Source organism: Delphinus delphis, chromosome 2, assembly GCF_949987515.2.
Source record: "Delphinus delphis chromosome 2, mDelDel1.2, whole genome shotgun sequence".
Classification (NCBI taxonomy): domain Eukaryota; kingdom Metazoa; phylum Chordata; class Mammalia; order Artiodactyla; family Delphinidae; genus Delphinus; species Delphinus delphis.
In genome coordinates, this window is record NC_082684.1 from 47,696,618 (window position 1) to 47,979,352 (window position 282,735).

Here is a 282,735-nt window from a genome sequence, read left to right on the forward strand (position 1 = left end):
GTGATCTCTGACCCAAAGGCAGTTAATCCATGGGGGAGTTAATAAGCATAGCCTGACTTAGCCTGGCACATGAAGATGAGCCAGTTTCCCTCTTGAGATTTTGAACGTATTCAAATACTGAAAGATTGAGGCTGTTAGCAAGAGAAGACGAAGCTAAATGTTCATGAGTAACAGAGAGACTAGAGGATGCAGCAGGGTCGTGAAAAAGCCTAAGAAAGTAACAGGATGAAGTTAAGGAAAAAGGAGAGGGCTTCAGCGTAAAGGACAAACCCAAAGTCTAAAAGGTAGCATAACACCTGAGCTCCCATCCATCTCCTGCCCCCTGGGCTGTGGAGGGGATCAGAATATGCTACCCCAAAAGCTGCTGCATTGACATGGGGATTATTTGAAGTTGAGAAACAGCGCACACACACACACACACACACACACACACACAGACAAAAACCACCCAAAAGCTTTCTACCCTCCCCCTGTTTGCCTAAAACTGAGTAGAGAGGAGCAGGAAGATGGCGGAAGAGTAAGATGCGGAGATCACCTTCCTCCCCACAGATACACCAGAAATACATCTACACGTGGAACAACTCCTACAGAACACCTACTGAACGCTGGCAGAAGACCTCAGACCTCCCAAAAGGCAAGAAACTCCCCACGTACCTGGGTAGGGCAAAAGAAAAAAAGAATGAACAGAGACAAAAGGATAGGGACGGCACCTGCACCAGTGGGAGGGAGCTGTGAAGGAGGAAAAGTTTCCACACACTAGGAAGCCCCTTCGCGGGCGGAGACTGCGGGAGGCGGAAGGGGGAGCTTCGAAGCCGCGGAGGAGTGCACAGCAACGGGTGCGGAGGGCAAAGCGGGGAGATTCCCGCACAGAGGATCGGTGCCGACCGGCACTCACCAGCCCGAGAGGCTTGTCTGCTCCCCCGCCGGGGCGGGCGGGGCTGCGAGCTGAGGCTCTGAGGCTCGGGTTTCGGTTTCGGAAGGAGCGCAGGAAGAGGACTGGGGTTGGCGGCTTGAACATAGCCTGAAGGGGTTAGTGCACCACAGCTAGCCGGGAGGGAGTCCGGGGAAAAGTCTGCACCTGCCGAAGAGGCAAGAGACTTTTTCTTCCCTCTTTGTTTCCTGGTGCGTGAGGAGAGGGGTTTAAGAACGCTGCTTAAAGGAACTCCAGAGACGGGCGCGAGCCGCGGCTGAAAGCGCGGACCCCAGAGACGGGCGCGAGCCGCGGCTGAGGGCGCGGACCCCAGAGACGGGCGCGAGCCGCGGCTGAGGGCGCGGACCCCAGAGACGGGCGCGAGCCGCGGCTGAGGGCGCGGACCCCAGAGACGGGCGCGAGCCGCGGCTGAGGGTGCGGACTCCAGAGACGGGCGCAAGCCGCGGCTGGAGGCGCGGACCCCAGAGGCGGGCGGGAGACGTTGGGGCTGCTGCTGCCGCCACCAAGGGGCCTGTGTGCGAGCGCAGGTCGCTCTCCACGCCCCTCTTCCGCGGAGCCTGTGCAGCCCGCCACTGCCGGGTTCCCGGGATCCGGGGACGACTTCCCCGGGAGAGCGCACGGCGGGCCTCGGGCTGGTGCATGGTCACGCCGGACTTTGCCGCCGCAGGCCCGCGCCGCATTCCGTGCCCCTCCCTCCCCCCGGCCTCAGTACGCCAGAACCCCCGAATCAGCGGCTCCTTTAACCCCGTCCTGTCTGAGCAAAAAACAGACGCCCTCCAGCAACCTACACGCAGAGGCAGGGCCAAATCCAAAGCTGAGCCCCTGGGAGCTGTGAGAACAAAGAAGGGAAAGGGAAATCTCTCCCAGCAGCCTCAGAAGCAGCGGATTAAAGCTCCACAATCAACTTGATGTACCCTGCATCTGTGGAATACATGAATAGACAGCCAATCATCCCAAATTAAGGAGGTGGACTTTGGGAGCAAGATCTATGATTTTTTTCCCTATTCCTCTTTTTGTGAATGTGTATGTGTATGCTTCTGTGTGAGATCTTGTCTGTATAGTCTTGCTTCCACCATTTGTCCTAGGGTTCTATCCCTTCATGGTTTTTTCTTAAAATTTTTTTCTTAATAATCAATTTTAATTTTAAGAACGTTATTTTACTTTACCTTCGTCCTTTCTTTTTCTTTCTTTCTTTCCTTCCTTCCTTCCCTCCTTTAGACAACGAATCATCCCAAATTGAGGAGGTGCTCTCTGACAGCAAGATTTATGATTTTTTCCCCCTTTACCTCTTTTAGTGAGGGTGTATGTGTACGCTTCTGTGTAAGATTTTGTCATACTGTATAGCTTTGCTTCCAACATTTGTCCTAAGGTTCTATCCGTCCCTTTTTTTTTTTCCTAAATAAGAATTTTTTAATTCAATAACTTTATTATACTTTATTTTATTTTTACTGTATCTTCTTTCTTTCTGTTTTTCCTTCTTTCCCTCCTTCCTTCCTTCCTCCCTCCCTCCCTCCCTCCTTTCGTTCCTTCTTGCCTTCTTTCCTTCTTTGCTTCTTTCTTTCTTTCTTCCTTCCTTCCTTCCTTCCTTCCCTCCTTCCTTCCCTCCTTTCCTTCTTTCTTTCCTCATACTTCTACTAATTCCCTCTACTTTTTCTCCCTTTTATTCTGAGCCGTGTGGATGAAAGGCTCTTGGTGCTCCAGCCAGGAGTCAGGGCTCTGCCTCTGAGGTAGGAGAGCCAACTTCAGGACACTGGTCCACAAGAGACCTCCCAGCTCCACATAATATCAAACGGCGAAAATCTCCCAGAGACCTCCATCTTAACACCAGCACCCAGCTTCACTCAACGACCAGCAAGCCACAGTGCTGGACAACCTGTGCCAAACAACTAGCAAGACAGGAACATAACTCCACCCATTAGCAGAGAGGCTGCCTAAAATCATAATAAGGCCACAGACACCCCAAAACACAGCAACCAGATGTGAACCTGCCCACTAGAGAGACAAGATCCAGCCTCATCCACCACAACACAGGCACTAGTCCCCTCCACCAGGAAGCCTACACAACCCACTGAACCAACCTTAGCCACTGGAGACAGACATCAAAAACAGGAGGAACTACGAACCTGCAGCCTGCAAAAAGGAGACCCCAAACACAGTAAGATAAGCAAAATAAGAAAACAGAAAAACACACAGCAGATAAAGGAGCAAGATAAAAATGCACCAGACCTAACAAATGAAGAGGAAATAGGCAGTCTACCTGAAAAAGAATTCAGAATAATGATAGTAAGGTTGATCTGAAATCTTGGAGATAGAATGGACAATAGAATGGACAAAATGCAAGAAACATTTAACAAGGACCTAGAAGAACTAAAGATGAAACAAGCAACGATGAACAACACAATAAATGAAATTAAAAATACTCTAGATGGGATCAATAGCAGAATAACTGAGGCAGAAGAACGGATAAGTGACCTGGAAGATAAAATAGTGGAAATAACTACTGCAGAGCAGAATAAAGAAAAAAGAATGAAAAGAACTGAGGACAGTCTCAGAGACCTCTGGGACAACATTAAACGCACCAACATTCGAATTATAGGGGTTCCAGAAGAAGAAGAGAAAAAGAAAGGGACTGAGAAAATATTTGAAGAGATTATAGTTGAAAACGTCCCTAATATGGGAAAGGAAATAGTTAATCAAGTCCAGGAAGCACAGAGAGTCCCATACAGGATAAATACAAGGAGAAATACGCCACGACACATATTAATCAAACTGTCAAAAATTAAATACAAAGAAAGCATATTAAAGCAGCAAGGGAAAAACAGCAAATAACACATAAGGGAATCCCCATAAGGTTAACAGCTGATCTCTCAGCAGAAACCCTACAAGCCAGAAGGGAGTGGCAGGACATATTTAAAGTGATGAAGGAGAAAAACCTGCAGCCAAGACTACTCTACCCAGCAAGGATCTCATTCAGATGTGATGGAGAAATTAAAACCTTTACAGACAAGCAAAAGCTGAGAGAGTTCAGCACCACCAAACCAGCTTTACAACAAATGCTAAAGGATCTTCTCTAGGCAAGAAACACAAGAGAAGGAAAAGACCTATAATAACGGACCCAAAACAATTTAGAAAATGGGAATAGGAACATACATATCGATAATTACCTTAAATGTAAATGGACTAAATGCTCCCACCAAAAGACACAGATTAGCTGAATGGATACAAAAACAAGACCCTTATATATGCTGTCTACAAGAGACCCACTTCAGACCTAGAGACACATACAGACTGAAAGTAAGGGGATGGAAAAAGATATTCCATGCAAATGGAAACCAAAAGAAAGCTGGAGTAGCAATTCTCATATCAGACAAAATAGACTTTAAAATAAGGACTATTAAAAGAGACAAAGAAGGACACTACATAATGATCAAGGGATCGATCCAAGAAGAAGATATAACAATTGTAAATATTTATGCACCCAACATAGGAGCACCTCAATACATAAGGCAAATACTAACAGCCATAAAAGGGGAAATCGACAGTAACACATTCATAGTAGGGGACTTAAACACCCCACTTTCACCCATGGACAGATCATCCAAAATGAAAATAAATAAGGAAACACAAGCTTTAAATGATACATTAAACAAGATGGACTTAATTGATATTTATAGGACATTCCATCCAAAAACAACAGAATACACATTTTTCTCAAGTGCTCATGGAACATTCTCCAGGATAGATCATATCTTGGGTCACAAATCAAGCCTTGGTAAATTTAAGAAAATTGAAATTGTATCAAGTATCTTTTCTGACCACAATGCCATGAGACTAGATATCAATTACAGGAAAAGATCTGTAAAAAATACAAACACATGGAGGCTAAACAATACACTACTTAATAATGAAGTGATCACTGAAGAAATCAAAGAGGAAATCAAAAAATACCTAGAAACAAATGACAATGGAGACACAACGACCCAAAACCTGTGGGATGCAGCAAAAGCAGTTCTAAGGGGGAAGTTTATAGCAATACAAGCCCACCTTAAGAAGCAGGAAACATCTAGAATAAACAACCTAACCTTGCACCTAAAGCAATTAGAGAAAGAAGAACAAAAAAAACCCAAAGCTAGCAGAAGGAAAGAAATCATAAAAATCAGATCAGAAATAAATGAAAAAGAAATGAAGGAAACAATAGCAAAGATCAATAAAACTAAAAGCTGGTTCTTTGAGAAGATAAACAAAATTGATAAACCACTAGCCAGACTCATCAAGAAAAAAAGGGAGAAGACTCAAATCAATAGAATTAGAAATGAAAAAGGAGAATTAACAACTGACACTGCAGAAATAAAAGAGATCATGAGAGATTACTACAAGCAACTCTATGCCAAAAAAATGGACAATCTGGAAGAAATGGACAAATTCTTAGAAATGCACAACCTGCCAAGACTGAATCAGGAAGAAATAGAAAATATGAACAGACCAATCACAAGCACTGAAATTGAAACTGTGATTAAAAATCTTCCAACAAAGAAAAGCCCAGGACCAGATGGCTTCACAGGCGAATTCTATCAAACATTTAGAGAAGAGCTAACACCTATCCTTCTCAAACTCTTCCAAAATATAGCAGAGGGAGGAACACTCCCAAACTCCTTCTACGAGGCCACCATCACCTTGATACCAAAAGCAGGCAAGGATGTCACAAAGAAAGAAAACTACAGACCAATATCATTGATGAACATAGATGCAAAAATCCTCAACAAAATACTAGCAAACAGAATCCAACAGCACATTAAAAGGATCATACACCATGATCAAGTGGGGTTTATTCCAGGAATGCAAGGATTCTTCAATATACGCAAATCTATCAATGTGATAAACCATATTAACAAATTGAAGGAGAAAAACCATATGATCATCTCAATAGATGCAGAGAAAGCTTTTGACAAAATTCAACACCCATTTATGATAAAAACCCTGCAGAAAGTAGGCATAGAGGGAACTTTCCTCAACATAATAAAGGCCATATACGACAAGCCCACAGCAAACATCATCCTCAATGGGGAAAAACTGAAAGCATTTCCACTAAGATCAGGAACAAGACAAGGGTGCCCACTCTCACCACTCTTATTCAACATAGTTTTGGAAGTTTTAGCCACAGCAATCAGAGAAGAGAAGGAAATAAAAGGAATCCAAATCGGAAAAGAAGAAGTAAAGCTGTCACCGTTTGCAGATGACATGATCCTATACATAGAGAATCCTAAAGATGCTACCAGAAAACTACTAGAGCTAATCAATGAATTTGGTAAAGTGGCAGGATACAAAATTAATGCACAGAAATCTCTGGCATTCCTATACACTAATGATGAAAAATCTGAAAGTGAAATCAAGAAAACACTCCCATTTACCATTGCAACAAAAAGAATAAAATATCTAGGAATAAACCTACCTAAGGAGACAAAAGACCTGTATGCAGAAAATTATAAGACACTGATGAAAGAAATTAAAGATGATACAAATAGATGGAGACATATACCATGTTCTTGGATTGGAAGAATCAACATTGTGAAAATGACTCTACTACCCAAAGCAATCTATAGATTCAATGCAATCCCTATCAAACTACCACTGGCATTTTTCACAGAACTAGAACAAAAAATTTCACAATTTGTATGGAAACACAAAAGACCCCGAATAGCCAAAGCAATCTTGAGAAGAAAAAAAGGAACTGAAGGAATCAGGCTCCCTGACTTCAGACTATACTGCAAAGCTACAGTTATCAAGACGGTATGGTACTGGCACAAAAACAGAAAGATAGATCAATGGAACAGGATAGAAAGCCCAGAGATAAACCCACGCACATATGGACACCTTATCTTTGATAAAGGTGGCAGGAATGTACAGTGGAGAAAGGACAGCCTCTTCAATAAGTGGTGCTGGGAAAACTGGACAGGTACATGTAAAAGTATGAGATTAGATCACTCCCTAACACCATACACAAAAATAAGCTCAAAATGGATTAAAGACCTAAATATAAGGCCAGAAACTATCAAACTCTTAGAGGAAAACATAGGCAGAACACTCTATGACATAAATCACAGCAAGATTCTTTCTGACCCACCTCCTAGAGAAATGGAAATAAAAACAGAAATAAACAAATAGGACCTAATGAAACTTCAAAGCTTTTGCACAGCAAAGGAAACCATAAACAAGACCAAAAGACAACCCTCAGAATGGGAGAAAATAGTTGCAAATGAAGCAACTGACAAAGGATTAATCTCCAAAATTTACAAGCAGCTCATGAAGCTCAATAACAAAAAAACAAACAACCCAATCCAAAAATGGGCAGAAGACCTAAATAGACATTTCTCCAAAGAAGATATACAGTCTGGCAACAAACACATGAAAGAATGCTCAACATCATTAATCATTAGAGAAATGCAAATCAAAACTACAATGAGATATCATCTCACACCAGTCAGAATGGCCATCATCAAAAAATCTAGAAACAATAAATGCTGGAGAGGGTGTGAAGAAAAGGGAACCCTCTTGCACTGCTGGTGGGAATGTGAATTCGTTCAGCCACTATGGAGAACAGTATGGAGGTTCCTTAAAAAACTACAAATAGAACTACCATATGACCCAGCAATCCCACTACTGGGCATATACCCTGAGAAAACCAAAATTCAAAAAGAGTCATGTACCAAAATGTTCATTGCAGCTCTATTTACAATAGCCCGGAGATGGAAACAACCTAAGTGCCCATCATCGGATGAATGGATAAAGAAGATGTGGCACATATATACAATGGAATATTACTCAGCCATAAAAAGAAACGAAATTGAGCTATTTGTAATGAGGTGGATAGACCTAGAGTCTGTCATACACAGTGAAGTAAGTCAGAAAGAAAAAGACAAATACCATATGCTAACACATATATATGGAATTTAAGAAAAAAAAAATGTCATGAAGTACCTAGGGGTAAGGCAGGAATAAAGACGCAGACCTCCTAGAGAACGGACTTGAGGTTATGGGGAGGGGGAAGGGTGAGCTGTGACGGGGCGAGAGAGAGTCATGGACATATACACACTAACAAACGTAGTAAGGTAGATAGCTAGTGGGAAGCAGCCGCATGGCAGAGGGATATTGGCTCGGTGCTTTGTGACAGCCTGGAGGGGTGGGATAGGGAGGGTGGGAGGGAGGGAGACGCAAGAGGGAAGAGATATGGGAACATATGTATATGTATAACTGATTCACTTTGTTATAAAGCAGAAACTAACACACCATTGTAAAGCAATTATACCCCAATAAAGATGTTAAAAAAAAAAAAAAAACTGAGTAGAAATTTCACTTTGTGAATGCGCTCCCCCCTCCCCTCTCTTGTACCTGGAAGGGCAAAACTCTTAATCACCAGAGACTCTAGACTCTTAACAGCCCAGAGACAGCACTGAGAGGAATCCACATAAGAAACCTTACTAAACAACTCTTATATTCCATTAGTTTCCCCCATATGTTTACTTTCCCTTTGCCACCCCTGAGAGCCTAAACCCCTTTTCCTTCATCTTATCACTTTTCCACAATTTTACTGCTCTTTGTTAAAATGGTATAATAAGCTCCTGTGTCTAACCATCGCTATGAATTACTCATCACTGAGTTTCTCCTGCATGTATGCACACTGCATGTATAAATAAATTCAGTTTTCTTTTCTCCCATGAATCCGTCTTTTGTCAGTTTGGCTTGCAGGGGCCCAGTTTCTGAACCTCTGGGGGAGAGGAAGTATTTTTACTCTCCTACAGCTGCAGTCTGAGGCATTTGGGGCCTTAGTGCAGGGAAACAGTAGTGGAGCCCTAACACTGAATTCTAGGAGAGGCACCCATAACAGAGACACCAGGGCAAATGAGCACTAAGGCAGAACTCTTGTTTTAATCAGCATCATCCCACGCCCTACCCAATTCTTGAGCTCAACAAGAGACATAAATAAAATTCTATGTTGTAGTAGGATCTTTATTACTTCCTAATCTGGATTTACATAGCTATTTGAAATAACTAGACACAACTATCGAACCAATGTGTACTGACACTTCTGAGTTAGAGGCAGTAAACAAAGTTATAGGCTATAAAAGTTTTAGCCAAATGTCACCTACCTGTAAATATTTTACTTAAGTACCCAGTGAATCTTTGGCCAAAATGAGAGGATTACCTACTGTACCTACCATGTCTGCTTACAATATCACCTTCCTATCATCTGAATCTCTCTGCGAAATTTTAGACTTCAAACACAAGTTTAAAACATATCTATTAATATATCTGTTAAAAGCAAGTGGTAGAGTTCTACCTAACTTTGCTCTTACCTTTTCTTTACCTCTTAGATATTCACAAATCTGCCGAGCTTTATATGTTTATGTCCTGGGAACACAGACCTGCCTTCTGAGTTCTCATGAGGGGCAGTTAGCACTGCAATTAAAAAAGAAGAAAAATTCCATAGTATATATCTCCGACCCCAGGAATTTTGTTTAGTTATTCAAAAGACATTTATTGAGTTCCTGCTCTGTGCTTTCTATATGAGGCAAGATGACACATCAGAGTTTCATACACTACCCTAAGTTTTCAAAACATCTACCTGAAATATACTCCATCCCAAGGGTATATTATAATCTCTGTAGAGGAAAGAGCTGAATATGTACATTTCTGAAACAAGTCTTTAGGGGATTCTGATATACTTACCCTCACTCCCAATTTTACTCTCTGCTGTTGGATAAAACTACTGTGTAGACATAGGATTCAATCATAAAATTATGTAGTTATTTTGAGAATGTAAATTTAAAATCTGATTAATGAAACATCACTAAAAATAATACGTCTTTTTAAGGCCTTTATTATCATCATTTTATTATGCTAAGGATGCATATAGCTTACATACAGGCAGACCTCATTTTCTTGTGCTTCACAGATACTGCCTTTCTTATAAATTGAAGGTTTGTGGCAACCCTGCATCAAGCAAGTCTGCTGGCAACATTTTTTTTTTTTTTTTTTTTGCGGTACGCGGGTCTCTCACTGTTGTGGCCTCTCCCGTTGCGGAGCACAGGCTCCAGACGCGCAGGCTCAGTGGCCATGGTTCACGGGCCCAGCCGCTCCGCGGCATGTGGGATCTTCCTGGACCGGGGCACGAATCCGCGTCCCCTGCATCGGCAGGCGGACTTTCAACCACTGCGCCACCAGGGAAGCCCTGTTGGCAATATTTTTTGAGCAACTATTGCTCACTTGGTGTCTCTGTGTCACCTTCTTGTAATTCATATAACATTTCAAATTTTTTCGTTATTAGATTTGTTATGGTGATCTGTGACTTATGATCTTTGATGTTACTGTTATAATTGTCTGGGGGCATTAGGAACATTGTCGTCTTATCTTAAGAAATTGACACAGCTACTGCGACCTTCAGCAGCCACCGCCCTGATCTGTCAGCAGCCGTCAACAGGGCAGGCGAAAGCAAATCTCCGCCAGCAAAAAGATTATGACTTGCTGAAAACTCAGATGAGGTTTAGCACTTTTTAACAGTATTTTTAATGTAGGTACACTGTTTTTATAGACAAAATGCCATTGCACACATAATATACAACAGTATAGTGTGATCATAAGTTTTATATGGATTGAGAAACCAAAAATTCAGGTGACTCGCTTTATTGTAATATTCACTGTATTGCTGTGGTCTGGAACTGCACCCGCTTTATCTCCAAAGTATGCCTGTATTGGGTCGGCTGCTGTAACGGAGAGTTCTCACTCACATAACAGTCCTAAAAAGTAGCCCAGAGGTTGTATGGTAGCACGATGATCATCAGGGACCCAAGTCCCTCTATTTTGCTACTTTGACATCCTCAGCATGAGGCTTTTATGATAACTGCTCCATCCTCCACCATTATATCTGCAGTCCGCCCAAAGGGGAAAATAGAAAGGGGAGGACGCCATCCTTTTCCATAAGAGCCCAGCCCAGAAGGTGCACACGTCGGAATCGCTTACCTCCCCTTGCTCAGAATATGGTCATATTATCAAGCCTAACCTAGCATATAGGCAGCATATGTCCCATGAAAATTTTTGTTATGACCTAAAAATGGGAGAAGAGACATTAGATACAACTAGCAATTTCTGTCACACATTACTAATAGAAATTGATGAGTGCAATGAAATCTGCCTCATTTTTAGCAAGTAGCAAAAGGGGGAAGCATTCAGTCTGCTTCTGAGGATTACTTTTGATACCAAGTGTCTTAGTCTGAGCACGCTGGGGAACGGACTCTGAGATGGAGATCTGTGTACAGGAGGTTTATTGGGGAAGTGTTTCTCATAATCTGTGAGATGTCTTAATCCATTCAGGCTGCTATGACAAAATACCATAGACTATATCTTGTAAACAACAAAAATTTAATTTTTATAGTTCTGGAAGCTGGGAAGTCCAAGATCAAGGTGCTGGTAGATTCAGTGTCTGGTGAGGGCCATAGATGGCCATCTTTTCACTGTGTCTTCACATGGTAGAAGGGACTAGGGAACTCTGTAGGATCTCTTTTATATGAGCACTAATCCCATTTGTAAGGGTTCCACCCTCATGACCTAAGGCTCCATCTCCTAATACCATCACATTGGGCATTAGGTTTCACCATATGAAATCAGGGGTGGGGAGAGACAAACATTCGGTCTGTAGCATGAGGGAAGCAGCAGGACTGGGCAGAGGGAGGTGTTGAACTGTGATAGCGCCATAGCAGAGGCCCCAGCCGAGCCCATAGAAAGGCTCTGAGCTGGAACGGCCTTTTTGAATTGTCCCTAAATTGAAGCAAGGGTCAGGCTTTTGTACCTGGCCATAAACCTGTTAAAGTCTGCAGGCTGCCTCTGGGGAGGGCGTTTAATCTTGGGTATAGTGGCTCCCTTAGGGCAGCGTTTCTCAACCTGAAGCACTATCGACATTCTGGGCTACTTGATTCTTTATTGTAGGAAGCTGTCCAGAGCCCTGTACGTTGTTGAGCAGCAGCCCCAGCCTCTCCCCACTAGACGCCAGTGGCATCCCTCTCCTCCGTTATGACAACCAAAAATGTCTCCAGATACTACCAAATACCCTGGGAGACCAAACTGTCCCCATTAAGAACCAGGGCTGGGGCTTCCCTGGTGGCACAGTGGTTGAGAGTCCACCTGCCGATGCAGGGGACGCGGGTTCGTGCCCCGGTCCGGGAGGATCCCACATGCCGCGGAGCGGCTGGGCCCGTGAGCCATGGCCGCTGAGCCTGCGCGTCCGGAGCCTGTGCTCCGCAACGGGAGAGGCCACAACAGTGAGAGGCCCGCGTACCGCAAAAAAAAAAAAAAAGAACCAGTGCTTTAGGCCAAAGGCAATGCTTACAGATGGATTCAGCTGTGAGCCATCAGTAGCCAATACCCCAGCAGTCAGGGAGCCGGAGCCTCAGTCCTGAGGGGGGGCATCTGGGTGATGTATCACAGTTTTCACTACAGTGATGACAAGATCACACAAGTGGAGACGATGCTGGAGCTCCAGCCTCCCAGTCCAGTGCTCTTCCCTCAGGAAGGTTATTTATAATTTATAACACTTGAAAAGCAGGAAAAACTGATCTGGTCCAATCTTGATGATGAGCCTAGGAAGGAGTCAAAGGAAAGGGCTCAGAGACTCGGAACTGCTATTGAAACTCATTAGCTGAGCAAAACTACAAGGAAGGCCCAAGGACTTGCATTTGCAGAAATAGATGCAGGAAGAGGAACAGGAGAAGAAGAGAAGACCCGTTGGAATTGGGCCGCATTCCAGCATAACGAAGCTCCAGAGCTGACTTCACCACTTCCTCTTGCCCGTCCTTTCCTGGAAACAGTGCTCTCCTAGCCTGTGAGCAACCTAACATTTCACCCACCTCTCAGACAAAGCCCTGCGACCCCATCACTCACTTCCCTGCTCCTTGCTTCTCCCACCAGCCTCTCAGCTTGTCTGACCTGCTCGTTCCTGCCTTCAGCTTCTCAGGCCCACTGAGGACCCTGTTTCCCGGAGGCTCTCACAGCCTGAAGCCACGTTCCTCTGGGGCGGCCATGGGATAAGAGACCAGTTGGGAGGAGAGGGAGGTGGACACAGAGCTTGTTCTTTCTTTGCCTCGAGAAGCAGCTGGTTTCCCCCACTAACTAGATATTGAATGGACTAGCCTGACACCCCCCAAAAATACCCGTGGTGAAATCAAAATGACCACAGCAGGATTTTTTTTTTATTCTGAGCAGAAAAACATGAGAATGAGAAGAAAAAAAGGAAAGACAAGTTAGTGTGAAACATTCCCCAAGAGCCACCTGTTGGCTTTTTTCCAGAATGAGGGAAGGGTAGTCGTAACTACATTTTAATGAGCTGTCCCATCCAAGGATCCTGCTGCTTCCCAGGAGCTCCGAAGCCAAATTCGGCATCTTAGACTTGGGCCTGTTTTTTCAAAAGCTATTGCTGACTTGTTCCTTCAAACCAGTGTTGCTAGGCCAAATGCAGTGTCAGAAGGCGCTGGTGAAGATATGACTAGACGATTCACAACAAACAAGAAGACTATGTTGTTTTTTTTACAACTATAACTAAATTTTACTGAGCACTTAGTGTGAATCATTTCAAAGCCTATGCCCTTGACATGCATTATGTTGTCTATCCACATACAGCAAAACCCTTATTCCCCATTGCGATGGACTGAATGTTTGCATTTCCCCAAAATTCATTTGTTAAAATCTTAACCCCCAATGTGACGGTACTAGAAGGCGGGGCCTTGGAGAGGTAATTAGGTCATGAGGTGGAGGCCTCATGAATGTGATTAGTGCCCTTACAAAAGAGACACCAGAGAGCTCTCCCTCTTTCTGCCCTGTGAGGATACAATGAGAAGATGGCAGTATGCAACCCAGAAGAGGGTCCTCACCAGGACCTGACACCAAGTCCTACCTGACACACCTGGTACCCTAATCTTGGACTTCCAGCCTCTAGAACTGTGAGAAATAAATTTCTGTTGTGTATAAGCCACCCAGTTTATGGTACTTTGTCATAGCGACCCAAAATGACTAAGATACCCCTTTTACAGTTGAGGAAACTAAGGCATAGAGTCCAAGGTCACTTACCAGAGCATGATGCAGACGGGCCTTGAACCCGGGAAGTGTGACTTTGGAGTTCTGCTAACCATTGTGTGGTCCAGCCCACCTTGGCTCCTCTCCTCCTGACAGCACTTCTATTGTGGCAGAATGGAGATAGATGGGATGTGAGCGTACCGACATCAAAACTGGCCTTAGGGGCTTCCCTGGTGGCGCAGTGGTTGAGAGTCCGCCTGCCGATGCAGGGGACGCGGGTTCGTGCCCCGGTCCGGGAAGATCCCGCATGCCGCGGAGCGGCTGGGCCCGTGAGCCATGGCCGCTGAGCCTGCGCGTCTGGAGCCTGTGCTCCACAACAGGAGAGGCCACAGCAGTGAGAGGCCCGCATACTGCAAAAAAAAAAAAAAACAAAAAAACTGGCCTTAACCTCCCAGCAAGAGTCAGACACAAAACTAACCACACAGATGCTTTCCTGCCAGCCAAAATTTGCCAAATACCAAGCAATTTTGTACATCAGACTCAGAAGGCAGCAAGCCCAGGGAGATAATCTACAAAATTTGCTTTTAAAAGGGCTGGAACGGGAGCAGAAGGGGTTTGCTCTCCCTCAATCTCCCACAGAAAGATCCAGCACCATGGGAATTTTCCCAATTTGAGTGATTCTTTTTGAAATAGGAATGTAAAACTACCTTCAGTTTGCTCTTTTGCCAGGCCAAAATTACTTCCTTTCTATAAACACTCTAAAAATATTGACTGTCTGCCCCATAACCAAGTTAGTGTTTGCTTTAATTTATGGTATTCCAAGTTGAAAGAGTACTCAAGTCAGAGTCAGAAAATCTGACTTTGACAAACCCTGGCAGTTCAGACCAAGCTACACATTTCAACTCTCTGGGCCATAACAGCCTCATCCACAAATGGCGACCACGCCGGGCACAAGGGGGAAGTCGGCATGACATGGAGGTAGAGGGAACAGCCTTCACAGTCAGCCTCAGGTTAGGCTCCTGCCTTTACCATTTACTAGGATGTGACATTTAACTTGACCTTTAACATCCTTAGGTCTCAATTTTCTCATTTTTAAAATAGGGATAATTATAGTGCCAATCTCTGGTGGTGGTGTCATAAGTAAGATATACATGTAAAGCTCTTAACACAGAGCCTGGAATAGAGCACTTAAAACCTTCGCTGTTATTTTTTTATAATCATCATCATTATTGCCACATGACTTTCCAGAATTACTGTAGGTGTTAAATAAATTGAGGAAAAGAAAAATCCTTTATAATTATGAAGCACTATGGAAATGAAAGTTATTTTTCTGTCTATTGGTTTGCACTCTCAAATTCTACCTGCTTTCCTTTGAAATTATGAAATATTTAAATGCTAGTTTTCCAAGAAAAAAAAATGGTTACTTTCATTTTTCTTTGCTGTGATTTCTAGAAATTTGCCTTGTATCCATCTAAAATGGAACTCTTTCCAACTCGCCTCTTTTGCTACCAAATTTTCTGTTGTTAAGAAAACTAACAAAACATTTTAGAATTTAATAGTGCAAAATAGTCTTCCTTATTAGTTAGAGTAATCCTAGCTGCCGTAAGAGGTAAAGCCAGAAATCTCAGTGGTTAACACATTTGTTTATTTATGTGAGTTTATGTCACGTATAAAATAAAGCAGGCATTCCTGTTCAGTGTGCAGGGGTACATGTGGAGTGGAAGGGCGTGGGAGGCAGGGGTCTCTGCTCTACACAAGAGTTTTTCAGAAACTTGGGCTTCAGAAGCTCTGCCATCTTCAGTACAGGGCGCCCAAGTCACCTTGGGCATCAAGATCCAGTGGGTAAACAGGGAGAGAGAGGATAGAGAAGATACACATGCTTTTTAACCACGCCAATTTGAAAGTGACCTATGTCACTTCCACTCATGTTGCATTGGACACATCACCTCGATACAAAGTGGTCTAGGAAATATAGCTGGACCATGGCTGAGCAGCTGCTTCTAGCGACTGTGGACAGCTCACCATCTCTGCCCCACCCTCCCGCTGGTGGTCATGGTCATAGAATCAGATGTTTCATTTCTTTGCCCTTGGTCCAATGCTTTTACCACACCACTAAATAGTAAGCCCTAGAGTTCAAGTCTCTTAGGCAATAAGGTTGATAAACCACCTCAGACCTGAACAATTCACGACCTGAAGTTTGATCTCGTTGTTCACCTCATTTTCTCCATGTGCTAATCAATGGAGAAAAGACCCTATATGAATTTAGAGTTTGTCATCAATTACTATTTAACGAGTCCACGTCTTAATAGCCTAATGTCTGATTTGAGAAAAATAAGTAAAACATTTAGAACGGTGTCAGATGTACGATAAATGCTCACCAACAAGTAGTTATTATAATTTTTCTCCTCGTCACTGGTGAAAATATGAGGTGAAAGATTAAGAGAGTGAAGAATAGGAGCCAGTGGTACCATAGTGCTCTGAGACCACATGGTTTCACATCTAACTGAATGACTCTAACTCCTAACCACTGTGGGCTAGAATACACCCTGTCCCTTCCTCAGACCTGGTCACTGAGACCTTATCCCTTTCTCTCCTCTGTATAACCCTGCTGTGGATTTCACGGTATGAAGTAAAATTCAGAATTTTTTCATACCTTCTGTATTTTTCCATTGAGCTATATAATAGATTCTGACCTTACTCCCTCTGCCTCTTAAGCTTTTCCAAAGGAAAATTGGGTTGATTTTTTTTCTTTTATGGTTTAATACATGACTACATGGAACAGCCTTTGGGGTGCAAATCATTATTTGTCTTATGGCCATGGTGTTTATCATTTCTTCATAAACACTCTGAATAACACTGTCTGCTCCAAGGAAAGAAAGTTTTTTCCCTTCCTTCTTAAAGCCTTCATCTTTTTATCCAATATTTCCTTTATCTTCTTCAACATGATTTCAACTCTGAAAACTAAAGTCTTTAAGGGAAATATCAAAAAGGAAAAATGAGTTCATATTCAGAACTGGATTGAGCTTGGACTTGGCAAGAAATAAACATGACAGGAAGTTAATAAAACTGATTACTGCTTTTTTTTTTATTCTCACAGGTAGAAATTATTCAGGTGATTCATCTACTAAGAAGTCTTCCGGTAGCAGTACTTACTTTATTAAGAGATTAAGCCTACAGTATTTTAGTAATGAATTAAAAGACTAATTCCTAAGAGACATTTCCACTGTAGGTCTGAGAGGGAAGAAATCCATAACAAGTTTCCACTTCAGTTTTTTTACATCTTCCACTTAGACTTAGGCAGCCAACTTGATGGGGCAGCAGAATTGAGTTTTCTTAAGTACAGAGCAGTATTTACTTCTCTCATTGCTTTTGCTTATTGTTAGGCATTCCTAATGTGCTAGGGACCCTCTGGATCAATTATTACAAACTCCCTGTTCTCTGCAGTTTTTGAAATAATAAGGAAATGTCCATAGAATTGATCTAGATGTTCATGGTGAGGATACCGTTCTTCACAAACCACCACAAGATGTGCAAGGAAGATCGAAGCTCCACCCCTGGAGGGGTGGTTTCAGATTTGCACATGGAAATTACCATCGTAGGAACAACCAGAAAGTAACCAAAACGTTCACCTGTATTAGGAAAAGTTCCCTGATATGTAAAGCAGATTCACTAGCAATCCTAAGATGTCAAGCTCACCTTGAAAACTGTAAAGGAAATCAGCACAAAACACCCACCAGTGCCACAGGAATATGCAGCATACTGTTAGAATTATATCAGTTCATTCGGACGTCAAGAACCACACATCATCATCCCAGAGAACTGCAAGAAATTTTCTTAAATTGGAAAAAGATACAGAGTCCTCGTTACCACAGATACCGCAACAATCTGCAAATTGCGGGCTATGTTTGCCAGACATGCATTCCCTGCTGGTATCATCTGTTTGACAATGGATCATCCTCTCCTAAGTAATTTGCTGAATCAGCAAAAGCCAGGCCAAAGGAATTCCAACTGGTGCACTTAAGTGTGCGGTTCCAGGACAGAACAACATGGCGCCTGCAGGGGTCTTACTCCCCAAGGCAGGGCCTGAGGTATGGGGTTGTTTAGTAATGTGTTGGGGTCCACATGTATACGCTACAACTAAAATGTACTGTCCTTTATTTTCCATTATCAATCTCAAACTACTCCTGCAGTTTCATTCCCTGATTCCTTGGGGCTGGTGGTGGAGTGGTGGTGGTGTTGGAAAAAGGAGATGGCAAAGAGAGGATTTTTAATTTAAACGATTCTGTGATCAAGTCAGTTTCTTTTGATTCAATAGCTTTTCTAAGTCTGAACACCCTAACAGAATGGATTCTTCATGCCTTAAGAGGATTTCCCTCACCCTGTCCCATCCCCATCAAGGTGATATCTTGGGGCAGGGCTAAACTTAAATATCCTCATGGGGCTGGATAAAGGATCCCCTAATATACACACTGCCCTCCGCTCGGTGTCTTAGCCCCAGCGTCTCTGGGCCTGGGTTCTGTCCGCACTCTTGCTGTTGTGCGGGGAGCCTCAGATGCTGTGACTCTGGACCTGGACTCTCAGCGTGGTGGAAAGTGGTACCTGCTCCTAGGGTGCTGGCTCACAGGCCCCCTCTCAGCTCTCCCTGGTGCCTTGGCTTCCCTGAGGTATGGCTGCCACTCTTGCTCTGTCCCCACCCTGGGAAGGCTGCCTGCTGTCCTCACCTGCAAAGTCCCTTTTCCTTTGCTCCAGTCGTCCAGTTGGCAAAGGTTACCAGCAAGCACTTTCAGTTCCTTGCCACATGCCTCAGGAGCTGGCGAGGTCACAACGGAAGGACATCAGAACATCTGTGTCCCTATGCGCCACCTACAAGCCATAGAGACCAGGGGGCTTGGTCTCGGGCCTCCTTCTGCCTAAGCGTGCCATAGTGCCATTGCTGCTCTACTACACTTGCCATGAGGACACAGAGGGGAGCCCTAAAATGTAAGCTCCTCTTAAAGTTATAAATGGGAAGCCGGACACAGGTAACCTCTGCTTCTAGCTATTCCCTCAACTATATGATGTTTCTCCTTCTTCCCAACAGGCCTCCCCAGGCTGAGGCCTAGGGCAGCATCTTCACTCCATTCTCCATCCTTTTACAACTCCTTCCTCCCTATAGAAGAAGGCTTTCCACTTACTCTTCCTATTTGGCAGGAACATCCTTTACATGCTATCAACTGTCTTCTCTACACTTTGACACAGTGTTCCAAGCTAGGCTACTCATATTTTAAGGGAGTATTTGGAATTTAGAAAACACTGCTCTCCTGATAAAGCCAAGGTTTAAAGATTCGTTGTGTTACCGTGGACTCAAAATTTCTCATATTGGAAGTCAAAGGCTGAATATGGACTTGTTTTTAACTCTTTGTATTCCCCACTTAACAGTCTGAATTTTCCCTAAGGTAATGGATACCTCTGGCTGAATAAGGGTGAGATCGAAAACAAGGAAGTGTGAAAAGGAAAAGAACTTTCAATTATTTCAAACTAACATCCTTCCTTCCCATCCACTTTTCTCATCCTCCCTTCCAATTCCATATTTCATTTATCTCCCTTCCCTTCTATGTGCAAAGACCTCAGCATCCAAGGAAGAGTCAGTGAGGAGTGCAGCCGCTTGCCCAGCAACCTGGGAATCTAGACAGTGAGGAGGGGAGGGCAAGGATGGCGTGTGTGGAGATTGGTTATTGCGATCAGATAAGTCAATTGATTGAACAGATAAATATATTGAGGGTAATATGAGCCATGTTTCTTTTTTTTTTTCTTTTAAGTGAAAACAGATCCTAATTTAATGAAAAAGATTTTTTTAGTTACCTTTTTTTTAACATCGTTATTGGAGTATAATTGCTTTACAATGGTGTGTTTGCTTCTGCTTTATAACAAAGTGAATCAGCTATACATATACATATATCCGCATATCTCCTCCCTCTTGCTTCTCCCTCCTACCCTCCCTATCCCACCCCTTTAGATGGTCACAAAGCACCAGAGCTGATCTCCCTGTGCTATGCAGCTGCTTCCCACTAGCTATCTATTTTACGTTTGGTAGTGTATATATGTCCATGCCCCTCTCTCACTTCGTCCCAGCTTACCCTTCCACCTCCCCGTGTCCTCAAGTTGAGCCATGTTTCTTAATGTCTGGGAAGAAATTTTTAAATATGGAAAGGAGGAAGGCTAAAATGAATCCTGAGGCATAAGATTGGAATTGGAAGTATAGGTATGAATTAATGAATTTTGATTGATTGATAGAACGAGAATTGATAGATGGAGAAATTGTCAAAGATGTATATGTCTGATGAGTTCTTTTTCATTGTAAAGTCTCAGTTTAATTTTATGAAAACAGAATATCCAAAATATCATGATACAAGAGCTAAACTGCCCTGTCCTGAGCACCTTATCTACTTCAAGTCTGATGACTTTTGATGGGTCAACTAACTACACCTGACTACAGTCACAGAAGTCCCTTTCTAGCATGTTTCTGGCTAGGATGGGTTGCAAGGAATAAGCTGGAAGACAGAAGGGAAGAAGGGCCATTCTGTAGCTTGCACATATCTTTTTCCAGTTAGTCAATCAAACACTAATATAAGTGCTTCTGTGAAGGAATTTTGCAAAATGTGATTAAAGTCCCTCCTCAGTTGCCTTTAAGTCCATCAAAAGGAGAATATCCAGGGAAGGCCTGAGTTAATCAGTTGGAAAACTCTTAAAAGAGGGCTTAGGATATTACTAAGTGAAAGAAGCCAATCTGAAAAGGCTAATACTGTATGATTCCAACTATATGGCATTCTGGAAAAGGCAAAACTATGGAGCTGGTAAATGGATCCATGGTTGCCAGAGGTGGGGTCTGGAAAGAGATGAATAGACCAAGCACAGAGGATTTGGGGGGCAGCGAAACCCTGCTGTATCGTACTGCAATGGTGGATCCATGTCATTACACATTTGCCCAAACCCATACAATATACACCAGTAAAGGTGAACCCTAATGTAAATTATGGACTCTGGGTGATAGTGATGTGTGAACGTAGGTTCATCAGTTGTAACAAATGGACCACTCTAGTGCCGAATGTGGGGAACATTATACATGTGTGGGAATAGGGGTATATGGGAACTCTCTGTACTTTCCACTCAATTTTGCTTTGAGCCTAAAAATGCTCTAAAAAAAGTTTGTTAATTTTAAAAGTTTATTAATTAAGGTCTGTCTTGATACAAAAAAGCACATAGCCTGCAATTGTCCTCCCTTCCCCCTGGATCTTCCTTCTAGACGGCTTGCTGCCTGTGGACAAAAAGCTTCAAGTCCATGCCATCTGGTGTCCAGCCTGCTTGCGATATTCTCTTTCTGACTGATTGCCCTTCAGATTTGCTTAGCCAGCTCCCAACAATTGCATAAGGCAATTCCTTGTATGTGTGTGTATATATGTATAATCTATTTACCTACCTATCCATCTAATCTATATATTCCTCATATATAGATTTTATATATATACACACAGAATAGATACATATATATGTATATATTCCCAAATTATCTTTGTAGTTAGTAATTAAATGAGAAATGCAGAACTTTGGTGAGTTCTTCAAAGATAAACAAGATATTATTCTTTTTCTTAAGTATTGTTTTTTGCATTACGTCAGAAGTGTAGTATTTTTTTAATTAATTAATTTTTTATTTTTGGCTGAGTTGGGTCTTCGTTGCTGCACACGGGCTGTCTCTAGTCACGGCGCGAGGGGGCTACTCTTTGTTGCGGCGCACGGGCTTCTCTTTGCGGTGGCTTCTCTTGTTGCGGAGCACAGGCTCTAGGCTCACAGGCTTCAGTAGTTGTGGCTTGCGGGCTCTAGAGCGCAGGCTCAGTAGTTGTGGCGCACGGGCTTAGTTGCTCCACGGCATGTGGATCTTCCTGGACCAGGGATCAAATCCATGTCCCCTCCATTGGCAGGTGGATTCTTAACCAATGCGCCACCAAGGAAGTCCCATAAGTATAGTATTGAGAGCGAAATGACCTATAGCCCTATATAAATCAAATGCTGATTTCCCAGACTTAAAAAAAAAGAAGCATGCTGATAACAGAGTGTATCAGTTTTCTATTGCTGGATAACACTTTGCCACAACCTTATTAGCTAAAAACAACACTCATTTATTATCTCAGTTTCTGAGCCCGAGATCTGGGTACATTTCATGAAGGTGAATTCAAGGTGTGACTGGCTCTGCATCCTCATCTGGGGCGAAAGGTCCTCTTCCAGGCTCACCCAAGTAGTTGGCAGGAAGTTCCCTACTTTCTTGCCGGCTGCTGGCCAGGGCCACTCTCATTTCCTGGAGGCTACTCCCTGGGAGGGTCCTGACCATGTGGACTCCCTGGGTAGTTCACAACCTGCTTCCTCCAGCCATCAGGGGAAGGTCTCAATGCTCTATCTTCTTTTAAGGGTACATCTGATTAGTTCAGACCTACACAGGATAATCTCCCTTTTGATATACTCAGCCTCAGCTGATTAGAAACCTAATCACAAGGGTGATATCCTATCATATTCACAGGTCTCTCCCACACTCAAGGGGAGGGTATTGTACAAAAGTGTGGTCATTAGGGGTCATCGGAGAATTCTGCCTTCCACACAGAATCAGCTACCTGCCAGGCCATGAGTCTCACAGTGGGTCAAGATGACTTACTAGAGAGAAAAATCCAAAGCAGTACAATTTTGTCATTGTTATTCAACCATGACACACCACAGTATTCAAGTGCCTTGCACTTCTGGTTAATTCCTGAATATCCCCTGATACTTTTTTACTTCTTCCTGGTCATGTAAATCAAAAGAGCTGACCATAATTGTTTTCTAAAAGGAGTGAAAGGGGTTTTCTTCCTCACCATCTCACTTGGAGTCCATAAGTGAAGCCTGCATTAACAATGACCTTGAGGAGAGATGATAAATGAGAGGAAGGGGTTTAAAAAGAGTTTACTTCCGGGCTTCCTTGGTGGTCCAGTGGCTAAGACCCTGCGCTCCCAATGCAAGGAGCCCGGGTTCGATCCCTGGTCAGGGAATTAGATCCCACGTGCCACAACTAAGGGTTTGCATGCCGCAACTAAAAGATCTCACTTGTGGCAAAAAAGATCCCACATGCTGCAACTAAGATCCAGTGCAGCCAAATAAATAAATCAATATTTTTTTAAAAAAAGAGTTTACTTCTACCAGACATCTAAAATCACTGACTGCCCACTACCAGCCCAGTTTAAGATTCAGATTCTGGTTAAGACTGTGGTGCAGGACTTGAAACTATAAAAATAACACTTGCCTTCAGGTTGGATCAAGTGATAGAGTTGGCTTTTCTGACATTCATGCCTCAGGAGTCTTGAGTCAGGGCATCATAGGTCCACTGCCTGATTCTTCAATCTTCCAAGACCCACCATTTTTAAAACACTCTACCCTCTTCTAATTGACTACACTTCGACCCAGCCAGAAGAGTGGGAGCCCATGTGCATGATTCCCGTGCCATTGCTTCCCTCCCATCCAGCTACATGGCTTTGCCATTAAGACTAGCAACACAGGACCCCAAGGAGAAAACCAAAAGTTTGAGAAGATATGAGGAAAAGTGATGGGGAGGTGCAGAACAAGTAACAATCGAGCCTGAAAACAGTCCAATCCCCACAGCCATGCCACAGTTCTTTGGCACAGTTTCAGGCATTCCCTTTCTTAACACCCACTCCCCACATCCTCACCACCATTTTCCAAATAAAGGCTAGGGAATGACACCCACTCCTACCTAGAGAACAATTTCAGTTTGTTCTGCTATGTAAAGCAGACTACCAAAGAAGATAGTTTGGTACTTGACTCTATGAAGTGGCCTGTGCTTTGGGTTGTTTAGGATTTTTTTTTTTTCCTCAAAAAAAATAATGAGGAGAGAACAGCTGTTACAAATAACAAGAGAGGGAAAGCAATACATCACTTTGAATGGCTTGGACTTCCCAACCCAGTTTTCCTTGAGATAATCTAACCTGGCTAGATCCTAGATATGGAATCTGAACACCCAACATTTTTAAAAGTTGCTCAGTTTTTGAAATAACTTGAACCCTCAGTAGAGTAGCAGAAAGACCTGTGGTGCCCTGGGATTAAACTAGCCAAAGAAGAGTCCAGGAGTCAAAGTCTCCCTGACGTTAGCCACTAACAATGAATGCTCCAACACCCAAGGAAATTGGGTTTTCTCCTGCAAAGGCCATGACCTCTCCCTCATGACCCTCTGCTGAGGTTTGTCTGTAGTGAGAGATTCTCGAAACATCCAGTCAGCAGTTCAGGACACAGTGTAAAGAAACCTCATGACAAAACACGGAATGTGATGAGTAGTTTTAAAGTATGAAGATCAGCCATAATTTGTCTTCTGAGCTGAGCCACAGCCCCTTTCTTTGCCATTTTGGTCACTGGCAATGTAAGATTCTTCCCGGATGGTTTCTCCAAGCCTTATTCTTGAGCTCAGACTTGATCAGACTACTGCAATCCTGAGCCATAATGATGCCATTTGTGTTGTTAAGGTAACACTAACTGCCTAACAGATAAACCCTGAAATCTTTGTTCCATACGGAGGCTCAGAAAAAGCGGAGGCTCAGAAAAAAATAAGTTACTTGCCCCAAATCACATGACCAGCCAGGGAGAAGCAAGGACCCAAATCCCAGAACATCTGACCAGAAAGTCTGTGTTCTCAAGTACGAACCCTATATTGCTTCCCTTAAATTTAGCTATAGTTATTTGATTAGTTTTTCCCTCTTTGAGTTGTCTTATTGCCAGAGAAGGTCTCACTCATCACAAAACTTGGAACTCCCCATGAGCTGGCAAATTATCTAGGATCTATAAAATTCCTTTGTACATTTAAGCTAATTCTTCCTTTTCATTTAATGATCACTGGATCTCTCAGTCACCAAACTCCTCTTGAACTGGGCTTTCTCATTTCTTGGTTGCACAGCTCCAGGGAGCTAGCCTCACACCCTAGTCTTTCCTAATGAACTTGCCTCAAGTCATTAAATGTACTTTTTTTTTTTTTTTTGCGGTACGCGGGCCTCTCACTGTTGTGGCCTCTCCCGTTGCGGAGCACAGGCTCCGGACGCGCAGGCTCAGCGGCCATGGCTCATGGGCCCAGCCGCTCCGCGGCATATGGGACCTTCCCGGACCGGGGCACGAACCCGTGTCCCCTGCATTGGCAGGCGGATTCTCAACCACTGCGCCACCAGGGAAGCCCTAAATGTACTTTTGTTGCCCTTGGAGTTCACCCAACAAGAAGGTTTCTCCAAAAGTGCCCTGTTACTTTTCATACTCTCCTTCCCATCTCTCAGATGTCACAAATCTCTCCTACTCACTGTTTCCCTGAAACTCTGTTTTTAGGCTTGGTTTTGCAATCCATTCCTTTTGTTCCTCCCTCAAGAAATGACACCTTCAGTATTTAGTTTTAAAATTGCTCTGGTCCAATTTAGGGCCAGATAGCTTTCATGCTGAAGAAGAGGCTAGAGTCAAATCAGGGAAAAAATTAATAACAGAGACGGCTGCAGATGTCTTCAGTTTGGTGGATTTGATTTTTATTGTGAGGTAGTTCAACCAGACAATCTCAAGTATTTTCTGACATAAATTTAATGGAAGTTTCAGTCTTGCCTTTTGGAGTGTTTAAAAAAAAAAGAATTGATATTTTTGGTTGTTTATTATAATAAAAGCCATTTCTCAGTTTGCTATAGCCTTGTGGATCTCGGGATGCCAGCCCCATTGGTTTTGAAAGCTAGATGTTTTGGGGGCTCATCTCTCAGGTGCACATCTTAAAAACTGGGGTGCCTGATGTGAGGCTCAAGCCTTCACTCCTCAAGGAGAAGATGCAGGTTTTGAGTTCCCTCCTGATTGAAGGTCACAGCACTGAGGATGGGATTTATTGTGTCTCAGCCTCTCCTACCTGCGCGGATGTCATTTTTTCTCATATGCCCAATGTGTAGAAGTCATTTTTAGGTTTTCATCAGAAATTGTTCCATATGGAGCTATATAGATTTGGAGTGTCCGTGAGAGGAGGTGAGTTTAGGATCTTCCTCCATCAATCACCATCTTGAATTGGAGCCTCCTAAAAGCCCGGTTCATCTGTTTCCTCTCAGAACTTTAACTCACATTGCCAGAGAAGTTCTCAGATCCTCACCTGAGAACTTGGAACTCTCCAAGCAGCAAAGCTTTTCTTTTTTTTCTATGACCTACAAAATCCAATTTTACTTTTTCTCTTTTTTTTCTCCTGTTTTAGTGAAGAATGACTTTTCTTTAGAAACATTTAATATGACATGTCACCTTCCCTTTCAGTGAGCTAACACTCGAATGGTAAGTGATATTGATACTAGAAAGGCTCACCATACTGCTTGCTTCTTCAAGAATCTTCATGAACTAACCAATTGCAAACACATACTGGGATGTATGTGTATGTCCTTTCTTCCCTTGACAACCAAGAGCCTATTTCCCAGAGCCAGCTGTAGCACCTAGTGTGTCCCCATAGTAATCACACCCGCAGCAGTGTTCCTGACCAGAATCAGAATCAAGCTTGGTCCCTGACTCAGCACTACCCCCTTCCCATCTTTTATGGAGGAATCAGAGAAAAATTTCCCTGGGCCAAAAAGACTCCCCAAAACTATTATTTCTCTTTGCCAAAAGCCCCAAGCCACCACTGTCATTTTAAGTACTTAAGAAAACTTGTAGGGGACGTTGAGTTAAATGTGGCAGATTGTATATATTGACCTCCACTCTCTGCCAAATACCACAAAAACTATAGTGAGGAGAGAACAAAACAGGTAAACCTACAAGGAAGAAGACAATATGAGAAATTAGAGTAATTAAATGTGGGGAGCTGAAAAGCAAATGGACTGGTAACAACTGACTTAGCAGACCTGAGAAAAAGAAAACCTAGAAAAAGCCAGAAGCAGGCTGATCTGGACGACAGAAGGCTCGAGAACAGGAGACACCTCGCACCTCTCAAAGGAGGAATCAGCACAAGCCTGAAAGCAAAGTCTCCATAACACAGCATCTCTGTTATTTACTGCGGCACTAACACCTACCCCACACTTAGTGGTTTAAAACAGTCATTTTGTTTCGCTCACAGTTTTATGGGTCAGGAATTAAGGAAGGGCTCAGCTGGCCGTGTCATCTCTGAACCTTACGGTATCAGCTGAGGTAGCTGAAGCGGGAGGGTCCACTGCCAAGATGGCTCCATCATTTACATTCTGGCGCCTAAGTGATCCTTGGCCTCTCTCTTACTCTTGCTCTCACTCGTGTGTGTCTGTCTGTCTGTCCGTCCGTCCGTCCGTCTGTCTCTCTCTCTCTCTCTCTCTCTTCCCAAGGAGTCTCATTCTCCAGAGTCTGCCCATGGCTTGGGCTTCTCAGGGCAGAGCTGTACTTCGTACACAGAGAGTAGCTTCCAGACATAGCAAGCAGAGCTGCCAGGCTAGTTAAAGACCAAGCCCAGAACTGGCCCAGCATCACTTCCACTTATCCTATTGATCAAAGCAGTCCCGAGGCCTAACAGATTCAGGGGAGTGAAAACAGGGTCTCAGCCCCTGATGAGAGGGGGTAAGGTCACACTGGCAAAAGACCAGTCCAAGGGGAAAAAAAAAACCCTACAGATGCTGTCATTTGGGAACCCTAATGAAGAAGCCCATTCCAGTCACTCGACAGTTCAGGCTACCTCTCAGTAAGCCCCTCTCCCCCACGCAGAGCTTACAATCAGCTTTTTTTTTTTGACAGTCAGTGTCACACGCTTCAATATGAGCTAGTAACTATGGATATCACATATTTGAGGAAAGCTACTAACATGAAAGAGTGAAATCAAAAAGAAATTAGGACTTGGAGACTATGTGTATATGTGTATATATATATATATATATATATATATATGTAAAATCCATGGAGAAAAACTTTGTGTCTATCAAAGTTAAAAAAAAAAAGATGCTGTTTTTTTAAAAGTTAATCTTCCTCAAAGTCAAGAAGCTATAAGTTTCAAAACTAAAATAATTCTACCAAGACATATAACAATACTGTTCAGAAGCAAACATTTTCAGCTCTTTTAGCTATTTTTATGACAGTTACCTCCATATTTCTAACTAATATGATTATACCAATATTTCCTGATATTTCCATTTTAGGTATCATTTATTGACCTCCTTATATGAAAAAGAGGATCTAGCTCTTTTATGTGAAACTAGACACGTGTGTTATAGGAAACTGTATCATCGAATGTTGTAGTAGAGAATGGTTTGTTCATTTAATGCTGTAATGCTGTTCATTTAATGGTATAACAGGACTTTCTGATCCATCTTAGAGCACGGATGCTGCTGGGGGAAGTTTAACAGGGCTGTGCCACCTAGGTTGCAGTTTGCACCCAAGAATTTACGTAGGAACAGAGGGGTCTTTTGAAAGAGAAAAGAAATGGAGATTCCAATCCCTTCACTCTGAGGCTTAAAGTGATTAAAATCTCTCTAGGGTACCCGAATGGCTACTTATTGAAGCTAGAGGGCAGTAAAGGACACCAAGCTCCCTGAAAAAAAAAAAAAAAAATCTATGAGAGCAGGAAGTTCAACCCGCTCGCCAGACATCTACCCTGGTGGCAGCTCACTTCTACCCCAATCTTGACCCTCCTCCCCTGGGGCAGCCAATGCTTGTACTATACTTCCTGAACTTTTCAGGACTGAGCACCAGTAGATCACACTCTAGGCAGCTGAGAAAGACCAGGGCAAGTTGACACCAGTCCTAGATTTGTGGTAAGAGGGAAATATATATTTTTAAAAGATGGAGGGAGGTGGGGGGACAGGGAGGAAAGTATCTCAGAGAAAGAATCCTGCTACTTTCCAAGGGCCCAGTACACATAGCTATGCTTTCCCAGAAATTGTTCTTTTGGTCTCAAAACTCCAGGGGCAGGATAAATGGTCCCTCCAAGTATTCTGAAGGCAGAAAGCATAGAAATCATTGAGATCTTTGATCATGAAACTCAAAGAGAGAATAATGGAAGGAAAAGCCCAAGATCAGGTTGAAGATTAGAGTCAGTCCTTTGAGGTTAGAGTCTCTAACCAGCGGTAGGAAGATTTTACCAGTCCTTAACTGAGTGGGGCTGGCGACAGGTAATTAAGTATGAATACTCCCAACACTAATTAGTTCTAGTACCCCACATTAATTATTAAGTGTAAAGTACATAATTCACTCATTGCAATTTGATATCTTTTCAACAAATTGGAAGTTTTCACCATCCCTTCTAAAAGAATTCTTTTGAATACTGCTAACGTGGAAACTCCTGAGATAGACAGGCTGAATCGACCATCTGTGACATCTTCTTGGTGGTGGGTGGAAATAAGCACATGCCCCGTCAGCCCACCAATTACCCAAATACCAAATATACAGGTGGCCTTGGGAATGGAGCCTTGAATATTGCCAGAAGTATAACCTAGGATGTTCTGTTACAAGCAGCAGGAACCAGGTCTGGCTAACTTGAGGCCAAAAGAGATTTGTGGGGACGATGTGGTAAGAGCTCAGAGAACTGTGAGAACCGACAATCAGGCCTCAGGAACAGACACCTGGGAGCTCCTGCAGGTGCTCCTGGGCTTCTCTCTGTGGTACTTCCCACGGATGACCACGCCACCCACTCTGCCTGCAGGAGCTGCAGATTCCAGATGGGGTTGGGGGCAGGAATCTGACTGGCAGCTGAGCCACATGGTGAGGGTAGGCGGTACACGGATTGGGGGAGGGCTGTTAGCAGAAAAGAGGAGAGGTGTTGGGCACACAGAAAGAGTAGCCCCTGTACCACACAACCGAAGTCTCATTCTTTCTGAAATACTTCACTTTTAATATTCTAGATTTAGTCCCCAAGTAGAGAGCAAACCAACGTTAAATGGCTGACGTCTGAATTACACAGTAGTTTTCTCAAAGAGAAAAACTAATGTAGCTGTTCAGTGCATAGACTTTGGAGTCAGACAACCTGGGTCTGAATCCCAGCTTGGTCCTCACTAGCTGTGTGACCTTGTATGTTTTCTAAATGATCGGTGTCTCTAGCCACCCTTGACCTTTCTGAGCTTCGGTTTCTTCATCAGTAAAACGGGGAGAATGTTTACCTGTGTAAGTTAGGATGCCCTTGGTGATGAGTCATAAAACCCAAATAAATAAGAGAATTTAATGTCTTATATTACTGAAGAGTCCAGTGGTAGAGAGGGCTTCAGTGACTCAACGATTTCATAAAATACCCAGCTTCTCTCCATTGTCTTCTCTGTTCTTTGGAGCATACGCATCATTCCAAGGCTGGATGCAATCTGATGGCATGATGGCTGCCAGATACTTCTGGAATTTAATGTTTTCTCATTTATATTCAATAACTAGGGGAGTCTCTTCCCAAGCCATCTAACAAAAATCCCGAGCTTTCCTTTAATTGGACCATCTTTGTCCATATGCCACCAGTCACTTTGGCAAAACGGATGGATCTGAGAAGCAAAACATAATGGGAGAGGGACAGGGAGAATGCTGAGGGGACAACCACAATCCCCAAATCCACCATATTATATCCTAAAGTTAATCTGAGGGTTCAATGTACGTAAAGTGCTCAGTAGGTGCCTTGCAAGATAAGTGTCAAATAAGTGTGTGTGTGTGTGTGTGTGTGTGTGTGTGTGTGTGTGTAGTGGAAAAATCAAGAGATAGAGACAGAACTCAAGATAGAGACATAATCTTCAAACTAAGACCTAAAGAAGCCTTAAAAACTTAAAAGTTTTTTTTTAAATAAATTTATTTATTTTTATTTACTTATTTTTGGCCACGATGGGTCTTTGTTGCTGTGCGCGGGCTTTCTCTAGTTGCAGCGAGCGGGGGCTACTCTTCGTTGCAGTGCATGCGTTTCTCATTGTGGTGGCTTCTCCTGTTGTGGAGCATGGGCTCTGGGCATGCAGGCTTCAGTAGTTGTGGCACACGGGCTCAGTAGTTCTGGCTTGCGGGCTCTAGAGCGCAGGCTCTTTAGTTGTGGTGTACGGGCTTAGTTGCTCCGCGGCATGTGGGATCTTCCCAGACCAGGGCTCAAACCTGTGTCCCCTGCATTGGCAGGTGGATTCTTAACCACTGCACCACGAGGGAGGTCCCAAACCTTAAAAGTTATAGGACCAACATATACAGTATTAACCCTTAAGATAAATGTAAGAAAATCTAATAAAGCTAATTTTTCTCAAGATGATCATTTGAATCAGGTTTTTCATATATCAAATGTTGAATTCTTTCTGAAACACTTTCGGTGCTGTGCTCGAGAACAGCTTAATCTGCCTACTTGATAACCTAACATAATGTATATGTGTGGGTAGACAGAAGAAGGGAAAGATAGATAGATGAAAGATAGATATATAAATTGATAGAGGATACATTTTAACTGCTCACATACATATTTCAAAGCCTATTTAAATGCAGATACAAGATTAATTTGTTAGAATGTTATCTATGTGTTGAAAGTGCCTCAGAAATGACTCATCTTCTTCTGAAGGCAGATTACAGAATTCTAAAAGTGGAAGAGACAACAGAAATCATTATGCCAATCACTTTCCAGATGAGGTAATTTAGACTAAAGAGATACTTTAGCCAGAACCACATAGTTGGTGAGCAGCAGAATGAAACCAGACCTCAAATATCCTGACATCCAGCAAAGCTCTATCCACAATACGATCCCATGTCCCTTGAGAATATTAGATTTCTTAGCAAACAAGAGCTTCATAAACGGTACAAAGGTCGACTTCCTCTCAATCTGCCACAAGCAAATAATGACTATTTTGGAATTAGTAAAACTCAGATAATGTAGACGTTGTCACCCAAGGTAGGACAGGCAACTTGGAAGAAGTTTTACTTGATACAAGTTTCCCAGGTCTGAGAAACATGGTGGGATGTATTTATTATTGGTGTTGCTGCTTGTCAGTAATACTGAGAAATGGCACGTTAATCAGCAAGGGACAAATTATGCTATCATTTTTTTCCCTAAAAGGTAAATAGTTAACATGTAAATCGTGTCCACGAGAACTTTCCATTTTTCACCGTCCTACCCATAAGTTGGCTCTCTAAATGAGGACCCAGCTTTAAAATAGCTCTGAAATGAAAGGCTACTCTAGATATGAAATATTCCATGGAGCAAACGCAATAGCCTACTTTTCTTGAGTGCTCTATTATTCTCATTTCCAGATGGCCACAAAAAGCTTTGGGAAACTGGACCAGCTACAGAAACTAGTCAAAGAAAACAAGAGTAGAGGATAAAATTTGGATAAGCCTGTCACCAATTTTAGCTTCTAAGCACAGCACCAAAACTTTAATGTTCAACAACTTAAGCAGACCTTCTCAACAACTTAAGTTGACTTCAACAAATCCTGCTTCAGTTGACTTGCCACAGAACGAGGGAGGGATCTCACAGAGAAGAACCTCTTCTATAGCCATACTCTACCAGCTTGGGTCTGAGATCCTAATACCAAAAACCTAAAAATCAACAGAAGAGAATTTGTGTGCTTCTGGAGCCTTTTTTTTTTTTTTTTTTTCAGGGCAAGATGCTTTACTCCTACCCAAGCAAGGTGGCAGAATCCACTGAATGTTGCCTTGCACGTTCCTTGTCGTCAGCCTGCCCTTTAGCAGAACACTGAATGCCCTTTTTCTGCTGTAAGACAGATACTGAATCACCACATTATACTCTCTGACCCTGCGGGGCCACGGTACAATATCATAATGTCAGACTGGGTCTGAAAAGAGCTTTGTGTGGGATGAGACAAGTCTCTAAAGATAGCAGAGCTGCTGAATCACTTAGGGTGATGACCACAAATAGTACTGCACTCAACTCGCTGGGGAAAGCTGGTGTCAGAAGCTCCTGGTAAATCTCTGGGCTAATTATGGTGGGTGGGAGGTGGACCTTGGAAGCAAGTCATACTTAACCCAGAGATCAGGAAGCCTAAGGGAAGAAACCCAAGTTGTAAACCCCAATAAATAAAGTTTTAAATTCACTGACAATAAAAGCATTCTATCCTATGACAGGTAGTTCTCCTTAGAAGCAGGTGCATTGCAATTTTTTTTTTTTAATATTAAATCTTCATAGAGTTACACGATAGATGGCAGCCTGGAAATACGCTGATGTGTCCTGGCAGAATTTCAGACATAATGATTTTTTTCTCTTTGTAAACCTTCCACCAGTGGGAAGGCAAGCCCTGCCAAAACTGAGGAACCCAAGCTGGAGGCAGCGAGACTCCATCACGCAGACCGTGGCGACCGGCCAGGACTCCAAGGCCAGATCGGAAACAACCACGCTGAGTTCATTAAAACAACGGAATGATCAAAGGCGTGCAAGCCTTCACAAAGGCAAAAATTAATCTGTTTAATACTTGGCTAAGTTCTCATCTGTTGAAGTAAATTTGAAACGAAATTCATCAAACTCCCCCTCTTCCTGTGGAAAAATCCTTTGAGTTCCTTAGAATGTCCAGAAGGTGGCAGAAATGTTCTTTGTTTCAGTTCATGGGACCCAGCAACAGTTCCATCCCCAAAATTAATGTGAAAACGTGTATCTGGGTATACTACATTGAATGTAAATATACATTTGCAGGATATCAGGAATTGTATTCAAACATGAATAAGCCAAACCTCAGGTGGCGATATCGTTTTGAGGGAGGAAATGTCCTGGGGAAATGGTAAGTTTAAAAAAAAAAAAAATGGCCATCAATGAAGTGGCCAATGGAAGGACTTACAGCCCAACAGTAGGACCATATTCCTGTACCTCTCCTGGCTTCCGTGAGCCTCACTATTCCCCACTATTCCCCACTATTCCTCACTATTCCCTCGTTTCCCTTCCCTTCATTAATCCTTAAAGACTTTACACACTTCCAAGCCATCAGAAACCCGTAGCCTCACCATTAAGTTGATGAAGCTGTAAGATGTACAGGGAAATATTCCTTCTGTGAAGACTCCTACCCTCCCCTCAGCCTGCCTCCATATGGAAGTCAACCTCCATAACCAGAGGTTTATCCACTGCCCTAAACGTTATGAATATTGATTCCTGTTGGACAAACTGAAGCTGGTGTAGGATCTCAATACCTCAATTTCCTGGGCAGACAACATGTAAAAATATTAATATAGTCCATCAGGAGTAACAAAACTCATTAAAAATTCATAGAAATTCATGAAAAGTCTTTTGCTGTTTATTTCATGAGTTGAAAACATTTATTCCAACCAGATCAAGGGAGGGGAAAAAATGTTTTCTATGGCTCCAATTTCACAGACTCTAGTGTGAAATGAATCAATAGTAGCCAGGAGGAGTGAAATCAAAGATTTCCTTTTCAACAGTAATAAATCCAGTCAAACTGTATTTGATATGGTACTTGACATGGCTTGTAAATTCTGAAGTTACTCGATTATGTATTTAAATAGTAATCCCCTGCAAAATTAATAGGAAGTGCTAAATTAGGACAAATGGCCTCCAATGGGATCCAGATGCTTAAGCCTAGACTAGGTAGAAAGTGTGAAGAATTAAGAACTATACTGATTCTCTCTCTGAGTTTCTTGGAGGAGCCAGAGTTCTTCAAGCATGGAATGTAAATACTTGGGAAGCATGTGTTACAGAGCAGCCGGAGTCCCAGCTGTGTTTATACTCAGATTCCAAAATATCTGGGCCTGGAAGGAGAACTGGTAGCGTGAAGAGGGACACGGGAGCCTGCTGGGACAGACTGATCTCAAGGGGAAGGAGAGAAGCTGTTTCAAGACAGATGAACGGTGTGACTGTTGACAGAGCATGGTGCCTACCTGTCACTCAGCCTGTCTTGAAGCCTCCCTCCTGGACTTGCATCTGATTCCCAAGGGGGTGGAGAAAATGCTGAAACATGGCGACATTGTTGGCCTCTTTTGCGGTGGTGGCTGTGTGGCAACAAGAAGGGCAGCAGTGCATCATTAAAAAATCTACAAAGAACAAATGCTGGAGAGGGTGTGGAGGAAAGGGAACCCTCCTGCACTGTTGGTGGGAATGTAAATTGATACAGTCACTATGGAGAACAGTATGGAGGTTCCTCAAAAAACTAAAAATAGAGTTGCCACATGATCCAGCAACCCCACTCCTGGGCATATACCCAGACAAAACTATAATTCGAAAAGATACATGCACCCCTATGTTCATAGCAGCACTATTCACAGTAGCCAAGACATGGAAACAACCTACATGTCCATCCACAGAGGAAGGGATAAAGAAGATGTGGAATACTACGTGGCTGAATGGAATACTATTCAGCCAAAAAAGAGAACAAAATAATGCCATTTACAGCAACATGCATGGACCAAGAGATTATCATACTAAGTGAAGTAAGTCAGACAGAGAAAGACAAATATCATATGATATCACTTATACGCAGAATCTAAAATATGATACAAATGAACTTATTTACAAAACAGAAATAGACCCACAGACATAGCAGACTTGTGGTTGCCAAGGGGGGGGGGGTTGGAGGAGGGAGGAATTGGAAGTTAGGGTTTAGCAGATGCAAATTAGTATCTATAAGATGGATAAACAGCAAAGTCCTACTGTATAGCACAGAAAACTATACTCAATATCCTGTGATAAACCATAATGGAAAAGAATATGAAAAAGACGGGGCTTCCCTGGTGGCGCAGTGGTTGAGAGTCCACCTGCCGATGCAGGGGACACAGGTTCGTGCCCCGGTCCGGGAAGATCCCATGTGCCGCGGAGCAGCTGGGCCTGTGAGCCATGGCCGTTGAGCCTGCGCGTCCGGAGCCTGTGCTCCGCAACGGGAGAGGCCATAACAGTGAGAGGCCCACATACCGCAAAAAAAAAAAGAATATGAAAAAGACGGTATACATATGTATAACCGAATCACTTTTCTGTACAGCAGAAATTAATACATTATAAATCAACTATACATCAATAAAACAAATTTAAAAAAAGGGGGGGGCAACAGTGGCCTTGGGCAGTGTCAGGGCTGACACCACCACCCTCAGTCTGAGGGTCGGCAGTGCCCACAGGGACACCGTGCCTTCGGGGTAGGAGGGGACCCTGTGGCACCACTGCTGCCTTTGCCATTGCTGGGAAAGAGCCAGCAGCACCATTCCAGTGACCCAGTGTAGCAAGAAGAGAATAGCAGACCTCATGTTGTGACCAGAGAATTAGTCCTCAGAGAACTTGATTACCATAGGCCGAATAATGACCCCTCCAAAGTTGCCCATGTCCTAATCCCCAGAGCCTGTGAATACATTACCTTCCATAGTAAAAGAGACTTTGCAGATGTGATTAAGGATCTTGAGATGGAAAGATTATCCTGGATTATTTGGGTGGGCCCAATGTAATCACAAGGGTACTTGCAAGAGGAAGGCAGGAGAGTCAGAATCAGAGAAGATGTGACAAAAGAAGCAGAGGTCATACAGAGAGATCTGAAGGTGCTACACTGCTGGCTTTAAAGATGGGGAATGGGAACCCCCAAGCCAAGGAATGCAGGTAGCCTTTAGAAGCTAGAAGAAGGCAAGGAAACTGGTTCTCCCTTAGAGCCTCTGGAGGGAGCATGGCCCTGCTGACCCGTTTTAGACTTCTGACCTCCAGAACTATAAGAAAATAAATGTATGTGGGTTAACCGTGTGGTAATTTGTTACAGCAGCAATAGGAAATAATACACTGGTGACACACTCCTTTAAGAGCTTTCAGAAGCATTTGTGAGAATAAGGAGGTTCAGATTCCCACAGAACAAGGAGAAGCAGAGCCAGAATGTTTGGGGGTCTTTCTCATTCCATCTGTGTGAATAGTGAATGCAGGTTAGGGTAGGGTAGACTAGGTCCACAGGTCTGCTTTACACTCCAAATTTTCTCAGCAGAACACTTCATCTTAGATCTCACCTGGAATCTTCATTCAAATCATCAGCATCTGTCTTCTGCAACACTTAAGATTCCAGACAAAAACATGCATTACTTTGCTCTCTTCCCTTCCCTTTAAGAACTTCTGAGAGGCAAGTCATGCCGTGTGTCCCTCAAAAGATACCACTTATATCCATAAATGAGTTCCAAAGTCATTTGAAACCCTGGGACCAAAGCCCATCCCCAGATTTTGGATACTAATAATGTAGCATTTCTCAACCAGTTGCTCTAGATTTTAGCTCAACCCTTGAAAGCATTCTGCTGACGAGACATTCTAGAAATGTCTTCAGAGATTTGTTCTAAGACTACAGAAGAAATCCAGCCCACCCACCTGAGGCTCACGACTCTTCAGCCAGGTCATCATTAAAGATGGAGAACTATTTTTCAGGGCCCAGAAAAGTATTTGAGTTGGCTGTACTCATTCAGTACTTTCTGCCAAATGAACCAGTTGTTTCTTCCCAAAATACAAATGTGTCCTAGATCTGAAAAATATGTACAGTCCTCTATTAGTAGCCATTACAGTATGTTTTACTAATACCCAACTCTATTATCTCTCATAACAATAGAGACCAGGGAACACACAAGAGATTGCAATTAACAAATGATTTCCGAACTTCATTTTATCATTCATAAAATTGATCTTAATTCTTATACAAGAGCTATCAACAAGAAGGAAAAAAACTTATTAGCTTGTTCAAATTCCTTTTATTATTTTCCCTAACCATCTTTTGGCAAAACTGTTAGATAATACAAAAATAAATAATGGTAGGGCAAAAGCAAAGTAAACATTTGACCATGACTTTCAAGGACTGGAAACAACCTGCTCTGTGGTTCATCCCAGCTGTATTTATCCTCTGAACAAGTTAGACAACCTTGGACGAGTCATAATCTCTTTGAATTTCTTTCTCCTCCATACTTCCAGGTTTGTTTTAATATTGAACATTTAATTTACCTGCCAGGTAAATTGTTTACCATTTCTTCTTCACATTTTCAAGTTGAAATTGGCACTGGAGGAAAATGCTCCCCATTTATAGTGTGGGCTCAAGGAACTCCACCAGGGAGACAAGTGCCCTAGTTTGAGAAGCATGGGCCATTATACCTGTTACCATGCCTGCTACCTCTAAAACCACAGGTACCCATATGCCGTATATTCCCATCTGCACTGCTTTGGTTCACTTCATTTGTTCATCTTCTACTTTCTTCACCATTTGGAAGTGCCCTCTTCTTCCACCAATTTCCCCACCTTTGAAGGCCAGCTTATGTCCCACCTCCTCCAGAAAGCCTTCCCAGATCACAGCTGTTCAAAGAAATCCCTCTCTCCTTCAAATTCATGGCACTCATTCTATGTAGCATTCAGTTGGAATATAAATTTATCTTCCTTGTGATGCCTTTTACTGTTACTTAACTCTTAAGTTATTTCCCTTGTTTTTTTATGCCTCTGGTCTTCCAGAGATCAGAGACCATGGAAGCTATTGTTTTGTAGTCCCTACAACGCCTAGATCTGTGCCTTGCACATAAAAAGTACTCATTCATTTATTATTTATCCATTCAACATTTATGTATTAAACTATGTGCCGGGACTTCCCTGGTGGTCCAGTGGTTAAGAATCCGCCTTCCAGTGCAGGGGATGCGGGTTAGATCCGCAGTAGGGGAAATAAGATCCCACATGCCGTGGGGCAACTAAGCCCATGTGCTACAACTACTGAGCTCGCGCTGCACAACTAGAGAGCCTGTGGGCCGCAAATATTGAGCCTGCGTGCTCTAGAGCCCATGCACCACAACTAGAGAGCCCATGTGCTGCAACTACTGAGCCTGCACGCTCTGAAGCCTGCACACCACACTAGAGAGAAACCTGAACGCCACAACAAATGATCCTGCATGGAGGGGGATACTCTGAGGGGTCTAGGCCAGAGATGGGTTTAAATGCAGGTTCTGGTTCATCAGGTCCGGGCCAGGCCTGGGAATCTGCATTTTCACCATTTCCCAGATAAGGCTGGAGCTCTGGCCAGATGTCTGGGCGGGAGAGCCGCTAATATTCTCCCTGATCCACACATCTTAACCCCAGTCCTCCCACCAGAGAAAAATCGGTTCTAATATTCATCATGCTAATTAATTAGTGTGTCTAGGATTGACTGGTGATTTAAATAAATAAATAAAGATCCCACATGCCGCAACGATGATCCCATGTGCCACAACTAAGACCAGATGCAGCCAAAATACATAAAATAAATTTTTTAAAAAAGAAAGCAACCATTAAGGTTTCTTTAAAAAAATTTTTTTTAATAAACTATGTGCCAATGAATGAGAAGCAAAAGAACTCATGTGATCTAAAAACTGAAGAATTCAATTCTTAACTCAGAATTTATCCTTCTCATTTCAGATATACTCTTTGTTAACATTATAGGGTAATTTCTCTGTTGGCAAATTTAAACTGCAAATAGTCTAAACAGATTTCCAATATGGGACGGTTGTACATGTTCTTGTAACGACAATTGACACAAAGCGCTTCAGGTTAACTAAGTGCCTAGTTGAACGGATTCTGTAGATTTATAAACTGCAGAAATTGCCAAGACTAACAGGGAGAAAATAACACTCCCTACAAGTAATTGGTAAACTGTATGTTAAATGACAACATACTTGCTTTTATTTAATCACATTTTGTCTTTATGGAACATAAGTGTATGCTTGTTCAATTCCTTCAGGGGCAATAAAATAGATGCCCTTGCTCCACTTTGTAACCAGAATTAATGGCTACCTGCCATTTCTACCATACATCTCGAGTTTCAAGTATTGTAAGTACATGAAAATCATATTAAACTAAAATTTACCATCAAAATTATTAAACCAGATTCTAGAGATTCTAGTTTAATAGATATCAAGGTGGATTACATTGATTAAATAAATTGTATACCTAAGGACAGAAGTCCCAAAATAGTCCAAAGGGTTTTCCCCATATTTTGTCTCATAAACTACATAGAATAGCCTCCACTTCAAAAATAAACGCATTTATGTCATTTTATGAACTGCTGCCTTTTGCAATTTCACCCATGTAGAAGCTGGCAAATTATTTCGCTTTAGAATGAAACTGTGTCAGGGTTCTGAGCGGTCAGTCTAATTGGAGAAACTTGATCAAGTGCCACCTGGTGGTCAGATGAATATTTTTCCTACCCTAGTAAAGAGTTTTGGTGAGAAGCTAGTCAAATATATTTTTAGTAATTACCAAAAATAAATCATTATAATCACTAATACTTTTTAAAACTATTTATTTGGCTGCATCGGGTCTTAGTTGTGGCACGTGGGACCTATTATTGCAGCACAAGGGTTTCTCTCCAGTTGTGGTACACAGGCTCCAGGGAGCCTGGGCACATGTAGTGCCACAGTAGTTGTGGCACACTGGCTCTCTATTTGTGGTGCATGGGCTCTAGAGCATGCAGGCTCAGTAGTTGCAGCATGCTGGCTTAGTTGCCCTGTGGCATGTGGGACCCTAGTTCCCCCACCAGGGATAGAACCCACATCCCCTGTACTGGAAGGCAGACTCAACCACTGGGCCACCAGGGAAGTCCCATAATCACTAATACTTTATCAACCTTTAATTTTGTGGAGTATTGAGCTACTGGAGGAAATATTCAAATCAGATTGATACTGGTTCAAATCTCAGCTCTAGCAATTTTTGTTACCAGTTTCTTTACCTTGGGCCAGTAACTCAAACTCTCTAGGGCTTAGTTTTCTCATACATGTCATAAAGTTGTTGTAAGGAATAAGTAAGAAACGACATAAAGGGAATAACTAATGCCTTGGATATAATAGGTATCAATAAGTGGTACCAACAATTGCTATCATCATTTTATCAGCAAAATGTAACTACTGAATCCTTATATCATATATATATATATATATATATATATATATACATTCTTTACATACATTATCTCAGTTAATCCCCACAAGAACTCTTTCAAATTGGCATTATTATCTATCAGTTTAAAAATTAGGAAGCTAACAATAAGTTAAATGATTGACTCAGCATCATAAGGGATAACAGCCAGGATACAAACTTGACTGTCCTGTACCAACGCCGTGATCCTCATCACGATGCTTATACTGCTATTACTGTCATGAATAATGACATGGTGGTAATGATGATCATGATGAAAAATATTTCATGGGATTCCCCTCAGAAAAATACGTTTTCCTTCACAAAGGTCATTTGAAATGTCAGGAGAACATTTCTGTCTTTTTTCTCCCAGTATACAAAAAACATGATGAAAAGCTACCCGTTCTATCGAGGATGATAACTATTTCTTTGACAAATATTATCACCTTCTGGTATTTCCCCTCAGGAAGATATCTGAGATGCCTCATACACTTTTCTATTAGAATTTTTTTGCAATAGAATTCATTTAGATAAGCATTTGTTTTCAAGTCACTTTGTTTCCAAGAACTACCCAGAGGAACTCAATGTTCTGTGCTCTATTTGCCTCCTTGTAATTAAAATAAAATATTTCGAGATACTGTATTTAACATTTTGTTACAAAAATAATATCTGCCCATTGTTATAATTTTAGGAAACTATAAATAACCCAAAAAAAGATAAACATTAACCGTAAACATACCATGCAGGGAACATTATTAATATTCGTGCTACATGTCCTTTAGACCTTCTTTCTCTTTGCAAATACATTTTTTAAATGGGATCATGCTATACACCCTGTTTTAAACCTCAATTTTCATTTAATATCAATTGTTAAGAACTTGCTCTGCCATATGTGAGTGCCAGCCAACCTCGATCTTTCTAATCCAGAAAACACTGCTATTCAGGTGACTTAAAAGCCCCTCAAGCATTTTAAGTTAGAGACTGAATAATTCTGTCTGAAGGCACAGATTGAAAACTTGTGAAATCCAACCTCAACTTTGCTATATACAACTTTCTTCCTTGTCTTTAAAACATTCCTTTATTCCATCAAGTATTATTCATTCAATTAAAAGATAAATTAAACACCAGTTAGGACAAGATCCTGTGCCAGGCACGTAGAGGGCACCAATATGAATCAGACACATCATTGTGGCCTGTTTGGGGAGCCAGGTGCTATGCTAAGTACTTCATGAATATCAAAGGCGTGCTGTCTGGAGTGAGGCTGAGATATAAATGGGTTTCAGGTCTATAGAAGTAAGGCTACGCAGTTCTCCTTCCCCATATCTGTTGCATTCTCCAGTTTTTAATGGAAGCTGAGAAGTTTCCTGGGGGGAAAGTTAAAAACCACAAGCTGGGCTTCTGAAATACAAGAACATGTGGGAACCAAGAAGTAAAGCAAGAAGATCCAAGAGAATCAAATTGAAAAGTTTTCCCTTTTAGGGCTTCTGAAAGAAAATCATCATAAAGGAAGCCAGACGCCACCACAGGGCCAACACACGGAAGGGAGCACTGGTTTCAAGATGCGGAAGTGGCCTGTTACTGTCTCGTGAACCTGCCCTCACAGTCCTGTGGCTGGGTCAGCGTGCATCTCGGCTGAGAGCCTACAGAGCTCGCACCAGATTATGCAGTGATCAGGGCCCACCAAGCTTTAGTGCAAGACCCATCGAACAGAGCGTGACACTCTCTGGGGAGAGACTGTGTCCCTGCACTGACAGCAGAGATAGAACTATCATCACAACACTGAGCAGACTGACAGCCCTAGTGGCTGGGGTCATTGATAGAGAGCTACATCCCAGAGAGCGGTAGTAACAGCCGCTGTGGTGGCAGCACCTGGCTCAGAGTGACAAACGTGAGGACGGCCACAGTTTAGTAAATGTGAGATACTGTCCTGGAGACTCAGGAAAATGCAGGTGGACAGAGCCTGCAGGCATGCAGCTGGAGGCTAAAGAGGTTGTTCAAGCACTGTGAACTTAAATGCCTGTGGGCCAAACCTAAAGGAGCCACGTGGACCGAGCAGTGCCTGCGGTGAACGGGCCAGCACATGTCCTGTCCAGCAAGGACCAATGCTCCTCAGCCCCAGCTGATGGAAGCTGGGCCCACCCAAGGGAAATGCTGGCCAATATCGGCAACAGCATCGGGGTGGGAAGAACTTGGACACGGCTGAAATGAGGGAGGTGTTTATCCAGAAGCAACATAGACAGCCTAGAGGAACACAATCACCTCCCTGGTGAGCCAAAGCCATAGCCGAGGGAAAAGGGGTGAAGCATCAGTTTTCAAAGAAGAGGCAAGAAACAGCATATCGGCATACCGGATGTGATGAGATATTCACCAGTGTCTCTTCTGCATCTAATTATTGTCTTGTGACCATTGCCCGGAGGGATCAGAGAACAGGAGACCTCCAAGGGCTCAGTGAGAAGTGGAGCTAGAGGGCAAAGGTATCAAACTCTTGGGTTTTGAGTACAAAACACAGAGCAAGCAGCCAATGGAGAGGGTAGGAGCAGGTGATCTGCAATTGCGCAGTTGTGAGTAGCCGTTGAAGCCACACCCATCAGTGGAGAGGGGTGTTCAGCTTAAGATGAAGCACGGACAACATGTAGTACTTACCTTCACGTGGTGTAAAATAAGGGAGCAACCAAATACCTACACTCAAAATATAGCCCTGAGGAATTTGATACTGGACCAGAAATTCCAAGGCTTCAAGTGGCTGATTAACATCTTTTTTTTTTTTAATTTTTATTGGAGTATAGTTGATTTACAATGTTGTGCTAGTTTCTGCTGTACAGCAAAGTGATTCAGTTATACATATACATATATCCACTCTTTTTTAGACTCTTTTCCCATATAGGCCATTACAGAATATTGAGTAGAGTTCCCTGTGCTATACAGTAAGTCCTTATTAGTTATCTATTTTATATAGAGTAGTGTGTATATGTCAGTCCCAATCTTCCAATTTATCCCTCCCCCTCTTATCCCTTGGTAACCCTAAGTTTGTTTTCTACATCTGTGACTCTATTTCCACTTTGTAGATAAGTTCATTTGTACCCTTTTTTTAGATCCCACATATAAGCGATGTTATGATATTTGTCTTTCTTTGTCTGACTTACTTCACTCAGTATGACAATCTCTAGGTCCATCCCTGCGGATTAACGTCTACAGTTTGGTACCTCTAAAACTATAGATATGTCATGAAATACTGGCTTCATTCCCCACCAAGAGCTTAGTGACACATGCTTTCCCTAAGGAACCAGGAGTTGCCTATCGAGGTTCTGGAACAAGGGGATAAGTGATGAGAGATGGCAGGGTCTCAGTGTGGACCATGACCACAGCACCATGGGAGGGCAGCTCACTTTGGGGTGCTGCATCTGGGTTCAAGACCTGCTGGCTAAGCTGAAGAAGGACAGGAGGAAAAATAACAAGGTAGATAGGACTTTCCAATTAAATCCAGGGGAGGTTTGGATAACTCAGCACATTTATAGCTAATGGCACTGTAAGCTATCCAAATTCCCTGTAAATGACTCTAGTACATCACAGATAGCTCAGTTAGTGCCCACCCGGGCAGCCCTCATGGATTAGTGCAATGGTCAGCAGCAGGTAGGGTGGGCACAGTGGAACAAAAATCACAAGTAGGCCATGCACCTTCCCTTTTGTCTGTGCCTCTTCTATTTTTCTGCCATTTAATCCAATTTTGTCCTCTCAAATTTTTTGAACGCTACCAAATGATTATTTTCCATTAGAATAAATAGACCTATGATTATTTCATTGATTCAAATGCACAGTGAACATTAGAGCAACTCAAGGAGCATAAATCTCAGATAGACGTGGGGTCATGCACCGGAGTTAACCACGTTGACCAGTAGAACAACCATGGCAAAGGCCAAGAAGTTAAGACATTAGGCAAATAAACCTCTAATTAACATCAATTGTAAGCAATACATTGATATTTCAGGAAGATATCTCCATAGAGATCATGCTGTGATGACCTCATGTTGTTCCAGATTTAGTCAGCACTTCCATTTCTAAGCAGGCATCTGATATGAAACAATGTCAGAAACCGTAGAAATGATCAACCCATTGGCCTAGTAATTTCCCCCCAAGGAATTTAACTTGAGCAGACAGCAGAAATCACCCAGAGAGCTTGTTAAAACCAGATTCCAAGGCCCCATCACCACCAATTCCAATTCAGTGGGCCTGAGAATTTGCATTTCAAATAAGCTCTCTGGTGATGTTAATGTGCCTTTTTGCAGATCACATTTTGAGAACGTTTTTAAAGGATTTGCCAGTCCCTTTTACTTTTGCCCTACATGTTGCCTTCAGAATCTAATGCTAGTATAGTACTAGGTTCTAAAGATGCAGTATAAAGTAAGTGCCCAGAAGATGCCAGGCCAGAACAGGGCCATTATCATATATTGGACAATAAAATTAAACCATGTAGTATATAACAACATAGAACAGTATATTACCCTAAATAGTTATATAGAAGTCCCTGTTTTTCAGAGAGCTCTGGGTACTCCCTATGTTTTCTTTATACTGAATATATAATTATAAAAATGTATTTGGTAAAGAAGGAATTTACAAAAACAATTGATTTCCAATTCAACAGCCTGTGACTGCTCAGACCATGAGACTACCCACTGTGCTTTTTATTATCTAGTGCAATTAAGTGACTTAAGAGAAAAATTTAATGGTGTCATTACATCTGATAGGATGCAAACAATTAAGGTTTACGTTTGATAGGAAAAGGTACTTTATTATCAATGTATCAAAATAATTGGATCATGTCATTAAAATCAAAGAGGAAATTTAATTTAGGAAAGCAGGGACATTTTGATCTTGAAACACAAAGACAGTGTTCGTCCATTATCTAATGAAAGAGAGCTATTGCTGTAGAATTTTATTGCCAAATCGGTGGCTTTACTCCAAAAACAAGCACCATAATTACAGCATTGGAAATACACATTGTATATTCCATTAATTCTGGTGCTCAAGCTTGTGTGTGAAGAAGAAAATGTTATTTGGCAGCAAGAAACTACTCTCTGAAATTTTAGCTTAAAATGTAAGAATTCAGGAAACTGATTTAGATGAAATTTATAGAAAACAGCTGAAGGAAACAACAAATTGCCTTAAAAGGATGCTTTCATAACTGTGGTTAACTTTTGACCTATTCTCAATGCAGGATACCCTCCCTAGATGCAAGGAGAGCATTTCCCAAAATATTTTCTGAAAATTCCATTTAAAGATCTTGAATCTTTAAATCCTAAGGGTTTTCTATATTTTTTCTTACAAATGAAATATGTAAACCAATTACTAGATATTAAGGAATATAAATTGTTACGTTGAGGAGAAATTATAATCCATATTTTGTGTTTCATGTTTGCATTTTTATACACCTAAGCAACTTTACAACATAAACCTAACTTTTAAACATTAAACTCTACTTACTGGCAGTTCAAATATTCTTCTGACCTTATGCTAGTAGACACACTCATTTAATAAATATTTACTGGGTATGTACCGTACGTAAGTAAGGCTTATAAAAAAAAATACAGATATAAAATCCGCCCTAAAGGAAAAATCAAATTGCTTTAAAGGGAGGTTTTCACAACTATGGAATTTAACATATGAACTATTTTTAATGCAGAATACCCTCCCTTTATGTAAAAGAGAGGATCTAGCACAGAGTTTTCCAAAGTATTCTGAAAATTTCACTATAAGTTTCAGAAACACTGACTCTCATTTGTAGAGTTATAAATTATTCTGGTATATGATAGAAAGTGCCAAGGATCATAAACACTAAAAAACATGACTTTGGGGCTTCCCTGGTGGCGCAGTGGTTGAGAGTCCACCTGCCGTTGCAGGGGACATGTGTTCGTGCCCCGGTCCGGGAAGATCCCACATGCCGCGGAGCGGCTGGGCCCGTGAGCCATGGCCGCTGAGCCTGCGCGTCTGGAGCCTGTGCTCCGCAATAGGAGAAGCCGCAACACTGAGGCCCGCGTACCGCAAAACAAACAAACAAACAAAAATAAAAAACATGACTTTGACCGCGCATGGGCTGGGCCTGCAGGGTGGCGGGGAGCGGGAGGCTGCTGCAGGGGAGGTGCCGCGGGCCGCTGGGACGCCTGGCTTGGCCATGACCCGGTCCGGAGCCGGGTGGGACCGCAAGGGCCCATGGCCGGGCCGGCTCTGTTACCTCTGACTTTTGAGGATGTGACCATTTATTTCTCCGAGCAAGAATGGTGGAATCTAGAGGCGTGGCAAAAGGAGCTTTACAAGCAAGTAATGAGAACCAATTATGAGATTCTTGTTTCTCTAGCGAAGACCCAATTAAAGTAATTGAATGTATAGAGAAAGAAAAATAATCTTGTGTCATGAACACTGTGCCACCCAAAAAGAATGTTCCAAGCATCAAGATCAAATGGACATGGACTTCCATGGTGGCCCAGTGGTTAAGATTCTGCCTGCCAATGCAGAGGACACGGGTTCAAGCTCTGGTCAGGGAAGATCCCACATGCCCGGGAGCAACTAACCCTGTGTGCCACAACTGCTGAGCCTGCGCTCTGGAGCCCACGAGCCAAAACTACTGAGCCCACATGCCACAACTACTGAAGCCCACGAACCTAGAGCGTGTGCTCCATAACAAGAGAAGCCACCCCAATGAGAAGCCCGTGCACCACAGTGAAGAGTAGCCCCTGGTCAAGGCAACTAGAGAAAGCCCACATGCAGGAATGAAGACGCAATGAAAGATCAAATGGATGTGAAGTGGTGTATCAATGTGGGTTTGGTATGCTTTTCCTTAATGACTAATCGTGTTGAGCATCTTTTCATTTGTGTATCTTCTTTGGAGAAATGTCTATTCAAATACTTTGCCCATTTTTAAAGTGGACTATTTGTCTTTTTATTGTTGGGTTATAAGTGTTCTCTATTTGTTCTGAATGCTGAACCCTTATCAGATATATGATTTGAAGATATTTTTTCCATTTCTTGGGTTGTCTGTCCCCTTTTTGATGGCGTCCTTTGAAGCACAAAAGTTTTAAGTTTTGATGAATTCCAGTTTATTTTTTCTTTTGTTGCTTGAGCTTTTGGTGTCGTATCTAAGAAGCCATTGTCTAATCCAGAGTCACAAAGATCTACTCCTATGTTTTCTTCTAAGAGTTTTATAGTTTTAGTGCATATATTTAGGTCTTTGATCCTTTTTATCCTTCTTTGATCCATTTTGAGTTGATTTTTTTACACTGTGTGATATAGGGATCCAGCCTTTTTTGCACATGGATATCCAGTTGTCCCTACACCATTTGTTGAAAAGACTATTCTTTCCCCCATTGAATTATCTTGGCACGCTTTTGGAAAACCAATTAACCATAAATGTCAGAGTTTATTTCTGGATTCTCGATTCTGTTTCATGGATCTCTATGTCTAGCCTTATGCCAGTACCACACTATTTTAATTATCATTGCTTTAGGATCAGTTTGTCAATATCTGCCCAAAAAAAAAAAAAAAAAAAAAAAAAAGGCAGATGGGGTTTCGGGAATATTGTCATCTTAACAGTACTAAGTCTTCCAATTCATGAAAATGGGATATCATTTCATTTATTTAGTACTTTTCTTTTAGGACTTTTTAAATTACTTTCAACAACATTTTATGATTTTTATTGTGCAAGTCTTATGTTTATTTTATTAAATCTATTCCTAAGTATTTTACTTTTTGATGTTCTTGTAAATGAACTTGTTTTCTTAATTTATTTTTTGAAAAATAGTTTTGTATTAAAAGATGCTGAGAGTTCAACCCAGATGAAGACTGAGAATAGATGTATGGATTTTTTTTAATTAATTTTTATTGGAGTATAGTTGCTTTACAATGTTGTGTTAGTTTCTGCCGTACAGCAAAGTGAATCAGTTATACATATACGTATATCCCCTCTTTTTTAGATTTCCTTCCCATTTAGGTCACCACAGAGCACTGAGTAGAGTTCCCTGTGTTAAACAGTAGGTTCTCATTAGTTATCTATTTTACATATAGTAGTGTATATATGTCAATCTCATTCTTCCAATTCATCTCAACCCCTCTTTCCCCCCTTGGTATCCATACTTTTGTTCTCTACATCTGTGTCTCTATTTCTGCTTTGCAAATAAGTTCATCTGTACCATTTTTCTAAATTCCACATATAAGCGATATTATACGATATTTATTTTAGGTGTATGGATTTAAATAAAACATAATGATTCCTTTTTTAAAAAAAATAAAAATAAAGTAAAAAACATGACTTTTATTGAGTTGACTCCTTCATTTTGCCTCACTTTCCACCAACCAATCTATCACTAAATCATGTGGTTTCTACTTAAATGTATATCTCCAGTCAGTTTGTGAAAAGACACTATGCAATAATAACCAAAGGATTTACATCATATAGTATATGTCCTCTGACTTCATTAAATTAAATTACAACTCAACAAGATAACTAGAAAGATAACTAGAAAATCTCCAAATGTGCAGAAATTAAGTAACATACTTCTAAATAACCAATAGGTTAAACAGGAAATCATAGGTAAAATAAGAAAATGTTTTGATCAGAATAAAATGAAAACATGACACATCAAAACTTGTGGAATGCAGCTAATGCAGTGCTCAGGGGAAATTTTATAGCTCTAAACACATTTATGAGAAAAGAAAGAAGGTTGAAAATCTATAATATAGCTCCCAAATCAAGAAAAAGAATAGAAAATTAAATTCAAAGTATAAAGAAGTAAATAATAAAATAAGAGCAAAACTCAGGGAAAGAGGAAATATATGTGCAATAGAGACAATCAACAAAGACAAAAGTTGGTTCTTTGAAAAGAGTAATTAAATCAATAAACTGTTGCAAGACTGATCAAGTAAAGAAAAAACACAAATTACAGATAAAAGAAATGGAAAGTAAACATCACTAATAAGTCTATAGACTAAAAAGATAATGAGGCTATTATGAACATTTTGGTGTCAATAATAAAATAATAATTAATAATTTCATCTGAAAAATCAAATGAAATAGACAAAAATTCCTTGGAAAACAAAACTTACCAAAATTGACACAAGAAGAAATAGAAAATCTGAATAGTCTTGTATCTATTTTAAAAATTAAATCCGTAATTAAAACTCTTCCAACAACAAAACTCCAAGATTTAATAGCTTTGCTGGTGAATTTTCCAAATATGCCAAATATGCCACACAACCCTGTCTCATCCTCTATCCTCCTTCTGCCTCAGTGCTCAGATCCTCACCATCATGCTCTGCTTTGAGACCAGGGGGACCAATGCCACCATTTCCAATACCCCTGTGTATGTTAGTTGCCATCTGAAGCCCAAGGTCATCTCCCAACACTCTCATCTCTACACAGCTCTGTACATTTCTTAAATGAATCCATTTCTAATGCTTCTCCAAATTTCAAAAACCTTCAGCTGTGCCCTCTGGAACTTAGCTCATCATCAACTACACCACCCATAAATACAACCTCTTATCTGAATAATCCCTTCACTTTGTTGCTCTAATTGAAACTGGTTCTTACCTGAGGACACATTTTTCCCTCTCAGATGGTGGCTGTTTTCTTTCCCACAGTCCTTGTATCTGGGTATAGAGTATGAATAAAGCGCTAAGTATACTGGAGTCTAATAGTCTAGATCTATACTGGGATATAGGTAGAAGAGCCCTGCTTGGTCACACCTTCTCCTCTTACCTTAAATTCCTTCCCTCTCTATATAACCAATTTATGACCTTGCTACCTATTTCAGTGAGAAACTTCACTATGAGAACTTCTATATAATTTCACCACTACATCTTCCCACAGCTATACTCTGGCTTTCCTCCTGTTACTATGGGTAGATTATTACGTGCTCCTAGCTAGCCAACCCTTAGCTCCCACCTAAGGTCACCAGGTCAGATCCCCTTTCACCTACTCAAGGACATCACACTAGGAAATGTTCCCTCTCACTCCTAAATCATTGAATGTTTCCTCATTACTGGATCATTCCCATAAATATGCTACAATATCTCCCATCATATAAAGAAAAAAATTGACCCCACTTCCCCCTCTAGTTACCATCCCATTTCTGTGCCCTCCTTTCCATGAAAATTTCTTGAAGAAGTTATCTATACTCACTGTCTCCACCTTCTCTCCTTTCATTCTCTCTTCAAACCACTCCAGCCAGGAGTTTGTCCCCACCATTCCAATGCAACTGCTTTTGTCAAGGTGATCAGTGATCACAAGTCTAATGGCCAATTCTCAGACCTCATTTTATTCAACCTCACAACAGCATTTGATCCATTGATCTCTAGCTGCTTTCTCCTCTTGGTTTCTAGAGCACCACTCTCTCTCTTGGTTCTCCTCCTACCTCACTGATGGCTGTGTATCAGTTTCCATTGCTGAAACTTCCTCTCTTTGACCTCTAGCCGTTAGAGTTCCCCAGACTCAGCCTTGGACCTCTTTTCTTCTCTATTTATACTCATCCCTTAATGATCTCACATAATTCCATAACTTCATGTTATGTAACTATTGACAATTCTTACATTTTCTCTCAATCTCTGGCTTTTACCTTGAATTCCTAGCTTGCACAGGATCATATTAGGTCCTAGAGGACATTCTCAACCCACAGGGAGTGAGTTGAAACCAGAGGCACAACAAAGGGTAAGAGGTGGAACAGGGCCACCAGATTTCCAGTAATTGGAAGACTTCACATTTTCCTTTAAGGGAATATGTTATAACGTAAATGGTTTAACATTTAGCAATTGTTAGATCTATAACTCTGAAATATGAAATTATTTGTATGATTTGTAGAAAAAAGGCACACCAGATACAGATTATAAAATCTGAAGGAAAACATTCTGAAAAGGTCAGACCTAATTAGGTAGTTTTATTGTTCTACCTTATTTCAAATAATTTAGCTGGCAATATCAAAAGATAAGGAGTCTTCTAAGCAATTAAAATGGAATAAGTTTGCCTGGACAAATGTCATTTAAAAAAGCAAAGCAGTAGGGGAAAAGGTAGATTTTTCAAAGCAGTTAGCTCTCAAGCGATATGAAAAAGTAACAAATAGAACCAAGTAATAATATATATCTTCTGATGATAAACAATAATAACTTCCAAAATGATATATACAAAATAGGTCTGTGATCAGTGGTCCACACTTAAGAGAAAAGAAGATTTTAAGGGAACAGTTAAATTTAAAGAGTATGTAAAGCTCACATATATAAAGTATCCAGAGCCTAATAGACACCAGAGATCAATGGAGGAATGAGAGGAAAACAGAGGCCTAAGTGGAGTAAAGATTGTCTTGCAAGAGGATGGAGAGAAGTGTGTGATAACCTCCCATATCCTATTGTCTGACTGGCTTGTTCACCTGCAGGAAGTATGACTAGTGGTTTCACAAGTCCCATCCCTTGTCCTGTTAACCAGAGGAGAATATTCTGATGAGCTCCCACAGGAAACAGAGGATATATTTATACTACCTCCAGTTGATCAAGCCTGGAACTAACTCCAGTTGGAACTCAACATAATAGTAGAGGTTGCAGACTTTGAGGGATTGCTAACAACTTCAAGTATATAGAGGCGCAGCAGGACTGAGAACTGTTGTGTACTTAACCTTTTTTTTTCTTTTGAGTCCTTCAAATGATACCTAAAATGTTTGGCTTCTTACAATGGCAGAGTAGGCCATTTTTAAAACAACCCCCTTGCAAAGAACAAGTAGAAAAGTTAGATGAAATTTTTTTTTTAGAGTCTATTGAAAGGTACTGGAGATCTCTCTAAATGGAGAAGATTATAAAATCAAAAGAGAAAGGAAACCAATACAGAGTAGTATAGCATTCAAAGATGCTTTTCCAAATTTTCTAATTCCAAAAACAGCATCTGAGCATCTGAGTAGCTGAATAAAAACTTTGTAGGGACTCACTGAGAACCCCAGAATTGATGTAAAGATTATTTTAAGCAGAAAACATCTGAGACTCACAGATGCAGAAAGAAGCTTCCTTCGAGCTTCACTTATCTGACTAAAGCAGAAACTTCTCAGAAATGAGGCTGTTATAAATTCCCTTTTCAGGGTAGGTCTATTTCCAGGAGAGAGACTAAGAGTAAACCTACCATTAATCTCCTCTCCAGGGAGTTTCATGGCTATGACAGAAGGACCACTTGCACCTGCATAAACAAACATTGCAAACCTTCTTAGCTTTCATTTGTTCTCCTAAAAACCCATTTGTCTTTCCTAAAGAAACCTATTTGTTCTTTATAGAGGCGTCTTTTCTCCCCACTCCCTTTCTCCTACTATGTTACGTGTATAAGCTCCAAGCTCTAACCACCCATTTGAGTTAGTCACCACTGGGCACTCCTGCATGTATGCACATTACACACGTAAGTAAACTTTTTCTCCTGCTAATCTATCTTTTGTCAGTTTAATTTGCACGCACCCAGGACGTTAACGTAAGAGAGTAGAGGAAAAGTTCCTCTCAACACAAACTTCAATAAACTAATGGGGCCAGGAGGACAAAAGAGGAGGCTCAGTTTCACCAAGGAAGAGAAGTTCTAGTAAGTATAACAGGTTTTCAAGAGTGACACCTAAGAACTATACTCCAAGTTAAGAATGAACACATAAACAGACCGGTCCTCACAGGAATTGAAAACCTTATTTGAATCGTTCAAGCCTGGTTAGTGTCATGAACTGGGGTTGATTGCTGGTGCCATGGCTGGCTGAATGCCAGAAGCAAAAGTTAATCCTCTCTAGAGTAAGATATCATCACATAGCATCTGAAATTATCTTTACAGAGTTTTCATATTCAATGTTTGACACTCATGTTTGTATGAGTTTGTATATACAAGGCATACAAAAATACAACATGATTGAAACCCAAGAGGGGAAAAAGGCAGATAAAAGAAACAGACTTCAGAGAGCAGGGAGAGCAGAAAACAGGGAGTGACTGCTAACTGATACAAGATTCCTTTGGGAGGAAGATGAAAATGTCCTAAAGTTAGACTGTGGTGACAGCTATTCAACACTGTAAATATACTGATAACTATTAACTATACATTTTAAACAGGCTGATTTTATAGCATATAAATTATATCTCAATAAAGCTCTTTCTATATTCATTAATTAATTAATGGGGGAAGGATATGACTGTGAGAATTTTGGCTTAAGACCCTGGAATCGGGGAGACATCATAAACTGAGATGGAGGAATGTGTGAGTGGAGCCAGTCTAGGGGAATGAAGAGCAGGAGCTCAGTTTTGGACATACTGAGGTTGAGATGCCTGTTTTGCATCCAGTGTAGATACCAAATAGAGAGTTGAGCAGATGAGTCTAGAGTTTGGAAGAGAGATCTGGGCTAGAGATAAAAATTTTGGAGTTCTAATATATAGACAAAGTTTAAAACCATGAGACAGGTGGAGATCACCAATGGAGTGAGTACAGCCAAAGAAGAGAAGAGGTCAAGAATTTAGTGCTGGGAGAAAAAGAAAGATGAAAAGAAAGGAAAGGAAAGGTGGGGGTGGGGGGGGAGAGAAGGAGAGGGAAGGGAAGGGATGAGAAGAGGAGGGAAGGGAAGAACGGTGGAAAAGCAATAAAGAAGAAAGAGAAGGAGCAACCAGTGAGTGTTCAGTGTCTTGGTAGCCAAGTAAAGAAAGTTTATCAAGGAGTAGGGAATCATCAACTGACAGGCCAATAAGATGAGGAGTCGCAACACTGGATTTAGCAATGCGGTGGCCACTCATGACATAAAAAACGCTTTCTGTGGAGAGCTAAGAGAGAAGGACTGATCGGACTGAGATTAAGGAAAAAAATAATGAAGACAATTAGGAAATTTTTAGAATAAATAATTTTTTGAAGATATTGTGGAAAAGAGAAGCAAAGCAATGGTTATATAGCTAACAGAAGAGTAGGGTCAAGAAATGAACTAACTTATCCTTTCTTCAATGTCTGGTCTTAAAATTTCAGTTGATGGTAAAATTGTAATTTCACTACCACAAAAACCAGACCCACAGATAAGGAAAGTATCAGGTACAAACTTTAAAATAATGACGACTAATATATTAAGGGAATTAAAACATCAGATTGATCATGTTAACAGTTAAATCCAACTATTTTTAAAGAACTGGGAAATTCTACAACTGAAAAAAGACAATAAATTAAATTAAGAACTCAGCAGATGGATTTTTAAGGTTAGTTCAAATACAGGGGTTCCATTTCTGTTAATAGCCAAGTAAATTTCTCTTGTACCAACCATTTCAGAAATCCCAACTCTAGACAAATAATAAAACAACTATCTGCAGGCACTGGAGAGGGACCAAAAGCAGGCAGGTTCTGAAGGGGAGTCAGCACTTGGAGGAAGGCTCTGGCACTGAGTGTTCCCCCATTTTACCATTTCTAGCTGGAGGAAAGGTACCAGTCAGATCCCTGCAGGATTTTTAAAAAAAACCTCACGATCTTTCTGGCATGAGGAGCCGGAGCACAGAATTTAGAGCAGCCACAGCAGCTGTGAAGTGAGGAGGGAATCCCAGACAGGGAGCGGAGAGGGGAGTCCCAAGCTCTGCTTTAACTTCCTGCTTTCCCTGTGTCATCAGCGTGTATTCCTAAACCTAGAAATTCCAAAAGTGACTGTGCTTGTCTCAGGGGGCTAGAGACACCTGTAGATTGCACTGGGCTCGGACAAGGAACCCTGAACAGAAGTAGTAGGTGGTGCCGAGGGCAGAGAAGCAGGCAGCCCTATCTTTGCTGCCACTGGGAGGAAAGGAAGAGGACCACCAGGGAATCCTCGGCACCTGCGCAGGAGTAAGCATCCCACAGGAGGTCCCCAGCACCCGTCCCCCAGCTCCTACGGTATTCAGTCTCCAACTCCTTCTGCATCCTCTCTTTTACTCCAGATTTGGAGACTTGCCTTCACAGCATTCACAGCCTCTATGACTTGGAGTATAAAGATTCCCATTCCAATTGCAGGGAAGAATGAAGGGTGCTGGCATCCACTAATATGAAGCTTAAAGGGTTTGATGTTATCAGTTGAGGGTTGAAAAATGTAGTGCATACCACTGTCTTTTCTCCTCCACTAAATATATTGATGTTCCCACCTTTGTTAACTTATACGGTGGAAATAAAACTTTTCCACGCCAAATCATGTTCTGACTCACATGAGTTCATAATAATAAATAATGACTATGTGCTTCACACCTATTAATTCAGTTCATGTTCATAACAACGCTGTGATGTAGGTATTATTCTTATCTTCATGTTACATATGACAGAACTGAGGCATAGAGAGATTAATTTATACAAGTTCAAGTTACAAATTCCTAGCAAGTAGGTAGTCTGGATTCACACCTGGGCTCCAGAATCCACGCTCTTAATCACTATACATGCAGCTTCTCATGGGCTCACAAGAACCTTCACCAAAAATATAAAATGCAAGAGTACATTTTTATTCCAATGGGCATCGAAAGATTATAGATTTTTTTTTCATTTTTCACAATTTTGCCCATTGAGCAATACCTGCATTTTGTATAATCCTATGCTAGAAAAGTAGAAAGCTAGAAAAGAGGTGAGAAACACAAAAGAAAGGGCTGGAATTGAAAAGGCAACCCATGAGTTGTATGAGTCTAGTTTTTATCCAGATAAATAAAGAACTATGGAATATTAATACATAGGGACTTCACAGCATCAAGAGACATTTTGAACTGGCTGAACCTAAACATATCAAAGAACAGTGTTTCCATGAAAAAATATATTAGGATTGGCCAATATAGCCTAAATTTTTATAATTAAACTTTTTGGTATCTCAGACATACCTGTAAGACAAAAGTAGGTATTAAAGCGTAATTTTGCCTCATTTATTTGTATAAATGTATATCTTTATTTGTATAAATATTTGTATCTTGTCAATTCATTTTGTACATTTGGTACACTCTTTGGCCAAAAATCCTGAGGAAAGAAGTATTTACAGATTGTCACTGAACATACAGGGACTTGAAAACAGTCTGTTAACCCAAAGACTTTTGATTGGTCATGTGGTAATAGCTGGGTTTGATGGACAGAAGACTTTTCATGAGTGAATCGATTCTTAGCTAAAAAGCCATGCTTGCTGTGGCTGAGGACCTTAACCAAGCACCACCTGGCAACCAAATGCATCACCATCCCCAGGACCACTCAGAAAAGCTTCTCCCCTGGGGTTACCCATGATTCTTCCTAGACCAGGGGATACCTGGCCTTTCAGAAAGTAGCCTCCTAGTATATGGTTCTCCTTCCTTCTGTCATGGCTTCCCAATGTCAGCTCAGTTCTGTCTAATTGCACGTAACACACACTTACTGATATTTACAATGCACCAGATGCAGCTAAACACCAGGGATGCAAAGATGGAGAAAGTATGGATCTTGCTCTCAGGGATTTTACAATCAATAGGAAAGACAAGTATCTAGAGATGACTTTAATTCAGAGTGGTAAGTGACCAGATACAAAGATATTCACAGTGGGGGAGCCCAGGGGAGGGGCCTTTAGCTAGCTGGGGTTTAGGAATGGCTTCTGGGAGAAGCTGAATATTAAAGAATAAAGGATAATAAAGGGAAGAACAGAAGCAAGGGCGCTGGCAGGAGGAGCAGCATGGTGTCCTGAGAAACCAGGACGCCAAGGGATGAAAGAGGAAGCCGCGGCGGGAGAAAAGGGCAGGTCATGGAGGAGGGTTTGCTTTGTTGCAGAGATGTAGGGAGCATGGGAAGGTTTGGTTTTGTTTTTGGGGTGTTTTTTTTGGTTTCCTTTTTGTTTGTTTTTTTAACATCTTTATTGGAGTGTAATTGCTTTACAGTGGTGTGTTAGTTTCTGCTTTATAACAAAGTGAATCAGTTATACATATACATGTGTTCCCATATCTCTTCCCTCTTGCGTCTCCCTGCCTCCCACCCTCCCTATCCCACCCCTCTAGGTGGTCACAAACCACTGAGCTGATCTCCCTGTGCTATGCGGCTGCTTCCCACTAGCTATCTATTTTATGTTTCGTAGTGTATATATGTCCATGCCACTCTCTCACTTTGTCACAGCTTACCCTTCCCCCTCCCCATATCCTCAAGTCCATTCTCTAGTAGGTCTGTGTCTTTATTCCCATCTTACCCCTAGGTTCTTCATGACATTTTTTTTTTCCTTAGATTCCATATATATGTGTTAGCATACAGTATTTGTCTTTCTCTTTTAAGCAGGGGTGAGTCCCGATCAGATATGTATATGGAGGCTGGATCTAGAAGTGGCAAGGCCTCAGTTGGCCTGAGGCTACTCAGTAGCTGGAGCTTCGCAAGTGAGGGAGAGCCTGCTCTAGATAGGGTTGGGGGGCTCGAGGGCCCCTGGGTTTTATTTCAAGAGCAACAGAAATCCATGTAAGGGTTATAGCAGAGGAATGACATGACTTCCTTCCTTCTTCCTTCCTTTCAACACATATATACTAAATACCTACTACACAGACCCTAAACAGATCTTCCAGTAAAGAAGATATACAGTTAAAGCAGCAATTCTTTTTTGTTTGTTTGTTTGTTTGTTTTTAACCTGTGCTAAGGGTTATGATAGGAGAAGAACCTAAAAGACCTAACCTGACCTCTAATGGGTCAGGGCAAGCTTTGTTGCAGACAGGGCATTCAGACTGAGCCTTAAAAAAAGACGGAAATTGAGAGTGGTCTGAGCCACCACTATGAATGTCCTGGCTGTTCCTCCTCTTTTCTTCTTCAGTCTTCCTTCAGAGATGTTAACTTCCAGGTAGGATACCTAAGTCTGGCCACCATCAAGAGCACCTCAAGCCTCTTTGCTGCCTAAATCTAATCATCTTCTTCTAGAATGAGTTTAATTATAACATAAACTGTCTTCAAAAAGATTACACTATGGTTTGTCATTGGTTAAAAAAAAAACACATATACAGAAAGGCAGATAAATAAGGCAATTGAATGTAAGTTTGATATTGGGATGCAAATACTTGGATAAATGATTGCAATTCTTATTATTTTGTTGCAAAACAATAACCAAGTGCTCTCCTGGACCTAGAAAGAAAGAAACACACATGCCACTGTGAAACTGTTACATTATTTTACTGCCTCCCCTGGGAAAGGATTGCCCATCACTTGCCAAGCATTATGATTAAAGGCAAAAGGAAATTTCAAGTCTCTCAGTATAGATAAAAAAGATTTCCCTGCAATAAGAGGCTGTTATAATCGATTCATGTCTTCCACAGAACTATCATTAAGGCATTGTATCAGTCTTAATGATACATAAAATAAAAGTGCATCTTACAACAATGGCATCTTCAAGTTGATAAAATACAGTAATCCTAAAGCCAGGCTTTATTGTTGACAGAGAAAAGAGCTTTTAATTTTTTTTGCCACCTTTAGTATTTCAAGATTCAACCTTAGTGCCCTAGATCATGAGCTTATTATGGGCTTTACTAAAACAAACTCTCAATATAGAGGAAATAGAAGGCCTGTCCCTTCTTCCCAAAGGACTGTGAAAAGGAGAAAGGTAATGGCTGCAGGAAGAACACATTGCAAAAATATGTATGATGACCACTCCACATCTAGTGAAAATCCTAGAGAGATTGTGTTAATATAAACCGTTGGGTAATCTGGAGGGCCCCAGGGAGACCGGTTTGATTCTCAGTCTATTAAGTAGTTCTGAGCTAGGTGGAGAAATAGTGGCAGAGGCTGATACATTGATTTTTGTTTCCTGTGAGAGGCATAACCTGAGAAGGATAGCTGGGGAAAATCAGGTGATTGGGAAGCTCATTTGGGGAGGAGGGTTTCCTGAATCTCTTGGCATGTAATTAATTAACTGTGCCCAATAGCTCTGAGTCAGCCAGGCATTTCCCAACCATTCAGTGAGGAAACATAGACCAGGGTATAACTCTATGCCTGGTGTGGAGTAAGCACCATATGATGATGATGTTAATAACCAGGCCACTGGACTTTCCATATGACATTTATTTAACTAACACTCTAGGGAGAGAGAGTTAAGTTGTATCAGATGATTTTTCCCAAAACAAAGAGAGGTGCAACTCACACCCTTGGGAAGTGCTATGCCTGCATCAAACTCAAGTGCCTGGTTCTCTTCCCCCAGACTTCCCCAGCTGTCTGTCTTCTCAGCTCCTCACTGAGACTAGGGTTGAGCCCACCAGACCAGCCCCAGCAGGGAACACAACTTAAACTTGGGTATGATTCCCTGCTCCCAGAAGTTGGAAATCAAAGTCACCAGAAAAGTCCAGTGCAAAACAACAACCAAGTGCTCTCCTGGACCTAGAAAGAAACACACATGCCACTGTGAAACTGGTTATTAACATCACCATCATATGGTGCTTACTCCACACCAGGCATAGAGTTATACCCTGATCTATGTTTCCTCATAGATAGTTGGGAAATGCCTGGCTGACTCAGAGCTATTGGGCACAGTTAATTAATTACATGCCAAGAGACTAAGGAAACCCTCCTCCCAAAATGAGCTTCCCAATCACCTGATTTTCCCCAGTCATCCTTCTCAGGCTATGCCTCCCACAGGGAACAAAAATCAATGTATCAGCCTCTGCCACTATTTCTCCACCTAGCTCAGAGCTGCCTAATAGACGGAGAATCAAACCGGTCCCCCTGGGGCCTTCCAGATTACCCAGCGGTTTATATTAACACAATCTCCTGTGCTGGAATGAATCAGAACTACAGCTTCAGGGTGCTAACTCTGGGGATGCAGACCAGGGTTACTAAAAGGCCTCACATATCCTGAGTTGTCTGCCCATATGGTTAGAACGTGCCCCAGACATGGGACACCACAATGCTTTAGATAAGAAACGCACAGCAGGGAGGCTTCCAGGAAGATGGCGGAAAAGTAAGACGCAGAGATCACCTTCCTCCCCACAGATACACCAGAAATACATCTACACGTGGAACAACTCCTACAGAACACCTACTGAACGCTGGCAGAAGACCTCAGACCTCCCAAAAGGCAAGAAATCCCCCACGTACCTGGGTAGGGCAAAAGAAAAAAGAATAAACAGAGACAAAAGAATAGGGACGGACCCGCACCAGTGGGAGGGAGCTGTGAAGGAGGAAAGGAAGCACCTTCGCGGGCGGAGACTGCGGGTGGCGCAGGGGGAAAGCTTCGGGGCCGCGGAGGAGAGCACAGCAACAGGGGTGCGGAGGGCAAAGCGGAGAGATTCCCGCACAGAGGATCAGGGCCGACCGGCACTCACCAGTCCGAGAGGCTTGTCTGCTCACCCGCCGGGGCGGGCGGGGCCTGGAGTTGAGGCTTGGGCTTCGGTCGGAGCGCAGGGAGAGGACTGGGGTTGGCGGCGTGAACGCAGCCTAAAGAGGGTTAGTGCGCCACGGCCAGCCGGGAGGTAGTCCGGGGAAAAGTCTGGACCTGCCGAAGAGGCAAGAGGCTTTTTCTTCCCTCTTTGTTTCCTGGTGCGCGAGGAGAGGGGATTAAGAGCGCTGCTTAAAGGCGCTCCAGAGACGGGCACGAGCCGCGGCTAAAAGCGCGGACCCCAGAGACGGGCATGAGACGCTAAGGCTGCTGCTGCCGCCACCAAGAAGCCTGTGTGCGAGCACAGGTCACTCTCCACACCTCCCTTCCGGGGGAGCCTGTGCAGCCCGCCACTGCCAGGGTCCCGGGATCCAGGGACAACTCCCCTGGGAGAACGCACGGTACGCCTCAGGCTGGTGCAACATCACGCCGGTCTCTGCCGCCGCAGGCTCGCCCCGCACTCTGTGCACCCCCCCGCCCCGGCCTGAGTGAGCCAGAGCCCACGAATCAGCGGCTCCTTTAGCCCCGTCCTGTCTGAGCGAAGAACAGACGCCCTCCGGTGACGTACACGCAGAGGCGGGGCCAAATCCAAAGCTGAGCCCCTGGGAGCTGTGAGAACAAAGAAGAGAAAGGGAAATCTCTCCCAGCAGCCTCAGAAGCAGCGGATTAAAGCTCCACAATCAACTTGATGTACCCTGCATCTGTGGAATACCTGAATAGACAATGACTCATCCCAAATTAAGGAGGTGGACTTTGAGAGCAAGATTTATGATTTTTTTCCCCTTTTCCTCTTTTTGTGAGTGTGTATGTGTATGCTTCTGTGTGAGATTTTGTCTGTATAGCTTTGCTTCCACCATTTGTCCTAGGGTTCTATCCCTCCGTTTTGCTTTCTTCCTTTCTTCCTTTCTTTCTTTCTTTCTCTTTCTTTCTTTCTGCTTCTACTAATTCTTTCTTTCTACTTTTTCTCCCTTTTATTCTGAGCCATGTGGATGAAAGGCTCTTGGTGCTGCAGCCAGGAGTCAGTGCTGTGCCTCTGAGGTGGAAGAGCCAACTTCAGGACACTGGTCCACAAGAGACCTCCCAGCTCCACATAATATCAAACGGCAAAAATCTCCCAGAGATCCCCATCTCAACACCAGCACCCAGCTTCACTCAACAACCAGCAAGCTACAGTGCTGGACACCCTATGCCAAACAACTAGCAAGACAGGAACACAACCCCACCCATTAGCAGAGAGGCTGCCTAAAATCATAACAAGTCCACAGACACCCCAAAACACACCACCAGACATGGACCTGCCCACCAGAAAGGCAAGATCCAGCCTCATCCACCAGAACACAGGCACTAGTCCCCTCCACCAGGAAGCCTACACAACCCACTGAACCAACCTTAGCCACTGGGGACAGACACCAAAATCAACGGGAACTATGAACCTGCAGCCTACAAAAAGGAGACCCCAAACACAGTAAGATAAGCAAAATGAGAAGACAGAAAAACACACAGCACATGAAGGAGCAAGATAAAAAGCCACCAGATGTAACAAATGAAGAGGAAATAGGCAGTCTACCTGAAAAAGAATTCAGAATAATGATAGTAAAGATGATCCAAAATCTTGGAAATAGAATAGACAAAATGCAAGAAACATTTAACAAGGACCTAGAAGAACTAAAGATGAAACAAACAACAATGAACAACACAATAAATGAAATTAAAAATACTCTAGATAGGATCAATAGCAGAATAACTGAGGCAGAAGAACGGATAAGTGACCTGGAAGATAAAATAGTGGAAATAACTACTGCAGAGCAGAATAAAGAGGAAAGAATGAAAAGAACTGAGGACAGTCTCAGAGACCTCTGGGACAACATTAAACGCACAAACATTAGAATTATAGGGGTTCCAGAAGAAGAAGAGAAAAAGAAAGGGACTGAGAAAATATTTGAGGAGATTATAGTTGAAAACTTCCCTAATATGGGAAAGGAAATAGTTAATCAAGTCCAGGAAGCACAGAGAGTCCCATACAGGATAAATCCAAGGAGAAATACTCCAAGACACATATTAATCAAACTGTCAAAAATTAAATACAAAGAAATATATTAAAAACAGCAAGGGAAAAACAACAAAAAACACACAACGGAATCCCCATAAGGTTAACAGCTGATCTTTCAGCAGAAACTCTGCAAGCCAGAAGGGACTGGCAGGACATATTTAAAGTGATGAAGGAGAAAAACCTGCAACCAAGATTACTCTACCTAGCAAGGATCTCATTCAGATTTGATGGAGAAATTAAAACCTTTACAGACAAGCAAAAGCTGAGAGAGTTCAGCACCACCAAACCAGCTTTACAACAACTGCTAAAGGAACTTCTTTAGGCAAGAAACACAAGAGAAGGAATAGACCTACAATAACGAACCCAAAACAATTAAGAAAATGGTAATAGGAACATAATTACCTTAAATGTAAATGGACTAAATGCTCCCACCAAAAGACACAGATTGGCTGAATGGATACAAAAACAAGACCCATATATTTGCTGTCTACAAGAGACCCAGTTCAGACCTAGAGACACATACAGACTGAAAGTAAGAGGATGGAAAAAGATATTTCATGCAAATGGAAACCAAAAGAAAGCTGGAGTAGCAATTCTCATATCAGACAAAATAGACTTTAAAATAAAGACTAATAGAAGAGACAAAGAAGGACACTACATAATGATCAAGGGATCGATCCAAGAAGAAGATCTAACAATTGTAAATCTTTATGCACCCAACATAGGAGCACCTCAATACATAAGGCACATACTAACAGCCATAAAACGGGAAATCGACAGTAACACATTCATAGTAGGGGACTTAAACACCCCACTTTCACCAATGGACAGATCATCCAAAATGAAAATAAATAAGGAAACACAAGCTTTAAATGTTACATTAAACAAGATGCACTTAATTGATATTTATAGGACATTCCATCCAGAAACAATGGAATACACATTTTTCTCAAGTGCTCATGGAACATTCTCCAGGATAGATCATATCTTGGGTCACAAATCAAGCCTTGGTAAATTTAAGAAAATTGAAATTGTATCAAGTATCTTTTCCGAACACAATGCTATGAGACTAGATATCAATTACAGGAAAAGATCTGTAAAAAGTACAAACACATGGAGGCTAAACATTACACTACTTAATAATGAAGTGATCACTGAAGAAATCAAAGAGAAAATCAAAAAATACCTAGAAACAAATGACAGTGGAGACACGATAACCCAAAATCTATGGGATGCAGCAAATGCAGTTCTAAGAGGGAAGTTTATAGCCATACAATCCTACCTTAAGAAACAGGAAACATCTCGAATAAACAACCTAACCTTGCACCTAAAGCAATTAGAGAAAGAAGAACAAAAAAACCCCAAAAGTTAGCAGAAGGAAAGAAATCATAAAAATCAGATCAGAAATAAATGAAAAAGAAATGAAGGAAATGATAGCAAAGATCAATAAAACTAAAAGCTGGTTCTTTGAGAAGATAAACAAAATTGATAAACCATTAGCCAGACTCATGAAGAAAAAAAGGGAGAAGACTCAAATCAATAGAATTAGAAATGAAAAAGGAGAATTAACAAGTTACACTGCAGAAATACAAAAGATTATGAGAGGTTACTACAAGAAACTGTATGCCAATAAAATGTACAACCTGGAAGAAATGGACAAATTCTTAGAAATGCACAACCTGCCAAGACTGAATCAGGAAGAAATAGAAAATATGAATAGACCAATCACAAGCACTGAAATTGAAACTGTGATTTAAAACCTTGCAACAAACAAAAGCCCAGGACCAGATGGCTTCACAGGCGAATTCTATCAAACATTTAGAGAAGAGCTAACACCTATCCTTCTCAAACTCTTCCAAAATGTAGCAGAGGGAGGAACACTCCCAAACTCATTCTATGAGGCCACCATCACCCCGATACCAAAACCAGACAAGGATCTCACAAAGAAAGAAAACTACAGGCCAATATCACTGATGAACATAGATGCGCAAATCCTCAACAAAATACTTGCAAACAGAATCCAACAGCACATTAAACGGATCATACACCATGATCAAGTGGGGTTTATTCCAGGTATACAAGGATTCTTCAATACATGCAAATCAATTAACGTGGTACACCATATTAACAAGTTGAAGGAGAAAAACCATATGATCATCTCAATAGATGCAGAGAAAGCTTTTGACAAAATTCAACACCCATTTATGATAAAAACCCTGCAGAAAGTAAGCATAGAGGTAACTTTCCTCAACATAATAAAGGCCATATATGACAAACCCACAGCCAACATTGTCCTCAATGATGAAAACCTGAAAGCATTTCCACTAAGATCAGTAATAAGACAAGGTTGCCCACTCTCACCACTCTTATTCAACATAGTTTTGGAAGTTTTAGCCACAGCAATCAGAGAAGGAAAGGAAATAAAAGGAATCTAAATCGGAAAAGAAGAAGTAAAGCTATCACTGTTTGCAGATAACATGATACTCTACATAGAGAATCCTAAAGATACTACCAGAAAACTGCTAGAGTAATCAATGAATTTGGTAAAGTAGCAGGATACAAAATTAATGCACAGAAATCTCTGGCATTCCTATACACTAATGATGAAAAATCTGAAAGTGAAATCAAGAAAACACTCCCATTTACCATTGCAACAAAAAGAATAAAATATCTAGGAATAAACCTACCTAAGGAGACAAAAGACCTGTATGCAGAAAATTATAAGACACTGATGAAAGAAATTAAAGATGATACAAATAGAGGGAGAGATATACCATGTTCTTGGATTGAAAGAATCACCACTGTGAAAATGACTACTACCCAAAGCAATCTACAGATTCAATGCAATCCCTATCAAACTACCACTGACATTTTTCACAGAATTAGAACAAAAAATTTTGCAATTTGTATGGAAACACAAAAGACCCCGAATAGCCAAAGCAATTTTGAGAACGAAAAACGGAGCTGGAGGAATCAGGCTCCCTGACTTCAGACTGTACTAGAAAGCTACAGTAATCAAGACAGTATGGTACTGGCACAAAATATAGATCAATGGAACAGGATAGAAAGCCTGGAGATAAACACACGCACATATGGTCACCTTATCTTTGATAAAAGAGGCAAGAATGTACAGCGGAGAAAGGACAGCCTCTTCAATAAGTGGTGCTGGGAAAACTGGACAGGTACATGTAAAAGTATGAGATTAGATCACTCCCTAACAGCATACACAAAAATAAACTCAAAATGGATTAAAGACCTAAATGTAAGGCCAGAAACTATCAAACTCTTAGAGGAAAACATAGGCAGAACACTCTATGACATAAATCACAGCAAGATCCTTTTTGACCCACCTCCTAGAGAAATGGAAATAAAAACAAAAATAAACAAATGGGACCTAATGAAACGTAAAAGCTTTTGCACAGCAAAGGAAACCATAAACAAGACCAAAAGACAACCCTCAGAATGGGAGAGAATATTTGCTAATGAAGCAACTGACAAAGGATTAATCTCCAAAATTTATAAGCAGCTCATGCAGCTCAATAACAAAAAAACAAACAACCCAATCCAAAAATGGGCAGAAGACCTAAATAGACATTTCTCCAAAGAAGATATACAGATTGCCAACAAACATATGAAAGAATGCTCAACATCACTAATCATTAGAGAAATGCACATCAAAACTTCAATGAGATATCATCTCACACCAGTCAGAATGGCCATCATCAAAAAATCTAGAAACAATAAATGCTGGAGAGGGTGTGGAGAAAAGGGAACACTCTTGCACTGTTGGTGGGAATGTAAATTGATACAGCCATTGTGGAGAACAGTATGGAGGTTCCTTAAAAAACTACAAATAGAACTACCATATGACCCAGCAATCCCACTACTGGGCATATACCCTGAGAAAACCATAATTCAAAAATAGTCATGTACCAAAATGTTCATTGCAGCTCTATTTACAATAGCCCGGAGATGGAAACAACCTAAGTGTCCATCATTGGATGAATGGATAAAGAAAATGTGGCACGTATATACAGTGGAATATTACTCAGCCATAAAAAGAACCGAAATTGAGCTATTTGTAATGAGGTGGATGGACCTAGACTCTGTCATACATAGTGAAGTAAGTGAGAAAGAGAAAAACAAATGCCATATGCTAACACATATATATGGAATTTAAGGGAAAAAAATGTCATGAAGAACCTAGGGGTAAGACAGGAATAAAGACACAGACCTACTAGAGAATGGACTTGAGGATATGGGGAGGGGGAAGGGTAAGCTGTGACAAAGCGAGAGAGAGGCATGGACATGTATACACTACCAAACGTAAGGTAGATAGCTAGTGGGAAGCAGCTGCATAGCACAGGGAGATCAGCTCGGTGCTTTGTGACCGCCTGGAGGGGTGGGATAGGGAGGGTGGGAGGCAGGGAGACCCAAGAGGGAAGAGATATGGGAACATATGTATATGTATAACTGATTCACTTTGTTATAAAGCAGAAACTAACACACCATTGTAAAGCAATTATACTCCATTAAAGATGTAAAAAAGAAAAAAAAGAAACGCTCAGCAGGATCTAAAAATAATTAATTTATTATGTAAATGATAGCCTCAAGCTAAAATAATTAAATATATGCACTGCTTAGAAATTATCGTGGTAAGTAAATTTTATTGATTTATATAACATTAATTATGGATCATTCCAAGCAATTTGCATAGGTGGGTTTATTTTCTTCCTGTATGCACATTAATTTTTCAGCTCAACCATGTTAATGCATTTCATTTAAATAAATTTTTGTTGTTCTTCTTTTATTCTGAAAGATTGTGCTCTGGAGAGAAAATTTGAATAAAAGTAGATTTATGCCTTATTCATTGTATTGGTTACCATTTCAAGGTACCACTTTCTGTATTAGTTGTGGTAACGACAGCTATACCAAATAACCCGAAAATGTATACTAACTTAACACGTGAGAATTTGTTTCCCACTCCTCTCCATTCTAAGCAGTAGTGTGGGATTGGAGCGGGGGCTCTGCTCCACGTGGTCATTCAGGATCCCAGGCTGTTGTAGGTCTGCCATCTTCACCAAGCTAATTCAGGGCACAGGTATCCAGGAGAAGACAGAGAAGGAGATTTCAGAGGTGTTTTGGACCAGGCCCCAAAATAGGCAACATCATAGATGCCCTCATTCCACTGGCAAAAATCGACTCACTGACCACACCTAGCTGCAAGGGAGATTAAGAAATGTAGTTTATCTGGTGTTTCAGGAGGAAAACCACATGGTTTGGTAAATAGCTAGCCAATCTCTGCCTCACCCTTTGATCTAATAATGTCATTCCTGGAATCTATCCTAAATAATCAATCCAAAATATACAAAATTTTACACAAAGAAGTCTTATAATAGTGAAGAAAAACTGGAAGCATACAATATATACAAAAATAATTTAATTAAATTCTACTTCAGCCATTTGATACACTGAATTTCATGCATTTTTAAAGTGGTATTATTGAGACTATATAGAAACACTTGGAAATGCTTAAACTACAAATAGGATGAAGTCAAAAATGAGCCCAAAATTTTATATACTTGTTACAACTATAACTGTTTACAGGACAATAAAAGATTGTAGAAAAAGCACTAATAATTTTTAAAGTTATAATAATGATCATTTAAAGCATGTCTGAGATGGGCTAGGAAAGCACTACCAGCATTTGTATGTACTATCTCTAATGCTAACCACCCTGTCAGATATTACCTGCAGCAGACTGAGTTAGTAGCTAACAGGTCTCAGCCCCATTCCCACCCTCAGTCACTGGTTGATGGGTCCAGAGATGACCCATTTCTGGCCATGAGACATGTCAGCCAGAGACCTTTTGGAAAAGAGTTTCTTCCCACATAAAAGTAGAATCTTCTGAGGAGAGAGTCCTATTGCCCCCATGTCTTGCCTTTCTGCTCTGAATATAATTATGTGAGGCATTATATATTTATTTATTTTTGGCCACACCCCATGGCTTTCTGGATCTTAGTTCCCCAACCAGGGAATCCTGAGGCGTTATTTCTGAGCTAAGGTGGCCATCTTGGGACCATGACTTGAGCAGCCTAATAATGAAAATACTTTGGATGTCAAAGAAAAAAAAAAGAAAATAGAGCTTGGACCCTTGATGACATTGTTGAGATGCTGCCTCAGTCCTGCAGAGCTGACCTTCAGACTTCTTGTTAAGGGATATAATTTAATGTCTTTACTACGTAAGCCACATATGGTTGGGTGTTCTGTATGTTTAGCTGAAGATATTCCCAAGTGATACTTCATCCTTCCTTTACAGGCCTCACAGCCAGCTAGTAAGAAGCAGAACTGGGACATAAAGCAGGTTGCTCTGGCTCCCAGGGCCAAGAACTCTCCACTCCACCACCATATGGTGAAATCAAAGCATTCTCCCCTCGCTCCTTTTCCTTCAAGTTATTTCCTATACATGTACACACACAGCAGCTATAGCCAACAAAATCCATTTCCCTCTCTCTCCTCGTTACCCTCAGATGCCTATCAGCTTCCCTCATTAACTTGACAGATGGTGTTTTCAGCTGCAGGTGTTTCCGAAATGTCTGTAAATATTATTCCTTTTTGGCATGTCTCTTGATACAGTGATCTCGGAGGTAGATGTTTGAGAAAGGAATGATATCCCCCCAAACATCTTTTTCTGGCCTTGTTTCTGACTGGTTTTGTCAGGTTCAACAGACTGTACTTGAACCTTCACTTTATTCAATGTATTCAATCACTATATACCTTTGGTTTTGAAACTACACTTTCTCCAATGCAGTCCTTTATTTCCCATGTGCTATCTATCCTCCAGCTGTTTGCCCCAAAAAGAAAACAATCTGAAAGAAATCTCAAATGGTAACAAGTACGTAGTTGAAATACTATCTGTACTGCCAAAATCACCTTCAGACAGATTCCTACCCACTCTGCGTCTTTTTTCTGCTTCTTTTATGCACTTTTCTACTTTTTTTATGACTTCATAAAATGAACTTCCTCCCTCTGGCTACAGGTCTCTCTGGCACAGGTCTCCTTTGTTCCCATTTAATTTCTACTCCCTTTTTTTTTTTTTTTAAATTTATTTATTTAATTTATTTATTTTTGGCTGTATTTGGTCTTCATTTCTGCACGCGGGCTTTCTCTAGTTGTGGCGATCGGGGGCTACTCTTCATTGCGGTGCACGGGCTTCTCATTGCGGTGCCTTCTCTTGTTGCGGAGCATGGGCTCTAGGCACATGGGCTTCCATAGTTGTGGCACACGGGCTCAGTAGTTGTGGCTCGCGGGCTCAGTAGTTGTGGCACACAGGCTTAGGTGCACTGTGGCATGTGGGATCTTCCCAGACCAGGGCTCGAACCCGTGTCCCCTGCATTGGCAGGCGGATTCTTAACCACAGCACCACCAGGGAAGCCCCTCTACTCCCTTTTAACTAGAACACAAGAAGCCAGAACATCATGTAGAGAGGACATTACTCGCTCATCTGGAAAAAGGGACATTTTGTTGTTTACATCCAATGTCTTAACCTCAAAGAAATGCTTTGGAGGGCCCCATCTGTGATGATCTGTCAGATTAAGAATTGTGTTGGATATTTTGGATGCATGCAATCAAATACTTGTAACAAGCTTCTATAGATCCTTTGCCACCACCTATTGTAGCGGAGAATGCGTGACAAAGTTGAATTCCCCAGATATAAAAACGTGTCCCACTCCCGAGAAGGGCAAACAAATGATCTGCAAAAGGGAAATTGCATCTATGAACACTCTTTCCTCTAAATTCAGAGAATTAACATGCACCTCAAGTCCAAGTCTAAAATTGTAAAGTAGAAAGACACAATTTAAATTTTTACCTTATTTACTACTCAATGAAACAAAATCATAGAGAATGAAAGAGAAAAACTCAACTGCTGCAAGTTGAAATAAAGCACTTCAGAGAGAGTCAATGGAAAAGAATTCATTCTGAGTATTTGGACACTCAGCTTTTAGTTTCTCCTCTGTTACTAACAAGCTGTGTGTCCTTAGGCGAAATACTTACTCTTTCTGAACAGTCTTGGTTTTCTCATATGTCAAATGACAGTAGCGATGATAACATATTTATTCTGAGCTTCATGGTTACAAGGTCCTTCTACATATTTTGATACAACAACCCTGGGAAGTGGGTTAGACAAATCCCCATTTTAGAGATAAGGAACCAAGACTCAGGGAGTTTAAATGATTTGGCTGAAGTTCATACAGTTGCTAAATATAAGATGATATACAAATATAGGTCTTCTAAGTCTAAAATCAATGGTGTTTCTGCTAAGCCCTATTGAGCAGAAAGATACCTATGATGCTGTGATCAAAATTCCAAGAAAGTAAGGTTAAACTATTTGTGTGTATATAGAGAGATTAAGTCCTTGGTTTTCATTTTCTTTTTGTTACCTATATCTTTCTTAGGACAAAGGCCATAGAATTGAAGTGAGAATAAGCCAACCTTCAGAAATAGGAGAAGGGGCTATGTAATTACATAGGAAGAGAGAAATAGAGAGAGTAATGACAAGTTTGGGACACGATGGAAGGAGTTGTTGAATACTTCCAAATAAGAATATTTATAAGCCAAGGAATCATTTTTTTAAATTTTTATTTATTTATTTTTGGCTGCATTGGGTCTTTATTGCTGCCCGTGGGCTTCCTCTAGTTGCGGCGAGTGGGGGCTACTCTTCATTGCGGTGTGTGGGCTTCTCATTGCGGTGGCTTCTCTTGTTGCAGAGAATGGACTCTAGGCATGTGGGCTTCAGTAGTTGTGGCACACGGGCTCAGTAGTTATGGCTCACAGTATCTAGAGTGCAGGCTCAGTAGCTGTGGCGCACGGGCTTAGTTGCTCCGCAGCATGTGGGATCTTCCCGGCCCAGGACTTGAACCCATGTCCCCTGCATTGGCAGGCAGATTCTTAACCACTGTGCCACCAGGGAAGCCCCCAAGGAATCATTTTGATTCCAATAAATCAGTCTACTTTTTCTCCCTTGGGTACTTTGATTAAAGGATTTTTTTGTTTAATTTTTTTTTATCCACTATTCATCACAGGCATCGTTATCATCTCAAAAGAAAATCCTGCTGTGAATTAAACTGTGCAGCATTATCTGCTACTATTACAAATATGTTTCCCCCTTCCGTCATCATCCTCTTGGGATATACAAAAGTAATAAAATGAAATAAGTTAGCATGCTTTATTGCTCCCTGATCTAAATTGTTGCCCATTCTGAAAAAGAGAAAGAACCAGTATATAAGATTTCCAAGAGCTGAGGGATGAGGGATTAGAATCTCAGAGTTATGGGGGAGGGGAACTTATATTAATTTTTTCCTTTGTGAATTTATTTAATCTTTTTATATGTAAATGTACATTTTCTAAAATGAATTTGGGGCAGTTTAGGGTAAAAGACACCTATTAAGCCACTACAATTGAAATAAAAACAGCTTTTTTTTTTTTTTTGGCCTCACCATGTGGCTTGTGGGATCCCAGTTCCCCAACTAGAAATCGAACCCGTGTCCCCTGAAATGGAAACGTGAAGTCTTAACCACTGGACCACCAGGGAAGTCCAATGAAAACAGCTTTTATTTTTCTCTCCATGTTAATTTTCAAGGAGTAAAGGTGTCTCACTTCAAAAGCAAGTAATAGTAGAAATATATATTGCATCCTAAATACAAATTTTATAACCCCAAATTTTATAACTGTCTACTGGTATCATTGAATGAGGTGAGCAATATAAAGCACTTAAAGATTTTGCTTCTCTGATACCATCATTGTTGTCATCAATTTTATGAAAAGTGTTAAGTGCCTAATTACAAAAGTCAATATACTTAAGGATTATAGTTTTTAAAAAGTTGAATAGACTTGGTCCCTATCATCATGGAAGCAGAATATATCACATGAGAAGCAGAATAGGAACATTAAACCAAGCCTTGACTGGACAGCAGGGTCAAATGGGATGAAGGCATCTCTTCTATGACCATCAGGGAAGGCTTTGTGGATGAGTTTTGTCTTCAGGGGCTTTGGAATAAGGGAGACAGGATGACTAACTAGTTGCAGAATAGAGAGTGTTTATTAAATGACATTGCATTGGAGGTAGCAGTGGTTGAACTAGTCTAATGGTCAGTCAGTCTGACATTGGTTGGCAGCCAGTGGAATAACCATCCTCTCCTTGCTGGTAGGGAGAGAAGATGGAGAGCAACCATGGAAAGTCTGCCTACCAAAATGCTTCAGAGGACTTAGCCCAGACCCTGAAGAGATGGCTCTGCCCATATACATAAAATAAATCTCAGGGTGAAAGGAAGGACAGCACAATTATAGTGATTTAATCAAGATAGACAACCAAATTCAGATAACTTAATGACGGTCAAATATTTGCCAACATTTTCCTCTATACATGTATATTAGCCAATTTTAATCCCGTTTGTGAAAATTGTGAGTCGTGAAGTGTGAAAATGTGAATTTCAATTGTGAAAATGATGTAAGTCATTCTAATTATCAGAATGCTGATAATAACATTTAATGGTGTAAATCATTCTAAACATCAGAATGCTGTAAGAATAAAAGGAATAAAGTATTAATAATAAAATGTCAAGTAGAACATTTGCCATAATCAGAGTTAGCAATGTAACGTGAAGATCTACTTCATATTTTCAATTCAGTAATGTAGGATTTAGTGTCTTCCAATTTTCATTATCATACTTAGAGGATAAATAGCTACTTCTTAATTTTGTCTATTCAAAATACAGAAATCTCTGAGGAGAAAAAAATGAACTAACATTTTTCTATAGAAGCAAAAATGAGAAAAGATAGTAATTCTATAAAATCTAAGGAAATGTTGATATTTATGATTATTACTATGAAAAGTTTCATTATTTCAGAATTCTTACCCAAATCTGATAAAATTCCTCTAACTCCCTCTCTCTGACCACTATTCTTCCAGTTCTTCACTCCTTCAATCCGACCTCACTACTTCCTACCTCCCAGGGAGAGCTCCAATCCCACCATACCCACTCCCTTCATCTAATTTACCAGCTTTCCAATTCCATAAACAGCCCAGACAGACCCAATGGTTCCTCAGTTCTATCATGCTATTGACAGAATTCTCAGACCCCTTTTTCTTCACCTAGAGATCAATCCAATTATCTACTGTGTATGTTCCTACATATGGCAGCCAGGTGGATTGCTGCCAGAGTGAATGACTGATCTCCCACTGCAGACACTATTCTGTGTCAGACGTTATTAGGCTCAGGAAATATAGAAGTGACTAAAGTGCCTGTCTTTCTCTCTAGAGACAGACCAATAAACCAAAAATTATATGAGACTGAAATGAGATACCATTACACACCCACCAGAATGGCTAAATGTCAAAAGGCTCACAGCACCAAATGCTAGTGAAGATGTGAAGCAACACATTTTTGGTAGGATTATAAAATGGTAAAACCACTTTAGGGAAAATCTGGCCGTTTGTTTTAAAACTAAATATAAATGTTCTATGACCATAAATTCCAATCCTAGCATTTACCCAAAAGAATTGAAGACATATATCCCCCAAAAACTTGTACAAGAATATTCACGGTAGCTTTATCCATAATAGTCAGAAACTAGAAACAGCCCAAGTGTGCATCTGTTGGATAATGGATTTTTTTTAAACTGTGATATATCCATACAATGGAATATCAGTAATACTTTTTAAATGAGCTTCTGATACATACAATAAAATGTATGAATCTCAAAAATATGCTGAATGAGAGAAGTCTTACATGAAAGCATATAACTGTATGATTCCTTTTATATAAAATTGTATAGCACATAGAGCTAGTTGGAAGAAAATCAGAATAGTCATTGCCTCTGAGAGAAGAGGGAGCAGAGATTTCCTGAGCAGGATCGTGAGTGAACTTTCCAGAGTAATGGTAATTGTCTGTATGTAGGAAGGGTTTAGGTTGCTCACATGTATGTATTTAGTGGATCTCATGGGACACTTAAATGTGTGCATTTCATTGTATGTAAATTTTACCTGACATTTAAAAAACAAAGAACTGCAAACAAACACAGAACTCCACATGCTACGTATGAACTCTGAATGATATGTATTCTGAATTATTTGGAAGGAAGTATATTGATATCTGCAACTTACTTTGAAATGCGTTTTTTAAAAAGATGGATTAATGGGTAGATAGAGTGGTGACAAAGAAAGCACAGTAAAATGTTAATTGTAAAATCATGCAAAATTCTTTCAGCTTTTCTGTCTCCTTGAAAATTTTCATGATTAAATGTTGGGGAAAATTATATGAGAGTACAGAAGATATGTAAGGTACAGAGATGCGGACAGAAAGGTATTTCACTCTAGCTGTGGAGGAGAATGGAGTGACGTCAGAGATAATGTCAATGAGAAGGTGATGTCTGAGATGTGCTAAATGAATAGTATTTCACCAGGCAGGAAAACCTGTCTGGTTGGCTGCAAGCAGCCTGATCTTACTGGAGCATGGGTAAGCATGTAAGGAAGAGGGATCAGAGGTCGGGATAAAGTGGTAAGCAGAGGCGAAATCATAGAAAGTTGTGTGTACTATGCTAAGGTTTATCCTATTCTGGATGGGGAATTATTGTAGGTTTTAAACATAGTTTGTGGCGTGATAAACCTTGCACTTTAAGAAAGTTCACTCTGAAAATAGCGTGAAAGAGAAATGTCCAACTATGAGGCTGGGGGCAGGAAAAAGAGGACAAAGCCTGCTGCAGTAGCTTTGATAAGGGGTAAGAGTGGCCTGACTTAAGACAATGGAAGTGCAGGTGGTGAGGAAGCATTGGATTTGGAAACTGTTTAAGATGTAAGATTGACAGGAGATAAAATTGAGAGAGTTGGTGATTGAGTTGATGTGTGGGATGAGAGAAAGAAGAGTTGAGAATGATCCTAAAGGTCCTGAGTGAATATTGATAAAATATAAGGGGTGGGAGAAGCAAGTTTTAGGAGAGAATATGCATTCAAATTGGGAAATGTTTATTCTCTAAGGCCTATATGGAATGTCCAGGTGGACCTGTTCAGGAGGTTATTGAACATAAAGCCTGGGCCTCAGTAAGGAAATCAACATTGGATTGATTGATTTCCTTATTTTCTTTTTATCATCGACTCACATCTAACGCATTCCAAAGAGGATTTAGGAGATAACGATCAATACATAGTTAAAGCCATCAAATTGGATGCGATCTGGTGTATGACTAGCCCCTTACAAACTGCAAAGGGAAAAATCAATCGGTATGTTCTACAGCCACTTACATACAGTTTGTGTTTTCCCCCCATGGGGATACAATCTTCTGTGCATCCATGATCTAATAGAAAGAACACTAAACAAGGAGTTTGGAAACATGGTCTCTGGTTCCAGCTTCTCCATTAGCAGTGAGACTGAGCAACTCATTTAAGCCCTCAGAGGCCTCCAATGTGAGACAGCTGAATTTTTTGATCTCTGTGATCCCTTCCAGCTCTCAAGTGGGAATTTTCTTTGAGCTCCATTTCATGGGTTATTATCCAGACCCTTGTCCTCTCTCAGTGACCTTCACTTGGCCTCCAAGGTACTAATTAGCACTTCAACTTGAGAAGGAGAGAAAGAAAGGTTAAAAAAAAAAAGTATGTGCTCTTTCCTGGATATTATGATAAGAAAATATTAAAAAGGGGAAAACTGATATCACTAAAATTGATGAGGTTTGGGTTTATACAGACTCTCCCTACCCTATAACATCATAGACAATGTAAATCCAGGTCCCCAACAAGAAAGATCATTTAAAGTAAGTTCATTTAAAGATAAATGAGGAAGTCCATATACTATGGTTTTCCCATGAATTTCTATAGAAATCACAATGTTTTCAGTATAACAAAAAGTGTTCAGTCAACTTCAGAGTTTGATTTTCAAAAAAGAAAACAAACTATCATACAACCTAACACAAATTTCTCTTTCTAAATGTAATGAATAATCATAATCAGAAAATTAAAATGCCTTATGACCAAATGACCTGAAAAGAGAAAGGCAATAAAGATACGTGGAACAAAATGTTGAGCAAAACTGCTGCGAAATTCCAAGTACAGTCAACACGCTATGTTCAAGCCATGAAAAACTTCATGGTACACTGTGAGTGAGCTTTATTCTGGTTTGGGGGCACACTTTTCCAATGGCCTGCAGTGCTCTTTCCCATCTCCTCTGTCTAGAAAATGCTTCCAGCCACTGTTTTCAAACTTAAGTGTGTATCAAATCTAATGGAGGGCTTATTAAAACACAAACTGCTGGTCCCTACCCTCAGAGTTTGTGATTCATTACATCTGTGACTGGCCCAAGAACTAGCATTTCTAACAAGTACCCAGGTGATGCCAACGCTGCCGGTCTAGTAATCATACTTTAAAAACCACTGGTCCTACCTACTTCTATTTCAAAAACCCAGCTCAAATCCCAGTCCCTGGGTGAAAGTGGGGTGGAGTGGGGAGGGGTCTTACTTTCCAGTTTTCTTCCCAGAAGACTATAGACAATTCTATATTACAGCTAGATTACAGCGCTAGTCCTGAATCTGCTCCCATGTCTCTACCCTACCCCAACCCTGGTCCTTCAAAAGTTCCTGGAAAGGAAGGCCCAAATCTTATTCATACTTTTATGTTTCCCAGTATGTAGAGCAGTGTTTGTCCTCATCAGATACTTAAAAAATGGACCTAATAATAATAATAATATTAAATTAGTAAATGGATGAACAAAAGAATGACTATGAAGCACTTTTACAGTCAAAGTGCCATGAAAAAAACATACTGCAGATGAATCTCCTCAAGATCTAGTTAAAATGAAGATTCTGATGCAGAAGGTTTGAGGTGGGGCCTGAGAGTCTGAATTTTTTTTTTTTTTTTTTGCGGTACGCGGGCCTCTCCCTCTTGTGGCCTCCCGCTATTGTGGCCTCTCGCTATTGTGGCCTCTCGCGTTGCAGAGCACAGGCTCCGGACGCGCAGGCTCAGCGGCCATGGCCCACGGGCCCACGGGCCCAGCCGCTCCGCGGCATGTGGGATTTTCCCAGACCGGGGCACGAACCCGTGTCCCCTGCATCGGCAGGCGGAGTCTCAATCACTGCGCCACCAGGGAAGCCCGAGAGTCTGAATTTTAAAAGTTCTAAGTCAGGCTAATACCATTCACAGACCACACTTTAGGTTGCAAGAGATTGTAACAGTAGTTCCCAGCCTTGACTGTACATTAGGACACCTGTGGACCTTTGACAACATAGTGTCTGGTCTACTTCCCAGACCAATTAAGTCAGAATCTCTGGGTGTGGGTCACAGGTGTCAGTGTCTTTTCAAAACTCCTCAGTTATTTTTAACATACAGCCAGAGCTGAGAGCAGTTGCTATCTACAGTAATCACATATGATATAGTCACCTTGCCTTAAAATTCAAACTTATGTGATCCAAATCATGAGAGTTTTATATTATTTATGATTATATTGATATTACCAAATATATAATTCTGTTCTCTTTAAATCACTTAACATAAAATCATATTGTTATCTGGCAGATATTATCTAAACCCAGCTAGAAAAGAAATTTCTGACAGCTTTTAAAATAAAGTTTTATTTAATGTTTACTTAATGTTTCTCAAACCACCATATTTTAAAAGATCAGTAACTATTTTAGACAATTATAATTATGATATATATTTTTCTTAGAAACAGGATAATGTACCCCTAAAGAAAGTGCCTTCAACATTAATACATGCCAAATGTCAGATTTCAGGGCATCTGGCCCTGAATTACTGGCTTCCAGAAAGGACCATTGTTTTCAGTCTGTCTTAAAGAAGCAGAGTCTCTAAGGAGCCTGCAAGCCACAACTAAGGAGACCGCGAGCCACAACTAAGGAGCCTGCCCAGTGCAACCAAATAAATAAATAAATATTAAAAAAAAAAAAAAGAAGCAGAGTCAGACTTTTTTTTATCCATTTTAAGAAAAATTATCAAATAAAAATCCATATGTATACAGAAGATATATAAGAGAGTGTTCTTTCACACTACAGAAGAAAGATCTTAATACATACTTTCAACTATTAAGCCACCAGAGTGCCTTTAAAATAGAATCCAATCTGCAAGTCAACTTCTACCAACTTTTCATAAACACATCTGTGCCACAATGTAAGGAATGCCTCTATGATTAACTTTGATCTTGGTGTTTAAAAAAGTGGCCCAGATACTACTGAACTTTCCAGAGTTGGGGTGATCTGTTTTGATATTCCTCTAGAAATGGACTACATAATCCATCCCAGGTCCCTGCCACCCAGGCTCCAACCAGCAAGTTCAGAGTCTTTCCTGGCCAGGATGTGTGTTAAACTGTCATACACAGTACTAGGTAGAGATACTTGGCAGTGCTGCAGATTCTAGTGCTCTGTACCTGATTCTCAGGATAAGAAAGAGAAGCTCAATTATGCATATGGGCAAACCAAAGCTGAGTTCAGGGAATTAGGCCTCTTCCGGGCCTCTTATACTTTAAGAATAAAAGATTGGAATGAAAAGATTTGAAACACTTAGAGTTGAAACTCTTTATTAGGTACAACTCTTATGATGTTCCTTTTCTGGTAATCTTAAATATCCAGTCAATTGTAATCATCAAAGACATATTTGAAACAGCATGACTTGCATATAAGTATGAGTAAGCATGGTGCCAAGTTCAATAAATTGTGCTGTTATGAAACAACCACCTGACAGAAAGGAGACATGCCAGAAATAAGCCAAAAGCTGTCTACACATAAATTTCCTACTGAACTGAAATTCTTATTCTTGTGGCTGAATTCAAAACAAAAAGGTGCTTTGAACACATTAAGGAAAAGCATTATGAAATCTCAGATCTGACTTTTATTTTCTTCTAATTAATTCAATGCCTTAAAATCTGATTTCCAGTTTTATTTATTTTTTGAAACTCTTCTAAGATCATCAATGGCATCTCACAAAAAAGAGAAGAGGTGCCAGAAATCTGAAGAATACCGTTCTTTTATTCCTGATTTTCAGCGAAGAGCAGAATATGAGTTTTATAAAACCAAAGAGGTAAGGTAAGCCCACCACTGATTCTAGAAAAAAATCTAGAAGCAATTATTTTAAAGATATTAAGATAGCACAGGGAGCTATATTCAATATGCTATGATAAATTATAATGCAAAAGAATATGAAAAAGAATGTATATATATGTATAACTGAATAACTGCTGTACAGCAGAAATTAACACATTGTAAATGAACTACAATAATTTTTTTTTTTTTTTTTTTTTGGCTGCGTTGTGTCTTCATTGCTGCAAACGGGTTTTCTCTACTTGTGGCGAGCCTAGGCTACTCTTCGTTGTGGTGCGTGAACTTCTCATTGCGGTGGCTTCTCTTGTTGCGGAGCATGGGCTCTAGAGTGCAGGCTCAGTAGTTGTGGTGCACAGGCTTAGATTTTCTTGGCATGGGAGATCTTCCCAGACCAGGGCTTGAACCCATGTCCCCAGCATTGGCGGGCAGATTCTTAACCACTGTACCACCAGGGAAGTCCTCAGTAAAATCTTTCAAAAATATTAAACACTTAAAGAGGAAGTTGTGATCACTAGGAACTACCTTGAATTCAAGAAGACTCATGACAATTTTTTTCTTTCCTAAGATTAGTGGTGTGGTAGGAATCACAGACCTGCTATAGATATTATAAATCTGCATTTCAGCAATCATGATACCCTTTCAAACAAGATGGATAAATGTGAACCACTTTAAAGAATAAGTAGAGCCAAACCCAAAGAATGCTGAGTTATGAATCAAAGTCACTCCAGAGAGAAGTTTCCAAAAGCATTCAGTAGAGCTTTATCCTTGTTCCTAAATTAGTTCATGCTTTTATTGGCAAGTTGAATGAGGGTATTTGTGGCCCAGTGATCAAATTTTCAGGCAACTTGAAGATGGAAAAGAGCAATAATGGTAAATGACTGAATAGATCACAAAAAGATTACAACTGCCTGCGCCAACTGGCCAAACCTAATTCAATTAAATTTAACAGGGTAAACATAGAGTTCCTTGATCCAGCTCATCTACTACCTCCAGGACCAGAACGGGAAAGCATGTATTTCTCAGGGCCGATGGATGAGAGAAAACTCCAGGAGGTTGCTCAGCACAGAGCCTGGCACATAATTAAGTCCCCCAAAATGCTAATTATTATTATCATCCTGATTACTCATTATTAGTTGCTTTAGTTCATGAGGTTCTGCCAAGAAAATAAATCTATCTTTTAAAACAACTTTCAGACAATTGAAAAACAGAGTCTCACCCTTCATTCTGTGCCATGTTTCCACTCTGGTGAATGTACGAATGGATGACCTCTTGCCTCACTTCCTGTATTGGGGGAGAAGAGAGGTGCCTATCATGTACTTTGTATCTGTATTAATATGTTAATAATTTGGCTTCCCACAAGCCCTTTACTTGGACTTTCCTGAACTGCCTGCCATATAGTTTTTCCTAAGCAAATCTGAGAAACATTTATAAACGTAAGAGCTACCGTTTATTCAGTGTTTCCTGTGTACCTATCACTCAGCAAGGTATCCATTGGTAGATTATCTCTAAACCTCACCAAAACCCAATGGGGTAGGTATTATTCAATTTTATGCACAAGGAAACTGTAACTCAGAGGATGATAGAGACATGTGTGTTCAAAGAATCAGTGGTCAAGTCCCTCAGTCACCTTCTCTCTCCTCCTTGAGGCCAGATATTTGTCCTCAAATATTTTAGCCATCCTGCAATCATAGCCCCCCCTCCAAGCCCCAAACCACCAAATCCCTGGGCCATTCCTAACCTTAGTAGAATACTTGCACACGTGCGTTTCACACTCAGCGCAGAGCAGTCGTAGCTTCACCTGGTCACTGAGGAGCTGCCAATCACAGCTGTGGGAAGGCATCCACGATTCTGAAAGAATTCTTCATTAAAGTCCCAATTCTCATCTCTCTGGACTCACAGAGGCCATTCCTTATTGAGAGTGACCCCCCTTCCCCATGGTCACACTAGGACTTGAGAACTAAGGCCCTCCCCTCCTGCAGCTTCTCTCTTCCAAAACTTAAATGACCCCATAAGGGAGAATACACTTCTGGCTAAAAGCTGCCTTTGAGCCCCCAAGCCACCTCATTGTAAGAACAACACCCTTAAGGGGTCGATTTAATTGAGTTATATAGTAAGTGTCATGGTAATGTTACCGAGTCCAAGCTCACTCTGCTCCCACAGGCCAGGCCAATAAGTCAGGAGACAGAGGTGCTGAGGCAAGGAATATGACTTTTCCGGAAGCCAGCGAACAAGAAGATGACAGACTAGTGTCTCCAAAACACCATCTTATCGGGGTTTGGATGCCAGTTTCTTTTATAGAACAGAGAGGGGGAGGAGATGAGGAAGTAAAGTAAAAAGGCCATAAGTTTTGCAAATGTCCCCTGGAATGGCCAGCCTCAGGGAAGAGATGTGTTCATTTCTTCTTTCTTGCAGCCATCCACGGGTGGACAAGGTCAGGGTGCTTCCCTGAACAAAGGCACTTGGTTTAACATTCAGGCAGAGGGCAGTGTTCCCCAAGGCAGGCCACTGTGTATAGACAGTATCCTTTTAGTGAACAAAAGCATGGGAAGCAAAGGTTAAAGTAAAAGAAACAAATCCAACATGTAGTCAGATTTGTTCTTCCCTGTTACGATACTATGTCGTGGAAGATTTTCGGTAGGCGATTCCATTTAGGAAGTAATTAAAGAAGAGATTAAAGACCTCTCCATCACTGCAGTGTCACAAGTTGCTTATCCATCTCATGGGGACGTCTGTGACGCAGGGACATCTCACAAGAGAAACCAGAGGTAAAGCAGGCAGGATTCCAGGCTGATAAAGTCAGAATCCCAAGTGTCCAGCATTCTGCGTTCACTTTTCTTTAACATCTAAATGCACTGGCTAAAACCCTCATTCTAAATACTACACAATCCAGAATTGTAACAGGGAGGAGCCAATTTCGACTCCATGTTGGATCTGCTTCTTTGACTTTAACCTTTGCTTTTCATTGCTTTTGTGATTATAATCATACATAATGGCCTGCCTCAGGGAACCCTGTCCCTCTGCCTGAATGTTAAACTAAAGTGCCTTTGTTCAGCTCACAGTTAGACAATCTGACCCTGCCCACCTGTGAATGGCTGCGGAAAAGAAGAAATTAACACTGTCCCCTCCCGATGCTGGACATTCAGGAGATGTTTTGCAAGACTGATGGCCCTTTATACCCTACTTCCTCACCACCTCTCCCTCTCTATTCTGCCTTTTTACTTTACTCCTTCTTTGATGGTATAAAAGAAACTGGCACCCAGACCCCGATAAGTTGGTTTTTGGGGGACCCTAGTCCACCATCTTAGTCTGCCAGCTTTCCGAATAAAGTCGTATTCCTTGCCTCAACACCTCATCTCCCGATTTATTGGCCTGTCGTGCAACGAGCAGAGTGAGGTTGAACTCGGTAACAGAATCTCTGGTGGGATTTTCATTCATTCCAAGAATTTTTTATTGAGTGACTACTGTGTGTCGAGCTCTATTTTAGGCACTAGAGATAAAGCAAGAAAAACACAGATTTTAAAAAAAAGTCCTGCCCTCATGGAGCTTACATTCTTCGTGTGTGCTGGGAATAGGGAAGTTGGGGATGGGATGGCTGATCTGGTGAGTCCATTCTGAAGCCTGTAGCCCCCTGTATCCTGGTAGCTGCTGCCATCTCTCTCTGCCGTGGTGGGCAATACCACCCCCACTTTCTTCACTCCCCACAGAGTACCACTAATACAAGCTGGTGTATAATAGGTTTTTGTAGGGGGTGAAGGGTAAAAGATGATTGCATTAGTGAAACGCAAGAAACAACTTAAAATGGAATATTAAATATTGCTGATCTAAAAAGCCACTACCCATTCTCCCTGGTGGACTGTTTCTTGCTGGCCATATTCTCCCTCAGGCTCTGGCTTGTTGCCGTCTTCTCCCACCTCTCTCCCAAGATCCTTTTCCCAGCCCCTGGTTCGCCTAGCTGCCAGCCTCTGACCCTCAATTTCCTTTTACTTTTCTCATGCAAAGCAATTCACCCACAGCTTCTGGACTATGCCCTGGGGTGAGGTGGATGGAGAGAGAGGGGCTTCACCTTTCCCATCCAAAAAGTCAGCCAAGATATTTTTTTAAACAAAGAGCCATCTTTCCTGTTTTGAATCACGCCACTCCTGTACTATGTGAAGGCAGCTGCAGTCTGTTCTAGTTTCAATAAAATTTTTTTTTCTCATTGCCGTCAGCCAGCAATTGTGGGAAAACAGTATGCAGAATGAATTGCTAAAGACTACCAGTAAAGTGGAATTTTAAGCACTCTCATTAACAAAGCCTTTGGAAAATGTCATTAAAGATTCCAAACAAGTAAGCAATCAATCCCAGTAAACTCAATATAGAACAAATAGAAAGTGAGAGCCTTTCGAAAAAATAAAGCTGGATCACTACCTCACATATTACATTAAAATGACTTTCAAATATATCAAAGATTCAAACAGAAAAAAGGGTCCACAAAAATAATAGAACATGATTGAGGTTTCAAAAAACAATATTTTGGGAGTAGAAAAGACTTTGTAAGTATGATATTGAATCTAGAAAAATAAAAGAAAAAAGTTAACAATCTGACCGAATATAAATATTAAACTTCCACAAAGCAAAATTACCATAAATCAAGTCCAAAAAAAGTGTGAGAAAACGTTTAACACAAAAAACAGATTAGAGAATAAATTCCTCAATAGACAACTCAAATATCATCGAAATGAACAACAGAAATTTTAAAGGTAGGCAAAGGATATGAACAAGCAGCAATACACACACATGGTCACTAAAAATATGAAAGTATGTTCAACTTTGCTCCTACTTAAATAAATAAATATTTTGAAAAGGATATTGTTTTCCACCTAGCAGATTGGCAAATACATCAAAATTTACAACACCAAGTGGTGGTAATAATAAGAGGAAACACTCATTTTCATATATGTTGATGTGTAGTGTAAATTGGTGCAAACTTTTTGATAGATACTTAGGTAATATCTGACTCAAATTCTACCTTGGGACTTTTTCCTCAGATGTATGTAAAATGATGTTTTAGTCAACATTGTTTATCATGACAACACAATTATAACAGTGTAAATGCCCATGACAGGAGTGGTTATTTCAATTATAGTGCATTCATACAATAAAATACTGTGCCACCATATTAAAGAATGAAGATAGTTATATCATAGACATATTATTATGGAAAGAAGTAGTAATACCATTTGTATAAAGATGTATACATAGCACTTTTGAATCTCAATTCAAAAATTGAAGAGTACCCAAAAAGTGTAACTTTATTTTTTTGAGCTATATGTAATGTCGATATTGACTTCCTATTCAACCAAATGGCAAAAACCTAATCATAACAAATTTGATGTCCCACTTTCCTGAGGGTTGTTGTTGTTGTTTTTAGCTCTGCAGAGGGTTATTTTTAAGTTCTGGGGGAGTTTACAGCTTGGCAAGACCTTCAACAGACAAAGACATCTGTTCCCTTGAATGGTCATCTATCCACATTGGCTTCCATGAGTCATCTTTTTTCCATCTGGTCTACCATGATCAGTTCACCAAGGACTAATATTTAACTGGTAACCACCCGTAAAGGCAGTACAATGTTTTAACCAATTTTTAAAATGTTGAAAAACTTCTAACTGATAAACAGACACTGCTTTAAGCACTCTCCTTCACCCACTAGACCTGGCCACCCTCCCCCTCCTCTACCAGAGGAGTCTTCCTTACCTCCTCCACAATCCAACAGCTAAAGGGTTATTGCCAGGTACAGCCAGAGCTTCCAGGAGCCTGCTCTAAGGACACAGCCAGTATGTCTTCAGATTGGCAAGTATGCTATGCCTGCTGCTAAATATTGTCAAATGCTGACTCCCTCAAAACACTGCCGAAACAGTCTGTTCATAAAGCAAAGCTGAGTTTATTGCTTACTGTAGTAAAAGGAAAGCGGTACACTGACAGAGTCTTAGTTGTATTCTGAAGTGGAAAGGCAAAGTGGGAATGTTTATGAGGTTTGGGGTTTTGGTTTAAGGCAAGTCTTCAAATAAGGGGATGATTTAATTAATATTGGGGAAGGATCATGATATAATAGTTTAGGATTGGTGTATACAGCAAGGTAAGGTTTTTTCTTTAAGTTTTATTTTTATGTATTTATTTTATTTGTTTATTATTTTTGACTGCGCTGGGTCTTCTTTGCTGCGCGCCGACTTTCTCTAGTTGCAGCGAGCGGGGGCTACTTTTCGTTGCGGTGCGTGGGCTTCTCATTGCGGTGGCTTCTCTTGTTGCAGAGCACAGGCTATAGGCGCGTGGGCTTCAGTAGTTGTGGCGCGTGGGCTTCAGTAGTTGTGGCTCGCGGGCTCTAGAGCACAGGTTCAGTAGTTGCGGCACACGGGCTTAGTTGTGTGCCACGGCACACAACTAAGTTGAGGCCACGGCAGTGAGAGGCCCGCATACCGCAAAAAAAAATAAAATAAAATAAATAAAAATTAAAAAAAATATGAAGGGAAGTTGCTGAAAGAGAGAAGAAATCAGTCCAGAATTCCCCTTGGACAGTTAGGGTTTCAATTCTCCAATCAAAACCCAAGTTTTCTCCTTGATTTATGTTATCTAACAACGTCTTGTTCTGAGAGGGAAACGAATAGCCCCAAATGGGCTCTGTGTGAGGCCAGGAACTATCAGTTTACCAACATAACAAGTTCCCATTTAGTTTGCAAGGAGTATCTAGTAGCCCTTTCTATACTAATCCAATACCAGTCTTAAAGGGTCCCCTTTGACCTGTTTTTAGTCAAGATACCCCTAAGGCATTGTCACATAGTGTTGTAATATTTTGGCTCCATGAATCAAGAATGATCCAGGGCCAGGCAATGAAATTCGCAAGTAGCAAGAGCATTAGCAAAGGGACATCCCTGGTGGCGCAGTGGTTAAGAGTCTGCCTGCCAATGCAGAGGACAAAGTTTCGATCCCTGGTCCAGGAAGATTCCACATGCTGCAGAGCAACTAAACCCGTGCACCACAACTACTGAGCCTGCACGCCACAACTACTGATGCCCGCACACCCTAGAGCCTAGAGTTGTGTGCCACAACTACTGAGCCCACATGCTCTAGGGCCCACGTGCCACAACTACTGAGCCCACGTGCTGCAAGTACTGAAGCCTGCATGCCTAGAGCCCGTGCTCTGCAACAAGAGAAGCCACCGCAATGAGAAGCCCGTGCACCACAACAAAGAGTAGCCACCGCTCTCCACGACTAGAGAAAGCCCGTGCACAGCAACGAAGACCCAACGCAGCCAAAAATAAATAAATTGATTAATTAATTTTTTTAAAAAAAGAATGGAGGCTTTATAGGGAACATAGATAAAGGTATCCTTATATCAGCAAAAGAGGCAATAAGATAGCTATAAAAACAAAAATCAAAAGAATGCAGGTTAAAACATGACAACATATGGTCTTGTTCAGTGGATCTTGGGTAGAAGCTATCTATGTCTCATGTAGTCTTCTGTTTTACCTGGAAGTCTTAGGTGAATTGTGTCTCTTTCCAAAGACTTTCTGCTTTGGAGGGTTCTTAAGAATCTTCAGTTTGAGTTCTCCTGCAGTGACTTTATTGCAGTGATTCAAGGATGGTTTATGCCTCTTTAATTAAGGGGCATGAATCCAAGGAACAACGCTTTGGAATATCACTACCATTCTAGTTAGCTAATAGGGTCTTTTCCATCAGGGTTCAAGAGCTGTCTTTCTCTTATATTTCTTCCAAAAGCCAGATCTTCAAGTTTTAGGTCATAAAAGGAATATTTAGATGTTTAGGAAAGGCTACTCATAGTTGCTGATGAGACTGTGTGTACTATATGAATTCCCTGCATGTCTACTTGGTCATGTCTATTTGTGATAAGATGGGCTCTAAAATTGGGGAAAATATTCCTAGATGCATGGCTGGCCTGTTAGTAATACATGAGAAGAGAGTCAGTGAAATTCAGAAGAAAAACTGATCTCATTGTCATTAAAGTCAATAGCAATGTCTTAGGACATAAAAATACAGGAGTCTCTAAGACCTTTGCTAATAGAGTTTTGGAATTCGCTTTGTATTTTCTGCCACTCCTGAAGATTGTACATAATATAGAACAGTGAAGTTTCTGTTTAAGTCGCAGGCTTTGCAAAGTTCTTAATAGCCTCGGGAAGGGGAATGGGATTAGAGACATAGGTTGGAATTCTCCAGGTCAGAAACAAAATCAAATAAATTTGTTTGCTATTGTTGGAGCCATAGCTCTCTGACAAGGAAAAGATTCAATCCACCCTGAGAATAAGCAAACAGGAGTTTGCCTCTGTCTAGAATGTAGAAAGCTGGAAAGAGTTTCACGCCCATCCTAACAACAAGAAAATGCCAGATAATGATATTTCTTAAACCCATTCAAGACCTGAGGTCATAATGCAACCAAAAAACCTGAAACCCCAAAAAAGACATACCCTTCCAAGAAGAGATGGGACATGAGCACTGACTCACATATGGCAGAGTACTGGGGGAAAAAAAGACACTAGGTGCCGTAGATGCCTGTAGGAAGAACCCAGCTAACATTTATAATGAACACTAAAGTTGGAGTGTGGACTTTATCCATGAGAGGATAAAGCCGTAGGAGCAGTAGACACAAATGGAGTTCACACAGACTCACAGGATCTTCTCCATGAACCTCCACCAGCTGCTGACAAGAATGACTGAAGCAGAGCAGGAAACTGGCTAATTCTCCTTCAGTGAGGCATGAATGAAGAGAAGTGGCCACCACTATGCAAACCCTTGGGACTTCCCTGGTGGTCCAGTGGTTAAGACTCTGAGCTTCTACTGCAGGGAGAGAGGGTTTGATCCCTGCTGGAGGAACTAAGATGCCACATGCTATGTGGCATGGCCAAAAAAAAAAAGTACAAACCTTATCCAGTCCCTATTCCCCTATGGATGAAGAGACTTAAGATATTGGAAGAGCAGAGAGAATCCTGTAATATCCAGGGCACTGGTGATGACCCATTGCAACTGGGGAAAATGTAAAGGAAAAAACCCTCTACTGCTGAGAGTGGAGCAAGAAACAGTCCTGTGCCCAGATCACTAAAGATCTCCTAGGATTAACAGAAGGGCAGAAACTCTCTCCTATATAATACCCACCAAGGTCTGGCGGCAGCCATCAGCAGAGCCGAGATGGGCGCTTACAAGTACATCCAGGAGCTACAGAGGAAGAAGGAGTCAGACACGATGTGCTTTCTGCTCAGGGTGCGCTGCGGCAGTACTGCCAGCTCTCTGCAGTGCACCAGGTCCCCTTTCTCCCCCCGCACACCGGGCCCAAAGCCCGGGCCCACCGGGCTGGGGTACAAGACCAAGCAGGGTTATGTCATATATTGGATTCGCGTGTGTCGCAGTGACCGCAAACGCCCACTTCCTGAGGGTGCCACCTATGACACACCTGTCCACCATGGTGTCAACCAGCTGAAGTTTGCTCGAAGCCTTCAGTCTGCTGCTGAGGAGTGAGCTGGACGCCACTGTAGGGCCCTGAGGGTCCTGAATTCTTACCGGGTTGGTGAAGATTCTACGTACAAATTCCTTGAGGTTATCCTCATTGATCCATTCCATAAAGCTATCAGAAGAAACCCTGACACCCAGTGGATCACCAAACCAGTCCACAAGCACAGGGACTTGCGGGGACTGACATCCGCAAGCAGAAAGAGCCGCAGGTTCCACCACACCATCCGTGGTTCTCGCTGCACGGCTTGGAGAAGAAGCAATAAGCTCCAGCTCCACCGCTACCACTAATATAAGTAATGTTTGTAAAATTCTTACCTAATAAACAGTTTAGGACATTCATGTCTACTTTAAAGTGTTTTTTTAACTTGTCTGTTAAAACTAGTTGTCTGCAGATTGACTCATTGAATGCACTGTCAAATTATGAAAGTTTAAGTGCAATCATGTTTGAAGACTTTAAGTGATGGTATATCTTGTTTCTAATAAGGGAAATGCCTGTGTTTTTGCTTTATTAGGGAGTTGATATGTCCGTGTTTAAAATGCTGTTTGGTACAATAGGTGTAAAATAAACTCTGTAAAATAGGAGTGCAGAAACTAGTCATGTAGATTTGTTGGTGCATGTGATGAAACCTACAGCTTTACTGGGTGATGCAATGCTCTGCTGGTTTACTCTGAAGTGGCTGTTTTATGGAGTTTGGCAAGGACAAACTTTTTAAATTGGACTTTCCTTGGAATTGTGAAGGACGTCCTGATCCTTTACCACGATAATATGCAGAAAAATAATGAGAGTTGACTAGAGCCCACATTTTTAGACTTAATCTAATATTCCATTTGTGTAACTGTTGCTTCTGAAAGGTGAAAAGTAATGCCACCATTTTTAAGAGAATTGAATAAACCTGTTGCAAGAGGGTTCTCTTAAATATGAAACAGATCCTAGTTAACCTAAATTAAATTGCCTTAGCCTCAATGGTACCTCTGAAGTTCACATAAAAGGTGGGAGCTCCTGGTTCAATCCCATGACTCTGGGATCTGTAGAATACTTAACTTCATGCAAAATAGTCATGGTATTTACACTGGTGTATCTTGAAACTAATGGAAATTGAACAGTAGATAAATGAGAAGGCAGTTATTAGCCCTAAGGTTTGTAAGCTAGTGATGCTAGAATTGGGAAATTGGTGTTCATCAGGTACCTTTCAAGTGTGGGAGGATAGAAAAAGCTTGGATCAAAATTTTACATGTTTTATCTGTAGTATTAGTTTGTGACCATTATGAACTCTCTAAGCTATCTTAGGGGGGGAAATAGGGTTGGTTTTATTTAAAAGTAACATTGCTAAGTCTAATCAGTGTTATCTTGGGTCAAGCCACTTTATCCATTCTCATAAGGCTACTGAGAAAAGTCATGTAGCTGGTGTCAACACAAGTTCAAATGGTTTCCAAAAAAAAATCCACCAAATACAAGGCAGAGTTTGACTGCCAAAGGAGATTGAGCAGGATCATTGAGAAAGCTCTACCCCAAAAAACCTAGGTACACTGCCTAAGATTGAGACTGGACAAGAAAATAGAGAATCCCCTCTGTCCTCTACCACCAGGCTATTATGCACCAGGTAATAAACTACAGCAGCCTAGCCCTTGGGGAGAGGTAAGAGCATGGAGAGAGATCACCTCTGTGGCAGTGGCACACAGAGAAAACTGAGGTAGAAAAGCTGAGGGTAGAATTGAAACATTAAGAGAAATCCATTAGTACCAAGCCCTTCCTCTAAGCACAAGGTAATGCTAAAGGAAGTTGAAGTTTGTAGTGTGCACTGAAGGTAACCACAAAGCAATAACAAAACCCAAACTCAACTCAAATCCTGACTATATTGACTCAGTCCCCTGTGCAAACAGCCTAGAACAAGAAGTGTGCCTATTTCCTGGCCTAAATACTATTTACCTTAATCTCTACTGTATTACACAAGAAGTACCTCTTTCAACAACAAAAAAATATGAAACACAAAGACTCAAATGAAAGGAACCCACCATCTAGAGACAAAGCAATCAACAGAACAGATACAGAGATGACACAGATGTTAGAATTACCACAGGGGGCATTTAAAATAACTATGATTCATATCTTAAAGGTTCTAGTGGAACATTTGTGAGGTTTCAGGAAAGTGACAGAAACTATAAGAAATAAAAACTATTAGAAATAAATTTTAAGGTCTATTTAGAATATAGGTAACAGAAACACAGACGAAGGATGGGCTCATAAATAGACTAGACATAGTTGAGGAAAGAATCAATAAACTTGAAAATAGACCAATAGAAATTAGCTAAATAGTTTCATTATACTTGGAGTGGCGGCGCCCTCGGCCACTTCTCTGCACTATTTGGGTGGCCTCCTGAAGGCACTGTGCAGCAACTCCTACGTCAAGCTGAGCCAGTACTGGGACCAGACCTTCTGACGTGACAGTGAAGAACAGGAAAAATTATTGAAGAAAAGCTGTACATTGTATGTTGGAAATCTTTCCTTCTATACAACTGAAGAACAAATCTATGAACTCTTCAGCAAAAGTGGTGACAGAGAGAAAATCATCATGGGCCTGGATAAAATGAAGAAAACAGCATATGGGTTCTGCTTTGTGGAATACTATTCAAGAGCAGATGCAGAAAATGCCATGCAGTACATAAATGGAATGTGTCTGGATGACCGGATCATTTGCACAGACTGGGACGCAGGCTTAAAGGAGGGCAGGCAGTATGGCCGTGGCCGTTCTGGGGGCCAGATGCGAGATGAGTATCGTCAGGACTACGATCTGGGAGAGGAGGCTATGGAAAGCTGGCCCAAACCTGTGAGTGGTGAGAGCCCCATCATGAAAAGCTCACTCCTTTGGCCTGTTGAATTTGATGTGCATTACCCAAGGTCTGCGAACCTTCCCATTTTTACCAAGCTTTAATCAATGTCTCTACTGAGCTGGAAGCCTCTTCATGGTTTTCCTCTTAAAAATTATTAAAGGACAGAATCCAAAAGAATGCCTTTAATTCTATAGTCTTCGCATCTTGGTCGTGTGTCAGATTACCAGAATAATTTACCAGGTCAAAAATTGTGCTCCTTAGCAGCAGACTTGACATATAATATTGATCTATCAGCCCAAAACACACTTCTTTTAGGAAGATTGGAAACAAAATTTTAAGTGTTTACCATGTTTACTTCTAAGTAGGTCTACCTTGGGGCCTGGAATTACTATTTTAAAAATTTTAAGTTTGCATGAGATAAAGTTTAATAAGGGGAGTTTTGCTATGTAATGTGGCTTTGCTCTAAATTAGGAATAGATGTTTGATAACTGAATTTTTTTCTATGTTGAATTTTAATCTCGAAAGGAAAACTTAAGAGTCAAGGGAACTTCCTAAATAGTTGGTGCAAAAGTAAGCCTTAGGCAGTCGCAGGGGACACCACCTCTTATATGCTTTATATATCAGGAAATTAGGTCAGGACTTGAAGAGTATTTACTGAACACATTTTTCAAAATATGTATTTTAGCTAACACTAAGAAAACCAAGGGTCTCTGTTATAGGGAACCTCAACTACTCTAAGGGCAAGGCGGACGCTGTCAGTAGGAAATGGGGAGGAAATTTCAGGAGATGTGAGTTAAAACATTGCCTTGACATGATGAAGGCTGCTGTGAGAGCCATCAGATCTATTTTTTTCATTTTCAAACTGTCCTTGGGAATTGAGTGGGTTTTTTTTTGTTGTTTTTAAAAAATGACTTAAAGATCAAGACAGTGCTTAACAAAAACAAAATCAGAAATGTTTCCCTGGGGAAATGTTTTGGCTAATTGTCATACTGAAGTCTGTCTTGTTTTTTCCCTAATTGTGCTAAGTTTCAGAGCCTGGATAGTGAGCTGGTGGTCTCTACAGAAAAGGGAGTCTAGAGGATTTATTTTGCATTTAAGGCAAGAGAGAATTTCTCTAATATTATATGAACTATTGCTCATTTTAAACTGGTAGTCTAGTATAATTTTCCCTGACATAAGTGAAATTTTTTCATCTAGCAACAAAGTATCTCTTAGTTTCCAGTAGCCTGTGAAGTTGGGGCTGAAATATCTCAATATGAACATCTTTCAAGTTACAGTAAGTGTATGTTTTCTCAAATTTAAACTGGCTATTTGAACTTTAAAAGATATCTAAATTAGTTGTACGTATTTAGGAAAATATTTGTAAATATCTAATTTAATGAAGACATATAATTCATTATTAAAATCTTTTTACACTGTAGTTTGAGTTAATATATTATATATTTTGCAGTAAAACATAACTCAGATTTCTATAGGCCTTAAAACCACAGCAGTGGTTCCTATTTGAATTGTCTTCTGTAAAAGATTTCAATAAAATTGGACCAACTTAAAAAAAAAGAAAGAAATTAGCTAAATGGAACATGACGATAAAAAAGGAATTTTAAAAAAACAGAGAATTCAAGATCTGTGAGACAATAATGAATGTTTAATCTACAAATACTGGAAGCCTAGAAAGTGAAGAGGGAGAGAACAGGACAGAAGAAATACTGGAAGAGTTCATGGATGAGAAATTTCTAAAAATAAAAAAAGACATCAAACTACAGATCAAGATGATCAGAGAATCCCAAAGAGGACAAACAACAAGTAGGAAAAAAAAAAAAAAAACTTCTGAAACCAAAGATAGAAAATCTTAAAGGCAACCAGAATAGAAAGATCTATTATATATAAAGAGACAAAGACTAACATTAGCAGGCTTTTAGTCAGAAACTGTGCAAGCCAGAAAACAAGGGAAGCACTTCTTTACTGAAAGAAACTGTTGGCCAGAATTCTATACTCAACAAAAAGTATTTTTTTCAAAAGTGAAGGTGAAATACTTTTTAGTTAAGCAAAAGCAGGCCAAATTCATTACCAGCACATCTGTGCTACAAGATATGCTAAAGGAAATTCTTCAGGTAGAAGGAACATAATCTCAGAGATTTAGATCTACATAATGAAATGAAAAGTGCCAGCAATAGTTAAAATGAAGGTAAATGTAAGTTTTTGTGTTATTTTTAATCATATAAGGATAATTAACTGTCTAAAGAAAGAATATAGAAATGTAATGTGGGTTACAGCACAAGTAAAAAGTATGGCATTACCACCAAAGATAGGAGAAGGAAACTCTCTCCTGCATAAAACCTGCCAAGGATGTAAGTCAAAGTTTGACTGTCACAGGAAAGAAAGACAGGATCACTAAGAAAGTCCTGACTCTGAGAAAGAAAGACTATTCATTGGAGGAAAGGCAAAAAAATGTTCTTTTCAACAAATGATTCTGGAACAAGTGGACATCCATACGAAAAAAGAGAATTTACCCATACTTCACACCATTTACAGAAATAAATCCATTGGAGGATGGATCAGAAAACTAAATGCAAAACCTGAAACAATAAAGTATCTAATGGAAAACATAAAACTTATTATCTTGGATTCTTAAATATGACACAAGCCACTGCCTAGGGGAAAGTATTTGTAAAACACATATCTGATAAAGGACTTATATCTAGAATATAATATTAACAATTCTCAATGTTCAATAATAAAAAGACAAGTTTTGAATGAGTAAAAGATTTGTGTAGACACTTCACTGAACAAAAATTTTAACTGTCAAGTAAGCCCATGAAAAAATGCTCAACATTATTTGTCTTGAGAAAGATGCAAATTAAAATACAAAGAGATACCACTACATAACCTATTAGAATAACTAGAAAAAAATTTTTTAACTGGCAATACCAAGTGTTGACCAGGATGTGGAGCAACTGGAACTCTCATACGTTGCTGTATGAGAAGGTAAAGTCACTTTACAAAGAAGTTTGAAAATTTCTTACAAAGTTAAACATGCACTTACCATTACAGCCCAGCAATACAACTCCTAGGTATTTACTCAAGAGAAGTAAAACCCTATGTTCACATAAAAGCATGTATGTAAATGTTTGTAGCAGCATTATTTATAACCACCAAAAACTGTAAATAACTCTTCTTCAACTCATGAATAGATAAGCAAATTATGGTACAAGCATTCAATAAAAAGAAACTATAGATATATACAATGACACGAATGAACCTCAGAATAATGCTGAGTGAAAGAAACCAGGCTTGAAAGGCTATATACTTTAGCTTCTGTTCATAAGACATTCTGGAAAATGCAAAATTATAAGAATAGAAAACAGATCAGTGGTTTCTAGGGGCAGAGGCTAGAAGGAGAGTTGCTGACAAAGGGTAATGAGGGAATCATTTCAGGTGATAGAAATGTTCTATGTCTTGATTCTGGTAGTGATTACATGACTGATGTGTTTGTCAAATCTCATAGAATTGTACGCTGAGAGAGAAACTTTTTCTGAATGCAAATTATAGCTCAATAAATTTGACTTTTAAAAATACCTTTGCCAGTAGTTATGAGAAATCTGTTTGGAGGTGTCTATATACTACCTTCACAATTTTACCAAGATTATGCTGGTGACAAATGAGACATGAACCAGAAACACCTTCAGTAGTTTGACACCGATATAGATTAAGTATAGTATCCAATTTATCCTTACTCTGGTGGATAATTTCATGAAAATTTTTTGCAAGGTCCCATTTGAGCACCTCTGTTGCTAACAAGAAGCCAGAGTGCCAGGGACTATTCTCGTGTGATTTACATCCAGATTTCTCCTAGTATCTTCTTCTGACTCTGAAGCTAACCAGTGCCATTCTAGAATAGATTTTTTGAAGCTCTGCAAAAACTTGGTCTCAGGGTTCCATAGGGGCTGGGATATTAACAAGGGCTGCCTATGAGGCATAATGATCAGCCTGAGCATTTCTTTTAGCGTCCATGTTATCCTCCTTTGCATGAGCTTCTAGCTTTAGAGTAGCCATCTCCTTAGAGAGCATTAGATCACTCGAAAGTTCTTTAAGCTGCTGACCATTTTTAAAGGGTTCCTACCAAAGTTAAAAACTTTTGTGTTATCCAAAGCATTTCAAAACCATGAACTTATCCAAAATCATATCTACTCTCATTGTATGCGTTAAATCTCCTAGCCCTAGCTAATTGACAAGCTCTGATGGGGACAATGAGTCCTGCCACCTGCACAAATTTTGCCTCTGGCAAGAGGTCATATTTTGAAGTGTGAAGTCACACCTGTTACAGTGCATCCCACCTGTTTCAGTTTTAAGGTATGACTTGTCAACAAACAAGATTCAGTCTGCATTTCCTGAAGTGATTTTAGTAAATCAGTTTGGGGCACAGTTCACAAGCAGAGGTTGAACATTTATGAGTTTCTCCTTCTTCAGATTATGGAAGAATAACAGGATTTTAAAGACCACAACGATGATGGAAGAACATAGTAGGATTTCATAAGAAGTAACCCTACTTGCTGAGAGTGTTGCATGGTATCAGTGTGCAATGAAGATTATACAGCATGAGGGACCATTAGGTTAAAGGACACCCTAGAACCAAGTCAACCGAAACCTCCACTAGTTTAGCTGCCGCAGCTGTTGCCCTCAGGCAAGGCCAGCAGGTTTTGCCACTGAGTCAAGAGACTGCAGTAGCTATTGGTGTTTGATGAATGCCAAGAAGGTGAAAGAGAACTCCAAGGTCTTGTTCAAGGGTTTACAGAGAAGTGGTTTGGTTACCCATTATTTAGTAAAATCATATGATGGCAAGGCAATTTCAGTAGCCAGTGAGATCCAGGAATCTTTTTAAATGTCTCTTTGTACTAGTCCAGGAAATTTTTTAACAGGTTGTAGTCTGTCAAATGTAAGGGATATACTGCTGGAAAAGTCATGTTTTAGCTAATAACAAAATTGTAACTTTGGTCGGGGGGAGAAATCTTACATCTTTCCAAGCTAAAATAGTAAATCGATAGCAGGATTAGTCTTAGAGCACACCTCATCTTTGGAACACAAGCCCAGCCGCTCCGCGGCATGTGGGATCTTCCCGGACCGGGGCACAAACCCATGTCCCCTGCATCGGCAGGCGGACTCTCAACCACTGCGTCACAGGGAAGCCCTACACCTACCATTTTAACCTTCTAACAAACTATGTCATCTACTTCTTTATGGTGACTATGGTTAATTGTCAATCTGCTCACTCCCCAAGAGCAGGAAACTTCTCTGTTTTATTTTCACTGGTATATCCAAAACACCTAGAAGAGGACCTGGCACATCACAGGTGCTTTAAAAATATCTAAGGAACAAGTAAAGAACTTTAAAAAGAACCTGGCTTGTCCAAGTCCATCCAGGCTGCTATAACAAAATACCACAGACTGAGTAGGTTATAAACAACAGAAATTCATTCCTCACAGTTCTGGAGGCTGGAAGTCCGAGATCACAGTGCCAGCATGTTTGGCTGAGGGACTTTTCTGGTGGCAGACTTCTCATTGTGACCTTACGTGGACAAAGGGACAGGGGGACACAAACATTCAGACTATAGCATGGCCCATAGTCAGTGCTATATAAGTGTTAGTTCTCAAGGAGGAATATCTAGAGGAAAATAAAGAAGAAGAAAGAATTTTTGAACATAAAAATAAAATTCTCAGTTGTTAAATTAGCAAACCCAACCCTTCTTTAATTCACTTTAATTTAGGAGAAGCCAGTTGGTAAAGTTACATTTGCATGTAATTTAAAAGAGTTTTGTTTCTTACAACCATAAATAACAATTCTTTTAACAGAATGTCCAGGCAGCAGTTCCTCTGGATCTGCCTTAATGACATATTTTAATTAGCAGATATTGGCATATAAACAGGAACAAAGCCCTTCACAACATTCCTTTTCAGATACAGAGGAAAAGTTGATATCTTAAAAACATCATCTCTAGGGCTTCCCTTGGTGGCGCAGTGGTTGAGAGTCCGCCTGCCGATGCAGGGGACACGGGTTCGTGCCCCGGTCCGGGAAGATCCCACATGCCGCGGAGCGGCTGGGCCCGTGAGCCATGGCTGCTGAGCCTGTGCGTCCGGAGCCTGTGCTCCGCAACGGGAAAGGCCACAACAGTGAGAGGCCCGCATACTGCAAAAAAAAAAAAAAAAGAAACATCATCTCTATAGCTAACTAACTGTTAGTTTGCTAGGGCTGACATAACAAAGCACCACAGATTGGGAGGCTTAAACAACAGGAATTTAGTTTCTCACAATTCTGGAAGCCAAAAGTTTGAGATTAAGGTGTTATCAAGGTTAGTTTCTTTTGAAACCTTTCTTCTTAGCTTGTAGATGTCTGTCTTCTCCCTGTGTCTTCACATGGTCTTCCTTCATATGTGTCTGGGTTCAAATTTCCTCTTCTTATAAGGATACCAGTCATATTGGATTAGGGCCTGCCCTAATTTTAACTTAATTACCTCCTTAACGACTATCTCCAAGTACAGTCATATTCTGAGGTACTGAGGGTTAGGGATTCAACATATAAATTTGGGGGGAACATAGCTCATAACACTAGTAAAATTTAAAAAGAAAGATATTTGTATTGACAAGCGATAAAATTAAGCAAGATCTATGCTTAGCTAAGCCTAATAGGACAAAGAATATTAGGTACAACACAGGGCTCTTTTGATATCTGTTCAAAGTAGTCAACTTCAAAGTACATATTTGGAACAAATATAAAATTTCTTCCATATTTTTTGCCTTTTACTATACACTGTACCTAGACAATGCTACTTTTTAGGAGCATTATTTGAGCAGCTTCTGAAATTTTGAAGAAGGGACTGTTATTTGAGGAAGAGAATGCTTTTTGTAAATGCCATACAGTTTTTTCTCTATTAACAAATAAAGAAAATGGATGATTTTGAAATATCACTGTTTCCTGAGTTTACACACTTTCATAAGAAATCAGGCAGGCATTTTAAAATTATCTTTTGATTCAAGAAGTGTGGTTGTCTTTTTTAAAGTCATTGTTAGTGAGTAACATATATTTAGCCCTCTAACCATTAGTGATCTGTAATCTCTAGAGTTATTATATATACGTCCCTATAATGAAAGGAAATGATATAATAACTGTATAATTGTAGTGAATCCCTATTTGATCGTCTGCCCTGTCCAGTCCTCTTTCTTGGAATTGTCCTTTTCCCCACTTCACATGGTTACACAGGGAGCAATTGCCAATGTTGCTTTATCATCTGAGAAGTAGACACCTGTGCAAACTGAACCAGTGATCTGGCATCTGGATCAAAAGTCTATTCAGGGGACTTCCCTCGTGGCACAGTGGTTAAGAATCCGCCTGCCAATGCAGGGGACACAGGTTCGAGCCCTGGTCGAGGAAGATCCCACATGTCGCGGAGCAACTAAACCCACGAGCCACAACTACTGAAGCCTGCACGCCTAGAGCCCATGCTCCACGACAAGAGAAGCCACCACAATGAGAAGCCCATGAACCACAACGAAGAGTAGCCCCCGCTTGCCACATTTAGAGAAAACCCTAGAGAAAACGTTGCACCTAGAGAAACACCTAGAGAAGATGTTGCACGCAGCAATGAAGACCCAATGCAGCCAAAAAAAAAAAAAAAAAAGTCTATTCAGGTGTCAAGAAATAAAAAGACAACCCCCAGAATGGGAGAAAATATTTGCAAATCATATATCTGTTAAGGGGCTTGTATCCAAAATAAAGAGTTCTTTCACTCAACAACTATCCCATGGGAAACAGATTTCTATAGATATTTCTCCAAAGAAGATATACAAATGGCTAATAAGCACATGAAAAGATATCAAACATCATCAATCATCAGGAAAATGGAAGTCAAAAACCACCAAAAAATACCATTTCACACCCACCAGGATGGCTATAATCAAAAAGACAACAGTAACAAGTGTTGGCAAGAATGTGGAGAGGGCTTCCTGGTGGTGCAGTGGTTAAGAAACCGCCTGCCAATGCAGGGTACACGGGTTCAAGCCCTGGTCCGGGAAGATCCCACATGCCACAGAGCAACTGAGCCCGGGCGCCACAACTACTGAGCCTGTGCTCTAGAGTCTGCGAGCCACAAATACTGAGCCTGTGTGCCACACCTACTAAAACCCGCACGCCTGGAGCCCGTGCTCCACAACAAGAGAAGCCACCGCAATAAGAAACCCGTGCACCGCAACGAAGAGTAGCCCCTGCTCGCCACAACTAGAGAAAGCCCGCGTGCAGCAGCAAAAACCCAATGCAGCCAAAAATAAAATTAATTAATTAATTAAAAAAAAAAAGAATGTGGAGAAATTGGGACCCTCATACGCTGCTGGTGAGATTGAAAAATGGTGCAGCCACCTAGGAAAACATGGATAAACCTTGAAAACATTGTACTAAGTGAAAGCACCAAGACACAAAAGGCCACATATTGTATGATTCTATTTATATGAAATGTCCAGAATAGGGAAATACATAGAAACAGAAAATAGATTAGTGGTTGCAAGGAGATGGGGGTAGAGGGGAAACAGGAAATGACTGCTAATGGGTATAGTGCTTCTTTTGGGAATGATTCTTTTTTTTAATCAATTAATTAATTAATTAATTTTTGGCTGCATTGGGTCTTCGTTGGTGCGTGAGGGCTTTCTCTAGTGGTGGCAAGCGGGCTACTCTTCGTTGTGGTGCACGGGCTTCTCATTGCGGTGGCTTCTCTTGCTGTGGAGCATGGGCTCTAGGCATGTAGGCTTCAGTAGCTGTGGCACATGGGCTCAGTAGTTGTGGCTCACGGGCTCTAGAGCGCAGGCTCAGTAGCTGTGGCTCACAGGCTTAGTTGCTCTGCGGCATGTGGGATCTTCCCAGACCAGGGCTCGAACCCGTGTCCCCTGCATTGGCAGGCGGATTCTTAACCACTGCGCCACCAGGGAAGTCTTGGGATGATTCTTATTTGGAATTGGTTAGTGGTGACTGAGACATAATTTTGTGAATATACAGTAAATTCTCATTTTTCATGGTAGTTATGTTGTGTAAAATTGCCACAAACACTGAATTAGTGACTACGGAGGCATTGCTCCTAAGGCAAACATAGGATTAGGTTTCCAAAGCTTCTGGTCATAACATTTTCATCAGTCAATCATACATTACCTTGTTTTGTGTGTGTTTCTGTTTAAAGACACCTTACTTAATATAGATTTCTTTTAAGTAATTATATTTAGTATTTCTTTATACTAAAACACCAGCCAAGAAGAGTTTAACATTTTCCTCACCCGGGTAATGTGACAGTAAATTTCTTTGGCTTTCAGCATCACAACTATGCTATCTACTATACTTATGCTTTTTTAAAGTTGGTTATCATCTCATGAATCCACAAATTTAGCCACTTTTCCATCTTCTCCATAGTCTCATCACACTATATAGGTGTTACATCAATACTTGGCAAATGGCCTATTCCTTTTTCTGGATGTACAGCATTGTTGATTCATTAATATTGAACTCATAGCTAATAGCACTAGAACTTTTGCCTGAAAAACAATTATCTAACATGCGTTTTCTCTGTCAGACCCCTCCCAGCCTTCCTGTGTTTAGGAACGCTAGACTGCCCTTCAGCCCTACACTTGGGGGCCGTTCAAACCAGCAACATCACTAACAAAAACACAAAAATGCTAAACATGAGCCCTCAATAGACTACAAAAAGGGTACTTGTCTTTAGTATGAGAGTGTGTGTCCAGCAATTCAAATTTTTCACCATTCTGCACAGGTCCATGAATGAGAGACTATACGAAAAAAGACTGAGTTGTACACTTAAGAGTGAACTTGATAGTGCTGTGGAACCCAAGTTCATATGCCCGAAGCACAGTGAGACCAAACAAACCAAAACATCAGAGTTTGGAGCAGAGAAGGGTTTATTGCAGGGCCAAGCAAGGAGAGTGGTAGCTCAGGCTCAAAAAGCCCAAACTCCCTGATGGTTTTCAGAGAAGAGTTTTTATAGGCAAAATTTGGGGGGAGGTCTGCAGGATGTGTTATCTTCCTCTAATTGGTTGGTTAGTGGGGAGGTAACAGGGTGGTGTTCCAGGAATCTCAATCATCAACCTTCTGGTTCCAACCAGTCTGGGGTCCAGTGCTTGTGCTCTGCCTGAGGTTACCATCCTCCACCAGGGTGGGGCCTTAGTTCCTACAGAAGAGTTCAGAGATATGTATCAGATTGTTATGTATATCCCTTGAGGAGGAATCAGGACCCTGCCCCATCACTGCATTATTTTTTCTTGACTGCCTTTCCTTTATTTCTGCAATCCCTCACTCCCCTAATTAGTAGCTGCTTGAATATGCCCTTTGCCACAACCTTCAGGGAAGGTTATAAAGCCTTTTTCCTACAAACAAAAAACAGGGAACATGGAAAAATATTTGTACCTGGTAGGGTCCCACAGGGTCCTGCTCAGTTTCAATAGTATGTGAATTTTAAAAGTATATCTCATTAAAGCTGGTTTTTTTTTAACTTAAAAAAAGAAAAATATCAAGTATTTCAGTAGGCAATTCTACAGGTAACACACAGAACTCATGACTATCTGTACCTTTTCTTCTATGTATCCTGTGAAACAGAAAAATACCATTCTGTTCCATGAAAGAACTTTCTGGGCTCCTTACAGTGCTCCAGACCCTGGTTGCTACCCTCTAGAGGCCTGCTTGTCCAATTCTTTCTTTGATTGCACTGTAATCAATGCTCCCTTCTTGCTTAAGCTGGCTCAGGTAGATTCTATTTTTTGCAACCAAAATAATTCTAATTAATATAATAGATTCTCTTAGAGAAATTTCTGGGATCTTTTGATGAAATGATGAACAAGTATAACTGGGTCAACTAGAACTTGAAGAGATATTGAGATGGCTGTTAACCATCAGACTCAATTCCTTGAGAACAGGATATCATCTTGGTCTTTGGTCTACCCAGTTAGACCTACCATCCATTCCCTGTAAGGGAAATGTTGAGAGCTATCAGGTATTCCTGGCCCTGCATATAGTGTATTAGAATCCCTAGAACAAGCTCTCTTTAGGAATGGTGACAACTCACTTTCTGGTCCTGCCTCTATCACCTCTGTGAGACCTCTGTAAAATGAGGAGGTCAGAAAAACAATCAGTTCCTAAGGCCTCTTGTAGCTCTGATATTTTTTGTTATGTAAATTAAACATACTCTTAAAATAGTTCATATACTGTAGATCATCTTACTAAACCCTCCTTCATGGCCATCACAGAAGATAAATGTCAACTCAGGCTAACTGAGCCCAGTCCATCCAAATCGACTTACAGTGTCCAAACAAACTCTATTCCAGCTCTCAGCTGAGTTAGCAAATCCCTATTAAGACTAGAATTGATAATTTAAGTGTTATTTTTGTGGAGAGACCTTTGGGGTATTTTTATCTTGATAGGACAAAAAAGGGATTATAAGTCTCATTCTTCCTCCCCCCTCCCCCCACAAACATTCAGTATCTCCACTGTCCAAGAGCCCAAATGAGATTTCCCAGGTGATCTGAGCCACTGGTACACAGCAGTCTGGGAGGTGCTGGGTGGAGCAGTGGTTCTCAAAGTTTAACCTATAGCAGGATCCCCTGGAGAGCTTGTTAAAAAACAGATTGCTGGGCTCCACTCCAGAGTCTCTGATTCAGTAGGTCCCAGGATGGTCAAAAATTTTACATTTCTAGCTGGTGTCCGAGCAACATGTTGGTTCGGAAACAAGCTTTGAAAACCACGGAAGAAGAAATTCTCAAGGAGTTGACTCTTGGAGTCAGGTAATATTGCCCCTGAGAGGTTGTCAAATTGGGGCATTGTTGTAAGAGACATTGCAGAGCCTCCATAATGGTTTTCACTGTGGTCTTCATCCTTCCTATTTTTAGCTTTCCTAGAGAGAGTTAGGGAGCTTCTCTTAAGAGCTTTCTAAAGCACTAGGTATATCTCCTTTCAAAGTCCCATGACATGACATACAATTGAAAGAAACCTGTTCCCTCCTGAAGCATCTGCCTGATTGCTATGTAATGTGAGAATAGTTCCTTAATGAAACTGGTACGTTCAAGCCTCACATGAATATTTTATGCCACATCCTTTATCAGGTAGTGACTCCCCTCCCCTTAGGTTGATCTTAGAGATGGAATGTTCTGATACTCCTTTATGAGTGCCTACTATGCACAAGGTACCAGATTAAGGGCTATGGGAGCTGCAGATGTCTAAATGTACTGGCCACAATGCATTTATATTGCACAGTGGAATTAAGAGCACAAAGTAGAAGATGGCCTGTGGCATTAGGAGGGCATGGGCAAAATTCTGTCAGTGTCTGGAAGTGGTCACATTTTGAGGAGGGAATTGTGGATAATTTCATTGCATGGCTTTTTTTTTCTTAAGGTTTTGAGCTTCTGGAAATTTTGCCCTCTGTCACCTGGTGTTTAGTGCTTTTTACAATACTATGAATGATTAATCTAACATTAGTAGTATAACATTGTCTCTCTAAGAAATAAAAAGAGAGATAGCTGCATAGGACCAAAGAAAGCAAAGGGCTACTTACCGAATAAGAACTGGGACGTGATAGTAAGGTAACTTGTTACCCTTAGTAGTTCAGTGGAACTCCCTTTTCTAACTTTGTCTATTCCTCTTCCACCTCTCTCATAGACACCTCCACCCATATTGCCAGTTATCAGCTTACCCATGGGCTAAGCTAGCTGGGCAGTTTGCAATTTTAGAAAGGCCAGAGAAAAAGAGCATAAAAACAGGTTGCTCACCTTATAATTTGGAGCTGTTGGAACAAACATACTTGCAATTCCACTGTGACCTGCATTTATAGTTAGTCTTAGAATAAATAGCATTGTGCATACCAGTCTCGAGTATTTCAAGACAGATATAAGTAAGAATGTGTGTGAAATCCAAACTGTGGAAAAACTTTCCACTTAATATGTATTTAGTTCAGTTAGATACAAGTTTCTGATCATACTTAAATCTGAGAAGGAGGGAAAAGTATCTTAAACTTTTTAATTAAGATATAATTGATACATTTAAAGATTAAATATCTTTAATTAAGATATAATTATATGTTTAAGATAATTAAAATTGTATTAGTTTCAGGTGTTCAACATAATGATTCAAAATAGGTATATATTGCAAAATGATCAGCGCTGTAAGTCTAGCTAATACACATTACCACACAGAGTTATAACCTTTTTTTGTGTTGAGAACGGTTAGAACTTACTGTCTTAGCAACTTTCAAATATACAACACAGGATTATTAACTGTGGTCACCGTGCTGTACCTTGCATCCTCAGGACTTATTGATTTTATAACTGGAAGTTTGTACCTTTGACCCCTTTACCCATTTTGCCCCTCCAGAAACCGTCAGTCTGTCCTCTGTACCTATGAGTTTGTTTGTTGTTGTTTTTTCAGATTCTACGTATAAGTAAGATCATATGGAATTTGTCTTTCTTTTTCTGACTTATTCCACTAAAAGTATCTTAGATTTTATTAGCAGCAGGTGGGGGGAAAAAGGTACTTATACCAAATTATTATATGATAAGGAAAAATTTAAATGTGCTCTTAATACACAATGCTATGTTTTTTTAAAATTTTATTTAACTACTCTATGTATATTTCATTTCAAAAGTCAGAGTAGAGCAAAAGAGACTGTACTGTGATAAATAGTTCTGTTTTTTAAACCAAGTGAATGATCTTTCAGTTTCCTTTTAATTCCACATCCTGAGAGACTGCACCAGTGTACCCCAGTCTTTAATTTAAGTGATTTTTTTGAGGCATTTATGATCTTACCTCCTAACTGCTGCTTCTGATTAGGCATACTGGTCCACTCAGAGCTAAGCTTCCCTCTTATACAACATCCAAGAAAAAATACTTTAAAATTATTTATAGAGCTGTGTCAATGGAATTGAGGCTATGGTAACCTTAGCTGAAATATGGAAATCTATGTGATATAATAGAAGACACAATACTAAGTTCTGTCACTAACGAGCTATGAGACTTTGAACGGCTCACTTCAAATCTCTGGGTCTTAGTCTCTTCATCTATAAAATAGAGTGACTGGACTTCATATGTGTTCTGAACTAGAATCTTCTGGAGAGTTTCTTAAAAGTATCCATGCCCAGTCTCCCATGCCTAGCTCCTGTACTCCAGATCACCCCATCCAAGACCAGCAGGTATGTTCTGAAAAAGCTCTCAAGGTCATTCTGGATGGCCTTCTGGATCCTCCCTCCTCCCTTTTCTAAGATTCTCCAAGGCTATGAAATATATCTTTATTTTTTTCTAATTTTATCTCAAAGTGGAGCCAAGTAAGAGAAACACTTAAAGCACTTCAATAAAAACTTGGATATTTATTTTTAAAAGATGCCTTCCTGTCTTATTTGGATTGAAACCTTAGAATTTCAAGCTCCCAGAGGCCATTATACATGTAGGCTACCCCAGAGCTTTAGAAATGAGACATAATTCTATATTGTTTTAAAACTGTCCAAACTTTATTGGCCTCAACACTTGGCTTATTTTCATACTGGAATGTCCTCTCTTTTTTTTCTTAACTTTGTTAAGAAAAAGAAAGAGTATCCTTTCTAGCTTGGATTTAACCATAATCAAAACAACATTTGTTAAATACCCTTTTGTGTCTGACACAATGCTAGAGGATACATAAAGCAAGTGAAAAAGAAATCATTGCTGTTCTCTGAAAACACATTCCAAAATCCGTAGCATAAATAGCAAACCGTGAAGGTTTATGATTTCATGATTCAGGTATAGAATTTTGTCTTGACCCATCATGGATTCCTTATTTTCCAAAACACTTGAATGTTTATAATCTTTTTTTCCACACAGATCAATAAATAAACTAAAATTTATTAGTTTATTTGATAAATAAACTAAAAAACAGGTCCTAGTTTTGTCTTGCAGGCTCTTCAGTTGTGGTATGTGAACTCTTAGTTGCAGCACGCATGTGGCATCTAGTTCCCTGACAGGGATTGAACGCCGGCCCCTGCATTGGGAGCACAGAGTCTTATCCACTGTGCCACCAGGGACGTCCCTGGATCCCTTGTCTTCTGTGAGCAACTTGAGTTCAGGAAATGTGGAGGATCATTGTAGCCTCAATGCCTAGCGCACTGCCAGGCACAAAGTAGGTGCTCGATAAATGTTTGAATACATGATGCGTTGCCTCCTTCCTCCGGCCAATTCTCCAAGGCAAAAGTAGGGGAAGCAATTGAAGCAGCAGGTTGCCTTGACTGCTCTGAATCTTCACACAGGGCACGGGAGAGTGATCAGCCACCTTTCCTCAGTCTGAGTTCCTCATTTCTGGGGTTTCCTTCCAAGTGGTGATGCTTTGAAAAAAACAGGTGAGATACTGTGGATACGCAACCACATGATTGATTATTTTCATTGACTTCAAGGATTCTTTTCATTGCTGTCTGATCTCTGGGGCTGCTCAAGCTTGCTTGCTTTTGTAGCAACTGCAGCAGTGACAGCTTTGGAATAGTTCACAGCTGCTAACTGTTGTTCATGCTTACGCAGCTTTGTACACCTGGCATCTCACAGAGCGCCTGTATTTAGGATCAGTAGGGTTTAATAGATGTTTGCTAAATTCAGTTGCAGAGGCTGCTGTGTCTGAAAAATACAGATGCCTTGGTTCCCAATTAAATCAGGTTCTGGTTTAATTGGGCTTGAGTGCCGCCTTGCATCAGAATGTTTAAAAGGTTTTCAGGTGATCAGAAGACCAAGGCTAAGAACTATTGAACAGACTTCTCACACGCTGCCCCTTATTAAGAGGGAGATGAGCTGTTCATCAAAAGCCACAGGGGGGGGACTTCCCTGGTGGTCCAGTGGTTAAGACCCCGAGCTTCCACTGCAGGGGACACGGGTTCAATCTGGTAGGGAACTAAGGTCCTGTATGCTGCGTGGCATGGCAAAAAAAAAAAAAAAAAAAAGGTGTTGAAGAGAGATTAGCACCTAATAGGAATTTTCTCTTTGATGGAGTCAGAATTCAAAGCTTGGAAATAGGGGTTGGTACAGAGAGAAATGGTCGCCATTGTCACACCCTTTAAGTACACCTCTCAAGGGCATCATGTTGATCCTAAGATCCCAAATCCTTAGTGTGGCTTGCAGATCTCCTACCAGGACCCCAGCCTGGCTTTCCAACCTCATCTGGTGCTCCCTCCTCCCTCACCTTCCCTGTAGCAGCCTTTCAGCTCTTGACTACCACACCTCTTCTCACTTCAGACCCTCCCAGCTCTTGTACCCTCTTCCTGGAATAGTGCCCTCCCCTCCTCCTGACTCCCAGCCCACCCAACCACTCACCCCTTTGCCTCACTAACTCCTACGCAGCGTCAAGGCTCACAATTGAACTCACTTTGTCAGGCAAGAATGTTTTCCTTGACCCTCAGACTAGAGGTTATGTGTTCTCAGCACCGGGCATGACACTCCTCACAGCTGTTATCAATTATTTATTTGGTTAATTGTTCCATATCTGTCTTCTCTCTGCAGAGCTGGGAAGGAATCTATCTGGCTCACCCTTCAATAGGGCTCTGTGACCAAATCATTCTGTAATTTTTGGCATATTATTTAACCTCTCCAAGCTTCAAGTTTCTAATTAGTAAAGTGACAGTGTCAATAGTACCCATCGCATACAATTGCATAGGAATGAAATGAGGTCATTAGTGCAGAGGCTTGTGATCTGGTGCCAGTCACAGAGTAAGTGCTAAGAAAAATGCTAAGGATGATTATTTTGTAGAAGTCTTTAGCTTAGATGTGGTTCCACATGACCTCTTAAGGTTCCTTCTAAGTTCCCTCTTACAACTGTATGATATCACGCAGTGTTGGAGTTTCGGAACTAAATAAATAAGAGCTCCTTTCTTCCTTTCCAAAATCTGCAACCAAATAAGAAATAAAACCCGAGACAGAAACATAAATATCTGTTAACTTTATAACAGATAAAGCTGACTGGATAAAGTGAGTTTAGATATGAAGCCAAAGGGGTTTATAAGACCCTCCCCAGAGTGAATTTACCCCAACTCTGAAACAGCAGACCTCAGATGCAGAGATGCCTCAGTGAGTGAACCACAGAGAAGAGCAGAAGAGGTGGGCATCCGAGAGACAGAATGGCTCTGAAAGATAAACCCAAAAGGCACAGAGCCAAGCTAAGCCCCCAGTGGGGCAAGTTATCCCATCTCCCTGGGGGAGGAGTTGGTGGTGGGGAGCAAAAGATAAAAGGAGTCCTGACATGCCTATTCCTCCTGGCAAGGCAATGGATCATCCATCCCTGTGTGGAAATATGAGGAGTGGGAAATAAGTACTGTCTCCCTCACAATAGAGTTTCAATGTCAGAATGGTGTTTTTCACAAAATAATTTGCACACTTGACTTGGAAAAAAGTCAACTCCAAGTGCACTACAGGTGGTATGTAAAAAGAAGTTTGGTGAATGACTGCTTTTGTCTTTTAAACAAGTTGGTGTCTCTTTGTGTCTACAGGTAGAGCAATATTTGAAGATAGCATCAAAAGTCTAAAGTTGAGGCCCCTCATGGAGCTCAGGCCAAAGCCTACACTGGCCCCCTACTCTCACCACCCACCTCTTGCCCCTTCCTTGAGAGATAACCTGATTTTCAGGCAAGAGCAGATCTGTGACCAGGTTTTCATCTGTTAATATCAAAATTAGAAAAATAAGTTATGTAACCTTTTTTTTTTTTTTTAGTAAAATTAAATCTTTGTGAGGGCTTACCAAGACTTATCACATAGTTTTTAAAACCATGGACTCTGCAGAAATGAATCCAAAGTCTCCCCTTACTATGTTACTTTAGACACATTACCTCTTTGTACCTCAATGTTCTCATCTGTAAAATAGGAATAATAATAGTATCCATTTCACAAGGTTGTATGAATAAAATAGTACATTCAAATGGCTTAGAACGTACCTTGCACGTAATAAGTGTTTAATAATTTTTGTTCACTGTTATTCACTTTGAAAGACCATTCCTTATTCTGAAATGATATCCACCCTTTTATTTTGGTATTCAGATGTCTTTCTTCATGAAATGATAACAATAGTTTATAGTCAATCTCATTTTTAATTTCCTCACTTGACAAATCTGCAAAAGAGTTCATATCCTTATATTAGTCCCTCCAATTCTTGTTTTTAAATTTAACTGATTCATGAAAAAAAAAATCTAGAAATCACTAAACTATAGTACCCTATCTCCCACTTTCCATTTTTGAAGACCTTTAAGGTAAAAGGATAGAGAACTATATTTTTTAATTAAATAACTTAGAATATTACCAACTCTCCTGCCCCTTTATCTACATAACTTATCTTTGTTGCAAATTAACAAAGATCCATTTGGGTATTTACACTAGGGTCTGGAGATAATTTGTGAAATTATCTGTCTGTTAAGCAGGCTTGACTCATGGGCAATTATTTTGCCTATCTGTCTTGCCTTGGTATCGTGCAGTGGTGAATTTATGATAAATACTACTCAGTGGTGATGATATCTGTGGTGACAGTGATTCTGATATTTTCTGCCACTCGACTTGAAGCAGTGGAGGCACTGAATGAACAAACTATTCATACATGACTGACTGAAAGACAGTGGACGACATCGAGTGAACACAAACCTCATTTCTGTCTCCACGCCTGACTTTATGAAATCGCTGTCACCTTGATGGTCACTAGTAGGAGGTAAACCCTTATATTGAAATAAGTTGGTAATTAAATAAGGAGATGAGAACCCATGTAGTACGGAAGTGAGAATTCGTGTCAGCAATAACACCCAGAAGGTCTACACATTCTCTTAAGATAAATTTGAAAAGTCCAGGACACTTTCCCAGGACCCCCTATTTGCTTACACTGCAGCACTGCAGATTAGAATTGTGATTAATGGACTTCCCTGGTGGTGCAGTAGTTAAGAATCTGCCTGTCAATGCAGGGAACCCCGGTTCCAACCCTAGTCCGGGAAGATCCCACATGCCGCAGAGCAACTAGGCCCCTGTGCCGCAGCTACTGAGCCTGCACTCTACAGCACGTGAGCCACAACTATTGAGCCTGCATGCCGCAACTACTGAAGCACGCATGCCTAGAGCCTGTGCTTTGCAACAAGAGAAGCCACCGCTATGCGAAGCCTGCACACCACAACGAAGAGTAGACCCCGCTCACCGCAACTAGAGAAAGCCCACGCACAGCAACGAAGACCCAACACAGACAGAAATAAATAAATAAGTAAATTTTAAAAACAAAACAAAACTGTGAGTAACTCTGGCCATAACCACACTTAAGGGGTAATATTTATCATACAAACATATCAGCCTTTCCTTAAAACGAATGTGTGGAAGTATCCACTACTGTGAAACTATCTGGGCTCCTCCAGCTAGCTCTGAACGCCTGGCCCGTCTCCACAAGTAAGCAAAGGAGTGATGCCAAAGCAGCACGCACGTTCGTTCAGTGTCTCCCTTGTTTGAACTCTTCATCTGCCTTCCCTGACAGCCTCCTTGGAGAGGAACAGAGAGATAAGGGAGATGCGTGGCTTCTGGGAATGTGACAAGTGACAGTTTCTATCAGCATTTATCGTTACTTGGCAAAAATAAGGGAAGTCTAAAAACAGGCTTCTGTGGAACATGCTGGCAATCACAAACCACTCTGAGCTGTGCCTTCGAATCCAGGAATGTATGCATTTCATCTGTCATAACCAGATAACAAGCTTCATGGGCTACTGCAATTTGACCTTCCTTCACTGAGATAAAAGCTGTCTTTTATCGACCAACAGATTTATATGCATTATCATTAATCACTCAGATGAGTATTACTATCCCTGTTTTCTGGCTGAAGAAAACCAAAGCTGAAGAAGATTTGCTCATCTCACACAAGAGCACACAGCTGGTAAACTGGAGGGCTCAAAACTTCAACTCAGGCCTGTCTGGCTCCCAAGCTCAGACTCTGTCCGCTGTGCTAATGGACCTCTTGCTGTCTGAGTAAGCCTCTGGGTAATGTAAGACTGCTCTCGGCAGGATTTGACTGTGTTTGTGAAACTTTCTAATTAACCTCTGTCCTGAAATGTTTCTCAGAAAGGACCACACCATCAGAGACTCTTGTTTGTTTGTTTTGTTTTGTTTTTTTGGCCGTGTCGCATGGCATGTGGGATCTTAGTTCCCTGACCAGGGATCGAACCCACGTCCCCTGAAATGGAAGCATGGAGTCCTAACCACTGGACCGCCAAGGAAGTCCTGCCATCAGGGATTCTTCTTTTTTTATTTTTTTTAATTTAATTTATTTATTTTGGGCTATGTTGGGTCTTTGTGGCTGCACGTGGGCTTTCTCTAATTGGGCGAGTGGGGGACTACTCTTCGTTGTGGTGCGTGGACTTCTCATTGTGGTGGCTTCTCTTGCTGTGGAGCACGGACTCTAAGCACACAGGCTTCAGTAGTTGTGGCACGTGGGCTCAGTAGTTGTGGCTCGCGGGCTCTAGAGCACAAGCTCAGCAGTTGTGGCGCACAGGCTTAGTTGCTCTGCGGCATGTGGGATCTTCCCGGACCAGGGTTCGAACCTGTGTCCCTTGCATTGGCAGGGGGATTCTTAACCACTGTGGCACCAGGGAAGCCCCATCAGGGTTTCTTAAGTATTTGGCTTGCTTGTTAGCTCCTGTCATTTTGCAAAATCTACAGCTAGGAATAGTGTGTGTATTTAACTCAGTATATCCATTTCCTCCTTGGTCTGAAGTTGATTCATCTTAATTCTCACCTCACCTCAGCAGAGTCTCCCAAGCAAGGTTCGTCAGCCTTCAGTCAATAATCCCTTTTGCTAATGATTCTTAAGAAGCACTTGACTCTAGGGACTTCCCTAGTGGCGCAGTTGTTAAGAATCTGCCTGCCAACGCAGGGGACATGGTTTTGAGCCCTGGTTGGGGAAGATCCCACATGCCGTGGAGCAACTAAGCCCATGGGTCACAACTACTGAGCCCACATGCCACAACTACTGAAGCCAGTGTGCCTAGAGCCCGTGTTCCACAACAAAAAGAAGCCACCGCAATGAAAAGTGCTCGCACTGCATCAAAGAGTAGCCCCCGCTCGCCGCGACTAGAGAAAGCCCTTGCACAGCAACAAAGACCCCATGTAGCTAAAAATAAATAAATAAAATTTTTTTTTAAAAAAAGAAGAACCTGATTCTAAAGGTGTATTCTGCTGGCTTGTCACCCAGAAAAATGGAAGCAAAAAAAATTATTATTTGTTTTATTTTAGTTAACTAACTATCAGTGATGATAGGACTACAAATAAATTATTGAAAAGAAGTTTTGTAGGATTACAATTAGCATCCCAAGTATAGTATCTTTTTCAATAACTGAAGACAAGTAGGGGAAATTCAATTATAGCTTAAATGTATTTATTTGGGTTCTACTCCCAATCCCGCCCTCCGTCATACTAATAAATTTAATCAAGGTCCTCATGTCTGGACAACAATATACCAAAGGGTGGCCCTAGACCTTGGCACATGCATCCAGATCTGGCCAAGAGTGAAGAGCTGCAGTCAGGAAAGCAGGAGATTGGTGCCAGAGTCCAGAATCATAAGCAGCCAATCAGCTGAGGGTTGACTAAACAGATACAGATGCATTGGGACAAGCTAAGTTTTGTAAGGAGACACTGAACCAGGTGTGGGCAGGTCAGGCCAGACTGTGGGAGCCTGACAATATTCTAGGTGATTCCTTGTGTACTGACCCTGGCCCACTTTGCTGGGCCAAAGTTGAAATGAAAGGATCCAGCTACACTGGAAGATCTTAGAAGTAAGACTCTGTTATGGACTGATTGTTTGTGTCCCCGTAAAATTCATATGTTGAGATCCCAACCCACAATGTGACATATTAGGAGATGAGGCCTTTTGTAGGTGATTAGATCATGAAGGTGGAGTCCTCACGAATGGGATTAGTGCCTTTATAAAAGAGGCCCAAGAGAGTTCTCTCACCCCTTCTACCATGTGAGGACACAGCAAGAAGACGGATATTTACGAACCTGGAAGCAGACCCTCACCAGACACTGAATCTTCCAGGGCCTTGATCTTGGACTTCTTGGACTCCAGAACTGTTAGAAATAAATTTTCATCATTTAAAAGCTACCCAGTCTATGGTTATTTTGTAATGGCATCCCAAAAGACTATGACAGACATTTTTTTACAACTTTTGCAGAGAATATAGGTAATAAGATACATCTGAAAGCCATTATATTAAGAACTTTGCTTGGTACTTATGGAATATGCCAAATACCAGCTCTTGAAAATAAGTTCTGACTGTATTACAAAACACAGGAAACAGAACATTTGCATGGTAGGGACTTTCCAAGAACACTAAAGAGAGTCTACTTCCCTCATCTTTTCGTCATGATCACTAACCAGTCTGGCTCTGTATCTTTAAGCCCACAACAAACGCCAAGCACCACATAAAGCAAACGTCTTTTCTCATTCTGAGTTTTAGACCTCACCTGGGAAGCCCTCAGCCTCCACCGGTACTTCTCAACCCATCCTGATGTTCCAGTGTACCAGCCAGGTTCCATGCCTGCCTGTCTCTGATTGGCTCCTTCTGACAGCAGCCTTGCAATTCTGCCCCATACAGCCTTGCAGATACTCCCTCACATCAGCTCATTCTGCCTCCAGGGCTGCTCTTTTATCTGAGTTTTCCTCCCTTACCTGATTTGCCCCGCCTTTCAGAGAGGGAGGAGAGAGTACCCATTCCTTTCCCCTGAACCATAGAATGGTCACTCCTGTAGTGAAAAAGAGGTAAAAATCTCTCCCCTATGATTATCTTAAATTCCACTTATGGTGATACATTCCTTTGTGTTAAACATTGACCTATCTCTACTACCCTTTTAAAAATTTTAAATACTCCTATGGACAGAGACTTTCAGCATGAATGAAATATCTCATTTTTCCCCTGGAACAGAAGAAATCAGATAGCAGAAGCAACTCAGAAGAGGAAGCACTGAAAGACAGAAAAAGAGAGAAGAAAAGGAAAACAGAAGCACCAGGCAGCATCAACCCTTTGTTAAATCACTGTTACTATGGACAGCATTGGACTTTTGAATACAATATCCTACCTTAGCTACATCTTTAGAATGAAAAAGTCAAAATAGTTTATAGGTTTACTATTGTTGTGCCCCAAATCAAGGATTAAATATAGACTCATTAATATTGATGTAGTGAGATAATATTTTGCGATATTAACCTAGAGTTCTCCCCCTTACTCTCACCCCTCTACCCCTCCCCCACCCCTCCACTCAGTAGTGCCTGGCATTCCTAGGCCCTTCCCTGGGCCCCGCAGTAAGTCCTTCTACATTTGCTGTCTCCAGAGGGACCTAGGAAGCCTGCTAGGTCCTTCACCTTTGCCCACTTGGCCTAGCGTGGGAGAGTAGAAATGGCTGCACAAGGTCTCCCCTTGCCCAGAGTGCCTGAGACAGCTTCGCAGAGTTTTCCATGTACCACTGTGGCCTTCAAGTTGAACAATGCCCAACATACAACTGAGAGAGGACCAGCAGGCCTGAAGATGCCTTGAGATCGGGACAAGGGAGACACAAGAGTGACCCACTGGCCAACCATCAAAGATCAGAGAGGAAAGCTGACGATCTTGGCAGATGCCAGGATGGCTAAATGATGACAACATAAAACACATGTCCCGGCTCCCCACCTCCAGTCTGGCGCCTGGCAGAGGTGAGCACCCCAGAACTCAGACCCTGAGATGAATTTTGACCACCTGGCAGAATAGAGAAAAAAGAGGGAACGTCCCTTGCATAACTGCATATGTAGCCCGAAATGGGTACACTCTACGTTGGTTAATAGAAGTTGCAATTTAAACAGAGAGAAAAGTGTTTTTAAAAAACAAGGAGGAGCTTCCCTGGTGGCGCAGTGGTTGAGAGTCCTCCTGCCGATGCAGGGGACACGGGTTCGTGCCCCGGTCCGGGAAGATCCCACGTGCCGCGGAGCGGCTAGGCCCGTGAGCCATGGCCGCTGAGCCTGCGCGTCGCGGAGCCTGTGCTCCGCGACGGGAGAGGCCCCAAGAGTGAGAGGCCCGCGTACCGCAAACAAACAAACAAACAAACAAACAAAAAAACAAGGAGATAGGGCATAAGGTTAACATGGACAGAAGCAAATCGAGAGCCTCTACCTCATGCCGTGGGAGTCACATGGCCCTTGTACTTGGATGACAAGTATAAGGATCCTCTCCCAGGACCCCAGTGTAGGGGCAGCGCCACCCACACGCACACTCCAGAGGCTTTGCCCAGTGTGAACTGATGCATGAAGTTGGCCAGGATTATATTTCGTTTAGCAAGAGTTACAATATGACATTTTTTTCAGACCCTGAATTCTGAAAATTCCTTTGCAAGAGCACTGAAACCTGAATATTGTAAAGGAAAGAAAAGGGTCAGAGTTGGGAGAGGAATATAAAACACTGTAAAACACAAGAATAAGGTAAGAAAAGAATGAAAAAATGAGAGAAGCATAGAGAAGAGAGAGAATACATAAGATCATGTAAGCAGTTACTAAGCCACATCCAATGTTCCCCCAACCCGCGGGACATTCCCACTATCTCAATAGCTTTAGTTCCCTCTGGGTGAACATAACATATCAGTGTAATTGCTTACATCTTGGTAGGTGCTAATAATGGCATGCCTATGCCCCCATTTGGCAAAAGAGCCAAAAGTCTTATGTAGTCATAGACACCAAATTTGGGGGTAAGAAAAATAATCATAGAGGATCATAGCTAGAAACAACCTTAGCTCTATTTCCTCCTATTGCATATGAGAAAAGTCAGACCCTGTGAGACTAAAAGGGTTGCCAGAGGTCACATGTCTAGCTGGTGGCAGACCTAAGTCTAGAATCCTGGTTTCCTAATTTCCTGTCCCATGCTTGTTCCACTCCTTCATTCCCATATGCTACTATTCACTCTATATCTTGAAACACAGATGCTTTCCCTGATCTCTGTTAATAGTACCAAATTTTTTCTTTCCATTTCTATGAAGGACCCTGCTAAGGACTTCCAGGATCCACAAGGCCAACTGCACCCACCTACAGAAAGAAAGAGAAAGTTACTAGAGCCCAAATATTATTTTTCCAAACCCAGAGCTCTTCCTGGAAAAGTTCTGAAAAATACTTCCATGCAACAGTTATTAAAACAAAACAAAACAAAACAAAAACAGTTAACTGGGGCTTCCCTGGTGGCGCAGTGGTTAAGAATCCGCCTGCCAACGCAGGGGACACGGGTTCAAGCCCTGGTCCAGGAAGATCCCACATGCCGCGGAGCAACTAAACCCGCGTGCCACAACTACTGAAGCCCGCGCACCTAGAACCCATGCTCCGCAACAAGAGAAGCCACCGCAGTGAGAAGACCACACACCGCAACCAAGAGTAGCCCCCGCTCGCCGCAACTAGAGAAAGCCCGCGCGCAGCAACGAAGACCCAATGCAGCCATAAATAAATTAAATAAATAAATATTTAAAAAAAAAAAAAAAACAGTTAACTGGTTCTCTAGTCACTTGAGTACAGTTGATGGACCAGATGACAGCAAGCCTCCATTGGGCAAAGGGTAAGCCATCATTGCATCATCGTGTCCTTGGTGAGCTGTGGGGAACATAGTTAAAACATAGGAAGTAAACAGAAGAAATCTAGACAGGAAAATGGGGCTTTGCTTAATGTTATTGCCAATCAAACAGAATTGCTGTTCTGTTATTTCTTTGAAACAAGGAAGCAATATTTATGTTCATTTGGGGAAGGGCATCTTCTAAGAAGGTTGCAGTATTTGTTAAAATATGTATCTGAAAACTCTTTATTCTTGAAGTGAAGGCAAACTTAAGGAAGCCTAATTAAGGTAGGCTATCTTTGCAATGAAGTAGGACGATTAAAAATGGATGGCATAGCCATTTTAAGGAGGCCTAGAGGGCTTCCCTGGTGGCGCAGTGGTTGGGGGTCTGCCTGCCGATGCAGGGGACACGGGTTCGTGCCCCGGTCCGGGAAGATCCCACATGCAGAGCAGCTGGGCCCGTGAGCCATGGCCGTTGAGCCTGCGCGTCCGGAGCCTGTGCTCCGCAACGGGAGAGGCCACAACAGTAAGAGGCCCACATACCGCAATAAAAAAAAAAAAAAAAAAGGAGGCCTAGAAAACTGTTCCTCGTGGGTCATGGACACTGAGAAGGAAAAAAAAGAAAAGGACTTTCTGAAAATGGAAATCCCCTAATTCTTGATGCTGATGCCTCCTAATTTTTGTGGAAGGACAAAATTTCTTTAAAAGGACACCTCTGTTCAATTTGAAAAAAATGAGTTCTGGGCTGTTCTTGTGTGATATCCACTTATACAGAGCCTCATGATACATTAGCATCACTTATCAAGCAGCAAGTTCTACTGAGAGACAGTATAATGGATGGAAGAAGTCAGTGCATAATTCAGTCCTTTCTCATGGGTTTTGCCACAGCTAGATTTCCAACAACATGCCTGTGCAGATCATTTCTAGAACTGTTCCCTCATCTTTACAATTGTGATAGGCAATCTCATTTTCTTTAATCCATCTTATACTCCATTGACTAATTAATCTTCCTTTCAAAAAGAGGGAAGGGGCTGAGATGATGTTACTCTTCTACTAAAAAAACAGTCTGTGTGTTCCTAGTATTACAGAATAAATTCTAGCCTCACGAGCGTGGTACTGGCTCAGGGGCCTCTGTGATCTAGCAAAAACAAACTTTGCTTGGCACAAAATAGAATGCAAGTATTGTTTCACTTTATATTTGGTTTTGTTAATGTGCCAAATAAACCTTTTATCCAATTCTTTTAACCATTCTTAAGTTGTCTTTCCCTCTTCAGCTAATTTTCTTTTCATAACTTCTGCCCAGTTTTTTGACAGGGGTTTGTTAGTTTTTCCAATCTATGAATAGGATCTCTTTATCTATTAAGATTTATAATCTTATGTCAGTCATCTTTATGACAACTTTTTCAGTTTGTTGATGATACTAACTTATGGGTGAATTTAGAAAGTCAAAACATTTATCACTTAATTGATAGGGCCAGAGTTTTTCTTCCACACAACTCATGTCTAGAATCTCTTTCTGGAAGTTTTTCCTCTTACCCTCTGTCTTTCCTGTTTTCTACCAGATTCATATGGAACTATCCAGTGTTTTCTGGCTCCAACTCTTTCATACACTGACATTGATTGGTCTTAAGAGTTTTAACCCTTTGTGCCTTTACCAATCTGATAAACTATTGTGACTTTATTGGGTTAATGGAAAAAAGCTATCTTTTTCCTTCCAGATGGCAGAACTTCCATTGTACCCAGGATGCCCTAGCTGGGCCTGGGCCTTAAGATTTTTCAAACCTGGGTGAGTGGGAGACAATAGAAAATACATATTGGTCCCTGCTGCCAGCTCCTGGCACAGAGCTCCTGTAACCCTTGTAATTTCCTAGGTGATAGGAGTGTCTTTTGTTCTAATGAAGTGACTCTGATTCAGCTCCTGGATGGCTTCTGGATGAGGGCTGGGCTGGTTACCCTAAAGACCAAGCCTTGATTGGAAGCTTAGAATTTTCAGCCCTGCCCCCTCCCCCCCCCCCATTCTCTTGAGAAGGGAGAAGGAATGAAAATGGAATTACTGATAGATCACGTCTGCATGATGACGTCTCCATAAAATCTCAAAAGTATGCGGTTCGGAGAGCTTCCCAGTTGGTGAACACATGAAGGTGCCGGGAGAGTGTGGGCTCAGAGAGGGCATGGAAGCTCTAGGCCCTGTCCCTCATCCCTTGCCCTATGTATCTCTTCATCTGGCTGTTCATCTGTAGCCTTTATCATATCCTTTAATAAACTGGTAAAAGTAAGTAAGTGTTTCCCTGAGTTCTGTGAGCCACTCTAGCAAATTAAAACTAGGAGAGATTGTGGAAATCTGCATTTGCAGCCAAGTTAGACAGAAGTGGTGGGTAACCTGGGAACCTACTACTTTCAGTTGGCATCTGAAGTGCGGTGGGAGGGGCAGCTTGTGGGACTGAGCCCTGCAGGATCTGACACTATCTCCAGGTAGATAGTGTCAGAATTTAGTTAAATTGTAGGACACCCAGCTGGTGTCATGGAGAATTTCTTGGTGTGGGAAAAACCTCCACACATTTGGTGACCAGAAGTGTCAGAAGTGAAGCATTCTGTTTGAGGTAAAGGAGACACACAGGAGAAAAAGGCAGTAGGGAAGAACTGGGTTTTCCCCTAACAGGAGGAAGGGGAAAAGTTGAGGGTTTTCCTATACAGTGAGTATAAGTGAGAACGTCGTCATATAAGAGTTGTAGTTTCTTTTGTACCCAGAAGCAGAGACTTCTTTCTTTGCCTTCGGCGGAGACTATTCCTTTGTTCTTGGGAGAAGCTATTAAGGTGCTTGACCTTTTTCGTGTATTAACTTGACCACAGATGCTACATGTTCCAATCTGAGCACATACTGTTCTGTGCTAGTTGACCCCAGGCTTTATCTTCATCTTTTATGTTGGGAAGGGGAAAGACAGGAAGAAGAAGGGAACTGAGAGTTGGCCCTAGGGACTGGAAATTGAAGGGAGAGGTTGAAGTGGAAGCTTTGTGACTCTAGGCAGAGTCTCTAAGTTTCAGGTGAAAGGTGTTTCTCAGAGCCCAGAAGAGGGCTGATCTCTTCTCCTCCCAGCTCAGCCTGGCACTACTCTGGCACCTGGATGGTGGAGGCTCGGGGAGAGTCTGAAGACAGCAACTTGGCAAAGCTACTGCCAATATCAGGAGAGGATGGCGCCATTAGTAAGGTGACAGTGAGGTTCCTTCAAGATACTTGGAGGCCAGTAAGAACACGTGGGTAGACACAGTGCTACCAGAGCAGTAGAAATGGAATGTGGTGGGCGAGGATGATTATTGTAGTGGACAGAACAGATTGTGAGAAGATGTAAGCCATCCTTTTGGGGACAACCAGAAAATATTTGGGAAATGTTTGACTAGCAATCCAGTCAGTAGGAGCTTAAGTAATAATTTGTGCATTAAAAACTTAATATGACCTCATTTATACTTAGTGAAAAGCCTGGCCATACCAGTTATGCACACTTTAAGGGTACATATACAAGAACAATACACCTACCTTTATTATATAACTCAAGAAAGTGCCTCAAATTATGGGTGTATATCAGACCAGGTAGGAAGGAAGGACTCACCATGGCAGGCTGTTGAAGAAATATCAATATTCTGAAGCAGGTTGAGCTTTGCAATGTCCTTCCCATCAAAACTGAGCAAAAACTTACACAGGATAAGCCCCTGGTGGGACCATATGAGAAAGATGATAATATCAGTACAGTACTTTTTCAATTATACAAGTAACATACAAATGTATGCTTATATAAAGTTCAATGAATATAGAACTTAAGGTCAACTTTATTTTCTTTCCGGAAGTAACTATGTGGGTAATTTGCAGCTTATCCTTTCAAACTTTTACCAATTATTGACACAGATGTAGGTGAATATATACAAACGTGTCTATATACACATATAGAGTGTGGGTTTGTGTTTTTAATGTAAAAATGCAATCAAACCACAGATAATTCTTCTGTAACTTGTTGTTTTCACTTAGTAATACAACTTGGAGACCTTTCTGTGCCAATACATTCTTTTTAATTGCTCTTTGCCTAATGTTCCATAGCTTCACAGATGTACAATAGATTATTTAACCATTCTGCTATTTTTATTCCAATGCCAAGATACTTCCTACTCTGGGTTACTTTTTTGTTTTGTTTGTTCTTATTGTGTTGTTTTCAAAACAGAGATAATACAGTTTGAATTGTATTTTCTAGTACTATGTCTCTGTAAGTGTTTAGGAAAGATACTCTCTCCCATTGCCCAACCCGCAAAACGTTCTGTAGAAAACCCATGACTTCTCTGAGAAATTTCGGAAAAGAATATCCATAGTAAAGTACTACAATAATATATTTATCATCTAAAATTCTAAAGATGAAAATAAGTAATTCCCTTTGCTAAATAATGTTTATTTCCTTGTTTGTATGTAAAGAAAGATATCAATAACTGTTTCATTTTATCAAGACCATGGATCATATAACTAATATACTGGAAAGCTCAGAGCCAAACTGTGGTCCATCTCTACTTCACAAATACATGAGAATTTATCCTGTATGTTTTATTTGCTGACTTCTTATTTTTCTAAACTCACTTTTCCCCTTTATCCAATTTTTTTCACTTATATTCATTGCTTTGAATGCACTTCTAGAGATCACCTTAAATTCTTTTTGAGTAGGTGAGAAGATGAACAGATAATTGGATGGGCGGAGAATGGAAATGGCCGAATGAGTCAAAAGCCACTTTTTCTGGAGCAACCTCTGCAAATATCATTTTTGTTTTGTAATGAATAACTGCCCTTACTGTAGTAAACATTTTGCAAAATCTTCTTTGTACCATATGCTTTTCAGTATTTGGAATGTTGAAACTCCTGCGTCTGTATTTATGATTTTACACTTACTTTTTTTTTTTTTTTTTTTTTGCGGTACGTGGGCCTCTCACTGTTGTGGCCTTTCCCGTTGCGGAGCACAGGCTCCGGACGCGCAGGCTCAGCAGCCATGGCTCACGGGCCCTGCCGCTCCGCGGCATGTGGGATCTTCCCAGACCGGGGCATGAACCCGTGTCCCCTGCATCGACAGGCCGACTCTCAACCACTGCACTACCAGGGAAGCCCTACACCTACCATTTTAATTTACATATACAAGAGTTCTCCAAGTAAAAATTAATCTAATCATTGTTTATATATATGTTCAACAAAGTTGTTTAAACACTTGTGTTTGCATATTCTAAAATTCTTGTCCACCTGGAACATTAAAATGTGACCCTTTTTGGAGATAGAGTCTTTGCAGATGTAATTACTTAAGATGAGGTCATACTGGATTAGAGTGGGACCTAACTCCAAGGGCTAGTGTCCTTATAAGGGGAGGACACACAGCAACACAAATACACAAGGAAGAAGTGTGTCTTTGTGATGACAGAGGGAGAGATTGGAGTGATGCAGCTATAAAACAAGGATTGCCAGCAACCATCAGAAGCTAGGAGAGAGGCATGGAACAGTTTCTCCCTCAGAGTCTCCAGAAGGAACCTACCCTGACTTTGGACTTCTAGCATTCAAAACTATGAGAGAATAAGTTTTTATTGTGTTAAGCCACTCGGTTTGTGGAAACTCGTTATGGCAGCCCTAGGGAACTGATACACTGTCCCTCTATGCCTTTATTAAAATTATCTCAAGAGCACCTGTGGATTATAGTTTCTAACCTGGAAGTACAGTTATATGAGTGATCAAGGTTTATCCTTTCTAACTTGAGAAGCATGGTAATATGAATACTTAGATGAGGGACTATTTGTATGCTCTCACTGATGACTAAGTATTAGTTTGAATCAAACTAATCAAACATAAGGAGTGAAGAAATAATGAGTGTAAAGGCAAGTCCGTTGTTACTCGTTTCTTGTATTCAAAATGCAAGTTGTTAAATCTTGAAGAAGATTGTATTCCTGAAGAACTTTGCTTTCCTACCATCCCATTTTAATTCATCAATGACCTTACCCTAACAGCTGTTTAGTGTGGGTCAAAAAGCCGGTCGGAAAGTTGTGAAAGAGGTTTTATCTGTGGGCTTGTGAGTCTAGAATTATATATTATTCAAACTGAAACCTTATATTTGAAATGCTGACTTTATGGTGTAAGGATAAACACTCTTAAGCAGCAGTTGCAAAAACAGTGAATCGATTCTGCCACTCAGTCCTTGAAACACTCTGCAAATTACCCAGAGTTGCTCTAATGGAAATCCCTACTGAAACATGACTTCTTTCTTCTCTCCTTTTTCTCTTGTTATATGAAAACCAGAATAAACTATACACATACATGATGCTGCTTTTAAGTCTTTCTCAGCCTAATATTATGCTTATCAATTACTTTGTGTTGAAGGCCCATATGAGTTATATACTATATAACTGCTGTATTTCCAGTTTATATACTAAATTTTCAGTTTAGCCCCAGGGTGAGATAGGAAAGAACCCTGAAGCACAAACGTCATCAAATGCATCTATAATGCATGCATAATGCAGACCTCACAGCAGCCTATGGTTATGGTCCAATTCACTTTTCTATAATGAAAGTTCAGGGAAATAGCTAAATCTGCTCTTTCTGATACAAACAAGCTGAGGATTTTGCGGCTGCCTCCATTGAGCATCAATATTGTATTGATTTACATTTTCTTTCATTTGAATATAAACCTTCAATACCATTGACCTTTATTTCCAGAAGGAATATAAAAAAAAATTTTATGATGTTTTGATAAGTACAGTTTTGTGGGCAGACTTCTTGCAAATCTTTAAGTAGATGCACTTAATAATTCTACCTCTTAAGTGTGACTTCAGTTAAACATAAAAACAACAAACCATCAGCAAAATAGCACTAGACAATAAATATTTGTTGAAAGAATAAACAAAAGGATGAACGACTTTATTCATTATGTATTCCTACGTTATTTCTGCTTGCCTAGCTACCTTTTTGATTGTAACTTGGCTTCCTCTTTTGATTTGCCTTTAGGGAAAGAATGACTCCTGTGGTCATTCTGGCCTTACAGTTATCAATATTTTCCTCACAGGAACTAAAAAGTTGGCATTCTGGGTTTATTTAAAGATACCTCTAGATAGTTGAATGCTTCACTGCAGGACCTAGGATAATGCCTGAAACTCTGTAGACATCTTATACAGGTTCAATGAATGTTTCCTGCTTCAGGCTAGGTTATCATTCCATTTAGTCTGTGACCAAAGACACTCTCTGCTATGGTCTGAATGTTTGTGTCTCTCCAAAATTCATATGTTGAAATCCTAATCCCCAAGGTGATGGCATTAGGTGGGTAGATCTTCATCTGTGAAGATCTTTGGAGGGTGATTATGTCATGAAGGCCCTTATAAAGAAGCCTCACAGAGCTCCTCAGCCCCTTCCAATAAGTGAAGACCCAATGAAAAGACAACATCTATGAACCAGGAAGCTCTCACCAGACACGGTATCTGCCAGCACCATGACCTTGAACTTACTAGCCTCCTGAACTATAAGAAAGAAATGTTGTTTATAAGCCACCCAGTTTGTTATATTTTGTTATAGCAGCCTGAGACTAAGACACTCACATTTTAAGAAACTAAATAAATAGTAATCCTAAAATAAAAAATTTAAATGTAGCAGATGGCTTATCAAATAGGATATACAGCAGACGGAGGGGATTGTTATATGACTTTCTTCACTCTAAATATTCTGCCATATACTTTGGACAAAGCCATTTCAGGTGCAGGTGTGGGTTATTGGCTCATAATAAATTACATGGCATAAGGCTAACCCTAATATTTTTACACAGGTGAAAATGGATTAAAATGGACAACAGGGACAACCTTTAAGAGAGAAGAAAAGGGGGCTTCCCTGGTGGCGCAGTGGTTGAGAGTCCGCCTGCCGATGCAGGGGACACGGGTTTGTGCCGGGTCCGGGAGGATCCCACATGCCGCGGAGCGGCTGGGCCCGTGAGCCACGGCCGCTGAGACTGCGCGTCCGGAGCCTGTGCTCCGCAACGGGAGAGGCCACAACAGTGAGAGGCCCACGTACCGCAAAAAAAAAAAAAAAAAGAGAGAGAGAGAAGAAAAGGGAAGGGTAGCACAAAATTGCACCATGTAACTTTTGAGAGGCGGCAAGGGGAAGATGGCTGCTATTGCTAGATAGCCCCTGCCATGTGCCAAATAGTAAATGGAGCACGGCAAGATGTGCCGATGAGATGCTTCAGTCTCTTATACTACAAACCAGCTGGCTTTGCCTCTTTTTCTCTCCCAGCCAATGAGAACTTTCCAGGCTTGGCTCCACATCCACCTGGTTATTGCAGCAGCATGGGTCCACAAATGCCAAAAGTCTGAATCGATCATACTTATTTGGCTTATGTGAAGAAGGCTTGGTCTTGGGTAATTATTTAAAAAAAAAAATAGAATGCTTTGCATACAACCATGGAAGTTCAGATACTGCTGTGTGAATCGCATACACTAATAATGTAGAGTGGTGAGGACCCACCTGACACCTGTTCCAACAGGTTGGGACTGGAATAGAGGAACCCTTCCCCCTCTTGTCAGGATCATGTGATCTGAAAAGATGCTCTAGAAAGCAAAGGTAGGATAGTGGTAGCAGGAAGAATCAGATAAAAGATGACTTCTTAAAGCAGAAGACGTTGAATAGAGCAGCTTTGTGGCTTTTGCCTTGATATGGCTAAGGAATAACAATGAAATAAACACATACGGTTATGTGAAATTAGGTATTATACTTTCAAATATCTTTTATTCACTGTCAGCCTGAGGTTGGCTACATGGCTCTGTCCTTCTGGTCCCAGCTCATTTCCAAGAGACAGAGGCAATCTCAACTAACTCCCACAAATACTGATTGATATCTGCCCTCACCGAGGTCTAAATCAAGATAGTGAGGTCAGGAGAGAACCTGAGGTTCCCTGCTCCTGCCAAATGGATAGTGATTTTGTTCATCATCTCTGAGGATCAACATTTTCTTCAAGAAAGATCATGCTACCTAAAAAATTGTGGCCTTAGGCAATGGTCCCCAAGAGGATAATCTTCTCAGCATAACCTAATAAGCACAACATTTAAACAACAGGAACATTCATTCAGTACAGGGAAGGGAATAATTTTTTTCTTTTTTTTTTTTTTTACAGAGGAAAATACTCTGACCAGGTAGCTGTACAGGTAGTCCATCAAGAAACCTAAAGGGATAGAGATATTTTAAAAGTTGTGATATCCCGTATATTAAATAACCTTTATAGTACTTTGCACACTGTACTATAATGTATCTGTTTACTTGTATGTATCCCCCACTAGGCAATAATGTCCTTGAAGAAGGAACTGAGTCTCTCCCATTCTCTTTTGTATTGGAACCTAGCACAGAGATACCTGGCACATAGGTGACCATCAAAACACTGTAGAATGAATGCTGTTATGGGTAGCAAATAGATCAAAGCTCAGAGCTAATTTCAGATTCTGAAAGTTGTCCACAGAAAGACTGGAGAAGAAATTGACATGCAGGTACTCAGAAAGCAATATAAACAGAAACAAGGGCTCTGATCTTATGTGCTTTGAGTCAGGGCTGCAGTGTCCAGTTGGGCGGGTTGTTCACTGTGTAAGATTATCCAGCCAAGGGCACAAATTGGAGCAGAAATCCAGCCTACGCTCTACTTACCAAGCCATGACTGCCAACAGTGTTTTGTATCTGCCCATGAGAAGCAATGCCTTTTTTCAAACACATACAAGCTAGAGATTGTCCTTTTTTTGTTGTTTTGTTTTTTATTTTTGGCTGCGTTGGGTCTTCGTTGCTGCACATGGGCTTACTCTAGTTGCGCCAAACGGGGACAACTCTTCGTTGCTGTGCGCAGGCTTCTCACTGCTGTGGCTTCTCTTTGTTGCGGAGCACCGGCTCTAGGCACATGGACTTCAGTAGTTGCAGCACACAGGCTCAGTAGTTGTGGCTCGGGGGTCCTAGAGTGCGAGGGCTTCAGTAGTTGTGGCATGTGGGCTTAGTTACTCTGCGGCATGTGGGATCTTCCCAGACCAGGGATCAAACCCGTGTCCCCTGCGTCGACAGGCAGATTCTTAACCACTGCACCACCAGGGAAGTCCCAGACTGTCCTGTTTTAAATAATGGCGATCTCTGACAGGTTAGATCCCAGCAGCAAGAAAAAAATGCTCTATCAATCTGATTCCATCACAAATGGAGGAAAAAGAAACTGAATATTGTCTGATCTTGAATTGAGAATACTGACATTGGAGATTGTTTTTCTCTGGATTTTTAACATAGGGTGATTGGCTTATAAAACTTTTTTTGTAATATAAAAGAACCGCATAGGGGAGCCTCAGCATTCAACCTGATCCCAGGAAATAAGCTACAGAATCAGAGATGCATGGAGAACAGGTTCCAGTTCTGCAGGGGGCCAGGGTTCTATCCTTGGTTGGGGAACTAGATCCTGCATGCCGCAACTAAAAAGGTCCCATGTGCTGCAACTAAGACCTGGCGCAGCCAAATAAATAAATAAATATTAATTTTTTACAAAAAGGTTACAGAATTCCATTGCTATGAGACTTTAAGAGAGCATCTAGTCCAATAATCATTTAATTTTACAGATGAGGAAACCAAACAGATGGAGATTAAGTGACCAGCCTGTGGTTAGTTATCAAAACTAAGTCTAGAACCTGGTTTTCTGGTTTTCAATCCAGTAATCTATCACAACTGGCTGTGCTTGACACCATTATAATCAACATTGACGGTGCATCCACTGTGTGGGAGAGATTGAGACATATAGACTTGGTCTCCAACAGGGGCATTACAATGAGGTTGAGAAAACAGGAAATAAGTATTGCAAGACTAGCAGTAATATGAAATGGCATATGAAGGGAGATTTAGACTTGGGTTTGAGTGGGAGTGGTGGCACAACGTAAGCAATCAGTTGGCAAGTGGTGGAGTGCCCTCGCGTAGGCCGACAATTCTGGAGGGACCAGAACCAGGTGATTGATAAGGTCCAGCTGGGGCTGCAGGCAGGCCTAAGGTCACAAATCCAGTGTCAGGAGAATCCAATTTCCCAGGGCCCTCTCGACGGGTAGCTTAAGCCTTTGGGCTCGAGACCCGCATTGCAAGGATGAGTCGGCTAAAGCTTCTCCACACCTGGACTCTGACCCTCAGAAGGGCGGGGTCCGAAGCAGCAGCACGGCAGGGAGAAGGGAGAGGAGGTGAAGGGAATTAAGGAATCATGAGCTGACCCCTCCCCCGCGGCGGGAAGGGCAAGAGGCGCGGATCCCGCACTGCTTGGGCTGAGTAGGGACTTCCGGGACTGCACACGCTGCCGGCGGGGCAGGGCTCCGGGCCAAGCGCCACCTACGTCGAGCTGCGTGACAATGGGGCGGGCGGCGGAACACGACTGCGGCGGCCGGGGGCCTCGGTGGGGGCGGAGCCGCCGCCGCTGCCGCCGCAGCCCCGGTCAGGATTTGAAAGATTAAAAACTCCTGGTGGAGAGGGCGGCGGCGTTGAATGTGTGGCGGAAGCGCTGTGGGCCACGGCTCGGCGCCGGGCCGGGCAGCCGGCTGCATCTCCACAGCATGAATTACCCGGGCCACGGGCCTCCCCGAAACCCCGAGCATAACGGCCGGGGCGGCGGCGGCGGTGCCACTGCTTGGGAGCTGGGCGCGGATGCGCAGCCGGCGTTCGGCGGCAGCGTCTGCTGCTTCGACCACCTGCCCGCCGGGGACCCGGGCGACGACGAGGTGCCCCTGGCCCTGCTGCGCGGGGAGCCCGGACTGCATTTGGCGTCGGGAGCGGAGGACCACAACCACCACCTGACGCTGGACCCCTGCCTCAGTGACGAGAACTATGACTTCAGCTCGGCCGAGTCGGGCTCCTCGCTGCGCTACTACAGCGAGGGCGAGAGTGGTGGCGGCGGCAGCTCCTCGTCGTTGCACCCGCCGCAGCAGTCGCCGCTGGTCCCGACGAACTCGGGGGGCGGCGGGACGACCGGAGGGGGGCCCGGGGAGAGGAAGCGTACCCGGCTTGGCGGCGCGGCCGCCCGGCACCGCTACGAGGTCGTGACGGAGCTGGGCCCGGAGGAGGTGCGCTGGTTCTACAAGGAGGACAAGAAGACCTGGAAGCCCTTCATCGGCTACGACTCGTTCCGCATCGAGCTCGCCTTCCGAACCCTGCCGCAGGCCACCGGGGCCCGGGCCCGGGCGCAGGACCCGGACGGCGACCATGTGGGCGGCCCGGCCTCCCCCGCGGGGCCGGCGTCCAGCTCCGCGGAGGACGACGCCGAGGACCGCGTCTGCGGCTTCTGTCCGCGCATTGCCGGGCACGGGCGCGAGATGGAGGAGCTGGTGAACATCGAGCGGGTGTGTGTGCGGGGCGGCCTCTACGAGGTGGATGTGACCCAAGGAGAATGCTACCCGGTGTATTGGAACCGTGAGTAGCCGGCCGGGGGAGGGAGCGGGACGGGCTGCCTCTACGGGGGCCGACACGCACCCGGGTGGCTTTGGAACTTGACCGCGGGGAGAGCGAGGCGCGTGAGGCCTGGCGTTTGGTTCGAGTAGGGTGGAGACCGTGCAGGCAGCACCGGCAGGTGAAGGGTAAAGCGAGCAGATGGCAAAACCCCAGCCGCCTGGGGGATACTGCCGGGGTAGCGCCCCCTGGGTCAGCCGGGTGCTGCTGCCATCCCCTGGAGGTGATCCAGGAACGGATGGCCAGCGCCAAAGCTTTAATTTCGTGATCCTACCTGAGCTTCGTCCACCCCGGGATCTGATTCGGTCTCATTTACCCTGAACTGCCTGATTTAAATACCAGTCTGCCCTCTGGGTTGGGAACGTTTGAGAGAATCTGAATCAGTTATGGACTTGGGAAAAGAATCTGAATCAGTTATGGACTTGGGAAAAGAAAATTAATCCCTGGCGGGAAGGGAAGGGAGATAGGTTGTTCCCAGTGGTGCGTTTGGGAGAGGTGGAAAGCACTGGTCGAAGCATTTGTGGCAGGTGGAGTCCGCTCACTCTCTCTATGTGGAATACTCGTTTTTCTCTCTCAGGTCCTTGTTTACATCTTTTCATTTTTGCCTCTTAACCTTGAAAAGGTACAAGGTTTATGCCTTGGTTTTCTCCTCTGTAAAATAGGGATTACTGTATCTACTTCATAGGGTTGTTGTGGAGATTAAATGAGGCAATATACCTAAGGGCCTTGGAACTGTGCTTGGTACGCACGTGTGATGTAGGTGTTAACAGTAAGTCCTTATTCATTACACAACAACACAGTTAGGTTTGTAATTAGGTTAAGGAGGAAGGCCGTCAGAAATATCCACCATTGCATGTAGCAAATGCTTTATATATATACATGTATATAATATTCTATAATAGCAGAAGCTATTGGCCCCCAGTAATTTGTGATACATAGCTATAATTTTTATGGTCCCAGTGGCCTAGCTCAGATGTCTTCCGTACATCTTACAACATTCTGCCTTGTATTAATTATATGTATTGATGACTTAGCTTCCTTTCTGTATGTTTAGCATCTTCTGGGCAAAGTCCATCACCTTTGTCTTCATATTCTCATAGGGCCTAGTGCAGAAAATATTTTTTAAAATAGGTATTGAATTGCATAAGCGATTCTATAATGTTAAAACATTCACGTTAAGCATGAGTCACTAAGATAGCAATTACAAGATGTATCAAATCACCAAACAAAATAAGCATAGCAGGAAATTCAGTTTCTTACTACACTTTAAGATGACATTGAAGGCATTTGTTACCACTTTCACAAGGCCAGATTCATATGGGACTTGTCACATCATTCACTCCTTTTGATTATAAGCTCACTAAGGACAGGATATGCTTGTATTCACTCACTCATTCATCTTTTTCCTTTTTACCAGTATTTGTACATCACACAGTACTCTTGTGAAGGCAATAGGAAAGGTGAAAAAAAAAAGGACAATCCTTACCCTTGAGGAGCTTCCCACTAAGTCTTTTCTTCAGATGACCTAGACATCATGATAGGTTTTTTTTTTCCTTTGAAGATAGAAGCACAAGGACTTAATTGGAGTCATAAAGTTGGATAAAATGCAGGGCATCCTTGGAGAGGCCTGGAAACCAAGAGATGAATCTTACCTTTAGATCAACTGAAGTATATTCACCTAGAATACTGTGTGTTCTTTTGGTTTATGATAAGATTGTTAATGCTTACACCGTGCTTGACTGTCTACAAAGTGATTTTTTCACATTCATTATTTCATAGTGATAGCAGCAAGTGAATGCTAATGTTCTTTATATGAAGAAGCGGACTCAGTGAAATTAATGAACTTGTCCAAGGTCACTCACCTAGAAAGTGGTAAAACAGTTCATAGTCTAGTGGGGGAATACAGCCCAGTGTCCAAAGAGCATCTGACCCACCTAGGGATGAGGATGTCAGAAAAACTTCTCAGATTATGTGAGACTGAGTCTTCAGGGATGAATTTAATCAGACAGAAGAACCAGGGAGATGGAGAGAAAGGCATACCAGCCAGATGGAGTAACATATGCAAGGATACAGAAGCATTAAACCTCATAGCACTTTGAGGAAATTAGGGCTATACCTGCAGGGGTCAAACCACACAGCTTAGGTTTGAGATTTGACCACCACAGAGACAGACATGTTTGATTAGGGACATGAGGTGATTGTGAAGGAAGCATCTGCCTGTGAATGGTGCATTTGGGAGAGTAGCTAGAAAAGGAAGAGGGTAGCATGCAGTGCTAAGGAGTTTGGACTTTACCCTGTATCAGGGAACCAAACACTTGAAGGTTCTCTATTACTTAGATGATTAGTGACAACACAAAGGTTGAATTGGACAGTTGGAGAATATCATTAGAATGCTAGTGTCATAAATCGAGGAACAGTTAGGACCTACAAAAATTAACCGGAAAGGAAAAGCTTAGTCTTCTCAAATCTTCTTTCCTAAATCAGATCACCAATAGACCAACTATAGCTTATAAATTAATTTTTGTTTACTGGCATAACAGCAACACCTATTTTTGACTCCATTTTAGCATTTTCTAGATAGTTTTCTGCAAGATACAATCCTGTGGGTGTCCCAGGCCTCCATATGAGTTGAAAGGAAAATAGTGCTTTTTGTCCATAATTTACTACTTCTCAAAAAATCCCATGTAACTTTGTTCTAGTTGGCTCTTCAGGTCTTTGTGTATTATGTAAGTTTTCACACCGTCTCAGGAGGGTTCAGTCCCAGTATGGACTCTTCAGCCTTTCTTCAAATGGAAGGACTCTTATGAACTTTGCAGCTTTTCACCTTCCTCCTTTTTACTTTTCTTTTTAAACCTTTCTGGAAAATTTCCAAATAGTGGTAATGAAAGGTTAAAAAAGAGTCCAATATGTTCCTACATATAATGGTGGTAGGATTCTAGTGACTTTTGTGACCTAAGTACACTTTATCTGGGTATTGAAGCCAATACGTTAGCTATCTATGCCTAGTCTAAAAGAAAGGTGTTAATTTAATTTATATTTACTTTTCCTTTTGAATTCTTACTGACAGATAAAATTTGAACCAATTTGGGGTACATGAATTGGAAGGGGAACAAAAGTTTTGTCTACCATAGCTAGGAAGCCAATATTATTACATGTGAAAACTTTAATTATAGGAAACTTATTTTTGTTTATTGACTGTTCAGATAGTTTTCTCAATGCATGTGGACATTTTAGATAAAAACTGATCATTGCTGATAATGGCTAAGTGAACTCCCTGCTCCCTGTGTTTTAACGAAGCTGCTTGTAGCCACCTTATAGGCTTGTTTTGAGAATTACAACATGCTTAGAACAATAGTAGACACAAAGTACTAGGTGTTAACTATATCTGTGTGGATCTCAGAAAACTTTATACCTTACTTGTAGAAACTCACATGAAGGTTAATAAGACTGGGTATTCAAACTGTTGAGTACCCAAGGTTTGGTGTCACTGGCCTTTACCTCATCACAGGTGAAATGTTTGTCAAGAATAATAACAAGAAATGGCCGAAGCATTTAGTAGTAGGCTATGGGAAGGCATTTGGAACATTACAGAGATATTTGATGAGTTAAGAATAGTTTTAGGACTTCCCTGGTGGCGCAGTGGTTAAGAATCCGCCTGCCAATGCAGGGGACACGGGTTCAAACCCTGGTCCGGGAAGATCCCACATGCCATGGAGCACGAAGACCCAATGAAGCCAAAAATTAAAAAAAAAACAAAAAACAAACAAAACAAAAAAAGAATAGTTTTAAAGCAATTCTGATAGCAGTGATGTGTGCAGTGTGCACTAGGCAATATGTAATATCCATTCATTGACTAAATTAGTTATTTTTTTAACTTTATTTTATTTTTATTTTGGCTGTGATGGGTCTTCATTGCTGCATGCAAGCTTTCCCTAGTTGCGGTGAGTGGGGACTGCCCTTCGTTGCGGTGCGCAGGCTTCTCATTGCAGTGGCTTCTCTTGTTGCAGAGCACGGGCTGTAGTCACATGGGCTTCAGTAGCCATGGCATGTGGCATCAGTAGTTGTGGCACACGGGCTTAGTTGCTTTGCGGCATGTGGGATCTTCCCAGACCAGGGATCGAAGCCGTGTCCCCTGCATTGGCAGGCAGATTCTTAACCACTGCGCCACCAGAGAAGTCCTGAATTAGTTATTTAATTGACCAAATAGTTATATGAATGTGTAGTTTCCAGAAGCAGTCATTAACTATAAGCCACAGCTTCCCTCACCCCTGCCCTTCCCCCATTTTGTGTACTATCAGGCCTATGTACATTATTATAATTCTAAGCCATTTGCAGTTTCAAACACTTCAGAAATTAATCAGTCTTCATGATATGTTGAAGAGAAAATATTATTATCCCAATAAAATATTGGAAAGTATTATCCCAATAAAAAGGCAGAAAAATTAGGGCTTTTTCTGCAAGTACCCAAATTATATGATTTCTATTAACTTGGCGTAGCTGTAACCATCTCTTAGGTCTTTCTCATTCAAGGGTTAATAACCTTAATAAGTAATAATCCTTTATGAAGCACAAGGCATCAGGGGAAAGTAATAGAGTCCAAGCTGGTAGAAGGTACTCTTTCTTGATCAGTTTCTGCCTTCAGTAAAGCAGAGCTATAGGGACTAGAGATGCCTGACTCTAAAAAATTTGGGAGACTTTTATCTTTTACTCTTTTTAACTGCATTATCTCCCACTAGCTCAGCCTGGAAAGCAGCCTTGGGCTGCACTGGAATTCTGACTGTTCAGGTTTTAGAACCCTGGCGGAAATCTTCTGAGAGCTCCGTTCCAGATCAAGCCTGCTTTAGACTTTGTTTCAGAGACCTACTGAAATAGCACAAAGATATGAATGACTAATGGGTGACTTGTATGGAGGGTAGGACTTGGCACTACCTGACCAAAGCATTCAGGACTTTCTTTCCCTTTGCATTGTACCATTAGTTTAAAAACTGATTTAATATCAGTTATTGATCCACCTTGTTTGTGTATGGCTCAAATGTGATAATGCATGTTGTGCAAGTTACTTTATATAAATGTTCAGACTAATTAGTATGCTTTTCTTTCCTCCATCTGTCATCACGCTCTTGTTTCCTCCTTTACTATTTTGCCGTAAAAAAAGACTTTTTCTACTCTTCCCTCTTCCAAATTTTATTTCCTGGGTCTTTTATCTTCACATTACACCCTGTAATTTCTGCTTTGCTAAGATCTTTGCTGTCTGAAACCCTACGGCTGATTCTTTTCTGTAGAGAGCAAGGAAAAGCTGGCTATGCTGTGCTGGTCATGGAATCCTCTGAGAATTATCCTCACTGGGTGAGGAGAGTAGGGGGGTAAAAAGGAGAGAGGGAAGTATGGCATGTGTTCACAGGAAGCCTAAGATGAAGATTCCTGGCAGAAGAGATGGGGAGGTAGGCAGTCCTAGAATCCCTGATTGTTGGGCAGTCTGATTCAAGACCTTTATCTTTTCATGAGTCTGATGAAATTTAAACTGTGCACTTTATCAAGAAGAACTTCAACACTGATGAAGGTTATAGATATAGTCTCTTCTTTTTTTTTGCCACAGTACATTCCTAGAAGCTCAGTTAAAAAGTAAAACAAGGAAAAACATTTTTATAGCCACTATATTTAACCTACAATTCTACTGTTTTGAGCTTGCCTTGGTGAAGGGAAATTGTGCCTATAAAAGATGTTGAGGGCCTCCCTGGTGGTGCAGTGGTTGAGAGCCCGCCTGCCGATGCAGGGGACACGGGTTCGTGCCCTGGTCCGGGAAGATCCCACATGCCGCAGAGTGGCTGGGCCCGTGAGCCATGGCCGCTGAGCCTGCGCGTCCGAAGTGCTTCGCAACGGGAGAGGCCACAATAGTGAGAGACTCGCGTACCGCCAAAAAAAAAAAAAAAAAAGAGAGATGTTGAACCACTGACACAAGAGTGGATTAATGGGATGAAAAGCGTAATACAGATACTTTTTTGATATCCCTGGATTAGGGGACACGTGGAATTCAAAGTGGTGAAAAATAGAAATCGCCTGTGCTAGAGAACTAAGGGAAAATGGTAGAAATATTGATATGATCATATAAAAGTAATTCTATGTTATTCTAATTTTGCCAGATTACCATACAATAAGAATAAACTATACAATCATTAATATTTGTTCTAATATCTTGTTACATTTAACTATATCTACATAATCTTTATAATCATTACACTTGTGTGTTCAAATAAACTCTCTTCACTGACTGTTGGGGGCAAGGCCAGTCTTTGGAAATTACAATGTTGTTAATATTTCTGTACCCAAGGACCTCAGATATCTGGAATCTTTGAGAAATATAAATTCCATCTGAATGGATGGCTTTTCCAAATAGTTGAGAGTTAAGCTTTTATTTGCTATTGTAGAATTTTAACCATATGAATGGAAAACTCTCTAATATTACTATTCTCCCTTTGGCTACTTCTCAGTGAACCATCATTCTGAACATCGATGCAGGTAGTTCTTGGGACACATGATATAGGACAAAGAACTGGATGAACTATGCTAAAACATAAGACTCTAAATCACATGCTGTGGAAGGAGCTGCAAAAATAACTGTAGGTGAAGCACAAGGAGCAGAGTTGGAATTACTCCTGAGCCTTGATATACGTAGTTAAATGCAATCCCACCTTGTATTTTACTACTTACTACAGATAATCAACTTTCAGTTAATATTTTATCGACTGAATACATTATTTGCTTCTCATTCTATAGAATTGCTTATAAGTAGGCCCAGGGTATCCCGTTTCTGCCTGATTCACCCACGTAGATCTTCAGGAAAACTTGTATTTTAACAGCTGATATAAATGTTAATGTTAAGTACCCCCCACGTTTGTTTATGGTTTGGAAAATGAAATCTTTGCTGTGAATCCAAAGATATTGCAAGGAGAGTCTACTTCAAAGAGACTGTCGAGGACCACTCAGCCTGAGGAAAGCACAGTACACTGCTCAAGCACTTTCAATGGCATTCCCTCTTCCATGCTGGCTCTCCACTACTGAAATGAACCCGTATATATGTCTGGCACTAAATGAGACAGGTGTACGTGTCTGTAATGTAATGTAATGCTCTTCTTGTTTAAGACTAGCACCCTACCCATGGTTCTGCTCTTTGCCTTTCACTAGAAAAAAATTGGGACCTTTATATTTTAGAATATCTTTGAATATAGTTGCAGTTTATTCTTTAACCGGCTTACTATTTAGCCTCATATTATTTTGTGTAAACTACATTATCTGTTACACATTTTTGGTGGGGGAGAAGGGTGTAACTGTTTCTTATACATAGTGAATGTCCCTAATCCTAGAATACTGTGTTGAATTTTTTAGAATTATGCTAGCCTGCCAGGATTCTGTCTTTTATGGACAGACCTAGAACCCATCAAAGTGTATGGTAGATCACAACATAAAGGGTGGACCTGATTCACAGCATTTGTTTTCAGATCAACTCTTATCCTACCTCAGCTCATCAGTTTCATCTCTGCCACCTCTGTTTCAGTTCATACCAGTTTTTCTAGAGAGGCAGTGTTGTATAGTGATTATGAATGTAAATAACCACGGAGGCAAACTAGGTCCAAATCGCAGCTTTTCTATGTACTGTCTGTGTCACTTTGGGCAACTTAAATGCTCCATGTTTCTTCTTCTGTAAAATGTAGATAAGAGTACCTACCTTTTTTGGGCTTCCGTGGTGGCGCAGTGGTTGAGAGTCCGCCTGCCGATGCAGGGGACATGGGTTTGTGCCCCGGTCCGGGAAGATCCCACATGCCGCAGAGCGGCTGGGCCCGTGAGCCATGGCCGCTGAGCCTGCGCGTCCGGAGCCTGTGCTCCGCAACAGGAGAGGCCACAACAGTGAGAGGCCCGCGTACTGCAAAAAAAAAAAAAAAGAGTACCTACCTTTCAGAATTGTTGTAATAAGTTAAAATATTTGAAGATCTTGAAACATCCGTGACAAATAGTAAGTCATATATAACAGCTGTTTTTATTTCATTTTCCTGCCTCTTCTATCCTTTCAAATTTACAACTCACTTGACATTCTTGGCTTTCAACTCTCCTGTTCCAGTTTGTAGTCTCTTTCCTGACGTAGCAATTTCTTGGCCTCCTATCTTGATAATCAACTCTGAGGTACAGCCCTAGAACTTCTATAACTGTTGCCTTCTTTTGTGAGAAACTGTGACTGATTTTTGCCTAGTCTTTCAGACCCCTGAAAGAGCTGTACTATCTTAAGTCTTCCTGGCTTGGACCCCAGAGAAGTGCACCAGTCATTCTCTTAGAAAGCTACTGACTGTGGAAAAGGAAGAATTCTTTCCCATAAAAGCATTCTAAATTCTTAAGCATCTACTATTTTTTAGTATGCAGATCTTATCACCAGATGTAGGGAGTGCTGAGTCCACCCCAAAAGCTCATGTAAAGCATCTACCAGCTATCAGGATTTTTGATACACTAGAGAACTTTACAGCTTTCTTAAAGACGGCTCAGTTTTCAGTCAAGGCAGAGCTAGTAGTGTTCTGGATTTTCTGCCACATTGACATAAAAGAAGTGGCCCATAATTCCTTACAGTGCAGACCTCAGCTTGAAAACTTTGAGGAATTTCTCTTAATTGACCTGCAGTTGAACCAGCAGTGGTAGGGATGGCAGCTAGATTCTGGCACCTAGTACAAGGTCTAGCTTCAAATATGAATCTGCCCTTACTCCAGGGGTCTGAAGTGGCCATTCCTTATCCAGCATTAACAGTAAAAGCCAAGTGGGCTCAGAGAAAAGATCTTGGTTGTCAAATTCCCTTAGTATGAATCTTTGATTTACCATAACTGTATGACTTTGGGCAAGTTATAATTGCTGTGTGGCCCAGCTTCTTTGTAAATGGGGATAATAATTCCTGCTTCACAGGGATATTTGAAGATTCTGTTGAAATACACATGTAGAGCGCCTAGCACAGAACCTGGTTCTAATACGTGTTAACTGTTGTATTTAAGTCAGGCTGGTATACTGGCTCTTGAACTAGAAGCCAAGTCTAGCTTCTGGAAATTAAAAAGTGTGTGGTTGACCTGTTGTATTTTTGAAAAACAAGAGTAGGAGGCTATGGTTCTACCAAAATTACTTTAGCCTAAATTTGATGACCGTATACGCACATGACACGTACATACACACATATTCCTCCCCCTCCCACTCCTCCCAGCCCCCCACCCCCCTCTATGTATACATCTATGTGCTCATCTTAAACCAGCTTTATCACCCCTGAGAGTTCAGGGAATCACAATGAAGTATCACACTGCAGAAACCTTAATTCCTTCTGTAGACTCTGAGGTTGAACAATATGAATACCTTTCCAGGTGATCGAAGGACAGAGGAATACTCTTCAGCCTCTGAATCACCTCTGCTGGATTCCCTTGCCGGTGGAATGGCATCCTGTCTTAGACTAGTAGTTTGCAGATTTCATGGAGCCTAACAGTCACTGGGAGAATTGTTAAAAATGTAGATTCTCAGATCTCATCCTTGGAAATTAGAGTTGTCTTCACATACACTCAGAAAATTACCAGTTCAGCCAATCCAAAGTTGCATTTGAAAGGGTTCTAGAGGAAGTAGCCTTCAACCCACATTTTATTTTTATTTCATCTGTTTTTCTTTTACCTACTTATTTTTGCTGTCCTTCCAATTTAAAACTTCTGTGTCCTCACTGATTTTTCTATCTACTCATTCTATAAATTATTGAGACAGAGGATGAAGTCCCCACCTGTAATTGTCGATTTATTTATTCATTTTAGTTATATTGGTTTTTGTTTCATGTCTTCTGTGGGTTTAAAAAAATTTATTTTTATTGAGGTGTAGTTGATTTACAATATTATGTTAGTTTCAGGTATACAACATAGTGATTCAACATTTCTCTAGATTATACTCCATTTAAAGGTACTATAAAATAATGGCTATATTCCTTGCACTGTACAATATATCCCTGTACCTTATTTATTTTATAAGTAGTAGTTTGTACATCTTAATCCCCTACCCCTATCTTGCCCCTTCCCACTGCCCTCTCCCCACTGGTAACCACTAGTTTGCTCTCTATATCTGGGAATCTGTTTCTGTTTCGTTATATATGTTTGATTTTTAGATTCCACATGTAAGTGATAACAGTATTTACCTTTCTCTGTCTGACTTACTTCAATAAACATAATACTCTCAAGGGCCATCGATGTTGTTGCAAATGGCAACACTTCATTGTTTTTTATGGCTGAGTAGTATTCCATCATGTATATGTGTGTGCATGTTATTACTACATCTTCTTTATCCATTCATCTGTTGATGGACATTTAGGTTGCTTCTGTGTGTGTCTTGGCTACTGTAAATAATGCTGCTGTGAACATTGGGGTGCATGTACTTTTCAAATTAGTGGTTTTATTTCCTTTGGCTATATACCCAGGAGGGGAGTTGCTGGATCATATGGTAGTTCTATTTTTAGTTTTTTAGGAACCTCCATACTGTTTTCCACAATGGCTGCAACAATTTACATTCCCACAAAATGGCTTCCTTTTCTCACATTTGCAGTAAAGTTTGTTATTTATGATCTTTTTGTTTTGTTTTGTTTTTTGCGGTACGCGGGCCTCTCACTGTTGTGGCCTCTCCCGTTGCGGAGCACAGGCTCCAGACGCGCAGGCTCAGCGGCCATGGCTCATGGCCCCAGCTGCTCCGCGGCATGTGGGATCTTCCCGGACCGGGGCATGAACCCGTGTCCCCTGCATCGGCAGGCGGACTCTCAACCACTGTGCCACCAGGGAAGCCCCTATTTATGATCTTTTTGATGATTGCCACTCTGACAGGCATGAGGTGCTATCTCATTGGTTTTGATTTGCATTTCCCTGTTGATTAGCAGTGTTGAGCATCTTTTCATGTGCCTGTTGGCCATCTCTGTGTCTTGTGCAGAAAAATGCCTGTTGAGATCTTATGCCCATTTTTTAATTGGGTCTTTTTTTTTTTGACATTGAGTTGTATGAGCTGTTTATATATTTTGGATATTAACCCTTTATTGAGCATATCGTTTACAAGTATTTTCTCCTGTTCAGTAGGCCATTTTTCATTTGTTGATGGCTTTCTTTCCTGTGCAAAAGCGTTTAAATTTGATTAGCTCTCATTTGTTTATTTTTGTCTTAGGAGACAGATCTAAAAAAATATTGCTACAGTTTATGTCAGAGTGTTCTCCCTATGTTCTCTTCTAGGAGTTTTATGGTTTCAGGTCTTACACTTAGGTCTTTAATCCATTTTGAGTTTATTTGTACATGATGTGAGAAAACATCCTGATTTCATTCTTTTACACGTAGCTTTCCATTTTTCCCAGCACCACTTATTGGAGAGACTCTCTTTTCCCCATTGGATAGTCTTGCCTCCTTTGTTGTAGATTAATTGACCATGTGTGCATGGGCTTACATCTGGGCATTCTTTTCTGTTCCATTGATATATGTGTTGGTTTTTGTGCCAGTAACATACTGTTTTGATGACCATAGCTTTGTACTATAGCCTGAAGTCAGGGAGCATGATTCCTCCAGCTCTGTTCTTCTTTCAGCTATTTGGGGTCTGTTGTGTTTCCATACAAATTTTTTTTTTTTTTTTTTGCAGTACGCGGGCCTCTCACTGTTGTGGCCTCTCCCGTTGCGGAGCATAGGCTCCAGATGTACAGGCTCAATGGCCATGGCTCATGGGCCCAGCCACTCCACGGCATGTGGGATCTTCCCGGACCAGGGCACGAACCTGTGTCCCCTGCATCGGCAGGTGGACTCTCAACCACTGCGCCACCAGGGAAGCCCGCATACACATTTTTAAATTATTTGTTCTAGTTCTGTGAAAAATGCCTTTGGTATTTGGATAGGTGATTGCATTGAATCTGTAGATTGCCTTGGATAGTATAGTCATTTTGACAATATTGACTCTTCCAATCTAAGAACATGGTATATCTTTCCATCTGTTTGTGTCATCATCTTTTTCTTTCATCACCGTCTTATGGTTTTTGGAGTACAGGTCTTTTACCTCCTTAGATAGGTTTATTCCTAGGTATTTTTTTCTTGTTGATACAATGGTAAATGGAATTGTCTCTTTAACTTCTCTTCTGATCTTTCATTGTTAGTATATAGAAATGCAGCAGATTTCTGTGTATTAATTTTGTATCTTGCAACTTTACCAAATTCATTGATGAGCTCTAGTAGTTTTCTGATGGCATCTCTAGGATTTTCTGTGTGTAGTATGTCATATGCAAACAGTGACAGTTTTACTTCTTCCTTTCCAATGTGGATTCCTTTTATTTCTTTTTCTTGTCTAATTGCTGTGGCTAGGATTTCCAATACTATGTTGAATAAAAGTGATGAGAGTGGACATCTTGTCTTCTTCCTGATCTTAGAGGAAGTGCTTTCAGTTTTTCACCATTGAGTATGACATTAGCTAGGGGCTTGTCATATATGGCCTTTACTATGTTTAGGTATGTTACCTCTGTACCCACTTTCTGGAGCATTTTTATTGTAAATAAGTGTTGAATTTTGTCAGAAACGTTTTCTGCATCTATTGAGATGATCATATGGTTTTTATTCTTCAGTTTGTTAATGTGGTATATCATATTGATTGATTTGCCAGTGTTGAACCATCCTTGCATTCCTGGGGAAATTCCACTTAGTCATGTATTGTTCAATTCAGTTTGTTAATATTTTGTTAAGAATTTTTCTATGTTCATCAGTGATGCTGGCCTGTTATTTTCTTTTTTTGTGTGATATCTTTGTCTGGTTTTGGTATCAGAGTGATGGTGACCTAATGGAAGGCGTTTGGAAGTGCAATTTTTTGTTTGTTTCTGTTTTATGGAGACCTTTATAAGTCTCAATTCACCTGATCTAATTTTCAAGGCTTTTTTTTGGTGATTATTTTTTAAATTTTTATTTTATATTAGAGTATAGTTTCTTGGTTTTCTTTCTTTCTTTTTTTTTTTTTTTTTTTTTTTTGTCTATTTGTTTGGCTGCACTGTGTGGCATGTGGGATCTTAGTTCCCTGACCAGGGGTCGAACCCGTTCCCTCTGCAGTGAAAGCGTGGAGTCTTAACCACGGACCACCAGGGCAGTCCCTGTATTGGAGTATAGGTGATTTACAATGTTGTGTTGGTTTCAGGTGTACAGCAAAGTGATTTAGTTATACATATATCTATTTTTCAGATTCCTTTCCCATATAGGTTATTACAGAGCATTGAGTAGAGTTGCCTATGCTATACAGCAGGTCCTTGCTAATTATCTGTTTTATGTATAGTAGTGTGTATATGTTAATTCCAACTTCCTAATTTATCCCTCCGCCTCAACCTTTCCCCACTGGTAACCATAAGTTTGTTTTCTAAGTCTGTTTCTGTTTTGTAAATATGTTCATTTGTACCATTTTTTTAGATTCCACATATAAAGTGATACCATATGATATTTGTCTTTCTCCGTGACTTCACTCAGTATGACACTCTCTAGGTCCATCCATTTCAATGCAAATGGCATTATTTTGTTCTTTTTTATGGCTGAGTAATATTCTGTTGTATATATGTACCACATCTTCTTTATCCATTCTTCCATTGATGGACATTTAGGTTACCTCCATGTCCTGGCTAGTGTAAATAGTGCTGCAATAAACATTGGGGTGCGTGTATCCTTTCAAATTATGGTTTTCCATAGGCAGAACACTCTATGACATCAATCACAGCAAGATCCTTTTTGACCCACCTCCTAGAGTAATGGAAATAAAAACAAAAATAAACGAATGGGACCTAATGAAATTTAAAAGTTTTTGCACAGCAAAGGAAACCAAAAACAAGATGAAAAGACAGCCCTCAGAATGGGAGAAAATATTTGCAAACAAAGCATCGGACAAAGGATTAATCTCCAAACTATACAAGCAGCTCATGCAGCTCAATATCAAAAAAACAACCCAATCCAAAAATGGGCAGAAGACCTAAACAGACATTTCTCCAAAGAAGATATACAGATTGCCAACAAACATGTGAAAAGATGTTCAACATCACTAATCATTCGAGAAATGCAAATCAAAACTACAATGAGGTATCACCTTACACTGGTCAGAATGGCCATCATCAAAAAATCTACAAACAATAAATGCTGAAGAGGGTGTGGAGAAAAGGGAACCCTCTTGCACTGTTGGTAGGAATGTAAATTGATACAACCACTATGGAGAACAGTATGGAGGTTCCTTAAAAAACTAAAAATAGAACTAACAAATGACCCAGCAATCCCACTACTAGGCATATACACTAAGAAAACCATAATTCAAAAAGAGTCATGTATCACAATGTTCATTACAGCACCACTTACAATAGCCAGGACATGGAAGCAACCTAAGTGTCCATCGACAGATGAATGGATAAAGAAGATGTGGCACATTTATACAATGGAATATTACTCAGCCATAAAAAGAAACGAAATTGAGTTTTTTGTAGTGAGGTGGATAGACCTAGAGTCTGTCACACTGAGTGAAGTAAGTCAGAAAGAGAAAAACAAATACCGTATGCGAACACATATATATGGAATCTAAAAAAAAAAGAAAGAAAAATGGTTCTGGCGAACCTAGGGACAGGACAGAGATAAAGACACAGGTGTAGAGAATGGACTTGAGGACACAGGGAGGGGGAAGGGTAAGCTGGGACGAAGTGAGAGAGTAGCACTGACATACATACACTGCCAAATGTAAAATAGATAGCTAGTGGGAAACAGCTGCATAGCACAGGGAGATCAGCTGTGTGCTTTGTGACCACCTAGAGGGGTGGGATAGGGAGACGCAAGAGGGAGGGGATATGGGGTTATATGTATCCATATAGCTGATTCACTTTGTTATACATCAGAAACTAACACAACATTGTAAAGCAATTATACTGTAATAAAGATGTTAAAAAAATATTATGGTTCTCTCCAGATATATGCCCAGGAGTGAAATTGCTGGATCATATGGTAGCTCTTTTTTTTTTTTTTTTTAGGTAATCTCCATAATGTTCTCCATAGTGGCTGTACCAATTTATATTCTCACCAACAGTGTAGGAGGGTTCCCTCTAATCCACACCGTCTCCAGCATTTATTGTTTGAAGATTGTTTTGATGATGGCCATTCTGACCAGTGTGAGGTGATACCTCATTGTAGTTTTGTTTGCATTTCTCTAATCATTAGTGATGTTGAGCATCTGTTCATGTGCCTCTTGGTTATCTGTATGTCTTCTTTTGAAAAATGTCTATTTGGATCTTCTGCCCATTTTTTGATTGGATTTTTTGTTTTTTTGATACAGAGCTGCATGAGCTGTTTGTATATTTTGGAGATTGTTTGTCAGTCGCTTCATTTGCAAACATTTTCTCCCATTCTGTGTGTTGTCTTTTTGTTTATTGTTTCCTTTGCTGTGCAGAAACTTTAATTAGGTTCCATTTGTTTATTTTTATTTTCATTACTCTAGCAGGTGGATCAAAGAAGATATTGCTGCCATTTATGTCAGAGAGTGTTCTGCCTATGTTTTCCTCTAAGAGCTTAAGAGGAATCCAGTCTTACATTTAGGTCTTTAATCCATTTTGAGTTTATTTTTGTGTATGGTGTTAGAGAATGTTCTAATTTAATCTTTTACATGTAGCTGTCCAGTTTTCCCAGCACCACTTATTGAAGAGACTATCTTTTCTGCATTGTATATTCTTGCCGCCTTTGTCATAGATTGGGAGACCGTGGGTGCATGGGTTTATCTCTGGGCTTTCTATCCTGTTCCGTTGATCTGTATTTCTGTTTTTGTGCCAGTACCATACTGTTTTGATTGGATGCATATATATTTACAATTGCTAAATCTTCTTGTTGACTTGATCCTTTGACCATTATGTAATGTCCTTTGTCTCTTGTAAAAGTCTTTGTTTTAAAGTCTATTTTTTCTGGTGTAAGTATTGCTGTCCCAGCTTTCTTTTGATTTCTATTTGCATAGAATACCTTTTTTCATCCCCTCACTTTCAGTCTGTGTGTGTCTTTAGATCTGAAGCAAGTCACTTATAGGTAACATATATATGGAATCCATTCAGCCACTTTATGTCTTTTGTTTGGAACATTTAGTTCATTTAGATTTAAAATAATTATTAAAGGTATGTACTTACTGCTGTTTTGTTAATTGTTTTGGGGCTGTTTTTGTAGTTCTTTTTTTTGTTGTTGTTCCTTCTTTTGTTCTCTTGTGATTCGGTGACTATCTTTATCGTTATGTTTGTATTTGTTTCCCTTTTTTGTATGTGTATGTATTATAGATTTTTGGTTTGTGATTACCATGAGGTTTCTATATAGCTATATAGAGAGAGAGAATGTGTGTGTGTGTGTGTGTGTGATTATTTTAAGTTGCTGATCTCTCGATTTCAAATGCAATTTAACAACCCTCCATTTTTACTCCCCTCCCCTCACAGTTACTGTTTTTGACATATTTTCATCTATTTGTTTTGTGTACCCCTTAACTGCTAATTGTGAGTATAGGTGTTTTACTACCTTTGTCTTGTAATCTTCCTGCTAACTTTGAATTTGATTGGTTTACTAACTTTATATTTGCCTTCATAGATGAGCTTTTTCCATTCATAATTTTCATGTTTCTATTTGTGGCCTTTTCTTTTTCAGCTAGAGAAGTCCCTTTAACATTTTTTGCAAAGCTGGTTTGGTCGTGTTGAACTCTTTTAGCTTTTGCTTGTCTATTATATTTTTGATATCTCCAAATTTGAATGAAAGTCTTCCTGGGTAGAGTATTCTTTGTTGTAGGCTTTTGCTTTTCATAACTCTATGTACTCCCTTATGGCCTGCAGAATTTCTTCTGGGAAATCAGTTGATGGCCTTATGAGAGTTCCCTTGTACATAACTTATTGCTTTTCTCTTGCTGCTTTTAATATTCTCTTTTTATCTTTAATTTTTGGCATTTTAATTACAACGTATTTTGGTGTGGTCATCTTTGGTTTGATCCTGTTTGGGACTTTCTGTGTCTCCTAGTCTTGGATCTGTTTGCTTTCCAGGTTAGGAAGGTTTTCAACTATTATGTCTTCAAATATGTTCTCTGCCCCTTTCTCTGTCTCTTCTCCTTCTGGGACTTCTATAATGCAAATGTCAGTACACTTGATGTTGTCCCACATGTCTCTTAAACTGTGTTTATTTCTTCTCATTTTTTCTGTTTAGCATCAGTGATTTCCACTACTCTGTCTTCCAGCTCGCTAATCCTTTCCCCTGTATCATTTAATCTACTGCTGATTCCGTCTGGTGTATTTTTCTTTTCAGTTATTGTATTTTTCATCTCTGTTTGGCTCTTCTTTGTATTTTCTAAATCTTTGTTAAAAATTTTTAACTTCTTCCTCTGTTCATCCATTCTTCTTCTGAGTTCTTTGATCATTTTTACAATCATTACATACATCCCAGTTACATACAATCCCATTACATACATCCCAGTTTTGGGAACTACTTTGTTTCATGTATTTTGAAGCTCTGTTATTAGGTGCATACACATTTAGGATTGTTACATCCTTTTGATGGAATAATGCCTTTATCATTTTGAAGCATGTCCTTTTATCTCTGGTTTATTTTTTGTAGTGTAGTCTACTTTGATACTTACTTTGTCTCTCCTAACTTTCTTTTGATTAGTATTTGCATGTTATATCTATTCCTGTTCTTTTACTTTTAAATTTGCAAGTGTCTTAATATACCTATTGGATGTTGCTTTTTAAAATCCATTCTGACAATCCCTGCCTTTTATTTGGTGTTTTAGGCCTTTTGTATTGAATGTGATTAATGCCACATTTGAGTGTAAATTTACCATCTTCCTAGTTTTCTGTTTGTCCCATTTATCTTTGTTCCTTTTTCTCCTCTTTTGCTGCCTTCCTTTGGATTGAGTTATGATTCTTTTTTATCTTCATTATTAACTTCTGGGGATACCTTTTTCATAGTTATCCTGGTTTGTGTTTTCTGAGCTATTTGTGTCCTAATTTCACATATATTAGATCTTATGATACTGCTCCCCAGCTCCTGGATGCTCTATCCTGTTTTTTAATTTTTCCACCACTCTGTGTGTGTGTGTGTGTGTGTGTGTGTGTGTGTGTGTGTTTCAGTTTGGGTAACTTCTTTTGATTTACTTTAAGTTAACTGATTCTTTTCCTGTGCTGTGTTGAGTCTACTGATGAACCCATCAAAAGTATTCTTTATCTCTCACTGTGTTTTTTAATTTCTAACATTTTTTATTTTTGTAGTTTCCATCTCTGCTGAAATTATCCATTTGATCATGCATGTTGCCCACCTTTTCCACTAGAGCCTTTAGCATATTAATCATAGTTATTTTAAATTCTCTAATATTTCCAACATCTGGGACATCTCTGGTCTAGTTCTGTTGATTGTTTTGTCTGTTGATGGTCTGCTTTTTTTCTTTTCTCTTCCTCTTCTTTGTATGTCTCAATTATTTGCTGAAAGCTGGACATTTCGTGTTGGACAGTAGAGTATTTATGCCTAGAATTAGGCACACCTGGTGTTTTGTTAGACCTTTAGCTGGGGAGGTTGATCAATCTAATTGGGGATTGAACTGGGTTTGGATCTTATTACTACAATAGTTAAAATCAATGCACTACAGGCATAAAATTGCCTTCTTTACCTTGTGTTTAGATTGGTGGCTGGTTTACCAAAGGGTTTTTTTCCATGCGCTTACCCTTCCCCAGGAGTAGATTGAATGTTTGCTGTATTGGTGATAATGGTGGGAGTGGAGAAAGGGCCATTCTCTGTTGTTCTGATGCATTTTCATTCTTAGGGGCAATATGTTTGAGTCTTAAGAGTGAGGTCTTCTCAGTGGTTTTACCCCTGCCCCAGCTGTAGGGTCTAGACCCAGGACAGCATCCTGCCCCTACACCAGGGGTAGTTTGTTTTTTGTTTTGTTTTTGTTTTGTTTGTTCGTTTCTGTTGCCTTTTCCCAACTGATATGAGTCTTCATCTGTACCCTAAACACAACAGAATTTGCTGCCCTTCTAGCAGCAGCTTAACATTTTTGCTCTATAGGTGAGAGAGGAAGGCTCCAGGCAAGGCTTCATATCTTTCCCACAGCTACTGGTATCCCTCTCCCCTAGGCTTGCACCATGAAAGGATACTTTTTCAGGTTTCTCACCCCTCCCCCAGTCTTTCTTAATGAGCTCCTCATGAAATTTTTGGAGAAAGGGGTGGGTGCAAAGGGTGCAGTTTCCCTTTGTGTCCCTTCAGATACAGTTTCCTTTTGTGTCTTCCAGGGGTTCTGTTTTCCTGATGTAACCCACACTTGAACTTTTGCAATTTGTTAAAAATTTTAGCTGAAATTTTTTTACTGGCTTGTATGGCATCTGGTGTAAGTAAGTAAGTGCTCACATTTTGTTTCTCCCTATTTTCCCTTGCATATTGTATTAGTTAGTTGCCCTGTGTCCTTAGGTCTCTGAAGGGTGTAAGAAGACATAATTTTACAAATTAAATGTGGTTTTTTTTTTGTTTTCAGGGTAGGAGCAACAGTCTTTCAGCTTTCTACATCCCAAACAAAGGCTGAAATTCAGTTGTACTTCTTTGTATATGTGGTTGCTCTAGGATTTACACTGAACATCTTTAATTTGTCACAGTCTAACTTCAAAAGTTATATTTCATTTCATGTAGAGTACAAGAAAAACCATATTATTGTTCTTCCATTTATTCCCTCATAGCCTTTTTGCTATTGTTTTATACATTTTACTATTACATATGTTATAAAATATTTTTGCTTTAAGCAATTTTTAAAAGAGATTTCTTTAAACGAAAGGAAAAGTCTTATATTTACCAAAATTATCATTTCTATTATTTTTCATTCCTTTATGTAGCTTCAAATTTTCATCTAGTTCTTCTGCTTAAAGAACTTTTTTTTGGGTTTCTCATACTGTGAATCTGCTGGTGATAAATTCTTTTAGCTTTTATCTAAAAAGTCTTTATTTCTCCCTCATTTTTGAAAGATAATTTTGCTGGATATAGAATCCTAGGTTGACATTTTTCCTTCAGAACTTTAAACATGTCACTCCACTACCTTTCACTTGTGTGGTATTTGAGAAGTATGCTGCTACTTTTATCTTTCTTCTAGATGTCATTTTCTTTTTCTGGCAGCTTCCCCCACTCCACCTTTTCCCACTTTATTGACGATTTTCTGCAGTTTGATTATGATGTGTCTTGGTGTGGTTTTTTTTTTTTTTTTCCTGCATTGGGTCTTTGTTGCTGTGCATAGGCTTTCTCTAGGTGCGGCGAGCAGGGGCTACTCTTCATTGTGGTGCATGGGCTTCTCATTGTGGTGGCTTCTCTTGTGGAGCATGGGCTCTAGGCGCATGGGCTTCAGTAGTTGTGGCACGCAGCCTCAGTAGTTGTGGCTTGCAGGCTCTAGAGCGCAGGCTCAGTTGTTGTGGTGCACAGGCTTAGTTGCTCTGCGGCATGTGGGATCTTCCTGGATCACGGCTCAAACCTGTGTCCCCTGCATTGGCAGGTGGATTCTTAACCACTGCATGGGAAGTCTGGTATATTTTTCATTTCTGATGTATTTTCCATGTCTAGAAGTTCAGTTTTAGGTATTTTTTTGTCTTCCACTTTATTCCTCATTAGGTTTGTTTTCCTCTGCCTCCTGGAATCTAGGGAGTGTGTGACTGTTTTAACATCTTTGTCTGATAACTTTACCATCTGTGCCGTTTCTGAATCTGTTGCTGTTGATTGACTTTTCTCCCTGCCTAAGGGTTGAATTTTCCTGCTGCTTTGAATACCTGTTCTTTCTTTCCTTCTCTTCCCCTCCCCTCCCCCCCCTCCTCCCCTCCTCTCCCCTTCCCTCCCCTTCTCTTCTCTTCCCACCTCTTCCCTTCCCTTCTCTTTTCTTTCTTCCTTCCTTTCTTTCTTTCTCTCTCTCTCTCTTTCTTTCTTTCATGCCAGATGTTATAAATTTTATATTGTGTGCTGGATTTTGTAGGATTCCTTTAACATTGTTGGACTTTGTTTTAGTACACATTTGTCACTTCAGATTAGTTTGATCCTATCGAGGCTTTCTTTTGAGCTTTATTAGGGTGGTGAGAGCAGCCTTTAGTTTGGGGATAGTTTATTCCTGCTACTGAAGCAGTACCTTTCTGAGAACGTTACTCATTTCCCCATGGAATAGGTCTTTTTTGCTCTGATTGATTAGAACTTGAACTGTTCCTAGCTCTATCTGAGCTCTGGAGATTGTTCCACCTACCCTTTCCAGTGGTCCTTTTCCCTGACCTCAGGTAGTTTCCTCCCATGCGTGCAGAGGGGAGTATTTGACCAAAGACTCAAGGGAACTCCTCTAGAGAATTCCAGCACTTTCTTTCTGGAAAGCCCTCCACTTTCCAATATTTTGCCTCACACATTCTAGCTATCTTGACCTCCCTGAACTGTGAGCCATTTCACTACTGAGCAAGACCACTGGACTCTGTGTGGGTTACCTCTTCCTGTGCTGTAGGCTGGAAACTCCAGGCACAAAGCTTGGGCAGTTGTAGGAGTTCTCTCATGATCACTGTCCTCCCCTGCCTATTGTGCAATATCTGAAAGCTCACTGTTCCGTGTGTTCTGTCTGATTTTCTAGTTAAGGTAGGATAGTAAATCCAGTATGTGTTGCTGGAAGTAGTAGTCTACTTTTGGCTAGAAGTCTGTCCTTCCAGTTTAGCAAACTGATTTAGTCTCTCACTTCTTGATCTTTCTTTATTTCTCCCTTTATTAGGCACAACCTACTACTCTCATATCCTGCATGCCTTCCTTCCCAGGAATGTTGGAATAGACAAAGATAATACCTTTAGTAAGCTAATATGGATCAAGTGGCTGTTTGCCACACAGACTAGAATTGAGACGTCTTCTGCAGCTGTTTTTATATAGGGCTGTAGAATAGAAGTGATTTGTACATCAGAACTCTTTGCTGTTGCCTCTTTTTGCTGGCATACCACCTGTAGCCTAACAGACCAGTTGCTGCATTTAATTTCTCATGCTTCCTAGTCTCCACCTTTCTTTTACCATCTTATTTCTTCTAACTCAATGTAAAAACAGACTCTTGAGGATCTGTTTTCACATTCAAAGGACGCACCTTTTATTGATATCACCAGGAAGTAAATTGGAGCACTGGATTAAGCTGCCAGTCACGTGTGTCTGTGATCCCATCTGCAAGTCTTAGCTTATACTTAGTTTTTGGTTTTCTTTTTTATGTGTGTATGTATATATATATATATATATATATATATATATATATATATATATAAAAATTTATTTATTTTTTGGCTGTGTTGGGTCTTCATTGCTGCGGGCTTTCTCTAGTTGTGGCGAGCAGGGGCTACTCTTCGTTGCAGTATGCGGGCTTCTCACTGCGGTAGCTTCTCTTGTTGTGGAGCATGGCTCTAGGTGCACGGGCTTCAGTAGTTGTGGCACGCGGGCTCAGTAGTTGTGGCCCACGGGCTTAGTTGCTCTGCAGCATGTGAGATCTTCCCAGACCAGGGCTCGAACCCGTGTCCCCTGCATTGGCAGGCGGATTCTTAACCACTGTGCCACTAGGGAAGTCCCTAGTTTTTGGTTTTCTGAGCCTGCTTTTCTGGTTGTCATAGTGTGAGGTTTTCATTTTGGAAGAGATGATGGGGGAAAAGGAGGCTAGGTAAATCAAATGGCTGAGGATTCTAGAAAGCTAGTCTTGATATAGTCAGATTTAACTGCTGCATGTGGTTTTAGATATAGTGTGTAGACAATAATGCCATAATTTGGAATGGGATTTTATGGTTTACAGAATGCTTTCATATAAGTTATTTTATTAATCACTATTATAACTCTGCAGTGAGATAGAATATCCTTATGTTACAGATAATAAACTGAGGCTCAGAGAAGTTAAGGATGGAACTGGAATTAGAGCCCAGGCCTTCTGAGTCCTTAACCAGTTCCTTTCTGCTGTATCACAGCATCCATGATGTCACAGCTTATGCCATGTGAAGTCAGATGTGAAGATTATATGCCAACAATACCTAATATCCTGGAGTATTTTGTAACCTATGTAAGAGTAACTTGCCCGTTTTTACTGCTACTTATTCCTTCTATTTGATGATTTTCTGAATATGTTCCTCATATAAGTTTCTTGTGACTTTAGTCTTAGGAACTTCTCAAATGTTTTCCTCAGCTTTAGTTTTTCTTTTGATTTTGACCCAACATAGAGCTTAAATTCTGATGATCACATTTCACTTATGGCTAGTTAACCTGCCTGAAGAGAAACTGTTTTGACAGTCTGACATTTGTTTGCCAGCTTCCTAAATTTTGTGCTACTCTTTTATAATATGAATTGTTTTCTTTCAGTACTTTTTTTTTTTAAATCAGCAGGTCACATTTTGTTTCATTCCACAATACTCATCTAATGTCTACTAGATAAAAGAAGGGAGTGATCACCTCTACCTCAAGTTTATAAAAAGCTTTCCAGAGAAATGTATGCTTGATTTGGATCTTAAAGAAGGGTGTTATTGGCAGAGGAAATAGCATGTTTAAAGGCCTGGAGTTATGAAGGAAGATAATGCATGCAGAGGACACAGGCTTTCTTTGGGAGGAGCATTGGAAATAAGGTAGGAAAGAGTGGAAGAGGGAAACTGGGTAGATAGATAGAGACTAGATCAGGACAGGCCATTTCATACTGAAACTTTTATCCTATGAAAATGAAACATTGGAAGGTATAAAATGGAGTAATTACTTGACCAGTTTTGCATTTTAAAATTATCATTCTGACAGCCATGTGGAAGATAAGTGGAGAGCCAGGTGGGGGGAAGGGATAAATTAGGAATTTGGGAGTAACATAGACACATTACTACATATAAAAGAGATAAACAAGGACCTACTGTGTATAGCACAGGGAACTATACTCAATATTATGTAATAACCTATATGGTAAAAGAATCTGAAAATGAATATATGTATGTGTAAATCACTTTGCTGTACACCTGAAACTAACACATTTTAAGTCAACTATACTTCAATAAAAGGTAATTAATTTAAAAATGTAAAAAAAAAAAAATAAGTGGAGAGCCAGAAAAGTGATATATCATAATCAGGGAGACTAGTTAAGGAGTTACTGCAGTACTGCAAGTGAGAAACCGTGAGGGTCTAGGGCAACCATCCCCAACCTTTTTGGCACCAGGGACCGATTTCGTGGAAGGGTGGGGAGGGAATGGTTCAGGCGGTAATGAGATCAGTGGTTCAGATGGTAATGTGAGCGATGCAGGGGGGATGGTTCAGGCGGTGAGGTGAGTGATGGGGAGCGGCAGATGAAGCTGCGCTCACTTGCCTGCCACTCACCTCCTGCTGTGCGGCCCGGTTCCTAACAGACTGGTGCGGTTGGGGACCCCTGGTCTTAGGGCATCACTCTTTGAATGGTTATTGAAGGGGTAGAGGAAAATATTAAGAAAGTAGAATGTACGCTATCAGTGCAATATGAGTAAAAGGAAGGGTGGTCCAGGTTATCGCTAATGTTTTTAACTTGGGTGGGTTGTGGAAGAACAGGTTTCCCACCCAGGTCCATCTTGGGGTGCCAGAGGGAAGTTAAATAACAGTTTATTTTGACATTGCATTTAAGGTGCCTATTGTACACCCAGGTAGAAACATTCACTAGGCATTTGGATAAATAGGCCTGGAGCTCAGAAGAAAACAGTGCTGCAATTAAAAATGCAAAAATCCTCATAATTTAAACTGGTGGTTTCTAAAATGGGGTATGCAAACTCTATATTGTGTGTTAGAACAAAAATGTTTGAATACATACTTACTTTCTGTTTCATCTTTTAAGTTTTCTCTTTTTGTATGTTTTGTAATGTATAAAACATTTTAGAACAGTAATGCATATGCATGATTTATAAACAAGTACATATGTATGAAAATATGCTTAAAATATTTTTGGAGATACTAATCTAAACTGGTTGGAACTAGTGATCAGTCTGAACATTTTGCTTTACAATAATAACCTCGAGGACTTTTTAAAAAATACATATTTCTAGACCTTATCTCCAGAGACTGATTTATTAAGTGTGTAGCAGGAAATATGAAAACTTCATCTTTTAATTTAATTCCACAGGTAATTCTGATAATTGGCCAAGTTTGAGAATCACACATTAAAACTGGAAAATATGTAGGGTATAGAAAGAGAAGATAAGGAAAAGATAGGTTTAAATGACACTTTGCTGATTCTAAAAGCTCCAACTATGTTAATTCTTATTCTTTTGATTTTAATAATCTGATAGAATGGCCATAGTCAGTATTGAATTGATTATCTCCAATAAGCTAAAATTAACATTAAAAATTCAAAAGTCTGTTTTAATGTTATATATTCCATTTTTGGCACAGGTTTCTCTCCCATATCTATGCAAATTATATCAAACATTCAAGTACCTAGAGAGAATATGTACCTTAAGCATGTAAAATTCTGCATTACTTAGATCTTCGATCCTTCAGAATATTAACCTTGGAAGGCTAAGGGCAAAAAGGTATATGAGTTAAAGCCTATTCTCCATTTTGAAATGGAGAGATTGCTAACAACATCTAAAAACTGCCTTCTGTGAATGAAAGTATGAGAAAAGGATGAAAATGTAATGTGAATTCCTGGAAGGATCATGTAGTAAAAACTTTTGAGGACTGTTATGGGCTGAATTGTGTCCCCCCACAAACTTATATGTTAAAGTCCTCACTGCCATCACCGCAGAATGTGATCGTATTTCTAGGTAGGACCTTTAAAGAGATGATTAAGTTAAATGCCATTAGGGTTGGCCCCAATCTAATCTGACTGCTGTCCACATAAGAGGAGGAAATTTGGACACACAAAAAGACAACAGGGATACACATGCACAGAGTAAAGACCATGTGAGGCCATAGTAAGAAGGTGGCCATCTGCAAGCCAAGGAGAGAGGCCTCAGAAGAAACAAAACCTGCTGACATTTTGATCTTGGACTTCTACCCTCCAGAACTGCAAGAAAATAAGTTTCTTTTATTTTAACTACCAAGGATGTGGCATTTTGTGGGACTTCCCTGGTGGCGCAGTGGTTAAGAATCCGCCTGCCAATGCAGGGGGCACAGGTTCTATCACTGGTCCGGGAAGATCCCACATGCTGTGGAGCAACTAAGCCCATGCGCCACAACTACTGAGCCTGCGCTCTAGGGCCCGTGAGCCACAGATGCTGAGCCCACATGCCACAACTACTGAAGCCTGCGTGCCTAGAGCCCTGCTCTGCAGCAAGAGAAGCCACCACAACGAGAAGCCCGTGCACCACAACGAAGAGTAGCTCCCACTCAGTGCAACTAGAGAAAGCCCACGTGCAGCAATAAAGACCCAGTGTGGCCAAAAATAAATAAATAAACAAACAAATAAATAAAATAACATTTAAAAAAAGCCAATGTATTTCCCAAAGGCAGTAATAAGTACTATCTTTAAAAAATAATAATAATAATGTGGTATTTTGTTATGGTAGCTCTAGCAGACTAATAGAAGGACAGTAAACCACTTATTCAGCTTTACAGTTACACTAGTGAAGAAATAAATATATGCAGGTTTTAAAACTCTTATGGTCTTGTTTCTTGAGTCAAAAGAAACAAAAATTATTTAAGGTATAATTATATTACCCAGAGTTTCTTACCCCTATGAAATTGATTTAAATTGGTGAGTCATAAATATTAACAGTAGCTTTTGCCTAAATATAATTTAGTATTTTTAGTGTAATTGTTACTTTCAGATGGGATCCCTGGTATGTTTTGAGGTATAGGTATTTCTTTCATAAGATAGAATTTTTTATGATTGCTAGGAACTAATGAAATTTTGCAATTATAACATTTGTAGCTAAGCTAAATGATGATTAGGATAATGACTGTTTAGTTACCTTTGTCCTACAGTATTCCTCCAGATTATAGTTCCTGTCTAGTGAATGAGCAAGTCGTCAGGTATTAGAATGGAAGGTAGCATTTTGTTATCTAGTTCCTAATTTACTACCTTTCATTCCATTTACCAATTAAACATTATTATTTTCATGCATAATGTTTTTCTTATCACCCACATTTGAGAAAGTCAGTTTGTTACTTTTAATCTTGATTTTTATTATGAATTATCTCAAGTATATACAAAAGTCTAGATTATATAACCACCAGTCAGTACTCCCCCTTGTTTAGCTTTTTAAGCATTACAGATATAATCAAAATCTCCTCTGCAACTTCTCCCGTTCCCTTTTCTTCAGTCCAAAAGTAATCACTCTCTTAGATTTGCTGTTTATTCCCATATGTTTTTTAGATTATTAGATTAGTATTCACATCGACAGTTTTTGGTCTGTTTTAGTAACTTTATAGTGCCATTCTGTTGCCATTCTGTGCCTCTGCAGTTTGCTTTCTGGTTCAGCTTAGGATTTTGAGATTTATCCATGCTGACACATGTAACTCCAGCTACTTGTTTTCTCTGTATATAATAATATTCCACTGCATGAATTTACCACAGTTTGTTTTCCTCTTTGGACATTTAGGATGTTTGCAGTTTTTTGCTATTATAAACAGTGCTGTAATAAAAAATTGTCTATACATCTCCTTGTACAAATGTGCCAGAATTTCTGTAGAGTATATACCTAGGAATGGAACTGTTTCTCTGATTACCAGTGAATCTGAGCATATTTCATATTATAGTTTTATTGACTGTTTGGATTTCCTGTTCTGTGAAAATCTTGTTATATCAGAGTCCAGTCAGGAGACAGAAACCACACAGTAATTTCAACAGAGAAAGTGTAACATAACAGAGGAATGAAGTCACAGGACAAGGAGAACTCTATGAAACATAGAGAAATAGCAGATGCAGGTAGCAGCCACCATCCCTAGGACTGAGATAGAGCACTCAAGGAAGAGGCTATTTCCTCTCAGTGTTGAGATTCTGACCCAGAGAGTGTGACAGTAGTCACTGAGGTGCTATCCCTCTGGGACTGCTGGAAATCTGCCCTCTGGAGTGCTGAGGGGAATCCTTCCACAGGAACTCACCACAGGCTGCCTGAGCGGGTGTGGAAAAAGTATTTCAAGGGGAGGTGCCTAGCAGGTGACATTCCACAGTGAAACTGCCTGCAGGACTGTGGTCCTGGGCAAAGCTGCCCATGGGAGGGTGCCACTGCTGTTAGCACCTGGGCACTAAAAAAATAAAATTCACTCCCTGCAAGAATTCAATAAGGTGAGCACACTGGAACCAGAGAGAGAAACCCCTTCCTCATCCATTATAAAGGACAATTTGGTAGAAGTAATTCAGCAAAATGTTAGCCACATAATGGTTTAAGTGGGCCTCTGTGGGGCTGCTCTAGAACCCTAGCCACCATTTATAGCGTTAATCCTATGAGAAGTATATTCAGAGTACTAGATAGTAAATACTAGGTATTAAGTATTTTTCTTAATCTTCCACCTGTTTTCTATCCTCCTTGTCTCTCATATCTCCTTCCCCTTATGTCTTCTAATTTTCTTATATCTCATCCTTTCTTATTTCTTCTTCCTCTGAATAGCAATACTCCACCATTCCTATTTTCCGTTACTCTGTGACTTCCTTCATCTTTAAGTCCTCTGTGGTCAGATGTGCTCTGTAAGTTTCTAGAGCAGCGAATTATAGGCATGCTTTGTACCCGGGTGTGTAAAGCTGTAAGGGCATAGTGAAGCTGGAGGGAAAGTGTCAAGACTTTCTCTCTATACATATCATACATTGCAAAGTACAATATGGGTTAAAATAGTTCTTGGAAACAGTCCTTTAGAAATCTTATAATTATTCCCTCTGCCTTCTGGTATAAGTCTAGCTTTTTAATACCTAAAATTCTTTTTTTTTTTTTTTTTTTACAATGTATGTATGTATTTATTTATTTTTGGCTGTGCCAAGTCTTAGTTGCAGCATGCGGGATCTTTGTTGCGGCATGCAGGATCTGTTTTAGTTGTGGCATGCGAGATCTTTAGTGTGGCATGCGAACCCTTAGTTGCAGCATGTGGGATCTGGTTCCCCAACCAGGGATCGAACCTGGGCCCCCAGCATTGGGAGCGTGGAGTCTTAGCCACTGGACCACCAGGAAAGTCCCAATACATAAAATCCTTTTTCCTAGAATTCCCCTACCCACACATAAGAGATCCACTCAGGCTTTTGCTTAAATGAAGGAAGTGTTCATAGTGGAAAATGGACCTTGTAATTGTTTTCTAGTCAAGGAGAACCCACATTTTTCTTTTGATTCCAGTAAAGGCCCATCTTTTATTATGATTTGCCTAAGAGTTATAATTAGGATAATAACTTGGTTATTTTCTTCCAGGCAGGTGGTAATGATAAGTACTAGTCTTTATTAAGTTTAAATTGACTTTCAGTGAGTGTTTTATAAATGAAACGTAATTCTTTGTTAATCTAGTTCCAGCATATTAATTTAATCCATTAGCCCTTTGAAAAATTTGTCTCTGGTCCCTGTCTACATACTCTGTTGTATAACAGATGTATCCAGATCTTTCCATTCCATAACTACAAAGTGAGGTGACATTTTAAATATATATCTGTGCAAGCCCCTATCAGCATGAGATTCTGTTGCATATGATTTTTAAAAGCCAGAATAACAGTGGCTTTAAACACAAAAGGCTCTATTTCTCTGTACTTAGAGGGAATATGGATGTCTAGAGTTCAGGGCAATGTGACAGCTCCACTGTAATCAGGGACAGAGGCTGCTTCTGTTATTCAGCTTTCCATTCTTTGTAAGTGACTTGATCTAAGAGAGTTTCAGGAGCTCAAGACATAGGTAGCGGAAAAGAAAGAGGAGAAGGTCAAAGAGCTGTACCACCAGTAATTTCTGCTATATCCTATTACCCAGATTCAATCACATGACCAAACCTAGCTGCCCAAGGAGACCAGAAATAGTCTTTTTACTGAACATATTACTGCCCTGAATAAATTGGTATTCTTCTATAAGGAATAGGAGGAGGATAGATACAGGATGGGCATCTAGCAGTTTCTTCCAAAATATGTGATCTTTATTTTTGCTGAATGTATTAGGATTCTCCTGAGAATAACAGAGATTATAAGGAATTGGCTTGTGCAGGTTTGGAGGTTGGCGAGTCCGAAATTTACAGAGATGTCCCAGTTCAAATCCAGAGGCCAGCTGGCTACTGTTAGAGCCAGGAAGCGCCAGTGTTCCTGTTCAAATCACCAAGCAAGAAGAGCTGAATATTCCAGTTTGAAGGCTGTTGACAGAATTCCTTCTTATTTGAGGGAGGGTTAGCCTTTTCTTCTCTTCAGGCCTTCAACTGATTGGATGAGGCCCACCCACATTATGGAGGGCAGTCTCCTTTCCTCAGTCTATGGATTTAAATGTTAATCTCATCCAAAAACACCTACACATTGACATGTACACACTGCTATATTTAAAATAAATAACAAGGACCTACTGTATAGCACAGGGAACTGTGCTGAATATTCTGTAATAACCTAAATGGGAAAAGAATTTGAAAGAATAGATACATGTATATGTATAACTGAATCACTTTGCTCTACACCTGAAACTAACACAACACTGCTAATCAAATGTACTCCAATATAAAATAAAAATAAACAAATAAATAAAAACAGAAAAACAAAAACACCCTCACAGAAACACCCAGAATGTTTGACCAAATATCTTGGTACCCTGTGGCTCAGTCAAGTTGATACATAAGATTAACCACTCTGCATATAAAACTAAAACATGTATATTGCCGACATGCCAAACATTATAGATACTTATAATATGGAAACAGAAAGATCCTTATAGTCCCACGTCCCCAAGATATCTGTTAATAATAGTTTAGTGTATTTTTCTCCACTTATTTTCAGTACATATGTATACTTTTATAAAACAGGATTATACTATTTATACATACATATGCACATGCACAAATATATATACATGTAGTATTATGATTTAATTTTTTCATTTCTATTTTAGATATTATTCCATGTCTTCTGAGCATTATCTCACTATGGGTTATTATCCATTCATTCATATTTTGATTTATTTAATGAATATTTTTAACACCTGCTATGTGCCAAGCATCATTTACATAGTCAATCATCTATTGGTAGAAATATAGGTCATTTCGTTTGTTTGTTTTTATTTGTTTTCTATTGTAAAATGAGATAAACATCTTTGTACTGTATCTTTAGGCATTTTTGCAAGAGTTCTTATAAAGTGTATTTCTAGAATTGATCTGTAAAAGATAGAAGTGTTTTTAGGTTTTAAAAGGTACTGCTAGGCCAGAGTTTCTCAGCCTCCGCACAGTTGACATTTTGGGCCAGACAATTCATTGTTGCTGGGAGGGGTGATGTGGGGTGTGGGGAGCTGTCTTGTGCACTGTAGGATGTTTAGCAACATCCCTGGCCTAGATGCCAGCACCACCACCACCCCAAACCTTGATGAGTGAGGGATGAATCTGAGGGTGACTTAGGCGATAAAATGTATAGTCCTCAGTGTGTGTCCAGCTATAGTTGTAAGACACATGTAAGGAGACATCTTGGATGACTTCCAGATTTCTGTCTTGGGTGACCAGCTAAATACTGTCAGCACACCACTTGCCATGATAGGGAATACAGGTGGAGTAACAGGTTTGTGTTCTGTTTTGTTTCTTCCAGGAAACTAATGTGTTCCATGGCTATTTGTGATTCTGGTAACTATTGATCTTTCTACTAGGAGATGTTCAGTTGGCAGTTGAATGTTTGGATGTAGAATTCAAGACAGAGGCCTGAACCAAAATGATGTAGTACTTGACCGCATACTGCTGGAATTCAAAGCTTAGGTGTAAAGCTCCCAAGACATCTATCCAGAGGATACGTGCTTAGATTTATTTGGGTGGCCAAAAAGTGCCTTCGGTTTTTAAGTTAAAATAAAAGACACATTTTTAATTTTCACCAAGAAATTTATTGAAGAACATACTCACCCTTTTCTTCCACTGCCTTCTGCCATTTTTCAGGCAACTACATAAATCCATCTTCCCAAAATTTTTATCTTTTTGAGAAAAAAACGATTCCAGGGTGACTTTTATAGTCTTCCAGGGAATTGAAATTTTTTCCATTAAGAGAATTTTTTCTTTTTGTCTTTTGGTTTGTTTGTTTGTTTTTTGCGGTACGCGGGCCTCTCACTGTTGTGACCTCTCCCGTTGCGGAGCACAGGCTCTGGACGTGCAGGCTCAGCGGCCATGGCTCACGGGCCCAGCCGCTCCGCGGCATGTAGGATCTTCCCGGACCGGGGCACGAACCCGTGTCCCCTGCATCGGCAGGCGGACTCTCAACCACCAGGGAAGCCTGAGAATTTTTTCTTTTTATTTATTTTTGGTTGCATTGGATCTTCATTGCTGTGCCCGGGCTCCCTCTAGTTGCGGCAAGCAGGGGGCCACTCTTTGTTGCGGTGCACGGGGCTCTCACTGCGGTGGCCTCTCCCGTTGCGGAGCACGGGCTCCAGGCGCACAGGCTTCAGCAGTTGTGGCACGCGGGCTCAGTAGTTGTGGCACACGGGCTGAGGCGCTCCACAGCATGTGGGATCCTCCCAGACCAGGTCTCGAACCCGTTTCTCCCGCATTGGCAGGTGGATTCCTAACTACTGCACCACTAAGGAAGCCCAAGAGAATTTTGTAAAGACCTAAATAAATGGAAATCCGGAGGTGCAATATCTGGTGAATACAGCAGATGAATCGGAACTTCCCAACCAAGCTGTAACAGTTTTTACCTGGTCATCAAAGAAACATGCGGTCTTGCATTATCTTGATGGAAGATTATGCATTTTCTGTTGACTAATTCTGGATGCTTTTCGTCAAGTGCTGCTTTCAGTTGGTCTAATTGGGACAGTACTTGTTGGAATTAATCGTTTGGTTTTCCAGAAGGAGCTCATAATAGAGGACTCCCTTGCAATCCCACCATATACACAACATCACCTTCTTTGGATGCAGACTGGCCTTTGGTGTGGTGGGTGGTGGTTCATTTCGCTTGCCCCATGATCTCTTCCATGCCACATTATTGCATAGTATCCACTTTTCATCGCCTGTCACAATTTGTTTATAAAATGGAACGTTTTCATTATGTTTACATAGAGAATTGCATGCAGAAATATAGTCAAGAAGGTTTTTTTTTTTTTTGCTTAACTTACGTGGAGCCCAAACATCAAAGTGATGAACATAACCAAGCTGGTGCAAATGATTTTCAGCGCTTGATTTGGATATTTTGAGTATGTCGGCTATCTCCCGCGTGCTATAACGTTGATTGTTCTCAATTAATGTCTTGATTTGATCACTATCAACTTAAACTGAGCTACCTGACCGTGAAGCATCGTCCTTAGAGAAATCTCCAGCACAAAACTTCTCAAACCACTTTTGACACATTCGATCAGTCACAGCACCTTCTCCATAGGTTGCACAAATCTTTTTTTGCATTTCAGTTGCGTTTTTACCTTTCTTGAAATAATAAAGCATAATATGCTGAAAATGTTGCTTTCTTCGGTCTTCAATATTAAAATAGCTACACAAAAATTCACCAGTTTTGATGTTTTTTTAAATGCACGCTGATATGACAGCTGTCACATACAATTTAACAAAATTGTTTTGAATGAAGTGAAAGACTAAGTGCTACTAGAGCCATCTTATGAAAAAAACCGAATGAACTTTTTGGCCAATCCAATATTAGGCTCAAGAGAGGAAAGGATTTGAGAGTGTAGATGTGTGCTAAAACTTGTTTTACTCTTTTTAACTCTACTTTTTACTTCCATGGTTTTTATGGGGAGGCATGCTTGCCTCTGGTTTGTAAGTCTCATAATAGCCTGGCAATGTAAAATTTCCCAAATTATTTATTTAAAAATTACGAATACAACTAACTAGCTTGTATATCTTGGGGAGAGAGATAAAAAGGGACGAGAATGTAGGTTGCATTGTGTAGTAGAAAGAGTTTGAGTGAACTTTGGAGTCAACATTGGTTAGAATCTTGGTTCTCATAATACTTGTTTGCCTCTAGGCAAATTATTTAGGTTCACTAAGAGTCATTTTACTCATTTGTAAAACTGGGGAAGTCATAGCTGTCTTTAAGGTTACTGTTAAGATTAAATGAGATGAGCTTTTGGATGTGGAGGATAATGGCAGCTGTCCAAATCTAAATCTCTCCACACATTCTCCCCAAAAGCCACATACACATAAACCATACATAGCTGACACCTTTAGTATTACTACGAGAGAGACAATACCACAAATTTTAAATTACTTGTAAGTAAAGAAACAGCAAATTACACTAGTTCTTGTTACTGCTATAAACCTCTGAATCTGGAGACTGGGGCAGGCAGAGGCTTAAGAGACAGTGAAAATAGAGAGGAGATTAGAGGTTAAAATGAAGCACAAAGGCACCCTCAGAAAGAAAATGTCCTCCACACAACTGGCAAAATACGAACACAGGCTTGGGACTTGGTAATTCATAGCACTAACTGTAGGGAGGGTGTGTGAAAGTGAGAGGGACCAGAAGTAGTAACATCAGAGAAACATTGCTGGTGGGAGAGGAGAAAGAAAAGATACTGCCCCTTGGAGCCATGGCAATAAGAGGAAAGAAGAAGTAAGGAGAAAGTGAAGGGTCCTGGAGAAATGAAAGAAGAACAAGGCACACCAATCCAGTCTTCACTCACCACTACCACCACTGCCACCACCATAACATCCATCCATTAAAGGAGCTGCTCTTAATAATCTGCAGCAGCAGACACTCTGGAACTAAGAAGTCCATCCATAAAATGCTCATGAACAGAAATAAATTAAATGCCATACAAAGCTACTCTAAGAGGAATACAGAAAATGTGAGATCAGTACATTTCCACTGATTATAGTTCTTCCCCCAAAAGCAAACACAAAACAGAGAGAAACTGTATTGTAACACTCCAACCAAATATTCTCAAACAAACTTAGGGACATACTAATAGGGGCACTGCTGAAAGGAATGTTGATGTAAGGGGCACTGATGAAAGGAAGGAAAACAACCAAAAGAATGAAAATGAGATGCAGAAAGAAGTAAAAAGGTTCAGAGAGGAAGTGGTTGAAATGCAATACAGGCAAAGGAAGACCCAACATACTTATAATTGGAGTCTCTGAAGACGAAATCAGTGGAACAGAACTAATACAAGGAAACTTTTCAGAAATAAGAGGAAAACTGAAATCTACAAATTAAAAGGACCCACCTTGGCAAATTGATTCAGAGCAATGAACTCTGAGTCATAAACTGTTAGAATTTAAAGACTAGTAAAACTGTTAGTAATTTTAAAGGCAAATTTTTTTCTGGGCCTCCTGGTGGGGGGAAAAATCACATTACTAATAAAATTAGGCTTACATCAGACTTCTCTAGAATGCTATACAAAGGAAGGCTACAGTAGAGCATTTTTTAAAACTCAAGGAAACAAAGTTCAAGGTAGCCAACCTGTCCTTCGAGTATCAAGGCTATAGATAAGCAGCTTTGAACATGAAAGATTTTAAGAAATCTTTAGTGAGAATTTAATATATTGTAGATCCAAGACTAAAACAGTGGTGGGGACATGGGTGTAATTGTTATATGTAAGTGGGTAGAGAGAGAAAGGGGAAAATAGAATAAGATCATTCTCTATTATATAAGTAATAAGTGGGAATTTTGGATACCACTTAAAATGGACGGACCAGGTAATAAAAGTTTAAATAAACAAAAAAGAGACTTAGGACACTGTAAAATACATTCATACTCACACATGCATGTGTGAAGGTAGCCCCTAGAACCAAAAATGCAAATATTCCTAAATACCAAAAGAATTTTTTTGAAAAGCAAAATCAACTAGAGAGAGTAAGTAAAATCATCAACTAGAGAGAGTAAGAATAATAAAAAATAGTAATTATAGAAAAAGAGAGTTCAAACATATCAGTTATATCAGTAAGCATAAATGAGCTTAACTCACCTATTAAAAGATTTTAAATGGGTTCATAAAGCAAAACCCAATTCTGTGCTGTATACAAGAGACACATCTAAAACAGAGAAAAGGGTTAAAAATAAAGGGATGTACAAAAACATCACAGGCAAATGGAAGCAATAAGAAAGCGGGGGTTTTTGCGGTATGCGGGCCTCTCACTGTTGTGGCCTCTCCCGTTGCGGAGCACAGGCTCCGGACACGCAGGCTCAGCGGCCATGGCTCACGGGCGCAGCCGCTCCGCGGCATGTGGGATCTTCCCGGACCGGGGCACGAACCCATGTCCCCTGCATTGGCAGGCAGACTCTCAACCACTGCGCCACCAGGGAAGCTCAGGGGGTTTGTAATCTTGATAGACAAAGTAGAATCTAGCACACACGCAAAAAATCATCAAACACAACAGAGTGTACTTTATAATGTTAAAACCCAAAATTCTCAACGAATTTATATTTTTGAGTATCTGTCCACCAAATAACACAGCAAACATCTGACTATAGAAGAATTGCTATAGCAGAATAAAGGATAACGCAAGAAGAATTAGAAACACATAATAGGAGATTTTGAATACATCACAGTATAAGTCTGGTACAAGATGTTTCAGGATCATCTAGTAAATTTTGTTTCAAACCAGGAATTGGCCGTTTCTTTAAGGAAATGATATTTAGAGATCACGATCTTTATATCAGGAGTGCTCACTTATACGGGGTTGGTCTTTATTTCTAGGCCTTTTTGGCACACAGAGCTTAGGATAATTTTTTTTAATAGAAAATATACATCTTTATTTCATGCTGACATTTCTAATTGAAATTTAAAATACAGATTTATTTCTTTGATTTTTATATTTGTATCTCTTTTTACCTGTGCTAAAAATCTTGGTTTCTTATGATATTAATTTATTCTAATGATGAATAAAATTAATATATTCATCTTAATCTACAGTTTCAAATTAACAATACCAATATTATTACAATTATAACAGTGTAGCTACTGCAAAAGTTTTAAGATATGTTTGCAGTTCTTTTTGTACATGGGGTATATCCTAATATGTATATACAAATTACTGTGTTTTGAATCCTCTTGAAATAACTTCACTATATGTGGTTAAACCACCAACTCTGTATAGTAAGGTTCATTTTTTTTTTAATTTTGCTTTTTAGTTTTAGGGTTTTGTTGTTTCAATTTTATTTTTGCTTTATGGGTTTTTAAAAAAGTTATTTTAAAGGATTCAAGATAACTAACAGTTGTGGTTTATAAATAGCAACTAAAAGTCTTAGGTTTATGGGACACTGTTTAATCAAAGAAATGTTCAGTTTTTCAAAGAAATTTTTTCTCAGTTTTTTTCTGAAATGGTTGAGGAATTTACTGTAATTAAAAGTTTCACTTATTCCCGTATACTCTCTGGGAGCCCTTGACCTCCAAGGCAGCCCTAAAAAATGTACCACACTATGACAATACACATTATTTCTAAACTACTTGTGGAAATTTATCTCAATATTTTCTAAGACATTGGAACTATCACTGGAGTCTTGCATGAAGTTTGTCAACCCCTTAGCCTACTAATTTTGGTTACTTGGGGCCTCAGTTACATAGGTAACGCTCCTCTCCCTTTCTAATGCCAAAGTACCTTTTACGTGTACTATTTAATACAAGTAAAATTATATGTTGTAAGCAAAATTATATACTGTGGCTTGATGTCTGAAATTTAAAACTTTAAATGATTCTATTGGATCACGAAAGTCTGTTTTTGCCACAGCAGTAGTAAAATATAAAATTGTAGTTACTATTTCACTTCCTGAGAGGTTGGATCCTAAAACATATAATTCTGTGATTTCCCTTTTCAGAGTCCGATAAAATACCAGTAATGCGTGGACAGTGGTTTATTGATGGTACTTGGCAGCCGCTAGAAGAAGAAGAAAGTAATTTAATTGAGCAAGAACATCTTAGCTGTTTTAGAGGTCAGCAGATGCAGGAAAGTTTTGATGTTGAAGTGTCAAAACCCATAGATGGAAAAGATGGTAAGACCAGTTAATATATTTAATATGTTTTGTAAACCAAGTAAGTTCTTGATAAAGTTTAGAGTGGTTCCTAAGTTTAAAATAGTAATTCAGAAGTGTTAGAATTTATACAATTTGATTATTTCAAACATGTGATTATTATTTTAGAATTTAAAACTATAAATTTCTGAACTATTTCCATTTTTATTTTACTTAATATGTGTTTTCATGGACATGACACATGATTTACTATAAATGTACAAATTGGTATAATATGCTCTCTGAATTAGTTCTTTTGAGTAGCTTTTTAGTCATCAAAGAAAATTGAACTTATAAAAAATCCCTTGTCATTATATCAAAAGAGCAGTTTTGCTAATATTTTAATGTTGGTTCTTTTCCTGAAGTTTAAAAAACTTTAATTTCTTTTGTATAAGTCCCTTTTAGGTGTCTCCATATTGATAACCGTATCAACTTTTAGTTTGAAACAGTCTACTCCTTATATTTCCTTATTTGGCATTTGGATAGTTTTTCTTTCAATAGTTTAAAATACTTATATACTAGCCAAGATTGCCATGTTTCATTATGTGTCTGATCTTGAGTAAAATTCAAAATGTGTGGTAAAGTTAAAAATACTTCTGTTGTTCCATTTACTGCAGGCAGTGGGATCAGCTATTCCGGTGAGTATAACAGTACAGGTAGATTAGAATTTGTGGATTTCTCTAATTTTTTTTTTTTTTCCTAAAAGTGTTTCTTCATCCATGCTTGCCTTTATTTGGGAAGTTTCTTGGCAAGCCCTACTTAATCTAGTGAATTAAACTATGAATTAAGTGATTTTTTTCCTTCTCCTTGTAAAACATCTATAAAGCAGAAAAACTCAATATTGGTCAAGTAATTCACAGAATGCAGCTTGGAAAAAATGAATTATGTAGTTGGGAGCAATTGATTACATAACATAATTAATTACAAAACAATAAGCTTCAAATTGGCTTTTTTCCCCCTTATTGTTAATAACATTCCAAGTCTTTTCTCTCTCCTATTCCTTACTCTTTTATCTCTCTCTGAACACACACACACACACACACACACACACACACACACACACACACCCCACATGCAGGGAAACTGTATACATTAGCTTATACCAAGTAAAAATATCTCTGTACCTTTAAAAGTCTGCATAATTGAGGAAAATGGTGGCTTCTAAATAAATTGGTAATTAGATCTAAGAAATGTCTATTATGTGCCAGATACCATATTCTAGGAATTTAAAATATTTCATTTTGCTAATCCCTGGAGTCAACTATGTTCTTATTTCACTGTGAAATTCAAGCTCAAGGTTCTTACAAATCAATATATAAAGAACAGTTCAGTATCTATAAAGCAGAGCTGTATCTATATTCCTGCAGATTGCCATAAAGACAATACTCTGGTTAAAGCACAGATAGCAAATTTTGTATATCTCTGATCTTTTATTAGTGACTGAAATATTTTGGAACCTCTCATCACCACTATCAAAATAACCACAAAAGCCTACTTCATAGTATTTGAAAGACTGAACTCTTTTCAAAATTTCATTCCTATTGGGAAAGGCTGAGTTCTGGATTTTTTCCTTTCTATTAATTCTCCTTAAGTCTTGCCTCAAAAATGGCAGTTCACCTTGACAAACCCAGTTTATCCACCCAAATTCTTTACTATTAATGCATGGAAAAAACCCAGGAGCTTGGAGGAGGAAAAGGATGAGTATGAAAAATAAAAATAAAAGTATATTGTCCCCTTTCTCATACTGTGTTCAAAGCATTTCTTTTCTACTTGCTAATTCTCCCTGTGGAGGTTAGTCATCAGCTCTGTTTCATCTCTAGATCCCATCTACTTGGAATCTGAAATGTTAAATGGAGCAGCATACTTCAGATTTCTTCAAAGTGCCCTAATTTTATGATCCAGTCACTTAAATAAGTCTGATAAAAGAACATAGTTTGTATGAGTATATCTTTGAGTCTGTGTCAATTCTCGAGTATCAGTCTAGGATATTATATATAGTAGTATTTTTTGCTAGCTTTAAAGAGTGGTAAAATTCTAATTAGTAATAACAGAAAATTGTTAAACTGTTAGAACACTTTTGTATTGTAATCTTCCAAAATGATGATCTTTTGAGGTTCATTGGAAGAAAAATTGACTTTTTAAATATACTGTGACATAAAACATCAGCATGTTTTGTTATCAACAAAGGTTATAAATTCAATTCAGTATATATACTGTTGTCATGAATTTCCAGCCATTTTATTTATTATTTAGTATTATGTAAAGCATACATTCATGTGTTAAAATGTGACTTTTGACTTTGAAGATTATGGGAAATTCTGTAGTACATTTGAAAATTATCACTGGTCTTAATGAAAGAACATCTGCTGCCCAAAAAGCTACTGTTGTTGGAAAAATAACTCAAATTTATAATACAAAGATAAAAAGTATTACAATTTTTTGATTATTTCACTTCTTACCTCCAAGCTTTTGAAATGTCATATTTTATCAATCTGAGGGGGGAAAATAGCTTTTCCACCTAAGTCTTCTCATGTACATAGGATAAAGCCTTGACTCTTCATATTGTTAGAAGATTTTGAATATTCCTTGTGCAGATAGTACTGTGCCAGTTACTTTTGTGAAAGAAACAGACAGGGTTTTGGCTCTCAGGGAGTTTTAAACCTTTGGGGATGACAAAGCCTGCAGATGAGAAGTTACAAAGAGTAAGTACAAGGTAACAAAGTAGACAGTGCATGTTAAACATTCTGAAAAAGGATGTACAATAGAGTATTTATTGTACAATAAATTATACAATATTTTTGTAAAATTGTACAAAATTGTACAATACAATTGTACAAAATTGTACAAATTATACAATACAATTATTGTATTGTAGAGTATACAATAGAGTACAATCCCGTATTTAATAATTTAAAATAATTTTAAAGTACTATATTCAAGAACTCTTTTTAAGTGCTCTGGGGAATTCCTAAGAAACTTAACAGAGTTATTGCCTTGAAGGACATAAAATACTAATGAAATAAAATAAAATACTAATGAAATAAAATACTAATTCCTTTTTCTTCTGCCCTTATCTATGTCTTGGTTAGGGTAGTTATTGCCACAAATACACTGAATATATTTATTATTCTCTCCTTATTAATTATCGTACTAATCTCAAAGTAAGCATTGAATTAAAAAGATCTGTTGGGGCTTCCTTGGTGACACAGTGGTTGGGAATCCGCCTGCCAATGCAGGGGACATGGGTTCGAGCCCTGGTCCGGGATGATCTCACATGCCGCGGAGCAACTAAGCCCATGTGCCACAACTACTGAGCCTGCACTCTAGAGCCCGTGAGCCACAACTACTGAAGCCTGCACACCTAGAGCCCGTGCTCCACAGCAAGAAAAGCCACCGCAATGAGAAGCCCGCACGCTGCAAAGAAGAGTAGCCCCCGCTCACCGGGACTAGAGAAAGCCGCGCGCAGCAACGAAGACCCAACATAGCCATAAATGAATGAAGGAATGAATGATCGATTGAAGTTTAGCATAACTTTTTTATCATTCAAAGAAAGATAAACCCCCAAAGTATAATTATGTGATTTAGATTTCATTTTCTCTGAGAGTTAAAATTAAAAATGATTCTCTTCCCACCCCACCTCCTAGGCTAGGAAATGTTTATCTAGCAGCCTAACAAATGAAAGCTAGAAGTTCACTGGGGATGAATCATACAAATAAAACCAGGCCTTCAAATAAGTAAATTTGTAAATACTTAAAAGTACTAGAGTAGTATTTCCCTCATTTTATAATTTATCGATGCAAGCAGTAATCAGTAAAAAAAAAAAAATGGTTGAACTAAATGGGTAGTTCTGCACCTGCTCTAGTCAAAAAATGCATAACTTCAATCCAGTTATGAGAAAACATCAGACAAACTCAAATTGAGGGACATTCTACAAAGTAACTTACCAGTATTCTTCAGAAGTGTCAAGGTCATATTTAACTAGATGGGGGGAATCCTTTCACAATGTATGTCAAATCAACACAGTATACACTTTCAATGTCTTATAATATTGTCAATTGTACCTCAGTAAAGATGAAAAAAATTTTTTAAGTGTCAAGATCATGAAAGACAAGGAAAGACTGAGGAATTTGTCGTAGTTTAGGGGAAACTAAGGAAACATAACAAAATACAACATGGTACCCTGGATTGTATCCTAGGACAGAAAAGGACATTAATAGAAAAACTGGAGAAATCGGAATAAAGTCAATATTTTAGTTGATAGTATTATACCAATGTTAATTTCTTAGTTTTGATAATTGTACTATAGTTATGCTAACATTAGGAGAAGCTGGGTGAAAGATATTATGGTAACTCTGTACTATTTTGCAACTTTTCTGTAGGTTGAAAATTATTCCACAATAAAAAGGTGTTTTGTTTTTTCTTAAGGCCAGTAGAGACATTGAAATAGTAAAAAATATTTAGTTAATCCAAAAGAAACAACAAAAGGAGAAACAAGAAGCACAGACAGAACAAAGAAAATATATGGGAAATGGTAGACCTAAATTCACCCATATGAAAACTATAGTAAATATAAGTGAACTAACACTTAAATTAAAAAACAGAGATCGACAGATTTGCTAGGAATGCAAGATCCAACTGTATGCTGTATAGTAGAGTCACATTCAGTATAAAATCACAGGTAGGCTGAAAGTAAAAGAAAAAAAAATGGACTTTTTACTGTTCAGGCTAATTTGGTGTGCTATGACAGCACAAGTATTAGTGGATCTCTAAGGATTTACAGCATTTAACAATTTGGCATGTAGTGTATATGCCTATCCTATTGCTGGATAAGGATATCCCAAACTGTGAATATATCATTTCAAAAGTCTAAAAGGGGGAGGGCCGGGGTGGGGAGAGGGAAGGAGTATTAACCCTTTCTAATCGGCTTTTCTTTTCCTTTCTCTTTGGTGACTAAGAGGACTCCCACCTTCTAGCTTTTAGTTATCAATTTTTATAAATGTATTTAATTTAATTTCTCTGAGATCCAAGAAGATTGACAGAAGTTTTCTCATTATAGTTGGTAGGTTTGAGATGTGCAAACCTACTTCCCTTGCGGTTGAGATTATCTAGGTTGCCAGCTTTTATAGAGGGAAAAGTTATAGAGTTATTCTATTCTAGGAAGTAGTATATCATCAGCAATTTCACACAAATTGCTTTTTTTTTTCTTTTTTTTCTTTTTTTTTTTTTTCTTTTTTTTGCGGTACGCAGGCCTCTCACCGTTGTGGCCTCTCCCGTTGCGGAGCACAGGCTCCGGACGCGCAGGCTCAGCGGCCATGGCTCACGGGCCCAGCCGCTCCGAGGCATGTGGGATCCTCCCGGCCCGGGGCACGAACCCGTGTCCCCTGCATCGGCAGGCGGGCTTTCAACCACTGCGCCACCAGGGAAGCCCAGCAACCCCCTTTTTTTTGATACTCTGCTTTCAGAATTATATAATGAAGAACATTTCTTTAAGAGATGAATTATAGTACAGAAATTTATTGAAAACACTGTATTTTAGTACTTAAAATCTTTTTCATTGCTTTGTAAGACTTTAATACATAAATGAAAAGTTTTATTAAATGTTAGCATTTAATTAGCATTTTAGTTGCATTTTGTGTTTATGCATACTTTTGCTAACACTATATAAGAATTCTTAACTAAAACTTTATTTTAGTGATCCTTGTTGGAATGATAGTAAACCTTTTTGTCTCTAGTGTACTTATGGTGGTACTTATCCTTTGCTTTGGGTTGAAAAAAAGTTAAGCTCTCTGTGCTAGAGGATGTTGTAACAAAGCAAATGATTTTCAAGTGAAAATAAGAATTAAATATGAGAAGAAGGTAAAGAAGCATGTCTATCCAATTTTGTGAAAATTTTTAAAATATGTTTGTGATTTTAGTATATTGGGGTGTTTGGCTTTATGTTAATCCTTAAATTAGTATTCCTTTAGGGGAAAAAAAGCCTTTCATTTTTGTATCTTGACTAACTTTTAGAAAGTGTTTATGTAATTTTAAGTGTGATCAGGTGGTCCATGTGTTTCCCACTAGTTCTTTTTTAGTAAATGTGGAATTGTTTCATGTTAGTTTTACTAGTAGAACTATAAAATCTAGGTTTTGTTTGAGCAGTACAGTCTCAAGTTTATGCCAAGTTTGATCTACTTTGTTATGTTAGCTTTTTCCTAAGGATTTTTTTTGTGTGAAAATGTTTCTTGCAAGTGATACATCTACTCCTCAGGAACTGACCAGAAGGCACATGAAAGAAGAAACATGTTCAGTGAAGAAAATTACTTTGGTTGTCATTTTCCACCCCTCTGTGACAATGAGATGTTTTCATAATCCTGATTTTACAACCCAGTTTTTAATTCTTGTCTATACTTTTTTATAGTCATCTAATTACATACAGTTAAAGTTAGTAAGTGCCTCATAAGCATTTCTCAATTACCTTTATCACATATATCTTTAAATATACCTTATCTGTATGTAACAGCAGGTTTCTTTTTTAACTTCTAGTACTATACAACGGGAATTAAGTATTTTTGTATTTGAGCAGTGTTTAACCTTTGAATGTCACATTAATGTAGAAGGGAGTGAGGATGAAAATCAAATGTATTAGAACATAAATTTAAGCTAAATCATAAAGATTCTGTGATTAACTGAACAGTAAAGAAAATGATTTTAAGATTCAATTCTAAGTGGATTTTAAAATAAATGCTTATTTAAAATGTAAAGAAATTTATTGATATATAACTAGCAATATTTGACAGGGAAAGAGTTGACTTTAAGGTTATCTACTGATTTACCAAATACCAAGTCTATGTCTGGCTTTACTCTGTTGTCTGCTTTACTCTGTTGTCTGTTTTACACTTACAAGATGTCACAGCATACATTTTTACTAATGACTTTTTTTTGTCATTCTATTGCTAACAAATCTTTCATTATTTTGTCACTAATAAGTCAGTTCAAAGTAGAGCTTTCAACTTAATTTTTTGGGGGAAATGTTTCATTTTTAAAAGTATTTTAACAACTTGAACAGAGTTGTGAAAAGAATATTTTGTTCTGTGGGAAGGCTCTATTTACACTTCAGTAAGGGAAAGCATCTAGTGGAATGTATACTGTGGTATCTTCTTAGGAAAGCTTCATTAGATGGTTATTTATTGCATTTTCAGTTTGCACATCAGATGTTGGCTGTGTCATAGTCACAAATTTGGTGAGAGTAAATAACCTTAGTATTGTAAAGATGTGGTTTATAAATCTCTTATGCGTACAAAAATGCTGTGTTCTATTTTTTTATTCCATCTATACAAAGACATTAAAAATGGTGATCACATAGTTGTCTTTAATTGATAAATTTAGATATCATTTGCCTTTTTTACTTTCAGTAAAAGTAGAGCATATATTTGATAAACATTATTAAACTAACATTTTGCTGCACTGATTTTTAATTAGGAATTATATAAATAAAGCATTTAGAATAATGTTTGTCAAATACAACTCACTTTTTAAAGTTAATACAACAAAAAGGCAAACCTCATTTAAAATTTACTTTGAAGCTCAGTGTTTTTGCTTTCTTAGTTGTCTACCACCTCCCTCCCTTCTCCCTCCCTTCTCTGTTCAAATGGAGAGGATATAAGGAGAGTACAGATGCGGCAGGTCTTAAACGAAAGCGTTCCCAAGGTACAGTAATTGTAGTTTTACTTCTCCATGTAGTTATATTCCTGGCTTGTAGCTTTCAGTTGTGATTATAGCATTCGGTTGTATTTAGAGCATAGAAATTACTAGTATTTTAGAAATGTATCCATTGTATTATTTTGCTTAGTGTTAATTATAAGTGGTGTAAACATTTGCAAACAATGTGTATAGTTCAATAATGGGATATTCGCCAATATTAAGATGCTTTAAGACAACACAAAGGTTTAGAGAGAAACAAAATTTTGTTGGCTTAACTTGGTCTTATAGTTTTAATGTTTTAAGCATATGTTGCTCAAAACTATTTTAACAAAATGCAGTTTTGAAACATTGGATTAAAAGGCTTAAAGTACTGACTTGGATCAGACATAGAAGTAGAAAAAGAAATAATTATTAAACTCTTGCAAAAGATTTTTTTTAATTTATGAAAAGTTCTTTTATTTAAAACCTGAGTTTGTACACTGGTTTTATGTTTTATTTGCAACTGAAGATGTTATTCATGTTTGTTATGTTAATTGCATCTTGGTCTTGTGTTCAATATTAGTAATGTGTCCTGGCAGGTAAGTAAGATATAAATAGATTTTTCGTAAGTTTTTGAAGTGGCATTTTTACCATAACTCAGAAGTACATTTTCCTGGCAATGATTTGCTTTTCTATGTATTCTAGTAAGGAATAGCTTTTCACAAAAATGTCTTATGATCTTAGATCTTGACCAGGACTCCATCCTTTCATAGTTAGCATCTTCAAATCAGGAGAGTTGGACTCTGTCACTAACTAGCTTTGTGGCAAGTCACTTAATCCCTTTGTACCTGTATGTCTTTATATATAATGGGAGATATTTTTGCCTAAAGAGGATTTTAAGAAAATAAATTAGGCATAGTGATTTGAAGGTGGCTCGTTTTCTGAAGGTATGTGAATTTTTCTTACCTCTATACAAGAGATAAAGAGGAAAAGTTGAAGTCCTTCAGACAATAAGACATCAAACTGTGAATTGGTGGACAAGTTTTGACAATTTTCTTAACTGTTGCTTCCACAAACGTTACTAAATTTGTGACATGTGGCAAGTACTGTGCTATGACTGTGTTTGGTGCTAGTGATACAAAATGACCAAGGTATGTCCCTGCCTCACAGAGTTTGCGTATTCCTGAAGGATATAGGTTTGCATTTTTTTTTTTTTAAAGAGCTCATTTTCACCAAGCATACCTCGGTTACAGAAATGAAATAACCATACTAATTTGAACATCATAGTAGGAAAAAATTTATTTCTTGTTAAAAGATCTTTCAACCTTGGAGCTCTGTTATGGTGGGCAATATCCAGTGATAACTGGCTTTAGTATCCGTTCCAAAAATACCTTATATTCTAATAAATTAGATGATTCTCTTCCCAGTTTAAAGATAATTTTTTTTTCATCTGAGTCATGTTTTATCTTGTGCTGAGTGAAATTTTCACAGATCAAAAAATAAAATCAACAGAAGAAATGAAACTTAAGTTTCTATGTCAACTGTACTGAGAACTTTCATGAAGGTGTATATCCCTTAGTCCTAAGGAATGGCCACATCACCTGGGAAAGCAGTTCTTTAATAATCAGAGGATATTTCCTATAGAGGTTAAAATTATGGTAGTTAAGCCAGTTTATTCCATGTTGTTCCAACAAGTTGCCTTTTCCTGTAGCATGCTTAATAACTTATAAAGTCCCTATCCCTTACTGTTTCACATCAATATATGTTTCAATGAAATAGTTTTTTATTGAACTGGGTTAAAATATTGATTCAAAAAATCTGTGTATTATAATTTTCACACAAATGAAGTTTGTCTTGGAGACCTTCAAATTAGTTTTTCCTTTTGCAACAGCTATTCATAGTTTCAAGCTGAGTCGAAACCACGTGGACTGGCACAGTGTGGATGAAGTGTATCTTTATAGTGATGCAACAACATCTAAAATTGCAAGAACAGTTACTCAAAAACTGGGATTTTCTAAAGGTATTTGTTAAATATTACTAGAGTTTGTCAAAATGTTGGGAATCTAAGTTTTTCTCTTATGTTCAAAATAGATGATCCAGGTTTTATTTTTAGTATTTTTTAAGTATGTATTAAATTTAGTGCCAGTTACTACCCTGTTAAACTCTTTTTAAGGTGACTGAGTTAACATGTGTTCATTAATGAATAATTATATATTTAGAATGGTCTGGCAAGATTAATAAATACACTTTTTACTTCTAAAAGCACAAAAGCAGTCAAACCTGAGGCAGTGCTGTGAAATAAAACATGGCAGTTGAAATATAGTGTCAGTAAAGATGAAGACTGGACATTTTTCAGTGGATCTAGTGAGATGTAGGTCATCGGTGACTTAGATGGATTGCTGGGACAGAACCAGATTGGCATGGGTTGAAGTTTAAGTAGAAGTTGAAGAAATGGAGGCAGTGAGAATAGATAGCTCTTTAAACAAGTTCGACTAAAAGAAAGAGAAGAGGGACTGGTACTTGGGGAAGAGGTGAATGCATTATGAAAAAATCTTTCAAAAATTTTTTCTAAGTCTGATAATTTTTTTACTGTCTTATTTTTAATTCTTTGATAATAGATGTGCTTGAATATTTACATGTTCATTAGTCAGTTGTATTTGTTTTGTGAGTTACTTTATCAACATCTTTAGCCCATTTTGCTATTTGGTTGATTCATTTCACTTTTTGATGAATAAGTTCTTTTTGTATGCTTACGTAATTAACTTATTACTGTGTGTCATATTTTGCAAAAACTTTCGCAGTTTGTCATTTGTCTTTTATCTTTGCTTCATGATACATTCATTATAGAGAAGTTTTTAATTTTTATGTGTTCAGTTCATCCTTTTTTCTTTCCTTTTGCCTTATGGTTTCTGGCTTCGCTGTCATGTCCAGTTCAGCAGTTTATATTAGAACTGATCAATACTTATCTTACAAATTTTATCCCCCCCAACCCAGTGAAATTTTTTCATAGTATTCCTTTTATTTCTTTATTTTTTCAATATATTGTGAAAATGCTATTTCTGTAATAAACAATAAACTTAGAATCATAATTTTCCTACAGCATCAAGTAGTGGGACCAGACTTCATAGAGGTTATGTAGAAGAAGCCACATTAGAAGACAAGCCATCACAGACTGCCCATATTGTATTTGTTGTGCATGGCATTGGGCAGAAAATGGACCAAGGAAGAATTATCAAAAATACAGCCATGTGAGTTCTTTGATGAATACATTCTCCATCTAGTCAGAGTCCAAACTTTTGTCCAGGCTATAATAGAGTTTAATTGTTATGCCACATGCTTCTTCAGTACCAACTATTCTATCTGTTTAAGTTGTAGAGTAAGTTTCTGGACCAGATTTTGAGAGTGATTATATCTAGATGATGATGATGATATTTATTTGATTCTTTTTCCTCCATAACATGGAGAAGAGGTTTAAGAAAGCCTTTTTAACTTAATATATTGCTAGTTTACATTAAACTGAGGTTGAAAGCAAGAAAAAAGTCTGGTTTGAAGTTTGTATGTTACTCTCTGAATTGCAGAAACTGAGAATACTGTATAATTATGAAAAAGCTAAGAATTGTTTAAGTTGCCAGTCAGCAGCTTAACTTGTCCAAGTAATTACAACCAGAGGAAATTGAACTCTAAATTTTACATGGAGAAGAAACAGTGGGTGCTTTGCCAACACACCAGGCCTGTTATTTACCGCGTTTATTTATATTCAGCTTTATTCTAAAAAATTTTTAAGATGTTGTTGGGGGGAGGGATGTTTGTATTTGTGCTTCAAAAATGTTGAGGACTGTGTAAAAAGGAAATTTTAGAGTTAAGGGTACCACCACAAACTTGGCTCTGAGCTAGCACCCAGTATAAAGAAAAATCTTATCAGATTTATAATATGATGAGAACAAATCAGTTGTTGAGAACACAGTTTATCAGGTTCTGAAGCTTCAAGCAAGTGTATTTCTTGAGTCCTTATAAAGCAAATACTGTGTGATACCAGGAACTGTGTCCTCAGCAGTATCTCTATAATAATACAGTGTTCTGTTTCACTTTTTATTGTAATACCTCTTAATGCCAGCTCATGGATTAAAATAAAAATACAGTTCAATTTGGGAAAAAAACTCTTTGTCAGATACTTCTAGGCCATCCTGATCCTTGTCAATCTCCATAGCTTGTATTACAGAGATCTCTTCCCTCTGATTCTGGTTTTATTTTCTGACGATTTGCACATTACTTCCCACAACATTTATATTATGTTCTGTGTCAAGATGCTAATTTTCTGCTTGGTTATCTAAGGAACCTGAGAAGTAGTTTTAACAACATGTTCTCTCTGGAGCTATTGATAATTGGAAAGGTACCAGCTTCATTTCTTTGGGTGCAAGTGAGGGAAAACTTAACTCAAAAGGAGGATTCAGTAGCCCATAAAACTGACAAGTCTAAGATTTGCCAAACAAGTCATCAGAATCCAGTTGCTATCTGTTCTACTTGCCTTCATTTTTGAGCTATTTTCAGACGTCTCCTGTGGTTCCAGATGTGGTTTATATCATCTTGTGTTTGAGTTCAAGAAGAAAAGTCTTTTTTTCCAGAAGTCCCTGCTGGTCTATGCATTTCAGTGACTGATGGTGTCACCTCCAACTGCCTGAGTCTATGCATGGCCATGGTCTGATCTGCAAAACTTGTCATCACCCTAGAATCAGATGGAAGTTGGCTTCATCATAACCATAGGGAGAGGTAGAGCCACAGATAAAAATCAAGAGCTACCACTGGAAGTAGGATGAGTAAATATAAGGTGGCTCAAAAAAAAGTGTTCACTACAGAGAAGATGGCCATCATTTCTGCAGAGACAGGTTAATTTGATGGGAAACTCCTCACATAAATTAGTAATTGATGGAAAATATTCAAATAGAAAGGAATTCTGCTCAATAATAGATGGGAAAGTTCAAAGGATTTCTTACCCTTCCCCGGCTTTCTACCATTCCTAAGTTAGTTGTTCAGGACTTTAAAGAAAGTAAAATTAACTTCATCCTTGTCATTGCTACTCTGAAGCTTGCTTGTACTTATGATTTGATTTGTGAGACTACTGTTGAAATGAGCAACATAGAATAAGGGGTTACCACACTCCACTTCTTTGGCAACCTGCTGTTCTCTGAGGATCTCTTGAAATCATGTCCCAGAGGCCTGGAAATAGAGATTTTCGCCTCTTACCTTATTTTAGTGAATGTGCAAATGAATTCAAACTGGATTTAATCAATTTTGTTCCAGCAAAATATGTTTATTATTTAAATGAGTTGAGAAGAAAGTTTATAGACAACTTCTAGGAATATCAGAATTGGTTTACTAAAAGAGATGAATGTATTTTAAATACAATTGGATTTACTTTTTGTGGCATTTTAGTACAAGGGAAATCTTTACTGAACTTATATATCTAATAGAATAAATTAGTAATTTTATTTTTTAATATCTTTATTGGATTATAGTTGCTTTACAAATTAGTAATTTTAAAGCTACAATTTTAGAAGAGTAAAAAGAGACTTTTAGTTCAGCCTGGCAGATTTAACACATAGCTTATCTTATTACCTCCTAAAACCTCACTGAAAATGATAGCAAAATAATTTTTTAATAAATTGGTGTAGACCCATAGGTACAGAAAAAACCGGGAGGACACAACAAACAAGAATGTCAACAAGATTTATTTTTTGAATAGGAAATACATTCACATGGTTCACAAATCAAATTAGGAAAATGTATAGAGTGAAAAACGTCTGACGCCTTTCCTGTCTCCATCTTCCCCCAGTGTCACTCATCCTTGTGTCTCAAAGCAATGTTATTTATTTTATATTCTTCTGGAGTTTCTTTAGACAAAATACAGATTATTTTCACTCATAAGGCAGCATACTATATACACTCTAGACATTGCTTTCTTGTGTAAAAAAATGTATCTTGGATATTATTTGCATGATTTTCTATTGCCCTCCTTTCATATATATATATTATATATATATATATATATTATATATATATTCTTAAAACCAGTTAGTTTATCAATTGATTGTTTTCCTAATTGAGAAGAATTATAAAGACTTTTTTTTTCAGAGCTATTTAATGATCCTTAATTAAATGGTAATTCTCAGGTGCTATTAATCTCTTCCTTCCTTTTTCAAAATATGAACTAAACATTCACTGCCTAGTGGGAGAACATGGAAGTTTAATAAGCTTAGAACTGAAATCATGAGTTTTGTGCATGGCGTTACAGCTGCACAGTAATGGGTTAAGTCTGAGCTGTAGGATAATATTGTTAAATCATTCCTTTTTCTTGTTTCCTCCATCCCTCCTTGGTCTCAGTGTTTCTCATGTAGTCAAGACCTATATATTTAGGAAACAGATTTTATTATTTTTAGTAAGGCAATAGTAGGGACATAGCGTGTGCGTTCTCTCTCTCCCGCTCTCTCTGTCTCTCTCGCTACCTATCTATTTGTCTATCTCTATCTCTGTCCCTCCCTTTTTTCCTCCATCCCTGATTATCTTCTTTCATCTTTCTTTCCTTTCCTTCCCCTTGCCCCTCTTTTGTGTGTGTGTGTGTGTCACTCCAGTTAATTACAACCAAGTGATTTAGTAGACATACCTGCTTGCCTAAAGTATCTACATATGTGGCCATTTGAGAACTATGATAGTGATCCTATGGAGTAGAGAATTGTCTCAGTTTACTGTAGAAGAGGACAGTATTTTAAACAAATGTAGTGTTTGAGTTTATAAGTCAAAATCAGGGTTCTTCAGCCTCATCACTATTAACATTTTCGACCAGGTAATTCTTTGCTACGGGTGGCTAACCTATACATTGTAAGATATTTAGCAGTATCCCTGACCTCTACCCACTAGATGCAAATAGAACCCCTAGTTGTGACAACTAAAAATGTCTCCAAAAAAAAAAAAAAAGTCTCCAGACATTGTCATTGTCCCCTGGAGGGGGGAAAAAATAAGTATATGCATGTTTGAGAACCACTAGCCTAAATGAACTTCTTTATTATTTTGTACATTCAGACAGCAACATACATACCACTTCCTGATTATTATATCATAATGAAATATATATGAGCTATATAGCCATCAAAAATGAATAAGTGCATAGAATAATATTAGAAATCTTAAAATATATTCCTTCTTGTATATGTTCAAATTTGTTAAAGCTGAATACTTGAAAGATGGCAAAAAAAAAACTTTTTAGAATGTGGTAATAAAAGAGTCTGAAGTTTTGGCTATCATCTTTATTTTCAGTGATGTTAATGGAAGCAGATTTTCTTTTTCACAACCTAGAATCTATATAGACTTTTTAAATGGCAACTTCGGTGGTAGATAATCAATAAAATATAATCATATTGTAAATAATGCTTTAAAAACATACGAGAAGGACTTCCCCGGAGGCGCAGTGGTTAGGAATCCACCTGCCAATGCAGGGGACACGGGTTCAATCCCTGGTCCGGGGGGATCCCACATGCCACAGAGCAACTAAGCCTGTGCGCTCCACACACCACAACGAAGAGTAACCCCCGCTCGCTGCAACTAGAGAAAGCCTGTATAGCAATGAAGACCCAACATAGCCATAAATAAATAAATAAATAAACAAATAATTTTAAAAATAAAAATATACTAGAAATGGAGAAAGATAGACTTTTAACAAATAGTGTGTTGGGATAGCTAGGCAGCCATATGGAAAAATTTAAATTGGACCCATTTTTCACACTAAGATAAATTTCAGTGGGATCACATTTGAACCTAAGAAATGAAACCATACAAATACTGTGGATTTAAAAGGTAGGATTGAGGGGAGTTTGAATTCTTATGTACCTTAGTAATAGAGAAAACTGTCCTAACTATAACTTGATCCAGAGACCTTAAGGGAAAATATTGATAAATATATAATCCCAAAAAAACCATATGGCAAAAAAAAAGAAATAAGACAAACTGAGAAAATCCATTTACATCTTGTATCACAGATGAACAGTTAATATCTCTAAATATAAAGAACTTCTAAAAATAGAGGAGGGCTTCCCTGCTGGCACAGTGGTTAAGAATCCGCCTGCCAATGCAGGGTACACAGGTTCGAGCCCTGGTCTGGGAAGATCCCACATGCCACAGAGGAACTAAGCCCATGTGCTACAACTACTGAGCCTGTGCTCTAGAACCCATGAGCCACAGCTACTGAAGCCTGTGCACCTAGAGCCTGTGCTCCACAACAAGAGAAGCCACTGCAATGAGAAGCCCATGCACCACAACAAAGAGTAGCCCCCGCTTGCTGCAACTAGGGAAAGCCTGTGTGCAGCAACAAAGACCCAATGCAGCCAAAAATAAATAAAATTAAAAAAAAAAAGATCCCACAAGCCGTGCAGTGTGGCCAAAAAAATCAATTGTATTTCTACACTAGCAATGAAAATTAAAGCATTTCCACTCCCTATAGCATCAAAAAGGATAAAATACCTAGGAATAAGTTTAACAAAAGAAGTGTAAGATTTCTACACTGAAAACTATAATACACCATTGAAAGAAATTAAAGAAGGCTTAAATGAATGGAAAAGGCAACCCACATTTGAGGATTAGAAGATTTAATGTTGTTAAGATGCCAGTACTTCCTAAATGGATCTACAAATTTCACCACAATCCCTATTAAAATTTCACCTATCATTTTTTCAGAAATTGACAGGCTGATCCTAAAATTCACATGTAAATGCAGGGGACCCAGAATAGCCAAACAATCTTGAAAAAGAATAAAGATGGATGACTTACCCTTCCCAATTTCATAATTTGCTACAAAGCTATAGTAATCAAGACATTGTGGTACTGGCTGGCCTGTAGATAGACCTAGATCAATGGAATAGAATTGAGAGTTCAGTTGATTTTCAACACGAATACCAAAATAATGCAATCAGGAAAGAATAGCCTTTTAACAAATGGTGCTAGGACACCGGGATATCCCCATGCAAAAGAATGAAGTGAAACCCCTACCTTATACCACATACAAAAATTAATTCAGAGTGGATCAAAGACCTAAATATAAAAGCTAAAACTATAAAACTCTTAGAAAATATAGGAGTAAATCTTTGTGATTTACAACCATTGCCTTGGGTTAGGCAATGGTTTCTGATATATAACACTAAAAGCCACTAAGGAAAAAAAAAGATAAATTGGGCTTTGTCAAAATTTAAAACTTTAGTTCTTCAAAGAACACTATCAAGTAAGTAAAGACAACACACAAAATGGTAGAAAATATTTGCAAATCATAAATCTGATATGGGTCTAGCATCTAACATATATAAAGAACACCTACAAATTCAATAATAAAATAACCCAATTTTTTAAATGAGTGAAGGATTTGAATAAACAGTTATCCAAATAAAATATACAGATGGCCCATAAGCACATAAAAAGATGCTCAGTATTATTCGTCATTAAGGAAATGCAATTCAAAACCAGAGACATACCACTTCATGCTGACGACTAGGATGACTCATCAAAAAGATGGGAAATAGCAAGTATTAGCAAGGATGTGGAAAAATTAGGACCCTCATGTTGCTGATGGGATTGTAAAATAGAACAGCTGCTTTAGAAAACAGTTTGGCACTTCCTCAGAAAAATTAAATGTGAAGTTAGCATAAGAGCCAACAATTCCACTTCCAGGTATATACCCAAGAGAATTGAAAACATACATCTATGCAAAAACTTGTTAATATTCATAGCAGCATTATTTATAATAGCCAAAAAAAAAAAGGAAACAGTTCAAATGTCCATCAGCTGGTGAATGGATAAGCAGAAACGGTGTATTCATACAGTAGAATATTATTCAACCATAAAAAGCAAAGAAGTAGTGACTCATGATACAACATGGACAAACTTTGAGACATTGTGCTAAGTGAAAGAAGCCAGACACAAAAGGCCATGTATTATAGTTCCATTTATCTGAAAAAATCCAGTATAGTCAAATTCAGAGAGACACACAGTAGATTTATGGTGCCAGGGCCTGGAGGTAGGAATTATCAGAAGTGAGTACTCTGGGTATGGTGTTTCTTCTGGGAGTGATGAAAGTGTTCTGAACTTAGATAATGGTGATGGCTGTACAATTCAGTGATATACTAAAAGCCACTGAATTGTTGAAAAAAAAAAACCAAACTATTGAGGTCGTGTCAAAGAGACACATGTCAACTTGAAGAGACTCACTGACCAAAAACGGAAACAATTTGAGCATCCGTAAGGATAATAACTACAGTGGGTTGGAATACTTCAAATATGTTTAAATCTATGAGTTAGTAATGAATGATGTCAAAAAATATAAAACCTTATAGCAACTCAGTATTTAATTGTTAATAAAAGAGAAGAATTAACCATTTATCCTGCCTTTTCTCAGTTCACACAGAAACTATTTGATTGTATCACAAGGCAGCCGGTACTTGATGTGAGGAAATTTCTCTTTCCAGAAGTATAAGGAGTGATGGGATTTAAAAAACACTTTTTTGCAATCATAGTAAATTAACGGATATAAGCAGTGATCGTAACAACTGCTAGTGTCACCAAAAAGAGAGAAAACCAGGTATATATACCTATGGAGTAGTAGTCTTGCCAAAACAATAGAACTTGAATCTTATCAGGCCGCTATATCTCACTACCAAATAGGGAGCAATGAACATGTTAAATAACACTTGGGGATGCAGTCATTAAAAAATCAGACTCTCAGAAACTCTACAGAACATAAACAGATTTACAAAGCCAAAGAAGAGAGAGAGCGATCTATAGATTAAAAGACACTTGAGAGACATATCTTCCAATTGCAATGCATAGGCTGTATTCGGAGCTCAATTCAAAAGTGTAAAAAAATATTTTTTATGTTATTATAAAATAACATCTATAGTCTAACTGGGAAAATGGGACCGCTAAACATAATTGTTGAAATGAAGGATTGGTATGATAATAGTTCTGAATAAGTTATGTTTTCCTTACATTTTAGAAATATATACTGAACTATTTATAGATGCACTGCTGTGATATCTGGGATTTCCTTTAAAATATTATGGGGGAAGGGTGCTAACATAAAGGGATAGCCTGAGGGAGTTTTTTTTGATAATAGAACTATTCTGTATCTTGACTGTAGTGGTGCTAACCACGAATCTATAAAGTTGACACCAAAAGGAAAAAAGTCAATTTTGCTGTACCTTAACTTGCAAAATAAAATTTAAAAATCTATGTTGTGGGGAGAGCAAGTGGAGGAATAGATGAAATAACAGGTCACGATGTGCTAATATTTGGAGCTGGGGTATTTTATTATACTATTCTCTCTTCTAAAGATTTATACATGTAATTATTTAGAATATAATATTGAAGCTTGTAATATTTGAAATCATAGATGGCAAATTTAGGAAAATAGTTTTGAAATGAAGGTATCCTAGTATTACAAACTGTTGCACAGTGTAGCAGTAATTGAAACATAATTGGACAAAGTTATAAGCAAGTGGAAGTGTTATGATTAAAGACATTTTATACCATGTAAATACATATGGGAAGTTACTCTGATAAAGTTTTGTTTTGGTTTGGTTTTTTTAGGATGAGAGAGGCTGCAAGAAAAATAGAAGAAAGGCATTTTTCCAACCATGCAACACATGTTGAATTTCTGCCTGTTGAGTGGCGGTCAAAACTTACTCTGGATGGAGGTACATTTTGTTTAAAAATTAAATGATTTAGTCAGGCAACAAAGTGTTGCTCATTGGGAATGAAGTGTCTTTAATTTATGTCTTGAGTTATACTCACTCTTTGTTCTAGATTATTTAAGAAAATAAAATCCATTGATTTAAAAAAAATAATTACATCAACTTATGTCGTTTTGGACCACTGTATAGATTTCACAGATAACACAGTTTTTATGCATGCCCTCTGTGGATGGGGGGAAGGAGAGAGACAAGTGAAGGGAACAAAATGTTTTCTAAAGTTTTTGACAGAGAAGTGACCCGTCAATGCTTTTAAAACATTTGTTGTCCACAGTTTTATATAAGCTTACATTTTCTTCCTAATAATTTTCTTCCCATATATTTGGAAGATAAAAATCTCAGGGTTTTTTTTTTTTTTTTTTTGCGGTATGCGGGCCTCTCACTGCTGTGGCCTCTCCCGTTGTGGAGCACAGGCTCCGGACGCACAGGCTCAGCGGCGATGGCTCACGGGCCCAGCCGCTCCATGGCATGTGGGATCCTCTGGGACCGGGGCACGAACCCGTGTCCCCTGCATTGGCAGGCGGACTCTCAACCACTGCGCCACCAGGGAAGCCTTCAGGCCTTTTGTTTTATTGTTGTTCCTGTATTCCTTGGGCTGGTGAATTATAATCTAACATAGAGAAATTATATAATATATACATCTTTCTTTACACAAAGTTTTGTCCTTTGAATATTAAGACCATTAAAATAGAATGTTTAGGTTGATTATTTACATAATCTGAAAGATGAGAGAGTTGTACTGAACATTGTAGCAGCTGCTGTTTTTTGAGCTTTTACTATGTGCCTGGCACTCTGTGGTTCATTTTACTTGGAGTATCTCATTTAATTTTCTCACAAATCTATGAAATACCTACTTTTATTTTCTCTTTTAAAAATAGGAAGGGCTTCCCTGGTGGCTCAGTGGTTGAGAGTCCGCCTGCCGATGCAGGGGACACGGGTTCGTGCCCCGGTCCGGGAAGATCCCACATGCCGCGGAGCGGCTAGGCCCGTGAGCCATGGCTTCTGAGCCTGCGTGTCCGGAGCCTGTGCTCCACAACGGGAGAGGCCACAACAGTGAGAGGCCCGCGTACCACACACACACACACAAAAAAATAGGGAAACTGAAACTCAGTAAAATGTGAATTTAATGAAGAATGGCAGGCAAAAATCTAGGTCTGCACGATACCAGAGCCCTTGTTCATCTGAACTGCCTCCCTGGATGATTTCCAAAGTTTCTTCCTAGTCTGTGATTCTGCCTCATAATCAGTTAGGAATGTCAGTTATAGCTTATAAACCAAAGTGACATCAAAGTTGTAATGCGTTTAACAACAACAGCAAAAAAAGATTGTGACCAAAGAAGACTTCTCAGCAGCAATAGCTCATATGTAAAGTTCTGGTGTAGTAACATTATCTTTTGAGCTTTTTCCATTCACCCAGATAAATATTTTAGGCTGCTCAGGAATGTATTAATAGATAACTTGGATGAATTAACATTTAATAAAACCCCTACGTCTGTAATTTTCTGTTAGGTTTAAACTACTGCAATGGAATCTTGAAGGCATTATGCTGAGTGAAAGAAGCTAAAGGAAGAACACGACTGTTTCTCTCTCTTCTCAACACTTCTGACACCAAATATGTTGGGGATTTCCCCACACCAGCCAATTCTTTAGTTCTTGGTGGACATCAGTGGGGTGTCCTACAATTTAATTCATTTCTGACACTAACTGCTCAGAGATAGTATAGACAGATTAAGGTCTCAGTCTCACGAGGCTTTTGCCCACTTCAGATGCCAATCACAAGTTCCAGATTGTCCCCTGTAGTTGTGACTGACTATAAATGGGGGGGGGGGGGTCCCACGACCCCCTCCTGAGCTTCAGTAATTTACTAGAACAACTCACAAAATTCAGGGAAACATTTACAGTTGACCTTTGAACAGACATTAAGGGCACCAACATCCCCCTCAGCCCCAGTCAAAAATCCAAGTATAAACTTATATTCCAACCCTGTATTCACAGTTCCCCATCTGCAGATGCAGCCAACCACAGATGGTCTAGTACTGTAGTATGTATTTATTGAAAAAAATCTGCATATAAGAGGATCCACAGAATTCAAACCCATGTTGTTCAAGGATCAACTGTACTTACATTTACTGGTTTAAATTACATTTATTCGTTTAAAGACTATTACAGAGGATACAGACGAACAACCAGATGAAGAGCTACATAGGGCAATGTATGGGGAAGGGGTGCAGAGACTTCATGTCGTCTTCAAGTGCACAATGCTTCTAGTACTTCCATTTGTTCAACAACCTAGAAGCCCTTCAACCCCTGTTGTTTAGGGTTTTTATGGAGGTTCCATCATGTAGGCATAATTGATTAAATCATTGGCTATTGGCAATTGAACTTAACCTCCAGCCCCTCTCCCCTTCCCAGAGGTTGGTGAATGGGACAGAAAGTTCAAAATTGGTTCCTCTGGCAACCAGCCCCCATTCTCTAGGAGTCAGCTCATTAGCATATACTTAGTTAGGATTGGCAGAGGCTCATTATGAATTATAAAAGACATTCCTTTCACCCTATCACTCAGGAACTTAAAAGGGTTTTTGGAACCCTGTGTCAGAACCAGGGACAAGGATGAAATATGTATTTCTTATATCACAACATCACAGAAGTGAAACCCAAAGGTTATATAATTTATGCTTCCATTTATATGACGTACTGCAAAAGACAAAACTATAGGGATAGAGAACAGATCAGTGGTTGCCAGGGTTTGGAGGTGGGGAGTTGAGTTCTAAAGTGCAGCATGTGGGAGTTTTTTTAGGGTGATGGAACAGTTTTGTGTCCTGATCATGGTGGTAGTTATGCAAAACTATACATGCATTAAAACTGAGAGTTCTAGGGCTTCCCTGGTGGCGCAGTGGTTGAGAGTCTGCCTGCTGAGGCAGGGGACACGGGTTTGTGCCCCGGTCTGGGAAGATCCCACATGCCACGGAGCGGCTGCGCCCGTGAGCCATGGCCGCTGAGCCTGCGCGTCCAGAGCCTGTGCTCTGCAACGGGAGAGGCCACAACAGTGAAAGGCCCGCGTACCAAAAAAAAAAGCAAAAAAAAAAACCAAAAAACTGAGAGTTCTAGTAATTTTTCTGTAGATTCTTCTGTATATTCTGTGTAGACAATCACATGACCTGCAAATGAAAACAGATCTTTTCCATTTCTTAAAACTATTTTTTCTTATCGTATTGCACTGGCTAAGACTTCAGGTAAAACATTTGTTCAAATAGTAAACATCCTATGATAAAAACTCACCAGGAAATAGGCATAGAAGGAACATACTTCAACATATATGGCCATATATGACAAGCCCACAGCTAACATCATGCTCAGTGGTGAAAAACTTAAAGCATTTCCTCTAAGATCAGGAACAAGACAAGAATGCTCACTTTCACCACTTTTATTCAGCAGAGTATTGGAAGTCCTAGCCACAGCAATCAGATAAGAAAGAGAAATAAAAGGAATCCACATTGGAAAGGAAGAAGTAAAACTGTCACTGTTTGCAGATGTTGTGATACTATACCTAGACAATCCTAAGGACACCACCATAAAACTGCTAGAGCTCATCAATGAATTCAGTAAAGTTGCAAGGTACAAAATAATATTCAGAAAACTGTTGCACTTCTATACACTAACAACAAACTGTCAAAAAAGATAAATTAAGGAAACAATCCCATTTACCATTACATCAAAAAGAGTAAAATACCTAGGAATAAACCTACCTAAGGAGGTAAAAGACCTGTTCTCAGAAAACTATAAGACACCAATGAAAGAAATTGAAGACGACACCAACAGATGGAAAGATATACTATGTTCATGGATTGGAAGAATTAATATTGTTAAAATGACCATACTACCCAAGGCAATCTACAGATTCGGTGCAATCTCTATCAAAATACCAAGGGCATTTTTCACAGAACTAGAACAAATAATTTTAAAATGTGTATGGAAACACAGAAGACCCTGCATAGCCAAAACAATCTTGAGAAAGAAGAACAGAGCTAGAGGAATCACACTCCCTGACTTCAGACTATACTATGAAGCTACAGTCATCAAAACAGTAGGGTACTGGCACAAAAACCAACACATAGATCAATGGAACAGAAATAAACCCATGCACTATCATCAATTAATCTACAACAAAGGAGACAAGAATATACAATGGGGAAAAGACAGTTTCTTCAATGAGTGGTGCCAGGAAAACCGGAGAGTTACATGTAAAAGAGTGAAATTAGAATTTTCTCTAACACAAGATACAAAAATAAACTCAAAATGGATTAAAAACCTAAGTGTAAACCCACAAAACTGGAAGAAAACATAGGTGGAACACTCTGGAATGGGAGAAAATATTTGCAAATGATATGACCAATAAGGGGTTAATATCCAATACCTCATATAGCTCAACATCAAGAAAAATAAACAACCCAATTAAAATGGGCAGAAGACCTGAATAGATGTTTTTCCAAAGAAGATGCACAAATGGCCAACAGGCAAATAAGATGCTCAACATTATTAATCACTAAAGAAATGCAGATTAAAACTACAGTGAGCTATTACCTCACACCTGTCAGAATGGTTATCATCAAAAAGGACACAAATAACAAATGTTGGAGAGGATGTGGAGAAAAGGGAACCTTCATACACTGATGGTGGGAATGTAAATTGGTGCAGCCCTAGAAAACAGTACAGAGGTTCCTCAAAAAACTAAAAATAGAGCTACCATATGACCCAGCAATTCCACTCCTGAGTATATATCCGAAAAAAACGAAAACAGTAATTTGAAAAGTTACACACACCCCAATGTTGATAGCAGCATTACGTATTTATAATAGTGAAGATGTGGAAGTAACCTAAGTGTCCATCAACAGATGAATGGATAAAGATGTCATATATATACATACACAATGGAATACTACTCAGCCATAAAAGAAAAATGAAATTTTGCCATTTGCAATGACATGGATGGACTTGGAGGGTATTATGCTAAGTGAAATAAGTCATACAAAGACAAACACTGTATGTTATCACTTATATGTGGAATCTAAAAAACAAAGCAAACTAGCGAATATAACAGAAAAGAAACAGACTCACAGAGAACAAACTGGTGGTTACCGGGGGGAGGGAGAAGATAGGGGAAGGGGGGGATTGAGATGTACAAACTGCTGCATATAAAATAAATAAGCTACAAGGATATATTGTTCAACACAGGACTATAGCCAATATTTTATAACTGAAAATGGAATATAACCTTTAAAAATTGTGAATTACTGTTTGTACACCTGGAACTTATATAATATTGTATATCAACTGAACCTCAATAAAAATTTTTTTAATTATAAAAAAAAAGTAGATATCCTTAGCTTGTTCCTGATTTAGAGGAAATGTTTTTTAACCTTTCAGCACTAATGAGTGCAGTGATGTTTGCGGTAGGTAAATACCCTTCATCATTATTTTTAAATTTACATATAGTAAAATTTCAAGAAGGTAAGGTTCATTAGATTCAAAGCTAGTCTTGAATATATAAATGTTAATTTAAAGCAGTTATTTCAAGGAATGTAACTTTTTTCACAGTTTATTCTTTCCCTAAAATGAATCTTCTCTAAGTTTAATTTTTTTTTTAACTTGTAGACACTGTTGATTCCATTACTCCAGACAAAGTGCGAGGTTTAAGGGATATGTTAAATAGCAGTGCAATGGACATAATGTATTATACTAGCCCACTTTATAGAGATGAAGTAAGTATCATGATTATCTTATTGCTATTGGGTATTTTTTTGAGTGATAACATGTGTCCTGAATTTTAACATTTTATGTTCTTTTTTTACAAGCAAGTGAGAAATTATAGGAATCCATTAATCTATAAATAGCCTGTATTTCATAGTGCATTTGAAGTCTTAAACTACACATTGGGACACTTAATAAAATGGGTAACCTTGGAAGTGAGAGGTTGGTTAGAAAATAGCTCTTTGAAAAATAACAGTTTTCATAAGTCTGATTAGTAATATCTATGAGTATTATCCTCACAAAAGAGCTTTTTAAAAAATATTTATTTATTCATTTGGCTGTGTCAGGTCTTAGTTGCGGCATGCAGGATCTTTCATTGTGTCACATGGGCTCTTCGTTGTGGCGTGTGGGCTCTCTAGTTGTGGCACGCAGGCTCTAGAGCATGCAGGCTTAGTTGCCCAGACCAGGGGTCGAACCCATGTCCCCTGCATTGGAAGGCAGATTCTTGACCACTGGACCACCAGGGAAGTCCCACAAAAGAGTTTTAAACATTTAGAAATGTCCTTCAAGTGTTTTTGTATATAAAAGACTTGCTTTTATTGTGTCATTTCTATAGTGGATTTTTGTAGTTTTCAAATGGTAATTTTGCTCATGCATCACAAAGATAACCCTAAAGGGGGGCAGATGGGGAGGGTAGGTGAAGGGAGATAGTTTATTCAGAGGAATGAGGGAATCTTTACCAATGCAATTTGTCACTTTATTGGTAACAGAAAAAGAATTTTGTTTCATGGGAATAACCACATTAATTACCTAACATGTATTAACTTGTTTAATCCTTACCCTGTGAAGTAGATATGATTAGTATCTTCATTTGAAGGTAAAGAAACTAGTACAAGGAGTAATTACCAATAGAGCGGCTCTGCTGCTCTGTGCTACTCCAAGCCAATCCGTTGCTGATTTTGTTCATTCAGAGTCATTCCCTAACTTAATCCAGGATATCTTTTACATATCGACAGAAATATGTTTGGTTAGTTGCCACAGAAAATTCCTTCTCTTCCAACTACCATCCCCTTAGGATTTTTCTTCATTCCTCTTTCTATATCCCCTCATTGCCATATACCAGTATTGGGCAAGATCTGCCTTGATCTGATTGAGAACAAACAGTAAAAGAAGCTACAAGGAGAATTGCTATTCTGGGCTTAATTCTAACCAAAAAGGAAGGCCTAGTCGGTGAAGTAGAGCACTTAATTTCCACGTTCATACTCCTTTATAGTGAACAATGGGCATCATTAGATATGCTCTAAAGGTTAGAACACTGAACTGTAGTATTGCAAGTAAACCAGTGAGGCGGGGGGAAAAGGAAAGAGAAGGGCTGAGAGCATATTACTATACACACATACACACACACACACGCACACGCACACGCACACGTGGTTGGTAGTACTCCTAAAACGGTATCCTGAATCTTCAAGGCTAAAATGTGCTGAGTCATGTCCCCTAAAAGTAATAAGTGCTTTTTAAAAACTTTAAGTTGGCGTTAATATCCAGAAAAACTAAAAAGAGAAAAGCGCCAGACTCAGACCTCTGGCCATTGGTGAATGATGACTGAGAAAGTGATCACTTTTTAGTTTGCTCTTATAGTCAAAGATAATTTTCCTCAGAATGGAATTGAATAAACCAGATATTCAGTAGGAAAAGGGAACTGATCGTTAAGATAAATGAAATGGAAGAACACCCAGTGTTTTAAATTAGTTGGTTTTTTGATCCAGTTGAATTTCATGGAAAAGCACTGAGAATTGTGTCTGAGATTCACCAGCAATCTTCAGCAGTGTATCCCAAACATCCCTAATTAGAACAGTCACTTGTGGTGCTCATTAAAAATGCGGGCAAAAAAAGAACCCCATGAGGGGCATTGGAATTGAGGGTATTAATGTGAATTTATGATTTTGAAAATAAGCCAGTGTATGTAGATAACATCTATATATTTAAGCGTATATGCTTAAGCACAGAAGTATATATATATATGCATGTATTTCCTACCTCTGTCCACTGAAAGGGCCAAGAAGCAGACACCCCAGTCCAATGAGCATACCTAGCACCCAGATCTTTGCCTCTAGCATTGTTATTCTCCACTAAGAAAAAGTAGAGTTCCTTGGAAAAATGGCTGATTCCAGGGCTGGGGCAGGATAGGTCCAAGTCAAAGCTGGAAGAATTTGTTTTGACACAAGGTAGAAAAATGCTCCAAAGAATGATGAAGCAAGACACAAGGACATAATAGTCAAATTAAAGAAGCATATCCCACTGACCAAATCTGGAACAATTTGAGCACCAAAATAATTAAGTAATTATTACTTATTGTAAGGAATTACTAATAGTACTTTTGTAGAATTATAATAAGGTTAATGTACTAAGGAATTCTAAATCATTGAAAAATGTGTAAGTCCTTATCAGTGATAAATAAATAAACAAATTGGGAAGAAGGGAGGTCCTTTGCTTCAGTAGGATGCCAAGGGCCTACTAATAAATGTGGAAGGAATGTTGGAGTTGGAAAGTCTCATTTTGCAGCCGTCATGGTAGGATCAGGTAGGGGAGAGGATTGGGCAGGAATCATCAGTGGATGCTAAAATGAGGGCAGATTTTTTGATGAGGAACAGAATATTTGCATGGTCTTAAAGTGTATCCTCTCAGACTGCTTTTAGTTTAGAAAATAAAGGTATACAGTGGAGAAATCAAGCAACAACTTTATGGGGTGTTCCTGCGGGACACCCAGAGAAGGACACAGCATTATTTATGCAGTATTCCAATTATGGGGAAGCATCAGACAAACATAAAATGAGGAAGTTGTAATTAAAAAGTAGGAATGAGACTGTATTCTTTTAAAATGTTGGTATAATAAAAGAGAAAGAATGGCTGTGGAAAATGTTCCAGATAGAGAAGATTAAAGAGATGTGATAGCTAATTGTAATATCTCATCCTAGACTGTATCCTGTACTGGATTGGGGGAAATGCTACAAAGGATAATATTAGATCAGCTGGCAAAATTAAAATGTGAATGGTAGACTAGATTAGATGAAATATATCAAAGTGAATTATGAAGTTGATAATAGCACTATGATTGTGGAAGAGAATATTCCTAGTCTTAGGAAATATACACTGGAGTATTTGGGGGTAAAGGACCATGACATATGTAGTATATCCTTAAATGGTTCACAAAAAAGTTGTGTGTGTGTTACAGAAACAGAACAAATGATAAGGCAAATAGGAGGAAATGCTAACATTAGGTGAATTTTGGATAAAGCCTATGTGAGGATCTTTGTACTATTTTTATTTTGCAACATTTTATAAATTTGAAATTACTCCCAAATAAAAAGTTAAGAAAAAGAAACTAAAAAATACTTTCCCAGGTCCCTCCTCTGGAGATCCTGATTCAGTGGGTCTGAGATAGAACCTGTGAATTTGTGTTTTTAACAGTTCCCCAGGTGATAACATCAGAGAAGTTTGGGAACATTGCTTAAGGCATTGTGAAGAACAAAAGAAAATAAAAGAAAAACTTAGTGAGAAGTGGGCAAAAATTGTTCTTATTCTTTAAAAAGGAAAGCTGATTTTGCGAATCAAAGTCCATTTAACACAAGGTTGGTGTTAGGCAATATTTAGACTAAATTATTTTTCAACAATATATGTTTCCTAAGGGAAGTAGTGATAAGTAACAGCCAGCAGGGCTTCTGTAGGATTGTCATGCCTGGTGAATTAACCTTGTTAGGTTTATTTGATAGGCATAAATAAGAGTCTTTTTTCTCTTCCTCTCAACCTTTGGAGTCAAATAGATGCAGATTCAAAACCTGCCACTTAACTAGCTTAGATCAAATTTCTCACTTTCTCAGCTTCCTCACTTATATAATAGATATAAAATACCTAGTTGATAAAGATTGTCATGAGGATCAAAGATATTATGATATATAAATTCCTTGTGCTTAGATTTTCAAGTTGTAATTAAGTATATATCTGTCTTTATATATTTCAAGGGCTACAATTTAAAAAAAAAAAAAGGGATAGACTTACTCTGTTAATTCTAGAAAGTAAAATAAGGATCCGTGAATTGAAAATACAGAAAGGAACATGTTTGGTTACTAATGAAGAACTGTGTTATAAGCAAAACTGCCTTAAAAATACAGAAGTGTTACAATGAAAAAATTTGTAAATAATGTAAGGTGATGGGTTTTAACTAAACTTACTGTGATAATCATTTCACAATATATACCTATATCACATCATTACATTGTACACCTTAAAATTAAACAGTCTATCTCAATTATATCTCAGTAAAACTGGGGGGAAATTTTTTTTTAAATAGGAGTGACCACTTCTGGATGAAGACACTCACTGGGGTAGATGCTGAGCTCCTTATCCCTTAAGAGGCGTGTTACTGAAGGGACTTTTATCTTCACAGCAGTTTAAGTTAGATCATCTCTAAGGCCCCTTTTCACTCAAGTTTCTGAGATGCACATGGGAGGACCCTAATTAGTGATTGTGCACTAAAAAGGTGTGCTTAGGGAAAAAGTTTTGTGTATCGATCAGTACTTCTCAGGCCATACTTTCTGAGGACCAGTTTTTAAAAAAGAAAGTAACTCCATTCTATCAAGACATCATCAGAGAGCCTTTGGCTCTTTCTTCAACCCTAAATAAAGTAACATGAAAAATCCAGAGAGAACTGTATATCTTTTGTACATCTGAACTCTCTTTTCAATGGCTTTTAAAAATGAAGAACTATAAAGAGAATTGTCATGGCCCTATCTTGCCATTGTTATTTGAAAATTGTTTAATTGATGTATATGACTAAAACTCTCTAAATTACTTTTTCTCATTAAAATTTCCTGTAACAACAACAAAAAAAAATTTCCTGTAACAGGGAGAAGGACAAATGACTAATTATATTCTTCAGGCCTATTTTGGGTGTTTGGATTCTCTCTTGAAGCTGCTGGGGTTTTTTCCTCTTTGGGGGCAGTGGTTATGAGAATTAGAAACTTTTAAACTTTTGAAGAGCCATCCAATGCCTGCGTATGTAAGAGGTTAGCTGAACTGATTAGATAATATTGTAGAATTAATAAAATCAAGATCACAGGGTATATCATTAATCTTGGTTCAGATATTCCAAATGAATGTAGTTGGTCACAAAGGGATCTAGTGTTTCTATTCTTACATGGTAGGAGTCTTAAAATCAAGGCCTTCAAAAGTAAAAACTATTAACAAATGTTGCTTTTAAAGGAATTTATTTTATTGAAACATTAGCTTTTTCTACACCTCCCTTCATGTAGATTATAAATTAGGAAAATAACAAAATTTTAAGGGTTGGTTCATATTCTTATCAAAGCCAAGTCCAAAGCATTACATTATAGCTCCCTTTGAAAAGAGCATGTAATTTGATATCACTGCCTATTTCTTAAATTCTGTTGACTAGAATTACCTACAACCCATGTCTTGGGAGATTTTTATATGCATTTGCCACTAGTGTGGTCCCCAGAACTGCTGAGTCTGAAACTCTGGGATGGAGCCCAGCAATCTGTATTTAACAAGCCCTCCAGACCCAATACATGGTTTCAATAGCTTTAACCAGACCTCAGTATTGCAGTATAGAGCTCTGTGATGTCAGCAATCAGAAAGAACATTGCACCTTCATTCATGTCACTGCTAACCCAACCAAGCATGAATGCTCAAATAATTTCCAGTTTGTATCTGCTAAAGAATGTTCAGTGAAACCTAGTGGAGGCTAAAGATTGAAAATGGAAGCAGTATATAATGTTTGTTTGTCTGAATAACAGCTGACATATTAAGAAGGACTGAAGTGAGAAATTGAATATCAGGCAGGAATTTTATAACTAAATAGTAGTAAGCAATGATAGGAAGAGGAGAGGACTGCCTTAAAAGTCAGGTCAGGGCCCCGTATGAATGAATTTGAGTAACAAAAGAACCTTGTTCTTCTCACTTCATAGAATATTTCAGTAATATTTGTTAAAGCTAAATTTCAAGAAAGCATTTTTCTTTTACAAAGAAAAATGGCTATGATACTCTCCACATTATTAACCTCTAAACCTTAAAAAAGTCCTGCTTTTTAAAAACAACTTTTGCTGTTATCTATATTACCAACTTAGTGGGAATTTTGGAATATCAAGTAGACCAACATAAGCTTTTTCTTTTGTCACACAATGGGCTTTCGTTACATTACTCTTATCTAAATGCATAAAGTGGGACTTCCTGGCAGTGCAGTGGTTAAGACTTCACCTTCCAATGCGTGGGGTGCGGGTTCCATCCCTGGTCGGGGAGCTAAGATCCCACATGCCTCACAGCCAAAACACCAAAACATTAAAAAAAAAAAAAAAAAGCAATATTGTAACAAATTCAGTAAAGACTTTAAAAATGGTCTACATCAAAAAAAAAATCTTTAAAAGAATGCATAAAGTAATAGTATATATATGTTGCATATACAATATGTTAGTAACCCTGTTACCATAAACTCAGATATTCTTTTCCTAAAACTTACTGTGGCTTAAAAACTACAAGGTACAAGACTTTAGAATTGCATATGAGTCCATTGCAATGAAGAAGAAATATCCAGGACTCTTTGGAAATCTACTAGAATGAATCTGCATGGAACTTTTTTTTAAATCTCTGGAACTGCTGGCTTTAGTAATTGGTTTAAGGACTATGAAAGGATCTGTGTGGGTAACATCTGCCTTTATTCTTTAGTGCTGATATGGATTAAAATATTACATATACCTTTACTTCATTTCCTGTAGGGTTCTGAGTTAATTTTAATAACCTAGATACATTTGGCCAGTAATATGTGTTTTTCTTCCTTAGTGTATTTGAGTTTAGAAATAAAGTTTATAGTAGTCAGTGATTACTCTAATTTGATGTTTTCTTATTTCAAACAGCTAGTTAAAGGCCTTCAGCAAGAGCTGAATCGATTATATTCCCTTTTCTGTTCTCGGAATCCAGACTTTGAAGAAAAAGGGGGTAAAGTCTCAATAGTGTCACATTCCTTGGGATGTGTAATCACTTATGATATAATGACTGGCTGGAATCCAGTTCGACTCTATGAACAGTTGTTGCAGAAGGAAGAAGAGTTGCCTGATGAACAATGGATGAGCTATGAAGAACGTCATCTTCTTGATGAGCTCTATATAACTAAACAACGGTAAAATACCCTAATCTCTTAAAAGAATTTAAAATGTCTTCATGGAATCACTGGACTTCTTAGGTGAAAACTTAAGATTTTCATAGTAAAGAAAAAAATACATTGTTTCGGGTACAAAGATTATTGAATAACATGCCTAATCAAGCTAGAGACTTAATTTTCTTACTAATTAGGTGTTTTCCTATAGTATGGAATGAATTATTCTTCCATCTTGCTCTTTTTCCTTCTGTCTTTTCTTCACAGTTTATTAGGAGTGAAATCTAAAACTTATTCCAAGCTGAGTCACTTTGTAGAATCCATACTGAAAATGTTTACTAGCTTGTAATCCTTCATAGTTTTACTGATCTTAGAGATGGGCCTTCACCTTTCTTATTATTCTGAAAATAATTTTAAAGCCCTTTTTTTGTTGACATACATATTTTTGACAGATTTTATAATTATCATTTGCAGCCTTCCTGATACTATCTTTTTTTTTTTTTTAAAGAAGATGTTGGGGGTAGGAGTTTATTAATTAATCAATTTATTTTTTGCTGTGTTGGGTCTTCGTTTCTGTGCGAGGGCTTTCTCTAGTTGCGGCAAGGGGGGGCCACTCTTCATCGCGGTGCGCGGGCCTCTCACTATCGCGGCCTCTCTTGTTGCGGAGCACAGGCTCCAGACACGCAGGCTCAGTAGCTGTGGCTCACGGGCCCAGTTGCTCCTCAGCATGTGGGATCCTCCCGGACCAGGGCTCGAACCCATGTCCCCAGCACTGGCAGACGGATTCTCAACCACTGCGCCACCAGGGAAGCCCCTGATACTATCTTTTAATTCTTTGCTACATTCCTATCTTCATCTCTAGTTACGTGCTCTTTTGTTCTCTTAATGATCATCTGATTGATTCTAATAGAACAGTGAAAAGTCACTCATTTTGATAGTTAGAATTATATAAAAACAACAATTTAGCTGACTTAAATTTTCACTCAGGAAGCGTTGAATTTATTTTTGTCTCATAGAAGTTGTCTAAGGATTTCATTTAGAATTTTATTAAGTACCATAGGAAAAATATATAAATTTTTTAGTGTCAGAAATAATTGATAGTTTTGAAAGAAAATGTCATGTTGGCAAGCCTCAGAGCCATATTTTAGACATAAAATCCAGTAAAACAAATTTAACAGACTTAGATACAGAACATTGTAATAGGAAAAAGTTGATATAACCCAAATGTTCATCAGCAGAGGAAGGTTAAACTGTGGTTTATCTGTGTGATGGACAATTACAGTTGTTGTAAAGACTGAAGTAGGTCAGGAGACAAGTGAAAAGATTGCTAAGATTCATTATTAACTGTAGAAGAAGGAAAGATATAGAATAGTGTATGTGGTATGAACACTTGCTGTGTTTTTTTTTAAAGATGTATATATGCTTGTATGTACCTCACATTTTACTAAAGGTTTCCCCAAAAAAGCTATTAACAGCATGTATTGGACGAATAGGGGTACTTTTACTAATTATTTCATAAACTTTTTGTTTTAGCCCTTTTTTTTTTTTTTTTTTTTTTTCTGGCCGCTCCACACGGCTTATGGGATCTTAATTTCCCAACCAGAGATCAAACCCGCACCCCCTGCTTTGGAAGTGCGGAGTCTTAACCACTGGACTCCCAGGGAAGTCCCTTCATAAACTTTTAGACTTTCTGTACTACAGCAGGTACATTTATTAAATTCTGTCAATAAGGATTAATTTGAGGGGTTGGATGATGGGTCATTATTTTCTTCTTTATGCTTAGTGAACTGGTAAACATCTAATACTTATGAAATTATAAATATGAATGTGTGCATAATCTCATACTCCTTTCTAGGCTGAGAGACATAGAAGAACGGCTACACGGATTGAAGGCATCATCTATGACACAAACACCTGCCTTAAAATTTAAGGTAAGGAAAGACAGGTGATATTCTCATTGTTGATCTCAGGGTTTTTTTCAAACATCATTTGAAGCATGATGTTAGGGTTCAAATGAAATCCTAATTATTCTTTCAAATGATTTTTTTTATTTAACAGTTACAGTGTGTTGGACACTGCTGGTTTCTGGGTTTCACTAAGAATGGACAAGATGGTTTCCTAGCCCTCAAAATATGTAACACAGTGTTACCGGGTCTATTGGCAGTATAAAGAATGATGTATGCGTAAGAAGGAGGTTTAATTTTGCCTGTAAATGTTTACAAATGAATGACATTTTTACTTAATCTCAGTAAATTGGATATTGCCAAGTAGAGGAAAGGAGAAATGCTGCTCTGTTCTTGAAAGAAACAGCATAAACAAAGGCGTGGAGGGATATACCTTCATAGTATGTCCAAGAAACACCAAATAATCTTAAATAGTGAGAAAAGAAAAACAGATCTGGTAAATATCTAATATTTAGAATTTAACGAATCTCTGTGACCAACTAGTGGTATATGGTAAGAAAAATAACTGGAATTATATCAGTGATGATTCCAGGGATGGAAAGCTGACATTTTAATCAATAAGAACTGTATGATAAAAGCACAAGATGAGGTGCACACAGTTAGTTTGGAGCAAAGTGAGCAAACCAGTTTGGCTAGACTATACAGGATAAAGGGCATGGAGGCTGTAGGAAAGCAGGAAGAGCTAGAAAAAGAGACCTTATGTGAGCATTGGAATAGAGCTGTCGAAAGCAATGGTTTAGAAAAATAAAAAGTTGCAGAGAGACATTGACATTGACCTGACCATTGGAGAAGACACAGCCTATACCTGAATAACAATTTGTTTGCAGTGTTAAATGCAACATGACATAAGTTTCCTAATACTCATTTCCAGTTGAATATATGCCCACGTCTAGTGTACTATATTGTTTCTTCTTGATATCTTTTATCATGGGAACTTAACATACAGGTTAAGTGATGGAATGATGCAAAAATTCTTATTGAATCTATCTCTATGACTTATAAAGGTTTTTTTTTTTTTTAACTTATACATTTAAAAGCCATATGGTAAAGTTATAAGATACATTTAAAAGCCATAAGGTGGGAGGGAGACGCAAGAGGGAGGAGATATGCGTATATATGTATACGTATAGCTGATTCACTTTGTTATAAAGCAGAAACTAACACACCATTGTAAAGCAATTATACTCCAATAAAGATGTTAAAATATAATAATAAAAATAAAATAAAAGCCATAAGAGCATGGTCTTTGGAGTCACCCCCCACCTGGAATTTGAGTTCCATCTCTACCACCATTATTATGTATAATCAATGTTAAATATGTAGCATTGATCTGATAGTAAAAGTAAACTCTTCTATTTCGTGTCCTGGGTTTTGTACTAGAGAGTTGAGTACAATCCACTAAGTATATTATTATCTCAAAATTCAGTTATCACATTACGAGAATTGATGCCCTATAATTGTGTATCCTTCTAACACATAGTCATGTAGTCTAATAATATGAATTTTTAATTTAATTACTTACAGAGAAAAAAATATAGAAATCTGAAATTTAAAAAGGAATATATGATGAATTAGCAAATTAATATTTAGTACTCCTGAGTTCTAAAAGAAACAGAGGTCTTTCTATGCCTGTTAACTGGCAGATGGATTTACTTTCATAAATAAAAGTGTTAGATTTGTCACACATTACCATTGAACTTTCAAAAGAGGAAAAAAATGTCAACAAACATTGGTCTAGAGAGTGGGAAGCTTTGGTTGTGATCATGAGGCTTTGCCACTAACTAGTTGTGTAACATTAGCCAAATCAAAATCAGTTAACGTCTCTGAATTCATCTGTTTATTCATCTCTAGATGAGGCGGTTAGACTAAATGTCTAAAGCTCTTCTTCACCTTTAAAATTATTTGATGGATATAGATAACACTAAATCAATCGTTACTCTTATCTGAGAGAGAATAATTCCTTTGTGTGTTTGTCTACCAAACTGCAAACCAATCATAAACAAAGAAAGAAAAGTTGGCATATCCAATTCTTTATTTCTTGTCTTAAATTCTCAATTACCTGTTAGGTGTGTTACAGATACCTTAAACTAATTATGAACAAAAACATGATTTACTTAGAGTATCTGTTACAATTAATGGATTAATTAATATCTTCCCAGTCAGCCAGACCCAAATCTTGTGAATTGCCTCTGGCACCTTCCTTATCCCCATCTCCATTCATTCATGTTGATTCCATTCCATCCTAATCTCTCAAATTTCCATTTCTGAATGGAACAGCTTGTCCTCTTGGGTGCAGATTATCTTTTGCCTAAACTCTTTCAATAGTTTTCTAACTTGTCTCCAAGTCACTAGCCTCTTAATTTTCCAGTTCATTCACAAGCTGCTACCAGATTTACTAACCTACTAAAACATGGGTCAAATCCTATTGTCTTTCACTACCTGTAAAATAAATTAAGCCCAACTCTTTTAGTCAAACAGTCAATGTTCTGTACATTCTCATTCCAAGCTACGTTTTCCCCACACTCAATTTTCAACCATATCAGGTTACTTTTATTCTCTAAATTAAGCCAGTTTCTTTCCTCCCTCTGCTTTAGTTCATGTGGTTCTATCAGTATGGAATATCCTTCCAGCCCCAGTATATCCCAACCCCAACTTTGGAACTTTGGAAATCCTTTTCATCTTTTATGGCCAGTGCAAATGCTTCCTCCTTTGTAAAGCCCTCAAAGTTGGGATTAATTATTCCTTTGTCTACTCTCCTGTAGCACGCTTTCCCTCTATTATGCACTATTTTATTCCGCCTCTCCCGCAGGATTGTAAACTCTGAGTGCAGAAGCTCTGCCTTATTGGTCTTTATATGTTTTAGAATACCTAATATACTATTACTTTACACAAAATAGTAGCTTAATAAATCTTCCTTCTCCTTATTCTCATTCTTCATTTTCTATTAGATTTAAAGATAAGGAAGTTGCTCCTGGATAGACTGTTTAGAATAATTAATGGTTGTTATATAGTTAATAAGTAATGCAGATACCATCTAGACAAAACTCATTTAAAAAGATATATATTTGGAGATAAATTTATTATCTGTATTTTACCATATATTATGTTGTACCCAAATTCTTTGAAAAACACTTCACTACTTTTAAAATTCAGGATGACTTTATCATTGTAGGTTGAAAATTTCTTCTGTATGGGATCCCCGCTGGCAGTTTTTTTGGCATTGCGTGGCATCCGCCCAGGAAACACTGGATGTCAAGACCATATTTTGCCCAGAGAGATTTGTAACCGATTACTAAACATTTTTCATCCAACAGATCCAGTGGTGAGTTGCAAATATGGACATTTATCTCTCAGTATTAAATTTTTCCTAAGAGACTCTGTAAGAAATCTTTCAAGGTACTGCTGAATTTATGAGAAAGCGTTCATTTACAGACATCTCTTGTAGATACTGCGTTTTTTTACAAACAAGGTTTGTGGCTACCCTGCGTTGAGTAAGTCTATTGGTGCCATTTTTCCAACAGCATTAGTTTTTAATTAAGGTATGTATGTTGTTATTTTAGACGTAATGCTGTGGCACATTTAACAGATATAGTGTAAACTTAACTTTCATATGTACTGGGAAACTAAAAACTTTGTGTGATTTACTTTATTGCAGTGATCTGGAACCAAACCTGCGGTATCTCCAAAATATGCCTTTATCTATTACATTTGCATGAGTTCATATTTTTAAAATATTTGTTCTTTGATTAGTTTAGGGATCAGGAAATAAAATACCTTAAAGATGTTCTGTTTATGTTGTATATATAGGATGAAAGCATAATGTAAAAATATTATCTTTAGACAATCCAAAAGACAGGAGTCATCTGGACTTTCAAACCTTAACCAGTTGTAATACCAATAATGTAGCAACCATAAATTTTAAAAATCTCACTTTAAATACTTTTTTCTCTAAAGTATGCTGCAACATTGAAATGTGATTGGTAGATCCTCTTAGAAATGAAAATATTTAAATATTATGTATTAAACATAGAAAAGTGGAAGAATTTATTTTAGCTTGGTGGAATTATGACATTTTGGATTTTTACATTCTCTGTATGTTTGTACTGTAAATAAATTTTTTAATGTAAATACTCCTAGGATCTGTCTGCATCCAGGTAACCAGTTTAACACCAAGTATGATTTTTGGATGAGAAAAATTCTTCCTTAAATCCTCTTGGGGACAAGGCTAGATATAACTAGATTTAAGACAAACTATTTTAAATAGCATTTATTCTCTGAAAAATAGCTTTATATAATTCTATAAAGTCTTTTAAAAGATCTTTAGCTAGTACCAAATAAATATAACATTGGCCAAACACCAGAATTTTAGAAAATTTCTCATATGTTAAAGAATCAAAACGGTTATATCTAAGAAATTTCACTGAAATGGAATCTAGTATTAGATTCAAATACTGACTGCACGATCTTGGCCAACTCACTTCTGAGACTATTTCTTATCTATATGATGCAGATGATAATATTTTACCTCATAGGGTTATTAGGATTAAGTAAAATGTGTGCAAAACACTCAGTTAGACCTTGAGTATTTTGTTAATATGCATTCATTTAACTCACTCTTCTATAACTTGAAGGTGAACTTGAGATCATAGGTGAACTCTAAACTTTCAGTATATACCCTATACTTTGTACAGTCTTAAACTTTGTTATTCAGTTGGCCCTTGAACAACTCAGGGGTTGAGGTACACCCTGTGCTCAGTCAAGAATTGGGGTGTAATTTTACAGGAAGCCCTCTGTATCCACGGTTCCGCATCCACAGATTCAACCAACTGCAGATCATGTAGTGCTGTAACATGTAATTATGGGGGAAAAAATCCACGAATAAGTGGGCCCACGCAGTTCAAACCTGTGTTGTTCAAGGGTCAACTGTATTATAAAGGAGGGTTCCAAACTTATTATTACAAATTATTTTTATTATTCATTTTATAGTTCTTCTGTGAAAATTTATTTTAAATAGCTTATGTCAGAATTGTGCTAGGCAGTTTTTCCAAAGTTATCTATTCTTCCCAACATCCTTGTGAGGTAGTAGGAAGTGTTATCTCCTTTCTATAGCTCAGGAAACTGAGGCTCTGAGACCTTGTGACTTGGTGAGTGTCATATAGTTAATTAGTGACAGAGGCCAGAATATGAACTCAGGGAGTTCTGATGCCAAGTCCATTGGCTTTTCTGCTGTATCATTCCTACTTCACATTAGACAAATGGTCTTATACCATCATCTCGTGTTTGTTACTATATGAATCTACTTGAAAGTAGGGCTTACTGGGAGCTTAGATATTAAACATTGACCTTATTTGCTGTGTTCCAGGTTACTGCTTACTGCTTCAGTTTTGTTTGTGAGACTAATATAAATCTAATTGCTGGATGATATCAGAACACAATAAAAATGAATGTTTCTCTGAAAAACAAATGAGTGGGCACTATTAGCCTAGACTAATTGTTTTTTTATAATCTCATCAAGGATCTATAATTAGACAAACTACATATTATTAACAGTGAAGAAATAAGAACGCATGTTAAGAATATCAGGTTTTTAAACATTTGCTAAGGTCTACTGAGCATGCAATAAAATGAGAATGAACAGTTTACTAAAATCCAAGCATTGTACCTTAATGTTTTGTTTCTTTGAATTTTTTTTTTTAAATCAAGGCTTATAGATTAGAACCGTTAATACTGAAACACTACAGCAACATTTCACCAGTCCAGATCCACTGGTATAATACTTCCAATCCTCTACCTTATGAGTATATGAAGCCAAGCTTTCTTCACCCAGCAAAAGAACCTACCTCAATTTCAGACAGTGAAGGCATTTCAACAATACCAAGCCCTGTGACTTCACCAGTCTTGTCCCGCCGACACTATGGGGAATCTATAACAAATATAGGCAAAGCAAGCATATTAGGTAATTTCTTTTCAGTATTCCTTATCAATGAATTTAAGCACTTTTATATAGACATTAAATTTTAAGTACTTGGAAATACCCTATGTATTACAAAACATCCAACAGTTAATCCTTATGGTTAGTGTTAACCACCTTCTCACTGTTCATATTTGAGGGCAAAAGCCCTAGAGTTCTCTTAATTAGATCAGATCCTGTAGTTAAAGAATATGAGATAGCTGGATGCACAAAAAAAGATCGGGGAATCAAGTCCCTCGTTTTAATCTTGGCCCCATCACTTACTGTGAGATCTTGGGAAGTCACGTAGTTTTTAATGCTCTGCTTCCTCATCCATGAAATGAGGGAGTGCTTGAGTACTAAGGGTGCCCCTGCCGACCAGTTCTCTGATCCCTGTCCTAAAAGTCTCTCGAAATATGTGTCCTTCCTGAGGGCAACAAGGGTATTTAATTTCTCTTTGAATGATCTCCAGTACCAGCCACAATGGTGTAGCGCCAGAGTTCAATTCTGTGCCACTTTAGTTTGTCCATTGCTTTTGGTTACAAGTTGCCTTAGTATAAAATGCCACAAGATGGCACTATAAAAAGGCTTTATCTGCTGGACTCATTGATATTTGACTTCGTCATAAAGATTGTTTATTCATAGCTTTTTATAACATATCCACTTAACCTCAGAAGTAAGCATATCAATAGTGAATATATGCCCATGTGAATGTCATGGTTCTTTTTATTAACATTTGTAATCTTACGAAATACTTTAAAAAACAACGATCACGAATAAAATAGAATCTTTACGCCTTTGTAAGCTATATTCCTGGAGTTTGTACAACTCTTATTCTATTCAACACCATTTTTATTTAGAAACCTACAATGTAAATTGTAATTTTCTTATGTACCCACCCTGGAAAAACGTGACTAGGGCTTAGTCCCTCTGCCAACTGGCTGTAAATATGGGTGGTGCTCTTTAGCCTGGTGTGTGGTGTAATTCAGCAGAATGACTGCCCTGTTTTGTGAAATGTAGGGGCTGCGAGCATTGGAAAGGGACTTGGAGGAATGTTGTTCTCAAGGTTCGGACGTTCATCTGCATCACAGCCATCTGAGGCATCAAGGGACTCTGTGGAAGACGAGAAGAAGCCGGTTGCCTCACCTCCCACGTCCACTGTGGCAACGCAGACCCTTGCACATAGCAGTTCTGGCTTTCTTGACTCTGCATGTTAGTTCATACTGTTCTTTACAGGTTTACACCGTTCCTTTTTAAAACGTGCGGAGCACAGAGGGTTAAGATATTAACACTAGCAGTCAACTCTTAATCTAATCTAACGCCTGCCTTAGCTTTTAAAGAAGCAATGCTTTTTCTTCTACTTACATTTTTAGGAATAATCCCTAGGTAAATGCATTTTTACTCTCTGCGTTGGTGAATTAAGTAAAGAGCATTAATAATCAGGGCCTTGTGGCACAGAGGTGTTAAACATCAAGCATAAAACAAATCTCTTTGTGGTAAGCACTCCCTGATTTTTCTAAAGTGGTTTTTTGTTTTTAATATGGTCTTCTCAGCCTTAAAAATTCATGTAATTGCTTCAAATCTATGCTGTATTTTCTCTTGATACTTTTTAAAACTGCTATGCCAAAGCTGTCCTGGTGCTAATCCCTCAGTTCCCTTCATCCAACCGAATTATAAAACCTTCAGAGCTTTAATTGTATTGGAACCACTGTATCGCTTCCAATCCTATCCCAGCTACCTTGTGTAAAATAGATACTCAAGAAATGAGTGAATGAAAGGATAATTATACTGAACTTATATTAGAATGGAGCTTTATTTAATTTTTTCCAGTGGATTTATAAGGTCTAAACTCTTGAATAGTTGTGAAACACTAACACACTTAGTATATATTTACTTCCAAAGATGTAAACTTGAACCTTATTTTTAAATGTCCAGTAAAATAAGACTAATAAGTCAAGTCCTAGTTTTCCATTGACTTACATAAGGAAATGTTGACTCTGAAACTAGCTACTTCCTTTCTGTAACTATAGCAAGAAAATTTTATTTTCTTCCTCTAAAAATCTTTAAACATTTCATTTCAGATACTTAGAGCCTTGTTTTCTTACTGTGTCTGCTACTCTGAATTTTAAAACAACCAGCATTCATTGCCGTGCGACAGTCCTAGGGGCTGGATCTTTCTCCAGAGCCACCTCCACTCCATGATGAACTATCCTAGCCATTTCTGAGTCGGACATTCCTATTTGGGCCAATTCCATTTTTTTAACTTAATCCTATCTATGTCAGACTCTGAGTACTAAAAATTTTATAGTTGCAAGCCTTTTGAACACTGCCTAGAAAATTCATTTCAGATTTTGATATTTGTACAAAATTCATAGTTTTCTTATAAGAGTTCCTGTACTATTGCTGACTTAAACTCTCACTTCTGCTTACTATCAGAAATGAGATTGTGAAAATACAAAATTCTGTTATAACACGCAGATGTCAAAAGCAAACTAAACTTCTGAGGAAAAATAACTTCAAAGAATTTTGTAAAATGGCAGGTAAAAAGTCACAATTCCTTGTAAAGTTAATGCACAGCAATGATGCTAGTAACCATTAGGGTGAACGAGGAGGGAACAAGAAGAGCAGGGTATTTTGAGCCCAAGAGACGGGGTAATGAAGACATACAGAGAGAAGTCTATAGGGTCTGAGAGAAGAAACCTATCTTTTAGTTTTTCTGCTATTTAATGTAGAAATTTCAAAGTGATAATAAAGAAGAAACCTATTTTTTCTTCCAGTACAAGTGAGTAGAGATGCTTAGATGTATTGCATTATTATATATTAATATCTTAACAGAATATGTTTTCTGTCATTCTAGCATATAAATTCTTTGTTGGTCCTAACGGTAAATTACTTGCCAACTATAGACTCAACTAACTGTGAGCTAATCATGATTTCTTAGTTTCATGTATTCATCTTTAGATACAGATTTAAAAAGCCCAACTTTTAAAATTGGACCACTACTACAGGAGAATTATGCCTTTTAAATCAAATCCCCAAGATTCACCTTACTAATTCTTGGACTTGCTTCAGTAATACACTCTTCTATGTAATCCTGATTTAGACAAATTTCTTAAGTCATAATTGCTCTTTTGGCTATATGTTGCAAATCATAAAACCTTTCTTCCTTAAATCTTCTTTCTGGAATTTGGTCACTGTGATTAGGTGATTCTGGCTTCCTTTCTTCCTTCCTTCCTTCCTTTCTGCTCACATTTGATTGACTCAGTTCTTCTCGATAACCTTCATTCTGAAGCTACCGGCTTTGATTCTCTTGCTTTTTGAGGGTAAGATGGACACAGACTGAATTCATGATCAATCAGGTTTCTCTCTTTGAAGATTTAGTGTTGTCAGTTGAAACCATCTTATTGACATCAATTTGAAGCATCTTATATAGCTACTCTTCATTTCTTTTGAAAAGTATAGGCTTATTTCCAGTGGTTTTACTGTTTCATTTCTTGTACTCCCCTGTGTTTGTAACATATTATGAAAAGAATCTGTTTCTTTTAGCATTGTTTTGCCTCTAGGTTAGAACTTAAATGAACTATACATTTGGGAGATATTTGGGTGTTAACAGATTATGACATTATATTTCAGAGTTAATTATGCTTACATTTTCCATGAAAGAGCTCTTCACAAAGACCAACGTGTGTACTTCTTTATGTATGCTAGGTTTAATCAGCTTATTTGGGAGTATTGTTCTAACTTTTGGCCACTGCATCACTGAAGGCCATTTGTAACCATCAGCCAACACTTTACAGCATCTTGTGTTTTTTTTTCACAGATTTCAGACTTCAAGAATCGTTCTTTAATCTCCCACAACTTCTTTTTCCGGAAAATGTAATGCAGAATAAAGATAATACCCTCGGTATGGTATATGTCAGGAATAGCATTCAGAGCACTATGAAAATGATCTACTTAGATTTCTCCTGCTCATTGAAAAACTGGATCAGTTCTATGAAATCAGCTTGAATGTTACCATTAATAGACTATTTTATATGTATTGTCTTCCTGTATTTTCTAATCTTAAATATAGTGGTCCAGAAACCCCCGAGTATTGATTAGACCCTTAATGTGCTAAAATATATGATACTCCTATATGCTTCTACAAAGAAGGAACCTTTTAGAGAGGGGAGAAAAGCATGAGGCCATTCTCTTTCTCCTCTATTGCCCTACAGCCTTCAAAGAGATTCAGTATTCTTTTCATATAATATACTTAAAAGGATTTCATAGTGTAAAGGATTTTATCATTTCTAATTATTTCAGATATTAATAACACTTCCCCTAGGGCTGTTGGTATGCCATAACTGATACTGATTTCAACACAAATATTTAATGTTCTTTAGAGGTGTAAGTTCGCTTTGAAAAAATTATTATTGGATGTAAGAGATATTTTTAGTCTCTTAATTTTCAGCAGATTCAAAATGTATCAGTAAAGATTAATCTTAGCAGTTTAAAATTATTTTCATCATTAACTTCTCATTCCTTTTTTTATAGCTTCTTTCCCTTTCCTTTTCTTTAAATATCGAATTTTACCTTTAACAAAAAAAAAGTTACAGGTGTTTCCTTGGATTTTTTAACCATATCTAATTTTATAATTTCTGTATTTATAATTGCTAATTTTCATGCATTTTTTCTATTTAAAAAAAAAAATCTTACTTGATATAGATTCCAAAACAGTGTTTCAGCATAACAAGCTGATTTGGGTTTTGGGCTCTATAATAGCAGTTTGTGTTGATCTAACTCAGTGAAATCCCCTCAAGAAATGATCTTATATAAGTGCTCTCTCTGGTCCCTGTTCATGTAATGGTCACTTCCATAGAGAAATAATTGATGTGTGCTTTTTGCATATTTAGTTGGAGAAAGGAAAATTAATCCACTTACACATTTGTCCTACATTCAAGTAGTCCTTTTTATTCACTACCTTAAAACCATCCCAGCTACCCAAGCAATTAGACCACTAATCATAATTGCACCACCCTGATCTGATTCAGATGGTATTATGTATATGGCTTCTGTTTTCTCTTTTCCTGTTTTTATTCATTCAACAATTTTACCATGAGCCAAGTAGGTAGTCACTAGAAAAGATACCAAGATGAAACAGATTTCAGTGCTGCCCATAAAGATTTTAAATGCTGGTGGGGAAGTTAAGTATTTTTTAGAGGGCATATATTCTAGTAGGGAAGGTAGATAACTACAGGAATAATTATAATATATGATAGAACGTGATGAGCCACATAACAGAGAAACAGGTAAAGGCCTCTGACAGTTCTAAGGAAAGAGAAAATGATTTAACCTGGAGAAATCAAAAAAAGCTTCGTGGAAGTAGGATTTGGACAAGCAGAGATGAAGAGACAGTGCAGAGAGAATAAACAGCATAAGCAGAAACACAGAAGTGGGAAGCACAGAGTATGTAGAGAACCAGAAGTTAGTTTTGAGGAGAACTAAGGATGAGTGGAAGGGAGTAGTTCTGAATATGATCAGGAACATTTCTCCAACCAGATGGTAGAGGATCCAATAAATCTGGGCATCTCCAGGAGTTTCTTTATATTCAACCCATGAGCCTGTATTTACCCAAATAGCCCATCTGTTGTCAAATGTTAGGTATATGAATGTCTTTCAGGGTATATTAGTGTCGGGAAATTTGGGGGTTAGAAATGACAACTGATTATAAAACTCATTATGGAGTTTTTGTTATTTTTTTCAAATAAAGGATGGTTAGAGAATATTCTTAAATATATTTGAAGCTATGATAAGTCACAAAATTTAAATATTCCTTGGATGTCAAACACCTAACCACATGAAATATATAGTCGCTCTGAGGCAGCACAAAAATAAGCAGACATAATTTATCAAGAACTCTGAGCACAATTTTTCTTATTGCAAATGAATCTTTCACCAGTCATTTGGAAACCCAGTTTCCTTTACCTAGTACTTTAAGTGGTTTTCTTGGTATCTACCTAAAGCAAAAAATCATGCAATTATGACCATAATTGTTATTTACAAATAAGATAACTTTCAAGATTCATTACGTTTTTGAAAATTTCTCTCCAGGGAAGTTAAGACACTCCCATTAAATAGAAGAAGGCTGTCTAGTTAGTACACATTATAATACTAAGATGGTGACTTTCTATTCATATATTTTACTTTTCAACACCATATCCATGTTGACAGGCCTTGTGCACAAAAGAATTCTCTGCTGAAAGCACAGTGCTAATTGTTGATGATTGTTAAAAGCCAACAACCTTTTTTTCATTTTTACCTCTCTTCAATTGTTCAGGAATCTCATTCTTTTATCTTTTTCTTTTTTTTTTTTTTTTTTTTTTTTGCAGATAGAGGAATTTTAGCACTTAGGCACTCAAGAGAGAGAAAGAAGGACAAAGTGATGATTTTATGTTCTCCTTTCTTTTTGGCCTAACTCAGTGAGAGAAACTCGGAAAAAACTACTAACCTGTATGCTGCCACCCCTTCTTGATATGGTAACAATGAGAAAGTGGGTCCAAGGCAACTCCATGTAGATTTGGGCCAACTTTGGCCAAGAGCACATCTCATAGTACATATATTGATGGAATAGTGCTGCCATGTAGTAACCCCACTCCCTTGGGAATTCTGTGATCTACAGAAAGGGGGAAGACGAGACATAGGCCCTCTTACATACATACATCCACCTGTAAAACCGACACAAATGTGAGGTCAGCTGCAATGGCAGCCAGACTGCCTGGGGTAAACCTTTTAAGGAAGATGAGAGACTAAAATAGGTTCATCAGGTACAAGCTGGCTACCTAATTCCCATTTTGATGGGGACAACCTACAGATAAACAGAAAGGGATAGGGAGGGGCAATCTAGTTAGTGACACTTATTGAAGGTCCTCTGGGTGATGAGAAGTACAAGGGCATATAATATAATGGAACAATAAATTTATCATTTGAGTTTATAGTATATGAAAGGCAGTGTTGCACAGTAATAGCATATTAAGAATAAATTTCAGGGACATAAAATCAAAGTGGAGCCAAATAACACTAGTTGAAAATCTCCCTTTCTTTGACTTTAAAACAACAGTTCAACCTAAGACTTGGACTAGGAAGACATTCTACAGTGGCATTTAAAAGTGAATTCTTAGAAATAACTTGGTGTGGGCTTCGCCAATTTTACTGTGTGTGTTTCCCATCTCTTCTGTTTTTCCTCTTATTTCTCCTTTTTTTTCTTTATAACTAACTTCACCTTGACTCCTCTTCATGGTGCTCGAGAATTCATTTCCTCTTTTCATCTTCCTGTCTGTTGTGCCACAATGTACCTACCAATTTAACACAAATGTCCCATGGAATACAAAAGGTAAAAAATTAAGACATTACTATCCCACAGTTCCACATGTGGATTTCAACTATTTCTTATTATGGATTAGCTTATCATAATTTAAATGAAAAAAATACTTCGTATTTTGTTTTTAAAAAAACTTTGTGAAAAGCCTATGTTGATATATTTCATGGGGTTTTATAACCTTAACTGGGTAGATATTTTCTGACATTCTTTGTCAGAAAAGCACAATTGAATAGAAAATAACAACTGTAAATGCATTTTTAAATCACCAAATGGTATTGTCACAAAATACCTGTTTAAAATAAGCATTAGCTAAACATTTATGTGAAATCATTCTCTAAAATGATGTGATTTCCTATATGCAATTACCGAATTTCCAGGGTAAAGCAAAACCCAACTTTTTCTCCCACCCCCTTAGTTTTTGCCAGTTTTTACTTTTCACATCTGCTGGTACTCTGAACAAAGAGCATACTTTGAGTGTCTGAATAGTAGTGATTTCGGTGCTTTTTATTTTTAAGACAGACCCTTCAAAATATTGTATGTCTCATTGACAGTTTTAAAGGAGTTTCTGAAGATCAAATTATCGTTTTCTAAGTGTTTTATCTCTAAGGATTTGTTAGATGCACCGATCACAATCTTAGCGCCTTGATTTGGTAAGGTGGTTTTTCTCTAACACGTATTGCAGGGACTTTCTGTGTGTTTAGAAAAGACTTGAGTGAATTCACTGAATTGTTTGAAGACAGCACTGTTATAAAATGAAATCCTGCCTCTCAAGAATTACCATTGTTCCTCCCAGTTTAACTTTCCTGGCCACCTAGTGGATTCTTTTATTGAACAAACATTTAATGAGCGTGCATGTCCCAGGTGCATGTTAGGCCCTGCTGACAGGATAGAGACTAGGGTGTGTCGTGGCTGCCTTTGGGGAATTCAGCCAAGTGGAGAGGAAAACATGGTAGGACTGTAATAGATGTTATCTTCCAACACGTCTCCCTGAGCCAGTTGATGTAGAGGGCCTCCCCAATGAAGGACCCTTTGAGTGCCCTGTTGCACTCCTGTAGGCATTGTTACGTGTAAGCCTGGCCCATCATTCTGCAAGAAGGCTGTTTGCCTTATTTTACAGATTAGGCACAAAGATTAAATGGGAAAGCCAGCATTTGAGCCCAGTTTCTTTATTCCAAATATACTATGTGATACCAAGTGAGATTTTTGTTTTCTTGCTTTATTATTCCATATTGACCTGAGCACACAAAGGAAAGGGTTCACCAAATAGAATCCTGAGCTGCTGAGGCTCTTGAGTATTTTTTCCTGTAAGATTAGAGTGGAAAGTCACTTTTTAAAAAATAGTAATAATAATTAGGAGAGTCACTTCTATTTGGTAAATTTTTATTCTCAACTCTAGTAAGTCTGTATAGAGCCAATCTTGTAATACTTATTCATTTGTTTGACTTCTTTTCTTTTTAGTGGAATTGGATCACAGAATTGATTTTGAACTCAGAGAAGGCCTTGTGGAGAGCCGCTATTGGTCAGCTGTCACATCGCACACTGCCTATTGGTCGTCCTTGGATGTTGCCCTCTTTCTTTTAACCTTCATGTACAAACATGAGCACGATAATAGTGCAAAACCCAACTTTGATCCAGTCTGAACTGTTGAAGGACATTAATGGCCCCAAACTGATTTTTTTCTGTTAAAATATATGTGTCAACATACGGAAGTTTCAGGTTTAAGTATGTTTCACTTTTGTTTAGGGTAAGAAATATTTGAATTTAGAAGCACTTTATTTTACTTTAAAAAACAAAGCAAATGTTCCGTCTGAAAGAAGTTATTTATAGTTTTCATCATTTTAAGTATGAGTCTGACAGAACCCCCTGCAGAGAATCAAGCAAGACCTGGAAGTAAGGAGGACTTGGGTGGACTGCAAGGTCATAGATCACAATCTAATTTCTCCCAAATATAAAGGCATATTAATGGGTTGAATCTAATGTATTAACCAAAATATGTTACAAATCTAAAATGATTAAGGTCCAGGGTATTCTACGTAAAGATCACAAGGTGGTATCATTGTTTTCGATTTCCATGAAAGCTTCCATTTCCATAATTTCTTTGAAACATGAGTGTAACAGATTTTAAATGTTTTGAATTTAACTTGTTTAGAAAAACTAATGCTAAAATAGAAACAACATTTTAACTATTTATAGTTTATTACCTCTGACTAATTGTTTTATGTCAATGTACAAAACATTACATTTTTTTAAATGTTTCCTTTGAACAATTTAAGAACCACATTTATTTTCTATAGTGTTAAGACCCTTTTTTCTCAGAACTCCATCTTTTTACTCTTCAGATGAATATATAGACACCGTGGCATACTTTCAGCATTTTTTTCATTAAAAAGTTGTAGTTTTACACAAATAACACTAGTTCAATTATTTTGAAAAAAAATGAACTTTTTATTATGTCCCGTGTACCTCAGAGAAAGCTAAAGTTTTCTAAACTTGACATGGAATACTCCATAATGGGTACATTTAATAAACTTTACTGGAAAATTAGTAAACTTCTTTGGAGTAGGGAGTATGACAACTAAATTTTAAGTATATAAACGTCTGTGTGCCAAACGATTAACATATAAAAAGGGGATGGAGTGCCACTAACAAATTTTATTTTTAAAGTGTTTAAGGAATCGTAATTGAGACATAGACACAACAGTTCAGGATTCTGAGGCATTGAAAGAGTTTCCTCAGCTGTAATTTTTTCCACAGTGCTTTTCATCTGAGGAGCTCAAAGTGCTTTGCGATTTAATAACCTCTGTAGTAGCTTCTTGAGGTAAGTAAATGAGCGTTATTCTCATGTTACATGTTAGTACACCAAGGCACCAAAACATTTAAAGTGCCTCGATTACAGAGCAAATCAGAGCTCAGACTGAAGACAGACCATATTCTTTTATGTGCTGTTCATTGATAATTCACATGTGACCTCTTGTTTTGCAAACAGTAATAATAACAGAAGTTGCAATTCATAATTTGGAGAAATGACTGTGAAGCCAGTACTTTACCCTACTCGTCATATACATTCTTGGGTTCTCACACTCAAAGGAGGAGTTACTTAGAGGGGATCAGTAACCATCTCTGCCACAACCAACCCATACTTCTGAGAGGCTCCCACTGGGTTCCACTTAAGGTGCTGTCTCTGCTTACCTTAAGCTCCCCAGGAATCGTCAAACTGGGAGCAAAGTTGGTCGGTCGTACATCTCACCTTCTCCTTTCTTTTTAAGATGATAAAATCTTTGGATTACTTGTGGGTTTTACTCAGCACTGTCAGTCCTCTATCTGTTTTGGCCTTTCATTGAATTTGCACAACATAAAGCACTTCTTTTTAGTGCTTAAAAAGATCCCAAGGCTCCATGCCCAGATACGTGACTCACTAAGAAACTCTTGCTATAAAAGGCTTTTGATGCAATCTTAGCAAAGCTGAAGCAATGTCTTTCGAATTGAGAGATTCCTGTGAACTCAGGTCATTCTCATACCCTGTTTATTTCGTAGGTCTATTTAGTTCTCAGGAGAATTAAACTCATATCCCATATGACTTTATCATTAAAGGTATGTGAGCATTTGGGTGGTATGACACTCAAATGCCTAAGAGCTTTAAGGGATTCATTCTCTTTTTTTTTTTGGCTGCTCTGGGTCTTCGTGCGGCTTGCAGCTTCTCTAGTTGCAGGCTTAGTTGCGGTATGTGGGATTTTAGTTCCCCAACCGTGGATTGGACCTGGACACCCTGCATTGGAAGCGTGGAGTCTCACCCACTGGACCACTAGGGAAGTCCCAAGGGATTCATTCTTAACCATTAGAATGTGAAGAGCCCCTTTTACCTGAGAGGAGTGAAAACCTAGCAAACCTTTTCATTTTGATATAGAGTAAAAAGAAAAGTATATTCCCATAGCTATAGGAATATATCTGCTTCCCTTTTTTCATATTGAGGAAAAAAATCCAATTTAACCACATGGAAGTTATTTGAGTTCTTGAAAACAACATTCAAAACCCCCTTTTCAAAATGAGATATTCTGGATTATTGGATAGGGGTTTTGTTTTCAATTCATTCTTTCATCAATAGAGATGGTGATTTTGATTTCACAGTACTCTTGTTTCCATGTCTCTGCATGTTATCATGGAATGTACTTGTATGTACTCAAGTAATATACAGAGTATGTGTAATTCTAGCTTGACTTAGAAGCTGAGTCAGTTACTGAGTAATATTTTGCAACTTTATTCCAACAAGTACTAAATTTTTGATACCATTAAAATTTTATTCTCTATTTTGTGTACCTGCTATGATGATTCTTCTGAGTACTGGTCAGATTGTTCACACAATTTTAATCCAGTTAGGTCCCCAAGAATTATTTAAACTTAGAATAAGGAGAATGTTTTGTTAGTTCATAACTTTATTTTCAACAGTAATTATGCTTGTGTTATAATCCAGTGTTACAGTATATTAGAACATATTATAAAATGTACTCAGTTTCTCATAGCAAGCCTTAGGAATCTTATATTTGACTGCTGTTAAATACCATCTGTCAGCCTTTGGAAATTCTCACATTGAACGTTCTGTAGAAGCCCTCAGACAGTGACATGTAAACATTCATCTCATTCTCATTTTCTCTCTGTTGTTTCCTCATTGGGGGCTGAAGCATTCAGGTCATATCCTTCCCCCAAAGAGTAAACAGAGGAAAGGAAACCATCAGTGGAGTGTCACGGCCAACTCCACAACTCCTTCCAGTGATGACACTTGAGCCCTTTAAGGTGGAATCGGACCAAACCTAGAAAGTTCACTGTAAGGCCTACAGTAGAGGGAAAAAAACTGAATTGCTTTCTGATTAGGTTAGTTAATATTTCTGTCTTCTCAGCTGTAGTGAGTAAGGCATTTGGACAATTGAGAAAACTAATTTGAGTGTTATGTCTTAACAATTGTTTGAATAATCTTTTGTTAGCATGGAAATGGGGCTAAAAAAGGTACGCGATATTAAAGAAGAGTCAAGGCAGAGCTAAAAAGAGGATGTAGCAGTCATTGACTGGAGAAAGAACTAGAACTTGACCAGACAGTCTTGAGTGTTCGGTAGGTAACTTCTGTGGTTACTCTCAATTGTCTTTTACCCAGATTCTGCTGTCATCCCTGCACCTCAGGCCTCTGCCAGGAGTCAGATGGTCCTCTGGCTGAATTTGAAACACACACATTAAATCCTTTTATGGTTAGGTATGGGCAATGCATATAGTTTCCTGACATTTTATAATAACTTAGCTACATAGAAAAACTTTTGCTGTATCTACAGCAGATTTGGCAGGAAGCGCCTCAACTGAACTCTGAACTCTGTTACTTCTAGGATAGTCTAGGAAGCCTGCAGACCACACTGTCTCCTTTTGCAGTAGTCAGAGGGAAAGGAAGTTGCCAAGGAAATATGTGTAGTATTGAGCTTGGAGCAGTGTACAGAATGGCAGGATATAAAATTTCATCTCAAAGGTCTCATTTAGTAAATGTTACTGCTGGCATGATAACAGCCTGGGTCATATGCGTCCTATTTTAGTCTTCATTGGATGTTTGCAATGATTCAAAGGATCCTAAAATTTCAGGGTTTGTTCAGATTTTAGAGGTCATCTAGTCCAACCCTGTTTTAGTTTCATGTAAGCATTTAAATAGCATAAAGGTCATGAAAAGTGAAGTGAGGGGTGGCATGTTAGGTTCAGCCCAAAGACATTGAGAGACTACTCAGCAGTAGAGGAGGCAATTTGATGGTGTCTCTAAGGAAAAATGTTGTTGACCACAGTAGAATTCTAAAGCTGGAAGGGCTGTAGATAGCCTCATTTTCCAAAGCATGTTCTGGGAACTTTAGTAGATGTCGGTTCAGAAAATAAGTTTGAGAAATACCAAATTTAGAAGATTCCTTTACAGCAGGACTTTCAGGAGCCTCTGATGCGTTAAATGCAGTGTGAATCTATCTGGTGCTGTGGGGTGGAGGAGGGGGTTTTTCCAAACGTATTTAACCATAACTTTATATGAATATACTTAGAGAAATGCCATCACATTTAATTCCTGTATTTTACAGAGATGTATCGTTCCATTTGACAAGTGACCACTCCCACCCTATAAGGTCACATGGCCAGCCAATGACAGAGTCAGAATTAGAACCTAGTCCCCTGATTCCCAGCTTCGTCTTACACCACAGTGCCTGTTTCCTTCCCATAATACATATGGAGCTCCTAAATGGCAGAAACTACCTCGGAGCAGGGCGGGGGGGGGGGGGGGGGGGGGGGTTGGGGGGGGTGGGGAGGTGTGTGTGTGTGTGTGTGTGTGTGTGTGTGTCTCTCTCTCTCTTCCCCATCCCCTCCCCCAGCCCTCTAGCTGTAACCGGATGCTTTAGGAGCTGTGAGCTCTCAAAGAATGGCTCTAGGCTTGAGTTCCCCAGTTGGTCTCCTTTGTTCCCAGGCTCTCCTGAAAGAGTGCCCTACCGGGTCTGCATAGGCTTCCTTTCGTGTCTTAGATTCAAAATACCCCAAAAAAAGAAAAGCAAAAGAGGAAATTTCCTGGCAGTCCAGTGGTTAGGACTCTATGCTTTCACTGCCAAGGGCTGGGTGGCACAATCAAAGAAAACGATAATAAGCAAAATAATGAAAAAAATAAGAGAAAGCCAAAATGCCCAGGATACATTGTATTAGTTTTCCATTCTAGTGACAAATACAAACTTGGTAGGGAAACAAGTTGCACAGTGTTAAATAATGTTTAATATTCCTTTTGTTTCCTTTCTATACTGTTTATATGTTGACCTTTTATCAATTCATGACAAGTAGAGCCCTTCTAAAACTGTTCCAACATAGGTTAACTAATAGAAATCTTAAAATTCAAGTACTATGTGGAGAATATGAGATGAGTTTCTGGTGTGTGTGCGTGTTTTCCCCAAAAACAGTCTCTTGGCAGGTAGTTACCATGAACTTTTCCTCGGCCTTTGTGTTTGAATAGGGGTGGGAGTGCACTTAGTATTGTCTGTTACCTTCTGGCTTTTCATTTATGTGTCACAGAGTGCATCTCGCTTCCTTCCCACTGTACAGTTGCCAGGCTGTGTTGGGAAGCTGTTCTTTAGGGAGGTTACATCTGGTCTTCTGTTGGAGAGTAAGATGAAAAACAAGTATGTTAGTACTTGACCTTTAGTACTTTCTCCTGGAAGACATCGAATATCTATGAGCTCCTTCATACCTTCCCTTGACGACACCCACACTCACTACCATCTCTGCTTGATCTCTCAAAATATTTGATTCCCCATGAGCTTTGTGATGGAAAAGTACAACCATTTTGTGGGTCTAAGGCTGTCATAATAAATCCAAACTCCGCCAGTAAGAGTCTGGGAAGTTTTTTGTTTTTTGCTCTTAGGTACAATTCTCAGAGGCAGCTAACACTATGACTCTCTTGCGACCCTTACGTTGTTGCCTTTCTTTCAGCTTCTATGACCTCTTCTTGCGTTTACCCTCCCTAAGTGCTGTCAGTGACTGCAGTAACAATTCACAGAAGGTGGCCTTTTTCCTTCCCTTTCGTTTGTTGCCTTTCATTTCCAGTTAGCAAAGCAGGTTAGTTTTCTCAGAATGTTCAGTTTTACTGAAGCATTATTCCCGTTTGATCTGTGTAGTGATCAGTTCAGAGGGCAAAAAATATATAACTTTCATTTTAGAATTGTCCAGTTTTGATTTTTCTCATTTGGAACTAGTTCATGCACCTTTAATAATTTCAAGGAAGTGAGAGAGAAATGTAGTTCTCTCCTGGATTACACTGTTTCTCTAGCTGAATGATCCATTCATTATCTCATTCACCAAGTGCAAGTAATTGTGCCCTCTAGTAAACAGCCTCAAAGAGTAGGCTGTTCTAAGCATTCTTGGGAACATAGTCCTCCTGATCTTTGATTAGATAATCCAGAAAGTTCATGAAGAGTGAAAATATTAAAATCTACCTCTTCACGAGCAATGGCCACCACACTGCCTCCTACTAGGAGGGTCGGTGGCCACTGTGGCACACTGGCTCCCTCAAACGCGAGAGGAAAAGGTTGGCACATTCTGATCTTGAAGAATAAAACCCATTCACAGCTTCTCAATTGTGAATGGGTCAGAAGATGACCATAGTCCTCAGGCTTTCAGGCTAATCTGAATGTGTGATCACTGATAGAAAATTAAGTCCAAGAACCCATGCAGATTGGGACCAATCACTACGACAGTTCCACTTAACTTCCCATTTCTCTCACCCTTTGGTTGGTGCCAGACTGACTGAAAAGTAGGGTTTTAGGTGTATTTTGTAAGAATCCAGGCATTTCAGTGCTAGACAAAGCAATTCCCTCAAGTGGTATTGACTTTAGATTGGGAAATAAATGGCCAGGATGTAGGGACTACATACAGAATTGAGACGGGACAGTGTATGAACTGGAGAAAGAAAAGGCAAACATGGGGAAGGAAGGAAGCTTGGCACCTGGTCATGATAGTCTGACAGCTTAGACATTTCGTTTTCAGAGAAGGGGGGGTAATAGGGCGGCATGGGTCTGATCACAACATCTCTTGAACTGAAGCCCTTGGATGGTTCCATTTATCATTGGAGGCCCTACACCCTAGCCCAACCTGCATCTCCTGCCTGAGTTCTCACTGCCTATCTTCAGCAGCGTTTCTGTCACAGGCTGCACACCACTCGCCTAAGAATGCATGCATTTTAGTTATTGTAGTGGTTACCTGTTGTGTTTGTCTACCCAACATCCTGTTTCTCCTCCTTTAGGGTCCTCTCCTCCCATCTCCTTATGAAGCACTGCCCTTGCCCTGCCCACTCTGTGTGGTTCTAAGTTGCTAATCCCATAAAAGTCTTCTTGCAACCTTTCCCACCCTTGGTTAAAATTATTTTGTTTCGCGTGAGTCCCTATTATTAAAACAGCATGATCAAAGCACGGTCTGTACGGTGGCCAGGTGATGGGTACATGTCTCAGATCAGACCATATTTCCCATCTCGTAAGCCACAGTGATTATCCCAGAGATGGGCACATGCCCCACACTAGACCAAGAAGAGGACTTCCATAGGACTGAGTTGCTGGCCCGTATGTGCAGATAGCCTTCCATGGCTATTCAATACACTCTGGTGGCACATGGTGTGATGTGAGCATGGAGCCACCTGTAGTCAAACTCCACCCCTTCCTCCTGCAACATGGGTTATGTCCCTCTGCTATGGGAGAGAGGGAAGCATACACAGATGAACAGGGCCAAGAGTTCCTGGAGAACTGAAGCAAATGCCACCCCCAGCGTTCCCAATTCCACTTTCCTGTTATATTTGCTTAAGCTATTTTGAGATGGGTTTCTGTCCCTTGAGTCCAGAAGAATTCAAGTTAATAATCATTTGACCAAAACTAACCTCCACATCCCTAATGGAAATTCTGTGTTTAAGGACAATGTCTTTTGAAGACTTTCCTCAATCCTCTGGTTGAAATTAATAACAGCTCGTGAGCTCTCATCATAGTCCATTTGGGCTGCTGGAGCAAAAATACCATCAACTGGGTGGCTTATAAACAGCAAACATTTCTCTCAGCTCTGGAGACTGGGAAGTCCAAGATTCATGGCAATGGCAGATTCAGTGTCTGGTGAGAGAGCACTTCCTCAGTGACTGCATCTTCTACGGCAACCTCTTTATAAGAACACTAATCCCATTCATGAGGGCTCTACCCTCATGATCTAATCACCTCCCAAAGGCCCCACATCTAAACACTATCACATTGGGGACTAGGTCTCAACATACGACTTTAGGGGGGACATTCAGTCCTTAGCACCCCCCATTAACAATGTGTTTTATGCACTGGTTTCATTTTGCCTTGATTTGGTGTTTGATTACCTGTCGCTTTTTCACTTACTGACAGGCTCTTTAAAGGTAGGGAGCATCGGGCTTCCCTGGTGGCGCAGTGGTTGAGAGTCCGCGGGCCGATGCAGGGGACAAGGGTTCGTGCCCCGGTCCGGGAAGGTCCCACATGCCGCAGAGCGGCTAGGCCCGTGAGCCGTGGCCACTGAGCCTGCGCGTCCAGAGCCTGTGCTCTGCAACGGGAGAGGCCACAGCAGTGAGAGGCCTGCGTACCGCCAAAAAAAAAAAAAAAAAAAGGTAGGGAGCATCATCAGACTCTCCATAGGTCACTACATCGTAGGGGCTCAAATTTATTGAATTATATCTAGACTGGTACTGTGTAAGTGCTAGGAATAACCATGAAAATTACGTGACCGAAATTCATGGGAATTGCTGAATTGGGAGAAGCCTTGAGAATAGGCAAACCCTACATGGAACCAAGAGGCTCAGACAGAAGGGATCTTGCTTTTTCCACAACCAAAGAAAGCAAAATTAATAGCTCCTAGGATGTGGCAGAAAAGAAGTAGGAAGTATTATATGCCAGGGTGAACTTGAAAATAGATCTTGGGTGTACTATTTAAAATACTGACTGTTGTATTTACCTGTGCAGAACAAAAGTGCCTAATTAGGTATTCATAATTACTCCCCAACTTGTGCCCCATAGTAACTCAGTGGTGTTTCCTACAGTGACCAAGAAGTATTTCCTTCTTGCCATATGCTGTTCTCGAAACGTAGCAGTGCATGCTCACGTAGCTCTGCCTTTGCGCTTGCTGTCCCCTCACCCTAGAATGTGTTCTGCTTATTTCCCAGTTACGGAGCTTTTACTTATTTTGAAGTCAGTAATCACTGCATTCATGATTAGGAAAAGAAAATTCTCAGTGCTTTCCCAATTCCTTCCAGCTGCAGACTATTTTCTCTCTATACCAGACAGTAATTTATGATTTACCCTCTCTGCAACTGAAACATAAAGGAAGAGAAAACAAGCAAAGGAGGAGAAGATGGAGTTCATGGGAAATGGTAGTTGGTCAATTACTTTGCTTCTGTGAGAGACGTTATAATGTTCTGTTGTGTTTTGTTTATAAAGAAGGGAATGTTTTCCAGGTTTCATATGAATAGCTGTCAACTTTGGGAGCATAACTTCTGTGGAGGGTGAGGATCACCAGTTTGTACCTGTACATAAATGTACAAAGTTTTGTGTCAGTACTTACACAAAACTTTTGCCTCTGATGGTTGACTGATATCAGATGCCTCTGATAGTGCTGTACTGAAGAGGACCTGTGTGGGGAAAGGATACCGCAGCACTGCAGAGGGGAAGGACTGCTCCCGCAGGCGGTGACAGTGGAAAGTGACCTAGCAAGTGGGAACAACTGGGGCATCTTATTCGGGGCTGACTGGCTCCTCATAGTAACCAACTTGACACATTGAAGCCTGGGAATTTTTCTCAACTAGATCTATGGTTGTAAAGATTTGCTGACATCACCTGTCTCAAGGATTCCCTGCTCATTTTTCCCTCTCTCTACTGTAAGAAGATTTAAGGATATGTCTATATGCATCGGGGGAGGGGGGAGAGCTTACTAGCTTGCCAAATTTATTAAACCCTCAATCATGTGGCTTTTGTTAAAATTATTGTTAACATTTACCTGTTTGCTCTCTACCTGGCACTGTTCTAGATGCTTTAGATGAATTCCTTCATTTAATGTTTACAGTGCCCTCCTGAGGTATAAACACTGTTGTCAGGCCTTATTTTTCAACAAGGAAACCAAGACATAGAAAGATTGAGGTAACCAGACCCTGGTCACACAGCTACAAGAAGACGGAGCTGTGGTGTATGATGCTCAAGCCTGTACTGTGCTGCCTCTCCCAGTGCAATGTGTGGGAAAACAGTCCAGATGGGCCTCAGGACCAGACTCTACCCTACCGCACTATCTATAGGTAAAAGCCCGAGAATTGTAACTCAGTCAAAATTCTAGCTTACTCCCCTGCTTGTGGTCTCAGATGCTGGTAAAAATAACCACAGTGCTTGCAAGTAGGATAGAAATGAGCATATTTCACGAGAGGAATAAACCAAGGTGATCACATCCTGCTTTTCCCCCTTCAGGGCTAGGAGCAGAAATGGCCGATGTCTTGACAAGTGAGTTGCCCAATGAGTATAATCTTACCTGTACTCCACTCCTTTAAGTACATACAGCACCTAAATATTATCACCCAGGAATAAAACAGTCCTGGGAATGGTTAACTCGCATTCCCTAGGTTTTGGAAGGCTGAAAAATATCCTGTATTGTAATCTGTCATAATATCCTGGAACCACATTTTTAATGGTGTGAAGTCTATTGCAGAATTCAGACTCTGAAATCTTTCAGACAGTTCTCTACAATGACATATATATATATATATATGAAGACACTCAGGTTCTGAGCTATATAGAGCTCCCTAAGGAGTCCATAAATGAAAAATTGTCATCAAAAGGACCTAGAATTCCCTCTAGTTTTTTTTTTGTTTTTTCTTTTTCTTTTTATCTTTGGGCCATGCCATGCAGCATGTGGGATCTTAGCTCCCCGACCAGGGATCCAACCTGCATCCCCTGCATTAGAACCACGGAGTCTTAACCTCTGGACTGCCAGGGAAGTCCCCTCTCTAGTTTAAATCACGTTTTACATTTCTCTAAGAGGTTCGTCAGATTCTCATGTGACTTTTTTGACACAAATTCTATTAGTATGAGGAGAATCATGAAATTTGTGTTTAGTAGAATCATGAAATTTGTGTTTAGTAGAATCATGAAATTTGTGTTTAGTAGAATCATGAAATTTGTGTTTATGTCATTTTCTTAGACTTGAAAATGCTGTCCTAACTTTATGCACCCTTTACCTAATTTACTGTAACACTTTACTTTTGCTCCCCATTTTGCCTCACCTTTCATTAATTTCTCATGTATAAATGGTTAATATTTATAATCTAAGGAGTTGCCGTGATAGTGGAAATAAAAGGCAAGTGATATAAAACACCATCTCACCATCACCATTCTTTGTTCACAGTGGTCTAATTTCAGAATTTTGGCAACACTCTTAATGCTCAACAAACAAGTGAGATCATTGAATCAAACAACTATTCCATTCACAGCTCATCTTTATACTTTTATTAGCTAGATTTTACAACCTGGTCTCTGCCTTGATAATTAAACATTTCAGCATCCATATGCCTTTAACTTCACTGCTTAAAACTTGCCCCACATTTTTGCTTTTAGCCTTTGTCCTACTTTTTGGTATGTCACTAAACAGGCTGAGCATTCAGTAAACTGTACACTATTCAGATTCTTGCATAACATTCTAGTTTAGAACACAGTAGTCTTTTTGTTGCAGAGGGACGAGCTAAAGAAAGTTCTCATTTATGCGGTGCCAAAAAGCCTCAGATGTTACCTAAGTATGTGTGTCACACTGCTGTACATTTTTAAAATATTTTACCTAAGTCAGGTCTTAATTACATATGACATTGAGGAGAAAAGTGTTGACTAAAAATAAATGATGCACACAGTACTTGTTTTGGAAATGTAATCCAAAAATATACTCAGATATATGTCAACACATATTTGTGTCCTAAGTAATTCAGTAACTAATGTAGGCGCTTTCTCGGCTCTCTCCATGTTAATTGAACTAGGGTGATGGTAGGCAGTGGCCAGGTTACTGCAGATTAGCAACAGTTTATCAAGTCTTGGCTGACCTTTAATGAGTGTCAAGGGTGGCATTAAAGATAGCTTATAAATACATTAGATATTTACTTAAAAACTTGACGATCCTCCAGCTGGAACACCAGTGTGCCCAGGTATGCAACTCAGTACTATTCACAGTAGAACATACTCTCACAAGATCTTTGCCTTCCATTAACAATTCACAAACTGCCCTTCCTGTCTGCACCCTCGTGCCAGGGCTTCCTGAGAGCTTATTTACAACAGAGGTTTATCTAAAAATTATAGTCCAAAACCCCTTGGGCAGACAAATGCCATTGATCCCAGCGTAACATTCAGGAAGTCACTGATCCAAGTACCATATTCAGCAAATTCCCAGGCATGACCAAACTTGCTAGAAAACCAAAAAGGGAAAATCTGGGAAGTAAGCCAAGATCCTGGGTGTCATTGTACAGCATTCAAGCCAACTCTGGTTTCAAAATTCTCTTGAGATTGTTACTCCATGATTGGAATGCATTCCACACTACTTGGCCACAGATCACCACACAAAAAATACACTGCAGAATTGTGCTTCTATATTGCTCGCTTTTGCAATAGGAAAATTTAATTGTGGGTGGAAAGGTTTGTTTTGTTTTTGAATTTTCTTAAAATCTACTTACTGGTGAGGCATTACCAAATAGTAGATATAAAAGTGGGTTAAGATCTTCTATCAAATATAATCTGGGACTAATCTTGTATCTCCTATCTTCCCTGCCTGTTTCCAAAGATGCTGTGAAGAATGAATAAGAAAACATTTTATTTAAGACAGTGTTATAAGCACAAGGAAGACATTATTCAAAAGATATGGACAAGAAATGGTAAGCCTTAAATAACAAGTGAGTGGTGATATCCCTAAGTAATCTATTGATATGATGCAATCTCAATAAAAATACAGCAGGATTTTATTTGAAGACAAATTATTTCTCAAATTTATATTGGAAAAATAAACAAGAATAGCAAGGAAATTTCTTAGGGGAAAGGAGAGTAATAAGGGTAATTAGACCTACTATCAAGTAAAACATAGTGTAAAGCTACTGTGATGAAAACACTGCAGTGTATGAAGAGACAAGAGAGACCAATGGAATAAACTAGAAAGCCAAGAAAGGCATCAAATAGATAAATTTAGTCTATGATAAAGTTGATATTTTAAATCACTCAGTGAGAAGAATCTAAATTAAAAGTACGAGATACCACTTTTCCTCTGTAAGGCTGACAAAGTTCAAAAAGCTTGATAATGTACTCTGTTGGTCAGGGTCTAGGAAACAGATACTCTCAATTGTTTGCCAGCGGAAACACGAATAGGTGTTTGCCCTTTGGTAGGCAATTTTGTGATAGCTATCAAAATTGTAAATGCCCATACCCTTCAATTCAGCAATTCTGTTTCTACAAATGTATCCTTCAAATGTTCTCACGTGTGCAAAATGACCTACATATAAAGTAATTCATTGCAGAACTGTTAGTGACAGCAAAAGATTAGAACTAATGTAAATGTCCATTGATTGGGATTGGTTAAATAAATGATGGTACCTCCATAAAGTGGAACGATGTGCACTTTAAAGATTTAAGAAATTAAAGATAAGGCAGTTCTGGATGTACAGATATAAAACAATCCCCAAGCTATATGGTTAAGTGAAAACCAAAATGCAGAACAGCGTGTGTAGAATGTAGAATGTATAGAATGTAATCTATTGTGAAGAGGGTTGGGGGGTATAAAATACCTTGGAAAGGTAAGAAACTAGTCCCAGTGGTTTCCTCTGCAAAAGAGGATTAGATAGATGAGGGATAGGAGTGGGAGGGAAACTCACTTTTAGGTATATAGTCTTTTATGCCTTTTGAATTTTTAACTGTATGTGTGAGTTACCTATTGGAAAGTATGTGTTTAAACAACAACAACAACAACACAACCACTGATAGCAGAAATAAAATAATATGAAGAATAATCTGGGATACATTTACGTACCACAGTCTAAATACTATGGAATGCAAATGTCTCTTCTTCTTTGAGAGTACTGAGCAATAGAAATATTATTATTATCCCAGAGGAAGATACTGGGAAATTGTAGAAAGTTGGAAACAGGAAAGAAATGTCTTACCCAAACATTTAAAGGAATAGAGGATCAGAATCTTTAAAAGTAGAGTGATCTGTCCCAGTATTCTGAAAGAACTAACTGAAGTGTTGGCAGGAACATGACTTCAAGTCAAACCTAATAACCTAAGTAACTTTTAAAATCATAACACTTGCCCATGAATACTAGCCTCTGAGTGGTCCAAACATTTTAGGAATAGTATTCAAATATGCATAACAGGATTTAGATCTAACACTTTCTCACAGGACCTAGGAGCTCCATAATGAGTTTATTGTTTTGTTTTACCTTTATATTGTTTCATGTTTCTTTTATGTAGTGAATAATGTTAGGCAAGGAGGAAAATTCTATCACAGAGGCTATGAAATCTGGTCCTTTTTATGATGGAGAAGAAGCAAATTATGTAAGACCAAAACTGACTGTAGCCACTTCTGCCTTCTAAGGACAGTGGAATAGTGATTCCTACCTGTGGCAAAATATCTGCTCCCCACTTCACATAGAGGCCAAAAAGAAAAGTCTTTGCCAGTATTTCTCCTTGTGGCTCAAGGTTCACCTTCCCTTAGATGAGCCATTGTTTTTGCAAAACACACTGATGAGTTTGGAGATATGCAAAGGCAGGCCTGGAAAAGATCAAAATAGTTCTGCACATAAAGAGAATTGAGCTGATGAGTAGAGAACCCGAGAGCCCAAGTAAGTTTAAGGTAAGAAGGTGTGAAAAGGGTCTCAAAGGAAAAGGGAAACCAAGCAACCTTCTATAAAGTTCACTCCATACATAAATGCCTTGTGTGAATGATAATTTAAGGGGAGATGAGGGGGAAAGGGCTGATGCTCCTCATTGGGACAAAGCAATGCAGAACAATTGATAAATGAAATTAGTTCTTCAAATACTGAGGTGATTGGAAAATGCACAGACTACCCAGATCTCCCCTGAGGAGGCACTCGAGAGCTCAAACTAATTCCCTTCGAATTTCAAAGCAGAAGGTAATTCACCTGACTTCTGCGTTATACCTCCCTCCACTAAAGACCTGCACAATGAGATTGTGAAAGAGGCCATACATTTATTTATCAACAGTTTAAACAGGCACAAAGGAAGTGCTTGGAATTCCCCGCTCCTATCTCTAAGAGGAAACTTTCAGAAGTTTAAACCAACCCATTCTTCAACTGATGGTCAGAAAATCAGACTTCTTAAAACTTCTCATTTCTCCTGAGATTTTTAAAATACTTGCTCCTCCAAAGAGCTTCCAAAATTCTTTCTCCAAAGAACTTCCTAAGAATTTAGAATCTCACAAAAATCTTTCCATGTTTTTTTCTATTAGTTTGTTTACTTTTAAATCTGTTGATCTATCTCAAATTTATCTTGGTCTTTAGGTGAAGTATTGCTTTTCACATCATCCCTCAGTTAACTAACTGTCCAACAGTTTTTAATTTAATAATCAATCCTTTCCCTATTTAATTAAAATACCACTTTTATCATGCTAAAATCTTCATGTATAAGTGTATTTCTGTATTCTGGAATCTATTCCGTTGACTTCATTCACAAAGCACACACACTAGACTACTGCAGTTTTATAATGCTATGTTATCGTGTAAGGCTGGTCTTCCTTCACTGTTCTCCTGTTTTTACATAAAGTTCTTGGCTATTACTTTTTTTTTTTTTCCAGTAAGAACTTTAAAATCAGTTTTTCTACTTAAAAAAAATTTCTTTTGGTGTTTTCATTGAGATTGTGTTATATTTCTAGATTAATTGGGATGAAGCAGGCATCTTCTTGACGTTGAAACGTCCTATCTCAGAAAAGGATGTGTTTTTCCACTCAAGTTTTATTTTGTGTCTCTTAGAGCTTTTTTTTTAGTTTTCTTTATATGGATTGTGAACATTTCTTAGTTTTATCCTGTACTGAAGTATTGAATATTTTGTCTTTTTTGTGACTATTGTAAATGGCCTCTTTTACCTGCTATGTTTTCTCAGTGGTTGTTATTTGTATACATTAGGTTAAGCTATATGGAACTACCATTTCTGTGAGTCTAAAAAAGTTAAATATTGGCAATTTCATATAGCTTTCCTAAAAGAAAGGCTAATGATTTTTTACATTTACTTTGTTCCTAATTACCTTAGTGAATACTCATGTTGTTTATCATATTTTTTCATATGATTTTCTTTCTTGAGTTTTTCAAGTGTGTAATCATATTATCTATTAATAATGGTTAATCTTAATTCTATCTTTACAGTCCAATATTTGTACCTCTTATTTATTTCTGTTGTCTAATTAGGTACGCTATTATCTCCAGAAGGATGATGTTGGGTTATAATTGTGAGGGTAGACATCCTTCTGTTTCCCTATGGAGCATAAGAGCATAGGCTTTCCAGTTGGGATATAGATATATGAATGATATAACGTGATTATATCATGTTTTAAGCATTTTAATCAAGAATTGTTGAAATTTTTAAAATGCTTTCTAAAAGGACGTATGAAGATGATCATATGATTTCTCTCTCTTTTTTCTTTGCAGTACGCGGGCCTCTCACTGCTGTGGCCTCTCCCACTGCGGAGCACAGGCTCCGGACGCGCAGGCTCAGCGGCCATGGCTCACGGGCCAGCCGCTCCGCGGCATGTGGGATCTTCCCGGACTGGGGCATGAACCCGTGTCCCCTGCATCGGCAGGCGGACTCTCAGCCACTGCGCCACCAAGGAAGCCCGGTATGCTATTCTTTTTATGTGATGTTGAATCTGTTTGGAGTCTTTGCATTGACACTCATAAGTGCATTGGGTCTGTGATTTCTGTTTTGTGTTCGTCATGTTTTGCTATCAGTTTTAGGTTGGCTTCGTCAGGAGGATCTGGAGGTTTTTTGTCTTTTCTACATACTCTAGAACATTTGGGGTCATCTTTTAGCTAAAAGTTGGTAAAATTTACTAGTAAAATCATTTCTGACTAGGGTGTTATTTATTTGTTTATTTTTGGTAGGAAATTTGACAACTTTTCACATTTCTCTCATAGTAATTGCTATGTTTTGATTGTCTCTTCTGAGGACAACATTGGCAATTAATATTTTACTAGAAAATAATCTATTTTGTGCATTTAAAAAATTTATTTGCATAGAGCTGAGCAAAATCAGATATTATAAGCATTTTTATTTTTATTTTTTTTTGCGATACGCCGGCCTCTCACTGTTGTGACCTCTCCCGTTGCGGAACACAGGCTCCGGATGCACAGGCTCAGCGGCCATGGCTCACAGGCCCAGCCGCTCTGCGGCATGTGGGATCTTTCCGGACCGGGGCACGGATCGGCAGGCAGACTCTCAACCACTGCGCCAGCAAGGAAGCCCTATAAGGCTATTTCATTTCCATTATGTCTGTGGTTATTAATTTATTTCCATTTCCTATTTTTAGTTTGTGTGCATTCTCCATTTTAAAAATAGGGTTAATTATTGGGACTTCCCTGGTGGCACAGTGGTTGAGAGTCCACCTGCCAATGCAGGGGACATGGGTTCAAGCCCTGGTCCAGGATGATCCTACATGCCATGGAGCACATAGGCCCGTGCACCACAACTACTGAGCCTGTGCTCTAGAGCCTGCAAGCCACAACTACTGAGTTGGCGTACCACAACTACTGAAGCCTGTGCGCCTAAAGCCCATGCTCCGCAACAAGAGAAGCCACTACAATGAGAAGCCTGCACACTGCAACGGAGAGTAGCCCCCACTCACTGCAACTAGAGAAAGCCCACGTGCAGCAACAAAGACGCAGTGCAGCCAAAAATAAATAAATAAATGTATTTATTTATTTATTTAATTTTTTAACGTCTTTATTGGAGTATAATTGCTTTACAATAGTGTGTTAGTTTCTGCTTTATAACAAAGTGAATCAGTTATACATATACATATGTTCCCATATCTCTTCCCTCTTGCATCTCCCTCCCTCCCACCCTCCCTATCCCACCCCTTTAGGTGGTCACAAAGCACCGAGCTGATCTCCCTGTGCTATGCGGCTGCTTCCCACGAGCTATCTATTTTACATTTGGTAGTGTATATATGTCCATGCCACTCTCTCACTTTGTCCCAGCTTACCCTTCCCCCTCCCCGTGTCCTCAAGTCCATTCTCTATGTCTACGTCTTTATTCCTGTCCTGCCCCTCGGTTCTTCATAAACTTTTTTTTTTTTTAGATTCCATATATATGTGTTAGCATACAGTATTTGTTTTTCTCTTTCTGACTTACTTCACTCGGTATGACAGACTCTAGGTCCATCCACCTCACTACAAATAACTCAATTTCGTTTCTTTTTATGGCTGAGTAATATTCCATTGTATATATGTGCCACATCTTCTTTATCCATTCATCTGATGATGGACACTTAGGTTGTTTCCATCTCTGAGTTATTGTAAATAGAGCCGCAATGAACATTTTGGTACATGACTCTTTATGAATTATGGTTTTCTCAGGGTATATGCCCAGTAGTGAGATTGCTGGGTCATATGGTAGTTCTATTTGTAGTTTTTTAAGGAACCTCCATACTGTTCTCCATAGTGGCTGTTCCAATTCACATTCCCACCAGCAGTGCAAGAGTGTTCCCTTTTCTCCACACCCTCTCTAGCATTTATTGTTTCTAGATTTTTTGATGATGGCCATTCTGACTGGTGTGAGATGATATCTCATTGTAGTTTTGATTTGCATTTCTCTACTGATTAATGATGTTGAGCATTCTTTCATGTGTTTGTTGGCAGTCTGTATATCTTCTTTGGAGAAATGTCTGTTTAGGTCTTCTGCCCATTTTTGGATTGGGTTGTGTGTTTTTTTGATATTGAGCTGCATGAATGAGCTGCTTGTAAATTTTGGAGATTAATCCTTTGTCAGTTGCTTCATTTGCAAATATTTCCTCCCATTCTGAGGGTTGTCTTTTGGTCTTGTTTATGGTTTCCTTTGCTGTGCAAAAGCTTTTACGTTTCATTAGGTCTCATTTGTTTATTTTTGTTTTTATTTTCATTTCTCTAGGAGATGGGTCAAAAGGGATCTTGCTGTGATTTATGTCATAGAGTGTTCTGTCTATGTTTTCCTCTAAGAGTTTGATAGTGTCTGACCTTGCATTTAGGTCTTTAATCCATTTTGAGTTTATTTTTGTGTATGGTATGGTGTTATGAAGTGTTCTAATTTCATACTTTTACATGTAGCTGTCCAGTTTTCCCAGCACCACTTAGTGAAGAGGCTGTCTTTTCTCCACTGTATATTCTTGCCTCCTTTATCAAAGATAAAGTGACATGTGCGTGGGTTTATCTCTGGGCTTTCTATACTGTTCCATTGATCTATCTTTCTGTTTTTGTGCCAGTACCACACTGTCTTGATCACTGTAGCTTTGTAGTATAGTCTGAAGTCAGGGAGCCTGATTCCTACAGCTCCGTTTTTCGTTCTCAAGATTGCTTTGGCTATTCAGGGTCTTTTGTGTTTCCATACAAATTGTGAAATTTTTTGTTCTAGTTCTGTGAAAAATGCCAGTGGTAGTTTGATAGGGATTGCATTGAATCTGTAGATTGCTTTGGGTGGTAGAGTCATTTTCACAATGTTGATTCTTCCAATCCAAGAGCATGGTATATCTCTCCATCTCTTTGTATCATCTTTAATTTCTTTCATCACTGGCTTATAATTTTCTGCATACAGGTCTTTTGTCTCCTTAGGTAGGTTTATTCCTAGATATTTTATTCTTTTTGTTGCAATGGTAAATGGGAGTGTTTTCTTGATTTCACTTTCAGATTTTTCATCATTAGTGTATAGGAATGCCAGAGATTTCTGTGCATTAATTTTGTATCCTGCTACTTTACCAAATTCATTGATTAGCTCTAGTAGTTTTCTGGTAGCGTCTTTATGGTTCTCTATGTATAGTATCATGTCATCTGCACACAGTGACAGCTTTACTTCTTCTTTTCCAATTTGGATTCTTTTTATTTCTTTTTCTTCTCTGATTGCTGTGGCTAAAACTTCCAAAGCTATGTTGAATAATAGTGGTGAGAGTGGGCAACCTTGTCTTGTTCCTGATCTTAGTGGAAACGCTTTCAGTTTTTCACCATTGAGGACGATGTTGGCTGTGGGTTTGTCATATATGACCTTTATTATGTTGAGGAACATTCCCTCTATGCCTACTTTCTGCAGGGTTTTTATCATAAATGGGCGTTGAATTTTGTCAGAAGCTTTCTCTGCATCTATTGAGATGATCATATGATTTTTCTCCTTCAATTTGTTAATACGGTGTATCGCATTGAATGATTTGCGTATATTGAAGAATCCTTGCCTGCCTGGAATAAACCCCACTTGATCATGGTGTATGATCCTTTTAATGTGCTGTTGGATTCTGTTTGCTAGTATTTTGTTGAGGATTTTGCATCTATGTTCATCAGTGATATTGACCTGTAGTTTTCTTTCTTTGTGACATTTTTGTCTGGCTTTGGTATCAGGGTGATGGTGGCCTCGTAGAATGAGTTTGGGAGTGTTCCTTCCTCTGCTATATTTTGGAAGAGTTTGAGAAGGATAGGTGTTAGCTGTTCTCTAAATGTTTGATAGAATTCGCCTGTGAAGCCATCTAGTCCTGGGCTTTTGTTTGTTGGAAGATTTTTAATCACAGTTTCAATTTCAGTGCTTGTGATTGGTCTATTCATATTTTCTATTTCTTCCTGGTTCAGTCTCGGCAGGTTGTGCATTTCTAAGAATTTGTCCATTTCTTCCAGGTTGTCCATTTTATTGGCATAGAGTTGCTTGTAGTAATCTCTCATGATCCTTTGTATTTCTGCAGTGTCAGTTGTTACTTCTCCTTTTTCATTTCTAATTTTATTGATTTGAGTCTTCTCCCTTTTTTTCTTGATGAGTCTGGCTAATGGTTTATTAATTTTATCTTATCAGAGAACCAGCTTTTAGTTTTATTGATCTTTGCTATCATTTCCTTCAATTCTTTTTTATTTATTTCTGATCTGATCTTTATGATTTCTTTCCTTCTGCTAACTTTGGGGGTTTTTTGTTCTTCTTTCTCTAATCGCTTTAGGTGCAAGGTTAGGTTGTTTATTTGAGATGTTTCCTGTTTCTTAAGGTAGGATTGTATTGCTATAAACTTCCTTCTTAGAACTGCCTTTGCTGCATCCCGTAGGTTTTGGGTTGTTGTGTCTCCATTGTCATTTGTTTCTAGGTATTTTTTGATTTCCTCTTTGATTTCTTCAGTGATCACTTTGTTATTAAGTAGTGTATTGTTTAGCCTTCATGTGTTTGTATTTTTTACAGATTTTTTCCTGTAATTGTTATCTAGTCTCATAGCGTTGTGGTCGGAAAAGATACTTGATATAGTTTCAATTTTCTTAATTTTACCAAGGCTTGATTTGTGACCCAACATATGATCTATCCTGGAGAATGTTCCATGAGCACTTGAGAAGAATGTGTATTCTGTTGTTTTTGGATGGAATGTCCTATAAATATTAATTAAGTCCATCTTTTTTAATGTATCATTTAAAGCTTGTGTTTCCTTATTTATTTTCATTTTGGATGATCTGTCCATTGGTGAAAGTAGGGTTAATTATTAATTTTTGGGGGTTTTGGATTTATTTATTAGTATTACTATTTTTCTGTTTTTTAATTCTTTAAAATCTACTTTTATCTTTATGCATTCCTTCCTTTTGCTGTACTAGGTGCAATAATGCCAGTTCATGCCTAATGTAGCATTTTGGAAATTGTTTAAATAAATAAAAATTAGTATGTCATTTCTATTGCCCTCCATATGAAGAATTTTTTAAAGAGAGAGAATTAAATTTTAGTGAAGAGAAATGGAATAAAGTCCTTAATTTTTTCCTTTGTTTTAGGTAAATATAATTCTTTTCCTTTGTTTTAGGTAAATATAATTATAAATTTAACTGTCTTGTAATTTTTTAATTTTGGAATTGTTGACAATTTCTCCTAAGTAGCAAATCTAATATGACAATAGGAGTAAAAAAAAAAAAAAATGCTATGCTTATTGACTTACTTAAAATGGCCTTCCTTTCTTTTCTTATTTCTTAATAAATTATTCTACAATGGGTCAAGCTATAATGTGAAGATCAAGGAAAAATACTTCCCCAGCTTCTCTCCCTGCCAAAACGTTGCTTTATCTATTAATTTAATTGTTCAGCTACCTAGCAAATATTCCTTGTTTGTGTATGGTTTTGATATTATGGACCGGTTAGTTCCACTCCTTTTAGTTCAATTCAATCCAGCAGTCCTTTACTACCTGCTTGTAAGTGTTCTTAAGTGCAAGAGAGAGAAAACTCAGTAAGCCAAGCCTCCCTCTCTCCACACCTTCTCAACCCCCTAAGGAGCTTACAGCCTGTTCTGTTGGTACAGATTGTTCTTTAAGCCTCAATCAGACTTTGCTGAAATATGTGTCACAAGACAGGACAGGGAGAAGAAGAGATGGCTTAACCCAGATCATTTGCCATAACTGTAAAAACACGGAACAAAAGTTAGGCTGGTTAATATGCATGCTCAGTAGTCAGAAGGATCCTCACAGCAATATTGCTTTTAGCAGCCCTCATGAGCCTGAATGAAGCTCTTATTTGACTCTCTAAATGCTGCTGGTATTGAATCGCCAGATTGTATTTCCCCTGGAGAAGCCTTGGTCCTCCGTGCTCTGCCAAGGAGAGTTGAAGGTGGGGGAGGCCTTCGTTTCCCCACAGCTTTTCTCAATTCCTGATGCCAGTGGATCCTGAGAGTGGTAGAACCAGTTTACATACAAGCTAGCAAAAGAGTTTAATGACCTTCAGAGATTTTTATTTCTTGCAAATGCAAAATAACCTTAATTATTTCAATTCTTACACTCCACATAGAAGTTAGAAGAGATATGCAAGTAATAAATGCACTTCCGAGATATATTTATCATTTCTTACTTGAAATAGTTAATTCAAGATAATCACCATTATCCTCAGGGACACACTGATGATGGAAGTGGCCTTAGATTTATTATGAAGTTGCAAGGAAATAACAGGATTTGGGGCTTATCACTCACTTTCATACATTAGAAACCAGAAAGCAAAGTGAGAATATGAGAGTATACAATAGTATACCTTTGGAATATTTCAGTAAATTTAGATCTTGTATTTCTTCTATGATGGAAAAGGTGAATCATCTGGAGCCTCTGGACTCCAGTTATTTAGTTATTTTATGAACATTTTATGGGAGGAAGATATCTGCATCCCATGAGTAAGGGCCTCCAAGAGGAAAGTGGGTGGAACCAGGAAATGGTCCCTCCAGGCTCATTCTACTAGTGATGGAAGTTAGTTGTTCAAACAACACTCGTTCCTCATCCTAGTCCCATCTGGAAAGTTTCATCTCTCATTTTCTCTCACTTTTTGTGATATCTACCCAGATCCGATATTTGGTGCAGAGAGTGGGTGCTGTTTTTTAAGGCCATTTTTCATCTGCCTTTGTACCATTACATTTTTATAAAATTATCTCAGTGGTAACATAATTTAAAAGAATCATAGAATGTCCTCCGTATGGCTTTTCTAAGTTAAATTTCTCCGGTTCTTCATATAAAGACTCATCACCTTCCTAATCACTCTCCCACTGGACAAATTTTAATTTGTCCCTGTCTGCATTAAAATAAAATGCTTTCAACAGGAAAATACACTCTAGTTGTAGTTAACAAGAGCAGAAGGATGAGGAAGCAGGCCTCTGACCTTCTTTGTCCTACCCACTGTAGCCTCTGGCAGCCACACCACTTTATTGACCCATTATATCATGGTGCACAAAAATTCCGAAGTCTGTTTCAATGAATTGCCAAGTATCCAGGTCTTCTCAGTTGATTTTTGAATCCTGAACCCAGATACATTATACTTGTCAGGGTTCTTGATTGTAAATAACAGAAACCAACTACAGTTCCTTAAGTAGAAATGGAATGTATTGGATGGGTATCTGGTGGCTCCTAGAAGCAAAGAAAAGTAGAAATGGATCAGATACTCACCACAGTGGCAGGCTGCTCAGGACGTGCCACTCACCGACAGGGCACTCAGTACCCCAAGACTGGTATCTGCACCACTGGACACCTACCATCCTTGTGCTAGGTTCTACTGTCATTGGACATGCACTTTGCCCTTACAGACACTCCTCCCTGCACAGCCACCAGGAAGCATCCCTAATTGGCCTGAACTGTGTTGTCACCCCCTCAGGATATAAAGTCCAGGTGGCAGCATTTGATTGGCTGTGCTTAGGTCTTGTCCTTGCTCATACTCCCAGGGGGATAACAGCCCTTTTGGCCTCCATAGTGGAGGGGGGCTGCTTCTCTATTATTATCTTAGGGTTCCTCCCAGATAGGTAAAGCTTTTGGACACTGGGCAACCAATATTATAAATATCTACTATATATACATTATCTTTTTTTCTTTAATTTTTATTTCATATTGGAGTATAGTTGATTTACAATGTTGTGTTAGTTTCAGGTGTATAACAAAGTGATTCAGTTATATATATACATGTAACTATTCTTTTTCAAATTCTTTTCCCATTTAGGTTATTACAGAATATTGAGTAGAGTTTCCTGTGCTATGCAGTAGATCCTTGTTGGTTATCTATTTTAAATATGGCAGTGTGGGGAATCCCTGGCAGTCCAGTGGTTAGGACATGGGCTTTCACTGCCGTGGGCCCAGGTTCAATCCCTTGTTGGGGAACTAAAAAAAGCCACATGACACAACCAAAAAAATAATACCAAAAAAAAACCAAACCAAAAAAAAAATAATAATAAATAAACAAACAAATAAATATAGTAGTATGTATATGTCAGTCCCAAACTCCCAATTTATCCCTTTCCCCCACCTTTCCCCTTTGGTAACTATAAGTTTGTTTTCTAAGTCTGTGAATCTGTTTCTGTTTTGGAAATAAGTTCATTTGTATCATTTTTGTTAGATTCCACATATAAGCAATATCATATGATATTTGTCTTTGTCTGACTTACTTCACTTAGTATGATGATCTCCAGGTCAGCCATGTTGCTGCAAATGGCATTATTTCATTCTCTTTAATGGCTGAGTAATATTCCATTGTATATATGTACCACATCTTCTTTATCCATTCATCTGTTGATGGACATTTAGGTTGCTTCCATGTCTTGGCTATTGTAAACAGCACTGCAATGAACATTGGGGTGCAGGTATCCTTTTGAACCATGGTTTTCTCTGGATATATGCCCAGGAGTGGGATTGCTGGATCATATTTAGTTTTTTAAGGAACTTCCATACTGTTCTCCATAGTGCCTATACCAATTTACATTCCCACCAGCAGTGTAGGAGGGTTCCCTTACTCCACACCATCTCCAGCATTTGTTTGTAGACTTTTTGATGATGGCCATTCTGACCGGTGCGAGGTGATACCTCATTGTAGTTTTGATTTACATTTCTCTAGTAATTAGCGATGTTGAGCATCTTGGCATCAATATGTCTTCTTTGGAGAAATGTCTATTTAGATCTTCTGCCGATTTTTGGATTGGGTTGTTTGTTTTTTGATATTGAGCTACATGAGCTGTTTGTAAATTTTGGAGATTAATCCCTTGTTGGTCACATCATTTCCAAATATTTTCTCCCATTCTGTGGGTTGTCTTTTCGTTCTGTTTATGGTTTCCTTTGAAGTGCAAGAGCTTTTGAGTTTAATTAGGTCCCATTTGTTTATTTTTGTTTTATTTCCATTACCCTATGGATTGAAAAAGATACTGATACAATTTATGTCAAAGAGTGTTTTGCCTATGTTTTCCTCTAAGAGTTTTTGTTATTCATTCAGCCAGTCTATGTCTTTTGGTTGAAACATTTAATTTTGTTTATATTTAATGTAATTATTGATATGTATGTTTGTATTGCCATTTTGTTAATCATTTTAGATTTGTTTTTGTAGGTGTTTTTTCTCCCCTTCCTGTTTTGTTCTCTTCTCTTGTGATTTGATAACTCACTTTAGCGTTGTGTTTGGATTCCTTTTTCTTTTGTGTGTGTGTATCTATTGTAGATTTTTGGTTTGTAGTTACCATGAGGTTTTGATATAGCAGTCTATATATAAACAAGATTGTTTTAAGTGCTGGCCTTTTAATTTCAAATGCATTTCCAATATCCTGCATTTGTACTCTCCTCTTCGCACGACTGCTGGTTTTGATACCATATTTGTGTGTGGATGATTTCCTACCTTTACTCTATGTTTGCCTTTACCAGTGAGCTTTTCCATTAGTAATTTTCTTGTTTCTAGTTGTGGCCTTTTCTTATCCACCTAGAGAAGTTCTTTAGCATTTGTTGCAATGCTGGTCTTGTGGTGCTGAATTCTTTGAGCTTTTGCTTCTCTGTAAAGCTTTTGATTTCCCCAAATCTGAATGAGAGCCTTGCTGGGTATAAATTTTCATTTTGTTAATTTGGGTTCAAACTTAAAGTTAATATCTTTCAAGTAATGGTGCTATCATGCAGTTAATTAGTTTTCATTACCAGGTTTCTGCTGCTACACATTTTCTAAGCTAATCCTTTGTGTTTCTCCAGACTCAGTCAAAGGATTGCACAGGATAGGGTCAAAAGTAAGCAGTGTGACCAGGCTTCCCTCTGGTTTGAGGACCACATGTATATCTTCAGGAAATAGTTGTCCAAACCTAAACTCAAAAGTATTCCTCCCCACACCCCCAAGAAGAGAATGCAACCTCCAGCTGGGTGAAAGAAAGCTGGTACAGGATACTTAACATTTCAGCAAAGCAGAGCTCAAATATTCTAAGACTGAGAATTGCCTCAGTTGATGTCTATCTCCTCTATCCACTACCATCACCTCAAGTCACAGACAGCACAGTGTGAAGACACAAAATTTCCAGCCCTCAAACCATATAGAGAGGTATAGAGAGGGAAACAAAGTGCAGCAAACTGGTTTCAGAAGTTTACAGAGGGAAAAGAATCCTGATTCAAAGCAAATAGAAAGTATAAAATCTAGATGGAATGTGAGCAAAATGAAAACAAAAATTGCAAAGCAATTTTATAAACATACTTGCTTTTCCAACAATTCACAGAAAGATGGTAGCTAAAGGACACAATTTAGAAGAGCCGTAGGAACAAGGGAATTGCCTACAAATGCTTTCCACCACAAAACATTTTAAGAACATGCATTAAATAAAACAAGAGCTCACATACCCTGTGATGAAAAAAGAAAAAAGCAGGATGAGAAAATAGGGACAAAACAACATAATTATAAAACTAATAAAAGTAAAACAAGGAACAGAGTAGAAATAGCTCAAACTTGATTTACTAACATAGAGCAAAAGTTCGAAGTAATCACAGTAAATACAGATTAAAAAAACCCAAGACTAAAGTAAGTAGAAAGAAGGAAGGTAATGGAGACTAAAGATTATCTAATATAATCACAAATGATGGCCCTCATATAGTAAACCCATCAAATTAAAAATATTCAAGAGAATACCCCTGAAACAAAGGAAAGTGAATCTGCAGAATTAAAAAATACATTGTGTTGCAGAAAACTTCAACATGGAACATTCAATACTGAGACATATCATGACTTACCTACTGAAACTCAAAAGTAAGAAAGAATTCTTTGGGCATTCAGACAAACAATATCAAATTATCTGCAGGGGACGAACTGACCTCAGAATTTAATGTCAGAAAACAGGAACAATGACTAAAGTAACGTTAACCAAGAGTGTCTTATCCAAATAAATTGTCATTACAGTACATAGGCAAAATGGACTTTCCTAAACATGCAAAAAATCAGGAAACACAGCACCCATGAGCCTCTCAAAAAAACTACTTGGTGATATCCTAGGATTTAAGAGACACATTTAAGAAAAAAAGGAACAGAGAAACCATATAAAGGGCTTTTGGTGAACACCAAATCTATTTAAATATAGACCAGTACAAACTGTTGCACTGCCACTGAAGAGAACATTACTGTTGCAAACATATAAAGATAGTACTATAAAAGTTGGGGAGAGAGGGTGTGAAGATGGGGGACCATGTGAGCATGTTATCCCCATCTTTCATAGAAGGGGTCAACTAATGTATGAATTTGAAACACGTGACTCAAACGCGCTTAGTGACTTCCAAAATCTCTTCTTAATCTTTTTTTTAAAGTTTTTTTTGGCTGCACCGCATGGCATGTGGGATCTTAGTTCCCCGACCAGGGATTGAAACCACGCCTCCTGCATTGGAAGGTGGAGTCTCAACCACTGGACTGCCGGGGAAGTCCCTCTCTTCTTAATCTTAAAGAGATCTTTTAGGAGCTAATATTTCTTATAAAGAAGAAAAAGTTATTGGAAATTCAGCAATTCTTTGCACTTATATTTTGTTTTCTAAGAAATCCAAGTTGTTTTCATCTATGAAATACAAGTGAAACTAAATCAAATACTATTATTTGTTTGATAGTAAAGGAGACTTAACATGAGATGATGTTATACCCGTGGGGTTAGGATGATACAGGTGAATATTAAATACAGTTTATCTCCCCGTTAAAAAATGTACATTTATTTCATTGTGTTCGTATCTACTAAGCCAATGGTTTCAAATTATACCTCACACGGGTATATACAATTTGCCAAAACTTATCAAACTGTACACTTAAAATGGGTGTATTTTATTGTATGCAAATTTACCTTGATGAAGTTTATTTAAAAGATTTGTTTAAATTATGCCCTATTGGAGCCTGCATAGAGGAGCAGGTAAGAAATGAAGGTAAAGGTCACTGGGGAAGGCTTTCCCCTCCCCCAGCTCCCACCCATGTCTTTTTTTTTTTTTTTTTTTTTTTTGCGGTACGCGGGCCTCTTACTGTTGTGGCCTCTCCCGTTGCGGAGCACAGGCTCCGGATGCGCAGGCTCAGCAGCCATGGCTCACGGGCCCAGCCACTCCGCGGCATGTGGGATCTTCCCGGACCGGGGCACGAACCCGTGTCCCCTGCATCGGCAGGCGGACTCTCAACCACTGCGCCATCAGGGAAGCCCCCACCCATGTCTTTTTAATTAATCTGGGCAGTTTAGAATTTCTTTCTTTTACACAAAGACTTCAACACAGGGTTCCATAGCTTTAAGGAAGAAAAAAAAAGGAGCACAACTGTTTTAAAAGTAGATATCAGTTGACCTGAATATAAACATAAATTGTGTACAGTTGTAGGTGGTGGGTAGGAGAAATAAGCTAACATAGTAATTCCAGTGAATTAAAGGTAAACATATTGGAAGCAAACATTTCTGGATGAGACACACACTTCCCCTTTCCAGAGTGGCTTCAACCCAGGTCCTTCCTGGGCAGATGGAGGTGGTCTCCAGATGGCCTGTGGTGCTTTTGCATGTGTGATTGGGCCTCACCGGGTCTTGGACAACCACTCCCTACAACTCGACCTCTATGGCTTCCCCCAGCCCTGATCAAATTACCAGCAGGCCCACGCCAGGGAGCGGCTGGCCAGGGTCCTGCTCTCACAAAACGTTTGCAGTTTCCCTAACAATTTTTCCCCTCATCCTTGCAATGTTTTGGCAGCTGCGGGACCTCTTTTGCTCCTCCCTTTCAACTTGCCTAATGCTTCGAGCAGCAGGGGAGACCCCAAATCCTGCAGAACCTCCCGGAATGCAAAGCATTTGCAATGAGTCACAGCTGCAGAGGTGCCAGCAAGGGTTGTTCCAGACTGAGAGAGGGAACGAGGGAGGAGGGGTCGGTGGCAGCAACTGCAGAGCTTGTGTCAAAGACCAGACCGGGAAAGAGGAGCGGCAGCACTGGCTGAAATGAAAGAAAACAACCAGGGGAAAGCTGTGTAGGGACCACTCCTCTGAAGCATCCCTGCCTGCTCTGCATGGAGCTGTGGGCTCTTAACAGACACATCCTCTAAGCCCCAAACATTTTCACAGGAAAAACAACCTGGAATATAGAGGATTGCAAGGTAGCTGGAGGAGAATGATCCTGACAGTTCTCTAACCAGCAACCAGAAAGGGCTGAGCCCACTGAGCTTTGCAGTACATTATTTTAAGAAGCTCTTTAAAAATGCAGTAGGCGTTCTCTCCTTTAATGCCAACAGAGGGGGCATTCACTGGCTCTTTCTTCCTGTCTGAAAGCACTCCTCCCTTTTAAGTCCTGGAGAGAGCCTTTGGTGTCAAAACACTACCCTCTTTTAAGTGTTTTTATTGATAATTATGAATAGAGAATACATTCATAATATCCATGTAAAATATTGCAAAAACTGTAAAATAAGAAGTAAGTGCCCCTCTCACTTGTGTTCACTCCAGTCACCTAGTTCTCCATCCTGGAAGCAAGCACTGTTATTTGTTTTTTGCATATTTTTCGAGAAGTGTTTTTTGCATGTACCAGCATGTCTGGTATATGTACATTTTTGTACAAAGAGTATATGTTACACAAAGTTCCATTCTTTGTTTTTAATAAACTTAGAAAACTGTTTCATATCAGTACAAATAGAACTCCCCTGTTCATTTGTTGATTTTTAACTAGATATTTAAACAATAGCCTGTTAATACGCATTAATAATTACGCATTAATAATTATTTTCAATCTTTCCCTATTCCAAACTGTGCTTCATTGAATATCTTTGAACATATATCATGTGCAGGTATACATGTAGGTCAGATTTCTAGAGGTGGGGTGTCGCATTTTGACATTTTGATAGATATTTTGTCAAATTTCCCTCCATAGAGATTATACAAATGTTATGCACATCCATGAGAGTTTCCCCTATTCAACTTTTTTACGTTTGCCAATTGATAAGTTAAAAGATGGTATCTCGTTGTAATTTTCATTTAGTTTCTTCTTTAACAAATGAGGCTGAGCATCTTTACCTATGTTTGAGAGCTGCTGGCATTTTCTGTTCTGTGAACTATATTCTCTGCCCATTCTCTATGGCATCGTTTGTTCTGATTCACTGGACTCTGTATGTTAAGGAAGATAGTCCTTTGTCAATGTATATACAGGACAATTTTTTTCCACTTGATTTTTCTCTTCCCTTTGTACTTACATTGTTTATTTCATACTGAACTCTCTTTAGTTTTATGTTGTTGAAGTTATCTTTTTATTCTTGGCACCCAGAAAGTTTAGCATTTAGATTGTATGTCCCCTGAAATGACAAAATTTCCCCCCATATCATTTCCTTGAAGATTTGTTATTCTATGTTTAGCATTTTAATCTGATCCAGCCGGGATTTATTGTAGTGGCAGGATAAGTAGGGCTCCATCTCTATCTTCCTCAGGTGCCTCTCCAGTTGTTCCAGCACCATTTACTGAATAATCCAATCCTCACCCATGCTACCTCTATCAGAAACTAAGTTTCCATATAAATTTGTGCAGTAGTTTTTTATTGCTACATAAAAAATCACGAGAAATTTAGGAACAAAATAACACAGATTTATTACCACACAGTTTCTGTGGGTCAGAAATCCAGGCACACGTTTACCTGGGTCTTCTGCTTCAGGGTCTCTCACAAAGCTGTAAAGTGTCAACCAGGGCTAGGGTCTCATCTGAGGCTGGCCTGAGGAAGGATTTTCTTCCAAGCTCACGTGGCTGTTGGCAGGATTCAGTTCATTGAGGGGATGTCACATTGAGGGCCTCAGCTTCTTGCTGGCTGGCTGGAGGAGGCCACTCTAAGTTTCTTGCCACGTGGGCCTCTCCTATGGCAGGAATCTTCATCAGTGCCAGCAAGGGGCAATGTCAGCAGAGTCCACTAGCAAGGTGGACGTACAGTATACAGAAGCCACATTCCATCAGCCATGCCGTAACCTGTTGGTTAGAAGAAAGCCACAGGCCCCACTCACATGCAAGGGGAGAGGATTACACAAGGGATTAATTGGGTGCCAACCTAGAGTCTGTCTGCTTCTGGGCCCCAATGATTGGTGTCCCTCCCACATGCAAAATGCACCCACCTTTTAAAGTTCTCTAGAAGTCTCATCGCATTACAGCATCACTTTGAGGTCCAGAATCTCAACGTCTAAATCAGTCCCAGGTGGGGCTGAAGCACCTCAGGTGTGGTTCATTAAGTCCAGCCCCCAGAGCACAACTCCTCTGCCTGTGAACCTGTGAGACTAATGGGACAAGTCACCTGCCCAAATACCCGACATACAGAGGTGGGATGGCAAAGGATGACAGCCAGAGCCACTCCCATTCAAAAAGGGAGAAAACTGGGGTGTGCAAAGGAGTCACTGTCCATAGCAACTCACAGGTTTGGGTTTGCTCAAAATTTCCATAGCTCAATAGCAATATTATTCTATTTCGTGCATTTGTTTTTTCCTGCTCCTTTCTTTATAAATACATATCGTTTATTTTTTATGACTCCTCTTTTAGTCACCACCTTCATCATTATCACTTACATCGTGCTTACTAATTCCAAGTACTTTTCTAAGTGCTTTACACATATTAACTTATTTAACCCTTATTTAACAGCCCGATGAGGGTAAGTACTATTGTTATCCTTATTTTTACCTAAGAGCAGAATGAAGTACCGAGAGGTTAAATAACTTTCCAAGAGCGTGCAGGTAGTAAGTGGCAGAGTCAGACATAAGATGAGTATTCCTGGAAGAATAATTTATAGGAGGTTTGAGGGAAGGAGGAACTGAACCGGTGTTGTCAGCTGGCAAAAATTCTTCCCTGTTCCTTGTAACACAAAGTTGTACGTGTGCGCGCACGTGTGTGTGCGTGTGTGTGATGCTTTAGCCCTTTCTGTTCCCCAGTCAGGACCGATCAACAGCTGCGGGACTATTCACAATTCATAGGTATTTTTTTCCTACCTTATTTCACTGACAGGCTGTTTCCAGCAAATACAGCAAGGGTGTGTGTTTTTTCTTTTACCCCTCCCAACCCTTCCGCTCCTCAGTGCCACCTGGGCACTCCTGCAGCCGCCTAAGCCAGCCTCCTTCTCTGACAAGGGAGTGTGGAATTCTCCCTCGTGGCGTAGGCACGCCACACGGAGGAATCTGTCTGGGATCCACACTAAAGGGCCTCTGCCTGGCACCTGCACCAGCCCTCACTGATCCTCACTGCATCTGGCATCACTTCCTCTTTGTTGTAGATCAGGGCTTGTAGTTTCACTTTGGTTGCCCATTCAGTACCATTCCCCTTTTCTCTCCTTCTAATAAAACCCCAACTTTTTTCAAGCATCCAACATGCCCACACACAGCCCAGGAGATTCAGGGGAAGATAGCTCCATCCCTCGATTCTCAGTCAAGAAATGGGCTGTGGTTGGCCTAAACTGATTTCAGTAATTCTTCCCCCGCCTTCACCTGTGTTTGGTTCAGTGACCGAGGTTTGAGCCAAATAGCACGTGGCAATCCCTTTGGTGACAGTTATTGATCCAGAGGCAGGCATGTGAACTAAGTTGGCCCATCAGGACTTTTATGACTTTCTCACCTAGAGGATGTGAACAAGAAATCAGGTAGCCCAAATTGCTATGGGCAGCCACAAGAGGAACAGAAGGGGAACCAGCCTTCAGATGAATCCTATGGACAACAGCAAAAAGAATCAGAAAAAATCTGGGTGACTGATGATATTGTCCAGCCTGACATATCTTTGGAGTTCCTGTTATATGACTTAATACATTTCCCCATTTTTTAAGCCAGTCTTAGTCAGACTTTCTGCTACTTGCAGTCAAAAGCTTCCTAATTAGTACAGAATTAAAGAAGTTGCCTAGTTTGGTCAAACATGTATGTTGTATTTTTATTGTTTTAGCTTTTTCACTTATTTTTGAGGATGTTCAAAACTAACAGGAGTTCAATTACCTTCATGAACTGTACTAGTTCAATCAGAATTTTAAACTATCGAAAAGTATGATCAGCTTCAAAACACAGAGCAGCAAAGGAAGCTCAGCTTTGCAGTAATTGTCATACTCAAGGAAGCAGGGGGCATCCCACAGCATTACACGTGTACAGGCCTCCTTAGACTTCCCACTTCCCACTGTATTTTTCTCTCTATATGCCAGTCACCCGCACTGTGGGGTGTGGGGTGCTTGAGGCAGGGATTGGGTTCTCCTTGTCCAATGTCTTTGTATAGGACCTGCAACTTAAGAATGAGTGCCAGGCACAAAACACTCCAATGTTCATTTCCAAATCTCAGAGTAATTCCAAAAGCCCTTAGGATGCCCCAGGTATAAAAACCGAAATCAGAACTCTGAATTTTCAGAACCTGTAACTATGGTGGAGTGCAGGAGGAAATGTTACATCAGGGTTTTTCTTCCTCAATTACTCATTGTGTTGTTTGTGCTAAATTTGTTGTATATTGTGTCTGAGTGGTCCTTACTACTCTTCTTCTCCCAGAGAAAAGGAAAGAGTTTTTGTACTTCAAGCCCAGCATGGAGGATTGATCTAAGTGAGTGTAGAGGAGGATGGGATAAGGCTGAGCTTAGAGCTAGGCATTTTGGGGCTTCCCTGGTGGCACAGTGGTTAAGAATCCACCTGCCAATGCAGGGGACACGGGTTTGAGCCCTGGTCCAGGAAGATCCCACATGCTGTGGAGCAGCTGAGCCTGTGCACCACAACTACTGAGCCTGAGCTCTAGAGCCTGTGAGCCACAACTACTGAGCCCGCGAGCCACAACTACTGAGCCCATGCACAACTACTGGGCCCGCGAGCCACAACTATGGAGCCCATGCACAACTACTGGGCCCGCGAGCCACAACTACTGAAGCCTGCACACCTAGAGCCCGTGCTCCACAACAAGAGAAGCCACCGCAATGAGAAGCCCGCGCACCGCAACGAAAAGTAACCCGCACTCACTGCGACTAGAGAAAGCCCGTGCACAGCAAAGAAGACCCAACGCAGCCAAAAATAAAAATAAATAAATAGATAAGTTTATAAAAAAAAAAGAACTAGGCATTTCCCCAAACTTGGGTAGCTGGGAAAGGGTAGCTTTTACAGGTTTCCAGGAAGTGAGAGGAATGGGACTCCATTTGCACAGTGTCTCAGGTAAGGGATTGAGGGAATGCCTGTGTCTCTGGGAGTGAGTTTACCCATCAGCAGAGTGGACAACTCTGAAGAGCTATCAGGTTGGCTCAGATAAAATTGTCTTAATGGGTGACCCTGGAGGCCCAGCACTCAACAGCTGCCACAGTGAGCAGAAAGGGCAACCTCAACAATGTCAAGAAAATCTTGTTTCCACTCATGGTTTGTGCATTTTAAGAAGTCCTTTCCCACGCATAGGTCACAAGTATATATATATATATATTTTTCTATTAGCTTCATGATAGCTTTGAACATATGTCTTTAACCCTTTTGGAGCCAACGTTTGTTTATGTAATTGATAGGGATTTGGTTTAATTTTTCTCAATATAGTGAGCCAGTTTTCCTATCTAGTAAACAGTCCATCCTTTCCCAGACTTACATGTGGGGACCAAGTTCCAATCTAAACACAGTTCTATCTCTGAGTTCTGTCATTCTGTTCCAGTTGTCCATTTTGTCTGTTCTTGAACCAGTACCATAATGTTTGAATCATATAGCTTAGTAGTATTCTTAAATACTCTTTGCCTTTCTTTCTCAAGGTAGACTTAGCTAAATCATGGACTTGTGTTTCCAAATAAATTTTAGGATAAATTTTCAGTGTTTCTCAAAAAACAAACAAGCCAACCCTGCCATTTTGACAGAGATTGAATTTAATTTATAGATTAATTTGGAGAGAATCTGCATTTTCATATTATGCCATTCTGTTCATGAGTGTGGAATACCTCTTCATTTATTCAGATCTTTTATGTCTTTTAATAGAGTTTAAAATTTTTTCTTATAGAGCTCTAGTGTATTCTTTGTTAATTCCTAGATATTCTAATGGTCTGTTGCTACTGTGAAATACGTCTTATTTTTCTATTATATATTTTCTAGTTTATTATTGCTAGTGTAAAGAAATGCTATTGATTTTTGTCTCATCAATTATTTATACCTTACTGGGGACAGATTCCATAGATTTTTCCCTGGGAGAGATTTTAGTAGGTAAAAGGGGAAAGGAAAAAGAACATGAAGATACATGTGAGGACAGGAGGCTCTGCAAGAAGCCAAAGGACAGGCTGCCAGATGCTTTGGAAACCAATTTTATTACTTCATCTTTTCCCCTAAACTTTCATAAAATTATCCTGATTCTAGCAAAGAGGGCAGCCTCTTCAGAAATGTTTCCGCCATTCTTTCCTCCATGACTGGTTCCACCATCAGAATCTATCTGGAGTCCAGTCCCCTCTCAGCACTGTCACCACTACCTCTATATCCCAGGTCTTCTCCTCTAATCCAAGCAGTCACCTATGACAGTAGCCTTCCAGTTGGTCTCCCGCATTCTAGACTCCCCTGTACAGTCTGTCCCGTCAAGCCTGTCCTTTCATCATGTCACTCAGCTACTCAAAACTCTGCACTCTGGATCCTTACCTCATTCAGCTTAGAAGCCAGAGTGTTACTGTTTCTCTCCATGGGAGCTGGCTCCCTGTTTGCTCTCTGACCTCATCACCTGCCATGCTCCCTCCTGTTCACTTTGTTCCAGCCACGTTCCAACTTGGCAAGCAAGCTGCAGCCTTGGGGCCTTGATGAATTATACTTTTCTGCATAACAAATTATCCCAACACTTAGCATCTTGAAATAACAAAGCTTTATTATTTCTCAGTTTTTGAGGGTCAGAAAGCCAGGTGGGTTCTGAATCAAGGTCTCTGATAAGGTTGCTGTCAAGCTTTTGTCTGTGGCTACAGTGTCATCTGAAGGCTCAACTGGGGGAGGGGCTACTTCTAAATTCATTCACGAGGTTGTTGGCAAGCCTCAGGTCCTCGTGGATTTGGGGACTGAGGGCTTCCTTTCCTCCCTGACTGCTGGCCAGACACAGCCCTCAATTTCTTGCTGCGTGAGCCTCTCTGTAGAGCAGAGGGCAGCTCTCCTGGCAGCTTGCTTCCCCAGGGAGAGTGATCTGAGAGAAAATGAGCACCCAGAGTGGAAGCTGTAATCTTTTTAAAACCTAATCTCAGAAGTAACGTATCATCAGTTTTACCATATTCTGTTTATTTCAAATTCAGCATACACTCCAGGAGAGGGGAGTGAAGCTCCACCTCTTAAAGAGCACCAAGCATTCATGGACATATTTTTTGTAACCATCACAAGAACTTTGCACCCATTGCATCTGCTGTGGCTGGGGGTGGGGGTGTCACTTAAATGCTGACTCCTTCTCTCATTCAGGTCTCTGCTCATCATAGAGGTTTCCTATGACCTTCCTGTCTAAAACAGCATCATTCCCTGTTCCCTTCCTCTGTTTATTTTTCATAGCCCTCATCATCTGACACGTTAGGTTTTATTTGTTTATAATTTGTCTTCCCACTAGAATATTAGCTTGATAAGTGTAGGAACTTTGCTTTGCTTGCTGTTAAATCCCCAGTACCCTAGAATTATGACTGGCATATAGTAAGCATTCAGTAAATACTTGTAGGGAGAGAGGAGAAAGGGGAGAAGGGAATCCCAGAAAAGGGGTCCCTGTCTTTAATGTCTTCCAGATGGAGACCTGGTTCATGTCTTGAGTCAACTATCCATCCAACCCAGCCCCTTGGGTCTAGAGGAATCCCAGGTGCCGGATGGCAGGTCAGAAAGGAACCGGTGGCTTATCTACCCATGGGAATTTGTAATAGGTTAAATTATGTCACAAAAAAAGATATGTCCGAGTACTAATCCCTACTACCTGTGAATGTGACCTTATTGTCACATTCAATAAGAGACCTGAATGAGAGAAGGAGTCAGCATTTCAGTGACACCCCCCACCCCCAGCCACAATTGCATCTCCAGATGCGATTAAGTTAAAGATCTCAAGATGAGATCATCCTGGAGTTAGGGTGGGCCCTAAATTCAACGGCTGGTGTCCTTATAAGAGGAAAGGGAGATCTGAAGCACAAAGACACAGGGAGAAGAAGGCCAAGTGAAGAGAGAGGCAGAGACTGTATTTATGCTGCCGTAAGCCAAGGAACGCCTGAAGCCACCAGAAGCCAGAAGGAGAAAGGCAGGATTTTCCCTTTGGTCCTTCAGAGGGAGCGCAGCCCTGCCAACACCTTCATTGCAGACTTCTCGAGCCTCCACAACCATGGGAGAATACATTTCTATTGGTTAATGCCACCCAGTTTGTGGTCATTTGTTAGGGCAGCCCTAGGAAATTAATACAGGATTTAAGCACTTCTCTGAGACCCTCTTCCTTGGGCCTCTGATTATAAGTGATTAAGAAGAATCATCTCCAAGACTTACATAAAAATGTATGACTCAGATCATTTTTCATAACTTACATGCCAAATAAAAACCCTTTAAAATCATATTGCCAACTACATATATAACTTTTTAAAAACAACTCGCTTATTATATATGCTTAGAATTCTAACTTCGGGATATATAAGAAATGGTATCATTTGATGCCTCTACTGAAGGAGACATTTTGAAGTATATACCCTTTTGTGCTACTTGAGGTTTTATCTTGCACCTTCCTTTCCCTAACATACAAATGCACCGTTAAGAAAAAAATAGCATAGTATTCCTATTGCTTCTATAAACTAGGATGTAGTTTTCACAGAGTTATGTAAGAGTACCTTTTAGCCAACAATTGCTTAATCAAAAACAAACAACTATCAAACTATTCATTTGTTTACATAAAAAACAGCGGTCGAGGGCTTCCCTGGTGGCGCAGTGGTCGGCTTGCCGGTGCAGGGGACGCGGGTTTGTGCCCCGGTCCGGGAGGATCCCGCATGCGGCGGAGCGACTGGGCCCATGAGCCATGGGCGCTGAGCCTGCGCGTCCGGAGCCTGTGCTCCGCAACGGGAGAGGCCACAACGGTGAGAGGCCCGCGTACCGCAAAAAAAAAAAAACAAAAAAAACCAGCGATAGAAGCAGGGTGGTTATGGGGGGCGGTGGAGAGGAGGGAGAATCGGGAGGTGTTGGCCCAAGGGTACATAGTTGCAGTTATGCAAGATGAGTAAGTTCTAGAAAATCCACTCTACACTATAGTGCATATAGTTAATAATACTGTTCTACATATTCCAAAACTTGTTAAGAATGTAGATCTTGTATTAAATGTTCTAATCACAAAAAAGAGGGGAGGAGGAGATGTTTAGGAGTGATAGTTATGTTTATGGCAGTGTTTATTGTGGTGACAGTTTCATGGCCGTATACTTACTTTCAAACTCATCCAGGTAAATATGTACAGCTTTCTTTGTATATCAAGCACACTGAATTTAAAAATATTGTTTAAAAGGACACTGATATTACTAATAACAGTTTGGCACACAGTTGTGAGATTTTGGTGCTTTGTTACATTGCTGCTGCCTGAAATCTGTTGGCAAGTCAAATTTGTCTTCCTCCACTTATTTAATTTCTTTGTTGTAGCTTTGGACTGTTCGGGTATGTTTACACCTTCCACAATACGGTTAGATAAAAGTGAGGGCAGGCTGGATGATTGCTACCACTGGATTCTCTTTAAAAAAGAAAAGCAACCCCAGAACATAGGCCATTTTTTGTTTTGGGTGTTTTTTTTTCCATACAGAGAGCTGAGACAGGCTTCTGTGTGAATGTTAAATTTAAGGATAATGATCATTGTGTCTGTCCATAAGTAAGCATTTTGGGAGATCCAAAATAAAACTGCAGTCATTGATATTCATTTCTTCTTTCTTTCATTCAGATGTATTGCCTGCCTGTGCCTTGTAATGTGTTAGTGGCTAAGGACAAAAGCAATGAGGCAGGGAATCTGCTCTCAAGATGGTGACAGACTTGTAGCTGAGTATGCATGATTCACTACGATGGGTACAGTAATAGCACACAGCAGCCCACATGAAAGGAGTGCATTGCCATGCCAGGGGCCCGCGAGGAGCTTAAAGAGGAGACCTCAGACAGTAAAAGTCATAGAGATGATTAATTTGGTTAATGGCTCCAGGATGGACTATATTACTATACTATAACTGTAATACCAGGCCATCTGAACAGAATTGTTTATTTGTCTTATATTATGAATGTCTGTGATTCTTTTTTTTCTTTTTTTTTAAACGCTTCATGAATTTTTGTGTCATCCTTGCGCAGGGGCCATGCTAATCTTCTCTGTGTCGTTCCAATTCTGGTGTATGTGCTACCGAAGTGAGCACTGAATGTCTGTGATTCTTGGCAGTGTATATTCCTGATGTGCTCTTAGCAAATGTCAACAACTTCACTGGGCTCAATCACATACGTCATGGGAGGATGATGACCAAACAAGAGGTATAAATTGGAAGCAGAGAGAGATTTCTCTGTAAGGAAAATAAAATGAAGGAGCTATACATTTTGCAATTAAAATTTGACATTGTTGGCTAATTCAGAACTGTAGTGATTTGGTCCATGCACTGCACTACACTTTACAATTCTCACTGTTAGGAGCTAGACAGAAACTTTATAAAACTGTTTTGAATAGTGTGGTTCTATCAAAAGTTTAGTCTTGATTTTAGAATTAGAAAAATTTTTTTAAATTTTTTTCAATTAAAAAATATTTTAGTATGAACCAGTTTTGCAAAAGGACATCATTTCCATTCTATGGCAGAGAAGCTAACTGCTTCTCCTCTTCTTCTTGGGTACGTGGCTAGACCACATGGCCCAGCTCCCCTCTTGCCGACAGGAGTAGCCCTGTGACTGAGTCCCAGCCAATGGGAGGAGTTAAACTGGTGTGTGCCACTGCCAGGCCTGACCCGTGAAAACCCGGTGCTGACCCTTCTTGCTCTTTGCCCCTTGCAGCTGTCTGGAAGGCAGATGACCCCCAGGACCACCTTGGAAGCCACCCGTTAAAGACAGCAGAGCCTCTATCAGCTCGGCCGCCCAAATGATACACAAGGAGGAGCCCCACTGACCCATGCAGTTTACCCAGTCCTGTTCTGTGAACAAGAAATAACTCTATGGTATTTCAGACATGATATATTTTAGGGTCAGTCTGTTGCAGTAGTTAGCCTTTTCTAAGTCATACACTTGCTTAGCAAAATTCTTCCCTCTTACTTTTTTGGGGGAGGGAGGAGACACACAAGAAGGGACAAGTTGAGGGAAATTTAATTATAATGTTTGTGCGGAGCCTCTGTCATTTGCCCCTTTAAACCCATGCTCCATCCTTCCGTACCCTGCTTTCAGTCCCTGAAGACTGACTTCCATCTCTGGGCCTCTCGGCCCTCTGAGTGCCTGGGAGATGAGTGGGAGCGAGGGTAGGGAGGTCAGGATATTTCTGGCCCTGGTTTGCTCCCTCTGAGGTCCTAACCGGAGTTCACTACTCCTCTCAAGCTGGCTGTTTCACATGACTGTCTCACTGCTTCCGGATTCAAGTAGCAGTTCCCTGCCCTCGTCCACGTGGGCTTTGCATTGGTCATCCCAGCTTAGTCAGCTTCGGCTGCCGCAACAAAGTACCATAGGCTGGGTGGCTTCAACAACAGACATTTATTTCTCATAGTCTAGAAGCTGGGAAGTCTGAGATAAGGGTGCCAGCATGGTGAGCTTCTGGTGAAAGCCAACTTCCTGGCTTGCAGACAGCTGCCTTCTTGCCTTATCCTCCTCACATGGTGGGGAAAGAGAGAGAGAGACAGAGAGAAACTCTCTGGTCCCTTCTCATAAAAGCAGTAATCCCATCACGGGGACCCCACCTGCATAACCTCATCTAAACCTAATTACCTCCCAAAGGCCTAATTACCTCTTTGATGCCATCACACTGGGAGGTTAGGGGCTGCAGAAGGGTAGGGAGGTCACAGACATTTAGTCCCTAACAGGCCTAGGCGTGTGTTGTCAGCCAGACTGCTATGAGACCCAGGTCAGCATGGCATCCCTTGCCCACACCTAGCCTACACCCACACCTGTGTTGTCCCTCTGTAAATAAACCTTCCTAGAATCATCCTTTGAATGTGCCATCTGTTTCCTGTTAGCACTCTGACTGAGGCCATATTGCTTTGTTTTAACTCTCAAAAATGATAGTAGCATGGGCTTCCCTGGTGGCGCAGTGGTTGAGAGCCCACCTGCTGATGCAGGGGACACGGGTTCGTGCCCCGGTCCGGGAGGATCCCACATGCCGCGGAGCGGCTGGGCCTGTGAGCCATGGCCGCTGAGCCTGCGCGTCCGGAGCCTGTGCTCCGCAACGGGAGAGGCCACAACAGTGAGAGGCCCGCGTACCACAAAAAAATGGTAGTAGCAAATACTGTACATATTACCAGAACCTAGTAAGGCAATTGTACATTTTAGGACAATAACCATCACAAGCCGTAATTCCCAGGCAAAGTATTCCATCTCCATCTTTAGTGGCAGCGGAACTCTCTCCACATCCCAAACCTAATATGTCAGTCCCCTTAGCCTTTACTCCAGAATCTGAACCTTAGCCCAGCATTCAAAGCCCTTCATAATCTGGTCTCTGTCTCCTCTCCAGCATTATCATCGCCATTTCCTTCCCTCTCACCCCCTGCCCCCATACCATGAGCTGGGAGAATCGTTCCTCTGTGATTCTGCACATCACAAGCTCTCTCTCTGAATCCCCTCCCATCTTCCTCTTCACTTAACTCCTGGTAGTCTTTTAGAACTCAGCTCACCTCTCTCCTGCTGGGGCAGTCCTGACACCTACACCCACACCTCTCCCCATCCACACACGTGCATGTCTTCCTAGGCTGGAGGACACGCCTCTCATGCTGTCTCACACCACTTTACTTTCCTGCCCCCTGACTCCTGGATCATGATTCTTTTAAGGACTAGAGTTGACTGTTATTAGTGTCTATATGCCCATAGTAGGTACTTCATGTTTGTTGAATGCATGTCTCCAATGGTTTTAGGCTTTTGTTAAAAACTTGCATGCGCACTGGACTTCCTGTAGGGGACCTGGATAAAGCTAGGACCAAGATAGAGGCATGTTCCTCTTCTCTGCCCATTCATCTGCTACGAGAGCTGGAGACTTGGGAGAAAAGTCTGTTTCTCTTCCAGCATCTCTGCACTTCCCTCCTCCCCATGGAATGAAGACAAAACTCACCACCCCTGCCTTTAACATGTTCAACTCACTGCAGATTCCCTGAGTAGGACCTGAGTTACTCAAGTTTTGCTGTTACACACTTCTAGGGTTGTTTTTTTTTTTAATTTAACTTTCTGAATAGGTAATACATCCTCATGAGTCAAAACCAAAACGTATAAAATGTTATATAGTGAAATGTCTCCCCTCATCCAACCAATGTTTCCATTAACCCCGTTCCTACCCTCCATATGTAACCACTCTTCTTAATTTCTTACGTATACTTAGTTCCAGAATTGTTTAGTGCAAATACAAGCAAATTTCAAACATACATTCTTATATTTCTCACTTCTTTACCAAAGCATGCCATACTTTTTTGAACTGTGTTTTGTTTTGTTTTTTACTTAACAGGTTTTGGAAACCTTTCCTTACCTGTTCATAACTTGTTTCCTCATTCTTTTGTACAGCTGAACAATATTCCAGTATGTGAACGCATCATAATTTACTTAACTAAACCTTTATTGATAGACGTTTGAGTTGCTTCTAGTCTTTTTTTGTAACACCTATAATGATGCACATTACAAATTTTTTTAATTTATTTTTTTGTATTGAAGTATAGTTGATTTACAATCCTGTATTTGTTTCAGGTGTACAGCAAAGTGATTTGGTTATACATATATCTATATCTATATACTCTTTTTCATTTTTTTCCATTATAGTTTATTATAAGATAATGAATATAGTTCCCTGTGCTATACAGTAAATCCTTGTTTATCTATTTTATTTATAGTAGTATGCACCTGTTAATCCCATACTCCCAATTTATCCCTCCCCTGCTTTCCCTTTGGTAAACATGAGTTTGTTTTCTACGATAATGATGCACATTTAATCTAGACATGATGCTATACTATTCAATGTATAATTCTTTTAACATTTTGACTTTATACTTTATTTCAAGAAACTTTTCATCTGTGGGCCCATCAATACATGACATTTGCTAAAGAATACATTAAGGTTAAACCACAAATCAATGACCTGAAAAAGTTATTTAACTTTATGAGTTCATTTCTGGGCATTTATCCATAAGAATGTTGGACAACATAGCAGAGTATGAGTTCATTTTAATGGAGCAGGCAGCACATGTGTAAGCTTTGCAGTTTCTGCCAAGGTCATTTGGACAAAGGAGCATTCTGGGATTCCCCTTGGGAAAAATCTTAATCATTCTTGTACTTTTGATGATCAGTAATATTTTAATATTACTTGGGATGCTACTGTGTTGTATTCAGCAGAAGTTACAAAAAGAGGAAGGACTCAGTGTGTCCGTCCAGAGCACCATAAGTCTTTGTAGGAAGGCATAATGCATGAGTGTCAAACCATGCTCATTCCAAAGGCTGAGGTCAGTTGTGGGTTCCCTGTCTACTGCCCAGTACAGAATAGACATGTGTGGGATTCTGTATGTTTATCCTGTACATACCTGCTCCTGTACAGACTGGTGTCCCACTTGGCCACAGGGCATTCCATCCAGTGGCTCCCTCCTATGTGGCTGGTTGGCAGGGTTGATTAATGAGGCGAGCCCTCAGGCATGGCACATGCTACATCTGCTGGAGGGCAGTGATGGGCTGGAAAGGGCCAACTGAGTATTACTAGAACTTACCAAAGGCTTGTAGGAGCTCATTTCCTTAAAGAGAAGGACCGTGGGTCTTATGAAGCTACTCAGCCTAAACAATGTCTGAGCTTTAGACCCAACCTCAATACGAGACGCATCTCCCTTCAAGAAGACCGGACCTCCAGGCCCTCTGAGACAGAACCAACTGAGGACACTCAGTGGGGCCACACCACCCTCTGCCAAATCTTGCTTTGGGGCCTAGAGACCTAAACTCATCTAAAGCAGTGCTCCACCTCCTTTATCTCTGTACGTGTATATTTTATACTTTCCAAAGGGAAGGTCTTTTTCTGATTTAAGAAAATGAAACAAAAGAAAAAGATGAAAGTAAAATCAGAGGTCTAAATTAGAGAGAACGACTGCTGAAAAATATAGCTTTAAAGCCTTTTTATGAATAGTTTTCACAAACCTTGGCTTTATTTTGACTGTGAGCCTTCCTAACTCTTTTGAGCCTCTGGTAAATGGTATTATATCTCTTTTATAGGTTTCTGGAACTCTCTCCCAATAACTCATTCCGCCTATTCCCATCTCACCAGTCGTCAGGTTGGAAACCCTAAATTGGATGAACTACTCTATTCCATTTCTGATATTTATTAGGTAAGAATTTTTAATTATATTATGGTTTCCATGTGTGTTTATTTCCTGCCACAAGTCCTCAGTGAGCACTTTTGAGTTCCCCTTCCAGTCACCTGGGGATGCATCAGTGAGCAAAACCAGTGAAATCATGTCTCTACCAATTTCTCCACGGAAGGGTGGGGTGGTAGATAAATGGTTTTTTATGATCAATAGTTGAATGCAAGTCAGTTTAATAAACTGGTTTCCAGTGCTTCTCAAGTTAAAATATGGTCCTGAAAGGTGAGCCCTTCTGTTAACTGCTTTCCCTTTTCTTCTTCCTCCTCCTTCAATTTTCCTAGACATCTCCTTGACCTTCCCCCAACACACACACACACACACACACAAATACACACACACACCTGTCTTTGTAAACTTCCTGACTGAACCCTCATGCAATTGATTAATTAAAATTTTGTATTGTGACAATATTTGTATGTTTCAGTTATCTATTGCTGTGTAACAAACAGCCCCATGATGAAGAGGCTTAACATAACAGCCATTTTATTTGCTCAGGAGTCTGTGGATCAGGAATTTGGACTGGACTCAGCTGGTGGTCCTGCTTCATATAACTTTGGCTGGGCTCACTCATGGGACTGTGTTCAGCTGGGAGTTTGGTTGGTGCTGGAGTGTTCAAGGTGTCTTCAGGCCTCTCTCCACTGGTCTCCAGCAGAGCAAGGAAACTTCTTACATGGCAGCTGACTTCCAAGATGGAAGACCAGCCTTGGGAATTACATATCACTTCTGTCACATTTCATTGGTCAAAATAGCTCACAGAGCCAGCACAGATTCAAAGACAGAGGAAACATACACCACTTCTTATTGGGGGAATGGCAAGGTCACGATGCAGAAGAGCATGTGGGAGGGGTGATATCATTGCAGCAATCTTTGGAACCATGAACTACTGTACAGACCTGTTTTATGTTACCTGTTAATCCACTATAAACCATAGTTGTGGGCAGTAGTAACGAATCTAGCATTAGTTTATTTGTTTTCTCTCTGTGTCTGTCTGCTTTTTACTAATCAGTACCTCAGCTCTAAAGGAGGTTTTGAACTATAATCCTGAGTTTCATGAGTGTCCATCAGTATTTTCAGTTCCAAGGCACAGGAAGTGATTCTGGCTAGCTTTAGCAGAAGGGAATTTTTGTTGGTTTACCAGTTAGTTCATAGAAGATAGGAAGGTTGGAGAACTAGACTCAGAACATGGACAGAACCTAAGGAAGACTGGGTGGAAGGCATATCCACAGTGACTCCACCATGACATTCTGGGCGGGGCACCACTGCTGGCACTGCACACACTGCACAGTGGACACGGCTGCCATGGGGCTCTTACTGCCACCATGCCTGTGCCAAAGGCTTTGATTCTTTCTCTTATGGCTCCAAGTCCTAAGAACAATCAATTGCCCAGTCTATTTGCTCCCTCATTGACCAGGAAGTGGGGAGAGGGTCCTTTACACTTCAAAGGTTGGGGCTGAGGGTCAATAAATTGTCCTGATCTGACCTCAACCCCTATTCACTCTGCTGTAGCCTCAATGCAAAACACCAAGCATCCTACTGCCTCAGGGCATTTGTACATGCTATTTTCACATCTAAAGTGCTCTTTCCCAAATGTCTGCATGACTCTCTCTCACCTTATTCAAATCTTTATACAAACATCATTTTCTCATAAGGCCTTCCAATAGCTATTCTATCTAAAATTGTAAGGCTTTACCCCACACTTCCTATCCCTTATCCCTGCTTTTTTTTTTACTTTTTAGGTCTTAACTTTATCTAACATAGTGTCTGTATATATTTTCTTTCCCCCTAGGATATAAGCTCCACGGGGGCAAGAATTTTAGTCTGCTTTGTTCAATATTGTGTCCCCAGCATCTAGAACAGAGGCTGGAAAGTAGTAAGTGTTCAATAAATATGTCTTCCTTAAAATGAATGTAGAGCCAGTATCTACTCGATCCCTTTGAAATCCCTTTGGAACACATTTGTTGTAAGGTTGACAATGATTCTTCTTCGAGTTTAATCTGCTTACCAGTATATCTGCCTAGAATAATTTTCTCATTTTACTTTGTTATACAAGACAAAATGAAATTTTTTGATAGGTTAAAAATTGTTTAATTTATTGTTTCTTTTCCTTCATCCAGGCTTATCCCTCTGCCTAGAAGGAAATTAAACAAGTCAGACAAGGATCATTTATTATAAAACCATACCTTCTGCTTTGTTCTCTTCTCAGCATTTCTAAATTGATATTTGGCTGATTTATTGCACTACTTTTCAGGGTATTGCCGCAAGCTTAATAGTTGTCAAGGTCATCCCTTTCATCCCTCATTCAGAAAGACATGAAGTTGGCCTTTTTCCAGTTTTCAGGAATGTATTAGTCCTCAGGAGCCGCTGCAAGCAAAGCAGCACCACTGTGACCTTAACTAATTCATGATGCGTCCCAGGAGGCAAACCATCAGGCCCTTCCCGGAGACTCAAATGCATTGATAGTGTCCATAGTCATCAGGGAGTCAAAAGCGTGTACTGAGTGTCTACTGAGTGCAAAGCTGTGCTAGCTCTTCATCAGTGGAGGAGTTCATCAAGCCCTGCCTTCTGCACGCTCGGCAAACAGGAAGCAGAAGGGAGAGGATCCAGCCAGCTTTAACAAGCGTTTCATGACATTTCACATTTGTGTCACTGGCAGGGGGCCCAATTTCAGTGGCCCTGTATCCGATGATAGGGTATTTCCCTCTTTGTATAATAATTGATGAACTCTCATTCATTCATTCATTCACCGAACACATTCAAAATAAATGACGTGTTTCAGTAAGTAGGATGGTCTCTAGATCCACAAGAAGAAATCACTTTAAACAGATGAGTTTTGGTGTTAGAAATGTTAATTTTTAAAAACTACAGAAAATTACAACCGCTACAACAAAACCCATATTCCTACCACCCAGAATTAGTAACCATTACTATTTTGTCTTATTTTGTTTCCAGCCTTAAAAAAAAAAGTCATACAGTGCATGACAGAAATTAGAATAATATCAAAGGGCTTACAGTAGAAAGTAAGTCACCTGCCCCCAGACCTCTGACCTTCACTTCCGAGGCAACCTCTATTACAGGTTTCTTGTATTCCCTTACAAAGATATTCTATGCACGTATAAGCCTATATGTAAATGTATTCTCCCTTTTTCTTATTCTCTCTTTTGTTTACAAATGGAAGCTCATAACATACAACACTCTGTATCTTAATTTTTTTCAATTAATATATCTTGGAGACTGTTGAAACAGGAGAGTTTTAAGTCTAACATGAGAAAGTACTTTTTAGCTGCCATGATGATAAAATTCTGGAATGAGTCACTAAAACTGATAATATTAGTTTCAGCTCTCTCAAGCCACTTCCGGCACCACTCTGGTTGACATTCCTGAGAAGCTGACTCTGAAACAGAGATTAATGTGCAGGAATTTCACTGGGAAGTGCTCTTGGAATCAACACCTATGGAAGAGAAAGGAAGAGGGAAAAAAGCAGAAATGAACAGAGAGAAAGTTTGGGCTGCAATGCAGTCTCAGCTAAGGCCTCATGTCCCCTTGGGGGGCTGAAGCTGGAATGGCCTTTCCAAGTTGTCCTCATTCAGGAAGGAGTCCAGGCCTTTATAACTCACATCAATCATTCATGGAATTCAGATGGCCCTGGGGAGGGTGTGGCCATGATTTACATGGTCTCCCCAGCTAAGACAATTTCCAGGGACGGTGGACAGCTAAGGGCTATCTGCCAGTGGCACTCCCAAATTAGGGAGGAATAATTTCTTCATCCCTGAAAGGGCATCTGGGGAAAGCATCATAATATCTACTATTAAAAAAAAGAAGTTCTTCTTTCTTTTTTTTGTTTAATTAATTAATTTATTTATTTTTGGCTGTGTTGGGTCTTCGTTTCTGTGCAAGGGCTTTCTCTAGTTGCGGCAAGCGGGGGCCACTCTTCATCGCGGTGCGTGGGCCTCTCACTATCGCGGCCTCTCTTGTTGGGAGCACAGGCTCCAGACGCGCAGGCTCAGTAGTTGTGGCTCACGGGCCCAGTTGCTCCGTGGCATGTGGGATCTTCCCAGACCAGGGCTCGAACCTGTGTCCCCCGCATTGGCAGGCAGACTCTCAACCACTGCGCCACCAGGGAAGCCCAGAAGTTCTTATTTCTAAGGCTATATGCCACAGTATTTAGGAGTGAAATTTCATAATATGTATAGTTAACTTTCAAATGGTTCCAGAAAATATATTTGTGGGAGTGTGAGAAAGAGAAAGAGATAAAGCAAACTCACAAGGTGCTAACAATTAGTGAATCTAAGCAAAAGATGTATGCGTATTCATAGTACTGTTCTTGCAATTTTTCTATGGCATAGGTGACATAGTATAAGAGCTTGTACCTGGAACCCAAATGCTAGAACCAGGTGACATGACTTGTTAAAGGCAGATTTTATAACTATCTAAGGTAATTATGCTAGAGTTTCATGGTGACATGACTGGGGAGTACAAAAAACTTGGTGAGCGCCCCCTCAGGTCTTCTCCCAACTTTCAGACCTCATTCTGGTTAGGAAGAATTTTCCACCAACATAGACATGCCTTTAGTAAAAGGATAGTGGGGAAATTTGAGAAGACTGGCTCTCTGCACATCATTGTAAAGAAAAATACCCGAAACTTAACAAGTAAAACAGAAAGTACTGTGCGCCCTTTCAGTATTCTACTAGAGCGTTATCTCTAATGAGACTGCCTAACAAGGCTGATTGTGTAGGTAATTTTGTTTGGTTGACCATTTACTGTTGATCAGAGCCTAGGCTCTGTAAAGTTAAATATTAACATAGAAAATTGATAATGATTTTTGCCCAGTCAATAAGATAACCTCAAAGATGATGGTTTTACTGCCCTTAGGACATCTACCAGTTTTGTATCTAATTTTGCCATCTTATTCCAGCATTCTTTTTTTCACCAATCCTATATATCAGCTTCCTAGATCCCCTCTGGATCAATTTCACCATTGTACTGTTTCCTTCATTAATAAGTTAAATAAATTTTTGACATAGGCTTATTATACATTTATATAAAATTCATGTTTTTGAAGATTATACTGTGACTTCCCACAGACTGCCATCTCCTAGTATCCTTTGTAAAAAATGCATTCCTTTTGCTTATCACCATAAATTCTCTTATTAGAATTTATAGATCAGAATGCTCTTTTACACCAAGGCTTCAACCCTGTCCTCCATGGGATGACTCTGAGGGAGTTTTCTGTGCCTTACCACTGACAGCGTTCTCCTTGAGACATGTAGTTTAGTCCTCTCCCCCAAGTACTTTAGGGGACCTAAAACTCCACTAGGGCTGCCAAAAAAAAAAAAAAAAAATCTAGGCAGTCAATAAAATCAGCTGCACAACTATATTACATGAAAAGAAAATATCTAAAACTACAATACAAACAGCAACATTAGCATGAGTTATATGAGAGAAAAAGTTGCCGTGCAGGTGTAGGAACTGGCCAGGCTGTGCTGTTCTTTACATCCGTCATCCACTCTGCCTGGGCTGAGCTTTGTTCTCATTGCCCAGTGCCCCTGCCATGCCAGTTGTTAAATATTTTGAATGTCACCCTTGAATTAATACAGCTGTAATAAGGTTATTGTTATTTTTGTCATCACTTAAAAGCATAGTTGTTAGAGTTTAGAGGTGTTACTTCCTTTAAAAAATAAGAATGAACTTCTGTGAAGTGCCTACAATAGTCAAATTCATAGAGACAGAAAGCAAAACAGTTACTAGGGACTGGGGTTGGGGGGATGGCAAGTTAATGCTTAATAGTACAGAGTTTCACTTTGGGAAAATGAAAAAGTTCTGGAGACAGATGTGGTGATAGTTGCACAACAATGTGTATGTACTTAATGCTACTAAACTGTATGCTGGAAATTGGCTAAAATGGTAAATTTTATCTTATGTATATTTTACCACCAAGAAGTCACTACTAAAAGGAGTTAACTTTGGGCTTCCCTGGTGGCGCAGTGGTCGAGAATCCACCTGCTGAGGCAGGGGACACGGGTTCGTGCCCCAGTCCGGGAAGATCCCACATGCCGCGGAGCAACTAAGCCCGCGCGCTACAGCTACTGAGCCTGAGCTCTAGAGTCCTAGAGCCACAACTACTGAACCCACATGCCACAACTACTGAAGCCCATGCGCCTAGAGCCTGCACATCCGGAGCCTGTGCTCCACAACGGGAGAGGCTACAACAGTGAGAGGCCCACGTACCGCAAAAAAAAAAAAAAAGAGTTAATTTTAAAAAAGAATGAGACTACAAGTAGAAAATAAGTTCATATAGATAAGGATAGAAAAAAATGATAGGTGTTCATAAAACAAATGGTTAGAGGTATTAATTTCATTGAAGAGACTGAAGGAATAACTTGCCTACTGGGAAATTGTTGGTATACTTATACCATATTTGAAAATTTTTTCTTCTCACAGAGAGGAAATAATCTCCATGAGAACAAGATGAAATTTAAAAATTTGGGTTGATTACTAGAAACACTCCCTGTCTAGGAGATAAATATTGAATTATGAAATGGTCTCCTCAGGGAAATTGTGAAAGTCATCATCCAAAATATTAAAAATTAAATCAGATAAAACATTAGATAGGCCTAATGTAGGAAATGATCCTCTTCTGGTTTTGGGGAGACAGACTGGAAGACTTGTTGGGGCTTTTCTATTATTTATTTGAAAGGTTCTGCCAAGAAGCAAACCCCACGTGCTCAGTTTCAGGCATAAGCTCTGAAATTGCTATTCAGAGTTCCTGAAAAAAACAAGTATTTTCATAGAGATTGGAGGTAGGGTTTGAGTCCTTTTTTGAGTGTATTAGTCTAGAGACCTAGGCGTGCCCAGATCCTGCACTGCCAAGCATCCTTCATGCTCAGTTGGTTCGACCACATGAAAACAAAGAGCAAAGTGAAGTTCTCCTTCATTAATATCTGAGCAAGCACTTCATACTCCCACAGAGAGGGAGGGAGTCTCTGGCTGGATTGGAGAATGTAGCTTCTGCTTAAGGTCTAGGTGAGGTCTCATTTCTTTCTCCCAAATAGGAGGAACCTGAGTCTCTGGAAGCCATATAGAATGGAAGAGAGGAGACACGGAGCCTGCCCCGGGAGGAGGATACCTACCATGCAAAAGATGCTGGATATAGGTTCCAACTTTAACATACAGTAAACTTGCCTGTTACCAAAACTGCCCCAACTCATAATCTAAACAGAGGTGGGCAAAGACCTAAAGCTGTGGGGAGAAGGGGGATGTGTCCTTTCCCATATTCTCACACACAAAGGTAAATTATTTATGAAGGCTGATTCTCAGGAATGCAAAATTATTTAATATGTATTCATATGTTCACCTCCTGTAGAAGTGTGAAAACCAATGGAAGCCTTCAATGAAAAGCCTTTATAGGCTTTGAGGATGGATGCCTGGCAATATTGTGATTTGAAATTTAAAGTCTTATTACAGAAGGAGTCGTTTCTATAGTTAGAATAGGAGGACAAATGTTTTGGTTGGAAAGGAAATACTTTAAAAGATAAACTTGGACCAAACTAAGGGAGAGTCATAGTATTATGTGGAGAACGTCATTGTCCTAAATATGAAATGAAAAATATTGAATTTTATGAAAGGAGAGAGAAGGAGACTAGAAAGAATGTAAAAGAAAAATATGTTGAAATGTAGGTGACAGAAAACCTGAGAATTTCTCAGCTAGCCCTTCAGCAAGTTATGAATGAAAGGGTACTATCCATTCATTGTCATTCATTCGACAGACATTTACTGGGTGTCTATTTTTGTGCCCGGTACTGGCAGGTGTTGAGGATAAAACAGGGTGGGATAGACACTGTTCCTTCAAGGTGGGGATGCATACGTTAACCAAAGAATCACACAAATATCTAAGTATAAACTGTGGAAAGTGCTATGATGCAAAAGAAGAGGGCTTAAAAAGAGCATGTGGCAGAGTGAACTGATTTAGTTTGGGAGTAAAGGAAAGCTTCCCTCACATGGGGTATCTGCACTGTGTATCCTAGTTTGCATTTCCCCAAAAGCAGACCCTAAGACAAAGATTTGGGCACAGGTGACTTATTTAAGAGTTGATTCTGGAAAGCTCTGTGAATGAGTAAGGAAAGGAAGGAAAACCATTAATGAGCAAGTTGCCACTATGAGTAACCAGGGTTCAGTTCTACTGGGGACCCTCTGCGAGACTTTGTGGAACATCCTTAAGAACGTCTCATGAAGGGGTATGAGACTGGGATAGTTATCCACCCACTCCCGTTCCTCATTCGTTAAGGGTCACTCCAGGGGTGTTCAATTCTCAGCGCTCGCAGCCACCCCCTTAAGCAGAGGGACGTAGGAAGCTTATACAGACACTACAAGCCAGTGGTTCTCAAATCATCCGAATCACCTCGAGGACTGAATAAAACACAAATTGCAGGGCCGCACCGCAGAGCTCCTGATTCAGTGTGGGGTGGGGCTGGAGAATGTGCATTTCTGACAGATTCCCAGGCGATGCTGACGCTGCTTGTTCAGGGATGACACGTTGAGAACCACTGCTCCAGACCAGCTATGGGGCAGAGCATCAGGAGTATCCGCCACATACTAAGAACTAAGGGATCCTAGGCGCTAAGCAGACAAAGGGTGAGAGGGAAGCTAGGGTTGTTCAGGTAGAGAAACCCCTCTACAAAGACCCTGAGGCTGGAGGGAGTCGGTGTGGCTAGACCACTGGAAGGTAGTGCCAAAAGGGAGAGAGCAGAACAAGATGAGGCTGGCAAAGTGTGCGGGGGTCAGATGAGTCAGGGCCTGGGGTGTGGGAAGGATTTTGTTCTTCTTCCTAAGAGAAAGTCAAAGCCTTCGAGTGGTTTTAAACAGGGGAGTGAGCCCATCAGATTTGCATTCTGGCTACAGCGCTGAGAACATGAGAAGGAGCAAAGGCGGGTGTGAGGACCCCGGTAAGCTCCTATTGCAAATCCAGATGGGACACGATGGTGGCTTGGATTAACGTGGTGGCGGTGAAGATGGAGAGAGGTCGGTGCATCTAATAAATACGTAGGAGAAAAAAGTCCACAGAACTTGGTGGTGGATTAAGAAGAGGAAAGAGAAAAGGAATGAAACGGTCATTTGTAGAGACGTGGATGGACCTAGAGACTGTCGTACAGAGTGAAGTAAGTCAGAAAGAGAAAAACAAATATCGTCTATTAATGCATATATGTGGAATCTAGAAAGATGGTACAGATGAAGTTATTTGCAAAGCAGAAAAAGAGACACAGGCTTAGAGAACAAACGTATGGGCCCCAAGGGGGGAAGGTCGGGGGTGGGATGAATTGGGATACTGGATTGACATATATACACTACTGATACTATGTATAAAATAGATAACTAATGAGAACCTGCTGTATAGCTCAGGGAACTCTACTCAATGCTCTGGGGTGACCTAAATGGGAAGGAAATCCAAAAAAGAGGGGATATACATATACGCATAGCTGATTCACTTTGCTGTGCAGTAGAAACTAACACAACACTGTAAAGCAACTATACTCCAATAAAAATTAATTTTAAAAATTAAAAAAAAAAGAAGAGGAAAGAGGTGAAGAATGCATAAAAGATGTCTCCAAAGTGTCTGGTCTATACAGTTGAATTGATGAATCTCACTGGCAAGAGAAGACCCAGGTTTCACTTGTGTGCATGTTCAGTTTGAGGTCCATGTGGCACATCCAAGTAGAGATCTGGAATGAGCAGTTAGGTATAGAACACTGGTGCTCAGAGAGCACTCTGGGCTGGTGATTTAATTTGGGAGTTATTAACATGGAGCTGGTGTTTGAAGCCGTGGGCCAGGGTGAGACCCCAGAAAGAGATCCTTGCATGAGAAGAGAAAGGGGTTCAGAAAGAATCTCAAGGGCTCCAACAAATCATGAACACGATGAGGAACATAAGCCGGCCAAGGAGTCTGAGAAGAAGCAAGGAAGGGCCAGGAAAACCTGGTGTGACAGGAGGCAAGGGAAGTGTTGCAGGCAGAGGTGATTGCCAGTGTTAAAGAGTGGCCAGGAGGGCTTCACTGGTGGCACGGTGGTTAAGAATCCGCCTGCCAATGCAGGGGACATGGGTTTGAGCCCTGGTCCAGGAAGATCCCACATGCTGTGGAGCAACTAACCCGTGCGCCACAACCACTGAGCCTGAGCTCTAGAGCCAGCGAGCCACAACTACTGAGCCTGTGTGCCACAACTACTGAAGCGCACGTGCCTAGAGCCTGTGCTCCACAAGAGAAGCCATTGCAATGAGAAGCCTGCACACTGCAACGAAGACCCAATGCAGCCAAAATAAATAAATAAATAAGATAAAATAAATAAATTTATTAAAAAGAAAAAAAAAGAGTGGCCAAGAAATCAAGTAAGATGAGGGTTAAAAATGCCTTTGAGGGCTTCCCTGGTGGTGCAGTGGTTGGGAGTCTGCCTGCCAGTGCATGGGACACGGGTTCGAGCCCTGGTCTGGGAGGATCCCACATGCCGCAGAGCAACTGGGCCCGTGAGCCACAACTGCTGAGACTGCATGTCTGGAACCTGTGCTCCGCAAAAAGAGAGGCCGCAATAGTGAGAGGCCCGCGCACCGCGATGAAGAGTGGCCCCCACTCGCCGCAACTAGAGAAAGCCCTCGCACAGAAACGAAGACCCAACACAGCCATAAATTAATTAATTAATTAATTAATTAATTAATTTTAAAAAACTGCCTTTGAGTTTAATGACCTGGAGATAATTGTGCCCCCAACATGAGCCACTTCAGTGGAGGTAGAAACTAGGATGAAATGGGTTCCATAGTAAGAGAGTAGTAAGGAAAGGGAGACAGTGAGTATATAGACAATGTTCAACATGCTTTTGAGAAGTTTTGCTCTCTATGAAGGGGAGGAGAGCAACTAGGGAGACTGTGAGGTCCAGGAAGTCTTCCTGACCTGTTCTCCACCGGCCTTTCAAATGTTGGGAAAGACTTGAGTGTATTAAAATGCTGATGAGAAGTCTCCGGTTTAAGGAGGGAGTTTGAAGACCCTGGAGAGGTATAATTGAGAATTGATGAATTAAGAATAGGAGGAAGTGGGATGCGGGACACAGGTGGATTAGCTTTTGATAAGAACATGGATGTCTCTTCTGCCTAATGGCAACAAAAGAGGAGAGGGCACCTTGTGCTGCTGCAGGCAGGATGGAAGATTTGTAATGTAAGTCAAGGCAGTTCTACCCTGATGGCTTCAACATTCACTCTGAGATAGGAGATGAAGACGTGGGAGAGTGAGGAGGGAGGCTGGGACGGAAGGGGCCAGTGCTGACTATTCAAGGACAGTGGAGAAGATTGGAGAATGACTTTTTTTTAAACACTGGAGAAAAGAATTATTGCTTGAATTCAAACTGATTTTCTCAAGTGGACTCTCCTTGTGTGAGGATGAGGACAGCATCTATCTACATTGATACACTTGTTTATAGCTCAAAGACCAGAGGCACCATGCTACTAAATATGCATGTGTCTCCAAGAAACCCATCAGTATTTACATGTGATGTTTACACTTTTGGTTCTAATGGTCTTCTAGAGTGTACGTTTCTTGGAGGCTTGGATCTGAGATGTACATCTGGGATCGTCTGGTTCACTACATTTCACTCTTTCATTGGTTCCACAACCTTTTATTGAGCACTTGCCATGTGCCAGGCACTGTGCTAGGTGCTGGGGGGCTATGGCTGTGCACAAGGCCGAGGAGGGCAGGTGGCCACAGGGACCTCCATTCCCATGGACTACAACACAAATGGTGCCCACGTGCATCGCGACGCAGTTGGAAGTTTCCTCCCTTCAAGGAGGTTACATTCTAATGGCAGAGGGGAAGGCTGGGCGGGAAGGAGACAAATAAGCAAACAAACAAGATAATTTCAAATTTTTGATAAATTTTACTGAAGAGAAAAAGCAGATGAGGAATTAGAAAGTAACTGGGCAGTAGAGGGCGGGGGGCAAAGGCTACTTTAATTGTGTGGCCAGGGAAAGCTTTTCTGAGTTGATGACATTGAGGCTGAGAAAGACAGAGTCATGGAAAGAGCCAGGGAAAAGCCTGGGGGCAGGGGAGTGGCAAACACTAAGACAGGAGAGCCAGGAGGCCTGACTGACTGGAGACAGTGAGTGGGAGGTCAGCAAGGTAGGTTGGTCTTGGTCTGGTGAAGCCGTTTAAGACACCGTAAGGAGTTTCGATTTTATTCTAAGCACAATGGAAAGCTGTTGATATTTCTAAGAGAAGAGTAGGGGCTTCCCTGGTGGCACAGTGGTTAAGAACCCGCCTGCCAATGCAGGGCACGCGGGTTCGAGCCCTGGTCCAGGAAGATCCCACGTGCCGCAGAGCAACTAAGCCCATGCGCCACAACTACTGAGCCTGCGCTCCAGAGCCTGCGAGCCACAACTACTGAAGCCTGGGCGCCTAGAGCCGGTGCTCCGCAACAAGAGAAGGCACCACAATGAGAAGCCCGCGCACTGCAAAGAAGAGTAGCCCCCACTCGCCACAACTAGAGAAAGCCCGCGCACAGCAATAAAGACCCAATGCAGCCAAAAATAAATAAATTAAATTTAAAGAAAAAAGAGTAAATGTTGTGATTTACATATATAAAGGATCACTGTAGGTACTGTGTAGGAAATGGGCTGGAGAGGGGAAGAGCAGAGAGACAATTTATGCCGCTATTGAATAAATAATCCAAGTGAGAAGACAGTGGCCAGGACCAGACGGGTGGTGGTGGAGATGTAAAGAAGTGGGTGAATTGGGGATATACTGTAGAGACAGACTTAGCATGAACTGAGTCACTGGAGGAGGGGTGGTGAAGGAATGTGGGAAAACAAGGCTGACTTCCAGATTTTTAGGCTGAGCCAGTGGATGCATGATGGTGTCATTTACTGAGATGGAAAACACTGGAGTGGGAATAGATATTGTAGGAAAGTCAGACTCATGTTGCACAGGTTAGTTTGAAATATCTATTACATGTGGATCTCCAGGTCTGGAGCCCCAAGGACAGGTCTGGGCTAGAGACTTGGAATCATCAGCATAGAGACAGTATTTAAAGTCTCGAGGCAGAGGGAGGTAGGCTAGAGAGAGAATGCATATAGAGAAGAAAAGAGGTCCCAAGCTGGGTCCCCTACCTACCATGCTGAATTTAGAGATTGGCTAGGGGCAAAGGATCCAGCAAGGGAGACGGAAAAAAGAAGACAGAGAGGTAGAAGAAAGAGTCCAAGAGGAGCGAGCATTTAGAAAGAGCAGACAGCATCAAATGCTGCTGAGATGGGCTTCCCTGGTGGCGCAGTGGTTGAGAGTCTGCCTGCCGATGCAGGGGACACGGGTTCGTGCCCCGATCCGGGAAGATCCCACATGCCGCGGAGCGGCTGGGCCCGTGAGCCATGGCCGCTGAGCCTGCGCATCTGGAGCCTGTGCTCCGCAACGGGAGAGGCCACAACAGTGAGAGGCCCGCGTACCACAAAAAAAAAAAAAAAAAAAAAAATGCTGCTGAGAGGTCGAGTGAGAAGAGCATGGAAAAAGCACTGTGAGTTTTGCAACAGAGAGGCCATTAGTTTCAGTGGAGTGGTGGAAACAGAGACCAATTTGGGGGTGAGTTAAAAAGTAATTTAGACTTGAAGAAGTAGAGATGTTGCATATAGGTATTTCATTTGAGTGGTTTTAAGTTCGAAGAGACCATAGCAGTAACGGGTAGTGCATGGGTATGTCATCAAGAAAGACATTTTTCTTTCTTTCTTTAAATGGGAGATGGTAGAGTCTGTTTATATGGTGATGGCAATGATCTAGAAAGCAAGGGGAAAATTATATGAAGCGGGAAAAACTGCTGATGCAGGAATAGGTGGATATCTCCAAGAGCGCTGTCCTAAAGAAAGGATGGGATCCCAAAATGAAGAGTTTATCTTTTAATAGATGCATTTTTTCCATTTGCTCATTAAGTTCACATTGAAATTTATGTTGAATTTGGTTCAAGGGAGAGAAAAGATTTGCAGTGGCTCCTCCCAGGCCAAGGGAGAGAAAAGATTTGCAGTGACACCTCCCGGGCACCAGGTGGTGATGTTCAGCTGAGGTCAATCCTCTGTCACCTGAGTACCTGCCTAGGAGCAAGCTGATAAAAGGCACTTTTGTCCTTCCAGGTGGAACTGAGTTGGCCTTAGGGCAACTGGAATTGTAGGTGACTTTCTGGTTTGGCTCTTTTAGTGGAATTGCAACTACTGGTTTGGGAAGAATACAGGGTTTATGCATTTGAAGAGGACATTGTGATACAAAGCACAAAGGATAGGGAGCCTTTCTCAGAATGAGAGCTGGGAGTAAGCAGTTTACCAGCCAGGAAAAACAGGGAGGAACTTGCTAGACTGTAAATAACACTGAAAATCTGGGAGGAGTCTAGTGTGTTCATTAACAAGGAAACACTAATCTAGTGGGAGTTTCTGCTGTGTTGCAGGAATTGACTGCATGAAGGCAGCTCTGGGGGTTGGCCTCGTTGGCCTGTGGCCTTCCAGTGATTTACAAGGGATGGCTGTACTGTCTCCAGGCCAGCTGATCCCCAGCAGCACCTATGGGCCAGGCAAGTTGGCATCTGTTCTGTTAACATTGGTTTTCCCTTGTGAGCCTCTGAATCTCTGTCCTCGTTGTACTGAAATAATCTCTTAATCACATCCTTCCTTTCTTACATCCTGGCCCTAATCTGACCTCCTGGGAGGGTGTCCATCCGAGCAGCACAATAACTCAGCCAGCCCCACCCTCTTATTGCCTAATATAAACATTATTTATTTAAATATGTTTATGCGCTGATTTGTTGTATCCTGTGGTGTGTTTCCACACTTATAAGATGGTTCCAGCCTTCCAATAACCCAATTCTATCCTTGCAACCTGGGGTGTATTTCTTCTGTCCTGGCAAGGGCTGCTCCTATTCCCCCTGAATCTTTGGCATGATCCCAGATAATCCTGGAGGGAATCCCGGTTTCAGTGTTAAGCAACAATTTCCCCCTTATATCTTCCATAGTCTTTACGAATGCTTAGGTCTCCTTTGTTTCAAAAAAGCGTCTTTGCTCCTGTGGCACCTCCAAATCACCATCCTATTTCTTGCTTTCCTTTCATTGATAAACTTCCCTTTTCTTTAGCTCTTTGAACTCTGTCTTTTGTCGGTCAGCTATAAAGTGCTCTCTGCAAGGTGAACAATGATTTTCACCAGCCTCGTGTTCTTAAGCACTTCTATTCTCCTGGACTTCTCGGCATCGTTTGATACTACTGACCACCTTTCCTTCTTGAAATGGTTTCTTTCTTTGTTTTGGCTTGTCTGACACTGTACTTACCTGATTGTTTTCCCACCTCTGATCCTTTCTTTTCTGTTGCCTTAGATGCCTCTTCTTCCAGCTTCTGCCTTTGGGGAGCAGTTCCCCAAGGGTCAGTCTCATTTGGGGGGTTGAGCCATCCATGAAGGCTCACCTCTTTGTTAATGATTTTTCTCTGTGTGATCTGATCCTCTCACAAGATTGCCAGGCTTATTTATCTAAATGTTTCCACTGCGATATACAGCTTTCACCCCAAGTTCAATATTTCTTTTTTTAAAAGCCTCATCTTTCCCTTGGTCCCTGAAATCAGCTCCTCCCAATTTCCCTTTCCCAGTTCAGTAACTCCACTGTTTTTCCTGGTCACCCAAACGTGAAAACTTTGAAGGATTTATGACCTTCTGTTTTCAGACCTCGGTTTTAATTCCACTTCTTCCACGTACCAACTGTGTGGTTTAGAACAAGTTATACAACCAGATAATCACTCTGCCTATCAGTTAACTCACATTAAATAAAGATAATAATAAAAACTCAAGGTTGTTGTGAGGAACAAGTAAAGTGCCCTGCATAGTACTTAGAACGTCAAAAATGCACAAAAGCTTTTGATAATAGTAATTTTTTTGAAATTTCCTCCATCTCCCACCCCCTATTACTTACCTCATCAGCCAAAGGCTTTTTCTTACATCTAAGTTATGAACACATTCCAAGCCTACCTTCTGAATTCTAGTCCCTTGCTCTTCCAATCCATCATGCATATTTTCTTGGATTAATCTTATTTGAACATTGCTTTCGTGATGCTATTACTATATGCCAACTTTTTAATGGCTCCCCATTTTCTATCTCAGACTCTAAATTTCTGTCCTCCCTCGTCAGCTTCACTCCATGCTCACTCTTCCTCAGAGCATCTCCTTGACGTTTCTTCCTTTCTTCTCCCTGGCTGGTGATCATGCCATGCTCACTTCTGCCTCCTGATTTCACATATCACTCCCCTGGAAAGGCCAAACTCCATCTACTTCATATCTGCTTAGATTTATCTTCTTCATAAAACGTTCCATGACTGCACTGATGACTTTCTTTCAGAGGCTAGGTTATCACAGTCTTCAAAGTGGGTCTGTACTTCACAATTTAGTCCTTAGAGTAACAGAGTTTTTCTCCCTTCTGATTTTTTAATGAATCGCTAAAAAAATACCTCTATATGAATATTAATAATAGTCAAAAGATGGAAATAACCCAAATGTCTTTCATTCATCTCTTGAAATACACTTGGGTGTTTCCACCTTTTGGCTATTATTAATATTTGCATATAAGTATTTGTGTGGACATATGTTTCCAATTCTCCTGGGTGTATACCGAGGAGTAGGATTGCTAGGTTACATGGTAACTCTATGTTTAGTGTTCTAAGGAGCTGCCAAATTGTTTCTTGAAGACAGCTGACCATTTTGCATTCCCATCAGCAATGTATGAGGGTTGTAATTTCTCTACATCCCAGCCAATATTTGTTACTGTCATCTTTTTTTTTTATCATATCATTTTAGTGGGTGTGAAGTGTTAGTTCATTGCAGTTTTGATTTGCATTTCCCTGACGCCTAATGACGTTGAGCATCTTATTATGTGCTTATTGGCCTCTTGCACATCTTCTTTGGAGAACTGCCTATTCAGATCATTTGCCCATTTTTAATCAGCTTGTTTTTCTTCTTGTTGTTGAGTTGTAATAGCTCTTTATATAGTCTAGATATAAGTCCCTTAAAAGATAAATGAATTGCAAATATTTTTTCCTATTCTGTGGGTCTCTTCACATTTTTTTTTTTTCCACACTACTTGACTTATGGGATCTTAGTTCCCTGACCAGGGAATCAAACCTGGGGCCCCCTGAAGTGGAAGTGTGGAGTCCTAATCACCGGACTGCTAGGGAATTCCCTCCTTCTTTTCACATTTTTGATGCTGTCCTTTGAAATACAGGCATTTTTGACTTTGATAAAATCCAACTTAGTTTTTCTTTCATCATTTTGGCTTTGATGTCCTATCTAAGAAGCCATTGTTTAATCCAAGGTCACAAAGATTTACTTCTATGTTTTCTTCTAAGAATTTTATAGTTTAGATCTTACATTTAGGTCTACAATCCGTTTTGAGTTGATTTTTGTATATGGTGTAAGGCAGCGGTGTAATTTAACTCTTTTTGCATATGGACATCGTTTCTGGTGTTTTAAATATGTCTCCTGTATTAGATAGATGTTCCTTAAGCACTTGTGGCGTGTGCTATATACATCGACATGCGTGTCTCAGCGCCCTGCACTGTGCTACACACACAGTGAGCTGCCTTGTTTGTGTGAATCGTTCATATTTTTGTCAGAGGCAGAACATTTCACAAGATGACGTGGTGCTCAAAAATTGTTTTCTAAGTATCACCCAGCATGGTTTTCTATGAAAAGCTTTCTATAATCTAGACCAGTAAATGCAAGCAGTGCGTTTCTTTCCCCTTGAAGCAGAGATTTCATTGTTATCTGAGAGGCTTTCTTTAGATCTGTGTCAAAACAGCCCCACTCCGAAGCAAGTCTTCCTTGCTGCTCAGTTTGCCAGGCCTTTTCTTGTTGTTTACCGTGAGTATCCACTTCTATCAGAAAAGTGGCTCCTGCAACCTTCCTTCCCATTCTTAGTTCACACTCCATGCTCCTTGATTTCTACCCCCTTAGTAGCCTTACCAGTGGGCTCCATTTTTGGTAATCCCTGAGACAAACAGGAATCCTGCTCACCTGGTATTTGACAGGAATAATTCATTACATTTCATCTTGCTGGCCTCATATGGCATTTTTACGTGCATTTTAAACTACCCTTACACATTCACACTCACACAAACCTTCCCTTATGTTCTCCTCTCCCCCAACCTCTCTTTCTTTCAAACTCAGTGGTTATATTTTGTATTAACCTTTTAAGAATATAAAGCACAGTTTAAGTAGGCTGAGAGAAAAAGCTGAAGTCAACCTGTGGATAACCAAGCCGGAGGGAGGGCTGCATTAGACGGCCGATCTGTGAGGTATCATTTGGTCTAAACCTAAGCCCAGTGCTTGGTACCTTATTTGGATATTGCTGCTTTCAACGCTTGAGCTGTTCTTCCAAACACTGGAGTTCTCGGCTACTTTTCAGTATGATGTAAGTACCAGAAGTATTGCATTGTCTTAGAGGTTCTAGTGGGGGATTTCAGATAAGATTCCACATCTGAACATACTGGGAAACGTTAGGTGGAAGTAAACATCTAAGAAATGCACTTGAAGGTCTCACTCGATAATCTAGAAAAAAATCCCCAATTTCAGAGATTCAAGTCTGACTCTTCTTTAATCTTCAAAGCAATCAACAGGTTGAAATACTCAAAAAAGAAGGCCTAAAGGGACCAGCTGCACCCATCTCAGCCTAACTATTCCTCCAGTGGTTCCTTCAGAGGGTCACTGCCTTCCTGTGCTTTATACTGCTCAAACACAAACTGCTGACTTTCTAAAGCTAGTAAAGTCTCTTATAAAGATATAATCAAGCTGTTTCCAATGCTAAGAAATGGGGCTGGTAATTTGCAATATTAACATCTCCCCTTCCAGCTCCCCGTCCCTTATATAGGGATCATTCACAGAAGTGGGCAGCAGTCAGAGTAGTGGGCACTGTGGTGGGAGGTTGTTCAGAAAGTAACTCACTGGAGAGTGAGAAAACAAGAACTAGAATGTGGGTTTCTGAGACACGACAGTTGGCTTCGACAAAAGGGAATACTCAGACAGGACATGGATATTTTTGGTTCTATAAAGGCATGTTTGAGAAGCCATAGTCATTCAGAGCTTACTGGAGTACTTGCGAAGGTTGTTAAGGTACAGTTCTTAGCTCATTCCTGGCTCTATTTGAAATTTCTAACCCTCCACTTCCCACCTGTTTTCCTGTTGTTTTGTGCCTTTTATAATGTATGCTATCTCACAGTTTATGCATCTTATACGTTGCCATAAGTCTTTAGAGGATAAGGTGTGGAAATAAACCACATAGATTTAAAAGCCAGGATTTCCCCCAAAATGAAATCTCTCCCTGGGGCAGACCTAGTGTTTCCTTGACATTTGTGTTGATTTGGTACCAGCACGTTTTCCGTTTTCTTTGTGCCAAGCTATTTGTGAATCTGTGGGCAACGCAAAGAATTTGAAGTCCCTGCTCTCAAAGTACTCGTTTTATTTGGGAATATTAAAAAACACAAAAGGAAACCTCTGAAAGTCCTGTCCAGGTGTCCAGCAGCTGCTCTATCAGTTGTGTCTATCATTGTGAAGGTAATGGCATGCCCAGAGAAATCGAGATGCTGGATGCAATTAAAGCCGGCAACAGACAAGTCCTGAATGCAAAGCTTTGGAGCTTT

At 39.8% G+C, this 282,735-nt stretch overlaps 1 protein-coding gene, 1 non-coding gene and 2 pseudogenes across 8 annotated transcripts; 3 read left to right on the forward strand and 1 right to left on the reverse strand.

Moving 5' to 3' along the window:
• The first annotated feature begins 89,351 nt into the window (after positions 1-89,351).
• Positions 89,352-89,965, forward strand: LOC132419548 (large ribosomal subunit protein eL15-like; annotated as a pseudogene).
• An 859-nt stretch (positions 89,966-90,824) lies between these two features.
• On the forward strand, positions 90,825-129,308 carry LOC132417827 (nuclear cap-binding protein subunit 2-like; annotated as a pseudogene).
• A 259-nt stretch (positions 129,309-129,567) lies between these two features.
• Positions 129,568-220,546, forward strand: DDHD1 (DDHD domain containing 1). 7 transcript variants are annotated; one of them, XM_060004543.1, is made up of 15 exons: positions 129,568-130,523; positions 168,390-168,563; positions 169,199-169,219; positions 176,169-176,270; positions 178,135-178,263; positions 179,344-179,491; positions 187,863-187,969; positions 193,675-193,781; positions 200,700-200,962; positions 202,794-202,869; positions 206,075-206,224; positions 208,606-208,858; positions 209,873-210,064; positions 212,673-212,756; positions 217,668-220,545. In XM_060004543.1, exons 1-15 carry the CDS (start codon positions 129,671-129,673, stop codon positions 217,847-217,849), a joined length of 2,841 nt encoding a protein of 946 aa, XP_059860526.1. In that variant the 5' UTR covers positions 129,568-129,670; the 3' UTR covers positions 217,850-220,545. The 7 variants fall into 7 exon arrangements, with proteins under 7 accessions (XP_059860526.1, XP_059860528.1, XP_059860527.1 ...); XM_060004545.1 differs by lacking the exon at positions 212,673-212,756; XM_060004544.1 differs by lacking the exon at positions 169,199-169,219.
• Positions 220,547-257,823: 37,277 nt separating this feature from the next.
• LOC132421241 (U6 spliceosomal RNA) lies at positions 257,824-257,930 on the reverse strand. The gene has a single exon (XR_009518531.1). It is a non-coding gene; the product is annotated as a U6 spliceosomal RNA (small nuclear RNA).
• Positions 257,931-282,735: the final 24,805 nt, after the last annotated feature.

Excerpts from the sequence above, each read along its gene's own strand:
- DDHD1 (XM_060004543.1), top strand. The coding sequence starts at position 129,671 with ATGAATTACCCGGGCCACGGGCCTCCCCGAAACCCCGAGCATAACGGC. Across the intron at positions 200,963-202,793 it reads CTCTATATAACTAAACAACG|GCTGAGAGACATAGAAGAAC; the intron begins GTAAAATACCCT and ends ACTCCTTTCTAG. Across the intron at positions 202,870-206,074 it reads CACCTGCCTTAAAATTTAAG|GTTGAAAATTTCTTCTGTAT; the intron begins GTAAGGAAAGAC and ends TTATCATTGTAG.